The sequence below is a fragment of the Heptranchias perlo genome, chromosome 7 (assembly GCF_035084215.1).
Source record: "Heptranchias perlo isolate sHepPer1 chromosome 7, sHepPer1.hap1, whole genome shotgun sequence".
NCBI classification, from domain to species: Eukaryota; Metazoa; Chordata; class Chondrichthyes; order Hexanchiformes; family Hexanchidae; genus Heptranchias; species Heptranchias perlo.
The window spans coordinates 87,318,309-87,581,173 of NC_090331.1; the positions used below are offsets into that span (position 1 = coordinate 87,318,309).

General features: G+C 45.6%; 3 protein-coding genes, 1 long non-coding RNA gene and 4 other non-coding genes across 13 annotated transcripts; 6 read left to right on the forward strand and 2 right to left on the reverse strand.

Annotated features, from left to right (window-relative positions):
- Positions 1–2,868: 2,868 nt before the first annotated feature.
- Positions 2,869–30,907, reverse strand: LOC137323400 (uncharacterized). Of its 3 annotated transcripts, none has more exons than XM_067986879.1 (3): positions 30,711–30,907; positions 5,856–6,016; positions 2,869–4,513 (listed from the first exon to the last, which is right to left on the reverse strand). In XM_067986879.1, exon 3 carries the CDS (start codon positions 4,334–4,336, stop codon positions 3,155–3,157), a length of 1,182 nt encoding a protein of 393 aa, XP_067842980.1. In that variant the 5' UTR covers positions 4,337–4,513; positions 5,856–6,016; positions 30,711–30,907; the 3' UTR covers positions 2,869–3,154. The 3 variants fall into 3 exon arrangements, with proteins under 3 accessions (XP_067842980.1, XP_067842978.1, XP_067842981.1); XM_067986877.1 differs by lacking the exon at positions 30,711–30,907 and adding an exon at positions 13,871–14,476; XM_067986880.1 differs by lacking the exon at positions 5,856–6,016.
- Positions 30,908–30,970: 63 nt separating this feature from the next.
- mdh1b (malate dehydrogenase 1B, NAD (soluble)) lies at positions 30,971–106,024 on the forward strand. Of its 3 annotated transcripts, none has more exons than XM_067988075.1 (10): positions 30,971–31,022; positions 32,345–32,457; positions 39,528–39,662; positions 43,381–43,523; positions 77,220–77,719; positions 84,206–84,347; positions 87,446–87,621; positions 97,813–97,952; positions 101,870–102,028; positions 104,574–106,024. In XM_067988075.1, exons 1-9 carry the CDS (start codon positions 31,001–31,003, stop codon positions 101,990–101,992), a joined length of 1,494 nt encoding a protein of 497 aa, XP_067844176.1. In that variant the 5' UTR covers positions 30,971–31,000; the 3' UTR covers positions 101,993–102,028; positions 104,574–106,024. The 3 variants fall into 3 exon arrangements, with proteins under 3 accessions (XP_067844176.1, XP_067844177.1, XP_067844179.1); XM_067988076.1 differs by having other exon boundaries at positions 97,813–97,898; XM_067988078.1 differs by lacking the exon at positions 43,381–43,523.
- Positions 38,151–38,225, forward strand: trnai-aau (transfer RNA isoleucine (anticodon AAU)). The gene has a single exon. It is a non-coding gene; the product is annotated as a tRNA-Ile (tRNA).
- Positions 106,025–113,286: 7,262 nt separating the features above from the next.
- LOC137324073 (U1 spliceosomal RNA) lies at positions 113,287–113,450 on the forward strand. Its single transcript, XR_010963483.1, has one exon. It is a non-coding gene; the product is annotated as a U1 spliceosomal RNA (small nuclear RNA).
- Positions 113,451–116,516: 3,066 nt separating this feature from the next.
- On the forward strand, positions 116,517–116,680 carry LOC137324075 (U1 spliceosomal RNA). Its single transcript, XR_010963484.1, has one exon. It is a non-coding gene; the product is annotated as a U1 spliceosomal RNA (small nuclear RNA).
- A 3,901-nt stretch (positions 116,681–120,581) lies between these two features.
- LOC137323401 (uncharacterized) lies at positions 120,582–139,880 on the forward strand. 2 transcript variants are annotated; one of them, XR_010963367.1, is made up of 4 exons: positions 120,582–120,645; positions 126,999–127,070; positions 131,104–131,218; positions 138,946–139,880. It is a non-coding gene; the product is annotated as an uncharacterized lncRNA (long non-coding RNA). The 2 variants fall into 2 exon arrangements; XR_010963366.1 differs by lacking the exon at positions 120,582–120,645 and adding an exon at positions 121,109–121,396.
- On the forward strand, positions 120,754–120,917 carry LOC137324076 (U1 spliceosomal RNA). Its single transcript, XR_010963485.1, has one exon. It is a non-coding gene; the product is annotated as a U1 spliceosomal RNA (small nuclear RNA).
- Positions 139,881–181,011: 41,131 nt separating the features above from the next.
- On the reverse strand, positions 181,012–219,717 carry LOC137323402 (protein FAM237A-like). Its single transcript, XM_067986881.1, has 3 exons — positions 219,554–219,717; positions 188,120–188,529; positions 181,012–181,333 (listed from the first exon to the last, which is right to left on the reverse strand). Exons 2-3 carry the CDS (start codon positions 188,517–188,519, stop codon positions 181,182–181,184), a joined length of 552 nt encoding a protein of 183 aa, XP_067842982.1. The 5' UTR covers positions 188,520–188,529; positions 219,554–219,717; the 3' UTR covers positions 181,012–181,181.
- Between the last annotated feature and the right edge of the window lie 43,148 nt (positions 219,718–262,865).

A 262,865-nucleotide genomic window follows, 5' to 3' on the forward strand; every position in this document is an offset into this window, starting at 1 on the left:
TGAATGGCCTGTTTCGGTGCTGTAAATTCTATGTAATTCTTCTCTAGAACCAAACCACCAAACCTAGAACTGATTAGCTCTTCCTGGAACCAAGCCAACAGAACTAGAGTTCGTCACCCCTTCTTTAGAATCAAGCTACAACCAGCAGGCCAAGTGGCTGTTGAATCTGTGAGACAAACAATGCAGTCTTTAACCAAAATTCAGTATTGAGTATGCAAAACGTTATAAACGCAACGAGTTGTGGCCATACTTTCCTTGGGTCAGGATTGTGCATTCCGATTGCATGTCTGGTTCAGGAATTTATCTTATTCTGAAGATCCGGACGAACGGGAAGTAATTTGGAATACTGAAGTGATGCGATTGGTGGGATCAGAATAATGCTTGAATCGTCCCGTGTATTTAATTGGCATCAGCTGTGGCTCCACAAATATAAAAAAGTAAGCAGCTGATTCAAGGTTGCTGGCAAATCAATATTTTGCATTTGACACATTAGTTCTGAGTGCCTCATATTCCCTGTGATAAACTCTATTATCACTTCCTCATACCAGACTGTTAGTTTGTCATCTGTCTGTATTAACACTAAATGGGTGGATAATTATAGATACTCAATAGCACGTACTGTGTAACAGAGTGAAGGACACAAGAAGATGAAAAACATGTTGAACATTTACATTTGTAATTCAGGATCGGTGGCTGCTTCACAATGAAAAAGACATATTACCGGTGATTGCCAACATATTCACTGTTCAAGATGTAGCGGTGCGCATCAAATGTAACCAAGTGTTAACGGTGTTAAGAATAGAGTAAAAGATAACGATTTGAAAGAACATGTAAGGATGAGTGGAGAATGAGCATGACTCCATTCAGAGTGAAGATGTGAGGGAACTGATTCCATTCAGAGCATGGATTTATGGGCATCGGGCAACTGGCTCTTTTTTATTATTGGCTCTCAAGATGCGGGTGGAGCTGGTAAGACCGCATTTATTGCCAATTCCTACTTGCCCTGAGAAGGTGGTGGTGGTCCTTCTCCTTGAACCGTTGCAGTCCGTGTGGTGAAGGTGCTCCCACAGTGTAGTTAGGTAGGGAGCTTCAGAATTTTGACCGAGCGATGATGAAGGATTGGGGATATATGTTCAAGTCGGGATGGTGCGTGACTAAGAGGGGAACGTGGAGGTAATGGTGTTCCCATGACAATGTCGCTCTTGTCTTTCTTGGTGTTAGAGGTCATAGGGGAGGCGGGGCTATTGAAGTAACCTTGGTGAGTCGCTGCAGTGCATCATGTTGATAGTACACACTGCAGCCACTGATGGTGGAAAATGTAGACATTGAGTCCAGTGTCAGGGGCATTGTTCAGAGTAAGGGCGAGTAGAAATTGGAGAGGTGACTTAATTCAGAGTGAAGTTGCATGGGATGCTAAGACTGATTCCAATTAGAGGAAGGATGTGCAAGGCTTGGGGGCTGCCTGCAAATATCAGAGTAAGAAAGCATGGGATTGGGAGACTATTGACATTTGATTGAAAAGAAGCAAGTAAGTGTAAATACACATTATATTCTCATTCAAGTGTCTTAATAAGAGAGTTTGCTGCTGCAGAATGATTAAACATCTTAATTATCTTGAGTGGTATGGCTGCCTTATTTCTCAAGGGGGCCCCATTCCAATATTTAGGAAGGAACATAGGAGCAGGAATAGGCCATTCAGCCCCTCAAGTCTATTCCGCCATTCAATTAGATCATGGCTAATCTGTATCTCAACTCCATTTACCCACCTTGGTTCCGTAACCCTTAATACCCTCACCTAACAAAAATCTATCAATCTGAGTTTTGAAATTTTCAATTGACCCCCAGCCTCAACAACTTTTTGGGGGAGAGTGTTCCAGATTTCCACCACCCTTTGTGTGAATTGTAAACAATTTTACAACACCAAGTTATAGTCCAGCAATTTTATTTTAAATTCACAAGCTTTCGGAGGCTTCCTCCTTCCTCAGGTGAACGATGTGGAAAAAAAGCACTTCTTCACCTTTGTGTGAAGAAGTGCTTCCTGACATCACCCCTGAACGGCCTAGCTCTAATTTTAAGGTTATGCCCCCTTGTTCTGGACTCCCCCACCAGAGGAAATAGTTTCTCTCTATCTACCCTATCAAATCCTTTAATCATCTTAAACACCTCAATTAGATCACCCCTTAATCTTCTATATTCAAGGGAATACAAGCTTAGGCTATGCAACCTGTCCTCACCATTTAACCCTTTTAGCCAAATTTAATTTCTTGCATTCATTCTGCCCTCCTCCTTAACATCCAGCAATTCTTGTTGGCTATGAGTCACTTAAACACACAACTGCCTCATTGTTTTTACAGCATGAATAAGTCCACACAGTGTTGGCAGCGACACTTGCTGAGGCAACATTCCCCTCAGAATCCTTTGCTCTCTTGGATCTGACCGCCTAGATTTTGTGCCACATTCTGCACAATTTTGGAATGGCAATCAGGTGTTTGAGGGGTGGGAAACGGGGCATGGGATTGGTTACTCTGGATACCCCCACGCCCACCTTTGCTTCGTATCGTGCAAGGGACAAGCAAGTTGAATTGAAGGAGCGAGGGAGTCCGGCACCTGTGGATCTACGTCTCAGCCTGAGTCAGTGCCTTCAGGAGAGGATGGGAACCAATTCAAAGGACAGAAAGGAAGTATGATAATGTTGCACTTTAATTTAACATTGGAGTCCAGAACAAGGGGGCATAACCTTAAATTAGAGCTAGGCAGTTCAGGGGTGATGTCAGGAAGCACTTCTTCACACAAAGGGTAGTGGAAATCTGGAACTCGCTTCCCCAAAAAGCTGTTGAAAGGAATCTTACAACACCACGTTATAGTCCAACAGTTTTATTTGAAAATCACAAGCTTTCGGAGATTATCTCCTTCGTCAGGTGAGTGAGTGAATGAGAGGTTCTCAAATCGCATATCTTATATTAGGCTGGGAATCAAAGGTGTCGTTGGTGTTCAGACAGGTTAGCCACGGAAAACAGTATGTCCCAGTATACTGAATACACAAGGGTCAAATTACACAGACAAGGAGAGAAAGAGACCCGAAAGGCAGAGAGAGAGAGAGAGAGAGAGAATGTCCAGTTTTATTAAAAACAGATAACTTTTTTCGCTGGTGGGGTTACGTGTAGCGTGACATGAACCCAAGATCCCGGTTGAGGCCGTCCTCATGGGTGCGGAACTTGGCTATCAATTTCTGCTCGACGATTTTGCGTTGTCGTGTGTCTCGAAGGCCGCCTTGGAGAATGCTTACCCGAAGATCGGTGGCTGAATGTCCTTGACTGCTAAAGTGTTCCCCGACTGGGAAGGAACCCTCCTGTCTGGCGATTGTTGCGCGGTGTCCATTCATCCGTTGTCGCAGTGTCTGCATGGTCTCGCCAATGTACCATGCTCCGGGGCATCCTTTCCTGCAACGTATGCGGTAGACAACGTTGGCCGAGTCACAGGAGTATGAACCATGTACCTGGTGGGTGGTGTCCTCTCGTGTGATGGTGGTATCTGTGTCGATGATCTGGCATGTCTTGCAGAGGTTGCCGTGGCAGGGTTGTGTGGTGTCGTGGACGCTGTTCTCCTGAAAGCTGGGTAATTTGCTGCGAATGATGGTCTGTTTGAGGTTGGGTGGCTGTTTGAAGGCGAGTAGTGGAGGCGTGGGGATGGCCTTAGCGAGGTGTTCGTCGTCATCGATGACATGTTGAAGGCTGCGGAGAACATGGCGTAGTTTCTCCGCTCCGGGGAAGTACTGGACGACAAAGGATACTCTGGTTGCGTCCCGTGTTTGTCTTCTGAGGAGGTCTATGCAATTCTTCGCTGTGGCCCGTCGGAACTGTCGATCGACAAGTCGAGCGTCATATCCCGTTCTTACGAGGGCGTCTTTCAGCGTCTGTAGGTGTCCATCGCGTTCCTCCTCGTCTGAGCAGATCCTGTGTATTCGCAGGGCCTGCCCATAGGGGATGGCCTCTTTGACGTGGTTAGGGTGAAAGCTGGAAAAGTGGAGCATCGTGTGGTTGTCCGTGGGCTTGCGGTAGAATGAGGTGCTGAGGTGCCCGTCTTTGATGGAGATTTGTGTGTCCAAGAAAGAAACCGATTCTGAGGAGTAGTCCATGGTGAGTTTGATGGTGGGATGGAACTTGTTGATGTTATCGTGTAGTCTCTTCAGTGATTCTTCATCGTGGGTCCATAGGAAGAAAATGTCGTCGATGTATCTGGTGTATAGCGTTGGTTGGAGGTCCTGTGCAGTGAAGAAGTCGTGCTCGAACTTGTGCATGAAAATGTTGGCGTATTGGGGTGCGAATTTGCTCCCCATGGCTGTCCCGTGTGTTTGGGTAAAGAACTGGTTATTGAAGGTGAAGACATTGTGATCCAGGATGAAGCGGATGAGTTGTAGGATGGCGTCTGGAGATTGGCTGTTGTTGGTGTTGAGTACTGAGGCTGTTGCAGCGATGCCGTCATCGTGGGGGATACTGGTGTAGAGTTATTGAGGCTGGGGGTCAATTGACAATTTCAAAACCTTGATTGATAGGTTTTTGTTCGGTAAGTGTACTAAGGGATACGGAACTAAGGCAGGTAAATGGAGTTAAGATACAGATCAGGCATGATCTAATTGAATGGTGGAACAGGCTAGAGGGGCTGAATGGCCTGCGGTTGCTTTTTGAACACTTTTGTTTATTAGTTATAAAAATATTGGAGATGAGAAAAAAATGCTGTTGAATTGAGTGGGGTGGTTAAAGGTGAGAAATCATATGATGAAACTTCCAGGAATACGTCCAACCAGAGTTGGCAACCCTACTCCTTTGCGAACTACATTGGGAGCGTTCCTAATAACATAGCAATGCGGCAACATAGCAGTGTGATAACATGGCAACCCTACAGCACACCAGTGCTACAACAAAGTAAATAAATGCTGGTCCCCCTCCTCAGGTATTACAATATTAATAGTTCCCACATTCCAGAGTAGATTTTACGGTTTTGCACTCCCAGCAGGAAGTTTCACCTGCCAGGAAAATATATTGGGAATTCAGGTGTGGAGGAGCAGTGGGATTTTCTATCTATGAATTTTAATGAAGATAAAATCCTGCCAGGCCCCCCTGATCTCTGCGTCCAGATTCCCTGCTGTGTAGGGTTGCCAACCCTCCAGGATTGTCCTGGAGTCTCCAGGAATTAAAAATTAATCTCCAGGACACTGCTGCGAGCAACCCGGGTGAAAAATCATAGGGGCATTAAAAGAATTGTGTTTTTTTCATTTTCTTTGAACACTTTTATTTATTAGTTGTAAAAATATTGGAGATGGGAAAAAAAGGCTGTTGAATTGAGTGGGATGGTTAAAGGTGAGAAATCATATGATTTCCAGGAATACGTCCAACCAGAATTGGCAACCCTACTGCTGTGCGAAGCAACTTCATTGGGAGCGTAAGTTCGTAAAATCTACTCTTAGAAGTATGGCCTGAGTGGAGCAGCCAGACCAGCCTTTCTTTCTGGTAGATGGACGTAGCGAACAGCAAAACCACGAGAACCAATTAACCTCCCCAAAACCAAATGAGGTACAATTTTTGTGCGGGTGGGTTGAGTGTGTCTGTTGGTCACACGCACTGCGGATGTCGGGTGAGGACGGTGTTAGGTTCGGCTGTGACGCCCTCCAAAGATGAATAGCATTCCGACACTCACTTGTGTGAGGCATCAGAGGGCTTCGGGCACCTGTGGAACTGTATCTTAGCCCACTGAAGAGGCAATGCGCCATATTTTGCTCTCTTGGCAGACAATCTTTAGTCCAACTGTACCGAGAACCCTTCCAATGCTATGGTGAAAGAAAGAAAAGAACGACTTACGTTTATGTAGCACCTTTCACGACCTCAGGATATTCCAAAGCGCTTTACAGTCAATGAAGTACTTTTGAAGTGTAGTGACTGTTATAATGTAGGAAATGCGGCAGTCAATTGCACACAGCAAGCTCCCACAATAACCAGATCATCTGTTTTAGTGATGTTATCTGAGGGATAAATATTGAGCCATGACAATATTTATTAATATGGTAATATTAATAACATATTATTATAGAAAATGGTACATACCAGTCTGTGCAGAAATTTCCTCCAATTAAATATTGGGAAGACCGAAGCCATTGCCTTCGGTCCCCACCACAAACTCCATTCCCTAGCCACTGACTCCATCCCTCTCCCTGACCACTGTTTGAGGCTGAACCAGATTGTTCACAACTATGGCGTCCTATTTGACCCTGGGCTGAGCTTCCGACCCCATACCCTCTCCATCCCCAAGACCGCCTACTTCCACCTCCGTAACATCGCCCGTCTCTGCCCCTGCCTCAGCTCATCTGCTGCGGAAACCTTCGTCCATGTTACCTCTAGACACAACTATTCCAATGCTCTCCTGGCCTCCCATCTTCCACCCTTGGTAAACTTGAGCCCATCCAAAGCTACCTGTATCCTAACTCGCACCAAGTCCCGTTCTCCCATACAGTTCCACAGGTGCCTGAGGCCCTCTGATGCCTCACACAAGTGAGTGTCAGAATGCTATTCATCTTTGGAGGGCGTCACAGCCGAACCTAACACCATCCTCACCCGACATCCGCAGTGCGTGTGACCAAGAGACACACTCAACTGTGCTCACTGACCTACATTGGTTCCCGGAAAAGGAACACCTCGATTTTAAAATTCTCATCCTTGTTTTCAAATACCTGCCTGGCTTCGCCCCTCCCTGGCTTCGCCCCTCCCTATTTCTGTAATCACCTCCAGCCCTACAACCATCCCAGATCTCTGCACTCATTCAATTCTGGCCTCTTGCACATCCCTGATTTCCATCGCTCCACCATTGGCGGCCGTGCCTTCTACTGCTTAGGCCCTAAGCTCTGGAATTCCCTCCCTAAACCTCTCCGCCTCTCTCACCTCCTTTAAGGCGCTCCTTAAAACCTACCTCTTTGACCAAGCTTCAGGTCATCTGCCCTAATATCTCCTTATGTTGTCAAATGTTGTTTGATAACGCTCCTGTGAAGCGCCTTGGGAAGTTTTACGACGTTAAAGGCTCTACATAAATGCAAGTAGTTGTTGTTGTTGTGTTGTTGCACCCCTCCAATTTCAGTGGACCTATCTGCTTGCAAACTCTGAGCCATTTGGGATCTTTTGGCAATGGGAGGTCAAGATGTAACCTTGAATGGTGCTGCAGGACTGACCTTTGCCAGATTGTTGGAGCACCTTCCTACATTGCTTGATTTCACAAACTTTTTTTCCCTACATTTTCAGACCAGTAGTGAGGTAAGTGTGAGACTATCCTGATAGAAACTTCGAATGTGCGAATGTAACACATAGCGTGTAGCAATCAACAGGGCAGAAATTGAGTTTAGAATAAATAAGCCAATTCCAAAAACAACCAAACTTTTCCCACACAACCACTTGGAAAAAAATATATTCAGAATCACTTTTTTAAAAAAAAAACAACTTGGTGGCTGAGGTTGCACTTTAAGATCAAACAGTTATGAAAAATAAAGCACTCAGGACGCAGATATCCTAACTCTCCCCCCCCCCACCGACTCTCAGTCAGTGTTACGTGATATGGGAATTCTCACTCGTGTGTTACATGATAAATGCCTCCTCACTGATTCATGGGATACATGATAAAGGCACCCGCAATCACCTATGCTTTATGCAAATGTACTTTCACTGGCTCACAGATTACAGTTTAAAGATGTCCTCAATTGCTCATGGGTTAGATGATCAATGTAACCTCATTCACCCTTTGGTTACAGAATAGGGCACCTTTCACTTATTTGTGGGTTGAATAAGTGTGTTCTCATTTGTGTTGTGCATTTGATAAGTCCCACAACATATACCCGGTTCTTCATTTGCGAACCATCTGCAACATTATAGCAGGTAGAGCATTATTTTGAAATATATAGATGCATATTGTACGCTAAGTTCTTTATCCTTGTTATGTGGTGTGTATATTGTACTTCAGAATCATAGAATCTTACAGCACATTCGGCCCATCATGCCTGTGCCAACTCTTTGAAAGAGCCATCCAATCAGTCCCACTTCCCACTGCTCTTTCCCCATAACCCCTACAAATGACTCCTTTTCAACTATTTACCCAATTCCCTTTTGGAAGTTACTCTTTATGGAAATTAAAGTTTGAAGCCATCAAAAACAGCATGGATGCAAAACCAGCAAAGTTACTGTTGAATCTGCTTCCACCGCCCTTTCAGGCAGTGAATTCCAGATTGTATCAACTTGCTGCATAAATAAAATTTCTCCCCATCTCCCCGTTTACTGTATGGCCCAAAATTTCCCTGCGGCAAAACAACATACAGCACAGTGCCGATTTTTAGCGCAAAAGACTGGGTTTCCTCAATCTTTTGCACTAATCCCACAAAACCGGCGCCAAAACCGTCTGCAGTTGATTGCTCCGGCCCCATTCAGAAGAGCCGCTCCCGCAAATTTGCTGCATTTGCACTAGTTTTCTGCGGGCGTAGAGTTAAGGCAAAAGATTTAGGCACAGCAGGGACCAAAGTCACTATTTATGATGATTTTCTGGTGATTTTTTTTCTGATTGAGACTTGCTCTGTATTTTCTATATCTTTGAATGCTTTTATTGTGGCATCAGGATGAGTTACATTAAAAATTGAAAAGCTGTCACCATTGCATTTTCTTCAACATGTTCGTTCGTGCCTGATGTGCATCCATGCTGGTTTTGATGGCTTCAAACTTTAATTTCCATAGATAAAAGGACGTGAGGAAGGGATTTGGCTTTAAGTTCTGCGCTTTCCTTGGGCCCCGATTGCTCCTGCTGATTTCTGGTTTTTACGTCGGTTTTTACATTGCGGTGGAATCTAATGAGATTGGCAGGAAATTTTGGCGTAAGTACTGGTTGGCAGGATCAGTGTAGAACCCAGCATAAATTTCGGCCTATCTTTTAGTTTACACCGATCCAGGAAATTCCGGGCATATGTGTTGCAAGTAACGTTCTACATGTATTGCACTGTCCTTTATACGTTGCAAAAGTCCGATGTCAAACAGCATTTTCAGTTTTAATTTTATTCTCGACTTTTGTTCATGTTGTATCTACTGTAGCTATCTATCTATATTATCATTTTTTTAAAAAGTGCTGCATGTTTCTTTTGAGCCAATTTATTGGCCAATAGTAATCACATGACAATTCAGAATGTCAGTGTTGCTTTTTGAGCAATCTCATTGCCCAATGGTAAGCAAGCGTTGCTTTTAATCAGCAGCATTTTACGAGCCTTGTGATTGGTCAGTGAAAACAATTTGGCTGATAAATCTCATGCTATTGGTCAATGGCAAATTGCAGCTCACTGGCCCCTGGTCACAATGACATGGTCACATCAGGAAGCAATTTCAATTGATTTTTCTTGGACAACAAAAACAAAAACAGATCCCTTCAAAAATGTGATACATGGATCGTGAACAGCATATAAATTGGAAGGCAACTGTCCAACGTTTTCTTCTTATTGATTATGAAGTTAATAGAAGTATATTTATTACAGGTAGCTGAACAGTGGAATAGCAGGGAAGATATAATTATACCATTGGATTTTTCTTGGCATTGCATATGGAGAGTCAGATATGATTTCTCTCTCATCTGTCCTTCATGTTGCTGTTTCTCTCTCTGTCTCTTTTCTGCTTGTCTCTCTCTTGCTACTCTCTTCTGCTTCTCTCTGTCTTTTCTTTTCTTCTTTCCTCTTGAGTGGGAAGTGCTGGGCAGTATGGCAAGGTGTGGCAGGGAAAGGAGCCACGAAAGCTTGCAGGTTGCATTAGGGGTGGGGGTTGTAGAGAAAATATAGCCCTCAGTGGATTCCTTCCCATTCCGTTCCCTTAGTTGCCTGTGCTTCTCCCACCCCCTTCCTCCGCTACTCCTTCACCTTCCCGCTACCTCTTCTCCTTTACCAACCCCTCACTTCCATCACTACTCCTATCTCTTTTCCTTTGAACGATCCACTCAATTACTGTATCCTCCCATCCCCTATGCTCTGCTGCCACTCACCTCACCTCACCTTTAACCCTCCATCCACTCCCCCTACTCCCACTTGCTTCACCCCAGACCAAGTGGGTAAGAGGTCACAGGCCCTCTCGCACTCAGCTTGTTTACCTCCTCCCCTTTCAAATAGGTTGATCAACTTACTTAATTTTTTTAAAAGAAATCAAATTAGAATGAGGCAAGATTCTGTCTGTCTGCCTTTCTCTCTATCTTTCGCTGTCACTCGCACACACATAGATGTAAGCAATAACTGGAAATGATATTTTCTAACTGTCAAGAAAGCATAGATGAGATCAGTTAGTTTGTTTCAAATTTTAACTGGCATCGTTTTTTGAAAATTGAACTGAAAATTGAACTAAAAATTAACATAAAGGAAGTCTCTGGGTAGAAATTCCAATGCTCTACCAGTGCACTGCAGTCTAGGTAGGCTGGTGGGTGCCTAGATGCACCCCTAGTAATGCACATGCTTGCTAAGGGTACTTAAATGACAGGACCTCTCATTGTTCTCACATACTCTGGAAGTCCTTGGCAAATGCAATCCTAGCATTATTGCTGGAAATTCTGCCCAAGGATTTCTCTATCTCTCTCTTGCCCTTTCTCACTCTGACTGAGCCCAGTCGCTCGCTCTCTCTCTCCCTTTGCTTAATACAGTTTCTAAAGTTTACGGAACACAAAAGAAGAGCTACAATATGTGTGTAATGAGAACACTAATTTTATCTCACGCTATCACACCCACAACCAAAGCCTCCCTGTTTTTTGAAAAAGAATATATATAAATTTTACCTCATGTTGTCCTCCTGATTTTCAAAATTATTTGAAGAAAAGCTACTGAGTTGAGAGTGCTAGAAGCTAAAGAAAACTAATCCATCTGCACAGCTGACTGATACATCCTAGGAAATTAGGCACAATGCATATGTTAAGACTGCATAATCCAAAGTCAGCTGACAGTCACACCTTTGGGTTAAAATGTCAAGCCCAAGATTTTGGGAAAAGCTGAAACCTTCAAGTAAAAACTTTAATAAAGGTATTAAAAGACACGATATGCAATCCAATAGATAAATTTAATAATGTTTTGGCAAATGTGTATTTTTTTAAAAAAATGTTTAAATCATTATTTTGGACTTTAGAAATTTTAGTTCATTAAAAAAATTGGCAGATAAAAACGATTTCAAAAAGCATTTGTGGGAACCTGGTGGTGCAATCACAGAGTGATATGCTCATTATAAAATAGCAGCTATTGTGTGAAACATAGGTTGTGACAGGGAAGCCTCACAGTTTTAGCATTGAAAATACCTATCACAGTGCCACCTACAGATATAACAGATATTTATAAAGAGTATTCAGTGAAATGCATGTCCCATGTAATATGTAATTGATGTACCAGTCGATCTTCTGCGGCATTGCACACAGGAGTCAGGAGTCCGGAGTCCATATCAAGTGCAGTATTCAAGTCAAGCAGGCGTGGAGGGAGGAGACAATTGGGCCAAGGCAGGAGGCAGACTGGATGGTGGGAAGGGGATTGGGAGAGACAGAAAGGGTGAGTAGAGGGAGAGGGTGGATAATGAGAGGAGAGGGGAGAGGAAGGGAGGAGGGGGTTGGGAAGGAGATTGAAAAGAAGGGAGAGTGAAGCAAGAGGGAAAAGAGGTAGGAGGAGAAGGTTCAGGCGGTGGGGGGAAAGGAGAGAGGGTCGGGGATGGGTTCCAATGATGGGACAACTACATCAATACGGGGGGGAGGGGGGTTGAAAAACTCTCAGCGGGGCTAAGCTACCATTTGTGCTCTCTCCAGTGGTATGATCATTGGGGAGAGGGGAAGCTGAATTGCCCTTCCCTCCATTCAACTTGGATTTCTCTCTCAGTGGGAGAGGGGATTTTGGTGAGCTCCCTTCTCCTTCAACCAGGCCTTAGTGTGGAAGGGGGAGAAGGCTGCTTTATCCTTCAAATTGGCCCCAAATTCTCTCTCAGTGGGGGTGACCGGGGATTTTGAAGATGTCCTTTAGCATTTAAGCAGGTCCGGATTTCTCTCTCATTGCGAAGATGGGGTACTTGTAGGGCCTGAGAAGTATACTCAGTGAGGGGGGTGCGGGGGCAATTAATGTGCAACTTCAGAGGTATGTTGAGGATGGGAGGGGGCGGGTGAGGGAAATGAAGAGCCTGAGAGCCTGACAGGTATGCTCACTGGGGGAGGCCTCAGTCCGATAAGGACACTCAGAGGGTGGGGTGTAGGCTGAGAGATGGGCAAAGAGTCTGCCAACTCTGTGTTTCATCACATGACCTCCAACCACCCCACTCAATCAACCAGCCTTTTATTCCCCCCACCTCCATTATTTTTATAACTAATAAACAAAAGCGTTCAAAGAAAATTTTAAACAAACGTCATTTTAATGAATGTATGATTTTTTTCCTGGGTTGCTTGCAGCAGTGTCTTGGACATTAATCTTTAATTCCTGGAGACGCCTGGGCAGTCCTGGAGGGCTGTCAGATCCTAGGGGTGTAAGTACTAAATGGTATGCGCTTGGGGACTCCATTTCACTGCCAAAATATGTGTAGCTGATCCCTGATGCTTGGGTATAAATTTACCACTCATTCACTGCAAGGGTCTGGGGGTTTGCAGGGGGGAGGAATTAATTACTTAATAATATATCCCCTTTATTAATTAATGATATGGTATGCAGACAAAAAGCCTCTGAAACGGCACCGAGAAGCAAATATCTGAAGGTTGAGATTGACTATTTGGCTTCTCAGGGAGGTGGACTTGCAGTCAGGGGTTGGTCAGCTAGGGGAAAAATAAAACTGGGGACAATCGGTACTGTAGGTTTACTAAACTTTAAAAAAAACTTTAAGTCTAAAGAAAAAAACACCTGTTTACCAGGTTCTCTACAGCAGAGTCTACTCGCAGAGACACCTGGTGGGCAGAGCGCCATGGGGTGTCACAGGGCGAGTGTTACCTGGTGTGGACAGAATTAACACCAAAAGTGCCATTCAGACACAGGACTTTTCAATGGAAAGGTGAGAGGACGTATTGTTTTTTTAATAATAAATAGATATAGTACAATACATATAACACAGTAAATATATATTTAAAATATATATATATATATATATATCCAGGAAAGAAAGGAAGAATAAAATAACCTGCATTTATATTGCGCCTTTTACGACATCAAAACGTCCCAAAGTTTGTGGGATCTTGCTGTACCCAAATTAGCGGCCACGTTTCCTACATTACAACAGTGACTGCACTTCAAAAAACCACTTAATTGGCTGTAAAGTGTTTTGGGCGTCCTTAGGTCATGCTATATAAATGCATGTCTTTCATTTCTTTTTCTTTTATATGATGTACAATATGTATGGTAGGGTAGTTCACTGTTTGATGAGGTACACTGGATGAGTGGCAGGTGCTATTTCCGAATTTCACTTATCTAGAGGCTTCTTTTTGCACCAACCCAACACAATGTAGCTAAGAAAAGCAGCACTGTGAAATTAATAGACATTTAGGGGGTCATTTTAACCTATCTCACTGGGCGGGAATCCCACGGGATCGGGTGGAATGCTGGTTTTACACCCCCACCCGATATTGCTCTCCGTTAACTTCAACAGAGAGCAAAATCGGGCGGGGTGTAAAACCAGCATTGCACCCGATCCTGTCAGTTACCCAATGGGCGAGTTAGGTCAAAGTTGCCTCTAATTGGAATTAGATGGAGAATCAACAGTAAAGAAATACATTTACACCTTCTTGCCAAGTGTAATATTGAAAGCAAATTCAAAATGTTCACTGAACAAGAGGTCACTCAGCACAGCCTGACCCTCCTGCATTAACAAACTAACCCAGTTCTCACCTCTGCTGTGAATGAATGCACTGCTGGCAGGAGCTCTTTGCATGACCCCCAATTATCATTTTAATGTGATCCTGCAATCACACCTGTCGACTGGGCTAAAGGCGTTCTATATATTTGTTGATGTGTTTCGATTTTCTTTCTTCTCCTTCTTCCCCCAGGGATGAAAAAAAAACACATTTAATATTTTTTTAAAAAAGGCTGCGAATGAAAAGTCAACATGACAAGAAGAAAAAGAAATCATCTTGCGGGGAACGGTATATGTTGTTCGGGCCACCCAGCAGTGACATTAGACGCATGGCGCTGTGTGTGTGAGGTTTTGGGGTAGAAATGTGTCTTGGAAGGTATTGCATGGGCCGTCTGTTATACTCCCCGCCTGGATTTCAGTTCTGTTGAGATCAACAGATCTGGTTATCAGGCGGTGTATAACGGCCGTGATGTATAACGGGTGGTGTATAACGGACGCGGTGTATTACGGTCGCGGTGTATTATGGACGCGGTGTATTATGGACGCGGTGTATAACGGGTGCGGTGTATAACGGGCGCGGTGTATAGTGGGCGCGGTGTATAGTGGGCGCGGTGTATAGTGGGCGCGGTGTATGACGGACGCGGTGTATGACGGACGCGGTGTATAATGGGCAGTGTAAGACGGGTGCGGTATATAAAAGTGTATTACGGCATGGTGTATAACGGGCGTGGTGCATAATGGGCGCGGTGTATAACGGGTGTGGTGCTTAATAGGCGGTGTATGACGGGTGCGGTATATAAAACAGTGTATTGCGGCATGGTGTATAACGGGCATGGTGCATAATGGGTGCGGTGTATGATGGGTGCGGTATATAACAGGCACAGTGTATTATGGCGCGGTGTATAACGGGCGTGGGGCATAATGGGCGGTATATGACAGGCACGGTGTATAACAGGCGCGGTGTATTATGGGCGTGGTGTACAACATGGGGTGCATAACGGGCGCGGAGTATAATGGCACGGTGTATAACGGGGGGTGTATAATGGGTGTGGTGTGTAACGGGCAGTGGAGAGCAGGCGGTGTTTAACGGGAGTGGTGTATAACAGGCAGTGTAAAACGGGCGATATATAACGGGCATGTGTATAACGGGCATGGTGTAATAACAGGCATGGTGTATAACGGGCATGGTGTATAACGGGCATGGTGTATAACAGGCGTGGTGTATATTGGGCAGTGTATAATGGGCATGTTTATAACGGGCATGGTGTATTAACGGGCATGGTGTATGACGGGCAGCGTATAACGGGCATGGTGTATAATGGGCGGTGTATAACTGGCATGGTGTATAACGGGCAGTGTATAACGAGCGGTGTATAACTGGCATGGTGTATGACGGGCATGGTGTATAATGGGCGGTATATAATGGGCATGTGTATAATGGGTGGTATATAATGGGCATGGTGTATAACGGGCGGTGTATAACGGGCACGGTGTATAATGGGCAGTGTATAATGGGCACGGTGTATAATGGGCAGTGTATAACTGGCATGGTGTATAACGGGCTGTGTATAAAGGGCATGGTGTATAACAGGCAGAGTATAATGGGTGCGGTGTATAACGGGTGGTATATAATGGGCAAGGCATATAACGGGTGCGATGAATAACGGGCGCAGTGTATGACGGGCGCAGTGTACATTGAATATCATATAACAGGTGGTGTATACCGGGCATGGTGTATAACGGGAGTGGTGTATACCAGGCGGTGTATAAAGGGCATGGTGTATAACGGGCGGTATATAATGGGCATGGGGTATAATGGGCGGTATATAATGGGCATGGTGTATAACGGGCGGTGTATAAAGGGCATGGTGTATAACGGGTGGTATATAATGGGCATGGGGTATAACGGGCGGTATATAATGGGCATGGTGTATAACGGGCGGTGTATAAAGGGCACATGTATAATGGGCGGTATATAATGGGCATGGTGTATAACGGGCGGTGTATAAAGGGCACATGTATAACAGGCGGTAAATAAAGGGTACGGTGTATAACGGGCGGTATATAATGGGCGCAGTGTATAACGGGCGGTGTATAAAGGGCACATGTATAATGGGCGGTATATAATGGGCATGGTGTATAACGGGCGGTGTATAAAGGGCACATGTATAATGGGCAGTATATAATGGGCATGGGGTATAACGGGCGGTATATAATGGGCATGGTGTATAACGGGCGGTGTATAAAGGGCACATGTATAATGGGCGGTATATAATGGGCATGGTGTATAACGGGCGGTGTATAAAGGGCACATGTATAACAGGTGGTAAATAAAGGGTACGGTGTATAACGGGCGGTATATAATGGGCGCGGTGTATAACGGGCGGTATATAATGGACGCGATGTATAACGGGCGGTATATAATGGCGCGGTGTATAACGGGCGGTATATAATGGGCGCGGTGTATAACGGGCGGTATATAATGAGCGCGGTATATAATGGGCGCGTGTATAACGGGTGGTATATAATGGGCGCGGTGTAAAGCGGGCGGTATATAATGAGCGCGGTGTATAACGGGCGGTTTATAATGGGCGCGTGTATAACGGGTGGTATATAATGGGCGCGGTGTATAACGGGCGGTATATAATGAGCGCGGTGTATAACGGGCGGTATATAATGGGCGCGGTGTATAACGGGCGGTAAATAATGGGCGTGGTGTATAACAGGCGGTATATAATGGGTGCTATACAATGGACGCGGTGTATAACGGGCGGTATATAATGGGCGCGTGTATAATGGGCGGTATATAATAAGCGCGGTGTATAACGGGCAGTATATAATGGGCGCGGTATATAATGGGCGCTATATAATGGACGCGGTGTATAACAGGCGGTATATAATCGGCGCTATATACTGGACGCGGTGTATAACAGGCGGTGTTTAATGGGCGCGGTGTATAACGGGCGGTATATAATGGGCGCAGTGTATAACAGGTGGTATATAATGGCGCGGTGTATAACGGGTGGTATATAATGGCCGCGGTGTATAACGGGCGGTATATAAAGGGCACGGTGTATAACGGGTGGTATATAATGGGCGCAGTGTATAATGGGCGGTATATAATGGCCGCGGTGTATAACGGGCGGTATATAAAGGGCACGGTGTATAACGGGCGGTATATAATGGGCGCAGGGTATAACGGGCAGTATATAATGGGCGCAGTGTATAACGGGCGGTATATAATGGCGCGGTGTATAACGGGCAGTATATAATGGGCACGGTGTATAACAGACGGTATATAATGAGCGTATATAATGAGCGCGGTGTATAATGGGCGGTATATAATGGGCGCGTGTATAATGGGCGGTATATAAAGGCGCGGTGTATAACGGGTGGTATATAATGGGCGCAGTGTATAACGGGCGGTATATAATGGCCGCGGTGTATAACGGGCGGTATATAATGGCGCGGTGTATAACAGACGGTATATAAAGGGCATGGTGTATAACAGGCGGTATATAATGGCGCGGTGTATAACGGGCGGTATATAAAGGGCACGGTGTATAACAGGTGGTATATAATGGGCGCGGTGTATAACGGGCGGTATATAATGGCGCGGTGTATAACAGACGGTATATAATAAGAGCGGTGTATAATGGGCGGTATATAATGGCGCGGTGTATAACGGGCGGTATATAATGGGCGCAGTGTATAATGGGCGGTATATAATGGCGCGGTGTATAACAGACGGTATATAATGAGCGCGGTGTATAACGGGCGGTATATAATGGGCGTGATGTATAACGGGCGGTATATAAAGGGCACGGTGTATAACGGGCGGTATATAATGGGCACGGTGTATAACGGGCGGTATATAATGAGCGTGGTGTATAATGGGCGGTATATAATGGCGCGGTGTATAACGGGCGGTATATAATGGGCGCGGTGTATAACGGGCGGTATATTATGGGCGCGGTGTATAACGGGCGGTATATAATGGCGCAGTGTAGAACGGGCGGTATATAATGGGCACGGTGTATAACGGGCGGTATATAATGAGCGTGGTGTATAATGGGCGGTATATAATGGCGCGGTGTATAACGGGCGGTATATAATGGGCGCGGTGTATAACGGGCGGTATATTATGGGCGCGGTGTATAACGGGCGGTATATAATGGCGCAGTGTAGAACGGGCGGTATATAATGGGCACGGTGTATAACGGGCGGTATATAATGAGCGTGGTGTATAATGGGCGGTATATAATGGCGCGGTGTATAACGGGCGGTATATAATGGGCGCGGTGTATAACGGGCGGTATATTATGGGCGCGGCGTATAACGGGCGGTATATAATGGGCACGGTGTATAACGGGCGGTATATAATGGGCGCGGTGTATAACGGCGGTATATAATGAGCGCGGTGTATAACGGGCGGTATATTAAAGGTGTGGTGTATAACGGGCCGTATATAATGAGCGTGGTGTATAACGGGCGGTATATAATGGGCGCGGTGTATAACGGGCGGTATATAAAGGGCACGGTGTATAACGGGCGGTATATAATGAGCGCGGTGTATAATGGGCGGTATATTAAAGGCGCGGTGTATAACGGGCCGTATATAATGAGCGCGGTGTATAATGGGCGGTATATAAAGGCGCGGTGTATAACGGGCCGTATATAATGGGCGCGGTGTATAACGGGTGGTATATAAAGGGCACGGTGTATAACGGGCACAGTGTATAACTGGTGCGGTGTATAACGGGCACGCTGTATAACCGGCAGTGTATAACAGGCGGTGTATAATGGGCGGTGTATAACGGGCGTGGGGTCTAACGGGTGCGCTTTATAACGGGCGGTGTATAACGGGCACAGTGTATAACAGGCGCGGTGTATAACAGGCATGCTGTATAACTGGCAGTGTATAACAGGCAGTGTATAATGGGCGGTGTATAACGGGCGCGCTGTATAACGGGCGGTGTATAACGGGCACGGTGTATAACAGGCGCAGTGTATAACAGGCATGCTGTATAACTGGCAGTGTATAACAGGCAGTGTATAATGGGCGGTGTATAACGGACGCGCTGTATAATGGGCGGTGTATAACGGGCACGGTGTATAACAGGCGTGGTGTATAACGGGCACGCTGTATAACTGGCAGTGTATAACAGGCAGTGTATAATGGGCGGTGTATAACGGACGCGCTGTATAACGGGCGGTGTATAACGGGCACGGTGTATAACAGGCGTGGTGTATAACGGGCACGCTGTATAACTGGCAGTGTATAACAGGCGATGTATAACGGGCGCGGAGTATAATGAACGTTGTATAATGGGCGGTGTATAACGGGCGTGGTGTATAACAGGCGGTGTATAACGGGCGCAGAGTATAATGAACGCTGTATAATGGGCGGTGTATAACAGGCAGTGTATAACGGGCGCGGAGTATAATGAATGTTGTATAATGGGCGGTTTATAATGACGCGGTGTATAACGGGTGGGCCATTCGAATTCAGCAGCATCGTTCGTCATGAGTTCCATCGCTTTGCAGCCTGGTCTTCTGGTGTCGGGGTGAGAATTCTTCTGGTGACAAAGTCGTGAATCCACGTCCGCAGTTTTGGCGCTTTCATTGAAATTGTAAAAACCTTTGGGGGTGTTTTCATCTTTACCGCCTGGGTGTTAAGTGTGGGCTGGGTGAAGAGAAGAGAAAGAGATTCAGGCAGGTTGGGGTTGAGGGCAGTGGGGTGATGGGTTGGGGGGAAGGTAGGCTTGGGTCAGATCAGGCCTGAAGGAAAATCAGGCAGGTTCTGTTAGGGAAGTGCACCTGATTATTCGCACTCTGTCCAGGGGATGATTAATGCCCAACCTGTAAAGACGGAAGTCTATCCTACTTACTAAAAGCCAAACACTCCAGGCAGCCGTGGCTCAGTGGTGGCATTCTCGCCTCTGAGTCAGAAGGTTGTGGGTCCAAGTCCCATTCCAGAGCACAGTCCTGTCATTTTTGTGGATCTCCCTACACATTGGTAAACAAATTCCAAAGTACTCACTTCTATCGCACAGCAGCAGTTCACATGAAACAAACTCTCAGACCAGGATTTTCCATCCATTGACTTTAATGGATGGAGAATCGCGGGCTGGGCTCTCCCCAGGGCACACTAGGAGTGGGCATGTCAGGATTTTTACTGCACGGTGACCAGAGGAACATTAATCCCATGGAGCCTGACTGGCCTGTCACCCTGCAGCAGGCAGAGCCTGGCCATCAATCTGTAGGAAAATCTGTACTGCTTTGGGGTTTGACTCAGACCTGGTAATAGTTAAAGAAAGAAAGAACTTACATTTATATAGTGCCTTTCATGACATTAGGACATCCCAAAGCGCATTCACAGCCAATAAAAGCCCCGTCTGCCCTCTCAAGTGGACGTAAAAGATTCCATGACACTATTCCAAGAAGAGCAGGGGAATTCACCCCAGTGTCCTGGCCAATATCCCCCAGTATCCCTCAACCAACATCACTAATACAGATTATCTGGTCATTATCATATTGCTATTTGCAGTGTGCACATTTAGCTGCCGCATTTACTACATCACAACAGTGACTACACTTCAAAAATACTTTGGGACTTGTGAGATTGTGAAAGGCGCTATGGATATGCAAGTTGCCTTTAGTTGTCAGTGTAATAATGTAGTCTGAGGATTCATTAAAGCAGACTTTGATTTTATATCTAAAATAAAACTCATATCTAAGTCCTGTCAGAAAGCTCCCCACATCTCCTATGTTACAGTCTCTCCTTTCCTCTAAGAGGCAGAGTAAAACCCATGCAATGATATCATTCATTTAATTTCATTATATTTACTCCAATTTAAATGGAAATGAACTCCAATGGGGGAATGTTTCCTTCATTCCATCACATCATATTATTTGCTCTTTTATCCAAATGAATGGTACCTAAACCCCACGAGGGAGTCATTCTTTCCTTCATATCCTATTACTCACTCTCCTCTCCATTTAAAGAGCAAGGGGAAAATTGGTAAAGTTATTCCATTAGACTTAGCACATGTTCATTTCTCCCACTGAGTTACTGAGAACATTCCTCAGTTGTTCCTTATTCCACCGCATAATGTACTCCTTCACCTCAGTACTAAATCACCTGAATGATTCTCTTTAAAATTATTGAAGTTCTGATTGTAATTGATTCTCCATCAACCTCCCACATGCCATCACTTCACTCATAATGGCCACTCATGATGAAGGGAAACATAGAACTTCCTGACTGTCTGACCAGGCAATTGTTACAGGAAACCTCCTGGCTCTAGATCACTAAGTATATAAAATAGAAGGAGTCGCACAACACCAGGTTATAGTCCAACAGCTTTATTTGAAATCACAAGCTTTCGGAGCTTTGCTCCTTCATCACTTCACCTGACGAAGGAGCAAAGCTCCGAAAGCTTGTGATTTCAAATAAAGCTGTTGGACTATAACCTGGTGTTGTGCGACTCCTTACATTTGTCCACCCCAGTCCATCACCGGCATCTCCAAATCATATATAAAATAGGAAACTATTTCCTCTGATGGGGGAGTCCAGAACAAGAGGGCATTAAAATTACAACAGTGACTACAGGTCAAAAGTATTTAATTGGCTACAAAGCACTTTGGGTCATGAAAGGCGCTATATAAATGCAAGACTTTCTTTCTGTGAGTTTGCTCCATGTCGGAGATGCAACATGACTGCCCGATTGGCGTCCGCAGCTCGCTTATGTTATGTAAATAAGGCCCAATTTCCAGCGAGCCTCAGATTTTCACCTACAGGCGTGGTTATTAGCGCAAGACCAATTTTCCAGCCTTTAGTTGAGAAATTTGTTCAAAAAGATAACTCTAGATTTATTTTTATATCAAAGATATTTTTCTAAGCTCTGGAATTCCCTCCCTGGACCTCTCCGCCTCTCTCTCCTCCTTTAAGATGCTCCTTAAAACCTACCTCTTTGACGAAGCTTTTGGTCACCTGTCCTAATATCTCCTTATGTGGCTCGGTATCAATTTTGTTCGATAAAGCTCCTTTGAAGCACCTTGGGATGTTTTACCATGTTAAAGGCGTTATATAAATGCAAGTTGTTGTTGTTAATATGGCCGGTAAAACTGTCAGGTAGAGGAATGCATGAAGTGTTCGTCACCAATATCTCCAACAGCAGCTTCTAGCGTTCAGTTTCTATTGCCACTTATATTTGCTACACCTGGTTTCCCCTGTTGGAATGGGTCTGCTGCTCGGGTTCTGTAATCTAGCTTTTACGTTTCTCAAATTAATCTTTCACTGGTTTATATGCAGCCCAGAAGGTTGCTTGGTATTTTTAAAATTTGTTCTCGGGATTTGGGCGACACTGGTTATAAAAGACGTTTTACTACGTTTAAGGCACTATGTGAATTCAAGTTGTTGTCGTAATGGCTGGCCTCTAGATCACCACTTTTTGGCACAGTGTCTCAGATGTGATGTTTCAACATGAAATTTCATAATGTGCGTCACTTTTTGGGAATTTCGAACATTTCTTTCTTCACAGAAAGGATTTTGGAATGAGATGTTTAAGTGTGTGTTTTAAAACAAAGCAATTTTACACAGGTTTTTTAAATAACTAGAAGCCACAGGCTGCAGGCATTGAGGCTGTGAATTAAAGGTAGACAAGCCAGTTTGTGGAACCTCACAGCTCACCATCTACTTCAAACTGAGACAATGAGGGTCAATTGTCTCATCCCAGGCCCATTTAGCCAAATTAGCCTCTATTCACTTTGAGAATAGGAGAAGATGTTTTCTTTAAGGCCCAAGGGGCAGGAGTCCTGTTCACCCATCACCCCTGTGCTCACTGACCTACATTGGCACCCGGTTCGGTAACACCTCAATTTTAAAATTCGCATCCTTGTTTTTAAATCCCTCCATGGCCTCACCCTTCCTTATCTCTGTAACATCCACCAGCCCTACAATCCTCTGAGATCTCTGCACTCCTTCAATTCTAGCCTCTTCTGTATCTCCTATTTCCTTTGCTTCACCATTGGCGGCCATGCCTTCAGCTGCCACACCCTAAGCTCTGGAATTCCCTCCCTATACCTCTCTGGCTTTCTCTCCTCCTTTATGACACTCCTTAAAACCTACCTCTTCGACCAAGCATTTGGTTACCTGACCTAATATCTTCTTATGTGGCTCAGTGTCAAATTTTGTTTGATAACGCTCCTGTGAAGCACCTTGGGACGTTTTACTATGTTAAAGCCGCGATATAAATGCAAGTTTTTGTTGTTGTATCATGCATGGGATTGCTGAAACTTGTGCTGTACGGTGAGAAGTCAGTGACGTAAGTCAGTGAACTATTCGTCTCAGGGCCAGCAGCACAAAGCTGGATTTTTGATTCCTAGTCAGGTTATATCAAGACATGAAAAGTGAATATTTCAGATATGTAGCCCACAGCTCCACCAAATGGATCCATGGAGCCTAACATAGAGAAAGGAACAGAATCTTACAACACCAGGTTATAGTCCAACAATTTTATTTGAAAATCACAAGCTTTCAGAGGCTTTCTCCTTCGTCAGGTGAATGTGACATTCACCTGACGAAGGAGAAAGCCTCCGAAAGCTTGTGATTTTCAAATAAAATTGTTGGACTATAACCTGGTGTTGTAAGATTCTGTACATTTGTCAACCCCAGTCCATCACCGGCATCTCCACATCATAGAGAAAGGAACAAACTGAAGAAAAGAAAGACTTGAAAGAACTAACAATTATATCACACCTTTCACGACCTCAGGGCGTTCCAAAGTGCTTTACAGCCACTGAAGTACTTCTGAAGTGCAATCGCTGTTGTAATGTAGGAAACGCGACAGTCAATTTGCATACAGCAAGGTCCCACAAACAGCAATAAGATAGTGACCAGATCATCTGTTATAGTGATGTTGGTTGAGGGATAAATATTGGCCAGGACACCGGGAAGAATTCCCCTGCTCTTCTGTAAAATAGTGCCATGGGATCCTTTACGTCCACCTGAGAGGGCAAATGGGGCCTCGGTTTAATGCTTCATCTGAAAGACAATAAAAATGACAGTGCAGCACTCCCTCAGTACTACACTGAAGTGTCAGCCTGGATTTTGTGCTTAAATCTCTGGAGTGGGATCTGAACCCACTACCTTCTGACTCAGAGGCGAGAGTGCCATTCACTGAGCCACAGCTGACATCCAAAAACTTTATAATGTGAAAATCTCAATGACAAATTTATGAATTTTTTAGTATCCATGTTACTGCTTTTTGATTGCTGAGGTCACAAGATACTTACAGATGAGGAAAGTCACCCAGCCCAATTTAATTCATCCATCCAGAAAGACCCTAAAGTCCCCCCACTGCTCCACTGAGGGTTTTCACCTCCAGTACTCTGGAAGTCCATTCCATGTATTGATTGTTCTTTTATGAAAAACTTTCTGACATTCAGTCTTAAATTTACCTTTTACTAGTTTAACCATTTACTTTTCTTAGATATCTATTACTGTGTTCCCTGTTCTTACTCTTGCAACTTAATTTAAAGAAGTATTCAGGATTTACCTTGACCATTCCCTTAACTATCTTGTGTACTTCTATAAGGTCACCTCTCAGATGCCTCCTTTCAAGACTGGATGGGGGTTAAATTTGATAACCCCCGAATCTGGACGCAGGGGTCCTGGTCGTTCTGATGCAGGCAGCACGTGAGATTCGTGCTGCCTGCTCACTTACCTGATTCCAGCGCAAGCAGCCAGGCCTAGCTGCGTTGTTCAGTGATCTCACCAGCAGGGGGGCCCGATATCACGTGAGTGCCTCGCACCTCTTAAAGGCAGCCTGCACCTCTTATTTGCAAAATAAAAGATATGGGTCCGCATGGAGTCTGAACAGAGATCAGACATCGCAGCAGTAAAACACAGATACAGGTCCCGTCCCTGTGTTTACAAACTGTTGAGTTATGTTGAAACATTGAATAAAGGTTGCGCACTACTAAATCCCACATCCTCCAATCTGCATGCCAGACCTCACCAATCTACCAATCTGAGTTTGTACCAGGCCTGTGATTGAGCGTGCACCAAGGTTCTTTGCAGATGCACTAGAGGCCTTGATGCAAGAGGTAGACACAAGGAGGAGCATCCTATATCCGCAGGGGGCGGGGTGGAGCAAGAGGCCCTCCAGACATATGCACAAGAGGTAGTGAGAAGCAGTAGGGGACAATGTCAATGCCAGGCGCATAGCACCACGAACATGGATGCAACGTAGGAAGAAGTTCAATGCTTTGACACGAGTGGTCAAGGTGAGTGAGGTCAACTGTCAAGTGTCATCTCCTACCAACTGCACCACTAGCCGCATGCACTATTCCACGCACTACACCGTTCATCACCCACCTAACAACAAACTTTCAATCAGTACTCAACTCTTCCAATCAGATGCTTCCTCTCATCCTCACACATTACAAGCCGCACACCCACAACTCACAGGTCATGCACACTGGCAGCTATTCAAGCATGGCAGGCACATCACCCAAACATCCTGCAGGACTCTCACCGGTACATGTCCCGCTTTCTTGCAGGAGAAGGTGGTGCATAACAGGAGGCAGCAAGTGGCAGTGGCATTTAGCCCCACAAGCCTGTTCGCCATTCAATGGTTGGTTGGTCTGTGACCTAACTCTAAATACCAGCCTTAGCCCCATATCCTTTAATAACCTTGGTTAACAAAAATCTATCAATCTCAGATTTAAAATTCACAATTGAGCTAGCATCAACTGCCGTTTGCAGAAGCGCGTTCCAGGCTTCGACCACCCTTTGCATGTAGAGGCATTTCCTAACTTCACTCCTGCAAATCTTGGCACTAAATTTTAGGTTTTTAAAAAATTCTTTAATGGGATGTGGGCGTCGCTGGCAAGGTCAGCATTTATTGCCCATCCCTAATTGCCCTTGAGAAGGTGGTGGTGAGCCGCCTTCTTGAACCGCTGCAGTCCGTGTGGTGAAGCTTCTCCCACAGTGCTGTTAGGAAGGGAGTTCCAGGATTTTGACCCAGTGACGATGAAGGAATGGCGATATATTTCCAAGTCAGGACATGGAGGGGAACATTCAGGTGGTGTTGTTCCCATGTGCCTGCTGCTCTTGTCCTTCTAGGTGGTAGAGGTCGTGGGTTTGGCAGTTACTGTCGAAGAAGCCTTGGCGAGTTGCTGCAGTGCATCTTGTAGATGGTACACACTGCAGCCATTGTGCGTCGGTGGTGAAGGGAGTGTATGTTTAGGGTGGTGGATGGGGTGTCAATCAAGCCGGCTGCTTTGTCCTGGATGGTGTCGAGCTTCTTGAGTGTTGTTGGAGCTGCACTCATCCAGGCAAGTGGAGGGTATTCCATCACACTCCTGACTTGTGCCTTGTAGATGGTGGAAAGGCTTTGGGGAGTCAGGAGATGAGTCACTCGCTGCAGAATACCCAGTCTCTGACCTGCTCTTGTAGCCACAGTATTTATGTGGCTGGTCCAGTTAAGTTTCTGGTCAATGGTGACCCCCAGGATGTTGATGGTGGGGGATTCGGCGATGGTAATGCAGTTGAATGTCAAGGGGAGGTGGTTAGGCTCTCTCTTGTTGGAGATGGTCATTGCCTGGCACTTCTCTGGCACGAATGCTACTTGTCACTTATGAGCCTAAGCCTGGATGTTGTCCAGGTCTTGATGATGCGGGCACGGACTGCTTCATTATCTGAGGTGTTGCGAATGGAACTGAACACTGTGCAATCATCAACAAACATCCCCATTTCTGACCTTATGATGGAGGGGAGGTCACTGATGAAGCAGCTGAAGTTGATTGGGCCTAGGACACTGCCCTGAGGAACTCCTGCAGCAATGTCCTGGGGCTGAGATGATTGGCCTCCAACAACCACTACCATCTTCCTTTGTGCTAGGTATGACTCCAGCCACTGGAGAGTTTTCCCCCTGATTCCCATTAACTTCAATTTTACTAGGGCTCCTTGGTGCCACACTCGGTCAAATGCTGCCTTGATGTCAAGGGCAGTCATTCTCACCTCACCTCTGGAATTCAGCTATTTTGTCCATGATTGGACCAAGGCTGTAATGAGGTCTGGAGCCGAGTGTTCCTGGCCCCTAGTCCTAGTATTCAAGTATAGGAGACCTCCAAAAACTGGTACAAATGCATCAGCAGCCAGAAGCATTAATCTAGCAACTAACCTGTATATCCTCCATGTTTCCTTTAAATAGCACTGGTGGCGGGTTGGGGGGGGCCCTCCAGACCATCTACGACATGTTCAGCTGTTAGTGGTTAAGACAATGCACTGGATGGAGCGTTGAGTGCCAAAATTGTATCTATCCCTGTAAATCAGCCGTTCACACTGATCTGATGCATATTCTCCTTACTTTATATGGTACTGTTGTTCGTTATCTGCACGTGCGCAAACATCCAGACGCCATTTTGGGACCTTAGGAGGCTGCAAAGCGCCTAAAAAACGGGCGTTACACAGCCTGATTCACAGCCCGAAGTGCCTGAATTTATTCAGTATTTCCTCTGAACTGAGACCTCTTTGACACTCGGGATCACCCTTGTGGTTCTTTTCTGCACTTCCCCCAGTGCTTGAATGGCTCCCTCGAGTGTCAGTGACCAGAACTAGACAAGGTGTGGTCTAACCAAACAACAACAACAACTTGCATTGATACAGCACCTTTAACATAGTAAAATGTCCCAAGGCGCTTTGCAGGAGCCTTACCAAACAAAATTTAACACTGAGCCACATTAGAAGAAATTAGAACAGGTGACCAAAAGCTTGGTCAAAGAGGTAGGTTTTAAGGCACAACTTAAAGAAGGAGAGAGTTAGAGAGACGGAGAGAATTAGGGAGAGAATTCCAGAGCTTTGGACCTAGGCAGATGAAGGCAGGGTCGCGATTAAAATCGGGGATGCACAAGAGGTAAGAATTGGAGGAGCGCAGAAATCTCTGAGGGTTGTAGGGCTGGAGGGGGTATGGAAATAGGGAGGGGTGAGGCCATGGAGGGATTTGAAAACTGGGATGAGAATTTTAAAATCGACGCATTCCCAGACCTGGAGCCAATATAGGACAGCGAGCAAATGGGTGATGGGTGAACAGGACTTGATGTGAGATGGGAAACGGGAAGTAGAGTTTTGGATGAGCTCGAGTTTATGGAGGTTGGAAGATGGGAGGCCAGCCAGGAGAGCATTGGATTAGTCAAGTCTAGAGGTAACAAAGGCAAAGATGAAGGTTTCAGCAGCAAATAAGAACATAAGAAATAGGAGCAGGAGTAGGCCATTTGGCTCCTCAAGCCTGCTCCGCCATTCAATAAGATCATGGCTGATCTTCTACCTCAACTCCATTTTCTCGCCCTATCCCCATATCCCTTGATTCCCTTAGTGTCCAAAAATCTATCGATCTCAGTCTTGAATATACTCAATGACTGAGCATTCACAGCCCTCTGGGGTAGGGAATTCTAAAGATTCACAACCCTCTGAGTGAAGAAATTTCTCCTCATCTCGGTCCTAAATGGCCGACCCCTTATCTTGAGACTATGACCTCTAGTTCTAGACTCTCCCAGCCAGGGGAAAGAGCCTCACAGCATCTACCCTGTCAAGCCCTCTAAGAATTTTATATGCTTCACCTCTCATTCTTCTAAACTCCAGAGAATATAGGCCCATTCTACTCAATCTTTCCTCATAGGACAACATATGCAAAAAAAATGTCAAATAAAAATGATACCAATTTAAATATGCCATTAGTTAATACCAATCATTTTAAAACTAGGCAAAAGTGATCGTAATTCTAAATTGACATAACTAATGTGGATTAGAATGTATCAGCCCCACACTACCGTGTGCAAACTCTATTGGCTTCATATGCAAAACAATATCCAGTACTGCACAGTTACCTTTAGAGGCAGTTTGAATGCAGTGCAATTGAATACTTGTGTTTTATTTTTAAAATTAAATCAAGTAAGTGCAAACATCTCATTTATTATATTGAGCAGCTGACAAACCGACTTATTGCTGGTGAGAGTTAGTATGCCATTTTACAAAAAGAATTTTAACGGTTAAAGCAACTTTTATATTTATGTAGATAAGCTGAGGCAGGGGCGGAGACGGAGACGGGCGATGTTATGGAGGTGGAAGTAGGTGGTCTTGGTGATGGAGCGCATATGTGGGCGCAAGCTCATCTCAGGGTCAAATCGGACACCGGTGAGAGGGATGGAGTCGAGCTAGGGAACAGAGTTTGTGGGGGGGGACCCACATTTAGTTGGAGGAAATTTTTGTTCATCGGACAAGCAGTGTGACAAGTCAGAGGCAGTGGAGGGGTCGAGAGAGGTGGTGGTGAGGTAGAGCTGGGTGTCGTCTGCGTACATGTGGAACCTGACGTGTTTCGGATGATGTTGCTGAGGGGCAGCACGTCTATATGAAATAGGAGGGAAACAAGGATTGATCCTTGGGGGACTCGAGAGGTAATGGTGCAGGAGCGGGACTGTATAGTTTGATCATTATATCGTCTGACTAATGCTCTCGTGTTTTAGCCATGTAGTTCAACATTCACAGGAACGTAGGAACAGGAGCAGGCCATTCAGCCCTTCAAGCCTGTTCTGCCATTCAATTAGATCATGGTTGATCAGTATCTTAACTCCATTTACCCGCCTTTGTTCCATAACCCTTAATATCCTTACCTAACAAAAATCTATCAATCTGAGTTTTGAAATTTTTAATTGACCCCCAGCCTCAACAGCTTTTTGGGGGAGAGAGTTCCAGATTTCCACTGCCCTTTGTGTGAAGAAGTGCTTCCTGACATCACCCCTGAACGGCCTAGCTCTAATTTTAAGATTATGTCCCCATGTTCTAGACTCCCCCACCAGAGGAAGTAGTTTCTCCCTATCTACCCTATCAATTCCTTTAATCATCTTAAACACCTCAATTAGTTCACCCCTTAACCTCCTGTACTCAAGGGAATAGTGTACGCAATCTTTCAGGAGTAGCGTTTGCTTGGCGGGGGGCAGGTGCAAAGGTTTGATGTTGGGCCCCTACAATTTAACAGTCATACTGATGAGTTGCACAAACACACAAGCTGTTGGGCTCGTCCTTGCACAAGTGTCGGTGGGGAAGCCCTTGTAGTACTGCGTGACATGCAAGGCAGGGTGACATGCAAGCCAACCCTCCAAGATTGTCCTGGAGTCTCCAAGAATTGAAGATTAATCTCCAGGACACTGCCGGAAGCAACCCGGGAGAGAAATCATAGGCATTGAAAAAAAATGTATTTTTAAATTTTCTTTGAACATTTTGGTTTATTAGTTATAAACATATTGGAGATGGGGGGGGGGTGAGGCTATTTGACTGATAGTCAAGAGTCATCCAATCGGGTAACGCAGAGTCTTCACTTTCCAATCGGTGTGGGAAGGTGGTCCACCGTGAGGATGGACGTGTCCAGCGACTGATGGAGGGACTGTGGAGGCAGGGTGGTTGGAGGCAGAAGGTCATGTGATGAAACCTCCAGGAATAGGTCCAACTAGAGTTGGCAATCCAACTGCTTGGATATGTTGAGCATTGAGCCTGCTAAGAATCTTAGGTCTAGTTGAGCTTTATTCTTAGCTGTTACCTTGGAGGGTTGGCAACCCTAAGTTAGCATCATGCCCTGAGTCAGTTAAGGGCCCCAGGGAGGATCTGGCCAGTAGGATTCGGTGTTTGGTTCGCAATGCCGACGCACAAAAATGGTCAACCCCAGAACCTGAAAACGGTGCAGCCCAAGAGGGAATCCCCTAAACCTGGTCAACACACTTCACATTCAAGGAGTACATATGCCTAGTTTTCCTTCCTAGATCAGTACCTTTGTCGACAGTAAATTTTCCTCTGCCAAAGTTCGGTCCACTTACATATTTTACTTAACTCAACCTGTCCTTTCTGAGATGCCTCCTTCAATTCCTCCATGTCCGCCAATACTGCTTTAAAGTCTTGACGCTGAGACTTTTTTCTTCCCCCAGAAGTTTGGCGGGTGGGTTTTAATTTTTTTTCTATTTAGGTTGAAAAACAAATCACAGGACTGTCAAACTTAACTATTCATTATCGCGGTCTTTGTTGCAGCCGGGAGAAAATGGGAGACGCGGACGGTGCAACCTCTATTTGGGTCCGGGCGCTTCCGTTGCCTGGCAACGCTGCAAACAAAATGGCGAAGTTTGTGGTGGCAGGTAGGTTGGAGGCATCTCAGTGTTAAATTAAGCAAAACCTAAAAAAAATCGTTTGAACGGCTGGAACTCGCGTTGTAGGTTTAGTTACAGGTATCTAAGGAAATACAACTTTAATCTTAGAGAGGGAGAGTTGGAGACAGATAGGGGAGCTGGGGTATGGGGCCAGCAATGGAATTTAATGCTGACCATTGGCCTCAGCACGGGTTCTATTCAGTGATCCTTATTGGACAGTGTGTGAGAGAAAGAACTGACTTGCATTCATACAAAAAGAACAGGTAGATAGAAAGAACTAGCATTTATATAGCACATTAACGACCTCAGGTCCCAAATATGAATTTAAAAGGAAGCTAGATAAACACATGAGGGAGAAAGGAATGGAAGGTTATGCAGATAGGGTGAGATGAAGAGGGGTGGGAGGAGGCTTGTGTGCAGCATAAACCCAGTTGAGCCTAATGGCCTGTTTCTGAGCTGTACATTCTATGTAATTTACAGCCAATTAAGTACTTTTGACGTGTAGCCAGTGTTGTAATTTAGGGAAATGTAGCAGCCAATTTGTGCACAACAAGATCCTATGAACAGCAATGAAATAAATGTCTGAATAATGTATTTTTAGTGGTATTAGTTAAGAGATAAATATTGGCCAGGACACCGGGAGAACTCCCCTGCTCTTCTTTGAATAGTGCCATGGGATCTTTTACGTCCACCTGAGAGGGCAGAAGGGGCCGTGGATTAACATCTCATCTGAAAGACAGCACCTCTGACAATGCAGCACTCCCTCAGTACTGCACTGGGAGTGTCAGCCTAGATTTCATGCTGAAGTCTCTGGAGTGGGATTTGAACTGTGATATTCTGACTCAGGCAAGAGTATTACCGCATACAAATAGCAGGCAGTTGAGCAAGGTCCCGGAGGAGGGCTGCCAACTGTATTTCAGCAATCATGTCCTAGTGTCTTCAGGAGTGAGAAAGAAAATTTTTGCAGCGCCTTTTACAACCTCAGGACGTTCCAGAGCGCTTTACAGCCAATGAAGTACTTTTGAAGTGTAGTTATTGTTGTAACCTAGGAAACGTGGCAGCCAATTTTCAATCCAAAGCTGTGAAAAGGCCCTGGAAGTGGACAGTATAAATGGGTTCAAGGAGCAATTAAACGTTTTTCCGAAAAGAGAAGGAATTGAGGGATCTGGCGAGAGGGCGGGTAGGGAAGTTGATCTGTGAAAAACGGTCAGCCATGTTGGACCAATGATCTTTACATGTTCCTGAAAATGGTGACGTTCTTACATCAATATAAAAATGACATCTATCTTGATTTGTTTTGACTGTTGCAGGTAGAGCAAACTGCCCTTATTATGCCAAGGCAGAACTTGTGGCGGATTATCTTGAGAAAAATTTGCCAGACTTCAAGGTCCATAAAATTGTCCAAGCACCTGAAGACTGGCAGGTCAGTTACTGTTTAGACCTGAAAGCAGAAAAACAATTTTAAAAAAAAATAATTAACTGAATTTCAGACCTGATATTTGTATTTCTCAGAATCGAATTGTTTACTGAGTTTTGTTGCTGTAGATACGCTACTAGGTCTAATAGGGGCGTAGTGATACGCAAAGAAACAAGCAGCCAAGGCTGAATGTAGTGTTAGCTCTATGATGCTGTAACTAGGAATAATTCAGACTCCAATGTCAATACTGGATTGAATGAACCAAAGTGGAGTCGGAAATGATGTGGTAATAATCTTTTTGCTCTAGTTGTCTTTCAAATGATTTGTAACATGAGGTAAGTGTTCTGGGAAGGAGTAATGAGTGATACAGTGAGTTAGCATACTATCCTTTCAGCTCGGGTTCCAATTTAGCTAGGAGTGATTAGATGAAAGTCTCCTCTCTCTGCCAATTGTAGGGGCTCTTTTTTTTAATGCAGATTTAGTACAAATGCCGGTGAGCATGAATGTGCAGAACTATCCATAAATTGGCACTGATTGGCACAAATTTGGCAGCCCACAAGAATAGCTGATGTAGGAAATAGAAACATAGGAACAGGAGTAGGCCATTTAGCCCCCCGAACCTGTTCCGCCATTCAGTGAGATCGTGGCTGATCTGTATCCTAACTCCATCCACCCGCCTTGACTCCATATCCCTTAATACCCTTGGCCAGCAAAAATCTATCGATCTCAGATTTAAAATTATTAATTGAGCTAGCATCTACTGCTTTTTGTGGGAGAGAGTTCCACACTTTTACCACTCTTTGAGTGAAAAAGTGTTTCCTAACTTCTCTGCTGAATGGCTTGGCTCTGAATTTAAGGTTATGTCCCCTTGTCCTAGACTCCCCCACCAGCAAAAAAGGTTTCTCTCTTACCTTATCAATTTCTTCCAAAATCCTAAAAATCTCAATCAAATCACCCCTTAACTTTCTATATTCCAGGAAATACAAGCCTAGTTTATGTAATCTCTCCTCATAATCTAAGCCTTGGAGCCCTGGTAACATTCTGGTAAATCTGCGCTGCACTCCTTTCAAGGCCTTTATATCCTTTCTAAGGTGCGGTGCCCTGAACTATGCACAGTACTTCAGATGTGGCCTAAACAGGGCTTTGTTTAGCTGAAGCAAAACTTCCTCCCTTTGATATTCTAGGCCTCTACATATAAAGGCTGACATTCCATTAGCCTTTTTGGTTATTTTTTGTACCTGACTAGTACATTTTAGTGATCTGGACCCCTAAATCTTTTTGGACCTCCACTGTTCCTAGCTTTTCACCATTTAAAAATTACTTGGATCTATTCTTTTTTGATCCAAAATGGATGACCTCACACTTACCTGCATTGAAATTGATCTGCCACAGTTTTGCCCACTCACTTAATCTATCAATGTCTCTTTGTAATTTTATCCTTCCGTCTACACTACTTACCATGCCACTAATTTTTGTGTCATCGGCAAACTTGGATATATGGTTCTCTATTGTTATCTAAGTCATTAATAAATGTAGTGAATAGTTGAAGCCCCAGCATGGATCCTTGTGGGACACCACTAGTCACATCCTTCCAATTTGAGTACATACCCATTATCTCTACTCTCTGTCTTCTATCACCTAACCAATCCCCCAACCAATAATTTGACTTCAATTCCATAAGATTTAATTTTAGCTAACCTTAGCAGTGGAACCTTGTTGAATGCCTTCTGGAAGTCCATATAAACTGCATCCATAGGCATTCCCGTCTACTACTTTAGTTACTTCCTCAAAAAATTCAATTAGGTTCGTTTGACATGACCTACTCTTTACAAATCAATGTTGGCTCTCTCTAATCAGCTCAAATTTCTCTAAGTGCTCAGTCACACTGTCTTAATTACAGATTCCAATAACAGATGTTAGAGTAACAGGTCTATAATATCCTAGTTTATCTTTCTCATCTTTCTTAAATACATTTACAATTTTCCAATCTCAAGGGACAATCCCTGAATCAAGAGATCTTTGGAAGATTATGGCTAAAGCATCTGCAATTTCCTCATCTAATTCCTTTAAAACCCTGGGGTGGAAACCATCAGGTCCTCGGGATTTGTCAGCCTTTAGTGCCATTATTTTTTTTTACTGTTGCCTTGCTTACATTAACTTTAGCGAGTTTCAGTCCTTGATGCATTATTAGTTTCCCTGGAATGTCAGATATATTATCCTCTTCCTCCAATGTGAAGACTGACACAAAATAATTATTCAACAAGTCTGCCATTTCCTTATTTCCTTATTTTCATTTGCAGTATTACCTGCATCTGTTTTTAAAGGGCCCACATTATCCTTGACTACCCTTTTTCTTCTAATATAATTGTAAAACTTTTTTGTGTTAATCTTGATATCCCTCGCAAGTTTCTTTCCCTTTTTGCAACTCTTACTATCTTTTTTTTGTCTTCCTTTGCTGATCTTTATATCTCTTCTAGTCCCCTGAATCTATACTATTTTTTGTACTTTTGGATGTTCTTTCTTTTAGTTTTATATTATCTCTCATCTCTTTTGTCGACCATGGCTGTTTTATTTAGTAATACAAGACCGTATATACTCTTAGGGGTAAATACGGTCCTGTATTAAGTTAAATTCTTTTTTGAATACCTCCCACTGCTCATCTGTATTTTTACTCGATAACAGTTTTGACCAGTATCTGTCTCATCCTGTTAAAGTTAGCCTTATCAAAATCTAGAATCTTAGTAACTAAGACAATGCTGTACCGATGCTTCCGAGGGCACTTTTCAGAGCTGTAGGCTAAAGCACATCTGGAATTTTGCAACAACTTAGCATGCAGAAAATGGCGCTCTAGATGCTAAGACTACTTTGAGTTACTTTAATACCATTCCATACATTCTGATATATATATTTACCATCTTTTATTGTAGCAGACTAAAAGTACAGTTTGAGCCATTTATTAGAGGAGGTGTATCTAATTAATTTTGTAAATTCTCACATCAAATTTAGAATCATTACATGGCATACTGTAGCAGCAAAATAATCACACTTGTACCAGGCAGTAATCAATGTCAAGCAGACTAAAAGTCCCTGATGAAAGAGAGCGTTGTGCCTAAAGCTGCGGCTATTGTTTTATAAAAGGAACACTAGGTTAAGAATGTATGAAACTGATGGGCAGGAAAAGAACAGCTGGTCCATCAAGCCTGCTCCACACTCATGATGGCTGGAACATCATGACCAGACACTTCCTACTCCCCCACAGCCATATCGTTTCATGGAAAAAGCAAAAAACCAACAGCAAATAAGGGAAAAATTCTCTGGAAAATTCCTCTGTGACCCCCTCAGGCGATCGAAACCAGTCCAGGGGATCACATGGATCAAGTGTTATCTAAAAAACCACTTACCTTCTATATGATGTGATCTCTGCCTCAGTCAAGAACCAGTCCAAATTCCTCTTGAAGACTTAGAGAGTCAGCACCCACCACACCAGCCGGTAATGTATTCCAGAGACTCACTACTCTCTGAGAAAAGATGAACCTCCTAAGAGAGAGGTGCGGGCACTTATGAGGAGGAAACCAAACAGATGACATTACCCCAGAAAAAGATTCCTTTGGGCCTAAATATTGCACTTATGCCATCCGAGTAGCAGTATATATGAAGGTTCGTGATCAACTGGGAGAATTTGTCAAAGGTAAGCTGCAATGCTGGACACTGATTTAAAGGGATCATTAGTGACTTCAGTTTCTGTGCTCTTGATATAAAAATGATAGCAACTGTTAATGTTCAAGCCACTGGGCCATTCTAATCACAAGGAGATGATTTTTCAGACACTGGGCAAGTAGCTATCTTCACCATAGTCAAGGAGTGACTGATGAATATTCTGGAAAACTGGCAGATTCATACATTTGCACCATAATACCTCCATATGTTTAGTGACTTGACTAGGGAAGCCAAGAACAGCCACCTTCCCATTTTCCATTTTAGTGCCGGGAAACCCCCCCCACCCCAGCCCCCTCGCTGAACATACGCACTTCTTAAATGTAATGACAAGTCTTCATTCACAGTGCACTATGACTCAATAGAATCATAACTGTTGCTCCCACTGGCGCACTGTGTTTGCAATGTGTACTATCTACAGGATGAACTGCAACAACTCGTCAAGGTTTCTTCGGCAGCACCTCCCAAACCCACGACCTCCACCACCTATAAGGACAAGGGCAGCAGGTGCATGGAAAACACCATCACCTCCAAGTTCCCCTCCAAGTCACATACCATCCTAACTTAGACCATTCCTTTATTCTCACTTGGTCAAAATCCTGGAACTCCCTCCCTAACAGTAACAGCACTGTGGGAGCACCTTAACCACACGGACTGCAGTGGTTCAAGAAGAAGGCTCACCACCATCTTCTCAAGGTGGCAATTAGGGATGGGCAATAAATGCTGGCCATGCTAGTGACACCCGCATCCTGAGAATGAATATTTTTTTTTAAATGTTGCTGATTAGGACGAAGATGGAAGTCTAAACGAATGCCTTATCTGTGCCAAGCGCCAGCTCAGAGTCTTTCAATCAGGAGGATATAGATAACAGGGATGAGGGTAGTGCATCGGGTAACTTACTGAGCACAAGGGAGCTGGGACAGCGGCTAGGAGACTGGAAACAAAGAGTAGTGGTGAACGGTTGTTTTTCGGACTGGAGAAAGGTATACAGTGGAGTTCCCCAGGGGTCGATACTAGGACCACTGCTTTTCTTGATATATATTAATGACTTGGACTTGGGTGTACAGGGCAAAATTTCAAAATTTGCAGATGACACAAAACTTGGAAGTGTAGTGAACAGACAGGAGGATAGTAATAGACTTCAAGAGGATACAGACAGGCTGGTGAAAGGGGCGAACACGTGACAGATGAAATTTAATGCAGAGAAGTGCGAAGTGATACATTTTGGTAGGAAGAACGAGGAGAAGCAATATAAACTAAAGGGTACAATTCTAAAGTGGGTGCAGGATTCCACTCTTCCTCAGGGGAGGCTGCATAGAAGCCTTCCCTTGGCTGACGACGCAGTGGACATGGATCTCATGGATACAGCCATGAAAAGAAAAATGTTTGAAGAACATCACAACTGCATGCAGGCATTTAGGTGACTCTCGCAGGATGTGTAGCATATTACCGAGGTCTCGTTCATCCATCCCAGCCCACTCTCTACTGCACGTCCCTGGGGTCAGTGCCACCCCATTCATCAGAAGCATGGACTGCTGCCCTGGAGGTCCAAAGGGGACAGGCTTTCTGGACTTCAGACATTTTGGGACAGCCTACAGGAGACAAGCCCTTGGGGCTTTCATGATCTGGCGGGAGCCATTAGATCTACCCTACTGCTTAATTAACCAAAGAAACTGGCCCAAGTACTAGTGGCACAGTTGGAGATGGTTGACATGAGGCTGTTGTTTCTCAAGATACCAGGCCTCCATGTTAGCCACTTCGTGTTCTACTCAAACAGCATGCAGAAGACAAAGCTCTGTGTGAGCACTTAGCTGCTGCCCTGGAGCTGAGCTTGTTCTTCTTCTTTGGCTCGGCATCCATTTTCTTCCCCTTATGCCTCTTTGAAGCACTTTGGGACATTTTTGAACTGCATAGCAAAAAGAGTAGAATACAAATCATGGGAAGTCCTGATCAAACTGCATAGTGTTTTGGTTAGACCACACGATGGCCGGTTAGCTCAATTGGTTAGAGCATGGTGCTAATAACGTCAAGGTCACGGGTTTCGATCTCCGTACGGGCCATCGGAAGCTTATTGATGCATTTAAGGGGAAGCTAGATGAATGCACGAGGGAGAAAGGAATAGAAGGGTGAGATGAAGAGGGGTAGGAAGAGGTTTGCGTGGAGCATAAACACTGGCGTGGACCTTTTGGGCCAAATGGCCTGTTTCTTCTATGGAATTCGATGAGATGGGTACTATGTCCATTTCTGGTCACTGAGACATATGGAGCCATTCATACACTGGAGGCTGTGCAGAGAAGAACCATGAGGCTGTTCCTCAGTCTTAGAGGTCTCCATTACGAGGAAAGACATGCCAAAATGTGGGCTCTTCATCTTTGAAAGGAGACGTCCAAGAGGTGATCTTATAGAGACATACGGGATACACAAATGCATGTAGCATAAGAAATAAAACAGGTGAGTTTGATGCATAAAATGAGATTAAAAGGTACGATGTGACAGCCATTACGGAGACCTGGCTACAAGATGGGAATGACTGATAGTTAAATATTCCAGGTTATTGACTGTTTAGAAAGGACAGGGGAATTGGGGAAGGTATATTGATAAAAGACAGCAGTAGAAAGAAGGGATTTCAGTAAAGGAGATCAGGCAGTGGAAACACTATGGGTAGAATTAAGGAACAGTAAGGGATGGAAAACTCTGATAAGAATTGTCTACAGACCTCCTGCTAGTAGTGGGGGGGCGGAGGTCAGCAAAAGCAATGTGGTTATCATGGAAGATTTTCATTTTCACGTAGACCCCGAGAAGCAGTACAGCTCAAGTAGTAAAGGCAATGAATTTCTAGAATGTATTCAGGACAATTTTCTACAACAATGGGATTGATGGTGACTTTTGGGCGCCCATACCCGCGATGAAGAGGCGACGGCCACATTTGCATCGAGCTGGCAAGCTGTGGGGTGCCAAATGGGTGACCTGATTCAGCTTGCCGGATTATGAACTGGCCAATATTGGGCCCCTTTGACTGGCAGCAAGATAAATGTGGAATGCAGGTCGTGATGCGGGGGGTGGGGGGTTTGTTCTGGGGCGGCAGCGGCCCAGATTATGTTTGTGGGGACCAGCGCGTGCAAAATGGGCACCACCCAAATTTCAGTTGGGCTCATGCACAATTGAAAAATCTAGGTTTGGGTGTAATAAAGGAGAAATATTTTCCGCTCCACGGTATTTACACATTCTCTCACTTTGATTATTACTGTAACAAGCGTTATTGTTTAATATTGTGCATTCCCTCAGTTACAAATGACTGTGTTTGACTTTGGGAACCACGAAAGGGAATACATTCTGTTTGTGCATGTTTGTGTTTCCTGCAGCCGTGGCTTGAAAAGTTATGCAAAACAAACGCCTGGACGCATCAACACTCCCCAATTATATGGCGAGAGCTTGTGGACCGTGGAGGTAAGGGATTACTGTTGGGTGGATTCAACGACTTCATGGAGTACACACAGGTAGGATTTATAAACAAAATGCTCTGGTGTCCCAAGAGGCATTTGCAAGTTGGAAGTGTGTTGGAAAATTAATGAATTCTTTCCATCTGAGGCTATTTCTGAATGTAGAGATTCTAAGATCTATGGGGATTTTTGAAAAGGGCAGGATGATGTCTAATCCTAACAGTTGTAGCCCTTTTGTAACTCTGTAGAACAAGTCCCTTTGTGTAGGGAAAAAATTACCTAAAAGATGTGGGGAGTTAACACATTGTTTGGTTGGGGAGAGAGTGCTCCTAGTTTCCATTATGGATTTGCATATCAATGGCAGAGTTTTCAGCCACCTGTGCGCTCTGTAATTCTCTGTCTAATCCCCTTTGCTTTGCTACCTTTCCCTGCACCCTAAAGAGCCTCCTGAAACTTACTCCTTGACTGTGCTTTTGGTTACTTCTCCTCCACTTTCTGCTCGATGTCCACTGCTCCTCCTGTGTAGCACCTTGGGATGATTTGCGGAAAATCTAGGTTGTTATTAAGATGCAAATTTATTGTCTCGCTGACTTTGCAAGGTCAGTGGTTCCTGTGTTGTCTATGGGTCAGCATTGGTAATGCCATGAATGTCAGACTTGTTTGGTGGATGGGAGCAGGAACTGGCAGCAATTAGGCAGGCAGAGACAAAAAATGGCTTTGGGTCCTAACTGAGTCATCTGACTCCAATTAGCATGTATTCATGAGGCACCTGCCTGTGGGAGCTCTGATCACCTGGATCAAGGTCCACCTGAAAATTGGAAAGGGCAGCAACTTGGCAGTAAGTCAGTATTCCATCGCACATGCTATCTTGGTCCTACTGCCACCTTTTATAAGTGCAAACAGGACGGTAGTGACTCCTAAATTGCCTCCATCCAGCCATGATCATTTGCTCGTGAGCATTGCCAGCTATCTCCTTTTTCTTTTAGCTATCCATTTACCTTTTCTTATCGCACAAATAAGATCACTGCCCATGCAGTTCCTTATTGTCTCATAAATGAGTTGAAATTGCATTGCCATCTTAGTCCTGAATGTGTCAATGCACGGTCTCTTTGTCTCAGCCATGACTCAGTTGGTAGTACTCTCGCCTCCGACTCAAAAAGTCATGGGTTCGAGTCCCACACAAGAGACTTGAGCATGTAATTTTGGCTAACACTTCAGTGCAGTACTGCATTGTTGGAGGTGCTGACTTTTGAATGAAACCTTAAACCGAGGCCTTATATGCCCTCCCAGGTGGACATAACTGATCCAAAGAACAGCAGAGGAGTTCTCCCAGTGTCCTGGCCAATATTTATCCTTCAGCCAATATAAATAAACAGATGATCTGGTCATTTATTTAGTTGCTGTTTGTGGGGCCTTGCTGTGCACAAATTGGCTGCTAAGTTTCCCTACATTACTACAGTGACTACACTTTAAAACTACTTAATTGACCGTGAAGTGCTTTGGGATGTCTTGGGGTCATGAAAGGTGCTATATAAATGCAAGTTCTTTCTTCCGTTAAGATAGCAAAGGAATTTAAGATGAATGCATTAATACATTTGTTACTAATATCACGTAACAATTTTCAACTCCAAAAGTAGGAACAATTTCACTCCATTACTTTTTTTTAGCCCCAAGCTTGGCTGTTACATAAGAACATAAGAAATAGGAGCAGGAGTAGGCCAATCGGCCCCTCGAGCCTGCTCCGCCATTCAATAAGATCATGGCTGATCTGGTCCTAACCTCAAATCTAAAATCATGTCCAATTTCCTGCCCGCTCCCCGTAACCCCTAATTCCCTTTACTTCTAGGAAACTGTCTATTTCTGTTTTAAATTTATTTAATGATGTAGCTTCCACAGCTTCCTGGGGCAGCAAATTCCACAGACCTACTACCCTCTGAGTGAAGAAGTTTCTCCTCATCTCAGTTTTGAAAGAGCAGCCCCTTATTCTAAGATTATGCCCCCTCGTTCTAGTTTCACCCATCCTTGGGAACATCCTTACCGCATCCACCCGATCAAGCCCCTTCACAATCTTATATGTTTCAATAAGATCGCCTCTCATTCTTCTGAACTCCAATGAGTAGAGTCCCAATCTACTCAACCTCTCCTCATATGTCCGCCCCCTCATCCCCGGGTACCAGGTACTCCATCGAGTGGCCATGTCATGAATCCATAGAGGATAGCCAATTCAGAATGTTCTGTAACTAGATGGAATACTCTTCTTAAAATCATAAAGCAACATGTGATTAAGAGAAATAGACATGCAACGTCAGAGTTACATTAACATTGTGATACATGTTCTGTCATTAGGATATGACATCAGATAGAACACAGACTTGGGGGAAATTTTCCTATGTGTGTTAAATTAGCTTATCATAAAATTCCTTGGTATGCTGTTTTAATGCTGTCGGTAATACATTTAAAGAAAGACTTGCATTTATGTAGTGCCTTTCATAACGTCCCAAAGCACTTTACTACTAATGAAGTATTTTTGAAGTGTAGTCACTGTTGTAATGTAGGAATCGCGGAAGTCAATTTGCACACAGCAAGGTCCCGACGTTCACCGTTATTAGTGGCGAAATCGAAGAGCAAGTTCTGGTGACCGCACATGCTCAGTTAAACGCGGAAATCCGGAACTTGCTCTTCCAGGTTCGCCGGCTATATTACAGCTTCGCCTTAAAGGGATATCGCCAGTTGCAATCAATGGAATTAACGGACCAGTGCCAACTTATTCTCCTGTCCAGCTGGAAACAAACTGATCTCGCCACAAAACAGGTATGCTCAGTTTTTTAAGTCTAAGCTAAGTTTTAACGGCGTGGTAAGTCTTAATGACTGCCAAACAACCTTTCTGACATTAAAAGTTAACTTTTAAATATGTGGAGTCTCATTACTCCTGATTTTAATAGTTTTTGGATATTTTTTAAAAAAATTTAATTAAAAAATTTAAATTTTTAAAAAACCTTTTTCCTTCTATGTCTTTTATCTCAGTTTTTAAATCTTATCTTCTCTTTATTTCACTTTCTCTGTCATTTTATAATACCTTATCAGGCACATCCATGTTTTTAGACTATGCTGTTTGTGAATGAACGGCATTTCCTGGTTCTCACAGCACAGCTTTCTTCAAGCTGATTGGTTGAGAGGCCTTAGAGATCCTTTCCCCACTCGCACAGCCCAGGAAAGAACGCTGCTGTTTTTTGAACTTGAATTTCAAGGAATTTGCTGCCAAAAAGAACGCGGTAACTTAGTGGGTAAATTTAAATCTAATGAGTGGTGACCATAGCTGGCCCCCACCTGAGAGGGCAGACGGGGCCTCGGTTTAACATCTCATCCAAAAGACAGCATCTCCGACAGTGCAGCACCTCCCTCAGTACTGCACTGAGAGTGTCAGCCTAGATTTTGTGCTCAAGTCTCTGGAGTGGGACTTGAATCCACAACCTGAAGGCGAGAGTGCTACCACTGAGCCACGGCTGACACAATTTATTTTAAACTGGTAATGGCAATATTAATTTAGTGCACTGAGGAATTTTATGCGATTGCATTAAGCAGTGCGCTACCAAAGGACATTAAACCATCAGAAATTCAGTATGCTGTACGCATTATAACAAATTCAGGAATGTCAGTAGGACGAGGAAACTGTAGTGACCTGAAAAACAGGAGTGAAGGTTAGGCAAGTGAATTATTCCTGCAGTGGAACGTGCGTAAGGAAATTGCTGTGCTTGCCTGCTTGTTTCAACTTTAGGGTTATTATGGTTTTACTTCTGATATGATGACTCAAATCATGATCACGATTGCAAAGGAGAACTTGAAGACTAAGCAAAACCAGATGGATGAAGAAGCACGCTCCAAGGGTCTGGTTAAACCAATGTCAATCTGGATTAGTGGGTAGGTATACATTGTTTTTTTCTCATAGCCATCACTATTAATCTACTCTTTAAAATCGTCACTATTTCTCTTAGCCTTCTCCAGTACATTCTTCCTCATAATTGTCAGGTTTCGCTGCCACACTTCTCGTAATTTTCACTACCTTTTTGGTTTCTCATTGCTATTCTGTGTATTGCATTATTTGTGACATAACATTATCATTACCATTGAGAAAATCATTAAAATAAAATAGTGACTTTTCCTTTTATGGAGTTAATATGCCTAGAAATACACTTCACCAAAAACTAAATGCATAAAAATATGAGCCTACGTATTAGTGTTTCTGACACTGGCTCACAAACGCCTGACACATTTCGGTGATGTTACTTTACTATTTTAACAGAGATACCAATCCATTTACAATAATGGGTTTAGTGCCTCCATTAAAATAACAGTTAATGTAATGGACTATGCATTTGACCATTAATATCACATGCTGTAATTCCTAGGCTCTGGTGCCCAACAGCCTAATTTGTTGTCGAAAAGGCTGCACAGGAAACCCTTCCGTGTGTATAAGCACAGGGAAGAGCGGCATGTAGCAGTTTTTGAGTGTGTCCACTAATCTAGTGAATCAGTCATATTTCTACTGTCCTTATCCATTCCAGAGTTTACAAATCTTTGCCTATTTCAAGTCCTGCTTATTCCTATAAACTGATACTTGGCTTATCAGACGATGAGTTCAATTTACGCGGGTACGGTTACTGAATAAGGTATTTGCTGTAGCAATTCAACTGCAAATTGAAATCCAATATCATAACTACCAATTTGCTTCAAATGACCTAATAGAGATCTTTAAAATTATGAGGATTTTGACAGGGTAGACATAGAGAAGATGTTTCTACTTGTGGGGGACTCCAAAACTAGGGGCCATAAATATGAGATAATCACTAATAAATCCAGTAAAGAATTCAGGAGAAACTTCTTTACTCAGAGAGTGATGAGAATGTGGAACTTGCTACCACATGGTGTAGTTGAGGCGAATAGAATAGATGCATTTAAGGGAAAGCTAGATAAGTACATGAAGGAGAAAAGAATAGAAGGATATACTGTTAGGGTTAGATGAATAGGGGAGAGAGGAAGCTCGTGTGGAATGTAAACACTGGTATGGACCAGTTAGACCGAATGGCCTGCTTCTGTGCTATATATTCTATGTAATTCTGTGTAATTCTATGTTTTTGCTTTGTAAAAGATAAATTCAACAAAACTAACAAAAACATATATCTTTTTAAAAATGTATTCTCAAGCCACATTAGCGAGTGCATAACAACTTCAATGTAGTATTGTTTTTCTCTCACAATAGGGTACTTGTGGCACTTTGTAAATGCTATAGAAAACTGATTGCGCTGCATGGGGACAGAAAATGGTCAAAGAGGGAAAGATACTGCTAATTGTTTTTTAATCTAAATTTTCAAACGTTGCTCTTCTATTTCTTTCCCCATTTTGTAATGTTGTATTCCTTTAGCAATCTTCTGGCTCCCAGATTTAAAGTGGCATTAATGATGTTAGGGAGTTTGTGAGAAAATTCATTGCCTGGAACTGCAAAGCATCTATTACAACAAGGACTCCATTTCAGAGCCGCCATTTTGGTTATAGAATGAAATATTGTAATGCAGTTTTGTGTTTCCATTTTTGTTTTTGAAACAAAATTTTAAAATGTACCTCACTACGTCTGCTTCCCCTGCCTTCCACTTAGAAAGGTGGCGACTCACGTATGGGGTACAGTTGCTTGTGTCCCTTTCCAGTGTGTGGCCCAAATGGTCATGGATACGAAATTGGCTAAGTAATAGGAAACAAAGAGTTGTTTTTCGGACTGGAGGTAGGTATATAGCAGTGTTTCCCAGGGGTCAGTACTAGGATCACCGCTTTTCTTGATATATGTTAATAACTTTGACTTGGGTGTACAGGGCACAATTTCAAAATTTGCAGATGACACAAAGCTTGGAAGTGTAGTGACCAGTGAGGAGGATAGCAATAGACTACAAGAGGACATAGACAGGCTGGTGGAATGGGCGGACACGTGACAGCAGAAAAGTGTGAAGTGATACATTTTGGTAGAAAGAATGAGGAGAGGCAATATAAACTAAATGGTACAATTCTAAAGGGGGTACAAGAACGGAGAGACCTGGGGGTATATTGTACACAAATCGTTGAAGGTGGCAAGGCAGGTTGAGAAAGCAGTTAAGAAAGCATACGGGATACTGGGCTTTATAAATAGAGACATAGGCCCCGATATTACCAGGGAGGCGGGAAGTCAGCAGGGGGTGGGGGGGGGAGCGACTGGGCGCATGGATAACCCGCCCAGTGAAATCCGTCCGTTCCCCATGCGATTGCGAGTAAATTGAAGCCACTTACCGTGGCTTCTGGGTTTCCCATCGGAAACCTGCGCAGCGGGCGGACTGCGCACCCGCATCACAGGCTGTCAGCTGGAGGAGCCCTATTTAAGGGGGCAGTCATCCAATGGCTGTTCCTGCAGCAAAGAACCAAAATTATAGAATGGAGCAGCCCAGGGGAAATAATGCTCCCAGGTTTACTGATGCCTCACTCCAGGTCTTACTGGATGGGGCGAGGAGGAGGAGGAGGGATATTTTCTACCCGGAGGACGGGAGGAAGTGGCCTGTCTCTGCCACCAAGAAGGCCTGGCTCGAGGTGGCAGAGGAGGTCACCAGCAGCAGCAACATCTCCTGCATATGGATCCAGTGCAGGAAGCGCTTCAATGACCTAACTATGTCAGCCAAAGTGAGTACAGTTACTCATTCTCCTACACTCCGTCTTCCACATCACCGCCCCCACCCCCAACTCATTCTGTACATGCCAACACTGTTCTATCACATCACTCCTCTCACCCACTCAAAGCTCATCCTCAACTTACTTGCACTTACTCACCTCCTCAGAATTCATCCCATCACCACCACTCAACTCAATCCTCATACAATGTCATGGCTCTGCCTCATACTCATCCTCTGATGCATCTCTTTCACGGTCAGCCTCACCCAAACCAATGCATTCAGTGGTTGGCCACGTCACCATCCCTCACTCACGCCTCTCTACTTTCTCCCCTTATAGGAGAAGAGAGCCGAGAATGCACGGGAGAGGGCGAAGACCGGAGGGGGGCCACAACATCAGGTCGTCCTCACGGACGCGCAATAGCAAATGATGTTAACATGCCTTGCCATCTTCAGCACCTCAACATCTGTCATCATGGTTAATATTGCCTTCTGTTCTCTTACAGGGCCTTCAGTGACCGCTGTGATGGCGGAGGGCAATTCCTCAGAGGACCTGCCGGCCTCTGAGGGGGTACCGTCACATCTGAGCAAGCCACCTACCAGCACAGATACACACACCTCGATCCCCGTCTCCACTGAGTTGGGGTCGCACGTGGTGAGTCACCACACACAATGTGAGCACGAGCAGGCACTGGTGGCAGGGGCAGCTGTGGAGAGTCCGCGTCGGTGGGAGCACTCTTCTCCAGGCTGTGCTCAGCTGGACACAGATGCTGAACCCTGGGGGCCATCCTTTAAAAGGAGAATGATCGTGGGCAGCAGCACATTTGCGAGGTGCTGGAACAGGTCCCAAGCGCACTCTGCACAATCACACAGAGGATGGAGGAGTCCAACTCCTGCATGAGTGGAATGGTGGCAGAGGTACAGGAGGGATTCTCTGACATACTGTCACAGGGACGTGAGGGCATCCCTGAGATAGTGTCGCGGGAATGTCTGCGATGGAAGGAAGGCTATCCTCCATCGAGCTTCAAGCACAGCTCACCAATGAGTCGATTGAGGTCCTGACAACGGCCCTTCAGACTCCAGTGAGCAACTTTCTGCTCCCTTAAATAGGCAGGCAGATACACTAGCACTGGCCTTACAAGGCTTCACACATGTCCTCCAAACTGTCGTCCAGCAGGATGGTAGGAGTAATGTGGGCATGGCCCAAGAGAGGGATGATGGCAAAAGGGGACATGGAAGTGGGGACGCTACTCAAAGCGCTCCCACGTCTCACCCGTTGCCCCACTCTCAACCAGTACCCGCAATGCTGCCTCCTCTCCAGGTGGTCGAATCTGCCCTGCACAGGTGCAGGTGGAGCAGTCTTTGGAGGGGACCTCATTGGCACCGAAACCCAGAGGGCATAGGCCCAAACCATCTAATTGGTCAGGGCATGACCAAGCAACCTGCCACTACCTCTGCTGCAGCCATAGGGGAAGCACCACGTAGGAGTAGTCGGGAGCGTAAGACAAAGGTTTTGTGAGCACAAAGGGGATGCACAAGGGTGTTTGACAGTTTGTCATGTATTTTATGTATATTTGATTTTTGTTAATAACACATTAAATATTATTATTGTCACCACTACTGCCATATCTTGGCCATTCTTGACTGTAATAAGTCCCTTTCATGAGGTTCACCATGAACACTCACACTTGATGCCACCCATTGGGCCACCCTTCAGTGGGTGTATGTGTAGTTGCACGACTATTTTGTGCAGAGGCCTATGGTGCAGCACTGTGTTGTGGAGCTCCACGTGGCAGAGGTGGACTGTGTGCCTGGCGAAGCTGGCGATGTTGCTCATCCTCGGATGAAGTGATGAATGCAGCTATGGCACCCCCCATCCTGACGGTGTGAGTTTGAGGGGGTCCGCAAAGTAGGTAAATGTGTTGCACAGCAGAGTTTAGTGTATGAAGTAATAATTTTGAGTGGAAAGACAAAGGTGTTGCAGCCAAAACTTTGTCTGAAGTGATAGAGTGCCCAGCTGCAATAAATGAGGTATTCCCCCCAACTGTCAAATAATCCTTTGCATCTCCCACTAGCTGGTGGCTGAAACACATCTGCTCCGACAGGGAGTGTTTCCCACAGGACGGGAAACATGCTGAGGATCCTTCAAAATTGCACCCCTGCCAAAATCTCCACTCAATTAAGTCTGTCAAGTACCTTAACAAGCTAAATAACTATCTAAATGATCATCCCGCCGGCTTTCATTGCCGGCAGGAGTCCCGCATGCGGGAGCTGCGTGCACACCCGAACGCCTCATTGGGGAACCCGGAAGTGAGCGGGTTGGAGCCGGGCTACGAACCCGCTCCGGGATTCCGCCATTTTCGGAGCCCCGCCCCCAACGCACCCATTCGGCCATCCGAAAATCAGCCCCGTAAGAGGACAAAAGCAAGGAAGTTATGATGAACCTTTATAAAACACTGGTTCGGCCACAACTGGAGTATTGTGTCCAGTTCAGGGCACCGTACTTTAGGAAGGATGTGAAGGCATAAGAGAGGGTGCAGAAGAGATTTACTAGAACGATTCCAGGGATGAAGGACTTCAGCTACGTGGATAGACTGGAGAAACAGGGGTTGTTCTCCTTAGAGCAGAGTAGGTTGAGAGGAGATTTGATAGAGATATCCAAAATCACGAAGGGTCTAGACAGAGTAGTAAGAGAAAAACTGTTCCATTGGCGGAAGGGTCAAGAATCGGAGGACATAGATTTAAGGTGATTGGCAAAAGAACCAAAGGCGACATGAGAAAAAACTTTTTTACACTGCGAGTGGTTAAGATCTGGAATGCGCTGCCTGAGGATGGTGGAGGCAGATTCAATCATGGCTTTCAAAAGGGAATTGGATAAGTACTTGAAGGGAAAACATTTTCAGAGCCACGGGGATAGGGCAGGGGAGTGGGATTGGCTGGATTGCTCTTGCAGAGAGCTGGCACGGACTCGACAGGCCGAATGGCCTCCTTCCGTGCTGTAACCTTTCTATGGTTCTTGTTTGTCAGGCAGACCATTCCACCAATAGGGGAAAGGTTTGAATTTTTCATCCAACGTCTGCATGTGCACAGTTGCATAGACTAGGCTTGTATTCCCTTGTATATGGAAGATTAAGTGGTGATCTAATTGAGGTGTTTAAGATGATTAAAAGAGATAGGGTAGATAGAGAGAAACTTTTTCCTCTGGTGGGAGAGCCCAGAACAAGGGGCATAACCTTAAAATTAGAGCCAGGCAGTTCAGGGGTGATGTCAGGAAGCACTTCTTCACACAAAGGGTAGAGGAAATCTGGAACTCTCTCTCCCAAAAAGCTGGTGAGGCTGGGGGTCAATTAGATCATGGATGATCTGTATCGCAACTCCATTTGCCTGCCTTGTTCCATATCCCTTATACCATTGCCTAACAAAAATCTATCAAACCCAGTTTGAAAATTTTCTCAATTTTCTTAGGCACGAGGGGCTGAATGGCCTACTCCTGTTCTTATGTTCTTACGTTTGAAGCAGGAGTTATTATAAAGTGATCAGGAGCAGGAACCCTGGCTGATTTCCCCCTCCCGCCCTCCCCTTCCTAGTTTGAGAACACTGAAGGCACTTGTATTGTTCCACTTGTTGCTCGAGCAAAGATCAGTTAACCTAGGGATCAAACCTGTAACCTACCTGATTCATACGGCTTACCATACCACATCAAACAATGAGCTTTATCCATTGAGCTATCTAAGGAAGCCGAGCATTGCAACCTTTTTTTTTATTCGTTCATGGGATGGGGCGTCTCTGGCAAGGCCAGCATTTATTGCCGATCCCTTATTGCCCTCGAGAAGGTGGTGGTGAGCCGCCTTCTTGAACCGCTGCAGTCCGTGTGCTGAAGCTTCTCCCACAGTGCTGTTAGGAAGGGAGTTCCAGGATTTTGACCCAGCGACAATGAAGGAACGGCAATATATTTCCAAATCAGGATGGTGTGAGACTTGGTGGGGAATGTGCAGCTGATGTTGTTCCCATGTGCCTGATGCCCTTATCCTTCTAGGTGGGAGAGGTCGCGGGTTTGGGAGGTGCTATCGAAGAAGCCTTGGCGAGTTGCTGCAGTGCATCCAATGGATGTTACAAAGTACAGCCACGGTGCACCGGTGGTGAACGGAGTGAATGTTTAGGGTGGTGGATGGGATGCCAATCAAACGGGCTGCTTTGTCCTGGATGGTTTTGAGCTACTTGAGCGTTTTTGGAACTGCATGCATCCAGGCAGGTGGAGAGTATTCCATCACAGTCCTGATTTATGCATTGTAGATGGTAGAAAGGCTTTGGGGAGTCAGGAGATGAGTCACTCGCCGCAGAATACCCAGCATCTGACCTGCTCTTGTAGCCACAGTATTTATGTGGCTGGTTCAGTTAAATTTCTGGTCAATGGTGACCCCCAGGATGTTGATGCTGAGGCATTCGGCAATGGTAATGCCATTGAATGTCAAGGGGAGATGGTTAAACTCTCTCTTGTTGGAGATGATGTGGAGATGCCGGTGATGGACTGGGGTTGACAATTGTAAACAATTTTACAACACCAAGTTATAGTCCAACAAATTTATTTTAAATTCCACAAGCTTTCGGAGGCTTCCTCCTTCCTCAGGTGGTGTGGAAATGAAATTTTCGAATCCTTCGCATTTGAAGATCACAGAACAATGCCTGGTGATTACTGCCCGTTGCCAAGGCAATCACAGTGAGCAGACAGAGAGGTGTCACCGAAAAGGCCACCGAATATACAAACCCCCAACAAAAAAAGAGAGAAGGAAGATAGTCAATGACCCGTTATATTAAAAACAGATAACATTTGTTCGCTGGTGGGGTTACGTGTAGTGTGACATGAACCCAAGATCCCGGTTGAGCCCGTCCTCATGGGTGCGGAACTTGGCTATCAATTTCTGCTCGACGATTTTGCGTTGTCGTGTGTCTCGAAGGCCGCCTTGGAGTATGCTTACCCGAAGGTCGGTGGCTGAATGTCCATGACTGCTGAAGTGTTCCCCGACAGGGAGAGAACCCTCCTGTTTGGCGATTGTTGCGCGGTGTCCGTTCATCCGTTGTCGCAGCGTCTGCATGGTCTCGCCAATCTACCATGCTCTGGGGCATCCTTTCCTGCATCGTATGAGGTAGACAACGTTGGCCGAGTCACAGGAGTATGAACCGTGCACCTGGTGGGTGGTGTCCTCTCGTGTGATGGTGGTATCTGTGTCGATGATCTGGCATGTCTTGCAGGGGTTACCGTGGCAGGGTTGTGTGGTGTCGTGGACGCTGTTCTCCTGAAAGCTGGGTAATTTGCTGCGAACGATGGTTTGTTTGAGGTTGGGTGGCTGTTTAAAGGCCAGTAGTGGAGGTGTGGGGATGGCCATAGCGAGGTGTTCGTCATCATTGATGACATGTTGAAGGCTGCGGAGAACATGGCGTAGTTTCTCCGCTCCGGGGAAGTACTGGACGACGAAGGGTACTCTGTTGGTTGCGTCCCGTGTTAGTCTTCTGAGGAGGTCTACGCGATTTTTCGCTGTGGCCCGTCGGAACTGTCGATCGATGAGTCGAGCATCATATCCCGTTCTTACTAGGGCGTCTTTCAGCGTCTGTAGGTGTCCATCGCGTTCCTCCTCGTCTGAGCAGACCCTGTGTTTTCGCAGGGCCTGTCCATAGGGGATGGCCTCTTTGACGTGGTTAGGGTGGAAGCTGGAAAAGTGGAGCATCGTGAGGTTGTCCGTGGGCTTGCGGTAGAGTGAGGTGCTGAGGTGCCCGTCTTTGATGGAGATTCGTGTGTCCAAGAAAGAAACTGATTCTGAGGAGTAGTCCATGGTGAGCTTGATGGTGGGATGGAACTTGTTGATGTTATCGTGTAGTCTCTTCAGTGATTCCTCACCGTGGGTCCATAGAAAGAAAATGTCGTCGATGTATCTGGTGTATAGTGTTGGTTGGAGGTCCTGTGCAGTGAAGAAGTCGTGCTCGCACTTGTGCATGAAAATGTTGGCGTATTGGGGTGCGAATTTGGTCCCCATGGCTGTTCCGTGTGTTTGGGTAAAGAACTGGTTATTGAAGGTGAAGACATTGTGATCCAGGGTGAAGCGGATGAGTTGTAGGATGGTCTCTGGAGATTGGCTGTTGTTGGTGTTGAATATTGATGCTGTCGCAGCGATGCTGTCATCGTGGGGGATACTGGTGTAGAGTGCCGAGACGTCCATCGTGGTGAGAAGTGTTCCTGGTTCAACAGGTCCGTGGGTACTGAGTTTTTGTAGAAAGTCTGTAGTGTCGCGACAGAAGCTGGGGGTTCCCTACACGATGGGTTTCAGGATGCCCTCGATGTATCCAGAGAGGTTCTCACACAGGGTTCCGTTGCCTGATACGATAGGACGTCCGGGTGTGTTGGCTTTGTGTATCTTTGGGAGGCAGTAGAAGTCTCCCACGCGGGGAGTACGTGGGATGAGAGTGCGTAGGATGTTTTGAAGGTCTGGATCGAAGGTCTTGATCAGTTTGTTGAGCTGATGGGTGTGTTCTTTGGTCGGGTCTGTGGGTAACCGTCTGTAGTGTTCCTGGTTGTCCAGTTGTCGGTATGCTTCTTTGCAATAGTCCGTTCTGTTCTGTATGACGATGGCTCCTCCTTTGTCCGCTGGTTTGATGACGATGTTGCGGTTGGTCTCGAGAGCTTTGATGGCGTTGCGTTGTGCTCGGGTGACATTCTGGACTGTCTTCCGAGTGCGGCTGATGAATCTGGCATTGACGCATTTCCTGACAGCTTGAGCATACATGTCAAGCTGAGGGCAGCGACCCTCTGGAGGAGTCCACGATGGATGATGATGACCACGATGGACGTCTCGGCACTCTACACCAGTATCCCCCACGATGACGGCATCGCTGCGACAGCATCAATACTCAACACCAACAACAGCCAATCTCCAGACACCATCCTATAACTCATCCGCTTCATCCTGGATCACAATGTCTTCACCTTCGATAACCAGTTCTTTACCCAAACACACGGAACAGCCATGGGGACCAAATTCGCACCCCAATACGCCAACATTTTCATGCACAAGTGCGAGCACGACTTCTTCACTGCACAGGACCTCCAACCAACACTATACACCAGATACATCGATGACATTTTCTTTCTATGGACCCACGGTGAGGAATCACTGAAGAGACTACACGATAACATCAACAAGTTCCATCCCACCATCAAGCTCACCATGGACTACTCCTCAGAATCAGTTTCTTTCTTGGACACACGAATCTCCATCAAAGACGGGCACCTCAGCACCTCACTCTACCGCAAGCCCACGGACAACCTCACGATGCTCCAATTTTCCAGCTTCCACCCTAACCACGTCAAAGAGGCCATCCCCTATGGACAGGCCCTGCGAATACACAGGGTCTGCTCAGACGAGGAGGAACGCGATGGACACCTACAGACGCTGAAAGTCGCCCTCGTAAGAATGGGATATGATGCTCGACTCATCGATCGACAGTTCCGACGGGCCACAGCGAAAGATCGCGTAGACCTCCTCAGAAGACTAACACGGGACGCAACCAACAGAGTACCCTTCGTCGTCCAGTACTTCCCCGGAGCGGAGAAACTACGCCATGTTCTCCGCAGCCTTCAACATGTCATCAATGATGACGAACACCTCGCTATGGCCATCCCCACACCTCCACAACTCGCCTTTAAACAGCCACCCAACCTCAAACAAACCATCGTTCGCAGCAAATTACCCAGCTTTCAGGAGAACAGCGTCCACGACACCACACAACCCTGCCACGGTAACCTCTCCAAGACATGCCAGATCATCGACACAGATACCACTATCACACGAGAGGACACCACCCACCAGGTGCACGGTTCATACTCCTGTGACTCGGCCAACGTTGTCTACCTCATACGTTGCAGGAAAGGATGCCCCAGAGCATGGTACATTGGCGAGACCATGCAGACGCTGCGACAACGGATGAACGGACACCGCGCAACAATCGCCAAACAGAAGGGTTCTCTCCCTGTCGGGGAACACTTCAGCAGTCATGGACATTCAGCCACCGACCTTCGGGTAAGCATCCTCCAAGGCGGCCTTCGAGACACACGACAACGCAAAATCGTCGAGCAGAAATTGATAGCCAAGTTCCGCACCCATGAGGACGGGCTCAACCGGGATCTTGGGTTCATGTCACACTACACGTAACCCCACCAGCGAACAAATGTTATCTGTTTTTAATATAACGGGTCATTGACTATCTTCCTTCTCTCTCTTTTTTGTTGGGGGTTTGTATATTCGGTGGCCTTTTAGGTGACACCTCTCTGTCTGCTCACTGTGATTGCCTTGGCAACGGGCAGTAATCACCAGGCATTGTTCTGTGATCTTCAAATGCAAAGCATTCGAAAATTTCATTTCCACACCACCTGAGGAAGGAGGAAGCCTCCGAAAGCTTGTGGAATTTAAAATAAATTTGTTGGACTATAACTTGTGTTGTAAAATTGTTTACAATTGTTGGAGATGGTCATTGCCTGGCACTTGTCTGGAGTGAATGTTACTTGCCACTGATCAGCCCAAGCCCAGGATGTTGTCCAGGTCTTGCTGCATGCGGGCACGGACTGCTTCATTATCTGAGGTGTTGCGAATGGAACTGAACACTCTGCAATCATCAGCGAACATCCCCGATTCTGACCTTATGATGGAGGGAAGGTCATTGATGAAGCAGCTGAAGATGGTTGGGCCTAGGACACTGCTCTGAAGAACTCCTGCAGCAATGTCCTGGGGCTGAGATGATTGGCCTCCAACAACCACTACCATCTTCCTTTGTGCTAGGTATGAGTCCAGCCACTGGAGAGTTTTCCCCCTGATTGCCATTGACTTCAATTTTACTAGGGCTCCTCGATGCCACACTCGGTCAAATGCTGCCTTGATGTCAAGGGCAGTGGTTCTCACCTCACCTCTGGAATTCAGCTCTTTTGTCCATGTTTGGACCAAGGCTGTAATGAGGTCTGGAACCAAGTGGTCCTGGCAGATCCCAAACTGAGCATCGGTGAGCCAGTTATTGTTGAGTAAGTGCCGCTTGGTAGCACTGTCGATGACACCTTCCATCACATCGCTGATGATTGAGAGTAGACTGATGGGGCGGTAATTGGCTGGATTGGATTTGTCCTGCTTTTTGTGGACAGACATACCTGAGCAATTTTCCACATTGTCGGGTAGATGCCAGTCTTGTAGCTTGTAGTTTGGCTAGAGGCATGGCTAGTTCTGGAGCACAAGTCTTCAGCACAACAGCCGGAATTTTGTCAGGACTCATAGCCTTTGCTGTATCCAGTGCACTCAGTCGTTTCTTGATATCACCTAGAGTGAATCGAATTGGCTGAAGACTGGCTTCTGTGATGGTGGGGATATCGAGAGGAGGCCGAGATGGATCATCCACTCGGCACTTCTGGCTGAAGATGGTTGCAAACGCTTCAGCCTTGTCTTTTGCACTCACGTGCTGGACTCAGCCATCATTGAGGATGGGGATGTTTACAGAGCCTCCTCCTCCTCCCGTTAGTTGTTTAATTGTCCACCACCATTCATGACTGGATGTGGCAGAACTGCAGAGCTTTGATCTGATCCGTTGGTTGTAGAATCGCTTAGCTCTGTCTATAGCATGTTGCTTCCGCTGTTTAGCATGCATGTCGTCCTGTGTTGTAGCTTCACCAGGTTGGCGGCTCATTTTTAGGTATGTCTGGTGCTGATCCTGGCATGCTCTTCTACACTCCTCATTGAACCAGGGTTGATCCCCTGGTTTGTTGGTAACGGTAGAGTGAGGGATATGCCGAGCCATGAGGTTACAGATTATGCTGGAATACAATTCTGCTGCTGCTGATGACCCACAGTGCCTCATGGGCATAGTATTTTATTGCGTAGTTCTAATGCAGTTGGTTCCACTCATAATGTTTTATTGCAAAAGTAGCCATGCGAGTAGCCTACTTTTATAGTAAAAGCCATTAATGGAAATAAACGGTGGATAGTGGAAGATCAAATGTATTGGGAGGGAGGGAGAATTAAATAGATAAACAAATATATAAGAAGATAAGAAATAGGAGCAGGAGTAGGCCATATGGCTCCTCGGGCCTGCTTCGCCATTCAGTAAGATAATGGCTGATCGTCTACCTCAACTCCACTTTCCCACCCTATTCCCCCATATCCTTTGATTCCCTTAGCGTCCAAAAATCTATCGATCCCAGTCTTGAATATACTCAACAACTGGGGTAGAGAATTCCAAAGATCACAACCCTCTGAGTGAAGAAATTTTTCCTCATCTGTGTCCTAAATGGCCGACCCCTTATCTTGAAACTGTTGAGGGTTAAATTTGATAACCCCCAATCCGGGGGCGGCGTCACGGTGCGCAATTAACCCTCGCACGGTCGTTGAGATGCAGGCAGCATGTGAGATTCATGCTGTCTCGTCATTTACCTGGTATCTGCGAGCAACCAGGCGTAGCTGCGCTGCTGAGTGGCTGCTCAATAACAGGGGGAGGCCCCCGATACCGTGTGAGTGCCTCGCACCTCTTAAAGGCAGCCTGCACCTCTTATTTGCAAAATGTAAGATACGGGTCCGCACGGAGTCTAAACGGAGATCCGACATCGCACACGTGAAACACAGATACAGGTTCTGTCCCTATGTTTACAAACTGTTGAGTTATGTTGAAACATTGAATAAAGGTTGCGCACTACTAAATCCCACATCCTCCAATCTGCACACCAGACCTCACCAATCTGATGATCTGAGTTGGTACTAGGCCTGCGAGAGAGCGTGCACCAAGTTTCTCTGCAGATGCACTAGAGGCCTTGGTGCAAGAGGTAGACACAAGGAGGAGCATCCTATATCCGCAGGGGGCGGGGTGGAGCAAGAGGCCCTTCAGACATATGCACAAGAGGTAGTGAGAAGCAGTAGGGGACAATGTCAATGCCAGGCGCATAGCACCACAAACATGGATGCAGTGCAGGAAGAAGTTCAGTGCTTTGACACGAGTGGTCAAGGTGAGTGAGGTCAACTGTCAAGTGGCATCGCCTACCAACTGCACCAATAGCCGCATCCACTCCTCCACGCACTACACCGTTCATCACCCACCTAACAACAAACTCTTTCAATCAGTACTCAACTCTTCCAATCAGATGCTTCCTCTCATCCTCACACATTATCACTGTTGCATGCCGCACACCCACAACTCACAGGTCACATACACTGGCAGCTATTCAACCATGACAGGCACATCACCCAAACATCCCACCAACACACATCCCGCTTTCTTGCAGGAGACGGTGGCGTGGAACAGTAAGGCAGCAAGTGGCTGTGTCTCCATGGAACACGAACCTGCTGTCCTCTCTCAGGGTAACAGCATTCCTGTCCCATCACTGCCACTCTGCCAGTGCCTTTGCTGTTGCCTGTCAGCTAGCCAGCCTGTAGAGTACCCTGTAGAGTATTGAAACTTTATTATAGGAATATACATGCATGCTAAGCAGCGGAAGCAACATGCTATAGACAGAGCTAAGCGATTCCATAACCAACGGATCAGATCAAAGCTCTGCAGTTCTGCCACATCCAGTCGTGAATGGTGGTAGACAATTAAACAACTAACGGGAGGAGGAGGGTCTGTAAATATCCCCATCCTCAATGATAGCTGAGTCCAGCACGTGAGTGCAAAAGACAAGGCTGAAGTGTTTGCAACCATCTTCAGCCAGAAGTGCCGAGTGGATGATCCATCTCGGCCTCCTCCCGAGATCCCCACCATCACAGAAGCCAGTCTTCAGCCAGTTCGATTCACTCCACGTGATATCAAGAAACGGCTGAGTGCACTGGATACAGCAAAGGCTATGGGCCTAGACAGCATCCCGGCTGTAGTGCTGAAGTCTTGTGCTCCAGAACTAGCCACGCCACTAGCCAAACTGTTCCAGTACAGCTACAACATTGGCATCCACCCGACAATGTGGAAAATTGCCCAGGTATGTCCTGTCCACAAAAAGCTGGACAAATCCAATCCGGCCAATTACCGCCCCATCAGCCTACTCACAATCATCAGCAAAGTGATGGAAGGTGTCGTCGACAGTGCTATCAAGCAGCACTTACTCACCAATAACCTGCTCACTGATGCTCAGTTTGGGTTCCGCCAGGACCTCTCAGCTCCAGATCGCATTACAGCCTTGGTCCAAACGTGGACAAAAGAGCTGAATTCCAGAGGTGAGGTGAGAGCGACTGCCCTTGACATCAAGGCAGCATTTGACCGAGTGTGGCACCAAGGAGCCCCAGCAAAATTGAAGTCAATGGGAATCGGGGGAAAACTCTCCAGTGGCTGGAGTCATACCTAGCACAAAGGAAAATGGTAGTGGTTGTTGGAGGCCAATCATCTCAGCCGCAGGACATTGCTGCAGGAGTTCCTCAGGGCAGTGTCCGAGGCCCAACCATCTTCAGCTGCTTCATCAATGATCTTCCCTCCATCATAAGGTCAGAAATGGGGATGTTCACTGATGATTGCACAGTGTTCAGTTCCATTCGCAATCCCTCAGATAATGAAGCAGTCTGTGCCTGCATGCAGCAAGACCTGGACAACATCCAGGCTTGGGCTGATAGTGGCAAGTAACATTCGCGCCAGGCAATGACCATCTCCAACAAGAGAGAGTCTAACCACCTCCCCTTGACATTCAACGGCATTACCATCACCGAATCCCCCACCATCAACATCCTGGGGGTCGCCATTGACCAGAAACTTAACTGGACCAGCCACATAAATACTATGGCTACAAGAGCAGGTCAGAGGCTGGGTGTTCTGCTGTGAGTGACTCACCTCCTGACTCCCCAAAGCCTTTCCACCATCTACAAGGCACAAGTCAGGAGTGTGATGGAATACTCTCCACTTGCCTGGATGAGTGCAGCTCCAACAACACTCAAGAAGCTCGACACCATCCAGGATAAAGCAACTCGCTTGATTGGCACCCCATCCACCACCCTAAATATTCACTCCCTTCACCACCGGTACACTGTGGCTGCAGTGTGTCCATCCATAGGATGTACTGCAGCAACTCGCCAAGGCTTCTTCGACAGCATCTCCCAAACCCGCGACCTCTACCACCTAGAAGGACAAGAGCAGCAGGCACATGGGAACAACACCACCTGCACGTTCCCCTCCAAGTCACACACCATCCCGACTTGGAAATATATTGCCGTTCCTTCATCGTTGCTGGGTCAAAATCCTGGAACTCCCTAACAGCACTGTGGGAGAACCTTCACCACAGCGGTTCAAGAAGGCGGCTCACCACCACTTTCTCAAGGGCAATTAGGGATGGGCAATAAATGCTGGCCTTGCCAGCGACGCCCACATCCCATGAATGAATAAAAAAAACATTGGAAGATAGGAACAGGAGTAGGCCATTTCGCCCATCGAGCCTGTTCCACCATGCAATGAGTCATGGTTGATCCATGACCTAACTCCATATACCCACCTTAGCTCCATCTCCCTTAATACCTTTGGTTAACAAAAATCTATCAATCTCAGATTTAAAATCAACAATTGACCCCCAGTTTCAATGGCCTAGCTCTAATTTTAAGGTTATGCCCCCTTGTTCTGGACTCCCCCTGCCATTTGTAGAAGAGCGTTTGAAACTTCCACCGCCCTTTGTGTGTAGAAGCGTTTCCTAACTTCACTCCTGCAAATCCTGGCTCTAATTTTTAGGCTATGTCCCCTAGTCCCAGTATTCAAGTGTAGGAGACCTCCAGAAACAGGTACAAATGCAACAGCGGTCATAAGCAATAATCCAGCAACTAACCTGTAAATCCAGCAGTTTCCCTTTAAATAGCGCAGCTGGAGAGTCCTCTGTGCTGTTTTCCTCCTGTTCAGCTGTGCATGGTTAAGACAGTGCATTGGCTGGAGCGTTGAGTTCCAATATCATACCTGTCCTTTTAAACCTAAAAAAAGGGTGTAAGGATAAACCCAGCAACTATAGGCCAGTCAGTTTAACCTCGGTGGTGGGGAAACTTTTAGAAACAATAATCCGGGTTAAAATTAACAGTCACTTGGACAAGTGTGGATTAATTAAGGAAAGCCAGCACAGATTTGTTAAAGGCAAATCGTGTTTAACTAACCTGATTGAGTTTTTCGATGAGGTAACAGAGAGGGTTGATGTGATTATTGGACTTCTAAAAGGCATTTGATAAAATGCCACATAATAGGCTTGTGAGCAAAGTTAAAGCCCATGGAATAAAAGGTGGGCGTTAGTAGCATGGATATGAAATTGGCTAAGTGACAGGAAACAGAGAGTAGTCGTGAACGGTTGTTTTTTGGACTGGAGGGAGGTGTACAGTGGTGATCCCCAGGAGTCGGTACTAGGACCACTGCTTTTCTTGATACATATTAATGACTTGGATTTGGGTGTACAGGGCACAATTTCCAAATTTGCAGATGACACAAAACTTGGAAGTGTAGTGAACAGTGAGGAGGATAGTGATAGACTTCAAGAGGACATAGGCTGGTGGAATGAGCAGACACGTGGCAGATGAAATTTAATGCAGAGAAGTGCGAAGAACTTGGTAGGAAGAATGAGGAGAGGCAATATAAACTAAAGGGTACAATTCTAAAGGGGGTGCAGGAACAGAGAGATCTGGGGGTATATGTGCACAATTCGCTGAAGGTGGCAGGGCAGGTTGAGAAAGTGATTAAGAAAGCATACAGGATCCTGAGCTTTATCAATAGAGGCATAGAGTACAAAAGCAAGGAAGTTGGGATGAACCTTTTATAAAACAGTGGTTCAGCCACAACTGGAGTGTCCAATTCTGCGCACTGCATTTTAGGAAGGATGTGAAGACCTTAGAGAGGATGCAGAAGAGATTTACTAGAATGGTTCCAGGGATGGGGGACTTTGGTTACGTGGATAGACTGGAGAAGCAGGGGTTGTTCTCCTTAGAGCAGAGTAGGTTGGGAGGAGATTTGATAGAGGTATTCAAAATCATGAGCTGTCTAGACAGTGTAGATAGAGAGAAGCTGTTCACATTGGTCGAAGGGTCAAAAACCAGAGGACACAGATTTAAGGTAATTGGCAAAAGAACCAAAGGCGACATGAGAAAAAACTTTTTTACGCAGCAAGTGTTTATGATCTGGAATGCATTGCCTGAAAGGGTGGTGGAGGCAGATTCAATCGTGGCTTTCAAAGGGGCATTGGATAAGTACTTGAAGGAAAAAAATTTGCAGGGCTACGGGGAAAGGACGGGAGAGTGGGACTAGCTGGATCGCTCTCGACGGGCCAAATAGCCTCCTTTTGTGCTGTAACCATTCTATGATTCTAAATCAGCGTTGCACACCTATCTAACGCATATTCTGCTTACTTTACATGCTGCCGACGTTTGTTATTTGCGCGTTCACAAATGCTTTTACCAGGATGGCATCTGGCGCAAGTCACGCTAGATGCGTGCGCATGCATTCCGGACCCCATTTAGGTCATTAGGTGGCCGCATAGCGCCTACAAAACAATTGCTACGTGGACTAATTTATAGCCCAGTGACCCCTAGTTCTAGACTCTCCAGCCAGGGGAAACCTCTCAACATCTACCCTTTCAAGCCCTCTAAGAATTTTATACGTTTCAATGAGATCACCTCTCATTCTTCTAAACTCCAGAGAATATAGGCCCATGCTACTCAATCTCTCCTCATTGGACAACCCTGTCATCTCAGGAATTAATCTAGTGAACCTTTGTTGCACCACCTCTAAAGCAAGTATATCCTTCCTTAGTTAAGGAGACCAAAACTGTACACAGTTCTCCAGGTGTGGTCTCTCTAGAGCCCTATATAATTGCAGCAAGACATCCTTAATCTTAGACTCCAACCCCCTTACAATAAAGACTAACATACCATTTCCCATCCTAATTGCTTACTGTAACTGCACGTGAACTTTCTGTGATTTGTGTACTGGGTCACCCAAATCCCTCTGAATAGTCTCTCACCTTTTAAAAAATATTCTGCTTTTCTATTCTTCCTACCAAAGTGGATAATTTCACATTTCTCCACATTATACTCTATCTGCCACCTTCTCACCCACTCAATTAACCTGCCTATATCCCTTTGCAGTCTCTTTGCATCCTCCTCACAGCTTACTTCCCTAGCTAGCTTTGTATCATCAGCAAACTTGGATACATTATACTCGGTCCTCTCATCTAAGTCATTGACATATATTGTAAACAGGTGAGGCCCAAGCACTGATCCATGTGGCACCCCACTAGTTACAACCTGCCAACCCGAAAATGACCCGTTTATTCCTATTCTCTGCTTTCTGTCCGTTAACCATTCCTCAATCCATACTAATATATTACCCCCAATCCCATGAGCCCTAATCTTGTGTAACAACCTCTTGTGTGGCACCTTATTGAATGCCTTTTGAAAATACACTACATCCACTGGTTTCCCCTTATCTACCCTGCTAGTTACACCCTCAAAAAACTCTAATAGATTTGTCAAACACGATTTCCCTTTCATAAAACCATGTTCACTCTGCCTAATCATATGATTTTCTAAGTGCCCTGTTACTATGTCCTTAATAATAGATTCTATAATTTTCCTTACTACTGATGTCAGGCTAACTAGCCTGTAATTCCCTGTTTCCCCTCTCCCTCCTTTCTTGAATACCGGGGTTACATTTGCTACCTTCCAATCTATGGGGACCATTCTAGAATCCAAGGAATTCTGGAAGATCAAAACCAGTGCATCCACTATCTCTGCAGCCACCACTTTTTAAACCCTAGGATGTAGGCCATCAGGTCCAGGGGATGTTGGCTTTTAATCCCATTACTTTTTCTTTGCTAATCTTAATTGCTTTAAGTTCCTCACTCTCATTAGACCCTTGGTTCCCCACTATTTGTTTTTTTGTGTCTTCTACTGTGAAGACAGATACAAAATATTTGTTTAACGTCCCTGCCATTTCATTATTCCCCATTATGATTTCTCCTGTCTCTGCCTTTAAGGGACCCGCGTTTACTTTTGCTAATCTTTTCCTTTTTGCATACTTGTAGAAGCTCTTACAATCTGTTTTTATATTTCTTGTTAGTTTACCCTTATATTAAATTTTCTCCCTCTTTATCAATTTCTTGGTCATCCTTTGCTGATTTCTAAAACCCTCTCAGCCCTCAGGCTTACCACTCTTTTTGGCAACATTGTAAGCCTCTTCTTTTAATTAATATTATATAATCATATCTAATCTATATGTGAATATGGCACCTTTCACAACCTCAGGATGTCCCGAAACAACCAATGAAATACTTTTGAAATGTATTCACTGTTGTAATGTAAGAAATGAGCATCCAATTTGCATACAGCAAGGATCCACAAACAGCAAAGTGATAATGACCAGATAATGAGGGCTAAGTTGGTTAACCCCCGAAAACGGGCACTGAGATCGCGGTGCGCAATTAACCTGGTCGTTGAAATGCAGGCAGCGCGTAACATTGATGCTGCCTGGTGATTGCAGTGATTGCTGCATGCAGCCAGCGCTACCTGTGATGTTGATTGGCTGCACACACCAGCATGGGGCCCTGATATCGGGAGTGGCTAGCACTACTTAAAAGCAGCCTGCACCTCTTAAAGGGGAGGCGCACTGTGGCTGCAGGGAGACCTGGAATTGGTGTGGCAACCAACTATCTGCTGGAATATACTGAAGAATGGCTGGGCTTGCGAGAGAACGTGCACCAAGGTTCTCGGACGATGCACTAGAGGCCTTAGTGCAAGAGGTGGACGCACAAAGGGGCATCCTTTGTCCGTAGGATGGCTGGAGGCCTTCCAGACATATGCTGAGGAGGAAGTGGCGCACGAGGTGAATACCAGGAACCTCGCACCACGCACACGGATGCAGTGCAGGAAGAAGTTTAATGATTTGATACAAGTGATCAAGGTGAGTGACTTGAACTATCAAGTGGAATCTCCTAACAACTGCACCACTAGCTTCATCCACTGCTCCAAGCACTACACCCCCTGTCACCCAACAAACTCTTTCCATCAGTACGCAACTCTTCAAATCAGATGCTGCATCTCACCCTCACACAGTACCACTCTTGCAAGCCGCGCACCCACAAATCACAGGTCACGCAGATTGGTAGCTATTCAACCATGACAGCCACATCACCCAAACATCTTGCAGGACACTCACTGTCACACTTCTTTCTTGCAGGAGAAGGCGGCGCGTAACAGGAGGCAGCAGGAAAGATCTGGGGGAAGACAGGCACGCCTACATGTCCTCACTCCCACAGAGGAGACCATGCTGATGATCATTGAACAGGCCGTTGCTGCGGCCGTGACCACTGGCAGTGCTGGAGGTATCGATGATGAGGGTCTTTGCATACTTAATCCTCCTTCTCGCTTCCCACTTTTCCCTCATCCCACAATCTATTCTGACTCACGTGCTGTAGATGGTGTCAGCATGCACATCTTACTTTCTCCACTCCCCTCACCACAACTCAACCCGTGTCCCTTTGTCATTGAAGATACCCAAGAACTGGGACCGACACCGTGAGAGGAGGCAGAGGAAGATGACTGTGATGATGCAGACACACTGTCACTCGATCTTACAGTCGCAGCCACCAACTCAGAGACTGACACTGCGCATCCTTTAGAGGCTAGGATAGAGGCGGGATCTGCACGTGGTGAGACACCGTGCACAGGAGCCAGGGCAGGGGGAACAAATACTGCAGGTGCCAGCTCGCTGGAGGGTGAGGTCGCACACTATTCCTGCTGCAGAAGAGTCAGATGATGACTTCGACGGGCCAGGCTACAAAAGACAGCTGATGGGCATACACAACCAAATACTTGGTGCACTGGAAAGCCTGCCAGAAAGTCTGCGCACAATGTCAAGGGGGTGGAGGAGTCCAGCTCCAACTTGGCGCAGAGCTTGGAGCCCATTCTTGCCCACATGGAATGGGTGGTCACCTCCATCAGCACACTTGTGGAACCCACCATGATGCAGCGTCTGATGATCAATGTTTCAGCTTCCATTGGAGCACAAACATCTGCCAGCCAAGGTCTGACTGCTACCTTGGAAGCTTAGACTGCTGCTATTGAGGCTCTGAGTTCCACTATGGAACAGGGCTTCCAGGGCGTCACAGCAATCTGTTCTCCAGCAGATCACCAGGATTGCTGAGGCACTGCTCCGGGAGAGTGGCAGTGGAGCCATGGCAGTCGAACCTGCTGTCCTCTCTCAGGATGACAGCATTCTTGCACCCACCCCTGCCACTCCGAAACCCTTGCTGTTGCCCGTCAGCCAGCCAGGCCAGACTACTGCAGCCCAGACCGAGATGGTGCAGTCTGCAGCCAGGCCCTCTCGACCCACAATTGCTCGAGGTCGTCCTCCAAGGCCATCTGCACTCTCCTCAATTGAAGGTCAGCAGCCTTCCACCACCCATGCTCCAATCAATGGAGATGCACCTTTTGAGAGCACTAGGATAGGTAAAGGCACATGAAAGACAGTCGGGTACGGTAGCATAGTGGTTATGTTGGGACAAAGGATCAGGACAATGAAACAGTTTGGGTAGAGATAAGAAATAATAAGGGTAAAAAAACACTAGTGGGCGTAGTATATAGGCCTCCTAATAGTTGCAACTCTGCTGGAAGAAGTATTAATCAGGAAATAGTCGGGGCATGTAATAAGGGAACAGCTATAATTATGGGGGATTTTAACTGTCATATTAACTGGACAAATCAAATTGGGCAGGGCAGCCTTGAGGAAGACTTTATTGAGTGTATTAGGGATGGATTTCTTGAGCAGGATGTAACTGATCCTACAAGGGGGCAGGCAACCTTGGACCTGGTCCTGTGTAATGAGCCAGGATTAATTAATAATGTCCTAGTTAAGGATCCCCTTGGAATGAGTGACCATAACATGGTTACATTCCATATCCAATTGGAGGGTGAGAAGGTTGGTTCTCAAACAAGCGTACTGAGCTTGAATAAAGGAGACTATGATGGTATGAGAGCGGAATTGATTAAAGTGGACTGGAAAATAGATTAAAGGGTAAGACGGTATATGAGCAGTGGTGTTCATTTAAGGAGTTATTTTACAACTTTCAAAAAAAAAAAATTCCACTGAGGAAAAAAGGGTGTAAAAGAAATGACAGCCATCTGTGGCTAAGTAAAGAAATTAAGGATAGTATCCAACTAAAAACAAGGACATATAAGGTAGCCAAACTTAGTGGGAGGATAGAAGATTGGGAAGTCTTCAAAAGACAGCAAAAAGTAACTAAAGGATTGATTAAGAAAGGGAAGATAGATTATGAAAATAAATTAGCAAAAAATATAAAAACAGATAGCAAGAGTTTCTACAGTTATATAAAAAGAAAAGGGGTGGCTAAGGCAAACGTAGGTCCCTTAGAGGATGAGACCGGGAAATTAATGGTGGGAAACATGGAGATGGCAAAAATGCTGAACAAATATTTTGTTTCAGTCTTTACGGTAGAGGACACTAAGAATATCCCAACACTGGACAAACAGGGGGCTCTAGGGGGGGAGGAGCTAAATACGAATAAAATCACTAAGGAATTGGTACTCAGTAAATTAATGGGACTCAAGGCGGATAAATCCCCTGGACCTGATGGCTTACATCCTAGGGTCTTGAGGGAAGTGGCAGTAGAGATTGTGGATGCTTTGGTAATAATTTTCCAAAATTCTCTGGACTCGGCAAAGGTCCCGGCAGATTGGAAAAGTGCTAATGTAACACCCTTATTTAAAAAGGGTAGTAGGCAGAAGGCTGGAAATTATAGACCAGTTAGCCTAACATCTGTGGTGGGTAAAATTTTGGAGTCTATTATTAAGGAGACAGTAGCGGAACATTTGGATAAACATAATTTGATAGGACAAAGTCAGCATGGCTTTATGAAGGGGAAGTCATGTCTGACAAATTTGCTTGAGTTCTTTGAGGACATAACGTACAGGGTGGATAGAGGGGAACCAGTGGACGTAGTGTATTTAGACTTCCAGAAGGCATTGGACAAGGTGCCACATAAAAGATTATTGCTCAAGATAAAGAATCACTGGATTGGGGGTAATATTCTGGCATGGGTGGAGGATTGGTTATCTAACAGGAAGCAGAGAGTTGGGATAAATGGTTCATTCTCGGACTGGCAACCTGTAGCCAGTGGTGTTCCGCAGGGGTCGGCGCTGGGTCCCCAACTCTTTACAATCAATATTAACGATTTGGAGGAGGGGACCGAGTGTAACATATCCAAGGTTGCAGATGATACAAAGATGGGAGGGAAAGTAGAGAGTGAGGAGGACATAAAAAACCTACAAGGGGATATAGACAGGCTGGGTGAGTGGGCGGAGATTTGGCAGATGCAATACAATATTGGAAAATGTGAGGTTATGCACTTTGGCAGGAAAAATCAGAGAGCAAGTTATTATCTTAATGGCAAGAAACTGGAAAGTACTGCAGTACAAAGGGATCTGGGGGTCCTAGTGCAAGAAAATCAAAAGGTTAGCATGCAGGTGCAGCAGGTGATCAAGAAGGCCAACGGAATGTTGGCTTTTATTGCTAGGGGGATAGAATATAAAAACAGGGAGGTATTGCTGCAGTTATATAAGGTATTGGTGAGACGGCACCTGGAATACTGCATACAGTTTTGGTGTCCATACTTAAGAAAAGACATACTTACTCTCGAGGCAGTACAAAGAAGGTTCACTCGGTTAATCCCGGGGATGAGGGGGTGGACATATGAGGAGAGGTTGAGTGGATTGGGACTCTACTCATTGGAGTTCAGAAGAATGAGAGGCGATCTTATTGAAACATATAAGGTTGTGAAGGGGCTTGATCGGGTGGATGCGGTAAGGATGTTCCCAAGGATGGGTGAAACTAGAACTAGCGGGCATAATCTTAGAATAAGGGGCTGCTCTTTCAAAACTGAGATGAGGAGAAACTTCTTCACTCAGAGGGTAGTAGGTCTGTGGAATTTGCTGCCCCAGGAAGCTGTGGAAGCTACATCATTAAATAAATTTAAAACAGAAATAGACAGTTTCCTAGAAGTAAGGGGAATTAGGGGTTACGGGGAGCGGGCAGGAAATTGGACATGAATTTCAATTTGAGGTTAGGATCAGATCAGCCATGATCTTATTGAATGGCGGAGCAGGCTCGAGGGGCCGATTGGCCTACTCCTGCTCCTATTTCTTATGTTCTTATGTTCTAAACAGAGCTAAGCAATCCCACAATCAACGGATCAGATCAAAGCTCTGCAGTTCTATCCCATCCAGTTGTGAATGGTGGTGGACAATTAAACAACTAACCGAAGGAGGAGGCTCCATGAACATCCCCATCCTCAATGATGGCAGAGCCCAGCACGTGAGTGCAAAAGACAAGGCTCAAGCATTTGCAACTATCTTCAGCCAGAAGTGCGGAGCGGATGATCCATCTTGGCCTCCTCCCGAGATCCCCACCATCACAGACGCCAGTCTTCAGCCAATTCGATTCACTCCACGTGATATCAAGAAACAGCTGAATGCACTGGAAATAGCAAAGGCTATGGGCCCCGTCAACATCCCGGTTGTAATGCTGAAGACTTGTGCTCCAGAACTAGCTGCGCCTCTAGCCAAGCTGTTCCAGTATAGCTACAAGACTGGCATCTACCCGACAATATGGAAAATTGCCCAGGTATGTCCTGTCTACAAAAAGCAGGACAAATCCAATCCGGCCAATTACCACCCCATCAGTCTACTCTCAATCATTAGCAAAGTGATGGAAGGTGTCGTCGACAGTGCTATCAAGAGGCACTTACTCACCAATAACCTGCTCACCGATGCTCAGTTTGATTTCCGCAAGGACCACTCGGCTCCAGACCTCATTACAGCCTTGGTCCAAACATGGCAAAAGAGCTGAATTCCAGAGGTGAGGTGAGAGTGACTGCCCTTGACATCAAGGCAGCATTTGACTGAGTGTGGCACCAAGAAGCCCGAGTAAAATTGAAGTCAATGGGAATCAGGGGGAAAACTCTCCAGTGGCTGGAGTCATACCTAGCACAAAGGAAGATGGTAGTGGTTGTTGGAGGCCAATCATCTCAACTCCAGGATTTCGTTGCAGGAGTTCCTCAGGACAGTGCCCTAGGCCCAACCATCTTCAGCTGCTTCATCCTTCACTCCCTCCATCATAAGGTCAGAAATGGGGATGTTCGCTGATGATTGCACAGTGTTCAGCTCCATTCGCAACCCCTCAGATAATGAAGCAGTCTGTGCCCGCATGCAGCCGACCTGGACGACATCTAGGCTTGGGCTGATAAGTGACAAGTAACATTCTGACTTGGAAATATATCACTGTTTCTTCACCGTCGCTGGGTCAAAATCCTGGAACTCCCTACCTAACAGCACTGTGGGAGTACCTTCACCACATGGACTGCAATGGTTCAAGGTGGCGGCTCACCACCACCTTCTCAAGGGCAATTAGGGATGGGCAATAAGCAGCAACGCCCACATCCCATGAATGAATTTTAAAAAAGGCACCAAGGGAATGCACAAGGGTGAATAGTATCAGTTTGTTTTAATTATTATGTGTGAATTTATAAATTTGGATTTGAATTTGCATTTGGTATTGGGTTTCATTTCTGCAATTTGCTGAGGGAGGAAGCAGTGTTCAATCGTAAGGAGGATGATTTGATGGTCACGTGGGAGTGGAAAGGTAATGACTGTGGGACCGTTGGTGAATGGGTTGATGTCATTGAGTTTACTGGTATTGCTCATTAATCAGCTGATCACGCAGAGCCCTGGCAGACAGGGCCTGTCTACCTTGTTGCCTCCCTGCCTTTTCCTGCACTTCCTCCTCCTCCTTCTCCACTTCCTCCTCCGTCTCTTCCACCTCTGGCTCAGGTTCTCATTGGATAGGCGGAGGCAAGGGCTGTTCCCTCATAATGGTGAGGTTGTGAAGCATGCAGCATACAACGACAAATCTTGATACTTGTTCAGCTGAGTACTGTAGGGCTCCTCCAGAGCGGTCCAGGCAGTGGAAGCGTTGCTTGAGGACGCCTATGATGTGCTCAATGATGTTCCATGTGGCAGCATGGCTGCCTGCTGTACACATGTGCGTGGGTTCCGGATTGGAGTCATGAGTCATTTCACGAGAGGATAACCCTTGTTGGCCAGTAGCCAGCCTTTGACTTGCCGTGCTGGTTGACGTATAGGTGGCACGTTGGACTGCTGCAGAATAAATTAGTTATGACTGCTGCAGGGATAGCGGGCATTGACCTGCATGATGCACTGTGTGTGGTCACACGCTAGTTGCACATTGAGGGAGTGGAATCCCTTTCTGTTCAGATGTGGAGCATGCATGGCAATATGCATACAGTCAGTGGCACCCTGCACCACATGGAGAAGCCGCAAAGCGAGCAAACCCTCACACGCATTTATGCTGCTTGTCTCTGTCAAGAGGGATCGTGTTGAATCTGTTTCTGAGTGTGTACAGAGCCTCAGTGACCTCCCTTATACTGCAGTACACTGCAAACTGCAAGATGTTGCTTATATCGCCAGCAGCAGCCTGAAAGGAGCCGGAACCATAAAAATTAAGCGCCACAGTTACCTTGACAGCCACAGGCGATGCTGTTCTTGCTCATCCCTGAGGCTGCAGTTTTGGCTGCAGCAGTTGACAAATCTCAGTCATGACCTCTTTCGTGAATTGCAGCCCACAGGTGCACTGGTCATTGCTGAAGTTGAGCTAAGAGAATTGGTCCCTGAAGGCCCTCGTTGGATATGACCTTCTGCTGAGTGGCCTGTGCTTTCTCCTCCCTCTCCCTCCTCTGGCAGCTTGTCCTGCTCTGCGTGGCCTCTCTGCTTGCTCCCAGTCATGTTCGCAGAGAAAGCCCTAGTAGGCCACCATTGTCTGGCAGCACTCTTGTTCAACACACGATTTTAAATGCCACTGACAGTACTGTAAGACCAACCAGACCACTCTCTATGTAATATTGCAACTTTCTCCAAGTATAGGAAACTTCCACAAACACCCACAATTGTACCTGCAGCCAGAATAACTAATCCAGCAACTAACCTGTAACTCCTGCATGCTCCCTTTAAATAGCACTGTTGTGGTGTGGGGGGGATCCTTCATGCCCTTTAACTCAATGAGAGCGGAATTGATTAAAGTGGACTGGAAAATAGATTAAAGGGTAAGACGGTATATGAGCAGTGGTGTTCATTTAAGGAGTTATTTTACAACTTTCAAAAAAAAAAAATTCCACTGAGGAAAAAAGGGTGTAAAAGAAATGACAGCCATCTGTGGCTAAGTAAAGAAATTAAGGATAGTATCCAACTAAAAACAAGGACATATAAGGTAGCCAAACTTAGTGGGAGGATAGAAGATTGGGAAGTCTTCAAAAGACAGCAAAAAGTAACTAAAGGATTGATTAAGAAAGGGAAGATAGATTATGAAAATAAATTAGCAAAAAATATAAAAACAGATAGCAAGAGTTTCTACAGTTATATAAAAAGAAAAGGGGTGGCTAAGGCAAACGTAGGTCCCTTAGAGGATGAGACCGGGAAATTAATGGTGGGAAACATGGAGATGGCAAAAATGCTGAACAAATATTTTGTTTCAGTCTTTACGGTAGAGGACACTAAGAATATCCCAACACTGGACAAACAGGGGGCTCTAGGGGGGGAGGAGCTAAATACGAATAAAATCACTAAGGAATTGGTACTCAGTAAATTAATGGGACTCAAGGCGGATAAATCCCCTGGACCTGATGGCTTACATCCTAGGGTCTTGAGGGAAGTGGCAGTAGAGATTGTGGATGCTTTGGTAATAATTTTCCAAAATTCTCTGGACTCGGCAAAGGTCCCGGCAGATTGGAAAAGTGCTAATGTAACACCCTTATTTAAAAAGGGTAGTAGGCAGAAGGCTGGAAATTATAGACCAGTTAGCCTAACATCTGTGGTGGGTAAAATTTTGGAGTCTATTATTAAGGAGACAGTAGCGGAACATTTGGATAAACATAATTTGATAGGACAAAGTCAGCATGGCTTTATGAAGGGGAAGTCATGTCTGACAAATTTGCTTGAGTTCTTTGAGGACATAACGTACAGGGTGGATAGAGGGGAACCAGTGGACGTAGTGTATTTAGACTTCCAGAAGGCATTGGACAAGGTGCCACATAAAAGATTATTGCTCAAGATAAAGAATCACTGGATTGGGGGTAATATTCTGGCATGGGTGGAGGATTGGTTATCTAACAGGAAGCAGAGAGTTGGGATAAATGGTTCATTCTCGGACTGGCAACCTGTAGCCAGTGGTGTTCCGCAGGGGTCGGCGCTGGGTCCCCAACTCTTTACAATCAATATTAACGATTTGGAGGAGGGGACCGAGTGTAACATATCCAAGGTTGCAGATGATACAAAGATGGGAGGGAAAGTAGAGAGTGAGGAGGACATAAAAAACCTACAAGGGGATATAGACAGGCTGGGTGAGTGGGCGGAGATTTGGCAGATGCAATACAATATTGGAAAATGTGAGGTTATGCACTTTGGCAGGAAAAATCAGAGAGCAAGTTATTATCTTAATGGCAAGAAACTGGAAAGTACTGCAGTACAAAGGGATCTGGGGGTCCTAGTGCAAGAAAATCAAAAGGTTAGCATGCAGGTGCAGCAGGTGATCAAGAAGGCCAACGGAATGTTGGCTTTTATTGCTAGGGGGATAGAATATAAAAACAGGGAGGTATTGCTGCAGTTATATAAGGTATTGGTGAGACGGCACCTGGAATACTGCATACAGTTTTGGTGTCCATACTTAAGAAAAGACATACTTACTCTCGAGGCAGTACAAAGAAGGTTCACTCGGTTAATCCCGGGGATGAGGGGGTGGACATATGAGGAGAGGTTGAGTGGATTGGGACTCTACTCATTGGAGTTCAGAAGAATGAGAGGCGATCTTATTGAAACATATAAGGTTGTGAAGGGGCTTGATCGGGTGGATGCGGTAAGGATGTTCCCAAGGATGGGTGAAACTAGAACTAGCGGGCATAATCTTAGAATAAGGGGCTGCTCTTTCAAAACTGAGATGAGGAGAAACTTCTTCACTCAGAGGGTAGTAGGTCTGTGGAATTTGCTGCCCCAGGAAGCTGTGGAAGCTACATCATTAAATAAATTTAAAACAGAAATAGACAGTTTCCTAGAAGTAAGGGGAATTAGGGGTTACGGGGAGCGGGCAGGAAATTGGACATGAATTTCAATTTGAGGTTAGGATCAGATCAGCCATGATCTTATTGAATGGCGGAGCAGGCTCGAGGGGCCGATTGGCCTACTCCTGCTCCTATTTCTTATGTTCTTATGTTCTAAACAGAGCTAAGCAATCCCACAATCAACGGATCAGATCAAAGCTCTGCAGTTCTATCCCATCCAGTTGTGAATGGTGGTGGACAATTAAACAACTAACCGAAGGAGGAGGCTCCATGAACATCCCCATCCTCAATGATGGCAGAGCCCAGCACGTGAGTGCAAAAGACAAGGCTCAAGCATTTGCAACTATCTTCAGCCAGAAGTGCGGAGCGGATGATCCATCTTGGCCTCCTCCCGAGATCCCCACCATCACAGACGCCAGTCTTCAGCCAATTCGATTCACTCCACGTGATATCAAGAAACAGCTGAATGCACTGGAAATAGCAAAGGCTATGGGCCCCGTCAACATCCCGGTTGTAATGCTGAAGACTTGTGCTCCAGAACTAGCTGCGCCTCTAGCCAAGCTGTTCCAGTATAGCTACAAGACTGGCATCTACCCGACAATATGGAAAATTGCCCAGGTATGTCCTGTCTACAAAAAGCAGGACAAATCCAATCCGGCCAATTACCACCCCATCAGTCTACTCTCAATCATTAGCAAAGTGATGGAAGGTGTCGTCGACAGTGCTATCAAGAGGCACTTACTCACCAATAACCTGCTCACCGATGCTCAGTTTGATTTCCGCAAGGACCACTCGGCTCCAGACCTCATTACAGCCTTGGTCCAAACATGGCAAAAGAGCTGAATTCCAGAGGTGAGGTGAGAGTGACTGCCCTTGACATCAAGGCAGCATTTGACTGAGTGTGGCACCAAGAAGCCCGAGTAAAATTGAAGTCAATGGGAATCAGGGGGAAAACTCTCCAGTGGCTGGAGTCATACCTAGCACAAAGGAAGATGGTAGTGGTTGTTGGAGGCCAATCATCTCAACTCCAGGATTTCGTTGCAGGAGTTCCTCAGGACAGTGCCCTAGGCCCAACCATCTTCAGCTGCTTCATCCTTCACTCCCTCCATCATAAGGTCAGAAATGGGGATGTTCGCTGATGATTGCACAGTGTTCAGCTCCATTCGCAACCCCTCAGATAATGAAGCAGTCTGTGCCCGCATGCAGCCGACCTGGACGACATCTAGGCTTGGGCTGATAAGTGACAAGTAACATTCTGACTTGGAAATATATCACTGTTTCTTCACCGTCGCTGGGTCAAAATCCTGGAACTCCCTACCTAACAGCACTGTGGGAGTACCTTCACCACATGGACTGCAATGGTTCAAGGTGGCGGCTCACCACCACCTTCTCAAGGGCAATTAGGGATGGGCAATAAGCAGCAACGCCCACATCCCATGAATGAATTTTAAAAAAGGCACCAAGGGAATGCACAAGGGTGAATAGTATCAGTTTGTTTTAATTATTATGTGTGAATTTATAAATTTGGATTTGAATTTGCATTTGGTATTGGGTTTCATTTCTGCAATTTGCTGAGGGAGGAAGCAGTGTTCAATCGTAAGGAGGATGATTTGATGGTCACGTGGGAGTGGAAAGGTAATGACTGTGGGACCGTTGGTGAATGGGTTGATGTCATTGAGTTTACTGGTATTGCTCATTAATCAGCTGATCACGCAGAGCCCTGGCAGACAGGGCCTGTCTACCTTGTTGCCTCCCTGCCTTTTCCTGCACTTCCTCCTCCTCCTTCTCCACTTCCTCCTCCGTCTCTTCCACCTCTGGCTCAGGTTCTCATTGGATAGGCGGAGGCAAGGGCTGTTCCCTCATAATGGTGAGGTTGTGAAGCATGCAGCATACAACGACAAATCTTGATACTTGTTCAGCTGAGTACTGTAGGGCTCCTCCAGAGCGGTCCAGGCAGTGGAAGCGTTGCTTGAGGACGCCTATGATGTGCTCAATGATGTTCCATGTGGCAGCATGGCTGCCTGCTGTACACATGTGCGTGGGTTCCGGATTGGAGTCATGAGTCATTTCACGAGAGGATAACCCTTGTTGGCCAGTAGCCAGCCTTTGACTTGCCGTGCTGGTTGACGTATAGGTGGCACGTTGGACTGCTGCAGAATAAATTAGTTATGACTGCTGCAGGGATAGCGGGCATTGACCTGCATGATGCACTGTGTGTGGTCACACGCTAGTTGCACATTGAGGGAGTGGAATCCCTTTCTGTTCAGATGTGGAGCATGCATGGCAATATGCATACAGTCAGTGGCACCCTGCACCACATGGAGAAGCCGCAAAGCGAGCAAACCCTCACACGCATTTATGCTGCTTGTCTCTGTCAAGAGGGATCGTGTTGAATCTGTTTCTGAGTGTGTACAGAGCCTCAGTGACCTCCCTTATACTGCAGTACACTGCAAACTGCAAGATGTTGCTTATATCGCCAGCAGCAGCCTGAAAGGAGCCGGAACCATAAAAATTAAGCGCCACAGTTACCTTGACAGCCACAGGCGATGCTGTTCTTGCTCATCCCTGAGGCTGCAGTTTTGGCTGCAGCAGTTGACAAATCTCAGTCATGACCTCTTTCGTGAATTGCAGCCCACAGGTGCACTGGTCATTGCTGAAGTTGAGCTAAGAGAATTGGTCCCTGAAGGCCCTCGTTGGATATGACCTTCTGCTGAGTGGCCTGTGCTTTCTCCTCCCTCTCCCTCCTCTGGCAGCTTGTCCTGCTCTGCGTGGCCTCTCTGCTTGCTCCCAGTCATGTTCGCAGAGAAAGCCCTAGTAGGCCACCATTGTCTGGCAGCACTCTTGTTCAACACACGATTTTAAATGCCACTGACAGTACTGTAAGACCAACCAGACCACTCTCTATGTAATATTGCAACTTTCTCCAAGTATAGGAAACTTCCACAAACACCCACAATTGTACCTGCAGCCAGAATAACTAATCCAGCAACTAACCTGTAACTCCTGCATGCTCCCTTTAAATAGCACTGTTGTGGTGTGGGGGGGATCCTTCATGCCCTTTAACTCCTGTTCAGCTGTGCGAGGTTAGGACAGTGTGTTGGCTGGTGGGGAGTTTGAAAATGCCACCAACTGCTTCAAATCAGCTTTGCACAGTGATTAACGTCATAATCTCTCTACTCTACATGCTGCCGGCTTTCATTAGGTGTGCGTGCACAAACACCTTTACCAAGATGGCATCCTGTGCATGTCACACCAGAATTGTGCTCGCACATCTCAAACACTATTTTTGGGGCTTAGGAATCCACGTAGCGCCTACACAACGGGCACTATGCCCCAAATTTAGCCCCCAATCTGTTTTAGTGATGTTGGTTGAGGGATAAATATTGGCCAGGACACTGGGGAGAACTCCCCTGCTCTTCTTCGTTTAGTGCTATATGATCTTTTATATCCACCTGAGAGGGTAGTCAGGGCCTTGGTTTAACATCTCCTCTGAGACAGCACCTCCGACAGTGCAGCACTCCCTCAGTACTGCACTGAAGTGTCAGGCTAGATCTTGTGTTCAAGGCTCTGGAGTGGAGCTTGAACCCACAATCTTCTGACTCAGAGGCAAGAGTGTTATCAACTGAGCCATGGCTGTCACTTATGCAGTTGGTTCCATGCATAATACTTTATTGCAAAAGTAGCCATGTGGTCTCCTACTTTTATAGTAGAAACCATTAATGGAAATAAACTGTGGATAGTGGAGGATCAGTTACATAGTTCACTTACATGATTTGCTTCATCTTTTAGAGCATCGAGTCCTGTATGTGTTAATCTAATCCCTACCTTGATAAATGGGAAGCTGTTTGGTGAAAGCAAAGAGGTCAGCTTACACCTGCTGGACACTGAAACCTCCCAAGAGAAATTGTACGGCCTGCAAATGGAGATCGAAGATATGGCCTGGCCCCTGCTCCGCAAAGTAACAGTGCAAAGTACCCTAAGAAAGGCTTTCATGGATGCTGAGATCATCATTGTTCTTAACGATATCGTGCCAGACAGAAGTCGATCAATTGAAGACTGCTACGGAGAGATGATCGATCTATACCAAGAACTTGGCTTCTTGATTGACACCTTTGCAAAAACCACTGTCCGTGTGCTTGTGGCTGGAGATTACATCTTGAATTTGAAAACGTACCTCATCACGCAGAATGCATTTTCTATCGATCATCGTAATTTTGTAGCAGTGACAACTCAGATGGAAGCAGAAGTCCGAGCACAGCTAGCTAATAAGTTGAATGTGAATACAGTAGGTGGGTACATTTTACTCTTTGTTGCCTCTTACAAACCTCTCTGCTCCCTCATACAAATGCTTGCCTCCACAGAGTCGTGTCCATGGCTGCGAGCGTATCACTCGATTAGTCAACAGGAAGCACACTTGATACTATATAAAGAATTGAATCCCCGCAATATGAACTATATTTCACTTATGGAACTGATCATAGCTCATCCATGACTCTGACACTTGTGAATGATCAAATCAGCCCATTTGTGGAGCATAAGTCATATTTCTCAAGAATCCTTCCTCTATATAATAGATTCAGGAGTATTATAGTTGTGTACACTGTTGTATAATATGTAACAGTGTTAAACCCAATGTTCCAGTAAACCACCATAATATTTCTATTCAAACATCAGAAGTACCTGTCTATTATGTAAACCACATGCCATAACTTGAAAGCTGTAATGGGAGCAGTTATGAAAGGTAAGGAAAAATTCCTGTCACTAATGGACGAGACAGAGTTCAGCAGCGAAACCTGTGTGTGAAAGGTCACTAAAACAAAATTGAAAGATCAATATATTTTTAATAACAAAAATGACTGGGAGCATATGGCTCTCTCACACTCTCAAAGTTCAAATGGCATTCATAAATTGTACAAGTTGCATGCTACTGATTTTATGATCTCATCAGTACCTTTTGAGTCCTTTACAAGTTTGTGGTACACTTAAAATAATCTATTATCCTCTATAGTATGCACTGCTAACCTTCTAATATCCTCTGTGTCATGCATCACCAGCTATTTTTTCATCACATTTGTAATGCAATCATTCATTATTCTCTATATAATGCAATGCCAGCCATCATCCTCTGTGTACAACACTCCCATCCATCACCTATGAGTTGCATTGCCACCCACTGTTGTTGCCCACAGGGAGTCAAGACCAAATGCAGTGTTCAATTTAAACAGGATTCGGTGGTGCAGGAGATAACTGGATCAAAGGAAGGGAAGGGGGAGCAAAGGGAGGAGGAGTAAAGAAAATGAAGAGGGATGGGGAGAGAAGGAGAGAGGGAAAGTTGGAGGAGTGAGAGGAGATGAGGAGGAGAGTGGGCAGGCAGGGGTGGAGGAAAGAGAAATGTGCTCCCAGTCCTCTATTAACCACCATACCAAAACTTCCCAACCCTCTATTATCTTGTATATTATACATTCCCAACCCATTATTATCCTCTATATAGCCCTCTCAACCATTAATTATCTTCTATTAGGCACACTCCAAACACACTCTTATCGTGTATATAACACATTTGCAACCCTCAATTATCCTCCATATAACCTGAACCCTCTATTCCCTACAGAAAACTCTTGTAACTCTTTATTATTCTCTATATAACTTCTATAGAGGATAGCCCTGTTATCCTCTATAGAACACACTGACAACCTGATATAGTTTCCTCTTTAGAGCACACTCCTAAACCTCTATTATCCTTTATAGAATATACTCCCAACCCTCGATTATCCGGCATATAACATTTTCCCAACCTTCTATTATCCTGTTTAGAACACTGTACCAACCCTCTATTATCCTTGATAGAACATTCTGCTATGGCTCTGTTATCCTTTATATAACATTCTCCCAACTATTTATTATCCTGTGCAGAACACACTCCCAACTCTCATCATATTTTGGAATTTTTGATAGTTGTGTTTTAAAACAGAGGGAAGTCACACAGGTTTTTTTTTAAAATAAAAGGCCACACACTTCGGGGAATTGAAGATGTGTATTCAAGCCAGATGAGCCAGTTTGTTGAATGTCACAGGTCGCAATCTTTTTCAAGCTGATACAATGAGGATCTGTGGTCTCATCCCAGGCCCATTAGCCAGGATGGCTCCTATTCATTTTAAAAACAGCAAGAGATGTTTTCTTGAAAGCCACACCCAAAGAGGGGAGGAGAAGTATAGCCTGTTTTATTGACAGGCCTACTGGAGAATTACTGAACGTCAGTAGTCACAGCCCTCTTACTGGCTGGGTAGAGAGAGAAAAGGATAAAGAAACACTTGAATAAGTATCAGCGAGCCAACCAGGATTGTGACCCAGAGCTGGAAGCTAAAATGCAGGAGGTCAGCTTTTGCAATTAGGCACTGTCTGGAAAGAAAGCTTATTCTAAAAAAAGAAGTAAATCCGCCCACAAATGCGTAGTTTGTTCATTTTCTCTCATTTTACGAGGAGAGAAGTTGGCTGAAGTAAGCAATATTTGATCATTAACTATTATTCTGTTTGCTCGGTTGCTGTTTGTAAAATAAAGCAGCTTAACGCTTATCTGATGTTACCTCACTAAACATATCTCAATCTGCCTTCAAATAGATTGGAGAAGCGCAAGTGAGCACACATGCAAAAGGCACAGAGTTAGACTTTCCATACGCTTCTCACGATTTCCTGGCGTAACTTGAGCAGGAGATCAATGGAAACCCTGGAGAAAAGACGTAAACAACCGTTTTTAGCCATTTATGCTGTTTCTTCAGCAGTTCCACCTATTTCCCTGCAGAGAATCCCCACAGAAATTCCAGGCTACAACATTCAGATCACAGAAGGGGTCCTATTGTCACACCCTCGGATTGTGCTCTTATACATTTGGATATCGGGCAGTATGGGGACACTCCTGAACAGCAGACGGTCGGGCCACTTAGAGGAGTGACCAGCACTGATGTATCTGAGAGGCAGACTCGAAATTTGTAATGCCTCTATTATCTTCAGTATATTTTCTAAACCTCTATTATCTTCTATACAACATTCTCTCCGTCCTTTATTATCCTGAATAAAACACGATCAGAAACCTCTATTATTTTCAATATAACACACTCCAAGCCTGCTATTATCCTCAATGTAACACACTCCAAGCCCTCATTTATCCTCAACATAACACACTCCAAGCCCTCATTTATCCTCAACATAACACACTCCAAGCCCTCTTTTATCCTCAACATAACACACTCCAAGCCCTCTAATATCCTCAACATAACACACTCCAAGCCCTCTAATATCCTCAACATAACACACTCCAAGCCCTCTAATATCCTCAACATAACACACTCCAAGCCCTCTAATATCCTCAACATAACACACTCCAAGCCCTCTATTATCCTCAACATAACACACTCCAAGCCCTCTAATATCCTCAACATAACACACTCCAAGCCCTCTATTACCGTCTGTAAGATACACTTATAACTCTCCAAGATTGTGTATAGAATACACTGCCACTGCTCTATTGTTCTCTGTGTAAGCAAGCTCCATCCAAAATCTCTTGTTCTCTATACAAATGGTCAAACTGGAAGATTGTTTTTAAAATCAGAGTTGAGTTAGGATATACCTATCTTTCTAAATTTTAATGATGCAGACGACATAAATTGGAGGGTCAAGTACACTTTGATCCGGTTGCTATGACTTTGAAATTATTTTTTTACACAATAACAGATTGTTAACTAGAATGGATTGACTAAGGTAGAAAGTATTCGCAATCATAGGCCAGATTTTGCTGAAAAAATAACGGCGTCTGAACGACGCACAGTATTATTAATGCGCAAATTGGCCAGCAACTTGTAGCGGGGAAGAGATACCCCATGAATTACGAATCGCCAAAAGTTACGGTTGATTTGCACCTGTTAGCTTCGTGAAAATGGTACCAACTCCCCCGTGATTTTCATGAAGTTGCTGCATTGCACATTAATTGCCCATTTTAATAACATGATAATTGTAATGACTGCCAATCAACCTCTCTTGCCCAGAAAGTAAACAATTAGAAGCGTGAAGCCTCATTCCTTCAGTTTGTGAATTGGTTTAGGAGATTTTAAAACAGTCAAATTTTAAATTTTAAAATGTTTTTTCTTACTTTTCCTTTCTGTCTTTTTTTCCTCTGTATCTTAATCCAATCTTTCTTTCCCTCTCTCTATTTCTCTTTCTGTACCTAATTTGATATTGAATTCACCCACTCTAATTCACCCTCCTTCTCAGTCCTTCCTCTGTTTATTTCGCAATCCTTAAACCCCATTGCTTAAGGAGATAAACTGTTTGTCCCATTGTTCACCAAGGTCCTAGATACCATGTTTCCCTCGCCATGCTGTTATCAGCTCACACTTCCAGCAACTTTGTGGCCAAAAAATTAAAACCTAAATGTGCACAAAATAGTCTAACTATTTGGGCACGACACAAGGTGCCCCGCTCCAGCAAAATCTGGCCCCATATTTTACAGCACTGTTCAAACACGATACACCACAGAGCAGTAGGGCATAGGGGTTGTATCCACAATTGCCCACAGGCATGCCAATCTCAGGCATTCAATGAGAAGGAAGCTGGTCACATCATTTAGCTCAGGTTTTTTTTTCATAAAATATACTTTATTCATAAAATTTGCAGCAAAACATACAATACAGTTGTCATATCACATTCCAAATGTACACAATACAGATTATACAATTTGCAGGTTACATCAAGTACAGTTCAATGAACACATTGTATATAATTACAGTTCATGACACTCTGGGGTGTCTTATTGCATTATACTCAATGCAGATTATTGATTACAGATTCATTACAAGTATATTACAGATTCATTACAGGTACATTACATCAATTTGAAGTTTACATTCTGCCCGGGGGGGGGGTTTCCCTGATTGCAGCTCCTTGTTATACAATGGCGGGAAGGCTCTAAATGGTTGCCAGGTGCAAATTCTGTCAGTAACCCTGGGCAATAAAAACAGTGGTCGGAAGGAAATGAATGGTTCAGGCCATTGCAACTTCTCCTCCTGAAGGTGGTTGTGTGATGGCAAATAGCAGCTGGACTAGTGGGAGCTTTTGCATTTGTAATTATAAATGATAATATTAATAAATAATATTTTACCCAGTTCATTGTTTATAATAGAATATAATGGATACCTAGGAGTACGTTATAGCTGGAATCTGATCGAGGGGTTCAGGTGGTTTATATATTGAATAATGGATACCCGGGAGTGAGTTACAGGCTGGAATATAATCAAGAGGTTCAGATAGTTTATATATAGAATAATGGGAGGGAGTTAGAAGGAAATAATTTAATTGAAGTGTTCAGATGACGTGAGAATGAAGTTCAAGCATTTTATAACCGTCATCTGATCCCAAGATGAGACAAAAGCCTTGAACTTACCCATGGTATCTTATTTATTTGATTCTGATTTTATGTGATAGTTTTATTGAATTTTGGGTTTGTTTCTACGTAGCAGTGGGTGTTGATCAAGGTGCCATTTGCTGCTATGATCCATCAGTAAATAACAATGGATCAGTTAGAGCAGGAGTATTCAAACTATAGCCCATGGTCATTTGCAGCCCACAAGGGCAAGTCAGCTCTATTTCTACTTTTATTTCTTACTTGCTGGTTTCTCTTGTTGGAATTCCATAGGGCTGGCCGTTTGGAAAGGCCTGGTGTTAGTGCTGTTGCCTCAATGGCAGATAAATTGTAAATCCGATAAGAAAAGAAAGACTTGTATTTATATAATGCCCTTCACGACTTCAGGATGTCCCAAAGTGCTTTACAGCCAATTAAGTACTTTTGAAGTGTAATCACTGTAGTAATGTAGGAAGCGCGGCAGCCAATTCACACACAGCAAGGTCCCACAAACAGCAATGTGATAATGACCAGATAATCTGTTTTAGTGATGTTGGTTGAGGGATAAATATTGGCCAGGGCACCAGGGAGAATTCCCCTGCTCTTCTTTGAATAGTGCCGTTGAGAATCTTTTTCTGTCCACCTGAGAGGGCAGACAGGGCCTCGGTGAAAAAAAGCACCTCCAACAACGCAGCACTCCCTCAGTACTGCACTGGAGTGTCAGCCTGGATTTTGTGCTCAGGTCTGTGGAGTGGGACTTGGACCCACAACCTACTGACTTAGAGGCCAGAGTGCTACCACTGAAGTGTGTTGCACCCACCTATCTGTCCCATCCTCAGACCCCCACCCCTCTCCAAAGCCCTCCAGTCAGCTTAGGTTTGGGGATAGGTCCGGGCCATCTTTTCTGCTTGCCTCTGCTCTAGGGAAATGAGTTGGGAGGTCAGGAATGGCCCCGCCTGCTCATTATATTAGATCTGTCAGGCCAAGCTCTGCACCAACCCGGCAAAGAAAGCCCCACAAATGCTGGGGCAGCATTAAATAGACCAGGCAATTCAACTATCCAACTCTTGATCCTGACCCTTGTGCTGAGGGCACGGAGTGTTCCCCAGGGGCAGGGGGCCATGTAAATCGGCTGTTAAATGCGGTCCATAGGGCTACATGATATGCTTCTAAGTGACCCATAAAAAAGAGACACTGATGAATTAGAGCATCAGCAACTTTGAAGTTAGTAGAGGCTGATAGAGAAATTAAGTGCAATGGAAATGCCTTGTCTTTTATACATTATAAAGATAGGACTGTTCTTTACGTTGCCTCTGAATTTCACCTTTCCCTTAAATTAGTAGAGCAGTTATAAGTGATGTTCTTTTTTTGCCCCGTTCTGTAGATGTGAAGGATGTGATTGTGTGGGGAAACATCAGCAGAGCTATATACATCGATCTGCATAGAGCACGTGTCCATCGATACGAAAGTGCCATCTGGGGACCACCCGAGTTCTCACGCCCTGTACTGGAGATGCTACACGATAGGTACAGGGAAAGTTTTTGGTGGAGAGTTAGTCTGGATGTTATGCTGCTCTGCAGCCTTTTATGCTGCTCTGCCAGATAATAGTAGAAACAGCTGTTGCAGCAGTTCTGACTCTCAGGAATGAATAGTTAAGATTATGCCATTTAGAAGAAAATGATCTTACTTTCTGAAAAGAATACTTTAAAAGTAATGTGATAATTTAGATCTTAACCACCACTTCTATTTTCTTGGACAGCGGGTGCTGGTAATGGAGGGTGGCTGCACCGCTGGGAGTGGAGGAGGTGTGGGCTGGTGTTTGGGCTGATGATCCCCTATCGATGCACGGCCGACAGGGTGGACTGTACCCCTGGGGTCTACCTACCTTTCTCCGCCACGTTCCCGGGCTATGGCTATGCGCTCTGCTTTTCCAGATTTTCCATGCTTCCCTCCTCCTCTGCTATTCTGCTGTAACCATTTACACCTCCTCTGGACCCAGCTTTTGTTTCTTTACTTGTCCCATTACCACCCCCTTTTGCCTTGCACCATTATCACCTTTGTAATTTAATCATCTCCTGCCCTCCACCCTATCACAGACTGTCCCCTTTGTTCTTTCCTGCCTTGCTTAAAAGTTGTTCTTCTCTTACATCTTCCAGTTCTGATGAAAAGTCATCGACCTGAAATGATAACTCTGCTTCTCTCCACAGATGCTGCCTGACCTTCTGAGTGTTTCTAGCATTTTCTGTTTCATTTCATATTTCTAGCATCCACTTTTGTTTTATATTAAAAATAATGGTGGGGCTGGGAGATACAATAGATTAAAACTATTTACCAATGGGATGACAGTTTGCTCTATATTATAACAGTAAGGATCCTATATGAAGTGAGATCTGTAGTCTCAATCCTACTCCTGGTGAGCTGTGAGCTCACAGCACCAAAACAGCCTTTATTTGGGTATTTTGGTGCTAATTGGTGCCAAAATTTCACTCAAAAGGCCACAATGATGGTCGCTATGTAGCAAATGGAAACCGTGGGGAAACTTTTGACTGCTGGCCGCCCAATTCTCGCCTGAAAAATGGGCGACCAGCAGAAAATCTGGTGGGGTCTTTGCGCACCCTTTCTCCCGACTGAATCAAACTTTCAGGCAGGCCTTCAAAATGGTCGTCCAGCACCCTCGCTCAAACAAGTCGGGGGGGCTGTTTAAAGATGCAAATTGGGCTCCTACGCCTGTCGGAGGGACCCGATTGCAACTTTCAAAGAGAAATGGGCGAAGCATGTACGGTGCAAGCCAGTCCCACTTTACCAGGGCATTGAGAGGCCTGATCGGCGATCCTGAAAGGGACCATTCCCGAAAGGTATCGTTTCTTTTTAATAAGACTACTGAGCACCACAAAGATCATCCAGCCTGCTGCTGGCCCATTCTCGTTCTCCCAATTCCCCTCCCCCATCCTTTCCTGGAATCCAAGCTCTCCCCTCTGGGACATGGCCTAACCTTCTGGCTGACTGATTTTTCCACTGCAGCCTCGGTCGCATGTTTGGCACCGCGGTTCACCAGCAAAATGGGAGCTGAACCTGAAAGTGGCTTGGGCTTCCCAACTGCCCCATTCGGCACATCGCCGATATCGCTCCCGTTTGGCACCCAGACAGACATTCTCAGCCATTGTGCGAGTGTACGTTGGGGAGTTCTCTTCCACTGTTGTGACAGAGTATATTGAGATGCACTTTTGTACTTTGTAGCTAGTCGGTGCTGTAACTGACCCGGGACTGCTTGGATTCCAGGAAAGGATGGGGGAGGGGAATTGGCATCGGCACTGGGTGCCCGAAGTGGGAATGTATACTGCACGTTGATGAATTCATAAATGGAAAGAAAGAAAGAACTTGCATTTATAAGGCGCTTTACAGCCAATGAAGTACCTTTGAAGTGTAGTCACTGTTGTAATGTAGGAAATACGGCAGCCAATTTGCACACAACAAAGTCCCACAAACAATGAGATAATGATCACATAATCCGTTTTAGTGATGTTGCTTGAGGGATAAATGTTGGCCAGAACTCTGAGGAGAACTCCCCTGCTCTTCTTCAAAATAGTGACATGGGATCTTTTACACTCACTGGCAGTTATAGGCTTTAATTCAAGTCACCCCTCTCCTTGACTATCTCCATTGGTTCATTGTCAGCCAGTGCATTGATTTCAAAATCCTCCATTCTCGTCCATAAATCCACCCATGGTTTATGCAGCCATCTCCAGCTGTACATTCCAGTCCACACCCTCTGGTCTGCTGTGCATCCCGGATCCCTCCACTTTACAACCAGCAAGAACCTTCAGCTGTCATGTCCATAAACTTAAAAATCTCCTCCAAAGCTGCTTCACCTTGCTACACTCCTTCCCACCAACAATAAGCTCCTCAATATGTATCTTTTCGATCACAGCTTTAGGGTGAGGGATTTCAGTTATGTGGAGAGACTGGAGAAGCTGGGATTGTTCTCCTTAGAACAGAGAAGGTCAAGGGGAGATTTAATAGAGGTGCTCAAAATTATGAAGGATTTTAACAGAGTAGATAGGGAGAAACTGTTTCCACTGGCAGGAGGGTCGATAACCAGTGGAACAGATTTATGGTAATTGGCAGAAGAACCGGGGTGGGGGGGTGGTGTGATGAGAATTTTTTTTACACAGCAATTTGATATGATCTGGAATGCACTGCCTGAAAGAGTGGTGGAAGCAGATTCAATAGTAACTTTAAAAAGGGATTGAATAAATACTTGCAAAGGAAAAAATTGCAAGGCTATGGGTCAAGAGCTGGGGATGTGGGACTATTTGGATAGCTCTTTCAAAGAGCTGGCATAGGCACAATGGGCCAAATGGCCTCCTCTGTGCTGTATGATTCTATGATTTAGTAACTCCTCTAACTCTCGCTTGGTTTTTATCACACCTCCCCCATGTCAAGCACTTTGGGCCATTTGCCACATTAAAGGTGCTATATAAATGCAAGTTGTTACGTGTGAGTTATCCAGTCAGCCTCACTTGTTGGAGATAATTATCAAGCAACAACAGCTAGCCATGGCATATAGCTTTGCACTAGGTATTGCTCGTCAATCAGTACATTTCCCACAACTTCTTGTTCACAGTAAGTGGATTGAGACAGAGTTCCTGGAAGCAGTACATTCTCACCGATCTACAATTCAAGCAGCAGTGAAACACCGTTTGGGTATTTCCTTAGCCTCTGCAATACTCCAAGTCTTGGATTGCTGGTACTATGACTCGCCACCGGGGGAGATTATGTCTCTTGGAGTCATCAGTAAAGGTGAGCCATCTTAAAATATCTTTTCTGCCTCTAATGTTTCCCCTCTTCTCTGCAGTTGCTGACTCGTACAGGGAGGGGTACAGATCCATAAGCAAAAGGTCCCTCATCTAAGTGGCCATTTTTCAAGTACAAGCTTAGGTATTTGCGGAAGACATCTCAGCTTAGCCCGGTCCTGTCCTCACTTAACGTCCACTCTTCCCAGCAGGAGTTACAGGAAGGAGTAGGAGACCTGATTGATTTCTCTGCTCTCTAATCCAGCAAAGCTGAGGCCAGCTGTAGCATCGCTTAGTATCATAGTAGGTTGCAGCACAGAAGGAGGCCATTGTGCCTGTTTTGGCTCTTTAAAAGAGCGATGCAATTAGTCCCACCCCCCTGCTTTTTCCCTATAGCCCTATAATTTTTTTCCTTTCAAGTATTTATTATCCAATTCCCTTTTGAAAGTTACTATTGAATCTGATTCCACCACCCTTTCAGGCAGAGCATTCCACATCATAACAACTCACTGCATAAAAAAATGTTTCCTCATGCCATGTCATAGTATCAAAGTAGGTACAGCACAGGAGGGGGCCATTCGGCCCATCGTGCCTGTGCCGGCTCTTTGAAAGAGCTATCCAATTAGTCCTATTCCCTTGCTCTTTCCCCATAGCCCTGTAAAATTTTTCCCTTCAAGTATTTAGCTAATTCCATTTGAAAGTTACGATTGAATCTGCTTCCACCACTCTTTCAGGCAGTGCATTCCCGATCATTACAACTCGCTGCATAAAAAAATGTTTCCTCATGTGGCTCTTTTGCCGATCACCTTAAATCTGTATCCTCTGGTTACCGATCCTTCTGCCACTGGAAACAGTTTCTCCTTATTTACTCTATCAAAACCATTTATGATTTTCAACACCACCATTAAATCTCCACTTAACCTCTGCTCTAAAAAGAACAACCCTCGATTCTCTAGTCTCTCTACATAACTGAAGTCGCTCATCCCTGGTACCATTCTAGTAAATCTCTTCTGCACCCTCTCTAAGGCCTTGACATCTTTCCTAAACTGTGGTGGACACAATACTCCAGCTGAAGCCTAACCAGTGTTTTATAAAGGTTTAGCATAATTTCCTTGCTTTTGAACTCCGTGCCTCTATTAATAAAACCTAGGATCCCATATGCTTTTATAATTGCCTTCTCAACTTGTCCTGCCACCTTCAAAGATTTGTGTACATACACTCCCAGGTCTCTCTGTTCCTTTATCCCCTTTAAAATTGTATCATTTAGTTTATATTGCCTCTCCTTATTCTTCCTACCAAAATGTATCATCTCATACTTATCATAGAATCATTTCATAGAATGGTTACAGCACGGAAGGAGGCCATTCAGCCCGTCGAGTCCTTGCTGGCGGTCTACAAGAGCAATCCAGCTAGTCCCATTCCCCGTAGCCCTGCAAATTTTTTCCCTTCAAGTACTTATACAATTCCCTTTTGAAAGCCACAATTGAATCTGCCTCTGCCACCCCCTCGGGCAGTGATTCCAGATCTTAACCACTCACTGTATAAAAAAGTTTTGCCTCATGCCGGCTTTGGTTCTTTTGACAATCTCCTTAAATTTATGTCCTCTGGTTCTTGACGCTTCCGCCAATAGGAACAGTTTCTCTCTATCTACTCTGTCTACACCCTTCATGATTTTGAACACCTCTATCAAATCTCCTGTCAACCTTCTCTGCACTAAGGAGAACAACTCCAGCTTCTCCGGTCTATCCACGTAACTGAAGTCCTTCATCCCTGGAACCATTCTAGTAAATCTCTTCTGTACCCTCTCTAAGGCCTTCACATCCTTCTGAAAGTGCAGTGCCCAGAACTGGACACAATACTCCAGTTATGGCTGAACCAGTGTTTTATAAAGGTTGATCATAACCTCCGTGCTTTTGTACTCTATGCCTCTATTTATAAAGCCGAGGATCCCGTATGCTTTCTTAACCGCTTTCTTAACCTGCCCTGCCACCTTCAAAGATTTGTGCACATACGCCCCCAGATCTCTCTGTTCCTGCACCCCTATTAGAATTGTACCCTTTAGTTTATATTGCCACTCCTCGTTCTTCTTACTAAAATGTATAACTTTGCACTTTTCTGCATTAAATTTCATCTGCCACGTGTCCGCCCATTCCACCAACCTGCCTATGTCCTCTTGAAGTCTATAACTATCCTCCTCACTGTTCACTACACTTACAAGTTTTGTGTCATCTGCAAATTTGGAAATTGTGCACTGTAGACCCAAGTCCAAGTCATCAATATATATCAAGAAAAGTAGTGGTCCCAGTACCGACCCCTGGGGATCACCACTGTATACCGTCCTCCAGTCCGAAAAACAACCGTTCACTGCTACTCTCTGTTTCCTATCACTTAGCCAATTTCCTATCCATGCTGCCACTGCCTCTTTTATTCCATGGGCTTCAACTTTGTTGACAAGCCTATTATGCGGCATTTTGTCAAACACCTTTTGGAAGTCCATACATACCACATCAACCTCATTGCCCTAATCAACGCTCTCTGTTACCTCATCAAAAAACTCAATCAAGTTAGTTAAACACGATCTGTCTTTAACAAATCCGTGCCGGCTTTCCTTAATTAATCCACACCTGTCCAAGTGGCTATTAACTTTGTCCCGGATTATAATTTCTAAAAGTTTCCCTACCACTGAGGTTAAACTGACTGGCCTGTGGAGGTACTGGCCATAATCTTCCAATCATCCTTAGATATGGAGGTGGTGCCAGAGGACTGGAGAATTACAAATGTTACACCCTTTTTTGAACAAGGGTGTAACATTTGTAATTCTCCAGTCCTCTGGCACCACCTCCATATCTAAGGATGATTGGAAGATTAGGGCCAGTACCTCCGCAATTTCCACTCTTAATTCCCTCAGCAACCTAGGATGCATCCCATCCGGAATGGGTGGCTTATCTACTTTGAGTAGAGCTAGCCTTTCTAATACCTGCAACCATCTTCAGCCAGAAGTGCCGAGTGGATGATCCATCTCAGCCTCCTCCCTATATCCCCACCATCACAGAAGCCAGTCTTCAGCCAATTCGATTCACTCCACGTGATATCAACAAACGGCTGAGTACACTGGATACAGCAAAGGCTATGGGTCCCGACAACATCCCAGCTGTAGTGCTGAAGACTTGTGCTCCAGAACTAGCTGTGCCTCTAGCCAAGCTGTTCCAGTACAGCTACAACACTGGCATCTACCCGACAATGTGGAAAATTGCCCAGGTATGTCCTGTCCACAAAAAGCAGGACAAATCCAATCCGGTCAATTACCGCCCCATCAGTCTACTCTCAATCATCAGCAAAGTGATGGAAGGTGTCGTCGACAGTGCTATCAAGCGGCACTTACTCACCAATAACCTGCTCACCGATGCTCAGTTCGGGTTCCGCAAGGGCCACTCGGCTCCAGACCTCATTACAGCCTTGGTCCAAACATGGACAAAAGAGCTGAATTCCAGAGGTGAGATGAGAGTGACTGCCCTTGACATCAAGGCAGTATTTGACCGAGTGTGGCACCAAGGAGCCCTAGTAAAATTGAAGTCAATGGGAATCAGGGGGAAAACTCTCCAGTGGCTGGAGTCATACCTCGCGCAAAGGAAGATGGTAGTGGTTGTTGGAGGCCAATCATCTCAGCCACAGGACATTGCTGCAGGAGTTCCTCAGGGCAGTGTCCTAGGCCCAACCATCTTCAGCTGCTTCATCAATGACCTTCCCTCCATCATAAGGTCAGAAATGGGGATGTTCGCTGATGATTGCACAGTGTTCAGTTCCATTCGCAACCCCTCAAAAAATGAAGCAGTCCGAGCCCGCATGCAGCAAGACCTGGACAACATCCAGGCTTGGGCTCATAAGTGGCAAGTAACATTTGCGCCAGATAAGTGCCAGGCAATGACCATCTCCAACAAGAGAGAGTCTAACCATCTCCCCTTGACATTCAACGGCATTACCATCGCCGAATCCCCCACCATCAACATCCTGGGAGTCACCATTGACCAGAAACATAACTGGACCAGCCATATAAATACTGTGGCTACAAGAGCAGGTCAGAGGCTGGGTATTCTGTGGTGAGTGACTCACCTCCTGACTCCCCAAAGCCTTTCCACCATCTACAAGGCACAAGTCAGGAGTGTAATGGAATACTCTCCACTTGCTTGGATGAGTGCGGCTCCAACAACACTCAAGAAGCTCGACACCATCCAAGATAAAGCAGCCTGCTTGATTGGCACCCCATCCACCACCCTAAACATTCATTCCCTTCACCACCGGCGCACTGTGGCTGCAGTGTGTACCATCCACAGGATGCACTGCAGCAACTCGCCAAGGCTTCTTCGACAGCACCTCCCAAACCCGTGACCTCTACCACCTAGAAGGACAAGAGCAGCAGGCACATGGGAACAACACCACCTGCACATTCCCCTCCAAGTCACACACCATCCCGACTTGGAAATATATCGCCGTTCCTTCATCGTCGCTGGGTCAAAATCCTGGAACTCCCTTCCTAACAGCACTGTGGGAGAACCGTCACCACACGGACTGCAGCGGTTCAAGAAGGCGGCTCACCACCACCTTCTCAAGGGCAATTAGGGATGGGCAATAAATGCCGGCCTCGCCAGCGACGCCCACATCCCATGAACGAATAAAAAAAAAACCTCCTCTTTATCAATTTTTAGCCCATCCAGTATCTCAACTACCTCTTCTTTTACTGTGACTTAGGCAGCATCTTCTTCCTTGGTAAAGACAGATGCAAAGTACTCGTTTTGTACTTCAGTCACGCCCTCTGTCTCCATGCATAGATCTCCTTTTTGGTCCCTAATTGGTCCCAGCCCTCTTCTTACTGCCCGTTTACTGTTTATATGGATTTGGATTCCCTTTTATGTTTGTCGCCAGTCTATTCTCATACTCTCTCTTTGCCCCTCTTATTTCCTTTTTCACTTCCCCTCTGAACTTTCCATATTGAGCCTGGTTCTCACTTGTATTAGCAACCTGAAATCTGTTAAATGCCCCTTTTTTCTGCTTCATCTTATTCTCTATCTCTTTCATCATTCAGGGATTTTATTTTTAATCCCACAAGCTTTCGGGGGCTTTCCCCTTCCTCAGGCGGTGTGGAAATTAATTTTCATTTCCACACCGCCTGAGGAAGGGGAAAGCCCCCGAAAGCTTGTGGGATTAAAAATAAAATCGTTGGACTATAACTTGGTGTTGTAAAATTGTTTACAATTATTAACCCCAGTCCATCACCGGCATCTCCACATCATTCAGGGAGCTCTGGCTTTAGTTGTCCTACCATTCCCCCTTGTGGGAATGTACCTGGACTGTACCTATACCATTTCCTCCTTAAAGGCCGTCCATTTTCAATTACAGTTTTGTCTGCCAATCTTTGATTCCCATTTACCCAGGCCAGATCCGTTCTCATTCCACTGAAATTGGCCCTCCTCCAATTGAGTATTTTTACTCTAGATTGCTCCTTGTCCTTTTCCATAGCTAATCTAAACCTTATAATACATGATCGCTGTTCCCTAAATGTTCTCCCACTGACTCTTGCTCCACTTGGCCCATCTCTTTCCCCAGAACCAGATCCAGCAATGCCTCCTTCCTCGTTGGGCCGGAAAAGTACTGGTCAAGAAAGTTCTCCTGAACACACTTCAAAAATTCCTCCCCCTCTTTGCCCATTACACTATTACTATCCCAGTCTATATTAGGATAGTTGAAGTCTCCCATTATCACTACTTTATGGCTCTTGCACCTCTCTGTAATTTCCCTGCAAATTTGCTCCTCTATATCCTTCCCACTAGTTGGTGGCCTATAGAATACACCCAGTTGTGTAATGGCACCTCTATTGTTTCTTAACTCTAACCAAATAAATTTTGCCCTTGACCCCTCCAGGACATCCTCTCTCTCCAGCACTGCAATATTCTCCTTAATCAATTCTGCCACTCCCCCTCCTTTCTTTCCTTCCCTATCTTTCCTGAACATCTTGTATCCAGGAATATTTGGTATCCAATCCTGCCCTTATTTGAGCCAGGTCTCCGTTATCGCCACAACATCATAATCCCATGTGGCTAAGTGCGCCTGCAGCTCACCAACCTTATTTACCAAGCTTTGTGTGTTTACACACAAGCACTGTAAACCTATCAGGCCTTCTTGTATTCTCTCTTAGTCTGATCCCACCTAATACACTACTATTTCTTACTCTAGTTCTATCTGTCTCTCCCGATCCTTTGTGCACCTTGCTTCTCCTTTCCAATGCTACATTCTGGTGCCCATCCCCCTGCCAAATTAATTTAAACCCTCCCCCACAGCACTAGCGAACCTCCCCGCGAGGACATTGGTCCCAGCACTGTTGAGGTGTAACCCGTCCAGCCTATACAGGTCCCACCTCCTCCAGAACTGATCCCAATGCCCCAGGAATCTAAAACCCTCCCTCCTGCACCATCTCTCCAGCCACGCATTCATCTGCTCTATCCTCCTATTTCTGTACTCATTAATCCGGAGATTACTACCTTTGAAGTCCTGCTTATTAATCTTTTTCCTAGCTCCCTAAAATCTTCCTGCAGGACCTCATCCCTCTTTCTACCTAAGTCTTTGGTACCGATATGGACCACAACCTCTGGCTGTTCACCCTCCCCCCTCAGAATGTTCTGTAGCCGCTCAGTGACATCCTTGACCCTGGCACCAGGGAGGCAACATACCATCCTGGAATCACATCTGTGGTCGCAGAAACGCCTTTCTGTTCCCCTAACTATTGAATCCCCTATCACTATTGCTCTCCTGACCTTTCTCCTCCCCCCCCCCTGTACAGCTGAGCCACTCATAGTGCATTGGACTTGGCTCTGGTTGCACTCCCCAGAGGAACCCTCTCTCCCACTCGTTTAGAGAGTGAGATGCACTCAGGAGACTCCTGCACTACCTGCCTGGTCTTCCTTGTTTGTCTGGCGGTCACCCAGTCCCTCTTTGCCTGCACTTTCTTTAGCTGCGGGGTGACCACCTCCTGAAACGTGCTATCCATGTAGCTCTCAGCCTTGCGGATGCACTCCAGTGATGCCAGCTATTGCTCAAGCTCCAGAACCCAGAGCTCGAGCTGACGACACTGCATTAAATGTCATCTGCCGTGTGTCTGCCCATTTCACCAGTCTGTCTATGTCCTCCTGAAGTCTGTTACCATCCTCCACATTGTTTACTACATTTCCGAGTTTTGTATCATCTGCAAACTTTGAAATTATACCCTGTATACCTAAGTCCAGGTCATTAATGTATACCAAAAAGAGTTCTAATACCGACCCCTGAGGAACACCACCGTATACTTCCCTCCAGTCTGAAAAACAACCGTTCACCACTATTCTCTGCTTTCTGTCCCTTAGCCAATTTCCTATCCACTCTGCCACTGTCCCTTTAACCCCATGGGGTTTAGTTTTGGTTACAAGTCTATTATGTGGTACTTTATCAAATGCCTTTTGAAAGTCCATATACACAACATCAACCGCACTACCCTCATCAACCTTCTCCTTTACTTCAACAAAGAACTCAATCAAGTTCGTCAAACACAATTTTCCTTTAACAAATCTGTACTGACTTTCATTTACCAGCCCATACTTTTCCAAGTGCCAATTAATTTTGCCCCGGATTATTGTCACTAAAAGTTTCCCCACCATCGATGTAAGGCTGACTGGCCTGTAATTGCTGGGTTTATCCCTCTCCCCTTTTTTGAACAGTGGTGTAACATTAGCAATCCTCCAGTTCTCCGGCACCACCCCATATCTGAGGAGGAATGGAAGATTGTGGCCAAAGCCTCCACAATTTCTACCCTTTACTTCCCTCGGTAACCTAGGGTGCATCCCATCTGGACTGATGACTTTTCTACTTTGAGTACTGCCAACCTTTTAAGTGCCTGCTCTTTATCTGTTTCTATCCTATCCAATATTGCTACTACCTCCTCCTTTACTGCTACATTGGCAGCATCCTCTTCTCTAGTGAAAACTGATGCAAAGTATTAATTTAGTACCTCAGCCTCCACAAGAAGATCTCTTTTTTTGTCCCTAAAAAGCGGTCCCTTTGACTTTCCTTTTACAATTTATATGTTTATAAAAGACTTTGGGTTCCCTTTTATGTTAGCCGCTATTCTCACACACTCTCTTTGCCCCTCTTATTCATTTTTTAGATCTCCTCTGTACTTTCTGCATTTAGCTTTGTTCTCTACTGTATTATGAACCTTACAGTTGTCATAAACCTCCTTTTTCTGTTTCATTTTAATCTCTATATCTTTAGTTATCCAGAGAGCTCTAGCTTTGGATGTCCTTCCTTTCCCCTGTGTGGGAATGTGTCTACTCTGTACCCGAACCATCTCCCCCTTGAAGGCCTCCCGTTGTTCAATTACTGTGTTGCCTAAGAATTTCTGATTCCAATCCACCTGGGCAGAGATCAGAAAATGCAACCAAGGCCATGAGCAGGCAGCGCATTTTCCAACCTCACATCTGGCGTGCTGAGCCACTTCCATTAATCAGCGATAGTTGACAGTTCAGTAGAACTAGACCAGAAAACCCCCGATCAGACCTTCTTATGATAAAATTCTCCTTATTCTCAAGCCTCACTCTGTTGTTCCCAAGGCCACTAATACCTGCATGTTACCCACTCATAATAAATACAAACAAAATTAAAATCAGCAGCTTGAATTTCACTATATCCAAAACTATATATAATGTAACCTGTTTATCCAGAGTGGTTAGAATGTGGAACTTGCTTCCACAAGGAGTAGTTGAGGTGAATAGCATAGATGCATTTAAGGGAAAGCTGGATAGGTACAGGCGGGAGAAAGGAATAGAAGGAAATTCTGATAGGGTGAGATGAAGAGGGGTGGGAGGAGGCTCATGTGGAGCATAAACACTGGCATAGACCTGTTGGGCCAAATGGCTTGTTTCTGTGCTGTACATTCTATGTAATATTAGAGTCAATCTTATGAGTCTGCATAGCCAGCAGGGAATGTCACCCACTGTCCGGGTGAATCAGAAGTTCAAGCATACACTGCCCATGGTTTTCTGACCACTGCCTGAATTTCCAATCTGCCCTGCTCCTGATCAAGGCTCCCATTCATAAAATTATCCCTGAAATTCTTGTATATTATTTTCTTCTGCAGTGTCTCAGTGGAACAACTTAGTTAGTGGCAAAAGATGCACGAGAGCAACATGGAATGACTCTTATTTATTTTGCTTGCTTCCTGTGGAGAAGTTTCTGGCATTCACTTCGTAGCTTTCCACAGCTGTAACGTTTTCCAAACTCTAACCCTCCCCCACCGTTTAATATTGTTTGTGGATGTGGGCACCACATGAGGCAGGCACTGTGCCTGACTCTGTGCACAGATTAATTTTCATTGCAAAACCAAAGTGAAGGATCAAGGTCTATTGTACAAGACGTCACCAAGTTTGAAAAGAGTAAAACAGTGTATTAACGTAAATCAAAGTGGGAAGATAGGATGAAAATGCAAGTCCGCAGAGGACACAATTGTGATCAATATTGCATGCACTACTGGGTACAAAATATACAGTGGGATGTTACTAATTGTAAAATAGGCAGTGAAATGAATAATTTTTTGGTATTTATCATTAACTGGAAATCTAAGCTCTCCAGTCTGGGAGTTGAATTTCATCTATAGTGCACTGTTTAAAATGTTTGCATAAAATCCCTTTTGTGCACTATTTTAATATGGCCATTAACCCTAACCATTGCGTTAAAACAGTACACAAGAATCTGTCCTAGGGATGAGACGTTAAACCGAGGCCCCTTCTGCCCGCGCATGTGGACGTAAAAGATCTCATGGCCCTGTTTCGAAGAAGAGCAGGGGAGTACTCCCCGGTGTCACGAAAACAGATTATCTGGTCATTATCGCATTGCTGTTTGTGGGACCTTGCTGTGCGCAAATTGACTGCCGTGTTTCCTATATTACAACAGTGACTACACTTCATTGCCTACAAAGCACTTTAGAACGTCCTGAGATCATGAAAGGCGCCATATAAATGCAAGTCTTTCTTACACAAATCTGTTAAATGGTGTACTACGAGAGGAAATTAACTCCCCCAGGTTACAGGAATTTCATATGACTGCTCCATGTTCAGTTGTTACAAGACATATTTGAAATATTTATTGAGATGCGGTATGTTTTGATTCCGTGTGCCAGGTGATTTCGATATTCCATCGGGACTCATCTTCTCCGTGCCAGTTCGATTCTGTGGTGGAAAGTGGGAGATCCAAACACAGATTGAGGTCAGTGAGGAGACAAAAAAAAAACTGAAGTTCATTGTTGGAGAACTGAAGTCGGTAAGTCTCAATAGCAATAGAAATTTATTTTCACCCTGCCTGACAAAGTAATCCAATCTTACACAGAACTGATGAAGGGGGGTCCCAGCACAATTGAGGGTAAAAAAAAAATCAACAAAAATGAAGGTTCTCATAACCGGTCTGATGCCTCCATCCTTAAACTAAGCACAAGTCTCTCTCGTACTCTGCTTGGTATTGTCAGAAGACACCCTTCGAATTTCATCTGTTTTCAAATACACATTACCCACCCCCGATGCCCAATCGGTAATAAATGCATATTAACCAACGGACATGTAGGAATCAGGTAACACTGGAAGTGCATTGCAGTCACAGGCACAGGAAATTCACAGAGGGTGAAATCCGTCTAAGGGAGGCAGCGCTAAACGGGGCGATAGCAAATCGGTCCCCCGTTTTACACCCGCCTCATTTTCTTTTTCATTAAAGTCAATGGAGAGAAATATCAGGCGAGGTGTAAAAAGGGCGGCCGATTCACTATCACCCGTTTTGTGCTGCCTCCCTAAGACAGATTTCACCCCTTATATAGAGTGAGCACTGCCACTTCCTAGAGCGGCAACATCCCCAAAAAGAAAGGTAACCCTGAATAACCATGTCAGTAAGTTGTGGACTCATCCTTATCATCAACCTATCCTAAATTCAATTAAATGATTACTTATCTATTAACCTGAGGCAGATTTGTTCATTTAGTGTCCATCCAGTGACCACATGTTCAGGTTGCATGAACTGAACGTGAGATGCATGAAATGCATCAAAAAGCAGATACCCTTCCACAATTTTCACATTACATTATCTTCCTGAACGTTGAGTAGGGGATGTGCATTGTCTCCCAGACACAGTGTCAATGGGTTTTGGTGTTCGTACAGCCTGCCGACCTGAAGGTTGCTTGCTGCCAATCCCGCACCACGCAGACAAGATCTGTCATAATGCGATCGACAAAGCTTGCTTTTCTGCCACGCTTACCTTCCATTTGCAGACCTTCGCTCCATTTCACCACAGCTTCTACAGCAACCACAGCCAGTAATATTTCATTATTAGAGCTGTTTAAGGCACTAAAAAGCCCTTTCAGCCCACACAAAATGGCTGCCATATTTTCATACATAACAACAGTGACTGCACTTCCAAAGTAGCTTTGGCTCAGTGATAGCACTCTCTAGAAGGTTGTGGGTTCAAGTCTCACTCCAGAGACTTGAGCACATAATCTAGGCTGACACTTCAGTGCAGTACTGAGGGAGGTGCCGTCAATCGGATAAGACATTAAACCGAGATCCCGTCTGCCTTCTCAGGTATGGATGTAAAAGATCCCATGACACTATTTGAAGAAGAGCAGGGGAGTTCTACTGTCCAATACTAATCCCTCAACCAATGCCACCAAAACAGATTATCTGGTAATTTATCTCATTGTTGTTTGTAGGAACTTGCTGTGTGCAATTTGACTGCCACGTTTCCCTCCATTACAACAATGACTACACTTAAAATGCACTTTGGAACATCTTGAGGTTGTGAAAGGCACTATATAAATGCAAGTTCATTCATTCAATTCATTGGCTGTGATGCATGTTGGGACATCTTGAAGATGTGGAAAGTGCTTATATATGCAAGTTCTTTGCTGTTAAGAGGTGCTGAACAATGCCTGCTGCCTGGGTAGTTTGTTTGCTGCTATCAGCAGCAACATGGGGAGTACTTTCAGCAGCGGGCTTGGAGTACAAGCCACAGCAGGCTCCTGCCTGCTGAACTAGTCTTTATAATTATTAACACTGTAGACAATCACAGCACCTGAAATGGAGAAATGATCATCTGTTGTATATGTGTGCTTTAAACTGGGTGAGTTGTGTGCCCACCGCAGTAGATAGTCACTCCTATCTTTGTAATCTTCTCCAGCCCTACAACCCTCCGAGAACTCTACTTTCCTCCAATTCTGGCCTCTTGTGCATCCCCGATTTCCTTTGCCCCACCATTGATGGCCCTGCCTTCAGCTGCCTAGGCCCTAAGTTCTGGAATTCCCTCCCTAAACCTCTCCGTCTCTTCACCTCTCTCTCCTCCTTCAAGACGCTCCTTAAAACCTACCTCTTTGATCCCAGCTGTCCTAATATCTACTTATGTGGCTCGGTGTCAAATTTTGTCTGATTACACTCCTGTGAAGCGCCTTGGGACATTTCACTACGTTAAAGGCGCTATATAAATGCAAGTTGCAGTTATTTGATAGAATCTATATTGAAAGAGTAGAATAAGCTGACTTGGTGGTAGAGATGAATGACACATTTCTCTGGCATTTGAGACAGATCCAGCAGCTGTATAAATGGCATATGTCTCCTGTACTAGTAGCATACAGCTCATGCATGCATAATACTTGTGACTGTGCCAGTTCCTATTTGGTCAGTACTGCTTGTGCTTGGTGGTGTCAAATTGTAATATCATGATACCATTGTACTTTGACTCATGTTCAGGCCATTAGGCTGAAACTGTGCTGCAGCCAAGTCAGTCATGGAATCAGAGAATTTTACTGCATAGAAACATGCCATTCAGTGCTGAAGTCTGTGCCAGTGCTTTTCTCCACTTGAGCCATCTATTCTAATACTTCAACTGTAACCTAATTGAGGACTTGTACAAATTCAGCATCACTTTCTTGCTCATCTGCCCTCTAAGTTGGACGTAAAAGATCCCATGGCACTATTTGAAGAAAAGCAGGAGTGTTCTCCCCAGTGTCCTGGCCAATATTTATACCTCAACCAACATCACTAAAACAGATCTTCTGGTCATTATCACATTGCTATATGTGGGACCTTTCTGTTGTAATGTAGGGAATCTGCTGCGATTCCCTACATTACAACAGTGACTACACTTCAAAAGTACTTAATTGGCTGTAAAGTACTTTGGGACGCTCTGAGGTTGGGAAAGGTGCTATATAAATGCAAGTCTGTCCATCTGTCTGCCTGTCTGTCTTTCTTTCTTTCTTTTTCTTATTCTATGCCTGTATATACAAAACTAAAGATTCCATTGACCTGAACCGAACTGGTTCACTAGTGTCCTTCAGAGAAGGGATCCTACCTCCCCTACATAGTCTGGCCTACATGTGACTGTAGTCCCGTACAACATGGTTCACTCTTGACAACAACAAACTGCATCTATATAGCACCTTTAATGTAGTAAAACGTGCCAAGGTGCTTCACAGGAGCATTATCAGATCAAACTTGGCACCGAGCCACACAAGGAGCTATTAGGACAGGTGACCAAAAGCTTGATCAAGGAAATAGGTTTTAAGGAGTATCTTAAAGGAGGAGAGAGAGGTAGAGAGGCAGAGAGGTTTAGGAAGGGAATTCCAGAGCTTAGGACCTAGGTAGCTGAAGATATGGCCGCCAATGGTGGAGCGATTAAAATTGGGGATAAGCAAGAGGCCAGAATTGGAGGAGCGCAGAGATCTCAGAGGGCTGTAGGGCTGGAGGAGGTTATAGAGATACAGAGGGGTGAGGCCATGGAGGGATTTGAACACAAGGATGAGAATTTTAAAATTGAGGTAGATGTTCATCTTCAGCGCCTGGGCAGTAATCAGGTGGGGCAGATAGCCCGCCCTTTATAGAACCCACACGGTTTTCATCCCATAGCTTTCCTTTGAAGGAAAATCAATAAAGGGCAAGTGATCCACCCCATCACATTACCGCCCAGGTGGCGAAGACAAACATCTACCCCTTACTGTCCTCTAAAGTGACGTAGCAAACCGCTCAGTTGTAAAGACAATCACTAAAAGAAAGTCAGCCACCACTTTCTCATTTCAACAAGGCATGGGCAATAAATGTTGACCGTGCCAGCATCACCTACACCTTCAGAACAAATTAAAAAGTTTTATTGTTTCAAATTTTTCCTTTAACTCAGTCCAATTTTTTTCTTTTTACCCCATCCCACAGGAGATACAGTTAAATTTCACTTTCATGGAAGGAATTGAGTCAGAATCAAGTATCTCTTCTGCTCAAGATCTGCAACTTGCATTCAAAGACAATGGAGAAGGATCTATTTTTTTTAAAGAATGAGGATTCAGTTATAATAGAAGAACAGCAATCAGAGAGGTAGGTATTGTTCTTCAATCATTTGGTTACACTCCATATATAAGTACATGGACTCAGGAAGGTCAGGTCGTTTAAGAGATTTTTCCCTCAAAAACACCACAGAACACCACGGTTTGGAGAGGGGAAGGTAGAAGTATGACTGCTTTGCTTCAGGCACCACAAAGAACAGCATTCTGACCCAACCCCACCCCAACACAAAGAAGAGTAGATCCTGAACATGCTGGCAAACTATGCTGGTTCCCCGACAACCGCCAACAGAACAACCCGATCCTCAAGGTGCAACACTCATCAAGCGTCTAGAATTATGCCAACAGACTCATAGGCAATATACTTGTGTTTTCACACAGTTACTATGTAAGTAAAGGTACAACTCAACCAATAAATGAAGCAACGTAATATTGCTGAAAAACACATTTTTAAAGAGATACTTTGCAGGAGGAGTTATTTTTCCTTATTTTGTCTTGTAACAATTCTTAACATTGTTTTGCTCGAACAGAAATATTCACAACCCTTTGGAAATCTTCCCCATTGTACATGGGTGTGCTTCAATTTGGTTGTTTGGGGTAGGCACAAAGCTGAGATGATGTACTTCCTCACATGGAGGGAAAGCAAATTGGATTTATGCTATGTTACCATTACATGCATCCTATCAATTAGTTACAGTGTGGCATTGACTGAATTCGGAAGAGCAAGTGTCCGTCTCATATTCTCAATGAGGGCATGGTAAAGAGCAGGGTGACAGGGAGGAGCTAATTGAGATTGGTGTTGAAGGATCAGTTCCAAGGTTACAAATATTCCCCTTCTCACGTGGGAAAAATTCCATGACTTGCGATTGAGTAATATGTTTGGATCATTACCTATATCCAACCCTCTCTGCGAATTTAAATTGTTGCTTAGTGCCAGTTACTGCAAAGCATTCCTGTCTCAATTTCAGGCTTTTACAGAACCGTTTTCTCTCTTTGGTTTCACAAGGGTTTCTATAATCAGATCTTGTCCCCTATGATTGGAAGTCGTACTTTTTTTGTGATCTGCAGTTAGAGTATTGTAACCCAATAATGTACAAATACCCTACTTGCAGTAATCTGCTCACTTGATTTCACATATGGGTGCTACCCTACCTGCACTCACTTTGGCTTAATGGATGTTAAACACAAGTGAGATTTTACAGGCTTAATTAACTGATACATTAATTTATAGTTAAATAAAAATATGGGATACAAATGTTTAGCAAAACACTACAAAGTACGACAGAAAACATAATTACATAGAATGTACTGCAAAGAAACAGGCCATTTGACCCAACAGGTCCATGCCAGTAGATATTAGGCCAGGTGACCAAAAGCTTGGTCAAAGATGCAGATTTTAAGGATCACCTTAAAGGAACGAGAGAGAGGTGGCAAGGCAGAGAGGATTGGGGAGGGAATTCCAGAACTTAGTGCTTAGACAGCTGAAGCTGCCAATAGTGGATCGATGAAAATCGGAGATGCGCAAGAAGCCAGAATTGGGGGAGCGCAGAGATCTCGGAGGTTGTAGGGCTGGAGGAGGTTACGGAGATAGGGAGGGGGGAGGCTATGGATGGATTTGAACACAAGGATGAGAATTTTTAAATCGAGGCAATGAAATACAGTGAAAAAGAATATCTTTAGTTATAAAAATAGTCTCTAATACCTGAAGAAAGTTCTGCCTCTGAATGCCAAATTCCATATTTTTACTCCTTTTGGTATTGGCATTTTAAAATTGTAACATGCTGCATCCCACACACGTGGAACAGAATGGAATATTCCATCCGATCAGATACCAGAAAAGATTCCTGTACTTATTTTGTTTTCAACTTAAGACAAATTTAATAGTATTGTATTTCATAAAAAAGCTACATACAGTATGAACATACTGTAAGTGGTGAGGTTTCCTTTGATTGGTATTTTTAGCTAAATCATAAACGATAATCAGAGGAAATCTTCATGAAACTATTTATGATGTCTCTACACATTTCTTAGTCTTGGCTGCAGGGTAGAGGGAGATGCTCAGCAAAAGCCAGATGTTCACCCACAGGCAGGAGGAGGGAGAATTGGAGGAGCAGTTGTCCAAGGCCTCCTAACGCTGGGTCAGGAACACCTTTGACAGAGGCCTGAGACCAAGTTGTGGTCTGCTCTCAACCTGGGAATAGTGCACAACATGGGAATGGCTAAAAATTGGAAAAAAATACACCACTCAAAAAAATAAATGGGGATGGTTGGAAGATAAAAGATTAATGTGTTCTAATGAGATCAATAAATTATGTTGCAACAAAAAGGTGATTGGGACTGTGATCTGTTCATATCTTTAGATAGAATTAGCAGATAGGTTGAAGGTGGCCAGTAAGCTGAGCAGTAAAGTCTTGAAAAACAAAAGAGTACATTTTTCACGTTGACCCACAAATTTGTAAAATAGGAAGGCAAACGTGGGTTGTAATAGGTTGGAATTAGATGTTTGAATCAGGAGTAGATTGGACTGCTTCTGCCTAGCTGCTGTATTTCTGCTCATGTTCTTCTCTCTTCTATTACAGGCCATGAACCCTACCATATTTACTGTTCTCCATCTCCCCAAAGTGTGACACAAATGCAACAGACAATGGAAAGGGCCTTTGTTCACTGAAATGACAACTGTTGAATGTTACTTTATTAATTATCGAGTTCTGTTTTAAAATGTGAGTCTCACTGTTAGGACCAATTTTTAAATAATCAAACAATTCTAAAGACTTGGGATTAACTTTAACATCCTTTTTATATTTATTCAGGTTTTCTTGAATATTTTTTGTTGAAATGGTGAATGTTGGGTACCTAGCTGGGAGGAGTTACTGAGCCGGAGGGTGTGAGGGAGCTGGATCAATGTCAATGGAAGTACAGTCAATAAACCAACGTCCCTTAGTGATCGTTCCATTTCAGTGATTCACGTTGATTCACCTCCCTTGTGTCATTTGACTCAATTAATTGTCCAAAGCAATTATCCTGAAGATGTCATTAACATACAAGGATATGAGAAGAAGGATGGGAAAAATGCCAGGCCCACCACTGCAACACTCTATTCACCAGACAGTGCGACCTCCTGCATCACCCTCCCTAACCATTGGTAATCCAACTTCTGGGGGAGGCAAGAGAACACAGAGAAAAAACTCTGTAACCAGTTCCAGGGGATGGGAAATTCATCCCTGACACCCTAAGGCATTGAGCAAGCCCCAGGAGGCCATGGTTACATATGATGCATTTCTAGGTAAACTGAACCAAATCACACATTCCAGATCTGCCCAATGTCCTCTTCCCTCGGGAAATTATACGGTCCCCTTTTAAAGGAGTCTGGCATAACCACCAGTAACTTGTTCTACAACCCTCTGAGAAAAGAAAAATACTTGTAGCATCTAACCTGACTTTTTGCTTCCATATGCTCTCTAGTCCTATTACTATTCATTTGGAATATCTTACTCAAATCTGCAACGTCCAAATCCTTCATTATTTTAAAACCCTCAATCATATCCCCCCCCCCCGAGCCTAAGTTTCCACAAAGTGAATAATCTAAACTCTGTAAGTCTATGCTTGTAACTAAGAGATCAAAAGTTAGGTATCATCATTGTTCTGCGCTCTCTCTAGAGCCTCAATAAACCAGAAATTAGGACCAAAATTAGACACAATGCACTCAAGTGCAGACAAATCAAATTCTTATGTAACTGAAGAAGAGTTTTATACTTCACTGACTCAGCACTACGTTCTTCACATTAACAAATAGAAGCAAAATCAATAATCCAAAATAATTTTAAAGTTAATCATTATTCTCCAGAGCTGATTTTTAAAGGGGGACCTAATAATGATACTTCCACTAAATGAGGTTCTGACAGTGACTCTCACTTTAATGCAAAACCTAATAAGTATCTTGGAAATAGCACTTGGTAAATTCATGCATTCATGTTTATTATCCATGTTTCTATTTTATTGCCATATAATAAAATTATTTGTTTTGCATCGACTCTGTGTGAATACTTTTGATTAATGGAATTGCCGTCATCGGTGCTGGAATGGATGTGAGCAGACTTCAGACAGAAAAGTGAGCTGTTTTACACAACTGAGTGGCTTGCTGGGCCATATCAGAGGGCAGTTAAGAGTCAACCACATTGCACTGGAGTCATGTATAGACCAGACGGGATAAGGATGGCAGGTTTCCTTCCCTAAAGGGATCGTAGTCTTCAATGTCTACAAGAAGAGCATTAATACAGGAAACCTGGGAAATTGTTCAAAAGCAGTAAAAACATAGAGAGAAGGAAATGATGCTGTGATGATGAATTCATACCAGACATTGGTTGCTCAGTATTTCATGGAAATTACAATATGGAAAAATACCGTTTGGTCCAACCAGTCCATGTTGGTGTTTATCCTCATGTTGGCGAATCCCCCACCATCAACATCTTGGATGGTGTCTGAGCCCGCATGCAGCAAGACCTGGACAACATCCAGGCTTGGGCTCATAAATGGCAAGTAACATTGGCGCCAGACAAGTGCCAGGCAATGACCATCTCCAACAAGAGAGAGTCTAACCACCTCCCCTTGACATTCAACGGCGTTACCATCGCCGAATCCCCCACCATCAACATCCTGGGGGTCACCATTGACCAGAAACTTAACTGGACCTGCCACATAAATACTGTGGCGACAAGAGCAGGTCAGAGGCTGGGTATTCTGCGGCGAGTGACTCATCTCCTGACTCCCCAAAGCCTTTCCACCATCTACAATGCACAAGTCAGGAGTGTGATGGAATACTCTCCACTTGCCTGGATGAGTGCAGCTCCAACAACACTCAAGAAGCTCGACACCATCCAAGATAAAGCAGCCCGCTTGATTGGCACTCCTTCCACAACCCTAAACATTCACCCCCTTCACCACCGGCGCACTGTGGCTGCAGTGTGTACCATCCACAGGATGCACTGCAGCAACTCGCCAAGGCTTCTTCGACAGCACCTCCCAAACCCGCGACCTCTACCACCTAGAAGGACAAGGGCAGCAGGCACATGGGAACAACACCACCTGCACGTTCCCCTCCAAGTCACACACCATCCTGACTTGGAAATATATCGCCGTTCTTTCATCATCGCTGGGTCAAAATCCTGGAACTCCCTAACTAACAGCACTGTGGGAGAACCTTCACCACATGGACTGCAGCGGTTCAAGAAGGCGGCTCACCACCACCTTCTCAAGGGCAATTAGGGATGATCAATAAATGCTCGCCTCGCCAGCAACGCCCACATCCCATGAATGAATTTTAAAAATGCTACAATTATATAAAACTCTGGTTAGACTGCATCTGGAGTACTGTGTTCATTTCTGGGCACTACATCTCAGGAAGGATATATTGGCCTTGGAGGGGGTGCAGCGCAGATTCACAAGAATGATACCAGGGCTTAGAGGGTTAAATTACGAGGACAGGTTGCATAGACTAGGCTTGTATTCCCTTGAGTATAGAAGATTAAGAGGTGAGCTAATTGAGGTGTATAAGATGATTAAAGGATTTGACAGGGTAGATAGAAACTATTTCCTCTGGAGGGGGAGTGCAAAACAAGGGGGCATAACCTTAAAATTACAGCTAGGCTGTTCAAAGGTGATGTCAGGAAGCACTTCTTCACACAAAGGGTAGTAGAAATATGGAACTATGTCCCCCGAAAAGCTGTTGAGGCTGGGGGTCAATTGATATGGAACTAAGGCGGGTAAATGGAGTTAAGATACAGATCAGTCATGATCTAATTGAAAGGCAGAACACGCTCGATAGGCTAAATGGCCTGCTCTTGTTCCTACGGGTGGCAACCCTAGGCCATGCTTTTGACATGGGATTGCTAAATTTATCCTATGAACCTTCCTTGAGGCCATTTCTTACTGGGAGGAGTGAACTGCATGCTCAATCCTGCCTGAAGCAGATGGAAATCAGCCCAGGCCTCGTTTAAATGTGTTGGAATGTTCAAATCAAACTACGGTCATTTTCAGTGCAAGCTCTTCAAGAGCTGGCCTTTAGAGATTCCACCAGAAAACTGGACTTGGTGCAAAATGGTGCAGATCCGGTGAGGTGGATCTTAGCCAGATTTTTCCAGTCTCCCCAGTGCCTGCTTTGCTCCTGTGCCACCACCAGCTTTGGAAGCAGAAACCATTCCCTTATATAACACGGTATAAAGAAAAGAAACCTTACATTTATATAGCACCTTTCACGACCTCAGGATGTCCCAAAACGCTTTACAGCCAACTAAGTACTTTTGAAGTGTAGTCACTGTTGTATTTAGGAAACGTGGTAGCCAATTTGCGGACAACAAGGTCCCACAAACAGCAATGAGATAATGACCAGATAATCTGCTTTACTGATGTTGGTTGAGGGATAAATATTGGCCAGGACACCAGGGAGAACTCCCCTGCTCTTCTTCAAAATGGGATTTTTACATCCACCTGACAGAGCAGATGGGACTTCAGCTTAATATCTCATCTGAAAGACAGCACCCCCAGCCTAAATTATGTGCTCAAGTCTCTGGAGCAGAACTGTGAACCGACAACCTTCTGACTCAGAGACCTGAGGGCTACCCACTGAGCCACAGCTGACACCTTCCCAGGCCAACCTCAACAGCAAGGTGAGTAACATCCTTTACTTTGAAGGGAGATGGGGAGGAGGAGTGCATTCTAAATGGCAATTCCCTCTTATTTTTAGATCCAATGGATTTCTTGTTTTTTCAAAAAATATACTTTATTCATAAAATTTGCAGCAATACATACAATACAGTTGTCATATCACATTCCAAACGTCCACAATACAGATTATACAATTTGCAGGTTACATCAAGTACAGTTCAATGAACACATTGGACATAATTACAGTTCATGACACACTAGGGTGCCTCATTGCATCTTACTCAATACAGATTATTAATTACAGATTCATTACTGGTACATTACAGATTCATTACAGGTACATTACATCAATTAGAATTTTACATTCCACCCGATGGGGTTTTTCCCTGATTGCAGCCCCTCGGTATACAATAGCGGGAAGGCTCTAAATGGTTGCCTTTCCCCACAGAGCCTTTGCGGCGGCCGCACCCATCCTCAGTGCGTCCCTCAGCACGTAGTCCTGGACCTTGGAATGTGCCAGTCTGCAACACTCCGTCGAGGACAGCTCCTTGTGCTGGAAGACCAGCAAGTTTCGGGCAGACCAAAGGGCGTCTTTCACCGAGTTGATGGTCATCCAGCAGCAGTTGATGTCCGTCTCGGTGTGCATCCCCGGGAACAGCCCGTAGAGCACAGAAACCTGTGTTACGGAACTGCTCGGGCCGAACCTGGACAGATACCACTGCATCTCTCTCCAGACCTTCTTTGCAAAGGCACATTCCAGAAGGAGGTGGCTGACGGTCTCGTCTCCACCGCAGCCTCCTCTGGGACAGCGCGCGGTGGCTCTGAGAGACCGGGAGTGCATGAAGGATCTGACGGGAAGGGCCCTTCTCACCACCAGCCAAGCTAGGTCTTGGTGCTTGTTTGAAAGCTCTGGCGATGAGGCGTTCTGCCAAATGACATTGGCAGTCTGCTCGGGGAACCAACCGACAGGATCCACCATCTCCTTTTCCCGCAGGGTCTCAAGGACGTTACGTGCGGACCACTTGCTGATCGCCTTGTGGTCAAAGGTGTTTTTTTGCATAAACTTTTCGACGAAGGACAGGTGGGGCGGAAGGGTCCAGCTGGATGGAGCGTTCTGTGGCAGCGTGGCCAGGCCCATCCTTCTCAACACCAGGGACAGGTAGAACCTCAGCACGTAGTGACACTTTGCGTTTGTGTACCGAGAGTCTACGCACAGCTTGATGCAGCCGCACACAAAGGTGGCCCTCAGGATGAGGGCCACGTTGGGAACGCCTTCCCCCCCCTCTCTCTGGAGATTTGTACATCGTGTCCCTGCGGACACGGTCCATTTTTGATCTCCAGATAAAGTGGAAGATGGCTCGGGTGACTGTCGCGGCGCAGGAGCGAGGTATGGGCCAGACCTGCGCCACGTACAGCAACACCGAGAGCACCTCGCACCTGATGTCGCTCTACACTGTGCAGTTTAGATCTCGCCTCAGATTTCAGATAAAAGATTGCTTTGCTGGACACTCTGCCGGTGTCTCTCTGTATCTCTGTACTCAGTTACACTGCTCTCTACCTCCCTCTGCCGGTGTCTCTCTGTATCTCTGTACTCAGTTACACTGCTCTCTACCTCCCTCTGCCGGTGTCTCTCTGTATCTCTGTACTCAGTTACACTGCTCTCTACCTCCCTCTGCCGGTGTCTCTCTGTATCTCTGTACTCAGTTACACTGCTCTCTACCTCCCTCTGCAGGTGTCGCTCTGTATCTCTGTACTCAGTTACACTGCTCTCTACCTCCCTCTGCAGGTGTCTCTCTGTATCTCTGTCCTCAGTTATGCCGCTCTTTATCTCTCTCTGCTGGTGTCTCTCTGTATCTCTGGATCCGCACTGTTCTGTGTGATACAGATGGACAATGAGAGGGCTGATTAAAAAGTCTGCGGTACAATGACTCACATGGACCGAGAGAGAAACTAAGGCTGAGTGAAGCGCAGGGACCTGTATAAACAGACTGCAGACTGTACGGTGTCACAAGGGCACATAGGAATGGGTGGGAATCTCTGCACTGTAAAGAGAATAGGGGAGATGGGGAGAAAAGAGCAGAACAGATGGGGAGCAAGGGGGAAAAGTCACCGGGAAGAGAGGAGAAAAAAACAGACAGGTAATGGAAAAATAAACAGCAGGTTAAAATGAAGCAAAGAAACTTGTGAAATAGGACAATGGAAGTGATTGAATGAAAGGAGGATCTGAGCAATGAACCTGTGCAGGTTAGTGAGGCTCCCCTCGATGGATCAGTCTGTCTGTACTCAATGGTTAACAGGTTATCCCCAGTTAGCAGCCCTTAGACCCGGAACCCAGCCGGGAGAGGCCTCACACAGACCCAGGAAAGAACCACTTGAAACACTGGCACAAGGCAGAAGCCCCCTGGACACAAACAGACTGGCCTTGGACTCACCCACACTTGGGTCCCAGACACAGAAAGCAGATACCTGGTAGGTGAGGTGGACTGGGCAAAGGGGGTTTGTGTGACAAGTCTCTGCTATATCAGGGGAGGTCAGATTCACCGACCCCTCTCTTGCTGCTGGGATGTGCTACTTCAGTCACTATTTAATGTGGACTACAAAATTCTGTCCAAGGTCATCGGCAATCGGATCAAGTGGAGGTGGTGATCCACCAGGATCGGACCTGCGCTGAGGCAGGAAGATCTCTGATAGCCTGGCGCTACTCAGGGATATGATCGCCTATGTACAGAACGGGGGGGGGGGGGGGGGGGTGAACACCTGCCTCATCAGTCTGGACCAGGAGACGGCCTTTGACAGAATATCCTGCACTGAGGACGGGTGCAGCCGCCGTAAAGGCTCTGTGGGGAAAGGCAACCGTTTAGAGCCTTCCCGCCATCGTATACCGAGGGGCTGCAATCAGGGAAAAACCCCTCGGGCAGAATGTAAAATTCAAATTGATGTAATGTACCTGTAATGAATCTGTAATGAATCTGTAATTAATAATCTGTATTGATTGTAATGCAATGAGGCACCCTAGAGTGTCATGAACTGTAATTATGTACAATGTGTTCATTGAACTGTACTTGATGTATTGTGTTTATCATGTATGACCTGTAATTTTATTGTTTCATTTGTGATATTTGGATTGTACAGCATGGTTAAAAAATTTATGAATAAAGTTTGTTTTTGAAATGAAAAAAATTTCCCGCATTAACCATGACTGAGGTCAGTTTCAGGTACAAACACAGAAAATGCTGGAAATATTCAGCAAGTTAGGCAGCATCTGTGGAGAAAGAAAAAGAGTTAACGTTTGGAAGTTTGGGAAAAGGAGATGGTGGATCCTGTCGGTTGGTTCCCCAAGCAGACTGTCAATGTCATTTGGCAGAACGCCTCATCGCCAGAGCTTTCAGACAAGCACCAAGACCTTGCTTGGCTGGTGGTGAGAAGGGCCCTTCCCGTCAGATCCTTCATGCACTCCCGGGCTCTCAGCGCCACCGCGCGCTGTCCCAGAGGAGGCTGCGGTGGAGACGAGACCGTCACCCATCTCCTTATGGAATGTGCCTTTGCAAAGAAGGTCTGGAGAGAGATGCAGTGGTATCTGTCCAGGTTCGTCCCGAGCAGTTCCGTAACACAGGTTTCTGTGCTCTACGGGCTGTTCCCGGGGACGCACACTGAGACGGACATCAGCTGCTGCTGGAAGACCATCAACTCGGTGAAAGACGCCCTTTGGTCTGCCCGAAACTTGCTGGTCTTCCAGCACAAGGAGCTGTCCTCGACGGAGTGTTGCAGACTGGCACATTCCAAGGTCCAGGACTACGTGCTGAGGGATGCACTGAGGCTGGGTGCGGCCGCCGCAAAGGCCCTGTGGGGAAAGGCAACCGTTTAGAGCCTTCCCGCCATTGTAAACCGAGGGGCTGCAATCAGGGAAAAACCCCCTCGGGCAGAATGTAAAATTCAAATTGCTGTAATGTACCTGTAATGAATCTGAAATGAATCTGTAAGCAATAATCTGTGTTGAGTATGATGCAATGAGACACCCTAGAGTGTCATGAACTGTAATTATGTCCAATGTTTTCATTGAACTGTACTTGACGTAACCTGCAAATTGTATAATCTGTATTGTGTACGTTTGGAAAGTGATATGACAACTGTATTGTATGTACAGCTGCAAATTTTATGAATAAAGTATATTTTTTGAAAAAAAAACGTTTGGAAGAAGTTAAAGGTTTAACAGATTTCAAGCAAGTACAGAGCAAGGGAAAGAGGGAGAACAAAGAGGAAGGTCTGTGATCGAGTGGGAGGGCAGGAGTGATTAAAGATTGTGCAAGGAGGGAGGTAATGGGACAAGTGAAGAAACTAAAGATGTGCCTGGAGGAGGTGTAAATGGGCAGAGCCATTCAGGAATGCTCCGTTCCATGCGGCCAATGGTGGCGCTCTTTCCTTTTATGGGTGGTATGCAAATGAGGCAGCGGACACAGTACAATCTTCAAAATGACCGTATTTAACGAAAGAAATTATGGAAAATCAATCACACTTAAATTTCCAGTAAATATTCCTTAGAAAAATGGAAATGAAGGGTTTAAGCTTCTTACTTGCCCTAATGTTAAAGAGTATTGATTGCCGTTGGATGGGGATCTGCGACGGTATTTAAGCATACTTACCTGGCAGGGGAGAGACCTTGATCACGAAGGAGGTTCTCCCAGGACGAGGCTAGCCCATTGCACTTCGGGTGTGCTGACGCCTGCGATGTCCCCAAATGCGGGATACTCGACTGCAAAATTTGTGGTAGTGGGGGACTGCGTTCGCGCTCTCCCCTGGCTTAGAATTAAAAATAGATCATAAAACGTTTACGGTTTGGTCATATCCGTTCGTGGGGCATTTAGTAATATTTCTCAGATCAGCCAAAAATAATACAAACTTCCTCTCAAACCAAAAATTCAGCATCACGTGAAAAGGAACAGATAAAACTTCCCTCACACCCCCTCCAGTTCAGCTGGTTAATGAACGATTCTCAACACTAAATCACACAGACCCAGAGCCCCCACCACCCCGGTCTGTTCACCAGTAACTCTGAGAGGCTACGATCAAGTCTGTTCCTATTCGGGCTTATTTGGATCTGAGCGGATTGGAACGCTGGCTGCGACCTCATGCGCTCGCAAAGTGCGGACTTTGCCTTGATTGGTTGTTTCGAGTGCTGGCTCCGCCCCTAAATTTGCATAAGGACCACATCGACACTGCAATGGCAGGAAAGGGCACCCGGGCACCTGGCCATGGTGTGCCAAACACCGTCAGGGTGACGGTAACGACAGTGGATCCGTCGGTGGATCCTGAGTTTATCGTCAAACGAGTTTTAACTCGACTGCTGTGGATTCAAAGCATCGGACATCTTCTGCCTATAGGATTTCCCTCGAAGCGGACATTTTGACGTCACCTTTAAGACCGTCGCTGGATGCCAGAAGCTTCTTCAGGTCTTCGAGGAGAAGGAGAGCGAAGGACCGCTGGCGATTCTCACTGCGGAGCCGCTCTTCACCCTCCCAACGCAGAGGAATCGGAAGCTGATTGTACACGTGTACAACCCACACGTCCCGGTCGCCGATGTGCTGACGTTCCTCGCCAGACACGTCAACGGGGCGGAGAACAGTTTGGGATCTGGACCAGCAAGAGGGAGGTCACGGCAACGTTGAGACTGGACGACCATGGCAACATCGTCCACCCTCCCTCCAGCTTCGCCATTGGAGGAAGTCGAGGGTACATCATGTACGTGGGGCAACCCAGAGTCTGTCGCACCTGCGGCAAATCCGGCCACGTGGCGGCCTCCTGCACTGCAACCGTCTGCAAGAACTGCAAGCAGGAAGGACACCAGACTAAAGACTGCAAGGAGAGCAAGCGCTGCAACCTGTGCGGGGAGGAAGGCCATCTCTACAGGGTCTGCCCCAAACGCAGCTTCAGCTACGCCCAGGCGGCCAAGAGCAACTCAGCGGAGGAGGAGGGGGCAACAAGCAAGGCTGCCCCAAAAAAGGCCAAGAGTCCTCGCCCGGCCGCGACCCCCTCCAAGAAGCCCCTAGCCCAGGAAGACAAGGAGCGAGGAAAGGGTCAAACCGAAAACTGCCAGACCCCAACACCCAGCTCCGAGCCTCCCCACCAGACAACAGAGTCCATGGATGAGGAGGCAGCAGAGAGAGAATGGCAGCTGGTGAGCAAGAAAAACAGAAAGAGGAAGCCAGAGGAAAGGAAACGAGCCTCTGCCGACACTACAGCAGGGGCCAAAAGAGCACTCGAGTCGCAGTCAGACTGCCCCGTGTCTGACGAGGAGGGACGACAGGAGCGAAGTGGTCAGACGTCCCACCGAAAGCGGCAAAATGTCCAAGGTGACATCGACGAGATCAGCAGCCCCCATCTCCAGAACACTGGGAGCGACAATGCCTCCAGTACCCTCCAGCTCCGGGAAGCCGGCAGCATCGCAGTGCCCAGCGCACACCAGCTCCGGGACACCGGGAGCAGCACCGCAGAGAGCAAAGAACGGCTCCGGGAAAACGGGAGATGCAACAACGAGGAGCCCCAACCGATCGAGGATCGCACGGACTCTTCACCCGACACCACGCCGCCAATGTCACCCCGGCGGAATGACGCCCCCTCTCTGAGGCAGAACAGGACTCGTACCTCAGCTCAGGGAGCGTGGAACACTTTACACAGATCACCGGGATGCAGAGACACGGCCAAGAGCTGGAAACAGCAAACGGACTGACGGGTGAGACTTTAAACTGTTGTTAAAATGGGTCTGAAAGTCGCATCCATTAATGTGCGCAGCGTTAAATGCACTACGCGATGTGTGTCGACCTTGGACTACCTGGCCAAGGTCAAGAGCGACCTGCTGTTCTTACAGGAGTGCGGCCTGCCGCATCTCAGCAATTACCGGCAATGGTCGCAGCGCTGGGCCCACGGGCTGTCGATCTGGTCGGGAGGCAACGATAACCGTGCCTCCGGCCTGGGGATTCTGCTGCGGGGAGGCAACTTCACCATCACCGAAGTAAAGGAGGTGGTGGGGGGCCGTCTCCTCGTAGCAGAATGACGCTCCAACTGATCAACGTGCACGCCCCGGCTCTAAAGAACGAGTGGCTGGCCGTCTTCCAGCAGCTCCCACTGCTGCTGGCGACGTCCAAGCCGGTCATTCTCGGCGGTGACTTCAACTGCATCATCGATGCGGCTGGACGATCCGGCAGAGCCGACAGCAAACTGGACGCCACGTCCAAACTCCTGATGGAAGCGGTGAAAGACGCCAAGCTGTGCGACGTCGTCAGCAACCCTGCAGACGGAGAGGCGCGTCAATACACCTGGTCCAGACCAAACAGGTCCGTCCGTTCCAGGATAGACTTCCTGTTTGTGTCCCTTGGCAACGGGCAGTTGAAAAAACTGTCTGTAATCACCAAGCATTGTTCTGTGAATTATAAATGCGATTTCATTTCGAGGATTTCATTTCGTTCACCTGAGGAAGGAGGAAGCCTCCGAAATCTTGTGAATTTAAAATAAAATTGCTGGACTATAACTTGGTGTTGTAAAATTGTTTACAATTGTCAACCCCAGTCCATCACCGGCATCTCCACATCGAGGTTCAAATGGGCAGAGCCATTCAGGAATGCTCCGTTCCATGCGGCCAATGGTGGCGCTCTTTCCTTTTATGGGAGGTATGCAAATGAGGCAGCGAATACAGTACAATCTTCAAAATGACCGTAGGTAACGAAAGAAATTATGGAAAATCAATCACACTTAAATTTCCAGTAAATGTTCCTTAGAAAAATGGAAATGAAGGGTTTAAGCTTCTTACTTGCCCTAATGTTAAAGAGTATTGATTGCCGTTGGATGGGGATCTGCGACAATATTTAAGCATACTTACCTGGCAGGGGAGAGACCTTGATCACGAAGGAGGTTCTCCCAGGACGAGGCTAGCCCATTGCACTTCGGGTGTGCTGACGCCTGCGATGTCCCCAAATGCGGGATACTCGACTGCAAAATTTGTGGTAGTGGGGGACTGCGTTCGCGCTCTCCCCTGGCTTAGAATTAAAAATAGATCATAAAACGTTTACGGTTTGGCCATTTCCGTTCGTGGGGCATTTAGTAATATTTCTCAGATCAGCCAAAAGTGATACAAACTTCCTCTCAAACCAAAAATTCAGCATCACGTGAAAAGGAAGAGATAAAACTTCCCTCACACCCCCTTTGAGTTCCTCCCCGACATCGATCCCCATCGACTGTAGCAGGAGAAGATTCTGCATGCTTTTCTGGAGTCGGGACGTTTCCCTCTGCCTCTCTCTCGCCTTCAGCAGCTCCCACTGCTGCTGGCGACGTCCAAGCCAGTCATTCTCGGCTGTGACTTCAACTGCATCATCGATGCGGCTGGACGATCCGGCAGAGCCGACAGCAAACTGGACGCCACGTCCAAACTCCTGATGGAAGCGGTGAAAGACGCCAAGCTGTGCGACGTCTTCAGCAACCCTGCAGACGGAGCGGCGCGTCAATACACCTGGTCCAGACCAGACGGGTCCGTCCGTTCCAGGATAGACTTCCTGTTTGCATCCCCGAAGCTCAAGGTCAGATCCACCAAGGTCACACCGGTGTTCTTCTCTGACCACTGCCTCCTCCTGGCCGACTGTCACCTGCAGGACGATCAGAGAGTGGGAAGGGGGACATGGAAGCTGAACGTGAAACTGTTGACCCCGGGAAACATTGAGGAACTGACGAGGGATTACAAAGGTTGGAGAACCGTAAAGCCCCTCTTTGATTCCCCAGTGCACTGGTGGGAAGCCATCAAGGCGAACATCAAGAGGTTCTTCATCCTCAAAGGTGTTCAGAAGGCGAGAGAGAGGCAGAGGGAAACGTCCCGACTCCAGAAAAGCATGCAGAATCTTCTCCTGCTGCAGTCAATGGGGATCGATGTCGGGGAGGAACTCAGAGAGGTGAAGGACCAGCAAGCCTCGCTCTTTGCCTCCGAGGCCTCCAAGATCATCTTCCGGTCCAGAGTCTGCTCCGTGGAGCAGGACGAGACTTGCTCGCGCTTCTTCTTCCAAAAGGTGCACAGAGAGAGCTCTGTGATCAGCAGCCTGAAGGAAGAGAACGACTCGGTCACGTCCTCGCAGCCCGACATACTGAGGATCTGCAAATCCTTTTATGCCGGACTGTACGACGCGAAGCCCACAGACAGCGCGGCCTCCCACTCCTTCTTGTCGTCTATCACGGAGGTTCTAGACGACAGCAAGCGGGAGAGTCTGGATCACCCGCTAACTCTGGACGAACTGACAAAGGCCGTCCGATCCTTCGAGAAGAGTAAGACTCCCGGAAGCGACGGCTTACCGATGGAGTTGTACTCGGCTCTGTGGGACTGGATAGGCCCAGACCTGCTGGAAGTGTACGGGGGTATGCTTCTGGCAGGCAGCATGTCAGACTCCATGAGGAAAGGCATCATCACCCTCATCTACAAACGGAAGGGGGAGAGGGAAGAAACCAAAAATTGGCGACCCATCTCACTACTTAACGTGGACTACAAAATTCTGTCCAAGGTCATCGCCAATCGGGTCAAGTCAGCCCTGGAGGTGGTGATCCACCCCGATCAGACCTGCACCGTACCCGGCAGGAAGATCTCTGATAGCCTGGCGCTACTCAGGGATACGATTGCCTACGTACAGGACAGGGGGGTGAACACCTGCCTGATCAGCCTGGACCAGGAGAAGGCCTTTGACAGAATATCCCACACGTACATGATGGACGTGCTCTCCAAAATGGGGTTTGGGGAGGGAATCCGCAATTGGATCCAACTGCTCTACACAAACATCAGTAGCGCAGTTTCAATCAACGGGTGGGAATCAGAAAGCTTTCCGATCAAATCTGGAGTCAGGCAGGGCTGTCCTCTCTCCTCCGTCTTGTTCGTGTGTTGCATCGAACCCTTTGCCGAGTCCATCAGGAGGGATGCGGGCATAAGAGGGGTGACGATCCCAGGCAGCGGAGGCACTCAGCTCAAGGCCTCCCTGTACATGGATGACGTCGCCGTCTTTTGCTCGGATCAGCTGTCGGTCCGCAGATTGATGAGCATCTGCGACCAGTTCGAACTGGCCTCGGGTCCAGGGTAAATCGTAGCAAGAGCGAGGCCATGTTCCTTGGGAATTGGACCGACCGATCCTTTGTCCCCTTCACCGTCAGGTCGGATTACCTGAAGGTGTTGGGGATCTGGTTCGGGGGGGCCGGGGCGTGCACCAAAAACTGGGAGGAGCGTATCTCCAAGGTTAAGCAGAAACTGGGACTGTGGGATCAACGATCCCTCTCGATCGTGGGCAAGAACCTGGTCATCAGGTGCGAGGTGCTCTCGGTGTTGCTGTACGTGGCGCAGGTCTGGCCCATACCTCGCTCGTGTGCCGCGACAGTCACCCGAGCCATCTTCCGCTTTGTCTGGAGATCAAAAATGGACCGTGTCCGCAGGATCACGATGTACAAATCTCCAGAGAAAGGGGGGAAAGGCGTGCCCAACGTGGCCCTCATCCTGAGGGCCACCTTTGTGTGCGGCTGCATCAAGCTGTGCATAGACCCTCGGTACGCAAACACAAAGTGTCACTACGTGCTGAGGTTCTACCTGTCCCTGGTGTTGAGAAGGATGGGCCTGGCCACGCTGCCACGGAACGCTCCATCCAGTTGGACCGTTCCGCCCCACCTGTCCTTCGTGGAAAGGTTTGTGCAGAAAAATACCTTTGACCACAAGGCGATCAGCAAGTGGTCCGCACGTAACGTCCTCGAGACCCTGCGGGAAAAGGAGATGGTGGATCCTGTCGGTTGATTCCCCGAGCAGACTGTCAATGTCATTTGGCAGAACGCCTCATCGCCAGAGCTTTCAAACAAGCACCAAGACCTAGCTTGGCTGGTGGTGAGAAGGGCCCTTCCCGTCAGATCCTTCATGCACTCCCGGGCTCTCAGCGCCACCGCGCGCTGTCCCAGAGGAGGCTGCGGTGGAGACGAGACCGTCACCCATCTCCTTCTGGAATGTGCCTTTGCAAAGAAGGTCTGGAGAGAGATGCAGTGGTATCTGTCCAGGTTCGTCCCGAGCAGTTCCGTAACACAGGTTTCTGTGCTCTACGGGCTGTTCCCGGGGACGCACACTGAGACGAACATCGGCTGCTGCTGGAAGACCATCAACTCGGTGAAAGACGCCCTTTGGTCTGCCCGAAACTTGCTGGTCTTCCAGCACAAGGAGCTGTCCTCGACCGAGTGTTGCAGACTGGCACATTCCAAGGTCCAGGACTACGTGCTGAGGGACGCACTGAGGATGGGTGCGGCCGCCGCAAAGGCCCTGTGGGGAAAGGCAACCGTTTAGAGCCTTCCCGCCATTGTAAACCGAGGGGCTGCAATCAGGGAAAAACCCCCTCGGGCAGAATGTAAAATTCAAATTGCTGTAATGAATCTGAAATGGACCAGAAATGAATCTGTAAGCAATAATCTGTGTTTGAGTATGATGCAATGAGACACCCTAGAGTGTCATGAACTGCAATGATGTCCAATGTTTTCATTGTACTGCACTTAACGTAACCTGCAAATTGTATAATCTGTATTGTGTAAGTTTGGAAAGTGATATGACAACTGTTTTGTATGTACTGCTGCAAATTTTATGAATAAAGTATATTTTTTGAAAAAAAAATCGATGCGGCTGGACGCATTGTTTACAATTGTCAACCCCAGTCCATCCCATCACCGGCATCTCCACATCGAGGTTTAAATGTAAACAATTTTACAACACCAAGTTATAGTCCAGCAATTTTATTTTAAATTCACAAGCTTTCGGAGACTTCCTCCTTCCTCAGGTAAATGTTGGTTTAAATGGGCAGCGCCATTCAGGAATGCTCCGTTCCATGCGGCCAATGGTGGCGCTCTTTCCTTTTATGGGTGGTATGCAAATGAGGCAACGAATACAGTACAATCTTCAAAATGACCGTAGGTAACGAAAGAAATTATGGAAAATCAATCACACTTAAATTTCCAGTAAGTATTCCTTAGCAAAATGGAAATGAAGGGTTTAAGCTTCTTACTTGCCCTAATGTTAAAGAGTATTGATTGCCGTTGGATGGGGATCTGCGACGATATTTAAGCATACTTACCTGGCAGGGGAGAGACCTTGATCACGAAGGAGGTTCTCCCAGGACGAGGCTAGCCCATTGCACTTCGGGTGTGCTGACGCCTGCGATGTCCCCAAATGCGGGATACTCGACTGCAAAATTTGTGGTAGTGGGGGACTGCGTTCGCGCTCTCCCCTGGCTTAGAATTAAAAATAGATCAAAAAATGTTTACGGTTTGGTCATATTCGTTCGTGGGGCATTTAGTAATATTTCTCAGATCAGCCAAAAATAATACAAACTTCCTCTCAAACCAAAAATTCAGCATCACGTGAAAAGGAAGAGATAAAACTTCCCTCACACCCCCTCCAGTTCAGCTGGTTAATGAACGATTCTCAACACTAAATCACACAGACCCAGAGCCCCACCAGTAACTCTGAGAGGCTGTCGGACACTCCAGTGGGAGCCCCATCGCCATTTCACTCTCCGTCCAACTCTCCTGCCCATTCTCACAAGGCAGGGGCTGGGTTAAAATCAGGGGCGCACAGAGGGAGAGAAGGTCTGTGCATAAATTGGCCATGACAGTTCTCTCTCTCCACCCTCCCCCACTTTCTCTGAGGTTGCAGTGGACAGCAGGTTCTACACAGGACTCTGACACTGATGTGGAACTAACACTGTCGGTAAGAGTTTGTCTCTGAAGCCTCCTGTGTACAGTATGTGTCTCTCCCAGTGAGGAGTCGGGCTCTGTAACAAGTCCCCCTGTGCTGTGCTGATAAAACGCGACGTTTCGCTTCAGCTCAGACCTGATCTCGTCATTATTGTTTCTTTAAAAAGCTGGTGTTTTTAAAATATTGAATGAAGGTTGGCCTGAATGGCCTGTCGATCCATCTATTGAACCGGGTTTGACTTGGGAGGCAGGATAGGAAAATTACACAAAGTGGTGAGACTGACTGTGACCAAAAGAGCTCAGCTGACACTCAACAAAATGGCCACCCAGTTTTTGACACAAAATGGTGGCTCAGTATCAAACAAAATGGTGGCCCAGCATCTGAAACAAAATGGTGGCCCAGCATCTGAAACAAAATGGTGGCCCAGTATCTGACATTGGCGGGGTGTGAAAGAGGCTCTTTTCCCCAGGACAAGGGGGGAAGAGCGAGGTGAGGTCGGGGGGGAAGGGGTGAAGGAGGGTAGAGAGGGGGGTGTGCGGGAGAGAAGGGAGGGGAAACGTCAAACTCATTTTACAGAGTGAGCCTGATCCTACATCCTGGCACTTGTCGAGGGCCAGATTCAGCACCAGTTATTTGGACACAAACCGGATGGTTGGTTAGAAATTTACCTGCATTTTGCTGCCCCCACCTCCACACTGTAAAACGGGCTCGATGTGAACCAGTCTCTTCGCCCCGAGGTCCCTCACCTCATCTGGGTTGGCATCAAGGCCGACAGATGCCATTTTGTTTTTTTTAGGCATCCCTGGAGGCTGCCTGAGATCAGCCTTGGGTCAATTTTAAATCTTCAGAGTAGGGGCCTATTTCAGGGATCCCGTCTGCCAAATGCCTGAGAAACTAGATGGAGCGAATGCCGAGCGAGATCTGACCGGGTTTTTGTCCAGTTTGACAGCAGGTCGTTAAAGGGGCCGTTGAGGATGCGGTAGGAAAGTGCGCCTCTCCCGGTTGCACAGCACTACTCATCCCCTCCCCCCCCACCCCCCCGCCCCCTGGAGTTTCCTCTGCTCACTCCGCCAGACCATGGCAATGCAGCAGGTCCCAATCTGATCCCCGGCCTCTCGAGGCACGACAAGTCCCGGTGGCTCGCCTCTACTATTAACCTGAGGCCTGAGGCCTAGTTGTGGATGAGCCTCCAGCCCAACGGCTACAAACTCTGCCAGATGGCGAGTGATGAGGTGACAGTTGAGACTGTGGGGGGGGAGGAGGGGAGCATCAGGCCCCGGGGGGGTTTGTTTGTGGGGGTTTGTTGCCCCCTGAGAGAGGAGCTCGTGATGTCAAATCAGGCCTTGCAATTCCTCACCCCTTACTCACCGTCCCCTTGTTCCCCCATTCACCCATCGGTGGAAACAATCTTACATTCAGGCCCCGTCCTGAAACACAGTTCACCCCGGGCCCTCTACACCGTCCCATCAGGCAGTCCCAGGGCACGTACAGCAGGGGTTTGGTTCAGAGTAATGCTCTCTCTAAACTATGTAGTTTAGATCTCGCCTCAGATTTCAGATAAAAGGTTGGTTTGCTGAACACTCCACTGGTGTCTCTCTGTATCTCTGTACTCAGTTACACTGCTCTCTACCTCCCTCTGCAGGTGTCTCTCTGTATCTCTGGACTCAGTTACACTGCTCTCTACCTCCCTCTGCCGGTGTCGCTCTGTATCTCTGTACTCAGTTACACTGCTCTCTACCTCCCTCTGTTGGTGTCTCTCTGTATCTCTGTACTCAGTTACACTGCTCTCTACCTCCCTCTGCCGGTGTCGCTCTGTATCTCTGTACTCAGTTACACTGCTCTCTACCTCCCTCTGTTGGTGTCTCTCTGTATTATTTTAAATTCACAAGCATCTCCACATCATGTATTACTGTACACAGTTACACCGCTCTCTTTCTCCCTCTGCTGGTGTCTCTCGGTATCTCTTTATCTGCGCAGTTATCTGTCCAGGTTGGTCCCGAGCAGCTCCATAACACAGGACCTGTTTTTTTTTTCAAAAAATATACTTTATTCATAAAATTTGCAGCAGTACATACAATACAGTTGTCATATCACTTTCCAAACGTACACAATACAGATTATACAATTTGCAGGTTACATCAAGTACAGTTCAATGAACACATTGGACATAATTACAGTTCATGACACTCTCGGGTGTCTCATTGCATCAGACTCAACACAGATTATTGCTTACAGATTCATTTCAGATTCATTACAGGTACATTACAGCAATTTGAATTTTACATTCTGCCCGAGGGGGTTTTTCCCTGATTGCAGCCCCTCGGTTTACAATGGCGGGAAGGCTCTAAACGGTTGCCTTTCCCCACAGAGCCTTTGCAGCAGCCGCACCCATCCTCAGTGCGTCCCTCAGCACGTAGTCCTGGACCTTGGAATGTGCCAGTCTGCAACACTCGGTCGAGGACAGCTCCTTGTGCTGGAAGACCAGCAAGTTTCGGGCAGACCAGAGGGCGTCTTTCACCGAGTTGATGGTCTTCCAGTAGCAGCCGATGTCCGTCTCAGTGTGCGTCCCCGGGAACAGCCCGTAGAGCACAGAAACCTGTGTTACGGAACTGCTCGGGACGAACCTGGACAGATACCACTGCATCTCTCTCCAGACCTTCTTTGCAAAGGCACATTCCAGAAGGAGATGGGTGACGGTCTCGTCTCCACCGCAGCCTCCTCTGGGTGGCGCTGAGAGTCCGGGAGTGCATGAAGGATCTGACGGGAAGGGCCCTTCTCACCACCAGCCAAGCTAGGTCTTGGTGCTTGTTTGAAAGCTCTGGCGATGAGGCGTTCTGCCAAATGACATTGACAGTCTGCTCGGGGAACCAACCGACAGGATCCACCATCTCCTTTTCCCGCAGGGTCTCGAGGACGTTACGTGCGGACCACTTGCTGATCGCCTTGTGGTCAAAGGTGAGGACTCTGTGCTCTACGGACTGTTCCCAGGGAGGCACACTGAGACAGACATCAACTGCTGCTGGAAGACCATCAACTGAAAGACACCCTTGGTCTGCCCGAAACTTGCTGGTCTTCCAGTGCAAAGAGCTGTCCTCGACCGAGTGTTGCAGACTGGCACATTCCAAGGTCCAGGACTACGTGCTGAGGGACGCACTGAGGATGGGTGCGGCCGCCGCAAAGGCTCTGTGGGGAAAGGCATCCCTAATTGCCCTTGAGAAGGTGGTGGTGAGCCGCCTTCTTGAACCACTGCAGTCCGTGTGGTGACGGTTCTCCCACAGTGCTGTTAGGAAGGGAGTTCCAGGATTTTGACCCAGCGACGATGAAGGAACGGCGATATATTTCCAAGTCGGGATGGTGTGTGACTTGGAGGGGAACGTGCAGGTGGTGTTGTTCCCATGTGCCTGCTGCTCTTGTCCTTCTAGGTGGTAGAGGTCGCGGGTTTGGGAGGTGCTGTCGAAGAAGCCTTGGCGAGTTGCTGCAGTGCATCCTGTGGATGGTACACACTGCAGCCACAGTGCGCCGGTGGAGAAGGGAGTGAATGTTTAGGGTGATGGATGGGGTGCCAATCAAGCGGGCTGCTTTATCTTGGATGGTGTCGAGCTTCTTGAGTGTTGTTGGAGCTGCACTCATCCAGGCAAGTGGAGAGTATTCCATCACACTCCTGACTTGTGCCTTGTAGATGGTGGAAAGGCTTTGGGGAGTCAGGAGGTGAGTCACTCGCCACAGAATACCCAGCCTCTGACCTGCTCTCGTAGCCACAGTATTTATATGGCTGGTCCAGTTCAGTTTCTGGTCAATGGTGACCCCCAGGATGTTGATGGTGGGGGATTCGGCGATGGTAATGCCGTTGAATGTCAAGGGGAGGTGGTTAGACTTTCTCTTGTTGGAGATGGTCATTGCCTGGCACTTATCTGGCGCGAATGTTACTTGCCACTTATGAGCCCAAGCCTGGATGTTGTCCAGGTCTTGCTGCATGCAGGCTCGGACTGCTTCATTATCTGAGGGGTTGCGAATGGAACTGAAAACTGTGCAGTCATCAGCGAACATCCCCATTTCTGACCTTATGATGGAGGGAAGGTCATTGATGAAGCAGCTGAAGATGGTTGGGCCTAGGACACTGCCCTGAGGAACTCCTGCAGCAATGGATAGCTCTTTCAAAGAGCCAGCACAGACACGATGGGCCGAATGGCCTCCTTCTATGCCGTATGATTCTATGAGGAAGGCCATTTGGCCCTTCGTCTTAATTCATCCATCCAGAGGGATCCTAACTTCACCCCAATGTAGCATCCAATTGTTTCTTAAATGATGCCAGGGTCTTTGCTTCCACTACTCTCATCTCCTCACATTGATCACTCTTTTTGTGTGAAGAAAAATTTTCTGATGTCAGTCCTAAAATTACCTTTTACTAGTTTGAACCTGTGTTCTCTAGCTCTACTCTTCTAGTTTAATTTAAAGTAATACTCTGTTTTTTTTCTATATTTTGAACAATCTTGTATGCCTTCTATAAGATCAGCTCTCAGTTACCTCCTTTCCAGGCTGAGAAACCCAAGTTTCTCCAGTCTTTCTTCGTAACTCAGAACCCCTGACACTGGGGATCAGGCTTTGGGTGTTTCTCTTATTTCTTGGCGACCAGAACTAGACGCAGTATTCGAGGTGTGGTCTGACCAGAGGAGTATAAATTTTGATCATTACCTCCTCTGAGTTATATCCTACTGTTGTCGTTCAATATTCTTTTGGCTTTGTTGATTTACTGCTTTGCGTTGGTTGGACAAATGAACATACAAATATAACGAACGTATCAATGTACAAATGTACAAAATTGATGGACAGGAAAAGACTAGCTGATCCATCGTCATAGGAACAGGAGGAGGCCATTCAGTCCCTCAAGACTGTTCCACCATTCAGTTAGATCATGGCTGATCTGTAACTTAACTTCATTTACCCACTTTGGTTCCATAAACCTTAATACCCAACAAAAATCTTAATCTCAGTTTTGAAATTTCCAATTGACCCCCAGCCTCAACAATTTTTTGGGGGGGGGGAGAGAATTCCAGATTTCCACTCCTCTTTGCATGAAGAAGTGCTTCCTGACATCACCCTTAAATCTCTCTGCTCCTCCACAGTTCCCATCGTTCCACCATTTAGAAAATACTGTGATCTATCTTTCTTATATCCAAAGTGAATGACCTCACACTTCCCCACACTGAACTTCATCTGCCACGATTTTGCCCGTTCACTCAATATCCCTTTGCAACTTTCTGCTCCCATCTGCCCAACTTACTGTGCCACCTAACAGTGACATCAGGTGCAATATCTAAAAACAGGTCATTATCATTGTCACGTTGCTGTTTGTGGGAGTTGTTGTGCGCAAATTGGCTGCCATGTTTCCCACATTACAACAGTGCTTCTAAGGTGCTTCATTGGCTGTAAAGTGCAGTGGGACGTCCTGAGACCGTGAAAGGTGCTATATAAATGCAAGTCTTTCTTTCTTTAAGTGTGTTTCCGGGTGTGACGGTGAGCGTTCCATCAGTTTGGGCTGTGTGAGGGGGATGTGTGTGCATTTGTAGAGAAATTATAAGTGTTAACATATTTGTTTGTGCCCCTTCAATTTTAGATACCTGCGGCTTTAAGTGAGGGAGAAACCTTTGGTCAGGTGGATACTGCGATATGCCATTGTTTTCAGGGGGTGAGTGGAGAATAATAAGTTCGAATGTTGCTTCAAAATAGTGAATGTTTATTTATGTTTTTTGCTTGCCAAGGTGATAACAATGGTATTTTGCATGTCATCGCCACCGAAGATCTTGGATGTTCAACAAATGTATACAATTGGACAAGGCAGGGGTGTGGCCACTTACTACCTCCTTAAAACCTACCTCTTTGACAAAGTGTTTGGTCATCTGTCCTAATATCTCCTTATGTGGCTCAGTGTTAAATTTTGTTTGATAACGCTCCTGTAAAGCGCCTTAGGATGTTTACATTAAAGGCGCTATATAAATGCAAGTTTTTGTTGTTTTGAAGCGGAGAAGGAAGTTGCTCAGAAAACTGAGAGATAAACTTCCTACTGGTGCTGTAAACTTGTGAGAGAAATGGTGGGCACTGCTGTACATGACATCTGGTTGCTGTGTATCAGCGGCATTGTAAACACAACAGGAAGATTGCCGCTACTCCTAAACAAACACCATCTCGGGTTTCACTAGAAATAGCAACCAAAGGAAATCTTCCCCTATTGCGACTCCCCAATCTCTATTGGGTCACCCAAAGCCAATCTAACTACACTTTCTCTCTTGAACATCCTAGTAGCTGGCTTGAATGTTGTCGGCAGAGTCCCAGGAATGTTTTGCAGCCTACTTATCGGAGTGCCGATTGGAGAGGTAGCTGAAAAGAGCATTTTCCCCCTTAGGGATTGTTCTCTTTAGAACGGAGAAGGTTAAGGGGAGATTTAATAGAGGAAACTCTGAGGGGTTTTGATCGAGTAGATGGGAAGAAACTGTTTCCACTGGCAGGAGGGTCAGTAACCAGAGGACACAGATTTAAGATAATTGCCAAAAGAACCAGAGGGGGAGATGAGAAGAATTTTTTTTACGCAGCGAGTTGTTTTGATCTGGAAAGCACTGCCTGAAATGGTGATGGAAGCAGATTCAATAGTAACTTTCAAAGAGGGCTATGAGGAAACAGCAGGGGAGTGGGACTAGTGGGCCGAATGGCCTCCTTCTGTGCTGTATGATTCTAAGAAGTGAAGAAATTTATAAAGAAAATAGGGGAGGGGGATAAAAGAACATTTGTCAACGATCTGTCAGTCATCGCCCTGCCATTGCCAGCTTTCATTGGCTTCACCTTTTCGCTCTGTCGGTGCTCAGCTCTGGTATTTCCGAACAAAAGTTTCTCGACTGGTTGCAGTCTGAGCCACAGGTTTTGTCCTGGCTCCCCGCTCTCTACCAGGTGTCTGTCATGGATACTGTCACCCACCAGGAGAAGTGCAGCATCTGTCAGAGGTTTCCTACCACTGGGGTCAGGTATATCCAAGACAACGGTGGAGGGTTTCACAGAGCTTTGATGTCTTTTTTTCCCCTTTTGTACTGCCGGTGGAATGTGAGGAGCAGTGTTAGGGCTGATGGTTTAAGCAAGGAGTAGGTAAGGTGATTATACCAGATTTCATGCTGAACTTCTATGGTCAGGAGGGTCGTGGCGTGGGCTGTACTCAGAGAAACCAGCCCTAGGAATCGCCTGCAACAACGAAGGTAAGTGACTTATCTGAATGTGGAGCAGGGAGGAGAAAGAGTGCTTCATTCTGACCCCACATTAAAGGAACCTCCCAATCGCAGTCTCTCCCACACCCCCCCACCCTGGCCTCGAGATGCCTGATCCTCAATGTCCCGCCTCCTGACCCCGTGACTCGAAGCCACCCGAACCGCCGTGACTCCAGCCCCCCCGAACCCCCGTGACTCCAGCCCCCCCGAACCCCCATGACTCCAGGCCCCCCGAACCGCCGTGACTCCAGGCCCCCGAACCGCCGTGACTCCAGGCCCCCCGAACCGCCGTGACTCCAGGCCCCCCCGAACCCCCGTGACTCCAGGCCCCCCCGAACCCCCGCGACTCCAGGCCCCCCCCAACCCCCGTGACTCCAGGCCCTCCGAACCGCAGTGACTCCAGGCCCCCCCGTGACTCCAGCCCCCCGAACCCCCGTGACTCCAGCCCCCCCGAACCCCTGTGACTCCAGGCCCCCCCTGAACCGCAGTGACTCCAGGCCCCCCCGTGACTCCAGCCCCCCGAACCCCCGTGACTCCAGCCCCCCCGAACCCCTGTGACTCCAGGCCCCCCCTGAACCGCCGTGACTCCAGCCCCCCTGAACCCCTGTGACTCCAGCCCCCCTGAACCGCCGTGACTCCAGGCCCCCCTGAACCCCTGTGACTCCAGCCCCCCTGAACCGCCGTGACTCCAGGCCCCCCTGAACCGCCGTGACTCCAGGCCCCCCGAACCCCTGTGACTCCAAGCCCCCCCGAACCCCTGTGACTCCAGGCCCCCCCGAACCCCTGTGACTCCAGGCCCCCCCGGACCGCCGTGACTCCAGGCCCCCCCGTGACTCCAGGACCCCCCGAACCCCCGTGACTCCAGGCCCCCCGGACCGCCGTGACTCCAGGCCCCCCCGAACCCCCGTGACTCCAGGCCCCCCCCGAACCCCCATGACTCCAGCCCCCCCGAACCCCCGTGACTCCAGCCCCCCCGAACCCCCGTGACTCCAGGCCCCCCCCGAACCGCCGTGACTCCAGGCCCCCGAACCCCCGTGACTCCAGGCACCCCGAACCCCCGTGACTCCAGCCCCCCCGAACCCCCGTGACTCCAGGCCCCCCCCGAACCGCCGTGACTCCAGGCCCCCCCCGAACCGCCGTGACTCCAGGCACCCCGAACCCCCGTGACTCCAGGCCCCCCCGAACCCCCGTGACTCCAGGCCCCCCCCGAACCGCCGTGACTCCAGCCCCCCTGAACCCCTGTGACTCCAGGCACCCCGAACCCCCGTGACTCCAGCCCCCCCGAACCCCCGTGACTCCAGGCCCCCCCCGAACCGCCGTGACTCCAGGCCCCCCCCGAACCGCCGTGACTCCAGGCACCCCGAACCCCCGTGACTCCAGGCCCCCCCGAACCCCCGTGACTCCAGGCCCCCCCCGAACCGCCGTGACTCCAGGCACCCCGAACCCCCGTGACTCCAGGCACCCCGAACCCCCGTGACTCCAGGCCCCCCCCGAACCCCCGTGACTCCAGGCACCCCGAACCCCCGTGACTCCAGGCCCCCCCCGAACCCCTGTGACTCCAGGCCCCCCCGAACCCCCGTGACTCCAGCCCCCCCCGAACCCCCGTGACTCCAGGCCCCCCCCGAACCGCCGTGACTCCAGGCACCCCGAACCCCCGTGACTCCAGGCCCCCCCGAACCCCCGTGACTCCAGGCCCCCCCGAACCCCCGTGACTCCAGCCCCCCCGAACCCCCGTGACTCCAGCCCCCCCGAACCCCCGTGACTCCAGGCCCCCCCCGAACCGCCGTGACTCCAGGCACCCCGAACCCCCGTGACTCCAGGCCCCATGAAACCCCGTGACTCCAGGCCCCCCAGACCTGCTTTGTCTTGCCCTCAATCCACGGCCGGATCCACTTCCCTGCGGCCCGATTTCTCACCAATCCTCCCCACTGTTCACCAGTGGGCTGTCGTGCCAGGCCGGCTCAGTGACAATGAGGGAAATAGGTTGATCGATAGACATCAGAGGCATTAACTATTCATCCTGACACTGTAAGTCAGGGAGCAAAATGGGCGGAGCAAACAATTTACTCTTTGTTCTAGTTGCCACCCTGATATCCCAGGGTCATGGAGGGGTGGGGGGGCCTCCAGAGCTGCCTGTTTTGCTGCCTCACCTGTCAACCTGTTCCCTTGCCGACAGCCTTTTTACCCCATGTAAATTGCCCTTCACAGTTCCCGCTTCGCACTCGCCCCAAGCTGCTCCACAACCAGCAGAGAAATCTTGCCTTGAGTTGCCACTCCCTGAATATATTAAATGTTTTGCTCCATTCGGTGATCCAATATTAGGGGTGCCTCGGACTTCACCATTCTGGTGAGCCCAGGAATGGGCTCTCCCGAATTTCTAGGCCGCTGCCTACCTGGAGCACCAGCCCCGTAATGTTGGATTTAGTGGTCCAGAGGTTGGCAGGTTTTAACATTAATGTCATTTAATTGCAGGTACCGTTGTTTGAAGTGCCTGAACTAGGATCTTTGCCAGGTTTGCTTCTTCACGGGTCGAACTAACAAATGCCACAAGACTTCTCAGAACCCCATGGCGGAGCATTGCACCCAGGTAAGGGACCGAGATCGGACCAGTCGGGAAGGATCACGTTCTGGTAATCCACAGGTTTTGAAATGCTGAATCAAACAGAGACCCCCTCAGGTGGACGTAAAAAAATCCCGTGGTGCTATTTTGAAGAAGAGCAGGGCTGTTCTATCCGGTGTCTTGGCCAATATTTATCCCTCATACAAAACCTAAAAACATCTGTTTTAGTGATGTTGGTTGAGGGATAAATATTGGCCAGGACACCGGGGAGAACTCCCCTGCTCTTCTTCGAATAGTGTCATGGGATCTTTTATACCTACCTGACAGGGCATACGGGGCCTGAGTTTAACATCTCAGCCCTGAGTACTGCACCAGAGTGTCTGCCTAGAGTTTGTGTTCAAATTCAATGCAGAGAAATGTGAAGTAGCACATTTTGGGGAAAAAGAACAGTAAAAGGAAGCATGTCCTAAACAGTAAGACTCTAAACAGAGTGGAGGAGCAGAAAGATCTAGAGAATCAATTATGCAGATCTTTAAAAATGAGCATGCAGGTAGAAAAGGCCATAAAAAGTCAAATGGGATTCTGGATATAATGCAAAAGGGCATTGAATATAAAGCAAGGAAGCAGTGTTGAATTTATACGAGACATTGTCTAGGTCACTGTTCAAGTATAGAATGCATTACTGGCCACTTCCTTATAGGAAGGATGTTAGAACCAGGGAGAGAGTGTAGTAAAGGCTCACTAGAATGATAATAGGAATGAGTGTTTCTAGTTATGAAGAAAGATTTGAAAAATTGGAGCAGCTTTTATTGGCACAGAGATGGTCTCAGTGCAATCTCACCAATGTTTTCACAATCCTGTACAGTTTTGAGAGGGATTCATTGGGCCGGAAATTGGTCTGAGTGACATAAACATGTCGCCCGCCGCTGGTCAGTAACCAACTCACCCACAAACTTTCTGCGCCCTTCTGGGCATCATCTTGCTTTAATTAAGACTTGCAAGAAAGGCAGCGGTGGTTACCGTGGCGAAAGGCTCTCTTTGTCCCCCCACCAATCAGCTTGAAGCAAGCTACGCTGTGACAACCAGGAAGTGCAGTTCATTCACAAACTAACAACCAGGAAGTGCCAGACAAGATTAGTAAATGTAGAATAAAATGAGATAGAGAATGCGAAATAAAGAGAGGGTAGGATTAAACTACTCAGATATAAGAGACAGAAAGAAAAAGATTCAAAATTTTTAATTAAAATTTTTTTTAAATGTCCAAAAACTATTAAAATTAGGAGTACAAAGATTCCACATTTTAAAAAGTTAGCTTTTAGTGCCAGAGAGGTTGTTTGGCAGCCATTAATACTTAGCACACAGTTAAAACTTAGTTTAGACCTAAAGAAACTCAGCGTAGCTGCTTTGTGGCGAGATTAGCTGGTTTCCAGCTGAGAAGTTGGCGCTGGTCCATTGATTGCAGCCGTGAGGTCCCTTTAATGCAAGGCTTTCAGATCACTGGTGAACTAGGAAGAGCAAGTTCCAGACTTCCACGTTTGATTGAGCATGTGCGGTCACTGGAACTTGCTCTTCAATTTCGTCACTAGTAACGGTAGGCTCACCATTATTAGAAAAGCAATTTCCGGCCATTGTTTCAGTTGGTTGGCAAATCCATAACAAGGTTGCATAGACTCAATATTATCATAGAACTATAGAGGTTTACAGCACAGAAGGAGGCCCTTCAGCCCCTCATGTCTATGCCAGCTCTTTGGAGAATTCCAAAATGAATCCCACTGCCCCGCTCTCACCCCATAGCCCTGTATCTGCCTCTGCTTCAAATATTTATCCCATTTCCCCAAAGATGAAATGGTCTCTGGCTCAGTCACTCCCTGTGACAAAGTATTTGATGCAGAGAGGGTGTAAAGGCACCCTTTGTTACAAAAGGGGATTGAATGGTACTGCTGTTATTTAGGTCTGTTTGTGCAAAAACCACATCTGTCTGTTGTATTAAATAACGAGTTCACTCTGGATTTAAGCTTGGTATCATCAACGAACCTAGAATCATGGATAATTGAGAATGAGTAATAATACTCTGATTTAATTGAAGGGTTTCAATGACACCAAACCAGGAGAAGCAAACCTCTAGTGGGTTTGTGGACGTCATCTGAACCTTATGATTAAATTACAACTGTACACTCACCCTCTACTTTTATTAAAATATATAGTAGTCTCGAGAATATGAAAATGATACAGCTGCAAGTAGTCTCGAGATTGTATTGATCGCAGGCTGCGAGTAGTTATTGTGATGCCATCTCTGCAGATGAAATACTGTAGCCGACTTGACAGGGGTGTAATATGGGAATTGCTGCAGTTGCAAAGCTTAGTTCTAGAGGGGCTGAAATCACCCATGTACATTATATCAGGTTTCACTTTAGAAGTGTTCCCCCATCTGATACAGTTTTTATAACGACTGGCTAGGTCTTGTTTGATAACGTGGGACTTATCATTGCTGACTTGGTACTGAAAGAAATAAAGACTTGCATTTATATAGTGCCTTTCACAACCTCGCAAAACACTTAATGGCCAATAGAAACATAGAAAATAGGAGCAGGTGTAGGCCATTCGGCCCTTCGAGCCTGCTCTGCCATTCAGTATGATCATGGCCGATCTTCTATCTCAATACCATATTCCCGCCCTCTCCCCATACCCCTTGATGCCTTCTGTGTCTAGAAATCTATCTAGCTCCTTCTTAAATATATTCAGTGACTTGGCCTCCACAGCCTTCTGTGGTAGAGAATTCCACAGGTTCACCACCCTTTGAGTGAAGAAAATTCTCCTAATCTCAGTCCTAAATGTCCTGCCCTGCATCCTGAGACTGTGACCCCTCGTTCTGGACCCCCCAGCCAGGGGAAACATCCTCCCTGCATCCAGTCTGTCTAGCCCTGTCAGAATTTTATACGTTTCAATGAGATCCCCTCTCATTCTTCTAAACTTTAGTGAATTGAGGCCTAGTCGGCCCAATCTCTCCTTATACGACAGTCCTGCCATCCCAGGAATCAGTCTGGGGAACCTTCGTTGCACTCCCTCTATGGCAAGTATATCCTTTCTCAGGTAAGGCGACTAAAACTGCACACAATACTCCAGGTGTGGTCTCACCAAGGCCCTGTATAACTGCAGTAAGACTTCCTTGCTCCTGTACACAAATCCTCTTGCAATGAAGGCCAATGTACCATTTGCCTTCCTAACTGCTTGCTGCACCTTCTTATTTGCTTTCAGTGACTGGTGTACAAGGACACCCAGGTCCCTTTGTACATCAACATTTCCCAATCTATCACCATTTAAATAATACTCAGCCTTTCTGTTTTTCCTTCCGATGTGGATAACTTCACATTTATCCACGTTATACTGCATCTGCCATATATTTGCCCACTCTCTCAACTTGTCTAAATCGCCTTGAAGCCTCTTTGCATCCTCCTCACAACTCACGATCCCACCTAGTTTTGTGTCGTCAGCAAAATTGTGAATAGCTGGGGCCCAAGCACTGATCCCTGCGGTGCCCCACTAGTCACAGCCTGCCACCCCGAAAAAGACCCATTTATTCCGACTCTCTGTTTGCTGTCTGTTAACTAATTTTCAATCCATGCCAGTATATTACCCCCAATCCCATATGCTTTAATTTTGCACACTAACCTCTTATGTGGGACTTTATCAAAGGCCTTCTGAAAATCCAAATAAATCACATCCACTGGTTCTCCCTTATCTATTCTACCAGTTACATTCTCAAAGAACTCCAGTAGGTTTGTCAAACATGATTTCCCTTTCATAAATCCATGTTGACTTTGTCTAATCCCGTTGATATTTTCTAAGTGTCCTGTTATCACATCCTTTATAATAGACTCTAGCATTTTCCCTACTCCTGATGTTAAGCTAACCGGTCTGTAGTTCCCTGTTTTCTCTCTCCCTCCTTTTTTAAATTTTAAAATAATTTGCCACCCTCCAATCTGCAGGAACTGTTCCATAATCTATAGAATTTTGGAAGATGACAACTAATGCATCCACTATTTCCATGGCTACCTCTTTTAGTACTCTGGGATGCAGATTATCAGGCCCTGGGGATTTATCGGCTTTCAGTCCCATTAATTTCTCCTGCACTATTTTTTTACTAATACTAATTTCCTTTAATTCCTCCTTCTCACTAGGCCCTCGGTTCACCTAGCATTTCTGGGAAGTTATTTGAATCCTCTTCCGTGAAGACAGAACCAAAGTATTTGTTTAATTGCTCTGCCATTTCCTTGTTCCCCATTATAAATTCTCCTGTTTCTGACTGTAAGGGACCTACATTTGTCTTCACTAATCTTTTTCTTTTTACATACTTGTAGAAGCTTTTACAGTCCACTTTTAAGTTCCTTGCAAGTTTACTCTGATACACTCTTTTTTCCCCTCTCAATCTCTTGGTCCTTTTTTGCTGAATTCTAAACTGCTCCCAATCCTCAGGCTTGCTACTTTTTCTGGCAACTTTATGTGTCTCCTCTTTGGATCTAATACTATCCTTAATTTCTTTTGTTAGCCATGGTTTTGAAGTGTAGTCACTTGTAATGTAGGAAATGCGGCAGCCAATTTGCGCACAGCAAGGTCCTACAAACAACAACGAGGTGAATGATAAGATAATCTGTTTTAGTGACGTTGGTTGAAGGGTAAATATTAGACAGGACACCTGCTCTTCTTTGAAATAGTGCCACAGGATCTTTTATGTCCACCTGAGAGGGCAGACTTGGTTTAACTTCTCATCCAAAAGTGCAACACTCCGTTAATTTCACACTGGAGTTTCAGCCTAAATTATGAGCTTAATTCTCTAGAGTGGGAATTGAACTCACAACCTTCTAACTCAGAGGTAATAGTGCTACCTCCGAGTCACAGCTAACACCTACGGTAGTCCTGTGACTGTGGTGCTGGATTAGTGGCCCAGAGATGATGAGTTTAAATCCCACCATGCTACGTTGTTAAACTTGTGGCCTGGCACCAGGAAAAAAAACGACAACAGTGTCACCCCCAAAAAATGGACACCTGCAAAGAAACAGACACCTATTGACTGTCCCAAATAACTTACATTGTAACAGTTACAAGCTGCATCTTCAAACCATGGACACTTGCAAATTCCAAACTACGGACAGCATTCAATGCACCAAGTCTATTTACAACTTAAAACACCGAACACACAGGTAAGTGCAAAGAGGCAGCAGGTGAAAGAAACGTGTTTTGTGGAATGGAGATCTCTTTACCCAGCATCCATAGTGGCAGAGAAACCGCTCTATCTCTGGAATTGAATGCTGGGTAAAGAACTCCCCATTCCACAAAAGCCGGGAATTGCCGGCCAGTCGAGAATTGGAATTGGAGGCCTTGAAATTGACAGGGGGAGCCTGAAATTCCAGTGGGGAGGGGGAGGGGGGATGCGTGCCTAAAATCACGGGGGAGACCTGAAATTGCGAGGGGTTGGAAGAGGAAGACTGGGGAATGGGGGCTCGGGGAAGAGATGGGGGCTGGGGGAGAAAGATGGAGACTGGGGAATGGGGATGGGGGGAGAAAGATGGAGACTGGGGAATGGGGACTGGCGGGAGTGATGGGGAATGGGGGCTCGGGGAGAAAGATGAAGACTGGGGAATGGGGGCTAGGGGGAGAGATGGGGAATGGGGGCTCGGGGAGAAAGATGAAGATTGGGGAATGGGGACTGGCGGGAGTGATGGGGAATGGGGGCTCGGGGAGAAAGATGAAGACTGGGGAATGGGGGCTATCACCCCTCAATACAATGATCATTTTGAAAATAAGGACAGCTGCAAATAAAGGACACCTGATGCAAGTCCCTTATAGTGAAACCTGTAAATTAGGGACACCTATCAACATATGTGCGCTCAGGGGGAGGTCTCCTGTACTGAATATCATGGGTGGGTGCCTATATATCTCAAGAAGAATGCAGAGTTTTTAAAATTAATTCTCGGGAAGTGGGCGTCGCTGGCAAGGCCGGTATTTATTGTCTGTCCGTAATTGCCCTTGAGAAGATGGCGATGAGCCTTCTTCTTGAACCTCTGCAGTCCGTGTGGTGAAGGTTCTCCCAAAGTGCTGTTAGGTAGGGAGTTCCACGATTTTGACCCAGTGACGATGAAGAAATGGTGATAAATGTCCAAATCGGGATGGTGTGTGAGTCAGAGGGGAACTTGGAGGTGATGGCGTTCCCATGCGCCTGCTGCCCTTGTCCTTCTAGGTGGTGGAACTCATGGGTTTGGGAGGTGTTGTCAAACAAATCTTGGTCAGTTGTTGCAGTGCAGTGTAGATAGTACAGACTGCATTAGGGTCTTAAACATCCATTCCCTCCACCACGGTGCACAGTGGTGGAGGGAATGGATGTTTAAGATGGTTTTGTCTGGGATGGTATTGAGCTTCTTGAGTGTTGTTGGAGCTGCACCCATCCAGGCAAGTGGGGAGTATTCCATCACACTCCTAACATGTGCCTCATAGGAGGTGGAGAGGCTTTGGGGAGTCACTCGATGCAGAATATCAAGTGTGCTGGGTTCCGGGGGTTGCCCCTCCCCCAAAACATCTACATCTTCTGCCCATCGTCCCACTTTATAACATTTACTATTTCCACTCAATCTTGTACTGAAAGAATTTTTTACTCTTGCGTTTTGCCTCAGCAGCAACGCAATTTTCTAGGTGTCTCTCTTGACCCTTCTGAACACCTTTCCAACATGATTTGATGCGTTGCTGTATTGATCCCATGAACCCCTTTAACCTAGCCGGATTTGTCGAGATTGTTTTCTCCTTATGTTGCTATTAATTTGTGGAATCGGGAGCGTACTTTACTTATCCAGCACCCCTTACCCAATTTAAATCCAGTGTGACCTTCAATCCTGAGCAGTGAAGATTGGCAACCCATTCACTGCGGTTGATACCAAGGCCACCAGGTCACTGTGTGTAACACTCTCGCCTCTGAGTCAGAAGGTCGTGGCTTCAAGTCTTGTTCCAGAGACTTTAGCACAAAATCTAGGCTGACACTCCAGTGCAGTACTGAGGGGGCACTGCATTGTCTGATGACTCATTAAACCGTCTGCCTTCTCAAGTGGACGTAAAAGATCCCACTATCTCGAAGATGATCTGGCCAATATTTATACCTCAACCAACATCAATAAAACAGATTATCTGGTCATTATCACATTGCTGTTTGTGGGATCTTGCTGTGCGCAAATTGGCTGCCATGTTTCCTACATTACAACAGTGACTACATTTAAAAATGTACTTCATTGATTGTAAAGTTCTTTGGGATGTCCTGAGATTGTGAAAGGCGCTATATAAATGCGAGTCTTTCTTTCTATACCAAAGTGCTGCAGTTGTAAGGAATCTTACAACACCAGGTTATAGTCCAACAAATTTATTTTAAAATCACAAGCTTTCGGAGATTATCCCCTTCGTCAGGTCACCTGACAAAGGGGATAATCTCCGAAAGCTTGTGATTTTAAAATAAATTTGTTGGACTATAACCTGGTGTTGTAAGATTCCTTACATTTGTCCACCCCAGTCCATCACCGGCACCTCCACATCAAAGTGCTGCAGTGATTGATCAGAGCCCTGTTTGTTGAAGCCAGTACGTAAATATGGTGTAATTTATTTAAAGTGTATGATCCATGCTCCAAGTAGAGTGCAAGCTAATCGGCGTTGTTGAGTCGTATTTGCCTGATTTGATTTCTCGCTGTCGTTTTACTTCTTCCTTCTCCCTTTCCGTCTAGACATCCGTCAAAGACAACCTAAAGTTACTAACCCGCACTGTCCGGAACAACCTGCTGATGTCTCGTTGCAAGAGGAAGGAGGCTCGTCGAAGAGCTGCTCTGATCAAAACGCACGAGGGAGACTCAACAGCCGGGAATCACAGAGTGTGAGGAACACACAAACATTCGCGCCAGAAAAGTGCCAGGCAATGACCATCTCCAACAAGAGAGAGTCTAACCACCTCCCCTTGACATTCAACGGCATTACCATCGCCGAATCCCCCACCATCAACATCCTGGGGGTCACCATTGACCAGAAACTTAACTGGACCAGCCACATAAATACTGTGGCTACAAGAGCAGGTATTCTGCGGCAAGTGACTCACCTCCTGACTCCCCAAAGCCTTTCCACCATCTACAAGGCACAGTTCAGGAGGGTGATGGAATACTCTCCACTTGCCTGGATGAGTGCAGCTCCAACAACACTCAAAAAGCTTGACACCATCCAGGACAAAGCAGCCCGCTTGATTGGCACCCCATCCACCACCCTAAACATTCACTCCCTTCACCACCGGCGCACTGTGGCTGCAGTGTGTACCATCCACAGGATGCACTGCAGCAACTCGCCAAGGCTTCTTCGACTGCACCTCCCAAACCCATGACCTCTACCACCTAGAAGAACAAGAGCAGCAGGCACATGGGAACAACACCACCTGCACGTTCCCCTCCAAGTCACACACCAACCTGACTTGGAAATATATCACCGTTCCTTCATCGTCGCTGGGTCAAAATCCTGGAACTCCCTTCCTAACAGCACTGTGGGAGAACCTTCACCACACGGACTGCAGCGGTTCAAGAAGGCGGCTCACCACCACCTTCTCGAGTGCAATTAGGGATGGGCAATAAATGCCGGCCTCGCCAGCAACGCCCACATCCCATGAACGAATAAAAAAAAACCTTGTTAATAATATGTGTTTCTAGCTTGTATGTCTGGTTCAGGCACTACAGAGTTGAAAAGTAAAACAACACTGGAATTCATTGGATTGTTGCCTTGGAGAAGTTTCATGTCAATCCGGATCTCATTGACATTGTCTCATCGCAGTGCAATCCGTCTATCTGCAGATTAAAAACTGCGATCGCAGCTGTGTTTTGCTGGGACTGCTGATCCTCAGACAATAGGAACGGGAGTAGGCCATTCAGCCCCTCGAACCTGTCCCACTATTCAATTAGATCATGGCGGCTCTGTACTCAACTCCATTTACCTGCCTTGGTTCCATATCCCTTAATTCCCTTACCGACAAAAACCTATCAATCTCAGTTTTGAAATTTTCAATTGACCCCCAACCTCAACAGCTTTTGGGGGAGAGAGTTCCAGATTCCCACTACCCTTTGTGTGAAGAAGTGCTTCCTGACATCATCGCTGAATGGCCTAGCTCTAATGTCACGGTTATGCCCCCTTGTTTTGGACTCCCCCACCAGAGGAAATAGTTTCTCTCCATCTACCCTATCAAATCCTTTAATCATCTTAAACACCTCAACTGGTCTACTCCTTAATGTTCTATACTCAAGGGATTACAAGCCGAGTCTATGCAACTTGCCCTCATAATTTAACCCTTTTAGCCCCGGTATCGTTCTGGTGAATCTGTGCTGGACCCTCTCCAAGGCCAATATATCCTTCCTGAGATACAATGCCCAGAACTGAACATAGTATTCTAAATGGGGTCTAACAAAAGCTTTGTACAGCTGTAACATAACTTCCACCCCTTTGTATTCCAGCCCCCTTGAGATAAAGGCCAACATTCCATTAGCCTTTTAAATTATTTTTTGTACCTGTCCACTAGCTTTTAGTGATTTCGATACTTGGGCCCCTAAATCTCTCTGCTCATCCACAGTTCCTAGCTTCTCGCCATTTAGAAATGGATGTTAGGGTGGTGGATGGGCTGTCAATCAAGTGAACTTCCAAACATTTCGTTATATATTTTAGGAAGTACTCAGCGAAGATTGAAAAAAAAACCCTGGCTGTACAAATTATACAATGATAGGAAATGTGCTACCAACTTTTCTTTTGTATATTCCCATTCACAGCTGCGCTAGATGTCTACGGATGGGCTCTCGCAACCAGCTGCAAGTTATAGCGCAAAGGACCCGGAACCCCTGATTAGAAGAGGAGTAACCACAGCACAGGAAACATCCAGCAGAAACTCTCCGCAAGCAAATTCAGCTGAGCAGCAGCCAGGGGGAGGATGGGAACTGACTGTGACGTGGGGAAGATGGGGACTGACTGTGACGTGGGGAAGATGGGGACTGACTGTGACGTGGGGAAGATGAGGACTGACTGTGACGTGGGGAAGATGGGGACTGACTGTGACGTGGGGAAGATGGGGACCGACTGTGACGTGGGGAAGATGAGGACTGACTGTGACGTGGGGAAGATGGGGACTGACTGTGACGTGGGGAAGATGGGGACTGACTGTGACGTGGGGAAGATGGGGACTGACTGTGACGTGGGGAAGATGGGGAACGACTGTGACGTGGGGAAGATGAGGACCGACTGTGACGTGGGGAAGATGGGGACCGACTGTGACGGGTGGAAGATGGGGACTGACTGTGACGTGGGGAAGATGGGGACTGACTGTGACGTGGGGAAGATGGGGACCGACTGTGACGTGGGGAAGATGGGGACCGACTGTGACGTGGGGAAGATGGGGACTGACTGTGACGTGGGGAAGATGAGGACTGACTGTGACGTGGGGAAGATGGGGACCGACTGTGACGTGGGGAAGATGGGGACTGACTGTGACGTGGGGAAGATGGGGACCGACTGTGACGTGGGGAAGATGGGGACTGACTGTGACGTGGGGAAGATGGGGAACGACTGTAACGTGGGGAAGATGGGGACTGACTGTGACGTGGGGAAGATGGGGACTGACTGTGACGTGGGGAAGATGGGGACTGACTGTGACGTGGGGAAGATGGGGACTGACTGTGACGTGGGGAAGATGGGGACTGACTGTGACATGGGGAAGATGGGGACCGACTGTGACGTGGGGAAGATGGGGACTGACTGTGACGTGGGGAAGATGGGGACTGACTGTGACGTGGGGAAGATGAGGACTGACTGTGATGTGGGGAAGATGGGGACTGACTGTGATGTGGGGAAGATGGGGACCGACTGTGACGTGGGGAAGATGGGGACTGACTGTGACGTGGGGAAGATGGGGACCGACTGTGACGTGGGGAAGATGGGGACTGACTGTGACGTGGGGAAGATGGGGACTGACTGTGACGTGGGGAAGATGAGGACTGACTGTGATGTGGGGAAGATGGGGACTGACTGTGACGTGGGGAAGATGAGGACTGACTGTGACGTGGGGAAGATGGGGACTGACTGTGACGTGGGGAAGATGGGGACTGACTGTGACGTGGGGAAGATGGGGACTGACTGTGATGTGGGGAAGATGAGGACTGACTGTGATGTGGGGAAGATGAGGACTGACTGTGACGTGGGGAAGATGAGGACCGACTGTGACGTGGGGAAGATGAGGACCGACTGTGACGTGGGGAAGATGGGGACTGACTGTGACGTGGGGAAGATGGGGACTGACTGTGACGTGGGGAAGATGGGGACCGACTGTGACGTGGGGAAGATGGGGACTGACTGTGACGTGGGGAAGATGGGGACTGACTGTGACGTGGGGAAGATGGGGACCGACTGTGACGTGGGGAAGATGGGGACCGACTGTGACGTGGGGAAGTTGGGGACCGACTGTGACGTGGGGAAGATGGGGACTGACTGTGACGTGGGGAAGATGGGGACCGACTGTGACGTGGGGAAGATGAGGACTGACTGTGACGTGGGGAAGATGGGGACTGACTGTGACGTGGGGAAGATGGGGACTGACTGTGACGTGGGGAAGATGGGGACTGACTGTGACGTGGGGAAGATGGGGACTGACTGTGACGTGGGGAAGATGGGGACTGACTGTGACGTGGGGAAGATGGGGACTGACTGTGACGTGGGGAAGATGGGGACTGACTGTGACGTGGGGAAGATGGGGACTGACTGTGACGTGGGGAAGATGGGGACTGACTGTGACGTGGGGAAGATGGGGACCGACTGTGACGTGGGGAAGATGGGGACTGACTGTGACGTGGGGAAGATGGGGACCGACTGTGACGTGGGGAAGATGGGGACTGACTGTGACGTGGGGAAGATGGGGACCGACTGTGACGTGGGGAAGATGGGGACTGACTGTGACGTGGGGAAGATGGGGACTGACTGTGACGTGGGGAAGATGAGGACTGACTGTGACGTGGGGAAGATGGGGACTGACTGTGACGTGGGGAAGATGGGGACCGACTGTGACGTGGGGAAGATGGGGACTGACTGTGACGTGGGGAAGATGGGGACTGACTGTGACGTGGGGAAGATGGGGACTGACTGTGACGTGGGGAAGATGGGGACTGACTGTGACGTGGGGAAGATGGGGACTGACTGTGACGTGGGGAAGATGGGGACTGACTGTGACGTGGGGAAGATGGGGACTGACTGTGACGTGGGGAAGATGGGGACTGACTGTGACGTGGGGAAGATGGGGACTGACTGTGACGTGGGGAAGATGGGGACTGACTGTGACGTGGGGAAGATGGGGACTGACTGTGACGTGGGGAAGATGGGGACTGACTGTGACGTGGGGAAGATGGGGACTGACTGTGACGTGGGGAAGATGGGGACTGACTGTGACGTGGGGAAGATGGGGACCGACTGTGACGTGGAGAAGATGGGGACCGACTGTGACGTGGGGAAGATGGAGACTGACTGTGACGTGGGGAAGATGGGGACTGACTGTGACATGGGGAAGATGAGGACCGACTGTGACGTGGGGAAGATGGGGACTGACTGTGACGTGGGGAAGATGGGGACCGACTGTGATGTGGGGAAGATGGGGACTGACTGTGATGTGGGGAAGATGGGGACTGACTGTGACGTGGGGAAGATGGGGACCGACTGTGACGTGGGGAAGATGGGGACCGACTGTGACGTGGGGAAGATGGGGACTGACTGTGACGTGGGGAAGATGGGGACTGACTGTGACGTGGGGAAGATGGGGACTGACTGTGACGTGGGGAAGATGGGGACTGACTGTGACGTGGGGAAGATGGGGACTGACTGTGACGTGGGGAAGATGGGGACTGACTGTGACGTGGGGAAGATGGGGACCGACTGTGACGTGGGGAAGATGGGGACTGACTGTGACGTGGGGAAGATGGGGACTGACTGTGACGTGGGGAAGATGGGGACTGACTGTGACGTGGGGAAGATGGGGACTGACTGTGACGTGGGGAAGATGGGGACTGACTGTGACGTGGGGAAGATGGGGACCGACTGTGACGTGGGGAAGATGGGGACTGACTGTGATGTGGGGAAGATGGGGACTGACTGTGACGTGGGGAAGATGGGGACTGACTGTGACGTGGGGAAGATGGGGACCGACTGTGACGTGGGGAAGATGGGGACTGACTGTGACGTGGGGAAGATGGGGACTGACTGTGACGTGGGGAAGATGAGGACTGACTGTGACGTGGGGAAGATGGGGACTGACTGTGACGTGGGGAAGATGGGGACCGACTGTGACGTGGGGAAGATGGGGACTGACTGTGACGTGGGGAAGATGGGGACTGACTGTGACGTGGGGAAGATGGGGACTGACTGTGACGTGGGGAAGATGGGGACTGACTGTGACGTGGGGAAGATGGGGACTGACTGTGACGTGGGGAAGATGGGGACTGACTGTGACGTGGGGAAGATGGGGACTGACTGTGACGTGGGGAAGATGGGGACTGACTGTGACGTGGGGAAGATGGGGACTGACTGTGACGTGGGGAAGATGGGGACTGACTGTGACGTGGGGAAGATGGGGACTGACTGTGACGTGGGGAAGATGGGGACTGACTGTGACGTGGGGAAGATGGGGACTGACTGTGACGTGGGGAAGATGGGGACTGACTGTGACGTGGGGAAGATGGGGACCGACTGTGACGTGGAGAAGATGGGGACCGACTGTGACGTGGGGAAGATGGGGACTGACTGTGACGTGGGGAAGATGGGGACTGACTGTGACATGGGGAAGATGAGGACCGACTGTGACGTGGGGAAGATGGGGACTGACTGTGACGTGGGGAAGATGGGGACCGACTGTGATGTGGGGAAGATGGGGACTGACTGTGATGTGGGGAAGATGGGGACTGACTGTGACGTGGGGAAGATGGGGACCGACTGTGACGTGGGGAAGATGGGGACCGACTGTGACGTGGGGAAGATGGGGACTGACTGTGACGTGGGGAAGATGGGGACTGACTGTGACGTGGGGAAGATGGGGACTGACTGTGACGTGGGGAAGATGGGGACTGACTGTGACGTGGGGAAGATGGGGACTGACTGTGACGTGGGGAAGATGGGGACTGACTGTGACGTGGGGAAGATGGGGACCGACTGTGACGTGGGGAAGATGGGGACTGACTGTGACGTGGGGAAGATGGGGACTGACTGTGACGTGGGGAAGATGGGGACTGACTGTGACGTGGGGAAGATGGGGACTGACTGTGACGTGGGGAAGATGGGGACTGACTGTGACGTGGGGAAGATGGGGACCGACTGTGACGTGGGGAAGATGGGGACTGACTGTGATGTGGGGAAGATGGGGACTGACTGTGACGTGGGGAAGATGGGGACCGACTGTGACGTGGGGAAGATGGGGACTGACTGTGATGTGGGGAAGATGGGGACTGACTGTGACGTGGGGAAGATGGGGACCGACTGTGACGTGGGGAAGATGGGGACTGACTGTGACGTGGGGAAGATGGGGACTGACTGTGACGTGGGGAAGATGGGGACCGACTGTGACGTGGGGAAGATGGGGACTGACTGTGACGTGGGGAAGATGGGGACTGACTGTGACGTGGGGAAGATGGGGACTGACTGTGACGTGGGGAAGATGGGGACCGACTGTGACGTGGGGAAGATGGGGACTGACTGTGACGTGGGGAAGATGGGGACTGACTGTGACGTGGGGAAGATGGGGACTGACTGTGACGTGGGGAAGATGGGGACTGACTGTGACGTGGGGAAGATGGGGACTGACTGTGACGTGGGGAAGATGGGGACTGACTGTGACGTGGGGAAGATGGGGACTGACTGTGACGTGGGGAAGATGGGGACCGACTGTGATGTGGGGAAGATGGGGACTGACTGTGACGTGGGGAAGATGGGGACCGACTGTGACGTGGGGAAGATGGGGACTGACTGTGACGTGGGGAAGATGGGGACCGACTGTGATGTGGGGAAGATGGGGACTGACTGTGATGTGGGGAAGATGGGGACTGACTGTGACGTGGGGAAGATGGGGACCGACTGTGACGTGGGGAAGATGGGGACTGACTGTGACGTGGGGAAGATGGGGACCGACTGTGACGTGGGGAAGATGGGGACTGACTGTGACGTGGGGAAGATGGGGAACGACTGTGATGTGGGGAAGATGGGGACTGACTGTGACGTGGGGAAGATGGGGACCGACTGTGACGTGGGGAAGATGGGGACTGACTGTGACGTGGGGAAGATGGGGACTGACTGTGACGTGGGGAAGATGGGGACTGACTGTGACGTGGGGAAGATGGGGACTGACTGTGACGTGGGGAAGATGGGGACCGACTGTGACGTGGGGAAGATGGGGACTGACTGTGACGTGGGGAAGATGGGGACTGACTGTGACGTGGGGAAGATGGGGACCGACTGTGACGTGGGGAAGATGGGGACTGACTGTGACGTGGGGAAGATGGGGACTGACTGTGACGTGGGGAAGATGGGGACCGACTGTGACGTGGGGAAGATGGGGACTGACTGTGACGTGGGGAAGATGGGGACTGACTGTGACGTGGGGAAGATGGGGACTGACTGTGACGTGGGGAAGATGGGGACTGACTGTGACGTGGGGAAGATGGGGACTGACTGTGACGTGGGGAAGATGGGGACTGCTGCCTTCTTCAATTCGATGCTTCCTCCTGCGTCTGCTTGTGGCACTGGGTTGGAATCAGCTTACGGTTCTGAAGGGAGGTGGCCCGCCAAAGAACTGAGTTGTCACAGGGAAAGAGTGGGACTGGTAGAAGTAGCAGGCTTCAAAAGGGCACTACAGCGATGTGAGCGTCTGGCCAAAGAGCTGCAGCCAGGGGGCACAACGAGCAAGGACAACCAGACTAAGCAACAGGAAATCGTACAAGATGATGACGAGGAGCTACATCTGCTAGTTCAGAGGCTTAAAGAGGCGTTGTCTCTTAAAGTGCAAGTGGTAAGTTGAATCCCATTGGTTACTCAGATTTGGATAACAATCAGGTAAGATCTTGCCTCTTTAAGTTGTTCCGAAAGTTATAGTGGTTGCCTAATAGTTAAAGTGTGTACGCACATGATTCCTGGCCAGAAGGACATGCATTAGTGTCCAAAATTAGACCTTTTTGTCTCTCCAGTTCCCATGTTTCTGTTCATGGACAAAGGCTACATCAGTCCAAAAGGTTGGACTGCCTCTTGTTTTCCTGGACATGAAGGTTCCTGTATGTGTTTCCTATATTTCATAGAATCATAGAAATTTACGGCATAGAAGGAGGTAATTCGGCCCATCATGCCACTGATGCCATGAGTAGTTCAAAAGATATGAACACACAGCACAAGTTATACTGGTAACCTCTTACTGACCCCACAAACAATGGTTGTCAGACATTATGGCAGTGAACAGAGGCACAATCACACTTGCCTTGCAGGAGGGATCACCTCTCTCAGTTAGAGAGTCAGGTACTGCATCCAAACCTGGTTGACAGACTGGTTGTTGTTAGATCAGGGTCTCCCGTGTCAACCAGGTATCAGCCACGGCTCAGTGGGTAGCACTCTCGCATCTGAGTCAGACGGTTGTGGATTCAAGCCCCACTCCAGATACTTGAGCACATAATCTAGGCTGACAGATGTCCGGTTGATAACACAAGTGAGAACCAGGCGGAATATAGAAAGCTCAGAGGGGAAGTGAAAACAGAATATAAGAGGGGCAAAGAGGGAGTATGAGAATAGATTGGCGGCCAACATAAAAGAGAACCCAAAAGTCTTCTATAGGCATGTAAACAGTAAACGGGTAGTAAGAGGAGGGGTGGGGCCGATTAGGGACCATAAAGGAGATCTACTCAACGAGGCAGAGGGCATGGCCGAGGTACTAAATGAGTACTTTGCATCTCTCTTTATGAAGGAAGAAGATGCTGCCAGATTCTCAGTAAAGGAAGATATAGTTGAGAAACGGGATGGGCTTAACATTGATAAAGAAGAGGTACTTCAAAGGCTAGCTGTACTTAAAGTAGATAAGTCACCCGGTCCGGATGGGATGCATCCTAGGTTGCGGAGGGAAGCATCCTAGGTTGCCGTGGAAATTGCAGTGGTACTGGCCATAATCTTCCAAACATCCGTAGATACAGGGCTGGTGCCAGAGGACTGGAGAATTGCAAATGTTACACCCTTGTTCAAAAAAGGGTGCAAGGATAAACCCAGCAACTCTAGGCCAATCAGTTTAACCTCAGTGGTAAGGAAACTTTTAGAAACAATAATCCGGGACAGAATTAACAGTCACTTGGACGAGTGTGAATTGATCAGGGAAAGCCAGCACTGATTTGTTAAAGGCAAATCGTATTTAACTAACCTGATAGAGTTTTTTGATGAGGTAACAGAGAGGGTAGATGAGGGCAATGTAGTTGATGTGGTGTATATGGACTTTCAAAAGGCATTTGATAAAGTGCAGCATGGTAGGCTTATCATCAAGATTGCGGCCATGGAATAAAGGGGGCAGTAGCAACATGGATATAGAATTGGCTATGGGACAGGAAACAGAGGGTCGTGGTGAACTGGAGGGAGGTGTACAGCAGTGTTCCCCAGGGGTCAGTACTGGGACCACTGCTTTTCTTGATATATATTATTGACTTGGACTTGGGTGTATAGGGCACAATTTCAAAATTTGCAGATGACACAAAACTTGGAAGAGTAGTGAACAGTGAGGAGGATAGTGATAGACTTCAAGAGGATATAGACAGGCTGGTGGCATGGGCGGACATGTGGCAGATGAAATTTAACGCAGATAAATGCGAAGTGATACATTTCGGAAGGAAGAACAAGGAGAGGCAATATAAACTGAAGGGCACAATTCTAAAAGGGGTACAGGAACAGAGAGATCTGGGCGTATATGTGCACAAATCGTTGAAGGTGGCAGGGCAGGTTGAGAAAGCGGTTAAAAAAGCATATGGGATCCTGGGCTTTATATATAGAGGCATAGAGTACAAAAACAAGGAGGTTATGATGAACCTTTATAAAACATTGGTTCGGCCACAATTGGAGTATTGTGTCCAGTTCTGGGCACCGGACTTCGGGAAAGATGTGAAGGCCTTAGAAAGGGTGCAGAAGAGATTTACTAGAATGATTCCAGGGATGTGGGACTTTAGTTACATGCATAGACTGGAGAAGCTGGGGTTGTTCTCCTTGGAACAGAGACGGTTGTGAGGAGATTTGATAGAGGTATTCAAAATCATGAAGGGTCTAGACAGAGTAGATAGAGAGAAACTGTTCCCATTGGCGGAAGGGTCAAGAACCAGAGGACATAGATTTAAGGTGATTGGCAAAAGAACCAAAGGTGACATGAGGAAAAACTTTTTTACACAGCGAGTGGTTAGGATCTGGAATGCACTGCCTGAGGGGGTGTTGGAGGCAGATTCAATCATGGCCTTCAAAAGGGAACTGGATAAGTACTTGAAAGGAAAAAATTTGCAGGGGATAGGGCGGAGGAGTGGGACTAGCTAGATTGCTGTTGCATAGAACCGGCGCGGACTCAATGGGCCGAATGGCCTCCTTCTGTGCTGTAACCTTTCTATGATTCTGTGACACCCCAGTGCAGTACTGAGGGAGTGATTCACTGTCGAAGCTGCTGTCTTTCAGATGAGACATTAAACCAAGGCCCCAAGTGTCCTCTGAGGTGAACTTAAAAGATCCCACAGCATTGTTTTGAAGAAAAGCAGAGAAGTTCTCCCCAATGTCCTGGCTAATATTTATCCCAAAACAAATATCACTAAGTCTCATTGCTGTTTGTGGGACCTTGCTGTGTGCAAATTGGCTGCTGCAATTCTTACATTACAACAGTGACTACACTTCAAAAATACCTCATTGGCTGTGAAACGCTTTGGGATGTCCTGAGGTCATCAAGGAGTTATATAAATGCAAGTTCTTTCTTTTCCATTCTGGTGGTAGATACCTTGCTTAGTTTGCGCAAGACATTGACTAATAGAGTTTATAGCACAAAATGGGAGCAGTTTACACAGTGTTCTACTGAGTGGATTAGCCCCATCTCATACTCTGGAGTATCTCCAGCACTAGCCTGACAATGGCTTGATGCCTAATTCTATTCAGGCTTATTTTGCGGTCTATCATAACTCTTTTGAGTTTGGACCATTGGCATCCCATCTTAAGCAAGGTCTTTGAACCTATTGCCCAGTTAGGGCCTTCATCGCTTCCCACTTGGAAACGTAACTTCTTCACAAGTTACTACACCAGTGAAGTGTGTGTGTTGATGTTTGTGTGTTGAAGTGTGTGGGTTGATGTTTGTGTGTTGAAGTGTGTGTGAGTTGATGTGTGTGGGTTGAAGTGTGTGGGTTGAAGTGTGTGAGTTGATGTGTGTGTGTTGATGTTTGTGTGTTGAAGTGTGTGTGTTGAAGTGTGTGTGTGTTGAAGTGTGTGTGTTGAAGTGTGTGTGTTGAAGTGTGTGTGTTGAAGTGTGTGGGTTGATGTTTGTGTGTTGAAGTGTGTGTGTTGAAGTGTGTGTGAGTTGAAGTGTGTGTGTTGATGTTTGTGTGTTGATGTTTGTGTGTTGAAGTGTGTGTGTGTGTTGAAGTGTGTGTGAGTTGAAGTGTGTGTGTTGATGTTTGTGTGTTGAAGTGTGTGGGTTGATGTTTGTGTGTTGAAGTGTGTGTGTTCATGTTTGTGTGTTGAAGTGTGTGTGTTGATGTTTGTGTGTTGAAGTGTGTGAGTTGAAGTGTGTGTGTGTTGAAGTGTGTGTGTTGATGTGTGTGTGTTGAAGTGTGTGTGTTGAAGTGTGTGTGTTGATGTTTGTGTGTTGATGTTTGTGTGTTGAAGTGTGTGTGTGTTGAAGTGTGTGTGTGTTGAAGTGTGTGTGTGTTGAAGTGTGTGTGTGTTGAAGTGTGTGTGTGTTGATGTTTGTGTGTTGATGTTTGTGTGTTGAAGTGTGTGGGTTGATGTTTGTGTGTTGATGTTTGTGTGTTGAAGTGTGTGGGTTGATGTTTGTGTGTTGAAGTGTGTGTGTGTTGAAGTGTGTGTGTGTTGATGTTTGTGTGTTGATGTTTGTGTGTTGAAGTGTGTGGGTTGATGTTTGTGTGTTGATGTTTGTGTGTTGAAGTGTGTGGGTTGATGTTTGTGTGTTGAAGTGTGTGTGTGTTGAAGTGTGTGTGTTGATGTTTGTGTGTTGAAGTGTGTGGGTTGATGTTTGTGTGTTGAAGTGTTTGTGTGTTGAAGTGTGTGTGTGTTGAAGTGTGTGTGTGTTGAAGTGTGTGTGTGTTGAAGTGTGTGTGTTGAAGTGTGTGTGTTGATGTTTGTGTGTTGAAGTGTGTGTGTGTTGAAGTGTGTGTGTTGAAGTGTGTGTGTTGATGTTTGTGTGTTGAAGTGTGTGGGTTGATGTTTGTGTGTTGAAGTGTGTGTGTGTTGAAGTGTGTGTGTGTTGAAGTGTGTGTGTTGATGTTTGTGTGTTGAAGTGTGTGGGTTGATGTTTGTGTGTTGAAGTGTGTGTGTGTTGAAGTGTGTGTGTGTTGAAGTGTGTGTGTTGATGTTTGTGTGTTGAAGTGTGTGGGTTGATGTTTGTGTGTTGAAGTGTGTGTGTTGATGTTTGTGTGTTGAAGTGTGTGTGTTGATGTTTGTGTGTTGAAGTGTGTGAGTTGAAGTGTGTGTGTGTTGAAGTGTGTGTGTTGATGTGTGTGTGTTGAAGTGTGTGTGTTGAAGTGTGTGTGTTGATGTTTGTGTGTTGAAGTGTGTGTGTGTTGAAGTGTGTGTGTGTTGAAGTGTGTGTGTGTTGAAGTGTGTGTGTGTTGAAGTGTGTGTGTTGATGTTTGTGTGTTGAAGTATGTGTGTGTTGAAGTGTGTGTGTGTTGAAGTGTGTGTGTGTTGAAGTGTGTGTGTGTTGATGTTTGTGTGTTGATGTTTGTGTGTTGAAGTGTGTGGGTTGATGTTTGTGTGTTGATGTTTGTGTGTTGAAGTGTGTGGGTTGATGTTTGTGTGTTGAAGTGTTTGTGTGTTGAAGTGTGTGTGTGTTGAAGTGTGTGTGTGTTGAAGTGTGTGTGTTGAAGTGTGTGTGTTGATGTTTGTGTGTTGAAGTGTGTGTGTGTTGAAGTGTGTGTGTGTTGAAGTGTGTGTGTGTTGAAGTGTGTGGGTTGATGTTTGTGTGTTGAAGTGTGTGGGTTGATGCTTGTGTGTTGAAGTGTGTGTGTGTTGAAGTGTGTGTGTGTTCAAGTGTGTGTGTTGATGTTTGTGTGTTGAAGTGTGTGGGTTGATGTTTGTGTGTTGAAGTGTGTGTGTGTTGAAGTGTGTGTGTTGATGTTTGTGTGTTGAAGTGTGTGTGTTGATGTTTGTGTGTTGAAGTGTGTGGGTTGATGTTTGTGTGTTGAAGTGTGTGTGTTGATGTTTGTGTGTTGAAGTGTGTGTGTTGATGTTTGTGTGTTGAAGTGTGTGGGTTGATGTTTGTGTGTTGAAGTGTGTGTGTGTGTTGAAGTGTGTGTGAGTTGAAGTGTGTGTGTTGATGTTTGTGTGTTGAAGTGTGTGGGTTGATGTTTGTGTGTTGAAGTGTGTGTGTTGATGTTTGTGTGTTGAAGTGTGTGTGTTGATGTTTGTGTGTTGAAGTGTGTGAGTTGAAGTGTGTGTGTGTTGAAGTGTGTGTGTTGAAGTGTGTGTGTTGATGTGTGTGTGTTGATGTGTGTGTGTTGAAGTGTGTGTGTTGAAGTGTGTGTGTTGATGTTTGTGTGTTGAAGTGTGTGTGTGTTGAAGTGTGTGTGTGTTGAAGTGTGTGTGTGTTGATGTGTGTGTGTTGATGTTTGTGTGTTGAAGTGTGTGTGTGTTGAAGTGTGTGTGTGTTGAAGTGTGTGTGTGTTGAAGTGTGTGTGTTGAAGTGTGTGTGTTGATGTTTGTGTGTTGATGTTTGTGTGTTGAAGTGTGTGGGTTGATGTTTGTGTGTTGAAGTGTGTGTGTGTTGAAGTGTGTGTGTTGAAGTGTGTGTGTTGATGTTTGTGTGTTGAAGTGTGTGGGTTGATGTTTGTGTGTTGAAGTGTGTGGGTTGATGTTTGTGTGTTGATGTTTGTGTGTTGAAGTGTGTGGGTTGATGTTTGTGTGTTGAAGTGTGTGTGTGTTGAAGTGTGTGTGTTGATGTTTGTGTGTTGATGTTTGTGTGTTGAAGTGTTTGTGTGTTGAAGTGTGTGTGTGTTGAAGTGTGTGTGTGTTGAAGTGTGTGTGTGTTGAAGTGTGTGTGTTGAAGTGTGTGTGTTGAAGTGTGTGTGTGTTGAAGTGTGTGTGTGTTGAAGTGTGTGTGTGTTGAAGTGTGTGTGTGTTGAAGTGTGTGTGTGTTGAAGTGTGTGTGTGTTGAAGTGTGTGTGTGTTGAAGTGTGTGTGTTGATGTTTGTGTGTTGAAGTGTGTGGGTTGATGTTTGTGTGTTGAAGTGTGTGTGTGTTGAAGTGTGTGTGTTGAAGTGTGTGTGTTGAAGTGTGTGTGTTGAAGTGTGTGTGTTGAAGTGTGTGGGTTGATGTTTGTGTGTTGAAGTGTGTGTGTGTTGAAGTGTGTGTGTTGATGTTTGTGTGTTGAAGTGTGTGTGTGTTGAAGTGTGTGTGTTGATGTTTGTGTGTTGAAGTGTGTGGGTTGATGTTTGTGTGTTGAAGTGTGTGGGTTGATGTTTGTGTGTTGAAGTGTGTGTGTGTTGAAGTGTGTGTGTTGAAGTGTGTGTGTTGATGTTTGTGTGTGTTGAAGTGTGTGTGTGTTGAAGTGTGTGTGTTGATGTTTGTGTGTTGAAGTGTGTGTGTGTTGAAGTGTGTGTGTTGATGTTTGTTTGTTGAAGTGTGTGTGTGTTGAAGTGTGTGTGTTGATGTTTGTGTGTTGAAGTGTGTGTGTGTTGAAGTGTGTGTGTTGAAGTGTGTGTGTGTTGAAGTGTGTGTGTTGAAGTGTGTGTGTGTTGAAGTGTGTGTGTTGAAGTGTGTGTGTGTTGAAGTGTGTGTGTGTTGAAGTGTGTGTGTTGATGTTTGTGTGTTGAAGTGTGTGTGTGTTGAAGTGTGTGTGTTGATGTTTGTGTGTTGAAGTGTGTGGGTTGATGTGTGTGTGTTGAAGTGTGTGTGTTGAAGTGTGTGTGTTGATGTTTGTGTGTTGATGTTTGTGTGTTGAAGTGTGTGTGTTGAAGTGTGTGTGTTGATGTTTGTGTGTTGATGTTTGTGTGTTGAAGTGTGTGTGTGTTGAAGTGTGTGTGTTGAAGTGTGTGTGAGTTGAAGTGTGTGTGTGTTGAAGTGTGTGTGTTGATGTTTGTGTGTTGAAGTGTGTGTGTGTTGAAGTGTGTGTGTTGATGTTTGTGTGTTGAAGTGTGTGGGTTGATGTTTGTGTGTTGATGTTTGTGTGTTGAAGTGTGTGTGTTGATGTTTGTGTGTTGATGTTTGTGTGTTGAAGCGTGTGTGTGTTGAAGTGTGTGAGTTGATGTTTGTGTGTTGAAGTGTGTGTGTTGATGTTTGTGTGTTGATGTTTGTGTGTTGATGTGTGTGTGTTGATGTTTGTGTGTTGATGTTTGTGTGTTGAAGTGTGTGTGTTGATGTTTGTGTGTTGATGTTTGTGTGTTGAAGTGTGTGTGTGTTGAAGTGTGTGTGTTGATGTTTGTGTGTTGAAGTGTGTGTGTGTTGAAGTGTGTGTGTGTTGAAGTGTGTGAGTTGATGTTTGTGTGGGTTGAAGTGTGTGTGTTGAAGTGTGTGTGTTGAAGTGTGTGTGTGTTGAAGTGTGTGAGTTGATGTTTGTGTGTTGAAGTGTGTGTGTTGAAGTGTGTGTGTTGAAGTGTGTGTGGGTTGAAGTGTGTGTGTTGAAGTGTGTGTGTTGAAGTGTGTGTGTGTTGAAGTGTGTGAGTTGATGTTTGTGTGTTGAAGTGTGTGTGTGTTGAAGTGTGTGTGAGTTGATGTGTGTGTGTTGATGTTTGTGTGTTGAAGTGTGTGTGTTGATGTTTGTGTGTTGATGTTTGTGTGTTGAAGTGTGTCGGTTGAAGTGTGTGAGTTGATGTTTGTGTGTTGATGTTTGTGTGTTGAAGTGTGTCGGTTGAAGTGTGTGAGTTGATATTTGTGTGTTGACGTGTGTGAGTTGATGTTTGTGTGTTGAAGTGTGTGTGTGTTGAAGTGTGTGTGTTGATGTTTGTGTGTTGAAGTGTGTGTGTGTTGAAGTGTGTGTGTTGAAGTGTGTGAGTTGATATTTGTGTGTTGATGTTTGTGTGTTGAAGTGTGTCGGTTGAAGTGTGTGAGTTGATATTTGTGTGTTGACGTGTGTGAGTTGATGTTTGTGTGTTGAAGTGTGTGTGTGTTGAAGTGTGTGTGTTGAAGTGTGTGTGTGTTGAAGTGTGTGAGTTGATGTTTGTGTGTTGAAGTGTGTGTGTTGAAGTGTGTGTGTTGAAGTGTGTGTGTTGAAGTGTGTGTGAGTTGATATTTGTGTGTTGAAGTGTGTGAGTTGATGTTTGTGTGTTGAAGTGTGTGGGTTGATGTGTGTGTGTTGATGTTTGTGTGTTGATGTTTGTGTGTTGAAGTGTGTGTTTGTTGAAGTGTGTGAGTTGATGTTTGTGTGTTGATGTTTGTGTGTTGAAGTGTGTGTGTGTTGAAGTGTGTGAGTTGATGTTTGTGTGTTGAAGTGTGTGAGTTGATGTTTGTGTGTTGAAGTGTGTGTGTGTTGAAGTGTGTGTGTTGAAGTGTGTGTGTTAAAGTGTGTGAGTTGATGTGTGTGTGTTGAAGTGTGTGGGTTGAAGTGTGTGTGTTGATGTTTGTGTGTTGAAGTGTGTGTGTGTTGAAGTGTGTGTGGGTCGAAGTGTGTGGGTTGATATTTGTGTGTTGAAGTGTGTGAGTTGATGTTTGTGTGTTGAAGTGTGTGAGTTGATGTTTGTGTGTTGAAGTGTGTGTGAGTTGATATTTGTGTGTTGAAGTGTGTGAGTTGATGTTTGTGTGTTGAAGTGTGTGAGTTGATGTTTGTGTGTTGAAGTGTGTGTGAGTTGATATTTGTGTGTTGAAGTGTGTGAGTTGATATTTGTGTGTTGAAGTGTGTGAGTTGATGTTTGTGTGTTGATGTTTGTGTGTTGAAGTGTGTGTGTGTTGAAGTGTGTGTGGGTCGAAGTGTGTGGGTTGATATTTGTGTGTTGAAGTGTGTGAGTTGATGTTTGTGTGTTGAAGTGTGTGAGTTGATGTTTGTGTGTTGAAGTGTGTGTGAGTTGATATTTGTGTGTTGAAGTGTGTGAGTTGATGTTTGTGTGTTGAAGTGTGTGAGTTGATGTTTGTGTGTTGAAGTGTGTGTGAGTTGATATTTGTGTGTTGAAGTGTGTGAGTTGATGTTTGTGTGTTGATGTTTGTGTGTTGAAGTGTGTGTGTTGAAGTTTGTGTGTTGAAGTGTGTGGGTTGATGTGTGTGGGTTGATGTTTGTGTGTTGAAGTGTGTGAGTTGATGTTTGTGTGTTGAAGTGTGTGTGTTGAAGTTTGTGTGTTGAAGTGTGTGTGTGTTGAAGTGTGTGTGTTGAAGTGTGTGTGTTGATGTTTGTGTGTTGATGTTTGTGTGTTGAAGTGTGCGAGTTGATGTTTGTGTGTTGATGTTTGTGTGTTGATGTTTGTGTGTTGAAGTTTGTGTGTTGAAGTGTGTGTGTTGAAGTTTGTGTGTTGAAGTTTGTGTGTTGAAGTGTGTGTGTTGAAGTGTGTGAGTTGATGTTTGTGTGTTGAAGTGTGTGTGTTGAAGTTTGTGTGTTGATGTGTGTGTGTTGATGTGTGTGTGTTGATGTTTGTGTGTTGAAGTGTGTGTGTTGAAGTGTGTGAGTTTATGTTTGTGTGTTGAAGTGTGTGTGTTGAAGTGTGTGAGTTGATGTTTGTGTGTTGAAGTGTGTGTGTTGAAGTGTGTGAGTTGATGTTTGTGTGTTGAAGTGTGTGTGTTGAAGTTTGTGTGTTGAAGTGTGTGTGTTGAAGTGTGTGAGTTGATGTTTGTGTGTTGAAGTGTGTGTGTTGAAGTGTGTGAGTTGAAGTGTGTGAGTTGAAGTGTGTGTGTTGAAGTGTGTGTGTTGAAGTTTGTGTGTTGAAGTGTGTGTGTTGAAGTTTGTGTGTTGAAGTGTGTGTGTTGATGTTTGTGTGTTGATGTTTGTGTGTTGAAGTGTGTGTGTTGAAGTGTGTGAGTTGATGTTAGTGTGTTGATGTTTGTGTGTGTTGATGTTTGTGTGTGTTGAAGTGTGTGAGTTGAAGTGTGTGTGTTGATGTTTGTGTGTTGAAGTGTGTGTGTTGAAGTGTGTGAGTTGATGTTTGTGTGTTGATGTTTGTGTGTGTTGATGTTTGTGTGTGTTGAAGTGTGTGTGTTGAAGTGTGTGTGTTGAAGTTTGTGTGTTGAAGTGTGTGTGTTGAAGTTTGTGTGTTGAAGTGTGTGTGTTGATGTGTGTGTGTTGATGTTTGTGTGTTGATGTTTGTGTGTGTTGAAGTGTGTGAGTTGAAGTGTGTGTGTTGATGTTTGTGTGTTGAAGTGTGTGTGTTGAAGTGTGTGAGTTGAAGTGTGTGTGTTGAAGTGTGTGTGTTGAAGTGTGTGTGTTGAAGTGTGTGTGAGTTGATATTTGTGTGTTGAAGTGTGTGAGTTGATGTTTGTGTGTTGAAGTGTGTGGGTTGATGTGTGTGTGTTGATGTTTGTGTGTTGATGTTTGTGTGTTGAAGTGTGTGTGTTGATGTTTGTGTGTTGATGTTTGTGTGTTGAAGTGTGTGTGTGTTGAAGTGTGTGAGTTGATGTTTGTGTGTTGATGTTTGTGTGTTGAAGTGTGTGTGTGTTGAAGTGTGTGAGTTGATGTTTGTGTGTTGAAGTGTGTGTGTGTTGAAGTGTGTGTGTTAAAGTGTGTGAGTTGATGTGTGTGTGTTGAAGTGTGTGTGAGTTGATGTGTGTGTGTTGATGTTTGTGTGTTGAAGTGTGTGTGTGTTGAAGTGTGTGTGTTAAAGTGTGTGAGTTGATGTGTGTGTGTTGAAGTGTGTGGGTTGAAGTGTGTGTGTTGATGTTTGTGTGTTGAAGTGTGTGTGTGTTGAAGTGTGTGTGTGTTGAAGTGTGTGTGTGTTGAAGTGTGTGTGAGTTGATGTTTGTGTGTTGAAGTGTGTGTGTGTTGAAGTGTGTGTGAGTTGATGTTTGTGTGTTGATGTTTGTGTGTTGAAGTGTGTGAGTTGATGTGTGTGTGTTGAAGTGTGTGTGTGTTGAAGTGTGTGTGAGTTGATGTTTGTGTGTTGAAGTGTGTGGGTTGAAGTGTGTGAGTTGATATTTGTGTGTTGATGTTTGTGTGTTGAAGTGTGTGAGTTGAAGTGTGTGTGTGTTGAAGTGTGTGTGAGTTGATGTTTGTGTGTTGAAGTGTGTGAGTTGATGTTTGTGTGTTGATGTTTGTGTGTTGAAGTGTGTGGGTTGAATGTGTGAGTTGATATTTGTGTGTTGACGTGTGTGAGTTGATGTTTGTGTGTTGAAGTGTGTGTGTTGAAGTGTGTGAGTTGATGTTTGTGTGTTGAAGTGTGTGGGTTGATGTGTGTGTGTTGATGTTTGTGTGTTGAAGTGTGTGGGTTGATGTGTGTGTGTGTTGAAGTGTGTGTGTTGAAGTGTGTGAGTTGATGTTTGTGTGTTGAAGTGTGTGTGTTGAAGTTTGTGTGTTGAAGTGTGTGTGTGTTGATGTGTGTGTGTTGATGTTTGTGTGTTGAAGTGTGTGTGTTGAAGTGTGTGAGTTGATGTTTGTGTGTTGATGTTTGTGTGTGTTGAAGTGTGTGAGTTGAAGTGTGTGTGTTGATGTTTGTGTGTTGAAGTGTGTGGGTTGATGTTTGTGTGTTGAAGTGTGTGGGTTGATGTTTGTGTGTTGAAGTGTGTGTGTTGATGTTTGTGTGTTGAAGTGTGTGGGTTGATGTTTGTGTGTTGAAGTGTGTGGGTTGATGTTTGTGTGTTGAAGTGTGTGTGTGTTGAAGTGTGTGTGTGTTGATGTTTGTGTGTTGAAGTGTGTGTGTTGAAGTGTGTGTGTTGAAGTGTGTGTGAGTTGAAGTGTGTGTGTTGATGTTTGTGTGTTGAAGTGTGTGTGTTGAAGTGTGTGTGTGTTGAAGTGTGTGTGTGTTGAAGTGTGTGTGAGTTGAAGTGTGTGTGTTGATGTTTGTGTGTTGAAGTGTGTGGGTTGATGTTTGTGTGTTGAAGTGTGTGTGTGTTGAAGTGTGTGTGTTGAGGTGTGTGTGAGTTGAAGTGTGTGTGTGTTGAAGTGTGTGAGTTGAAGTGTGTGTGTGTTGATGTTTGTGTGTTGAAGTGTGTGTGAGTTGAAGTGTGTGTGAGTGATGTTTGTGTGTTGATGTTTGTGTGTTGAAGTGTTTGTGTGTTGAAGTGTGTGTGTTGAGGTGTGTGTGAGTTGAAGTGTGTGTGTGTTGAAGTGTGTGAGTTGAAGTGTGTGTGAGTTGATGTTTGTGTGTTGAAGTGTGTGTGAGTTGAAGTGTGTGTGTTGATGTTTGTGTGTTGAAGTGTGTGTGTGTTGAAGTGTGTGTGTTGATGTTTGTGTGTTGATGTGTGTGTGTTGAAGTGTGTGTGTGTTGAAGTGTGTGTGTTGAAGTGTGTGTGAGTTGAAGTGTGTGTGTGTTGAAGTGTGTGAGTTGAAGTGTGTGTGGGTTGATGTGTGTGGGTTGATGTTTGTGTGTTGAAGTGTGTGGGTTGATGTTGTTGTGTTGAAGTGTGTGAGTTGATGTTTGTGTGTTGAAGTGTGTGAGTTGATGTTTGTGTGTTGAAGTTTGTGTGTTGAAGTGTGTGTGTGTTGAAGTGTGTGTGTTGAAGTGTGTGTGTTGATGTTTGTGTGTTGATGTTTGTGTGTTGAAGTGTGCGAGTTGATGTTTGTGTGTTGATGTTTGTGTGTTGATGTTTGTGTGTTGAAGTTTGTGTGTTGAAGTTTGTGTGTTGAAGTGTGTGTGTTGAAGTGTGTGAGTTGATGTTTGTGTGTTGAAGTTTGTGTGTTGAAGTGTGTGTGTTGAAGTGTGTGAGTTGATGTTTGTGTGTTGAAGTGTGTGTGTTGAAGTTTGTGTGTTGAAGTGTGTGTGTTGATGTGTGTGTGTTGATGTTTGTGTGTTGAAGTGTGTGTGTTGATGTTTGTGTGTTGAAGTGTGTGTGTTGAAGTGTGTGTGTTGAAGTGTGTGAGTTGATGTTTGTGTGTTGAAGTGTGTGTGTTGATGTTTGTGTGTTGATGTTTGTGTGTTGAAGTGTGTGAGTTGATGTTTGTGTGTTGAAGTGTGTGTGTTGAAGTTTGTGTGTTGAAGTGTGTGTGTTGAAGTGTGTGAGTTGATGTTTGTGTGTTGAAGTGTGTGTGTTGAAGTGTGTGAGTTGAAGTGTGTGTGTTGAAGTGTGTGTGTTGAAGTGTGTGTGTTGAAGTTTGTGTGTTGAAGTGTGTGTGTTGAAGTTTGTGTGTTGAAGTGTGTGTGTTGATGTTTGTGTGTTGATGTTTGTGTGTTGAAGTGTGTGTGTTGAAGTGTGTGAGTTGATGTTTGTGTGTTGATGTTTGTGTGTGTTGAAGTGTGTGAGTTGAAGTGTGTGTGTTGATGTTTGTGTGTTGAAGTGTGTGTGTTGAAGTTTGTGTGTTGAAGTGTGTGTGTGTTGATGTGTGTGTGTTGATGTTTGTGTGTTGAAGTGTGTGAGTTGATGTTTGTGTGTTGAAGTGTGTGTGTTGAAGTTTGTGTGTTGAAGTGTGTGTGTTGATGTGTGTGTGTTGATGTTTGTGTGTTGATGTTTGTGTGTGTTGAAGTGTGTGAGTTGAAGTGTGTGTGTTGATGTTTGTGTGTTGAAGTGTGTGTGTTGAAGTGTGTGTGTTGAAGTGTGTGTGTTGAAGTGTGTGTGTTGAAGTGTGTGAGTTGATGTTTGTGTGTTGAAGTGTGTGTGTTGAAGTTTGTGTGTTGAAGTGTGTGTGTGTTGATGTGTGTGTGTTGATGTTTGTGTGTTGAAGTGTGTGTGTTGAAGTGTGTGAGTTGATGTTTGTGTGTTGATGTTGTGTGTGTTGAAGTGTGTGAGTTGAAGTGTGTGTGTTGATGTTTGTGTGTTGAAGTGTGTGGGTTGATGTTTGTGTGTTGAAGTGTGTGGGTTGATGTTTGTGTGTTGAAGTGTGTGTGTTGATGTTTGTGTGTTGAAGTGTGTGGGTTGATGTTTGTGTGTTGAAGTGTGTGGGTTGATGTTTGTGTGTTGAAGTGTGTGTGTGTTGAAGTGTGTGTGTGTTGATGTTTGTGTGTTGAAGTGTGTGTGTTGAAGTGTGTGTGTGTTGAAGTGTGTGTGAGTTGAAGTGTGTGTGTTGATGTTTGTGTGTTGAAGTGTGTGTGTTGAAGTGTGTGTGAGTTGAAGTGTGTGTGTTGATGTTTGTGTGTTGAAGTGTGTGTGTTGAAGTGTGTGTGAGTTGAAGTGTGTGTGTTGATGTTTGTGTGTTGAAGTGTGTGTGTTGAAGTGTGTGTGAGTTGAAGTGTGTGTGTTGATGTTTGTGTGTTGAAGTGTGTGTGTTGAAGTGTGTGTGAGTTGAAGTGTGTGTGTTGATGTTTGTGTGTTGAGGTGTGTGTGAGTTGAAGTGTGTGTGTGTTGAAGTGTGTGAGTTGAAGTGTGTGTGAGTTGATGTTTGTGTGTTGAAGTGTGTGTGAGTTGAAGTGTGTGTGAGTTGATGTTTGTGTGTTGATGTTTGTGTGTTGAAGTGTGTGTGTGTTGAAGTGTGTGTGTTGAGGTGTGTGTGTGTTGATGTTTGTGTGTTGAAGTGTGTGTGAGTTGAAGTGTGTGTGTTGATGTTTGTGTGTTGAAGTGTGTGTGTGTTGAAGTGTGTGTGTTGATGTTTGTGTGTTGATGTTTGTGTGTTGAAGTGTGTGTGTGTTGAAGTGTGTGTGTTGAAGTGTGTGTGAGTTGAAGTGTGTGTGTGTTGAAGTGTGTGTGTTGAAGTGTGTGTGGTTGATGTGTGTGTGTTGATGTTTGTGTGTTGAAGTGTGTGTGTGTTGAAGTGTGTGTGTTGAAGTGTGTGTGAGTTGATGTGTGTGTGTTGATGTTTGTGTGTTGAAGTGTGTGTGTTGAAGTGTGTGTGTGTTGAAGTGTGTGTGAGTTGATGTGTGTGTGTTGATGTTTGTGTGTTGAAGTGTGTGTGAGTTGATGTGTGTGTGTTGAAGTGTGTGAGTTGAAGTGTGTGGGTTGAAGTGTGTGTGTTGATGTTTGTGTGTTGAAGTGTGTGGGTTGAAGTGTGTGGGTTGATGTTTGTGTGTTGAAGTGTGTGTGTGTTGAAGTGTGTGAGTTGATGTTTGTGTGTTGAAGTGTGTGTGTTGAAGTGTGTGAGTTGATGTTTGTGTGTTGAAGTGTGTGTGTTGAAGTGTGTGAGTTGATGTTTGTGTGTTGAAGTGTGTGGGTTGATGTGTGTGTGTTGATGTGTGTGTGTGTTGAAGTGTGTGTGTGTTGATATTTGTGTGTTGAAGTGTGTGAGTTGATGTTTGTGTGTTGAAGTGTGTGTGTTGAAGTGTGTGTGTTGATGTTTGTGTGTTGAAGTGTGTGGGTTGATGTTTGTGTGTTGAAGTGTGTGTGTTGAAGTGTGTGAGTTGATGTTTGTGTGTTGAAGTGTGTGGGTTGATGTGTGTGTGTTGATGTGTGTGTGTGTTGAAGTGTGTGTGAGTTGATATTTGTGTGTTGAAGTGTGTGAGTTGATGTTTGTGTGTTGATGTTTGTGTGTTGAAGTGTGTGTGTTGAAGTGTGTGTGTTGATGTTTGTGTGTTGATGTTTGTGTGTTGAAGTGTGTGAGTTGATGTTTGTGTGTTGATGTTTGTGTGTTGATGTTTGTGTGTGTTGAAGTGTGTGAGTTGAAGTGTGTGTGTTGATGTTTGTGTGTTGAAGTGTGTGGGTTGATGTTTGTGTGTTGAAGTGTGTGGGTTGATGTTTGTGTGTTGAAGTGTGTGTGTTGATGTTTGTGTGTTGAAGTGTGTGGGTTGATGTTTGTGTGTTGAAGTGTGTGGGTTGATGTTTGTGTGTTGAAGTGTGTGTGTGTTGAAGTGTGTGTGTGTTGATGTTTGTGTGTTGAAGTGTGTGTGTTGAAGTGTGTGTGTGTTGAAGTGTGTGTGAGTTGAAGTGTGTGTGTTGATGTTTGTGTGTTGAAGTGTGTGTGTTGAAGTGTGTGTGAGTTGAAGTGTGTGTGTTGATGTTTGTGTGTTGAAGTGTGTGTGTTGAAGTGTGTGTGAGTTGAAGTGTGTGTGTTGATGTTTGTGTGTTGAAGTGTGTGTGTTGAAGTGTGTGTGTTGAAGTGTGTGTGAGTTGAAGTGTGTGTGTTGATGTTTGTGTGTTGAAGTGTGTGTGTTGAAGTGTGTGTGAGTTGAAGTGTGTGTGTTGATGTTTGTGTGTTGAAGTGTGTGTGTGTTGAAGTGTGTGTGTTGAGGTGTGTGTGAGTTGAAGTGTGTGTGTGTTGAAGTGTGTGAGTTGAAGTGTGTGTGAGTTGATGTTTGTGTGTTGAAGTGTGTGTGAGTTGAAGTGTGTGTGAGTTGATGTTTGTGTGTTGATGTTTGTGTGTTGAAGTGTGTGTGTGTTGAAGTGTGTGTGTTGAGGTGTGTGTGAGTTGAAGTGTGTGTGTGTTGAAGTGTGCGAGTTGAAGTGTGTGTGAGTTGATGTTTGTGTGTTGAAGTGTGTGTGAGTTGAAGTGTGTGTGTTGATGTTTGTGTGTTGAAGTGTGTGTGTGTTGAAGTGTGTGTGTTGATGTTTGTGTGTTGATGTTTGTGTGTTGAAGTGTGTGTGAGTTGAAGTGTGTGTGTGTTGAAGTGTGTGAGTTGAAGTGTGTGTGAGTTGATGTGTGTGTGTTGATGTTTGTGTGTTGAAGTGTGTGTGTGTTGAAGTGTGTGTGTTGAAGTGTGTGTGAGTTGATGTGTGTGTGTTGATGTTTGTGTGTTGAAGTGTGTGTGTTGAAGTGTGTGTGTGTTGAAGTGTGTGTGAGTTGATGTGTGTGTGTTGATGTTTGTGTGTTGAAGTGTGTGTGAGTTGATGTGTGTGTGTTGAAGTGTGTGAGTTGAAGTGTGTGGGTTGAAGTGTGTGCGTGTTGAAGTGTGTGTGAGTTGATGTTTGTGTGTTGATGTTTGTGTGTTGAAGTGTGTGGGTTGAAGTGTGTGGGTTGATGTTTGTGTGTTGAAGTGTGTGTGTTGATGTTTGTGTGTTGAAGTGTGTGAGTTGATGTTTGTGTGTTGAAGTGTGTGTGTTGAAGTGTGTGAGTTGATGTTTGTGTGTTGAAGTGTGTGGGTTGATGTTTGTGTGTTGAAGTGTGTGTGTTGAAGTGTGTGAGTTGATGTGTGTGTGTTGATGTGTGTGTGTGTTGAAGTGTGTGTGTGTTGATATTTGTGTGTTGAAGTGTGTGAGTTGATGTTTGTGTGTTGAAGTGTGTGTGTTGAAGTGTGTGTGTTGATGTTTGTGTGTTGAAGTGTGTGGGTTGATGTTTGTGTGTTGAAGTGTGTGTGTTGAAGTGTGTGAGTTGATGTTTGTGTGTTGAAGTGTGTGGGTTGATGTGTGTGTGTTGATGTGTGTGTGTGTTGAAGTGTGTGTGAGTTGATATTTGTGTGTTGAAGTGTGTGAGTTGATGTTTGTGTGTTGATGTTTGTGTGTTGAAGTGTGTGTGTTGAAGTGTGTGTGTTGATGTTTGTGTGTTGATGTTTGTGTGTTGAAGTGTGTGTGTTGATGTTTGTGTGTTGATGTTTGTGTGTTGAAGTGTGTGTGTTGATGTTTGTGTGTTGATGTTTGTGTGTTGAAGTGTGTGTGTGTTGAAGTGTGTGTGTTGATGTTTGTGTGTTGAAGTGTGTGTGTTGATGTTTGTGTGTTGATGTTTGTGTGTTGAAGTGTGTGTGTTGATGTTTGTGTGTTGATGTTTGTGTGTTGAAGTGTGTGTGTGTTGAAGTGTGTGTGTTGATGTTTGTGTGTTGAAGTTTGTGTGTTGAAGTGTGTGTGTTGATGTTTGTGTGTTGATGTTTGTGTGTTGAAGTGTGTGTGTGTTGAAGTGTGTGGGTTGATGTTTGTGTGAGTTGATGTTTGTGTGTTGAAGTGTGTGAGTTGATGTTTGTGTGTTGAAGTGTGTGTGAGTTGATATTTGTGTGTTGAAGTGTGTGTGTTGATGTTTGTGTGTTGATGTTTGTGTGTTGAAGTGTGTGTGTTGATGTTTGTGTGTTGAAGTGTGTGTGTTGAAGTGTGTGAGTTGATGTTTGTGTGTTGAAGTGTGTGTGTGTTGATGTTTGTGTGTTGAAGTGTGTGTGTTGAAGTGTGTGAGTTGATGTTTGTGTGTTGAAGTGTGTGTGTGTTGATGTTTGTGTGTTGATGTTTGTGTGTTGAAGTGTGTGAGTTGAAGTGTGTGAGTTGAAGTGTGTGAGTTGATGTTTGTGTGTTGATGTTTGTGTGTGTTGAAGTGTGTGAGTTGATGTTTGTGTGTTGAAGTGTTTGTGTTGAAGTGTGTGAGTTGATGTTTGTGTGTTGATGTTTGTGTGTTGAAGTGTGTGTGTGTTGAAGTGTGTGAGTTGATGTTTGTGTGTTGAAGTTTGTGTGTTGAAGTGTGTGTGTGTTGAAGTGTGTGTGTTGAAGTTTGTGTGTTGAAGTGTGTGTGTTGAAGTGTGTGTGTTGAAGTTTGTGTGTTGAAGTGTGTGTGTGTTGAAGTTTGTGTGTTGAAGTGTGTGTGTTGAAGTTTCTGTCATGAAAAGCTTTTAGTTTCAGCTTGCAGAGATAGTTGACCTGCAAGCTCTCATTGTATTGGTATAACCTTCTAGCGGGACATTTCTGAGCACTCACCCCAACTTCTTGCTCAAGATCACTTCCCAATTTCACTTGCGCCTAGAAATTGTCCCATCGTTTTATCCGCTGTCACACAAGTCAGAACCTCAAAGTTCTTTGCGCTATGCAGATGCTTCAGGACCCCTGAGTTATTCTGCCCCTCATGCAGAACAAGATTCGACAAGACAACCAATAAGGTGGCAATCAGCAATTTTAGTAATCAAGTACAATTAGTTGCAAACAGTAATAAGGCAGTAAGTACAAAAGATGGATATTGTCCCAATGCTTTGAAGATCACATGACCACGAGTGTTCATGTACTCCTCGAATGATACAGCACAGATGGAGGCCATTTGGCCCATCATGCCTGTGCCAGCTCTTTGAAAGAGCTATCCAATTAGTCTCACTCCCCTGCTCTTTCCTTGTAGCCCTGCACATTTTTCCCCTTGAAGTATTATTCCAATTCCCTTTTGAAAGTTTTTATTGAATCTGCTTCCACCACTTTTTCAGGCAGTGCATTCCAGAGCATAAAAACTCGCTGCATAAATTTTTTTTCCCTCTCATGTAGCCACTGATTCTTTTGCCAATTACCTTAAATCTGTATCCTCTGGTTACCGACTCTCCTGCCACTGGAAACAGTTTCTCCTTCATGATTTTGAACACCTCTATCAAATCTCCCCTTAATCTTCTCTGCTCTTAGGAGAAAAACGCTTGGTACCATTCTAGTAAATCTCCTCTGCACCCTCTCCAAGGCCTTGACATCCTTACTAAAGTGTGGTGCACAGAACTGGACACAATACTCCAGCTGGGGCCTAACCAGTGTTTAATAAATGTTTAGCATAACTTCCTTGCTTTTATATTCTATGCCTCTATTTATAAAGCCAAGGATCCCGTATGCCTTTTTAACAGCCTTTGCAACTGCGATCAAGCTGTATGATCCTTTGTTTCTGCTCCTGATCTGCCCATCCTCCTTAAGGCATTTCTTTATATACATCCAACTCCATGAGGCAACCACATGACCATAACATCATCCATCCTCAGCCAATCATTGGTGCTGAAACCTCTATTACCCATATATTACCCATTTTATTTCTCCATGATTATCAGCAGTTTTCAGCAGACACAATTTTAGGCAAACTGCAGTGAGTCAGTTTAAGGTTACAAGAACATCCTACAGCAGATTAAGGGTCATTCCACAGCTCTTTCCCGAACATCTCACAATCAGGTCCCAATTGATAGCATATCATGGAACAATCCTCACACATATACTAAACGTTACCGTCTAGATTTACCGTAATCCTCAAACGTAACTCAGTTTTTCCCTCCCCTCAAAGAATTCCAAAAGTGTGGGGTGCATATAATACATGGATACTAAATTGTATCTAAAATACTAACAGTACCTTATCCTGGACATTCTTCCGATAAACTGATCAGCTGAGATGGGTATCTTCTTGTGTAGTGAACTGCAGGAATGTAATCCCATGCTCCTGCCACTCCATGGTGCTGTGAACCATCACACGACGAAACCCAGGGTTCATTCACTCAACATGAACTTGAAGTCAACAACCTACATTTGTGAAGTCAAGCCACAGTTGCAAAACAAATGGATCCCATTTTTACATAGAACTACATAGAATGTACAGCGTGGAAACAGGTCATTCGGTCAACAGGTCCATGCTGGTGTTTATGCTCCACACGCGCCTCCTCCCACCCCTCTTCATCTCACCCTATCAACATATCTTTCTATTCCTTTCTCCCTCATCTAGCTTCCCCTTAAATGCATCTATGCTATTCACCTCGACTACTCCATGTGTTAATGAGTTCCACATTCTAACTACTCTCTGGGTAAAGAAGTTTCTCCTGAATTCCCTATTGGATTTATTAGTGACTATCTTATATTTATGGTCTCTCGTTCTGGACTCCCCACAAGTAGAAACATTTTCTCTACGTCTACCCTATCAAACCCTTTCATAATCTTAAAGACCTCTATCAGGTCACCCCTCAGGCCCCAGCCTGTTTATTCTTGCCTGATGGGTGTAACCTCTCAGTTCTGGTATCATCCTAGTAAATCTTTTTTGCACCTTCTGCTATCCTTTTTATAATATAGAGATTAGAACTGTTCACAGTACCCCAAGTGTGGTCTAATCAAGATTCTATTAAAGTTTAACATAACTTCTCTGCTTTCAATTCTTTCCCTTTAGAAATGAACCCCAGTGCTTTGCTTTTTTTATGACCTTATTAACCTGCGTCACTACTTTTAGTGATTTGTGTATCTATACCCCCAGATCCCTCTGCTTCTCTACCCCATTTAGACTCTTATTTTCCGAGGAGTATTTAGCCTCCTTATTCTTCCTACCAAAATGTGCCACCTCACACTTATCTATATTGAAATTCATTTGCTAATTACACGCCCATTCTATAAGCTTGTACACAATCACAGAAAGTTAACATACAGGTACAGCAAGCAGTTAGGAAGGCAAATGGCATGTTAGCCTTTATTGCAAGGGAATTAGAGTATAAGAGTAAGGAGGTCTTGCTGTAATTATATAGGGCTCTGGTGAGACCACACCTGGAGTACTGTGTACAGTTTTGGTCTCCTTACTTAAGGAAGAATATACTTGCCTTAGAGGGGTTGCAACGAAGGTTCACTAGATTGATTCCTGGGATGAGACGGTTTTCCTATGAGGAGAGATTGAGTAGAATGGGCCTATACTCTCTGGAGTTTAGAAGAATGAAAGTTGAACTCATTGAAACATATAAAATTCTTAGCGGGCTTGACAGGGTAGATGCTGAGAGACTGTTTCCTCTGGCTGGAGAGTCTAGAACTAGGGGTCATAGTCTCAAGATAAGGGGTCGGCCATTTAGGAACGAGATGAGGAAAACATTTTTCACTCAGAGGGTTGTGAATCTTTGGAATTCTCTACCCCAGAGGTCTGTGGATGCTCAGTCGTTGAGTATATTCAAAACTGAGATCAATAGATTTTTGGACAGTAAGGGAATCAAGGGATATGGAGATAGGGCAGGAAAATGGAGTTGAGGTAGAAGATCAGCTATGATCTTCTTGAAGGCGGAGCAGGCTCGAGCGGCTGTATGGCCTACTCCTGCTCCTATTTCTTATGTTCCTGTATTTTGTCAATATTAACCATACCCCCCAATTTGGTGTTGTCTGTAAATTTTGAAATTGTACTTCTGATTCCCGAGTCCAAATCGTTTTTGTAAATAGTGAGCAACAGTGGACCCAACACCATTCCTTGTGGAATATCACTTCCCACCTTTTGCCAGTCTGAGGAACTACCTTTAGCCCCATCTCTCTGTTTTCTGTTTTATAGCCAGCTTGCTATCCATTGGGCCACTTGGTCCCTGACTCCACATGCTCTGACCATTAATCTGTGAACACTTGGCTGATTTTTTTAAACATGCATCCAGTTTTCATACTGAAGTGTCAGCTGTGGCTCAGTGGGTAGCACTCTCGTCTCTGAGTCAGGAGGTCTTGGGTTCAAGTCCCACTCCAGAGACTTGAGCACATAATCCAGGCCGACACATCTAGTGCATTACTGAGGGAGTGCTGCACTGCCGGAGGTGCCATCTTTCAAATGAGACATTAAATCGAGGCCACTCAAGCCCTCACAGATGGATGTAAAAGATCCCACGGCACTATTTCTAAGAAAAGCAGGGAAGTTCTCCCCGGTGTCCTGGACAATATTTATCCCTCAACCAACATCACTGAAACAGATGATCTGGTCATTATCACATTGCTGTTTGTGGGACCTTGCTGTGCACAAATTGGCTGCAGCGTTTCTTACATTATAACAGTTACTACACTTCAAAAGTATTTCATTGGCTGTAAAGTGCTTCGTGATGTCCTGAGATTGTGAAAGGTGCTATATAAATGCAAGTCTTCCTTTTCTTTCTTTTTCTACAAAGCAAGAACCAAGGCAGTCTTGTCACTAAGCACCAGATAGAAAATTGATGGTTGAATACATCCAACATTGAAAGCCCGGCAGCAAATTACGGGTCATTCCACAGCTCTTTCCTCAGCATCTCGCAATCAGGTTCCAATTTGATAGCATATCATGGAACAATCCTCCCACATACACCAAACATTACCGTCTAGATTTACCATGAACCTTTTAGCCTGACTCAGTTCCCCCACCCCCTCATAGAATTCCAAACGTGTGGGGTGCATATTATACATGGATAGTAAATTGTATCTAAAATACTAACAGTACCTTATCCTGGACCTTCCGCCAATATACTGATCAGCTGAGATGGGCATCTTGAGTGCTGAACTGCATGAATGTAATCCCACATTCCAGCCACTCCATGGTGCTGTGAACCAACACACTCCTACACCCAGTGTAGGTGTCCGCCTTCGCTCAGTTGGTAGTACCCACACTTCTGAGTCGAGTCCCACTTCAGAGACGTCAGCACATAATCCAGGCTGACACTCCCAGTGCAGTACTGAGGGAGTGTTGCACTGTTGGAGGTGTCGTCTTTTGGATGAGACGTTAAACCCAGGCCCCGTCTGCCCTCTTGGACGGATGTAAAAGATCCTATGACACCATTTCGAAGAAGAGCAGGGGCGTTCTCTCCAGTGTCCTGGCCAATATTTATCCCTCACCCAACATCACTAAAAACAGATGATCTGGTCATTATCTCATTGCTGTTTGTGGGACCTTGCTGTGCACAAATTGGCTGCTGTGTTTCCTACTTTACAACAGTGACTACACTTCAAAAGTACTTCATTGGCTGTAAAGCACTTTGGGACGTCCTGAGGTCGTGAAAGGTGCTATATAAATGCAAGTCTTTCCTTCTTTCTTTTAATGCAAGACAAATGTTAATCAGCGCCCATTCCAGACTCTTTTATTCACAGGCATTCTGCGACTGGCTTTCCTTTTTTCTTGCGGGACACTGCTCCGCTTTAAAGAAGGAGCGGCTGAATGCAGCAGGCCACGTGGGTGAGGCACTGTCACAACTTGTCAACGGGACAGCTGTGCCGGCCCTTCCGTGACGGAAGGTTGGGAGGCCGTACTGCAATCCGTATTGGCTGTCGATATCGATTCTGATTGTGAGGCGAAGAAGCTCCCCGATTGTCCCAGCTCCCCGGGCACAGTCTGTGAAGTAAACAAATACGTGACGAATGACTCGAGATTCTTTCCAAGGCAGCAAAAAAAAGAAACAAAAGACAGAGGGGTGGGAGTGAGTGAGTAGCTTACTTTACACGTACGAAGGGTTTCTATATTGAAATATAGTAACTGAGAAAAAGAAGAAAGATATTGCATTTATATAGCACTTTTCAGGACGCCCCAAAACACTTTACAGTCAATGAAGTACTTTTTGAGGTGTAGTCACTGTTGTTATGTAGGAAACACAGCAGCCAATTTGTGCACAGCATGGTCCCACAAACAGCAATGTGATAATGACCAGATAATTGGTTGAGGGACAAATATTAGCCAGGACACCAAGGAGAACTCCCCTGCTCTTCTTCAAAATAGTGCCAAGGGATCTTTTATGTCCACCTGAGAGGGCAGATGGGGCCTTGGTTTAACATCTCATCTGAAACCCAGCACCTCCAATAATGCAGCACTCCTTCAGTACTGTATTGGAGTATCAACTTGGATTATGTGCTCAAGACTCTGGAATGGGACTATGAACCCATGACCTGTCTGACTGCCAGGCAAGAGTGCTACCCACTGAGCCACGTCTAGCAATTGCTGGAAAGAGATGTGACAATTTAAGTGACAGCTGGACACTGTAAGGGTCGATGGTAGGGGTAGTATTTCACTTCAATGGAAAGTAAGATTGGGCAGGACTGTAAGACAAGCGGCTGATTCAATCTCTTCAGTTTCCCTTCGGGCAGGTTAGGTTAAAATTACTTCCTCTCTGTTCAGTGGCTTCTACTTGTTTTTAACCAGATGTATTTGAATATGAATAATGCCCTGCCCCCTGAGTGAGTCGAGGAAGACTATGGGTATTGTATTGTAACTATCCATATATTTCAGCTCAACCAGCTGTTGTCGTCAACACAACTCAACGAGACCAATCACATCTTCTAAATAATTATTGAAAAATATAGACTTATGGTTTAAAATGCAGCAGATCGACATCTGTTATTTTTAAATATTTGGCAGAAATGCTGTTACAAATAATTAGGTGTTTAACCTTGGCTCAGTGCTAGCACTCTTCCCTCTGAGTCTGAAGGTTGTGGGTTTAAGTCCCATTCTAGAGACTTCAGCACATAATCCAGACTGACACTCCAGTGCAGAGAATGCTGCGCTGTCGGAGGTGCCATCTTTCAGATAAGACATTAAACCGAGGCCCCGTCTGCCCTCTCAGGTGGACGTAAAAGATCCCATGGCACTATTTTGAAGAAGAGCAGGGGAGTTCTCTCCGGTGTCCTGACCAGCCTTTATCCCTCATCTAACACCTAAAAACAAATTATCTGGTCATTATCACATTTCTGTTTGTGGGACCTTGCTGTACGCAAATTGGCTGCCACGTTTCCTACATTACAAAGTGACTATACTTCAAAAGTACTTCATTGGCTGTAATGCGCTTTGGGACGTCCTGAGGTCACGAAAGGCGCTATATAAATGCAAGTCTTTTACTTTTATTATATAAGGAGTTCAGATGGTTGAATGATGTGGGTCTAACCCTTCATATGCAGCTAGGGAGATCCCTGGGGGACTCTAATACTGAGGCCGTGACTTGTTCTGTTTGTGACATTTATACTGTATTTTCAACTAGAAAAACACAATTTGTGTATTTTTTTTAGGGTAGTTGAAACTACTTTCATTGTATTGTCTTACCTGTGACAATGTGAGTTTTACTTTCAATGTTTATGCTCACTCTCGCCTCGGAGTCTGAAGCTGTGAATTCCAAACCCCACTCCAGAGACTTGAGCACATAATTTGGGCTGCTGATTCCCTACTTTACAACAGTGATTGTAAAGCATTTTGAGATGTCCTGAGGTTGTGAAAGGAGCTATATGAAAGCAAGTTCTTTTTTCTTCTATCTCTGCTATAGTTTGAGGAATAGAGGACACGGAGGTGATTTACAGAAAATAACCCGGCAGTCGACACCACTTCCCTAGGTCACAAGCAGCACATGTGCAAGGGAATAGTGGCGACCATGACAAGTGTGGTCTATCAATAAACCACGGGTCTAATGTATACTCCATTTATGCAACACATGCAGTGCGCCTGCACACACATTGTTCAGTCTTTTATAAGTATTTTATTCAGTCTCTCACTGGTATTAGTACAGTTCTAACTGCTGAATGGCACATATTCTCTGGTTGGTTGAAGACATGCTTATTTATTTACACTATAGCCACAAACAGATTGTTTTCTGGAAAAGAGTAGGCATATGATAGGAGACTTAAGGTGCATGTACACAGCAGATACAGAACCATTTGCTCTTGAGTTTGCTGTGGGTACATAGAGCTGATTTACACTGGCTCTTCCAAGCCTGTTCTCAGTCTCTCATCGCAAAGTTTAATCAACAGATCACGTTGTGATGTTACAGGGTGGTACACAAAGGAAAGTATGAGCTGGGTGCCTGAACTGCTCAAATCTTATATGGAACTACATAGAATGTGCAGTACAGAAACAGGCCATTTGGCCCAACTCATTCATGCCAACATTTATGCTCCATAAGACCCTCCTCCCATCCCTCTTCAAACTATCTTTCTATTCCTTCCTCCCTCATGTATTTATTTAGCTTCCCCCTAAATACATCTATACTGTTCGCCTCAACTACTTCTTGTGGTAGGTAGCAAGTTCCACTTTCTAACCAGTCTCTGGGGAAAAAAGTTTCACCTGAATTCCCTATTGGATTTATTAGTGACTATCTTATATTTATTGGATTCCCCCACAAGTGGAAACATCTTCCCTACGACTACCCTATCAAACCCCTTCATAATCTTAAAGACCTCTATCAGGTCACCCCTCAGCCTTCTCTTTTCTAGAGAAAAGAGCCCCAGCCTGTTCAGTCTTTCCTGATAGGTATAACCTCACAGTTCTGGTATCATACTAGTAAATTTTATTTGCACCTTCTCCAGTGCCTCGAAATCCTTTATAGTATGTGCATGCTACACTGCAATGAGAGATCTTTAATTTCGATTTGGAACCCCCAAGCTACTGGGACTTCTATTTTCATGTTTCCAGCGTGACCAATGATTTTATTCCATGTTTACACTCCATGCGAAGGAGTAAAGTGGAAACCATTGACATGTCGCATCCTTAGTGTTTTAGTAATGCAATTGTCTGGCAAATCATGGAGAGGCATAGAGAGGAAGAAAGAAAGACTTGCATTTATATAGCGCTTTCATAACCTCAGGACGTCCCAAAATGCTTTACAACCAATGAAGTACTTCTAAAGTGTAGTCACTGTTGTAATGTAAGAAATGCGGAAGTCAATTTGCACACAGCAAGGTCCCACAAACAGCAATGAAGTAATTGAATAGATCATCTGTATTAAGTGTTGGTTGAGGGATAGATATTGGTCAGGACACAGGGGAGAGCTCCCCTGCTCTTCTTTGAAATAGTGCCTTGGGATCTTTTATGTCCACCTAGGAGGACAGACGGGCCCTCGGTTTAACGTCTCATCCAAAGGTTGGCACCTCCTACAATGCAGCACTCCAAAAGGCAAGGCACAACAAACATTGTACCTCGTAAAAGATACCTCCGAGACCTGAGCACTTTTTGGCCACGGGTGTACCCTTAGCGCAGTAATAATTCACACGCAGACACCTGTGTTTGCTTTTAATTTTTGCTTTTTGAAATGCTGAGCGCCAGTGCAAAGTACTGGCCCAGGGCTGTTTCAACTGATATGATTTCATTACAAATTGTAACCAGTGTTTACAATAAAAGGAGTAAATAAGTAAAGACAGAGAGAAAAATATAAGTACACATATTGACTTCTAAAATGGGTGCAAGGTTGTTCCTGCTCATAAATCAATATGATTGCTCTGCTGAAGTGTATATTGAAGTGTTGCAAAAGTGTGGGTAATTCTCTGTTACATCAGTACATTCTGGTCATAGTTATCGATCTGATTTCTACAATCCATGCTGTGGTAATTGGTACCAAACACATCGGCTTCTTACTAAGCGTGTGGACGTGGCATAAAATTCCGCATAACCAAATATCCTGACATGAAGATCATTATTAAACATGGGTCAGAAAAAGAAAAACTTTAATTCGCTGAAAATATCATTTGACCATGGAGCTGCCTTGGCATCTGTTATCAATGCTTAATCTCCTTCCTGATGACATTTCTTTGATGCTTCGATCCTGACGACCATCATGTCGCGGAGGTACATACGAGCGTTGCAAACAAACCGTGGGCTCTTTAAGGTGTGGGAAGGTTGCTCGTTTGGCAAGAGGTTGAGAATGCGAGCCCCAAACTTATTTTTTTTAATTAAGTTAAGCCAGCGGGCTGCACTGTCCCTTGCACCCTTGATTTCCCCCACATGGCAAGCTCCCAATCTCAGCGGCCATTGCATTGGCAGATTGTAGGGTGACAGTGAGCAGAGTGGAAATGATCTCTGTGTTCCTCCAATTCTGGCCTCTTGTGCATCCCAGATTTCCTTCGCCCCACCACTGGCGGCCGTGTCTTCAGCTGTCTAGGCCCTAAGCTCTGGAATTCCCTCCCTAAACCTCTCCACCTCTCTCCTCCTTTAAGACACTCCTTAAAACCTGCCTCTGTGACCAAATATCACCTGTCTTAATATCTCCTCATGTGGTTTGGTGTCAATGTTTGTCTGATTACGCTCCTGTGAAGCGCCTTGTGACGTTTTACTGCATTAAAGGCACTATATAAATGCACGTTGTTGTTGTTGTTGTGCTCCACGCACTACACCCCCCTCACCCACTTACCAACAAACTCTTTCCATCAGTACTCAACTCTGCCTCCTCTCACCCTTACACATTACCACTGTTGCAAGCCACACACCCACAACTCACAGGCCACACACACTGGCAGCTATTCAACCATGACAGGCATATCCCGCTTTCTTGCAGGAGAAGGTGGCGCATAACAGGAGGCAGCAAGTGGCGGTGGCATTTAGCCCCTTGAGCCTGTTCCGCCATTCAATGAGATCATGGTGGACCTGTGACCTAACTCCATGTACCCACCTTAGCCCCATATCTTTTAATACCCTTGGTTCACAGAAGTCTATCAATCTGAGATTTAAAATTCACAACTGAGCTAGCATCAACTGCTGTTTGCGGAAGAGCGTTCCAAACTTCTCCCACCCTTTGCATGTAAAAGCGTTTCCTAACTTCACTCCTGCACGTCCTGGCTCTAAATGTTATGCTATGTCCCCTCGTCCTAGTATTCAAGCATAGGAGACCTCCAAAAACAGTTAATAATGCATCATCAGTCAGGAGCAATAATCCAGCAACTAACCTGTAAATCCTGCATGGTCCCTTTAAATTGCACCGGTGGGGGGTCCTCCAGGCCATCTAAGACAAGTTCAGATGGTCGGGGTTAAGACTGCGCATTGAGTGGAGTGTAAAGTCCCAAAATGGTGTCTATCACTTTAAATCAGCGTTGCACACTGATTGTATCCATTTTCTCTTTACATGCTGCCGGCATTCGTTATTTGCGCATGCACAAATACCTATACCAAGATGGCGTCCGGCGCATGTCACGCTAGAAACGTGCATGCGCAGCCAAGACACCATCTTGGCACTTCGAGATGCTGCATAGTGCCGAAACAATGAGCACTAGACGGTCCAATTTCTAGCCCACGGAATCATACAGCATAGAAGGAGGCCATTCGGCCCATCGTGCCTGTCCTGGCAATTTGAAAGAGCTGTCCAATTAGACCCACTCCCCTGCTCTTTCCCCATAGCTCTGCAAGAAAACATTGGGCCAGAAATCACTTGGAGCAGCGAGGCTGCAGTCACCGCTGCTCCTGCGAATTAAATTAATGAAATTACTTGCTGCGGGCTCTGTGGCGTCGAATTGCTTGAATTTGAACTTTAGAAAAATTGTGTGCAATCAACCCAGCCTCTGAGCAGCATGAGTTGCTGTGGCTGGAAAAGTCTGTGAGTGAAGACATGCCCACAAAATCTGTCAGAAAAAGAAGTCATGCCCACAGATTCAGCCTCAAACAGGTAAGCAGACTTCATTCATTTAAAGTTAGTATTCTGTACATAATTTAAATACATTTTTTTTTAATAAATGCCAAGAAATAATTGGATTAAATAGAAGAGACAGAAGGGAAAAGTAAAAAAAAATTAATTTAAAACAAAAATGATTAAAATAAGGAGTAATGGGACTCCAAATTTTTAAAAGTTAGTTTTTAGTTGTTTGGCAGTCATTAAGACTTAGTTTAGACCTGGTATTTTTAAGCCTACCTATTTGGTGGCATAATTAGTTTCTTTCCAGCTGGGCAGATAAACAAGTTTGCACTTTTTCAATGGTTTCCCTGATTGCAGTGTGCGATGTCCCTTTAATTCGAAGCTGTCATATCACCGGCGAACCAGTAGGAGCAAGTTCCGGATTTCTGCGTTTCACTGTTCATGTGCAAACACCAGAACTTGCTCCTCCATTTCACCACTAACAACGGTGAGCGCTGTTGAGCTCCTCCGTTATTTCGGGAGCGATTTCTGCCCCATTAGTTTTCTTTTGCTGAGTGGTGTTCATTTCAGTAACTCAAATATTGTGAGGGTTTTTTTCTCTGAGTTGCATCTCCTGTTCCGTTACGACTACATAATTCAACAGGAGATGATGTTATGGATCCAGGGCAGGGAACTAATAAGGGAGAATAAGAAAATGGCTAAATGGAATTGAACAGTTATTTTGCGACCGTCTTCACTGTAGAGGTTACAAATAACATGCCAGAAATAATTGTGAATCAAGAGGTGAAAGGGAGGGAGGAATTTAAAACATTTACAATCACCAGGGAAAGGGTTCTGAAAAAATTATTAGAACTAAAATTATTAGAACTAAATTAGAACTAAAGAACAAGTCCCCAGGTCCTGACGGACTCCATCCGAGGCTCTTAAAAGAAGTGGCTGCAGAGATAGTAGATGCATTGGTATTAATTTTCCAAAATTCCCTAGATTCTGGAAGGGTCCCATCAGATTGAAAAGTAGCGAATGTAACTACAGGCCAGTTAGCTTAACATCTGTCATAGGGAAAATGCTAGAATCTATTATTAAGGAGGTTATAGCAGAGCACTTAGAAAATCTCAGTGCAATCAGGCAGAGTCAACACGGCTTTGTGAAAGGGAAATCGTGTTTGATTAATTTATTAGAGTTCTTTGAGGAAGTAATAAGCAACATGGATAAAGGGGATCCTGTGGATGTGGTGTACTTGGATTTCCAGAAGGCTTTTGACTAGGTGCCACATCAAAGGCTACTACACAAAATAAGAGCTCATGGTGTTGGGGGTAACATATTAGCAGGGATAAAGGATTGGTTAGCTAACAGGAAACAGAGAGTAAGCATAAATGGGTCATTTTCAGGTTGGCATGATGTAACGAGTGGAGTGCCACAGGGATCAGTGCTGGGGCCTCAACGATTTACAATCTATATCAATGACTTGGATGAAGGGACCAAATGGATGGTTGCTAAATTTTCTGATGACACAAAGGTAGGTAGGAAAGTAAATTGTGAAGTAAGAAGTCTGCAAAGGGATATAGACAGGTTAAGTGAGTGGGCAAAAATTTGGCAGATGGAGTATAATGTGGGAAAATGTGAACTTGTCCACTTTGGCAGGAGGAATAGAAAAGCAGTATATTATTTAAATGGAGAGAGATTGCAGAACTCTGAGGTACAGAGGGATCTGGGTGTCCTAGTACATGAATCACAAAAAGTTAGTATGCAGGAACAGCAAGTGATTAGGAAGGCAAATGGAATGTTGTAATTTATTGCAAGGGGAATGGAATATAAAATTGAGATGTTTTGCTACAGTTGTACAGGACATTGGTGAGACCACATCTAGAATACTGTGTGCCGTTTTGGTCTCCTTATTTAAGGACATAATTGCTTTAGAGGCGGTTCAGAGAAGATTCACTCGACTGATTCCTGGAATGAGGGGTTATCTTATAAGGAAAGGCCGGACAAGTTGGGCCTGTATACACTGGAGTTTAGAAGAATGAGATGTGATCTTACTGAAACATATTAGATCCTGAAGGGACTTGAAGGGGTAGATGCTGAGAGGATGTTTCCCCTTGTGGGAGAGACAAGAACTAGGGGCCACAGTTTAAAAATAAGGGATCTCCCATTTAAGATGGAGATGAGGAGAAATATTTTTTCTGAGGGTCATGAGTCTGTGGAACTCCCTTCCCCAGAGAGCAGTGGAGGCAGGGTCACTGAATATTTTTAAGGCTGAGTTAGATAAATTCCTGATTAACAAGGGAGTCAAAGGTTATAGTAGGTAGACGGGAAAGTAGGGTTGAGGTCACAATCAGATCAGCCCTGATTTTATCAAATGGCAGAGCAGGCTCGAGGGGCCGAATGGCCTACTCCGGCTCTTAATTCGTATGTTCGTAAGGTAAACAGACAATGCATGAGTATGTATGTGCTCGTGGAAATGTGCATGCATGTGGGTCTATGCTTATATGTGATGGAGGGGGAGGGCGATAAAGTAATATGTGTGCATACCAGAGCTTGAGTGCCAGCAAGAACTGGAATTTTAGCTTGTGTCCTAAGGGACAAGAATCTTGTGCTCTCTTCATGGGCTGCTTCAATATCTACTCTGGAGCCCCATGGGCTTCAAGTAAAGTTTAAATCAGCCCTTCAGTTAATTTGCATGGAACTCAATCTATGTTCTTCCTGGTGTCCTGGCCAATATTTATCCCTCCACCAACATCATCAAAAACAGATTAACCGGTCATTATCACATTGCTGTGTGTGGGACCTTGCTGTGCGCAAATCGGCTGCCATGTTTCCTACATTACAACAGTGACTACATTTCAAAATTACTTCTTTGGCTGTAAAGCACTTTGGGACGTCCTGTGGTGAAAAATGCCACATAAATGCAAGTTTTTCTTCATTCTTTGTGGCTATCAATAGATATTGGTGCTCTGTATTAGGATTCATCCACCCAAGATGCAACAACAGGAGTTAAGAATAGCTCTTTCCAAACTTTCAGGTATATGAAACAGAACAAACCGAGCAAATAAGAAGCATAAGTGCAAATAGGAGTGAGCTGCCTGGATCTTGTGAGCTTCTCAGGGCACCCGGCCCACGTATGTTCCTTATTGGCTGGTTTGTCCTGTTTGTATTTCGTGACCTGGAGATTCAGGAAGGGGCTCTTGTAGTGCTGTTCCATCAAAGGTGATTCAATTCTAAATCACAACACCGTTAGTCCCCACAACCTGAGATATGTGAAAATCAGTAGGCCCAGACTCCTAGTCGTAAATTTTCGGAGCAGCCACCCATTACAGTAGCTGCTCGTTCCATTGATTTCAGTTGAAAATCGGGCAGGTGCTATAACAGGTGGGAAATCCACTGCCAGATGACTACCCATGGGGCCAAGATAAAATTGTATTCCCTAGTTTGGTTACCCATGCTCTCACACACAGGACCTTTAGAAAGAAAGATCATAGTACCTTTCATAACTTCCCAAAGCACTTTACAGCCAATGAAGTACTTTTGAAGTGTAGACACTGTTGTAATGTGGGAAACGCAGCAGCCAATTTGCCCATAGCAAAGTCCCACAAACAGCAACATCAGCTAGGAATTTGTGCTCAAGTCCCTGGAGCGAGACTTAAACCCACCTTCTAAGTCGGAGGTGAGAGTGCTACCACTGAGCCACAGCTATAGACCGACCCAACCTTTTCAGAGTCCTTCATCTTCCTCATTTTATTTAATGTTGGATAACCATGAAACGGTGTTATCTAAACCACTGACACGCATTGTTAGATGTAATTAAAAAATCTTTCCCTCCAACTACTTAAAATGAGAGCAGCCACAGACAATTAGATTTAAGTAAGCACTTAAATGCAGCATTGTTAAAATTTATTTATGTACAAAATAAAATTAGTATCACATCACAGTTCGAAGACTTTTTCCAAACAATAGATTCCCATTCAGTGAGTCAAGTATGTAAATGAAAAACAATTGTTTGTTTTTGGGAAGGGGAAAATTCCACACAGATATTTCAATTGTCATGTTTATTACTGAACTTAAAAAAAACAAAGGTACAAAAAGACACTGTGCAGCATGAACATTTATATGGTGGAGGCTCTTTTGAATCCCATGTTTTTTGCTATTCTGCTCTGCATGATGCCAGGGCCACTCCTGTACACCTGGATACCAACCCAGTCTTGGACAAATTCTTTTTCTTTGGGATCATTCACCTTTTGACCGTCTACGAAGGACCCTGAGAAGAAAGCATAAATCCCGTCATTATTACTTTTTGCAAAGGCCCGATACCTTGGGTTGCACGTTCCAGCACACAATATGTGACACTGTGGACCATATTTAGTTTTTTTTTGCATACGCTCCATGTTAATGCAGTTACATTTGGAATAACATGCAACACCACAGTCTGGGCAGAGACACCAAGTAAAGTTTGGTGTATTTCCAGCACATTAAATCGACACATCAGAACTGGTATGTTTATTTGATCTCAGGATATGGGCAGTGCTGGCAAGGCTGCATTTATTGCCCATTCCTAGTGAATGCTAATACAAAAAAAGACTTGCATTTATATAGCGCCTTTCACGTCCTCAGGACGTCCCAACGTGCTTTACAGCCAATTAAGTACATTTGAAGTGTAGTCATTGTTGTAATGAAGGAAACGCAGCAGCCAATTTGCACACAGCAAAGTCTCACAAACAACAATATAATAATCACCAAATAATCTGTTTTAGTGATGTTGGTTGAGGGATAAATATTGGCCAGGACACTGGGGAGAACTCCTCTGCTCTGGAACTGCCCTGGTCTTCTTCAAAATAGCATCATGGGATCTGTTACGTCCACCTTGAGAGGGCAAACGGGGCCTCAATTTAACATCTCATCTGAAAGACGGCACCTCCGACAATGCAGCATTCCCTCAGTACTGCACTGAGGGAATGCTGGATTATGGGCTCAAGTCCCTGGAGTGGGACTTGAACCTACAACCTTCTGACTCAGAGGCACGAGTGCTACCTCAGCACTGCACTGAAATGTCAGCTTAGACCATATCTTGAAAGAAGGAATGTGTGGCTGCTATTAATTTCCAGCTACAGTTAACTTTTTACAAACACTTATGAATTGAAATTCCAAAGAGGCCTCGATTTCGTAAATTGCCTTACAAGCGTATTAAGCCTGGAGCACTGATGTGCAAATCAGCCATCTAGATTACAGTTTAAAAGAAAATGTGCAACTCCAACTACAGCGGATGATGACAGCCCTAGGGTCAGTTATAATGTACTTACAGCACTCATTAACAGAAAGAATGAGAATGGATCAAGAGGCATGCAATTACATCAAGCTCCTAACAGCTTGAGCAAAGGTAGGTTAATGCTTCCGATACAGACACCCACGTCAGAGCTGGATAGGGAAGGCGGCTGAGCCCATTTATAGGACCGACCAGTGTTGGTGGTCAGTCATGGCTCATTGATAGCACACACGCCTCGGAGTCAGAAGGTTATGGCTACAATCCCACTGCAGAGACCTGAGCATAAAATCTAGGCTGGCACTCCTAGTGCAGCAATGAGGGAGTGTTGCACTGTTGGAGGTGCCGTCTTTTGGATGAGATGTTAAACCGAGGCCCCGTCTGCCCGCTCAAGGTGGACGTAAAAGATCCCACGGCACTATTTCGAGCAGAGGAGTTCTCCCCAGTGTCCTGGCCAATATTTATCCCTCAACGAACATCACTAAAACAGATTGATCTGGTCATTATCACATTGCTGTTTGTGGGACCTTGTTGTGTGCAAATTGGCTGCCGCGTTTCCTACATTACAACAGTGACTACACTTTTTTTTAAAAAAGCACTTCATTGGTTGTAAAGTGCTTTGGAACATCCTACGGTCGTGAAAGGCACGTCCGACAATGCAGCACTCCCTCAGCGCTGCACTGGGAGTGTCAGCCTGGATTTAGTGCTCAAGTCTCTGGAGTGGGACTTGAGCACAATTCAGTCAACAATTCAAAATTTTGTTTTCTTTTTTCAGACCTTCTGATAATCCCAATGGTCCCTGTACTCTAATCTGCAGACCACAGATCTGAACACTTGAAAAATAAATTGAAGTCTGCACCAGGGTTCCTCTTGAGTTAACAGTTCAAATCTATAACCAGCAAGAATTCACAAAGGAAAGGGATGATCCGGACGTAGTAGTTAAAGAGGAGAGGTGTGAAATATTGGATAAGGTAAACATTACGAGAGAGGAAGTACTAGAGAGACTGGAATCCTTGAAAGTTGATAAGTCACCAGGGCCGGAGGGAATGTTTCCTAGGCTATTGAAGGAAGCCAGGGAGGTAATACGGATGCTCTGAGGATCATTTTCCAATCCTCAGTAGATACAGGCAAGGTACCGGAGGACTGGAAGACTGCAAACGTTGTACCATTGTTTAAAAAGGGTACGAGGGAAAGGCCGAACAATTATAGGCCGTCAGTCTTACCTCGGTGGTGGGCAAACTATTAGAATCAATACTGAGAGATAGGATAAACTGTCACTTGGAAAGACATGGTTTAATCAGGGATAGTCAGCATGGATTTGTTCATGGAAGGTCATGTCTTACAAATCTGATTAAATTCTTGAGGAAGTGACAAGGAGGATTGATGAGGGTAGTGCAGTGGATGTTGTCTACATGGATTTTAGTAAGGCATTTGACAAGGTCCCACATGGCAGACTGGTCAGAAAGATAAAAGCCCATGGGATACAGGGAAATGTGGCGAATTGGATCCAAAATTGGCTCAGTAACAGGAAACAAAGGGTAAAAGTCGATGGATGTCTTTGCGAATGGAAATCTGTTTCCAGTGGTGTGCTACAGGGCTCAGTATTGGGTCCCTTGCTGTTTGTGGTTTATATTATAATGACTTGGACTTGAATGTAGGGGGCATAATTGGCAAATTTGCAGACGACACAAAAATTGGCCGTGTAGTTGATAGTGAAGAGGATAGCTGTAGACTCCAAGAAGATATCAATGGGTTGGTGGAGTGGGCGGAAAAGTGGCAAATGGAGTTCAACCCGGAGAAGTGTGAGGTAATGCACTTAGGGAGGGCAAACAGTAAAAGGGAATACGGAGTAAACGGGAATATATTGAGAAGGGTAGAGGAAGTGAGAGACCTTGGAGTGCATGTGCACAGGTCCCTGAAGGTGGCAGTACAGGTAGATAAGGTTGTGAAGATGGCATACAGAATGCTCTCCGTTATTAGCCGAGGTACAGAATACAAAAGCTGGGATGTAATGATGGAACTGTATAAAACGCTGGTAAAGCCACAGCTGGAGTATTGTGCACAGTTCTGGTCACCACATTACAGAAAGGACGTAATTGCTCTGGAGAGAGTGCAGAGAAGATTTACAAGAATGTTGCCAGGGCTTGAAAATTGTAGCTACGAGGAGAGATTGGATAGGCTGGGGTTGTTTTCCTTGGAGCAGAGGAGGCTGAGGGGTGACTTGATTGAGGTGTACAAAATTATGAGGGGCCCAGATAGAGTAGACAGGAAGTACCTGTTTCCCCTAGCGGAGAGTTCAAGAAATAGAGAACATAGATTTAAGCTGATTGGCGGAAGGATTAGAGGCGACATGAGGAAAATCTTTTTACCCAGAGGGTGGTGGGTGTATGGAATTCGCTGCCTGAATTGGTGGTAGAGGCAGGGACCCTCAACTCTTTTAAAAAGTACCTGGACCTGCACCTAAAGTGCTGTAAGCTGCAGGGCTACGGACCGGGTGCTGGAAGGTGGGATTAGAATGGGCACCTGGTTGCTCTTTGAGCTGGCACGGACATGATGGGCCGAATGGCCCCCTTCTGTGCTGTATCTGTTCTATGGTTCTAATGGAATCAAAAGCGACTTGGAGTGTGCTTTGATATAACACAGCAAATCAGGACAGCCTGGTATATATCACTGCCCCACCCTCATTTAAACAAAATTTGAGTGACTGCTGAAGGGAAAACAGCCTGGTACCTAGATGGCTATTTACAGCCTGCAGCTAATGTTATGGGTGGTTTATCACCCTCTCAAAATCCAACCCACAATACTTCAGTCTCCAATTGTAAAAATCTAAAATTAACCCCCTCCCATTCCAAGGACACTGGTATACTCCCAACATACCATAACCATCAGCACTAATATCATGCTACTACAAGTCTTTTGCTAGGCTAGACTACAATTCCAGTCTCCCTCAAACCCTTACTTCTAGTCTTACTGCTACTCCAGACTCTCTTAAACCTCTACTTCTAGTCTTACTGCTATTTCAGTCTCTCAACCCCTACTTCTAGCCTTTCTGCTAATCCAGCCTCTCTGAAAGCCCTACTTCTAGTCTTTCTACTGTCCCAGTCTCTCAACCTCATACTGCTAGTCTTTCTGCTGGTCCGGCATCCCCTAAATCCTCACTGTTGACTTTCTGCTATTCCAAGTGCTCTTGAACCCCTATTGCTTGTGTGTTAATAGCTCTGATGAGGCTGTTTTTTTCTTCTCCAGTTATCTTCCTATTTTTTCTCCTTCAGGCACTGACTCTTGCTGGGGAACAGTTCTACAGGGTCCAGTGCCATCCTGCTACCTGACCCAAGTAGCCATTCTTCACGTGTGAGCCTCAAGAGCCATTATCACCAAGCTCTATGTGAAGAACATGACAACCAAACATAGAGTCATAGAAAGATTACAGCACGGAAGGAGGCCATTTGGCCCATCGAGTCCACGCCGGCTCTATGCAAGAGCAATCCGGCCTATCCCCGTAGCCCTGCAAATTTTTTCCTTTCAAGTACTTATCCAATTCCCTTTTGAAGGCCATGATTGAAACTGCCTCCACTGCCCACTCAGGCAGTGCATTCCAGATCATAACCACTCACTGTGTAAAAATGTTTTTCCTCATATCACCTTTGGTTCTTTTGCCAGTCACCTTAAATCCATGCCCTCTGGTTCTTGACCCTTCCGCCAATGGGAACAGTTTCTCTCTATCTACACTATCTAGACCATTCATGATTTTGAATACCTCCATCAAATCTCCCCACAACCTTCTCTGTTCCAAGGGGAACAACCCCAGCTTCTCCAGTCTATCCACGTAACTAAAGTCCCTCATCCCTGGAATCATTCTAGTAAATCTCTTCTGCTCCCACTCTAAGGCCTTCATATCTTTCCTAAAGTGCGGTGCCCAGTACTGAACACACTACTCCAATTGTGGCCGAACCAGTGTTTCATAAAGGTTCATCATGACTTCCTTGCCTTTGTACTCTAAGCCTCTATTTATAAAGCCCAGGATCCTGTATGCTTTTTTAACCACTTTCTCAACCTGCCCTGCCACCTTCAACGATTTGTGCACATATACTCCCAGATCTCTCTGTTCCTGTACCCCTTTTAGAATTGTGCCCTCTAGTTTATATTGCCTCTCCTCGTTCTTCCTAGCAAAATGTATCACTTCGCATTTTTCTGCTTTAAATTTAATCTGCCACATGTCCGCCCGTTCCACCAGCCTGTCTATATCCTCTTGAAGCTTGAAGTCTATGACTATCCTCCTCAATGTTCACTACCCTTCCAAGTTTTGTGTCATCTGCAAATTTTGAAATTGTGCACTGTACACCCTAATGCTAGCCTCACTCTACATCTACAAACGCACACTTTCAAGAACACAGGAACAGGAGTAGGCCATTCAGCCCCTCGTGCCTGCTCCACCATTTGATAAGATCATGGCTGATCTGTGATCTAGCTCCATATACCTGCCTTTGGCCCATATCCCTTAATACCTTTGGTTGCCAAAAAGCTATCTATCTCACATTTAAATTTAGCAATTGAGCTAGTATCAATTGCCGTTTGCGGAAGAGAGTTCCAAACTTCTACAACCCTTTGTGTGTAGAAGTGTTTTCTAATCTCGCTCCTGAAAGGTCTGGCTCTAATTTTTAGACTGTGCCCCCTACTCCTAGAATCCCCAACCAGCGGAAATAGTTTCTCTCTATCCACCCTATCCGTTCCCCTTAATATCTTATAATAAGAAGGCCCCCTGGACAACAGTAAGAACTTGGAGGTCTGACCCAAGGACACCGAGGTACATTTTCAGCTTCTCCACCTGCGCAGAAATCTGCTGCAGCGGATTGCCTGCCCGTGGTAGAACATGCTCGTTTTTCGTTCTGCAATGGAATAAAAATTGGACGGGATCTACAAAACGAGTGGGCGATGCACCCTGCCAGATTATCACCCAGAGCCTAATAACTCAACATACAACGCATTCATCTGCTGAAGAAAACAGGCGACAAATGCTTATAAAAGTTAAGCAGAGACCTGGTCCCTGTTGGCCTAGTGGGTGATGCCAACACCCAGAGGGTCCTGAGTTTGATTATAAGTCTGTGCTAAGGTAGCCGACCTCAGTCAGAGTCGCGACCGCATGTGCAATTGGTCCTAGCAAGGAGAGAAGTCAGAAACAATTCCCGCTGCCGACTGCTATCCAACTATCCTTGCTGAAACATTCAGGTGTGCTTGGCTGCAGCTGCCTGCATGTTTGATACTCTCTATGGCCACGTCCCATCCTATCTCTGTAACCTCCTCCAACCCTTCAACCCTCTGAGAACTCTGCGTTCCTCCAACTCTGGCCTCTTGTCCATCCCCCACTCCCTTCGCCCCATCATTGGCGGCTATGCCTCCAGCCATCTCGACCCTAAGCTCTGGAATTCACTCCCTAACCTCTCCGCCTTGCTCTCCTCCTTTAAGACTCTACTTAAAACCTACCTCTTTGACCAAGCTTTTGGTCACCTGTCCTAATGACTCCTTTAGCACGGTGTCAAATTTTGTCTGATTACACTCCTGTGAAGCGCCTTAGGATATTTTACTACGTCAAAGATGCAAGTGGATGATGTTGTTCACCCACGAGAATGACTACATTGGCAAGATGCCAGAAGGCTGTTAGTTGCCCGTGGAACCATTTTCTCATCAAACCAGCATCTTCAGGACAGGGAAGGAGAGGGTTAATAGAACGAGAGGACTGGTGAATGAATGGACAGCAAGACTGTGTGTAGATGATGACTGAAGACATACTGCCTGAGATCTGAGCGTGTAGAGCTGTTAGTTCCTGGTCATCTTCAATGAATCGTCTTCGCCCCAACCCATGGGTTCGAGATATCATACAGTCCACATAGATGTCCCAGAAGAGCTGTGCCAGCACCCAGAAGAGGACAGCGTGTTTGGACTCATCCGACGACTTAAGGTAGATCATGAAGTCCCAGAAGCCGCTGACAGTGTCCGCTATACGGGGTTTCCTCATTTCAAGGAGAAGGGCGGAGGAGGATTCCCAACATTGAGGGTCCGCCCGACCCAGAGCCAGGGGATCAATTTGTCCATGACAGGAGTATAGGGGTGGGAACAGCAAGCCCACTAGAAACAGTGTGCCCATCAAACTGTGGTTCCAGACCAGCCTCCTTTTACTTGTGAGGCCCATCTTACTCGTTCTGTAAAAGAAACAGGGATACAAGAGTTTAATCACAAGGGAATGAGTAAATTTATCAACGTTTCTTATCCATTGATTGTTGCCAATTGACAGTACACCTCCTTCATACTGGGAACATCACCCTCTAAATTCTGGGCACACACTTTAGGAAGGATGTCAAGGACTTAGAGAAGGTGCAGAAGAGATTTACTGGAATGGTACCAGGGATGAGGAACTTCAGTTATGTGGAGAGACTGGAGAAGCTGGGATTATTCTCCTTAGAACAGAGAAGGTTGAGGAGAGATTTAATAGAGGTGTTCAAAATCATGAAGTGTTTTGACAGAGTAAATAAGGTGAAACTGTTTCAACTGGCAGGAGGGTCGGTAACCAGAGGACATAGATTTAAGGTGATTGACAAAAGAGCCAGAGGAAACATGAGGAAACATATTTTTACGCAGCGTGCTGTTATGATCTGGAATGCACTGCCTGAAAGGATGGTGGAAGCAGATTCAATAGTAACTCAAAAGAGAATTGTATAAATATTTGAATGGAAAAAAATTACAGGACTATGGGGAAAGAGCAGGGGAATGGGACTAATTGAATAGCTCTTTCAAAGAGCCAGCACAGGCACGATGGGCCGAATGGCCTCCTCTTGTGCTGTACCTACTATGATACTATGATGATCAACATTACACCTCCCTTTATACTGGGAATGTTACCCACTGATGAATATTACTTTACCTAATGAATATTATTTTTGAGGTCTCTGCGTTCCCCCAATTCTGGCCTCTTGCGCATCCCCGATTTTTATCGCTTCACCATTGGTGGCTGTGCCTTCAGCTGCCTAGGCCCAAAGCTCTGGAATTCCCTCCTTAAACCTCTCCACCTCTCTCTCCTTAAAACGCTCCTTAAAACCTACCTCTTTGACGAAGCTTTTGGTCACCTGTCCTAATATCTCCTTATGTGGCTCAGTGTCAAATTTTGTTTGATAACGCTCCTGTGAAGTGCCCTGGGATGTTTTACTACGTTAAAGGTGCTATATAAATGCAAGTTGTTGTTGATGAATATTACTTTACCATTTTTTCCCCCAATTTCTCATCCTATTCTCCACACGCACTGACTACTCTGCAGTACATTGTTCAACCATTCATTCCCCGCGTTAGCCTAAATAAGGAATGTCAACTGGCTGTTCAGCAATGATGGGGGGACAGCGTCACAAACGAGCCTGATCCTGCCCTCATTCAATGCCCAAACCCTGGAAAACAAATTCTGTTTGATAACACTCCTGTGAAGTGCCTTGGGACATTTTACTACATCAAAGGCGCTGTAAAAATGCAAGTTATTGTTGTCGTTTTCTGAAAAAATCTGGTGCATAAGAAGGATTCCTACTATTCTCTGGTGGGATGTGTGCTCCTGTGCTGTGTTGTAACAGTCTAATGATAATGCTGTCTCTCTTGAAGCAGTGTAACAACAGACTCATCTCAGAGGGCAAGCCCTAACTACTTATGAGTCACAGACAGCAGCTGAGGGGAAGACATTGCTCAGTATAATTTGGAGTCCATTACAAATCAATTTTTAACAGTTACTTTTAACAGAGAGTGTTCTATGACAGGTCTTCACGATCTGAGATTTAACCAGCCACATAATTTGCAATCGTATAGTGCTTTTATTAACAGAGAAAAAGAAAGTCTTCCAGACTCTACTATTCCAATGCTGTCCTGACCAGCTCTCATCTTCCTCTGTAAACTTCAGCTCATCCAAAGCTCTGCTGCCCGTATCCTAACTCGCGCCAAGTCCCATTCACCCATCACCCCTGTGCTCGCTGATCCACATTAGCTCCCGGTCTGGCAACACCTTGAATTTAAAATTCTCATCCTTGTGTTCAAATCCCTTAATGGCCTCATCCCTCCCTATCTCTGTAACCCCCTCCAGCCCTACATCTCTCCCAGGACGCTGCGTTCCTCCAATTCTGGCCTCTTGCACGTCCCCAATTTCCTTCGCCCCTCCATTGGCAACCGTGCCTTCAGTTGGCTAGGCCCGAAGCTCTGGAATTCCCTCCCTAAATCTCTCTGCCTCTCTCTCCTCCTTTAAGTTGCTCCTTAAAACCTACCTCTTTGACCAAGCTTTTGAGCACCTGTCCTAATATCTCTGTACGTGGCTCAGTGTCAATTTTTGTCTGATAATCGCTCCTGTGAAGCGCTTTGGGACGTTTTATTATGTGATAGGCCCTACATAAATGCAAGTTGTTGCTGTTGTTGAAATAGGACATGTAGCAGTAGCAGGAAAAAGAATTAGGGGAGAAGACCAAAGGAATCATCAAAGAGCTAAGCTTTGAGGAGGCTTTTGAAGGTGGCGGGGGGAGGGGGGTGGGGAAGAGCTATCAAGGTGGATGGGTTTAGGGAAAGAGTTCCAATGTGTGGGGCCAAGATGATTGAAGGTTCTGCTACTGAAGGTGGGAGGTTATAAAGGAGGAAGAGCACGTGCTGACACAAAGGGTTGTAGGAGGTTGCAAGGTAGGAAGGGGAAGGGCTGTGGAGGGATGAAGATAATGATTTTGAAGTTAATGCTTTGGGAGAAAAGAAATGATGGGCAAGGAGGAGTTAGTGCAGGACAGGATGTGGACAATGGAGTTTTAGACAATTTGAAGTTTATGGAAGGCTGGAACTCGAGAGGTCAGCGAGGAGAGAGTTGGAGCCTGGAGGTACAAAGACGTTGATTAGGGTTTCAGAAGTGGCAGAGGTGAGGCAAGGGTCAGCTGATGCTGTGAAAGTGAAAACAGGCAGTGTTAGGCGACCCATTGGATATGGGGTCATACCCCAGCTCAAGGCCAAACATGACACAGAGGATGCACATTGTTGGGCTCAATCTGAGATGCGGCTGCAAGGGGGATCACATTGGAGATAGCGTGCGGAGCATATGGTGGGGGGGGGGGGATGCTGAGCAACGTGGCTTCAGTTTTACTAGAGTTAATTTGGAGGAAATTCCAGCTCAGATACGACTTTACGTCAGATGAACAGTCCAACAATGGCGTTTGTGGGGTTGATAGCGGTGGCTTCAGAATACACTGGCTGGATTTTTTTTTAATGAATTCTTGGAATATGGGTATCACTAGCAAGGCAGCATTTATTGCCCATCCCTAGTTGCCCTTGAGAAGGTGGTGGTGAGCCTTCTTCTTGAACCGCTGCAGTCCATGTGGTGAAGGTTCTCCCACACTGCTGTTAGGTAGAGAGTCCCATGATTTTGACCCAGCGACGATGAAGGAACGGCGATATATGTCCAAGTTGGGATGGTGTGTGACTTGGAGGGGAGCTTGGAAGTGATGGTGTTCCCATGCACCTGCTGCAGTTGTCCTTCTAGGTGGTGGAGGTCACGGGTTTGGGAGGTGCTGTCGAAGAAGCGATTGCTAACGGCAATTGATACTAGCTCAATTGCTAAATTTAAATCTGAGATAGATAGCTTTTTGGCAATCAAAGGTATTAAGGGATATGGGCCAAAGGCAGGTATATGGAGTTAGATCACAGATCAGCCATGATCTTATCAAATGGCGGAGCAGGCACGAGGGTAACGTTCCTATGTTACCTTGCTTTGCTCTCCAGTTTTACCCTCACCCACTATTGACACCAGCTTACTTTCCTGTTGTCCCAGTGACTTGTCACCTGACCTTGGAGATGCATTTGTCTTCCCTTGAAGTTGCTGACTCATGTTGAGTTACACTTCCAGGGGTGACTTGGGGGGACAGTGCTTGAACTTCTGCTGTTTCTAATCTACAATGATAACCTGGTTATCAAAACCAAATATCAGTTTGCCAAATTTTCCGATGGCACTAAAATAGGGAGACCAATAGGGACAGAAGCAGCCAAAGGTTTGCAGAACAATATGATCAGTTATGCAACTGGTTAAAGAAAGGGCAAATAAAATGGAAAATAGTGTTCATTGGACAAAACAATATTGACCATAACTATACAATGAAAGTTGCTGAATTAGCACAGGAAGACTTCAAAATGCCCTTAGGTGCAATAGTAGCCTGAGCACTTTCAATGTTTAGACAATGCAATAGGACAATTTAAAACCTAGTAGGACGTTGGGATATATAACAAAAAAAAACTTGCATTCATATAGCATCTTTCACGACTTCAGGACACCCAAAGCTCTTTACAAACAATTAAGTGCTTTTTTGAAGTGCCATCACTGTAGTAATGTAGGAAATGTGACAGCCAATTTGTGCACAGCAAGGTCTCACAAATAGCAATGAGATAATGAGATAATGAGCAGATAATCTGTTTCAGTGATAAATATTGACCAGGACATTGGGAGAACTCCCCGGCTCTTCTTCAAATAGTGCCAAAGGATCATTTACATCCACCTAAGAGGGCAGAGAGGGCCTTGGTTTACCCTCTCATCCAAAAGCCAGCACCTCTGACAGAGCAGCACTCCGAGTGTCAGCCTAGATTTTGTGCTACTGTCTCTGGAGTGGGACTTGAACCCACAACCTTCTAATTCAAGGAGCAAGAGTGCTACTAACTGAGCCAAGGCTGAATCACTTTTAACACTGAGTATAATACATGACAGTAAGTGAATTATTGATGAGTTTCATCCTGCTTTTGGGTGACAGGCCTACATAAGTCACTCACAATGTCCAATTCAATATCAGACCTGGTGCCATAAATGACTCATCATATATTTACATTTATTGACACCGTCTCCTGCCACTACTGAGCAGAAATTAATGTTTTCAGCACCGCTGCAGGTTATAGATCAGTCCCTTCAATGGTAATAGAATCATAGAATTTGAATCATCGACAACTACAGGTGAGGTGCCTGAAGATTGGAGGGTAGCAAATGTTGTGCCTTTGTTTAAGAAGGGCGACAGGGAAAAGCCTGGGAACTACAGACCGGTGAGCCTGACATCTGTAGTGGGTAAGTTGTTAGAGGGTATTCTGAGGGACAGGATCTACAGGCATTTGGAGAGGCAGGGACTGATTAGGAACAGTCAGCATGGTTTTGTGAGAGGAAAATCATGTCTCACGAATTTGATTGAGTTTTTTGAAGGGGTAACCAAGAAGATAGATGAGGGCTGTGCAGTAGACGTGGTCTACATGGACTTTAGCAAAGCCTTTGACAAGGTACCGCATGGTAGGTTGTTACATAAGGTTAAATCTCACGGGATCCAAGGTGAGGTAGCCAATTGGATACAAAATTGGATTGACGACAGAAGACAGAGGGTGGTTGTAGAGGGTTGTGTTTCAAACTGGAGGCCTGTGACCAGCGGTGTGCCTCAGGGATCGGTGCTGGGTCCGCTGTTATTTGTTATTTATATTAATGATTTGGATGAGAATTTAGGAGGCATGGTTAGTAAGTTTGCAGATGACACCAAGATTGGTGGCATTGTGGACAGTGAAGAAGGTTATCTAGGATTGCAACGGGATCTTGATAAATTGGGCCAGTGGGCGGATGAATGGCAGATGGAGTTTAATTTAGATAAATGTGAGGTGATGCATTTTGGGAGATCGAATCGGGCCAGGACCTACTCCGTTAATGGTAGGGCGTTGGGGAGAGTTATAGAACAAAGAGATCTAGGAGTACAGGTTCATAGCTCCTTGAAAGTGGAGTCACAGGTGGATAGGGTGGTGAAGAAGGCATTTGGCATGCTTGGTTTCATTGGTCAGAACATTGAATACAGGAGTTGGGATGTCTTGTTGAAGTTGTACAAGACATTAGTAAGGCCACACTTGGAATACTGTGTACAGTTCTGGTCACCCTATTATAGAAAGGATATTATTAAACTAGAAAGAGTGCAGAAAAGATTTACTAGGATGCTACCGGGACTTGATGGTTTGACTTATAGGGAGAGGTTGGATAGACTGAGACTTTTTTCCCTGGAGAATAGGAGGTTTAGGGGTGATCTTATAGAAGTCTATAAAATAATGAGGGGCATAGATAAGGTAGATAGTCAAAATCTTTTCCCAAAGGTAGGGGAGTCTATAACGAGGGGGCATAGATTTAAGGTGAGAGGGGAGAGATACAAAAGGGTCCAGAGGGGCAATTTTTTCACTCAAAGGGTGGTGAGTGTCTGGAACGAGCTGCCAGAGGCAGTAGTAGAGGCGGGTACAATTTTGTCTTTTAAAAAGCATTTGGACAGTTCCATGGGTAAGATGGGTATAGAGGGATATGGGCCAAGTGCAGGCAATTGGGACTAGCTTAGTGGTATAAACTGGGCGACATGGACATGTTGGGCCGAAGGGCCTGTTTCCATGTTGTAAACTTCTATGATTCTATAGAATCTTACAGCACAGAAGGAGGCCATTTGGCCTCTCGTGCCTGTTTCGGCTCTTTGACAGAGCTGTGCAATTTAATCCCATACCCCAGCTTTTTCCCATAACCCTGCAAATTAGTCCTCTTCAAGTACATGTCCAATTGCCTTTTGAAAGTTCCTCTGGAATCTGCTCCCACTACGCTTTCAGGTCGTGCGTTCCAGATCTTAACGGCCCTCTGTGTGAAAATATTTCTCCTCATTTCCCTTCTAGTTCTTTTGCCAATTGTTTTGAATCTATGACCTCTGGTTACTGACCCACTTGCCAGAGGAAACGGTTTCTGCCTACTCGCTCTATCAAAACCCCTCATCATTTTGAATACCTCGAACAGGACTCCCGTTAACGTTCTCTGCTCTAAAGAGAACAATTCCAGCTTCTCCAAATTCTCCACATAACTAAAGTCCCTCATCCCTGGTATCACCCCAGTAAACCTCCTATGTACCATCTTCAAGGCCTTGACATCTTTCCTAAAGTGTGGTGCCCAGAATTGCACACAATACTCCAGCTGAGGCCTAATCAGTGATTTGTTACGGTTTAGTATGACTTCCTTGTTTCTGTATTCAATGCCCCTATTTACAATGCCAAGTATCCCATATGCTTTCTTAACCGCCTTATCAACTTGCCCTGTCACCTTCAAAGATTTGTGAATATGCACCCCCAGGTCCCTCTGCTCTTGCACCCCCCTCAAAATAGTGCCATTTAGATTATACTGCCTCTCCATGATGTTCCTCCCAAAGTGCATCACTTCACAATTATCTGCATTAAATTTCACCTGCCATGTATCTGCCCATTTCACCAGTCCATTTATGTCCTTGTGAAGTCTGTTACTATCCTCACTATTTACTACATTGCCAAGTTTTGTATCATCTGCAAACTTTGAAATTGTCCTCCATATACCGAAGTCCAGGTCATTTACATATAACAAGAAAAGCAGTGATCCTAATACTGACCCCTGGGGGACCCCACTGCAAACTTCTCTCCAGTCAGAAAAACAATACTCTCTGCCTCTTATCCCTTAGCCAATTATGTACCCAAGTTACCACCATCCCTTTAGTCCCATGTGCTTCTATTTTCCGATTAAGTCTGTAATGTGGTACTTTATCAAATGCCTTTTGAAAGTCCATAAATCCAACATCTATTGCACTACCTTCATCAACCCTCTCTGTTACTCCATCAAAGAAACCAATCAGGTTAGTCAGACACAATTTGCCTTTAACAAATCCATGCTGGCTGTCCCTTATTAACCCATGCCTCTCCAAGTGAGAATTAATTTTTTCCTTGACAATAGTCTCTAGTAGTTTTTCCATCACTGATGTTAGACTGACTGGCCTGTAGTTACCAGGTTTATCCCTCTCCCCATTTTTGAATACGGTTGTAACATTTGCAATCGTCCAGTCCTAGGGCATAAGAAATAGGAACAGGAGTAGGCTACATGGCCCCTTGAGCCTGCTCCACCATTCAATCAGATGATGGCTGATCTTTGACCTCAACTCCACTTTCCCGTCTGATCCCCAAATCCCTTGATTCCCTTAGAGTCCAAAAATCTATCAATCTCAGTCTTGAATATATTCAATGACTAAGCATCCGCAGCCCTCTGGGGTAGAGAATTCCAAATATTCACAACCCTCTAAGCAAAGAAATTTCTCCTCATCTTGGTTCTAAGTGGCCGACCCCTTATCCTGAGACTATGACCTGCAGTTCTAGACTCTTCAGCCAGGGGAAACAGCCTTACAGCATCTACCCTGTCAAGCTCTCTCAGAATCTTCTATGTTTCAATGAGATCACCCCTCATTCTTCTAAACTCCAGAGAGTATAGGCCCATTCTACTCAACCTCTCCTCATTGGACAACCCTCTCATCCCAGGAATCAATTTAGTGAACCTTTGTTGCACCGCCTCTTATCCTTCCTTAGGTAAGGAGACCAAAACTGTACTCAGTACTCCAGGTCTGGTCTCACCAAAGCCCTATACAATTGCAGCAAGACTTCCTTACTCTTATACTCCAACCTCCTTGCAATAAAGGCCAACATACCATTTGCCTTCCTAATTGCTTGCTGTACCTGCATGTCACTTTCTGTGTTTCATATACAAGGACACCCAAATCCCTCTGAACACTAACATTTAATAGTTTCTCATCATTTGTAAAATATTCTGTTTTTCTATTCTTCCTTCCAAAGTGAATAACCTCACATTTCCCCAAATTATACTCCATCTGTCACCACCTTGCCCACTCACTTAACTTGTCTATGTCCCTTTGCAGGCTCTGTGTCCTCCTCACAACTTACTTTCCCACTTAGCTTTGTATCATCAGCAAACTTGGATACATTACATTTGGCCCCTTCATCTAAGTCATTAATATAGATTGTAAATAGCTGAGGCCCAAGCACTGATCCTTGCGGCACCCCACTAGTTACAGCCTGCCAACCTGAAAATAACCTGTTTATTCCTACTCTCTGTTTTCTGTCCTTTAACCATTCCTCTATCCATTCTAATATATTACCCCCAATCCCATGAACCCTTTTATTGTGTAACAACCTTTTGTGTGGCACCTTATCAAATGCCTTTTGAAAATCCATATATACTACATCCACTGGTTCCCCTTTATCTACCCTGCTAGTTACATCCTCAAAAAAGTCTTACTAGATTTGTCAAACACGATTTCCCTTTCACAAAACCATGTTGACTCTGCCTAATCATATTATGATTTTCTAAGTGTCCTGTTACCACGTCCTTAATAATAGATTCCAGCATTTTCCCAGACTACTGATGTCAGGCTAACTGGCCTACAGTTCCCTGTTTTCTGCTCCCTCCTTTCTTGAATATCGGTGTTACATTTGCTACCTTCCTGGGACCGTTCTGGAATCTAGGGAATTTTGGAAGATCAATGGAACCAATGCATCCACTATCTCTGCAGCCACCTCTTTTAGAACCCTAGGATGTAGGCCATCAGGTCCAGGGGATTTGTCGGCTTTTAGTCCCATTAATTCCTCCAGTACTTTTTCTTTACTAATATTAATTACTTTAAGTTCCTCACTCTCATTAGACCCTTGGTTCCCCATTATTTCTGGTATGTTTTTTGTGTCTTCCACTGTGAAGACAGATACAAAATATTTGTTTAACGTCTCTGCCATTTCCTTATTCCCCATTATGATTTTTAAAATATTCATTAGGGGATATGGGCGTCACTGGCAAGGCCAGCATTTATTGCCCATCACTAATTGGCCTAATTCCTCCTGTCTCAGCCTCTATGGGACCTACTTTACTTTCGTTACTCTCTTCCTTTTTACGTACTTGTAGAAGCTCTTACAATATGTTTTCATATTTCTTGCTAGTTTACTCTCATATTCTATTTTCTCCCTCTTTAACAATTTTTTGGTCATCCTTTGCTAGTTTCTAAAACTCTCCCAATCCTCAGGCTTACTACTCTTCTTGGCAACATTATAAGCCTCTTCTTTTAACTTAATATTATCCTTAACTTCTTTAGTTAGCCACAGATGGATCACTTTTCCCGTGGAGTTTTTATTCCCCAATGGAATGTATATTCGCTGAGAACTATGAAATATTTCTTTAAATGTTCGCCATTGCTTATCTGCTGTCATATCCTTTAATCTAATTTCCCAATCAACCGTAGCCAACTTGCCCCTCACAACTATGTAATTGGCTTAGTTTAAGTTTAAGACTCTAGTTTCGGACTTAGGTACGTCACTCTCGAACTCAATGTGAAATTCTGTCATATTGTGATCACTCTTCCCCAGAGGATCCTTTATTATGAGATTACTAATTAATCCTGTCTCATTACACAAGACAAGATCTAAAATAGCCTGTACCCTGGTTGGTTCCATGACGTATTGTTCTAGGAAACTGTCTTGAATGCATTCCATGAACTTGTCCTCCAGACTACTTTTACCAATTTGATTTGCCCAGTTTATATGAAGATTAAAGTCCCCCATGATTATTGCATTACCCTTGTTACAAGCTCCTCTTATTTCTTGATTAATAATCTGTCCATCAGTATAACTACTGTTAGGGGCCTATAAACCCGCCAATGTTTTCTGCCCCCTGTTATTTCTTATCTCCACCCATTCTGATTCTACTTCCTGATCTTCCGAGTCAAGATCCTTTCTCACTACTGTCTTTATGTCATCCTTTATTATCATGGCTACCCCCCCCCCCTACCCCCAACTCCTTTTTCATTTTGTCTGTCTTTTCGAAAAGTCAAATACCCTGGAATATTTAGTTCCCAACCTTGGTTACCTTGCAACCATGTCCCAGTAATGGCTACTAGATCAAACCCATTTATCTCTATTTGTGCCATTAATTCATCTACCTTGTTGGCACCACTCCCATATCCAAAGAGGATTGAAAGATTATGGTCAGAGTTTCTGCTATCTCCACCCTAGCTTCCCTCAGCAACCTAGGATGCATCTCAACTGGACCGAGGGTCTTGTTAACTAAACCTATTTAGCACCTCCTTTCTACCTATTTTTGTCCTATCCAATATCTCTATTCCCTCCTCCTCTACTGCGACAATAACTTCATCCTCTTCTTCTGTAAAGACAGATGCAAAGTCCTCATTCAGTACCTCAGTCATGCCCTCTGCCTCAACAAGAAGATTTCCTTTTTTGTCCCTAATCGGCCCCACCATTCCTTTAACTATCTTTTTACTTTAAACTATAAAAGACTTTTGGTCTCCCTTTTATATTACCCACTAATCTTTTCTCATATTCTCTCTTTGCCATACTTTTATCTTTTTTCAATTTCCCCCTGCACTCTCTGTATTCTGCCTGGTTTTCTACTGTATTCGGCACCTGATATTTGTCATAAACCTCCTTTTTCTGTTTTACTTTAACCTCCATTTCCTTTGTCTTCCAGGGAGTTCTAGCTTTGGATGCCCTATCTTTCCTCCTTATGGGAATGCTTGGTTTGTACCCAAACTATCTCCGCCTTGAATGCCTACCATTGCTCATTTACTGTTTTCCTGGCCAATCTTTGTTTCCAGTCTATCTGTGCTAGATCCCTTCTCAGATCACTGAAATTGACTCTCTTCTAGTTGCGTACTTTCAATGTTGATTTTTCTTTGTCCCTTTCTGTAACTACCTTAAACCTAATTATATTATGATCACCATTACCCAGATGTCCCAATGAAACACACTCCATATGCCCTACTTCATTTCCTAGAACTAGCTCCTCGTTGGGCTAGAAACATACTGGTTTAAGAAAGTTCTCCTGTATACATTTTAGGAATTTTTCACCCTCCTTGCCCTTTACACTTTTTTCCCCAGTCCATATTAGGGTAATTGAAGTCCCTTACTATTACTGCTCTATTATTTTTATATTTCTCTGAAATTTGCCTACAGATTTGCTCCTTCTCAATATTTGGGGGTCTATAGTAAATACCCAGCAATGTAACAACCCACTTTCCAGTTCCTTAACTCTAACCAAATAGATTCAGTCTTTGAACCCTCTAGTATAATATCCCTCTGTAGAACTGTAATATTATCCTTGATCAATACTGCCACTACCTCCCCTTCCCCACTCCTGTCTTTTTTCCTTCCCCATCCCTCCTGAATACATTGTAGCCGGGAATGTTGAGTTCTGATTCCTGCCTATGTTTGAGCCAGGTCTCCGTTACATAAGAACATAAGAAATAGGAGCAGGAGTAGGCCAATCGGCTCCTCGAGCCTGCTCCGCCATTCAATAAGATCATGGCTGATCTGATCCTAACCTCAAATCTAAAAACATGTCCAATTTCCTCCCCGTAACCCCTAATTCCCTTTACTTCTAGGAAACTGTCTATTTCTGTTTTAAATTTATTTAATGATGTAGCTTCCACAGCTTCCTGGGGCAGCAAATTCCACAGACCTACTACCCTCTGACTGAAGAAGTTTCTCCTCATCTCAGTTTTGAAAGAGCAGCCCCTTATTCTAAGATTATGCCCCCTAGTTCTAGTTTCACCCATCCTTGGGAACATCCTTACCGCATCCACCCGATCAAGCCCCTTCACAATCTTATATGTTTCAATAAGATCGCCTCTCATTCTTCTGAACTCCAATGAGTAGAGTCCCAATCTACTCAACCTCTCCTCATATGTCCACCCCCTCATCCCCGGGATTAACCGAGTGAACCTTCTTTGTACTGCCTCAAGAGCAAGTATGTCTTTTCTTAAGTATGGAGACCAAAACTGTATGCAGTATTCCAGGTGCGGTTACAGTCACCATATCATAACCCCATGTGGCAACTTGCGCCTGTAGCTCAAAAACCTTATTTGTAACATTACTCGCGTTAACAGACATACGTTCCAACACCATGCTAGTGCACTTTGATTTTTTTCCTCATCTAATTCCTGCTGTTTCTACACAATTCTTTGTTCTGTTGTTGTACGTCCCTCCTAGTTTTCTATGCATCTTGTGTCTCCTCTCTGCTGCTGGTTCCCCTCCCCCTGCCAAATTAGTTTAAACCCTCCCCCACAGCACTAATTAACCTCCCAGCGAGAACATTGGTTCAGCCCTGTACAGGTCCCTCCTGCCCCAGAACTGGTCCCAATGCCCCAGGAATCTGAATGAGGGGGAATAAATGGTGTCATCTCAACCTCTCCAATAACACTTGTAACCCTTCCATAATGGAAGGACTTTCTCAGCATTCAACAATCAGATATATTGCTCTACTTCATCGTGAACTGTGCCCAGAACTTTTCAGATTAAACCGCCACAGTAGAGACAAGGGGACACAAGTTCAAGTTGGTGAAAGCCAAATTTAGGAACAGCGCTAGTCTTGGAATACACAAGTTCTTCTTCACCCTAGGAGTGATCAACACATGGGATGGGACCCCGGGTAGCCTGGTGGAGGCAAAAACTCTGGAATCATTTAAGAAACTCTTGGATGCTGTGAGGGAGGGGGAGCACTGAAGGGGCTTTCCGGATGGGTGAGTTCGAAGGGCTGAATGGCCTATCACTTCCATAGTTTATCTTGTGAACCCATTTAATTTAACAATTTTATTGAGGAGTGGTAAATTAGGAGTGGAAATCTACTGAACCAAACAGCAGTTATAACAGCCTTGAAATATGTGGAAAGCAATTATACTCTTTCCCCACTTTTGATTTTGGTGCAGAGATACCCCTGCAGATCTCGAATGCTTAAACTGACCAGGCCAAATTCAGATTCGGGCTTACAAGCCAGATACTCCTGTTCCTAAGCAGTCAGCTGTCATGAAATCATTTCCATTATCAGTTGGATGAAGCTATCGTGCAGCCTCGATAGGACCAATGTTCCACTGCGCGTGCAATATAATAATCACCAGAAGAAACACTCCCACTGTATTTACAGGTCTCCAACACACAGGGACCAGAGAAAATCCTCCCACCGTGTTTACAGTCTCTCCAACACACAGGGGCCAAACTAAACTCTCCCACTGTGTTTACCATTGAACGCACATCCTGTGCCATGTGGGAACTCCAGGACACTTCCCATGTCCTGGACAACCACATGTGCAGGAAGTGTCGTCAGCCGGAGGAGCTCGAGCTCCGGATTTCGGTACTTGAGCAACAGCTGGCATCACTGCAGTGCATCCGCGAGGCTGAGAGCTACGTGGATAGCATGTTTCAGGAGGTGGTCACACCGCAGCTTAAGACAGCGGAGGCAGAGAGGGACTGGGTGATTGCCAGACAGACAAGGAGGACCAGGCAGGTAGTGCAGGAGTCTCCTGAGGACATCTCACACTCTAACCAGTATTCATTTCTGAATACTGGTGAGGGAGAGGGTTCCTCTGGGGAGTGCAGTTAGTGCCTAGACCATAGCATCATGGGTAGCTCAGCTGTACAGCGGGGAGAAGAAAGGTCAGGAGAGCAACAGTGATAGGGGATTCTATAGTTAGGGGAATGGACAGGCATTTCTGCGACCACAGACCTGATTCCAGGATGGTATGTTGCCTCCCTGGTGCCAGGGTCAAGGATGTCACTGAGTGGCTGCAGAACATTCTGGAGGGGGAGGGTTAACAGCCAGATTGTGGTCCATATCGGTACCAACAAAATAGATAGAAAGAGGGATGAGGTCCTGCGGGCAGATTTTAAGGAGTTAGGAAAGAGATTAAAAAGCAGGACCTTGAAAGGTAGTAATCTCCGGATTATTTCCAATGCCACGCGCTAGCGAGAATAGAAATAGGAGGATACAGCAGATGAATGCGTGACTGGAGAGATGGTGTAGCAGAGAGGACTTTAGATTCCTGGGATATTGGGACCAGTTTTTTTTTATTCGTTCATGGGATGTGGGCATCGCTGGCAAGGCCGGCATTTATTGCCCATCCTTAATTGCCCTTGAGAAGGTGGTGGTGAGCCGCCTTCTTGAACCGTTGCAGTCCGTGTGGTGACTGTTCTCCCACAGTGCTGTTCGGAAAGGAGCTCCAGGATGAAGAAACGGCGATATATAGAGTGTGTCTAACACACGGGCATCAGAGTAAACTCTCCCCCTGTGTTTACAGTCTCTCTAACACACGGGCATCAGAGTAAACTCTCCCACTGTGTTTACAGTCCCTCTAACACACAGGGTCCAGAGTAAACTCTCCCACTGTGTTTACAGTCTCTCTAATACACAGGGTCCAGAGTAAACTCCCCCACTGTGTTTACAGTCTCTCTAACACACAGGGTCAAGAGTAAACTCCCCCACTGTGTTTACAGTCTCTCTAACACGCAGGGTCCAGAGTAAACTCTCTCACTGTGGTTACAGTCTCTCTAATACACAGGGTCCAGAGTAAACTCTCTCACTGTGGTTACAGTCTCTTTAACACACAGGGTCCAGAGTAAACTCTCCCCCTGTGTTTACAGTCTCTCTAATACACAGGGTCCAGAGTAAACTCTCCCACTGTGTTTACAGTCTCTCTAATACACAGGGTCCAGAGTAAACTCTCCCACTGTGTTTACAGTCTCTTTAACACACAGGGTCCAGAGTAAACTCTCCCACTGTGTTTACAGTCTCTCTAACACACAGGGTCCAGAGTAAACTCTCCCACTGTGTTTACAGTCTCTCTAACACACAGGGACCAGAGTAAACTCTCCCACTGTGTTTACAGTCTCTCTAACACAAAGGGTCCAGAGTAAACTCTCCCACTGTGTTTACAGTCTCTCTAATACACAGGGTCCAGAGTAAACTCCCCCACTGTGTTTACAGTCTCTCTAATACACAGGGTCCAGAGTAAACTCTCCCACTGTGTTTACAGTCTCTCTAACACACAGGGACCAGAGTAAACTCTCCCACTGTGTTTACAGTCTCTCTAACACACAGGGTCCAGAGTAAACTCTCCCACTGTGTTTACAGTCTCTCTAATACACAGGGTCCAGAGTAAACTCCCCCACTGTGTTTACAGTCTCTCTAACACACAGGGACCAGAGTAAACTCTCCCACTGTGTTTACAGTCTCTCTAATACACAGGGTCCAGAGTAAACTCCCCCACCATGTTTACAGTCTCTCTAACACACAGGGTCCAGAGTAAACTCCCCCACCATGTTTAAAGTCTCTCTAATACACAGGGTCCAGAGTATACACTCCCCCTGTGTTTACAGTCTCTCTAATACACAGGGTCCAGAGTAAACTCTCCCACTGTGTTTACAGTCTCTCTAACACACAGGGTCCAGAGTAAACTCTCCCCCTGTGTTTACAGTCTCTCCAACACATAGAGACCAGAGTAAACTCTGCCACTGTGTTTACAGTCTCTCTAAAACACAGGGTCCAGAGTAAACTCTCCCACTGTGTTTACAGTCTCTCTAATACACAGGCATCAGAGTAAACTCTCCCACTGTGTTTACAGTCTCTCCAACACACAGGGACCAGAGTAAACTCTCCCACTGTGTTTACAGTCTCTCTAACACACAGGGTCCAGAGTAAACTCTCCCACTGTGTTTACAGTCTCTCTAACACAGAGACCAGAGTAAACTCTCCCACTGTGTTTACAGTCTCTCTAATACACAGGCATCAGAGTAAACCCTCCCACTGTGTTTACAGTCTCTCCAACACACAGGGACCAGAGTAAACTCTCCCACTGTGTTTACAGTCTCTCTAACACACAGGGTCCAGAGTAAACTCTCCCACTGTGTTTACAGTCTCTCTAACACAGAGACCAGAGTAAAGTCTTCCACTCTGTTTAGATGTAAGGAATCTTACAACACCAGGTTATAGTCCAACAGTTTTATTTGAAAATCACAAGCTTTCGGAGGCTTTCTCCTTCGTCAGGTGAGTGATGAAGGAGAAAGCCTCCGAAAGCTTGTTATTTTCAAATAAAACTGTTGGACTATAACCTGGTGTTGTAAGATTCCTTACATTTGTCCACCCCAGTCCATCACCGGCATCTCCACATCACTCTGTTTAGAGTGTGTCTCATACACAGGGTCCAGAGTAAACTCTCCCACTGTGTTTACAGTCTCTCTAATATACAGGGTCCAGAGTAAACTCTCCCACTGTGTTTACAGTCTCTCTAATACACAGGGTCCAGAGTAAACTCTCCCACTGTGTTTACAGTCTCTTTAACACACAGGGTCCAGAGTAAACTCTCCCACTGTGTTTACAGTCTCTCTAACACACAGGGTCCAGAGTAAACTCTCCCACTGTGTTTACAGTCTCTCTAACACACAGGGACCAGAGTAAACTCTCCCACTGTGTTTACAGTCTCTCTAACACACAGGGTCCAGAGTAAACTCTCCCACTGTGTTTACAGTCTCTCTAATACACAGGGTCCAGAGTAAACTCCCCCACTGTGTTTACAGTCTCTCTAATACACAGGGTCCAGAGTAAACTCTCCCACTGTGTTTACAGTCTCTCTAACACACAGGGACCAGAGTAAACTCTCCCACTGTGTTTACAGTCTCTCTAACACACAGGGTCCAGAGTAAACTCTCCCACTGTGTTTACAGTCTCTCTAATACACAGGGTCCAGAGTAAACTCCCCCACTGTGTTCACAGTCTCTCTAACACACAGGGACCAGAGTAAACTCTCCCACTGTGTTTACAGTCTCTCTAATACACAGGGTCCAGAGTAAACTCCCCCACCATGTTTACAGTCTCTCTAACACACAGGGTCCAGAGTAAACTCCCCCACCATGTTTAAAGTCTCTCTAATACACAGGGTCCAGAGTAAACACTCCCCCTGTGTTTACAGTCTCTCTAATACACAGGGTCCAGAGTAAACTCTCCCACTGTGTTTACAGTCTCTCTAACACACAGGGTCCAGAGTAAACTCTCCCCCTGTGTTTACAGTCTCTCCAACACATAGAGACCAGAGTAAACTCTGCCACTGTGTTTACAGTCTCTCTAAAACACAGGGTCCAGAGTAAACTCTCCCACTGTGTTTACAGTCTCTCTAATACACAGGCATCAGAGTAAACTCTCCCACTGTGTTTACAGTCTCTCCAACACACAGGGACCAGAGTAAACTCTCCCACTGTGTTTACAGTCTCTCTAACACACAGGGTCCAGAGTAAACTCTCCCACTGTGTTTACAGTCTCTCTAACACAGAGACCAGAGTAAAGTCTTCCACTCTGTTTAGATGTAAGGAATCTTACAACACCAGGTTATAGTCCAACAGTTTTATTTGAAAATCACAAGCTTTCGGAGGCTTTCTCCTTCGTCAGGTGAGTGATGAAGGAGAAAGCCTCCGAAAGCTTGTTATTTTCAAATAAAACTGTTGGACTATAACCTGGTGTTGTAAGATTCCTTACATTTGTCCAGCCCAGTCCATCACCGGCATCTCCACATCACTCTGTTTAGAGTGTGTCTCATACACAGGGTCCAGAGTAAACTCTCCCACTGTGTTTACAGTCTCTCTAATATACAGGGTCCAGAGTAAACTCTGCCACTGTGTTTACAGTCTCTCTAAAACACAGGGTCCAGAGTAAACTCTCCCACTGTGTTTACAGTCTCTCTAATACACAGGCATCAGAGTAAACTCTCCCACTGTGTTTACAGTCTCTCCAACACACAGGGACCAGAGTAAACTCTCCCACTGTGTTTACAGTCTCTCTAACACACAGGGTCCAGAGTAAACTCTCCCACTGTGTTTACAGTCTCTCTAACACAGAGACCAGAGTAAACTCTCCCACTGTGTTTACAGTCTCTCTAATACACAGGCATCAGAGTAAACCCTCCCACTGTGTTTACAGTCTCTCCAACACACAGGGACCAGAGTAAACTCTCCCACTGTGTTTACAGTCTCTCTAACACACAGGGTCCAGAGTAAACTCTCCCACTGTGTTTACAGTCTCTCTAACACAGAGACCAGAGTAAAGTCTTCCACTCTGTTTAGATGTAAGGAATCTTACAACACCAGGTTATAGTCCAACAGTTTTATTTGAAAATCACAAGCTTTCGGAGGCTTTCTCCTTCGTCAGGTGAGTGATGAAGGAGAAAGCCTCCGAAAGCTTGTTATTTTCAAATAAAACTGTTGGACTATAACCTGGTGTTGTAAGATTCCTTACATTTGTCCACCCCAGTCCATCACCGGCATCTCCACATCACTCTGTTTAGAGTGTGTCTCATACACAGGGTCCAGAGTAAACTCTCCCACTGTGTTTACAGTCTCTCTAATATACAGGGTCCAGAGTAAACTCTCCCACTGTGTTTACAGTCTCTCTAATACACAGGGTCCAGAGTAAACTCTCCCACTGTGTTTACAGTCTCTTTAACACACAGGGTCCAGAGTAAACTCTCCCACTGTGTTTACAGTCTCTCTAACACACAGGGTCCAGAGTAAACTCTCCCACTGTGTTTACAGTCTCTCTAACACACAGGGACCAGAGTAAACTCTCCCACTGTGTTTACAGTCTCTCTAACACACAGGGTCCAGAGTAAACTCTCCCACTGTGTTTACAGTCTCTCTAATACACAGGGTCCAGAGTAAACTCCCCCACTGTGTTTACAGTCTCTCTAATACACAGGGTCCAGAGTAAACTCTCCCACTGTGTTTACAGTCTCTCTAACACACAGGGACCAGAGTAAACTCTCCCACTGTGTTTACAGTCTCTCTAACACACAGGGTCCAGAGTAAACTCTCCCACTGTGTTTACAGTCTCTCTAATACACAGGGTCCAGAGTAAACTCCCCCACTGTGTTCACAGTCTCTCTAACACACAGGGACCAGAGTAAACTCTCCCACTGTGTTTACAGTCTCTCTAATACACAGGGTCCAGAGTAAACTCCCCCACCATGTTTACAGTCTCTCTAACACACAGGGTCCAGAGTAAACTCCCCCACCATGTTTAAAGTCTCTCTAATACACAGGGTCCAGAGTAAACACTCCCCCTGTGTTTACAGTCTCTCTAATACACAGGGTCCAGAGTAAACTCTCCCACTGTGTTTACAGTCTCTCTAACACACAGGGTCCAGAGTAAACTCTCCCCCTGTGTTTACAGTCTCTCCAACACATAGAGACCAGAGTAAACTCTGCCACTGTGTTTACAGTCTCTCTAAAACACAGGGTCCAGAGTAAACTCTCCCACTGTGTTTACAGTCTCTCTAATACACAGGCATCAGAGTAAACTCTCCCACTGTGTTTACAGTCTCTCCAACACACAGGGACCAGAGTAAACTCTCCCACTGTGTTTACAGTCTCTCTAACACACAGGGTCCAGAGTAAACTCTCCCACTGTGTTTACAGTCTCTCTAACACAGAGACCAGAGTAAAGTCTTCCACTCTGTTTAGATGTAAGGAATCTTACAACACCAGGTTATAGTCCAACAGTTTTATTTGAAAATCACAAGCTTTCGGAGGCTTTCTCCTTCGTCAGGTGAGTGATGAAGGAGAAAGCCTCCGAAAGCTTGTTATTTTCAAATAAAACTGTTGGACTATAACCTGGTGTTGTAAGATTCCTTACATTTGTCCACCCCAGTCCATCACCGGCATCTCCACATCACTCTGTTTAGACTGTGTCTCATACACAGGGTCCAGAGTAAACTCTCCCACTGTGTTTACAGTCTCTCTAATATACAGGGTCCAGAGTAAACTCTCCCACTGTGTTTACAGTCTCTCTAATACACAGGGTCCAGAGTAAACTCTCCCACTGTGTTTACAGTCTCTCTAATACACAGGGTCCAGAGTAAACTCTCCCACTGTGTTTACAGTCTCTCTGACACACAGGGTCCAGAGTAAACTCTCCCACTGTGTTTACAGTCTCTCTAATACACAGGGTCCAGAGTAAACTCTCCCCCTGTGTTTACAGTCTCTCTAATACACAGGGTCCAGAGTAAACTCTCCCACTGTGTTTACAGTCTCTCTAATACACAGGGTCCAGAGTAAACTCTCCCCCTGTGTTTACAGTCTCTCTAATACACAGGGTCCAGAGTAAACTCTCCCACTGTGTTTACAGTCTCTCTAATACACAGGGTCCAGAGTAAACTCTCCCACTGTGTTTACAATCTCTTTAATACACAGGGTCCAGAGTAAACTCTCCCCCTGTGTTTACAGTCTCACTAATACACAGGGTCCAGAGTAAACTCTCCCACTGTGTTTACAGTCTCTTTAATACACAGGGTCCAGAGTAAACTCTCCCACTGTGTTTACAGTCTCTCTAATATACAGGGTCCAGAGTAAACTCTCCCCCTGTGTTTACAGTCTCTTTAATACACAGGGTCCAGAGTAAACTCTCCCCCTGTGTTTACAGTCTCTCTAATACACAGGGTCCAGAGTAAACACTCCCACTCTGTTTACAATGTCTTTAATACACAGGGTCCAGAGTAAACTCTCCCCCTGTGTTTACAGTCTCTTTAATACACAGGGTCCAGAGTAAACTCTCCCACTGTGTTTACAGTCTCTCGAACACACAGGGTCCAGAGTAAACTCTCCCACTGTGTTTACAGTCTCTCTAACACACAGGGTCCAGAGTAAAATCTCCCCCTGTGTTTACAGTCTCTTTAATACACAGGGTCCAGAGTAAACTCTCCCACTGTGTTTACAGTCTCTTTAATGCACAGGGTCCAGGGTAAACTCTCCCACTGTGTTTACAGTCTCTCTAACACACAGGGTCCAGAGTAAACTCTCCCCCTGTGTTTACAGTCTCTTTAATACACAGGGTCCAGAGTAAACTCTCCCACTGTGTTTACAGTCTCTCCAACACACAGGGTCCAGAGTAAACTCTCTCACTGTGTTTACAGTCTCTTTAATACACAGTGTCCAGAGTAAACTCTCCCACTGTGTTTACAGTCTCTCTAACACACAGGGTCCAGAGTAAACTCTCTCACTGTGTTAAAAGTCTCTTTAATACACAGGGTCCAGAGTAAACTCTCCCACTGTGTTTACAGTCTCTCTAACACACAGGGTCCAGAGTAAACTCTCTCACTGTGTTTACAGTCTCTTTAATACACAGGGTCCAGAGTAAACTCTCCCACTGTGTTTACAGTCTCTCTAATATACAGGGTCCAGAGTAAACTCTCCCCCTGTGTTTACAGTCTCTCTAATACACAGGGTTCAGAGCAAACTCCCCCACTGTGTTTACAGTCTCTCTGATACGTAGGGTCCAGAGTAAACTCTCCCACTGTGTTTACAGTCTCTCTAATACACAGGGTCCAGAGTAAACTCTCCCACTGTGTTTACAGTCTCTCTAATACACAGGGTCCAGAGTAAACTCTCCCACTGTGTTTACAGTCTCTCTGACACACAGGGACCAGAGTAAACTCTCCCACTGTGTTTACAGTCTCTCTGACACACAGGGTCCAGAGTAAACTCTCCCACTGTGTTTACAGTCTCTCTGACACACAGGGACCAGAGTAAACTCTCCCACTGTGTTTACAGTCTCTCCAACACACAGGGACCAGAGTAAACTCTCCCACTGTGTTTACAGTCTCTCTGACACACAGGGTCCAGAGTAAACTCTCCCACTGTGTTTACAGTCTCTCCAACACACAGGGTCCAGAGTAAACTCTCCCACTGTGTTTACAGTCTCTCTGACACACAGGGTCCAGAGTAAACTTTCCCACTGTGTTTACAGTCTCTCCAACACACAGGGACCAGAGTAAACTCTCCAACTGTGTTTACAGTGTCTCTAACACACAGGGTCCAGAGTAAACTCTCCCACTGTGTTTACAGTCTCTCTGACACACAGGGTCCAGAGTAAACTCTCCCACTGTGTTTACAGTCTCTCCAACACACAGGGACCAGAGTAAACTCTCCCACTGTGTTTACAGTGTCTCTAACACACAGGGTCCAGAGTAAACTCTCCCACTGTGTTTACAGTCTCTCTGACACACAGGGACCAGAGTAAACTCTCTCACTGTGTTTACATTCTCTTTAATACGTAGGGTCCAGAGTAAACTCTCCCACTGTGTTTACAGTCTCTCTAATACACAGGGTCCAGAGTAAACTCTCCCACTGTGTTTACAGTCTCTCTGACACACAGGGTCCAGAGTAAACTCTCCCACTGTGTTTACAGTCTCTCCAACACACAGGGACCAGAGTAAACTCTCCCACTGTGTTTACAGTGTCTCTAACACACAGGGTCCAGAGTAAACTCTCCGACTGTGTTTACAGTCTCTCTGACACACAGGGACCAGAGTAAACTCTCCCACTGTGTTTACAGTCTCTCTGATACACAGGGTCCAGAGTAAACGCCCCCGCTGTGTTTATAGTCTCTCTAATACACAGGGTCCAGAGTAAACTCTCCCACTGTGTTTACAGTCTCTCCAACACACAGGGTCCAGAGTAAACTCTCTCACTGTGTTTACAGTCTCTCTAACACACAGGCATCAGAGTAAACTCTCCCACTGTGTTTACAATCTCTCTAATACACAGGGTCCAGAGTAAACTCTCCAACTGTGTTTACAGTCTCTCTAATACACAGGGTCCAGAGTAAACTCTCCCCCTGTGTTTACAGTCTCTCTAATACACAGGGTCCAGAGTAAACTCTCCCACTGTGTTTACAGTCTCTCTAACACACAGGGTCCAGAGTAAACTCTCCCACTGTGTTTACAGTCTCTTTAATACACAGGGTCCAGAGTAAACTCTCCCACTGTGTTTACAGTCTCTCTAACACACATGGTCCAGAGTAAACTCTCCCACTGTGTTTACAGTCTCTCTAACACACAGGGTTCAGAGCAAACACCCCCACTGTGTTTACAGTCTCTCTGATAAGTAGGGTCCAGAGTAAACTCTCCCACTGTGTTTACAGTCTCTCTAATACACAGGGTCCAGAGTAAACTCTCCCACTGTATTTACAGTCTCTCTAACACACAGGGTCCAGAGTAAACTCTCCCACTGTGTTTACAGTCTCTCTAACACACAGGCATCAGAGTAAACTCTCCCCCTGTGTTTACAGTCTCTCTAATACACAGGGTCCAGAGTAAACTCTGCCACTGTGTTTACATTCTCTCTAATACACAGGGTCCAGAGTAAACTCTCCCACTGTGTTTACAGTCTCTCTAATACACAGGGTCCAGAGTAAACTCTCCCACTGTGTTTACAGTCTCTCTAATACACAGGGACCAGAGTAAACTCTCCCCCTGTGTTTACAGTCTCTCTAATACACAGAGTCCAGAGTAAACTCTGCCACTGTGTTTACAGTCTCTCCAACACACAGGGACCAGAGTAAACTCTCCCACTGTGTTTACAGTGTCTCTAACACACAGGGTCCAGAGTAAACTCTCCCACTGTGTTTACAGTCTCTCTGACACACAGGGACCAGAGTAAACTCTCCCACTGTGTTTACAGTCTCTCTGACACACAGGGTCCAGAGTAAACTCTCCCACTGTGTTTACAGTCTCTCTGACACACAGGGTCCAGAGTAAACTCTCCCCCTGTGTTTACAGTCTCTTTAATACACAGGGTCCAGAGTAAACTCTCCCACTGTATTTACAGTCTCTCTAACACACAGGGTCCAGAGTAAACTCTCCCACTGTGTTTACAGTCTCTCTAACACACAGGCATCAGAGTAAACTCGTCCCCTGTGTTTACAGTCTCTCTAATACACAGGGTCCAGAGTAAACTCTGCCACTGTGTTTACATTCTCTCTAATACACAGGGTCCAGAGTAAACTCTCCCACTGTGTTTACAGTCTCTCTAATACACAGGGTCCAGAGTAAACTCTCCCACTGTGTTTACAGTCTCTCTAATACACAGGGTCCAGAGTAAACTCTCCCACTGTGTTTACAGTCTCTCTAATACACAGGGACCAGAGTAAACTCTCCCCCTGTGTTTACAGTCTCTCTAATACACAGAGTCCAGAGTAAACTCTCCCACTGTGTTTACAATCTCTCTAATACACAGGGTCCAGAGTAAACTCTCCAACTGTGTTTACAGTCTCTCTAATACACAGGGTCCAGAGTAAACTCTCCCACTGTGTTTACAGTCTCTCTAACACACAGGGTCCAGAGTAAACTCTCCCACTGTGTTTACAGTCTCTCTCACACACAGGGTTCAGAGTAAACTCTCCCACTGTGTTTACAGTCTCTCTAATATACAGGGTCCAGAGTGAACTGTCCCCCTGTGTTTACAATCTCTCTAATACACAGGGTCCAGAGTAAACTCTCCAACTGTGTTTACAGTCTCTCTAATACACAGGGTCCAGAGTAAACTCTCCCCCTGTGTTTACAGTCTCTCTAATACACAGGGTCCAGAGTAAACTCTCCCACTGTGTTTACAGTCTCTCTAACACACAGGGTCCAGAGTAAACTCTCCCACTGTGTTTACAGTCTCTTTAATACACAGGGTCCAGAGTAAACTCTCCCACTGTGTTTACAGTCTCTCTAACACACATGGTCCAGAGTAAACTCTCCCACTATGTTTACAGTCTCTCTAACACACAGGGTTCAGAGCAAACTCCCCCACTGTGTTTACAGTCTCTCTGATAAGTAGGGTCCAGAGTAAACTCTCCCACTGTGTTTACAGTCTCTCTAATACACAGGGTCCAGAGTAAACTCTCCCACTGTATTTACAGTCTCTCTAACACACAGGGTCCAGAGTAAACTCTCCCACTGTGTTTACAGTCTCTCTAACACACAGGCATCAGAGTAAACTCTCCCCCTGTGTTTACAGTCTCTCTAATACACAGGGTCCAGAGTAAACTCTGCCACTGTGTTTACATTCTCTCTAATACACAGGGTCCAGAGTAAACTCTCCCACTGTGTTTACAGTCTCTCTAATACACAGGGTCCAGAGTAAACTCTCCCACTGTGTTTACAGTCTCTCTAATACACAGGGTCCAGAGTAAACTCTCCCACTGTGTTTACAGTCTCTCTAATACACAGGGACCAGAGTAAACTCTCCCCCTGTGTTTACAGTCTCTCTAATACACAGAGTCCAGAGTAAACTCTGCCACTGTGTTTACAGTCTCTCCAACACACAGGGACCGGAGTAAACTCTCCCACTGTGTTTACAGTGTCTCTAACACACAGGGTCCAGAGTAAACTCTCCCACTGTGTTTACAGTCTCTCTGACACACAGGGACCAGAGTAAACTCTCCCACTGTGTTTACAGTCTCTCTGACACACAGGGTCCAGAGTAAACTCTCCCACTGTGTTTACAGTCTCTCTGACACACAGGGTCCAGAGTAAACTCTCCCCCTGTGTTTACAGTCTCTTTAATACACAGGGTCATGAGTAAACTCTCCCACTGTGTTTACAGTCTCTCTAACACACAGGGTCCAGAGTAAACTCTCTCACTGTGTTTACAGTCTCTCCAACACAGAGGGACCAGAGTAAACTCTCCCACTGTGTTTACAGTCTCTCTAATACACAGGGTCCAGAGTAAACTCTCCCACTGTGTTTACAGTCTCTCTAATACACAGGGTCCAGAGTAAACTCTCCCACTGTGTTTACAGTCTCTCTAATACACAGGGTCCAGAGTAAACTCTCCCACTGTGTTTACAGTCTCTCTAACACACAGGGTCCAGAGTAAACTCTGCCACTGTGTTTACAGTCTCTCTAACACACAGGGTCCAGAGTAAACTCTCTCACTGTGTTTACAGTCTCTCTAACACACAGGCATCAGAGTAAACTCTCCCACTGTGTTTACAATCTCTCTAATACACAGGGTCCAGAGTAAACTCTCCAACTGTGTTTACAGTCTCTCTAATACACAGGGTCCAGAGTAAACTCTCCCCCTGTGTTTACAGTCTCTCTAACACACATTGTCCAGAGTAAACTCTCCCACTGTGTTTACAGTCTCTCTAACACACATGGTCCAGAGTAAACTCTCCCACTGTGTTTACAGTCTCTCTAACACACAGGGTTCAGAGTAAACTCTCCCACTGTGTTTACAGTCTCTCTAATATACAGGGTCCAGAGTAAACTCTCCCCCTGTGTTTACAATCTCTCTAATACACAAGGTCCAGAGTAAACTCTCCAACTGTGTTTACAGTCTCTCTAATACACAGGGTCCAGAGTAAACTCTCCCCCTGTGTTTACAGTCTCTCTAATACACAGGGTCCAGAGTAAACTCTCCCCCTGTGTTTACAATCTCTCTAATACACAGGGTCCAGAGTAAACTCTCCAACTGTGTTTGCAGTCTCTCTAATACACAGGGTCCAGAGTAAACTCTCCCCCTGTGTTTACAGTCTCTCTAATACACAGGGTCCAGAGTAAACTCTCCAACTGTGTTTACAGTCTCTCTAATACACAGGGTCCAGAGTAAACTCTCCCACTGTGTTTACAGTCTCTTTAATACACAGGGTCCAGAGTAAACTCTCCCACTGTGTTTACAGTCTCTCTAACACACATGGTCCAGAGTAAACTCTCCCACTGTGTTTACAGTCTCTCTAACACACAGGGTTCAGAGCAAACTCCCCCACTGTGTTTACAGTCTCTTTAATACACAGGGTCCAGAGTAAACTCTCCCACTGTGTTTACAGTCTCTCTAACACACAGGGTTCAGAGCAAACTCCCCCACTGTGTTTACAGTCTCTTTAATACACAGGGTCCAGAGTAAACTCTCCCACTGTGTTTACAGTCTCTCTAACACACAGGGTTCAGAGCAAACTCCCCCACTGTGTTTACAGTCTCTTTAATACACAGGGTCCAGAGTAAACTCTCCCACTGTGTTTACAGTCTCTCTGATACGTAGGGTCCAGAGTAAACTCTCCCACTGTGTTTACAGTCTCTCTAATACACAGGGTCCAGAGTAAACTCTCCCACTGTATTTACAGTCTCTCTAACACACAGGGTCCAGAGTAAACTCTCCCACTGTGTTTACAGTCTCTCTAACACACAGGGTTCATCGTAAACTCTCCCACTGTGTTTACAGTCTCTCTAATACACAGGGTCCAGAGTAAACTCTCCCACTGTGTTTACAGTCTCTCTAACACACAGGCATCAGAGTAAACTCTCCCCCTGTGTTTACAGTCTCTCTAACACACAGGGTCCAGAGTAAACTCTCTCACTGTGTTTACAGTCTCTCCAACACACAGGGACCAGAGTAAACTCTCCCACTGTGTTTACAGTCTCTCTAACATACAGGGTCCAGAGTAAACTCTCCCACTGTGTTTACAGTCTCTCTAATACACAGGGTCCAGAGTAAACGCCCCCGCTGTGTTTATAGTCTCTCTAATACACAGGGTCCAGAGTAAACTCTCCCACTGTGTTTACAGTCTCTCCAACACACAGGGACCAGAGTAAACTCTCCCACTGTGTTTACAGTCTCTCTAATACACAGGGTCCAGAGTAAACTCTCCCCCTGTGTTTACAATCTCTCTAATACACAGGGTCCAGAGTAAACTCTCCCCCTGTGTTTACAGTCTCTCTAATACACAGGGTCCAGAGTAAACTCTCCCCCTGTGTTTACAATCTCTCTAACACACAGGGTCCAGAGTAAACTCTCCAACTGTGTTTACAGTCTCTCTAACACACAGGCATCAGAGTAAACTCTCCCACTGTGTTTACAGTCTCTCTAATACACAGGGTCCAGAGTAAACTCTCCAACTGTGTTTACAGTCTCTCTAATACACAGGGTCCAGAGTAAACTCTCCCCCTGTGTTTACAGTCTCTCTAATACACAGGGTCCAGAGTAAACTCTCCCACTGTGTTTACAGTCTCTCTAACACACAGGGTCCAGAGTAAACTCCCCCACTGTGTTTACAGTCTCTCTAACACACAGGGTTCATAGTAAACTCTCCCACTGTGTTTACAGTCTCTCTCATACACAGGGTCCAGAGTAAACTCTCCCACTGTGTTTACAGTCTCTCTAATACACAGGGTCCAGAGTAAACTCTCCCACTGTGTTTACAGTCTCTCTAACACACATGGTCCAGAGTAAACTCTCCCACTGTGTTTACAGTCTCTCTAACACACAGGGTTCAGAGTAAACTCTCCCACAGTGTTTACAGTCTCTCTAATATACAGGGTCCAGAGTAAACTCTCCCCCTGTGTTTACAATCTCTCTAATACACAGGGTCCAGAGTAAACTCTCCAACTGTGTTTACAGTCTCTCTAATACACAGGGTCCAGAGTAAACTCTCCCCCTGTGTTTACAGTCTCTCTAATACACAGGGTCCAGAGTAAACTCTTCCCCCTGTGTTTACAATCTCTCTAATACACAGGGTCCAGAGTAAACTCTCCAACTGTGTTTACAGTCTCTCTAATACACAGGGTCCAGAGTAAACTCTCCCCCTGTGTTTACAATCTCTCTAATACACAGGGTCCAGAGTAAACTCTCCAACTGTGTTTACAGTCTCTCTAATACACAGGGTCCAGAGTAAACTCTCCCACTGTGTTTACAGTCTCTTTAATACACAGGGTCCAGAGTAAACTCCCCCACTGTGTTTACAGTCTCTCTAATACACAGGGTCCAGAGTAAACTCTCCCACTGTGTTTACAGTCTCTCTAACACACATGGTCCAGAGTAAACTCTCCCACTGTGTTTACAGTCTCTCTAACACACAGGGTTCAGAGCAAACTCCCCCACTGTGATTACAGTCTCTTTAATACACAGGGTCCAGAGTAAACTCTGCCACTGTGTTTACAGTCTCTCTAACACACAGGGTTCAGAGCAAACTCCTCCACTGTGTTTTCAGTCTCTTTAATACACAGGGTCCAGAGTAAACTCTCCCACTGTGTTTACAGTCTCTCTAACACACAGGGTTCAGAGCAAACTCCCCCACTGTGTTTACAGTCTCTTTAATACACAGGGTCCAGAGTAAACTCTCCCACTGTGTTTACAGTCTCTCTGATACGTAGGGTCCAGACTAAACTCTCCCACTGTGTTTACAGTCTCTCTAATACACAGGGTCCAGAGTAAACTCTCCCACTGTATTTACAGTCTCTCTAACACACAGGGTCCAGAGTAAACTCTCCCACTGTGTTTACAGTCTCTCTAACACACAGGGTTCATAGTAAACTCTCCCACTGTGTTTACAGTCTCTCTAATACACAGGGTCCAGAGTAAACTCTCCCACTGTGTTTACAGTCTCTCTAATACACAGGGTCCAGAGTAAACTCTGCCACTGTGTTTACAATCTCTCTAATACACAGGGTCCAGAGTAAACTCTCCCACTGTGTTTACAGTCTCTCTAATACACAGGGACCAGAGTAAACTCTCCCACTGTGTTTAGAGGGTCAGATTATTTGTGTTTAAATTGCAGTTTCAATCGGAAGCTCCACTTTAACTGCCTGCACTGAATTTAAAGACATGACTTTGCAAATGAATCACGGCAACAAGCAAGAACAAATCTCTCTCAATCTCCAAATCAAAGCCAATTTGAGTTATTTTTCTAGCCTGACATTGCACTATAGGAACCGTCTGTTAATTGACATCCTTTTCACTCAGTGTACAAAAAAAATCTCCTGTTTTTTCTGGTAAAAATGACAATCAAACAAAGTGGATAAGAGCACTAACTGTGCACAGCGCAGGTGGGCTTGGTGAGAATTAGAGACGTTCCCTAAACACCACGGATCAAATAAAACGAAAATAAAACACCCTTTAAACTGGTCTGCGGATCAAACAGAAAGGAAATTCCGAAATAGAATTGGAAAAGGTGCAGCCCCATTGGGACTACCAGCGAGAGAGGGTGTGAGGTGGAGGGAGGGTGGGTGAGAGGGGGTGTGAGGTGGAGGGAGGGAGGGTGAGAGAGGGTGTGAGGTGGAGGGAGGGAGGGTGAGAGAGGGTGTGAGGTGGAGGGAGGGAGGGTGAGAGAGGGTGTGAGGTGGAGGGAGGGTGAGAGAGGGTGTGAGGTGGAGGGAGGGTGAGAGAGGGTGTGAGGTGGAGGGAGGGAGGGTGAGAGGGGGTGTGAGGTGGAGGGAGGGAGGGTGAGAGAGGGTGTGAGGTGGAGGGAGGGAGGGAGGGTGTGAGGTGGAGGGAGGGTGGGTGAGAGAGGGTGTGAGGTGGAAGGAGGGAGGGTGAGAGAGGGTGTGAGGTGGAGGGAGGGAGGGAGGGTGTGAGGTGGAGGGAGGGAGGGTGAGAGAGGGTGTGAGGTGGAGGGAGGGAAGGAGCAACTGATCGGAGCGTTAGCCAGGAAACAAGGAAGTCTTATTGCAACCAAAATACATTCGTTTAAATGCATTAGTTAAAATACGCTTAATAATTGAAAAAAACTAAAGACTTTTGATTATTTTATTCTGGTATGGTGCAGAATACACTTAATTAACATTATTTTATTTCCTTTTTCTCTATCTTTTTATTAGTTTATCCCCCACCCCAATGATAATTATTTATTATTCTAATCCCATTCCTAACTCTTGGAGACTCCCCGCCCCCACCATCGGTTTCCTGAATCCAAATCCCGGGTCCAAAACTTGCCGCTGTGCCCCGGATCGCTCGGGCGTAAGCTGGAGTCTGGAGTCTCACCTTGGCTCAGATGCAGGCGTTCACCTCTCTCGCTGTCTCTCTATGTGCGGCTCCTCGGGGACTCTGAATGCTCATTGACTGTTTTGTTGCCCTTTTGAAGCCCAGAGACTCACTTTGCCACATACGTCAGGCTCTTGAGAGAGAGAGAGAGAAAAGAACGGTGCTTCTAATCGCTGTGAATCAGCCACAGTCTCTTCTCATCGCCCCCTCTGTCCCTCCCCTCTCCCAACTCTGCACATCTTACCCCCAAAGTCAGATCCGATAAGGCACAGACTAGTCGGTCACTTTACATGCAAATTACAACCAAGTTTTTTTGTTTGCGTTCTCGTCAAATACATTTCATATTCCTACATGCTGTACTCTCTCTCTGGGTCATAGTTGCATTTTCTGATCTCCAAGTATATTTCTGTGGCATTAAAGGTGTGTTCAGGTTGTATTTGCAGCTGGTATAAATGCAAACTAGGCTGTGGTCTGGAGAGGAGAGCGAGTGAGGTGACTGATGTCAGTTGAGGTTGCTGGTACTAAGTGGGTAAAAATACCCTTTAACTTTTATACTTCAGTAGATCTGGGGTCTGCTGGAAGCTCCCTGCTCCCTGCCATCTGCCATCAGAGACTTTATCTTACTCCTTTGTCTCCAGAATAGTCTCCAGACTCGACTATTCCAATTCTCTCCTGGACGGCCTCCCATCCCCCACCCTCCATAAACTTCAGCTCATCCAGGGCTCTGCTGCCTGCATTCTATCTCGCACCATCCTCCTCACCCCTCAACAAGTCCCTCACACCCCTCAACCCTCTTCTTTCCCCAACACCTCCAATTTAACATTTTCATTCTCGCCTCTCCCTATCTCACTAATCTCCTCCAGTCCTACAGCTCCCCATTCACCTGCCCCCCCCCCCACCAACCATTGGTGGCCATGCCTTTGGCTGTCTAGGCCCTAAACTCTGAAATTCCCTCCCTAAATCCCTCCGCCTCTCCATCTCTCCTCCTTAGAAGCCACCTCTTTGACCAATCACCTGTCCTAATGTCCCTTTCTTTGGCTCACCATCCATTTTTTGATTACGTCTCTATGTAGTCCCTTGGGATGGTTTTCTACATTAAAGGCACAATATTTTAGACACTTCCCTGCCCTCTGGAGCTCTCTTCTAAAATCAACAACAACTTACATTTATATAGCGACTTTAACATCCCAAGGTGCTTCACAGGAGCGTCTGGAGGTTTTCAAGAGCGTCTCAAAGGAGGAGAGAGACATGGAGAGGCAGTGAGGTTTAGGGAAGGAATTCCGGAGCTTAGGGCCTAAGCAGCTGAAGGCACGGCCACCAATGATGGGGCGAAAGAAATCGGGAATGCACAAGAGGCCAGAATTGGAAGAACGCAGAGATCCTGGAGAGGTGTAGGGCTGGAGGAGATTACAGCGACCATGGAGGGATTTGAAAACAAGGATGAGAATTTTAAATTCGAGGCGTTGCTGGACTGGGAGCCAAAGTAGGTCAGCGAACATAGGGGTGATGGGTGAACGGGGATTGGTGCGAGTTAGGATACAGCAGAAGAGTTTTGGATGAGCTCAAGTTTACAGAGGGTGGAAGATGGGAGGCCGACCACACCCTCCCTATCTTCAAAAACCTCCTAGATACTCTACTCTTTCATCAGAGTTCAACCTCAAAAAACGTTTTTCCCCCATTCATGTTTGCCTTTTCTGCCTGGTTAAATGCACCACAGTTGTTTCCTTCACACGAGAATTCACTATAGAAGTGTAAGCTAATAATTACTGAGGCACAAACTGCTCACAGCCAAGATTGGACCGAACAGTTCTTGCCTGCTCTGGGTGCTGAGCTGTCTTGAAGAGTTTCCATTCTGACGGTAACTCCCATCATTACAACATTTCAAAAGTACTTCATTGGCTGTAAAGCACTGTGGGACGTCCTGAGGTTGTGAAAGGCACTGTATAAATGGAAGAATTGAAAAGCAGAGAGGTTATGTTAAACTTGTATAGAACCTTGATTGGACCACATTTAGAGTATTGTGCACAGTTCTGGTCTCCATGTTACAAGAAGGATAGAGAGGCACTGGAGAAGGTACCAGAACTGAGAGGTTATAACTATCAGTAAAGCCTGAACAGGCTGGGGCTCTTTTCTCTGGAAAAGAGATGTTTCCTCGTGGGGGGGTCCAAAACTGGGGTCATAAATATAAGATGGTCACTGGTGGGTCCAATAGGGAATTCGGGAAAAACTTCTTTACCCAGAGAGTGGTTAGAATGTGGAACTCGCTACTGCGAGTGGTTGAGGTGAATAATATTGATACATTTAGGGGGAGCTAGATGGGTGCATGAGAGAGAAAGGAATAGAAGAATATGCTGATAGGGTTTGATGGAGACAGGGTGGGAGGAGGCTTGTGGGGGTGGCCTGTTTCTGTGCTGTAAATTCTATATAATTCTTTGTAAGTCTTTCTTTACCAGATAGAGATGCCTCTTACCCATTCGTGTTGTCTTCCCTCTCTTCTTTGTCAATGTAGCACAAGGTTCTGTTTGTGAAAAGGAAGAAATAGCCCGTATTTATATTGCTGATGGTGCAATGGCTGTATTCAGATAGTTAGGAATGCAACCATTACAAGGGCAGTCCTGTGGAGCTGGATGACAGAGGAAAGTTTTGGGGGGGAATGGTGTGGTCAACTACATCAAATGCTGTGGAAAGGTCGAGAAGGATGAGGAGGGATGACACCATGGTGACAATCAGAAAGATGGCAGTTTTGATGCTGCAAGAATGGCGGAAGCTGACTGAAGGGATTCAAATAGGTAGCGCTGGGAGAGACGGGCATGGGGGTGGGAGGCGATGATGTGATCAAGGACCTTAGACAAGGAAGGGAGGTTGGTGGAGCCATAGTTGGACAGGACAGATGGGTCGAGGGTTGGTTTTCAGTCATCATGTTGTGGGGTGTTAATGACAGCAGTTTTTAAGTGGAGAGAGACAGTGCGCGCTAGCATGAGGGTCAGGAAAGGTGGTTGGGTAGTCGGGTGTTAAATGGGGAGAGAATCAAGGGAGCAGGAGGTGGGTCTAATGAACACAATGAGCTTGGAGGGAGAGATTGGCGAAAAACTGCAAAAAGATGGGCATCCTGGTACAGAATAGGGCGACTGAAGGCTGGGTTCATGTAATAAAATCACAACACCAAATGGATAAGTGTGCTTATCCATTTGTTAATACTGACTTATTTGCATCTTTTGCAGATTGGAAAGAATGAAGTCTTTGGATTCTTTATGCCCATTATCACCAGATAATTAAAGCCATTCAGCCCATCTTAATTCATCCATTCAGAAAGACCTTGGGCTAGGTTTTCTTTGGTGACCCAATGCAATGTTTGAGGCTGGTGCTTCTTCAGAGCACTAAGCCCACAATATCAGTGGATGTGTTACTGTCTGAAATCTTGCAAAGGAGGACACCTAGCACAAAGGAAGATGGTAGTGGTTGTTGGAGGCCAGTCATCTCAGCCCCAGGCCATTGCTGCAGGAGTTCCTCAGGGCAGTGTCCTCGGCCCAACCATCTTCAGCTGCTTCATCAATAACCTTCCCTCCATCATAAGGTCAGGAATGGGGATGTTCGCTGATGATTGCACAGTGTTCAGTTCCATTCGCAACCCCTCAGATAATGAAGCAGTCCGAGCCCGCATGCAGCAAGACCTGGACAACATCCAGGCTTGGACTGATAAGTGGCAAGTAACTTTCGTGCCAGACAAGTGCCAGGCAATGACCATCTCCAACAAGAGAGAGTCTAACCACCTTCCCTTGACATTCAATGGCATTACCATTGCCGAATCCCCCACCATCAACATCCTGGGGGGTCACCATTGACCAGAAACTTAACTGGATCAGCCATATAAATACTGTGGCTACAAGAGCAGATCAGAGGCTGGGTATTCTGCGGCGAGTGACTCATCTCCTGACTCCACAAAGCCTTTCCACCATCCACAAGGCACAAGTCAGGAGTGCGATGGAATACTCTCCACTTGCCTGGATGAGTGCAGCTCCAATAACACTCAAGAAGCTCGACACCATCCAGGACAAAGCAGCCCGCTTGATAGGCACCCCATCCACCACCCTAAACATTCACTCCCTTCACCAATGGCGCACTGTGGCTGCAGTGTGTACCATCCACAGGATGCACTGCAGCAACTCGCCAAGGCTTCTTCGACAGCACCTCCCAAACCCGCGACCTCTACCACCTAGAAGGACAAGAGCTGCAGGCACATGGGAACAACACCACCTGCATGTTCCCCTCCAAGTCACACACCATCCCGACTTGGAAATATATTGCCATTCCTTCATTGTCGCTGGGTCAAAATCCTGGAACTCCCTTCCTAACAGCATTGTGGGAGAACCATCACCACACGGACTGCAGCGGTTCAAGAAGGCGGCTCACCACCACCTTCTCAAGGGCAATTAGGGATGGGCAATAAATGCTGGCCTTGCCAGCAACACCCACATCCCATGAACGAATTTAAAAAAAAACCAGCTTTTAGGCCCCAAGGGAAGGAGGACTACACACACAGATACTGAAGTAACCCATGTGCAGAAAACCCCCACCTATATTCAACATCCCATGCATCAAAACATCAGTCCATTTGCTAAAGAGATAGCCATCTGGCTTCAAAGAGAGCATTCATTTCTTTTGCAAGTCTGCCCAACATAATTGTTAGTGTGAGTCAAAGGATCTCGGTTCTTGTCTCACTTGGACTGCTTGGAGTGTTGTCGAATTGTCCGTTTATTACTATCTGGTTTATTACTATACTTAGGTTTCTAGTCAGGGCATATTTTGATGGACCAATAAAGTTGCCCCAATGTCACCAATCATGGATCAGCATAAGTGCTCCTTTTAGGGCATCACTAATATAAGAAAAAAAATATGGTCCAATCGAACTAAAAGAAGCTCAACGTAAGCCCAAAAGTCCCATCACAACTATATCAGAATGTTGTTATCAGTGTCTATCAGACTCTCTGTACCCTGTGGTGCCCATCGATCGCGGAACGCCTCAAACATGTTCCCTCTCCAAGGCTACGGGAGCATGGAGAATGTTGTAGAAGAGAGCCAGGTAGCTGGATCAGGAGCCAGAAATAGAAAATGTGAAGAACAACTTCATAAAATAGTTCAGGAATAAAGGATTGGATGTGTAAGCATTGAAAGCAATATCAGATTGTATGGCAGAAACTGTCAACACAAGTAGAATATTAGGATACGTAGTTAAAAAGAAAGAACTTGCATTTATACAACGTCTTTCACAACCTCAGGATATCCCAAAGCATTTTACAGCCAATTAAGTACTTTTGAAGTGTAGTCACTATTGTAATGTAGGAAACGCTGCAGCTAATTTACACACAAGATCCCACAAACAGCAATGTGATAATGACCAGATAATCTGTTTTAGCGATGTTGATTGAGGAATAAATATTGACAGGACACCGGGGAGAACTCCCCTTCTCTGAAATAGTGCCATTGGATCTTCTATGTCCACTTGAAAAGGCAGACAGTGCCTGGGTTTAACGTCTCATCCAAAGAATGGCACCTCCGACAGTGCAGCACTCCCTCAGTACTGCATTGGAGTATCAGCCTGGATTATGTGCTCAAGTCTCTGGAGTGGGACCTCAACCCACAACCTTCTAACTTAGAGGTGAGAGTGCTATCCCTGAGCCACTGCTAACACCTATTCAGAGCACTGAGTTTCTGGACACCTATATTGATGGTATTGGTATTGATCATGTGGCGGTTTACTAATAGATTCTAAGGGGAATGAATCAGCATGGATAGTTAGTTGATTAAAGGACAGAACACAGAGAGTTGTAGTTAATGGATGTTTTGGGGATTGGAGGGATGTAAAGAGTGGTGTCCCTCAGGGGTCCATTATTTGGGACCATTGATCATCTCAATATAGAAATGATCTGGACTTGGATTTAGTGGGCACAATAAATGACACAAAAATCGGGGGTGTAGTTTACTGTGAAAGGGACTGTAAGTGACTTAAGGAGGACATAGATAGGTTAGTAGATTGTGCAGATAGATGTGGAGAAATGAGAGGTGATACATTATGGGAGGAAGAAAAATACAAGGAAATATGCATTAAATGTAGCTGCAGTGTGAACTATCTACAGGATGCACTGCAGCAACACACCAAGTTCACTTCAACAACACTTCCCAAACCTGTGACCTCCACCAGAGAAGGACATGAGCAGCAATGTTGTGGGAACATTATCACTTCCAAATTTCCCTCCAAGTCACGCACCATCCTGATTTGGACAGATATCGCCGTTCCTTCATTGTCGCTGGGTCAAAATCCTGGAACTCCCTACCCAACAGCACTGTGAGAGAACCTTCACCACACGGACTGCAGCGGTTCAAGATGAAGGCTCACCACCACCTTCTCAAGGGCAACTAAGGATGGGCTATAAATGCTGGTCTTGCTAGCAATGCCTATATCCCTAGAACAATTTTTTTTTAAATCACTAAATGGCTAAACTTTCAAAGGAGTAGAGGAGCAGATACTTATGGGTTCAGATAATGAAATCTTTAAAAGTGGGAAGACAAATTGATAAATTTGTGGAAAAAAAAGCAAATGGAATCCTACGTTTTCTAAGTAATGGTATAGAGTACAAAAGCCGATTATATCGTTTCTCTGGACTTTTCTCTGCCCTTAACTCTAGGACAGTTGGTAGAACTCTCATTGAAATTCTACCCTATTGCAGCCAGTTTCTCAGTATCTCTACTGATAGTAATGGGCTCCCATATCATATGTAGCTATATTTTACATTGGATGCCAAGGCACAGAAGAGATTCACTAGGGTGTTACCAGGGATGGGAGGCTTATCAGGGATGAGCATCAATATTTGGGATAACTAGCTGAATATTTGGCATCTTAATGTTAGTTTACAGATTATTTTTGCCAGAATTTGCATATGTCTGTCATGTGTCCCCATCACTTAACCATTTAAGTCTGACAGTTTAAGTGGTGCTCAGCATGTTAATTAATCACTCATTTAAGTAGTAGAGGCAAAAGAATATAAGCCTGGAAAATAATGTTGCTGGTTTACAGGACAAGCTCTTAACGTGTTCTTGTGACAGGCCCCTGTCCGATATTTTAAATGAAAGTCATAGCCTGCGGTTAATACCTCCTTTAAAGAAAGACTTCCATTTATATAGCACCTTTCATGACCTCAGGACATCCCAAGATGCTTTACAGCCAATGAAGTACTTTTTGAAGTGTAGTCACTATTTTAATGTAGGAAATGCAGCAGCCAATTTGCGCACAGCAAGGTTTCAAAAACAGCAATGTGATAATGACCAGATAATCTGCTTTGTTGTTCAAGTGATAAACATTGGCCAGGACACCGGGGAGAACTCCCCTGCTCTTCTTCGAAATAGTGCAGTGGGATCTTTTACGTCCACCTGAGAGGGCAGGTGGGGCCTGGGTTTAACGTCTCATCCGAAAGACGGCACCTCCAACAGTGCAGCACTCCCTCAGTACTGCACGGGGAATGTCAGCCTGGATTATGTGCTCAAGTCTCTGGAGTGGGACTTGAACCCACAACCTTCTGACTCAGAGGGGCATAAACTTCACCAAAGTGGCAACTGTTACTGCTGTGGCAGATAGCAAAAAAAAATGTACCGGAAAATTGTAGGATGGCAGGGAGAGTCTGATGATGTGCCGGAGGGTGGAGAGGAAAGAAAGTAGGTGGGAAAATGAAGAACATGACTGCAAGAGATCAAGTTGTAAGAAGACATGCATTTTGTTGGTATGAATAAGATCCAGAAAATCAGCATAATTTGCCAGCGAGTGACCTTTTAGGGAATTAAATCTAAATTGACAAGATAAAAGCTCGTTGCAATTAGAAGGGAGAAATGAGCAATTTCTAACAATTTTCCTTTTACTTACACAATTTACGTGTTTGTTTAAGGGAATGTGTATTTTAGGGACCGTCTCAAAATTCCTCACTCCTGTTCGAGGCGTAAAGGGGCAAATTTTCATCTTTACCGCATGGATGGTAATCTTGAGGATGATTTAATTGGAATAAAAATCTAGCATATAATCAGGGGAGGGGTGCTATATGCTCTGCCAGATTTATACCCATGATGGTACAGTAAATAGTGTAGACAGGAGCAGAAAGTTACAAAGGGACATTGATAGATTACGTGAGTGGGCAAAACTACGGCAGATGGGGAAGTGTGAGGTCATCCACTTTGGACCTAAGAAACACAGATTTTCTAAAAGATGAGGAGCTACGAACTGTGGAGGAGCAGAGAGATTTCAGGGTCCGTGTACAAAAATTAGTGGAAAGGTACAAAAAAGGCTAATGGAATGTTGGCTTTTTATCTCAAGGGGGCTGGAATACAAATGGTTGGAAGTTACATTGCAGTTATGTAAAGCTCTGATTAGACCCCATCTCGAGTACTGCGTTCAGTTCTGGGCACCGCGCCTCAGGAAGGATGAATGGGGCTTGGAGTGGGTTCAGTGCAGATTCACAAGACTGATACCAGGGGTAAATGATGAGGACAGGTTGCATAGACTAGGCTTTTATTCCCTTGAGTATAGAAAATTAAGGGGTGATCTAATTGACTTGTATAAGGTGATTAAAGGAATTGATAGGGTAGATAGAGAGAAACTATTTCCTCTGGTGGGGGAGTCCAGAGCAAGGGGACATAACCTGTAAATTAGAGTCAGGCCATTCAGGAGTGATGTCAGGAATCACTTCTTCACACAAAGGGAAGTGGAAATCTGGAACTCTCTCCACCAAAAAGCTGTTGAGGCTGGGGGTCAATTGAAAATTTCAAAACTGAGATTGATAGATTTTTGTTAGGTAAGGGTATTAAGGGATATAGAACCAAGGCGGGTAAATGGAGTTGAGATACAGATCAGCCATGATCTAATTGAATGACGGAACAGGCTTGAGGGGCTGAATGGCCTAATCCTGTTCCTGTGTTGCAATCTGCTTGTGATTTAGCACCTATCAGTCTCATTCTGACTCACAGGCTGGCTGAAAGTTACTCTTTACCAGCTGCCTATATAACATTAAGGGCAGAACCAATTACTGACAGGGTCAGCAAAATGAGAAGGGGATTGACAGAGGTTCGCTGATACTGTGCCACATCCATCCTTGAATTTGATTGCATTACCTTCCGAGAAATATTAAATATGTCTGATGTACATTGTCCCTCGAAGGCATGGAAAGTTTGACATTTCTAAGCTGTCTTGTACCTTTGTATTAAAAGGGAACTTTACCTTATGTTTGAAAAAAAATTGTACGGGGAGAAGGTTCCTGGGTTTAGACCAAAGCCTTTTGTCAAACACCAGCAGGAAGTCTTTAATTGCCCATCTTGCAATGCATTCTGTGAAATAATGGCATCATTGGAGTCAGCCAACATGCAGGTGTAGTTGCATTCCTCAAAAGCACAACAAATTATACCTTACTAGCTGACTTCCCATTGTGTTGCTCATGTGTGAAGACTTGGGAGCAGTCGAGATGAGACTGCTGGTCATCGGACCTGTCGAATGCTCAAAGACCTCACTGTGTCTTTTGATCGATCTGCCAGTCGAACCATCCACATTATTTTAAATACCGTGCTCAGTGGGTAGCACTCTCGCCTCTGAGTCAGAAAGTTATGGGTTCAAGTCCCACTCCAGAGACTTGAGCACCAAATCTAGGCTGACACTCCCAGTACTGAGGGAGTGCTGCACTGTCGGAGGCGCCGTCTTTCGGTTGAGACGTTAAACCGAGGCCCCATCTGCTCTCTCAGGTGGACTTAAAAGATCCCATGGCATTATTCGAATTAGAGCAGGGGAGATCTTCCCGGTGTCCTGACCATCAATTATCCCTCAACCAACACCTAAAACAAATGATCTGGTCATTATCTCATTACTGTTTGAGGGACCTTGCTATATGAAAATTGGCTGCTGCGTTTCCTACATTACAACAGTGACTACACTTCAAAAAAAGTACTTCATTGGCTGTAAAGTGCTTTGGGACGCCCTGAAGTCATGAAAGGCGCTATACAAATGCAATTACTTTCTTTCTTTCTCTCTCACAACTGCTTCTCTTATACTTGAGAGAATATAGATGTAAATGAGGTAATTCAGCAATTGTTTTGCTGTAAAACCCTGGGGCCAGACTCTTTTTTTCTGTATGCTGGCATCACTCCAAGAGGAGGTGTCTGGAGCCTGTGGAGGCTGTGAGTTGGAAGAGTGGGAGGCCAGGCTGCAGACTCAAAGTGAGGAAGCTGGAGTAAGTGACAAGAGACCAGGGAGAGTAAGATAAGTGGTCCAAGGTCCCCAAGGGAGATTGGGAGGGGGGAAAGATCCGTGACCCCAGACTGGTGAGGTCATGGTGCAAGTGGGGCCATGAAGAGACAAAGGTGAAAGTGTGGCCGCCATTACTGGCAAAAAATAAATGCAGCAAACCCACGCCTTTGTGGGTCACATTACCCATATGATCGACCCAGGAGAATAATGGTGGGTCACATCACTCCCATGGACCAATTAAATCACTGGAATGGAGGTTATGGTTCACACAATTCCCACAGACCAACCAGATTCCTGGAAGGCGACACAGATGGAATAGCCCAATCAGATTGCAAAAGAGAAAACAAACTCAACAATTTTTCACAGAATAGATAGATTATGGAATAAATGGTGGTGAAAAGGAAACAGAGCAATGCAAACTCAGATCCCTCAGCACAAGGTTTAGGGCACTTGACAGAAACCTTCATTTGTAATGAGGAGTTGAAAAATTAAATTAAAAAAAAAATAAGGTGGCCTTTCACTAACCATTTTGCGTGTAACGTAAATCCCAGAAAGTGAAAGATATTAGAAAGGTTTAGTACATAAATGAGCCATTTGTCCAACACTAAATTGAAATGTCATATGAATCAGTTCACCTGCATGTTGTTGCCTTCTTATTAACAAAATCCACTTGCTATATAGTAATTGAGAGAGCAATTCAAATTGAATGTGCTGGATCTAACCCGAGGGCAAGTAAAGTATTTCAATACGTATCATTACTTTTAGATGACTAATTTTCCCAAAAGATCAGCCCTGCTACGCACTGCTGAATGCAGATTATGTTTGAGCAGCTGATAGCATTTTTTCTTAAGCCTTTCAGTGCGTTGGTGAAACTTTTCAGATGCACATTTAGTTTCGCTAAGATCAGAAACCTAGGAGCTCCAGGGGACTGGATGGTGCTGTTGGTCCAGCAACAGCACCTGTCAATCTCTGAGACATGAATCCCATCCAGCTGAGTGCAATGGGAACAAAATTCTCCTTTCTAGTCTCACTCCAGAGATTTGAGCCCATAATCCAGGCTGACATTCCAGTGCAGTACTGAGGGAGTGCCGCACTGTCGGAAGTGCCGTCTTTCAGATGAGATGTTAAACCAAAGTCCCCGTCTGCTCTCTCAGGTGGATGTAAAAGATCCACCTGAGAGGGCAGACAGGGACTTTGAGTTTTCACAGTGTAAAGGGGGCATCTTCTATCTTTCCCTGCTTCTTTTTGGATGCAGTGACAGACCTGGGAGGCTCTGTAGGAGGAGAGGGAAGAGTTGCTTCCTGAAGTTCAGCATATGTAGGCACCATTCGAAGAAGAACAGCGGAGTTCTCCACGGTGTTCTGGCCAACATTTATCCCTGAACCAACATCACTAAAACAGATTATCAGGTCATTATCTTATTGCTGTTTGTGGGACCTTGCTGTGTGCAAATTGGTTGTCGCGTTTCCTACGTTACAACAATGAGTACGCTTCAAAAGTAATTCATTGGCTGTAAAGCAGTTTGGGATGTCCTGAGGTTGTGAAAGATGCTATTGAAATGCAAGTTCTTTCTTTATTTCAGCCACACCCTCTGATAACCAGGTTTTCTGTCAAAATTTGAAATGACAAATTGTACAACATCTGCAGAGCTCAAAGAAAGCGAAACGCTGTATCGAGTAATCCAGTTTCAGTCAGATGTCACCACTTGAGCACTGCTGTTGTCGTTCTGAAGCAACTTGAACTAGAAATGAAAAGAAAACAATTTAGTTAGGGTGCGCAGACTGCAGTTCTTTTTTCTCCTTGGTTTTTATTTCAATTTTCAGAGGGGGGCTGGCGAACTTCTGTGATCATCAAGGTGAGGGATGCTGGTGGTTGGGAATCGAACGCTTGAAGCAGTGTCAAACGTTGCCGGCTTACAGCTAGACTCGGTCATACCGCTCCCCTCACCCTGCTCCAGCAGATGTAGGGATCAGGGAAGATGTAAACAGTAGCAAAGGGATTTGAATGGCAAAGATATTGAGGTAACAAGCAGCAGGGAACCAATGGGCAAGGACAGGAATGATGAGTGAACAGGATTTTGTGTGGGACAGGATGCAGGTGACAGAGTTCTGCATGGAGCCAACATATGCTGAACTTCAGGAAGCAACTCTTCCCTCTCCTCCTACAGAGCCTCCCAGGTCTGTCACTGCATCCAAAAAGAAGCAGGGAAAGATGGAAGATGCCCCCTTTACACTGTGAAAACTCAAAGTTCATCATCACCTACTCCAATGTATGAAGAAACACATTGGCAGGCCTGAACCACCCTGCATATCCAACCTCTCACTTCTGAGTAGGGATGGTGCAAAATGAATGTGCAGCTCCTTGCCTGGAGAAGTTCGTAATAGACGATAGACCATACTTCTCTAGAAAGACCAACATTGGAAAATACAAACATATGAAACTGACGAGCAGGAAAAGACCAGCTGGTCCATCAAGCCTCCCCACACCATGATGGCCAGAGCATCATGATTAGCTGCTGCCTCACTCATCCGAACCCCGCCATCCCTTCCCCCTCCCCAGCCATGTAATCTTCTGGGAGAGGGGAAAAAAAGAGGAAAAAAATCCAGGGCCAATAAGGGAAAAAATACACGGGAAAATTCTTCTCCGACCCTCTCAGATCGAAACCAGTCCAGAAGACCACCTGTTACCTATAAAGACACTTACCTTCTACATGATGTGATCTCTGCCCCAATCAAGAACCGGTCCAGCTCCCTCTTGAAGGCAGAGTATGGAGGTGACAAAGATGTGCATGAGGGTTTTCGGAAGCCATGAGGTTTAAGCAGTGACAGAGGCAGGTGATACTTTGGAAGGGTGTAGGCAGTCTTGATCATAGACTGGGTGCAGGGCTTGGAGCTCAGCTAGCTCGAGCAGGTCACTGAGCTTATGTATCATTAGGTTGAGCTTGAGTGAGCATCCATTATATAGAATTTACAGCACAGGCCATTTGGCCCAACTGGTCTATGCCGGTCTTTATGCTCCACATGAGCCTCCTCCCATGCCTCTTCATCTCACCCTATCAACATATCCTTCTATTCCTTTCTCCCTCATGTGTTTATCTAGCTTTCCCTTAAATGCATCTATACTATTTGCCTCAACTACTCCTTATGGTAGCAAGTTCCACATTCTCACCACTCTCTGGGTAAAGAAGTTTCTCCTGAATTCCTTATTGGATTTATTAGTGACTATCTTATATTTATAGCCTCTAGTTTTGGTCTCCCCCACAAGTGGAAACATCTTCTCTATGTCTACCCTATCAAACCCTTTCATAATCTTAAAGCCCTCTATTAAAAAAGGGGATGGGATTGGGTATAAGGACATGGAGATCCTGGTAGGGGCCAAACAGAGTGTCTTTCGTCAGAATGATGCTGAGCTGCTAAAATAAAATCTGACTCATCCTTAACTGGACATTGGATTGGGATTAAAAAAAAACAGGGCGACAATCACGGAGTTGTGGGTGGTGGTGGAGATGTAGAGATAGGTATTGTTGGCATACATGATTACAAATTGTGTTGTTGAAGGACAACATATAGGAGAGGGATGAGATTGAAACCTTGTGCACACCGGAGATGACCCTGCAGGCACAGGAGAAGCCATTACAGGAGATCTGCTGGCAATATTGGCGTTTATGCTCCACATGAGCTTCCTCCCACTCTACTTCATCTCACCCTATCAGCATATCCCTCTATTCCTTTCACACTCATGTGCTTATCTAGCTGCCCCTTAAATGTATCTATGCTATTCACCTCAATTACTCCTTGTGGTAGCATGTTCCACATTCCTACCACTCTCTGGGTAAAGAAGTTTCTCCTGAATTCCCTATTGGATTTATTAGTGATTATCTTATATTTATGACCCCTGGTTTTGGTCTCCCCCAAAAGTGAAAACATCTTCTCTAGGAACATAGGAACAGGAGTGGGCCATTCAGCCCCTCATGCCTGCTCCGCCATTTGATAAGATCATGGCTGATCTGTGATCGAACTCCATATACCTGCCTTTGGTTGCCAAAAAGCTATCTATCTCAGATTTAAATTTAGCAATTGAGCTAGTATCAATTGCTGTTTGCAGAAGAGAGTTCCAAACTTCTACCACCCTTTGTGTGTAGAAATGTTTTCTAATCTCACTCCTGAAAGGTCTGGCTCTAATTTTTAGACTGTGCCCCCTACTCCTAAAATCCCCAACCAGCGGAAATAGTTTCTCTCTATCCACCCTATCTGTTCCCCTTAATATCTTATAAACTTCGATCAGATCACCCCTTAACCTTCGAAACTCCAGAGAATACAAGCCCAATTTGTGTAATCTCTCCTCGTAACTTAATCCTTGAAGTCCCTGTATCATTCTAATAAACCTACGCTGCACTCCCTCCAAGGCCAATATGTCCTTCCGAAGGTGCGGTGCCCAGAACTGCTCACAGTACTCCAGGTGTGGTCTAACCAGGGTTTGTATAGCTGCAGCATAACTTCTGCCCCCTTGTACGCTAGTCCTCGAGATATAAAGGACAGTACTCCATTAGCCTTCTTGATTAATTTCTGCACCTGTTCATGACACTTCAATGATCTAGGTACCTGAACCCCTAAGTCCCTTTGGACATCCACTGTTTTTAACGTTTTACCATTTAGAAAGTACCCTGTTCTATCCTTTTTTGATCCAAAGTGGATGACCTCACATTTGCCTACATTGAATTCCATTTGCCACAGTTTTGCCCATTCACCTAATCTATCAATATCCCTCTGTAATTTTATGTTTTCATCTACACTGCTTACAATGCCACCAAACTTTGTGTCATCAGCAAACTTAGATATGAGATTTTCTACGCCTTCATCTAAGTCATTAATAAATATTGTGAATAATTGAGGCCCCAAGACAGATCCCTGCGGGACTCCACTAGTCACATCCTGCCAATGTGAGTACCTACCCATTATCCCTACTCTCTGTCGCCTTTCGCTCAGCCAACTTCCTAACCAAGTCCGTACTTTTCCCTTGATTCCATGGACTTCTGTCTTAGCTAACAGTCTCTTATGTGGGACCTTATCAAATGCCTTCTGGAAGTCCATATAAATAACATCCATTGATATTCCCCTGACCACTACTTTAGTCACCTCTTCAAAAAAATCAATCAGGTTTGTCAGGCACGACCTACCTTTCACAAATCCATGCTGGCTCTCTCTGATTAACTGAAAATTCTCGAGGTGTTCAGTCACTCTATCCTTAATTATAGACTCCAGCATTTTCCCCACAACAGATGTTAGGCTAACTGGTCTATAATTCCCCGGTTTCCCTCTCTCTTCTTTCTTAAAAAGCAGAGTGACATGTGCAATTTTCCAATCTAGAGGGATAGTTCCTGAATCTAGAGAACTTTGAAAGATTATAGTTAGGGCATCCACAATGTGCTCACCTACTTCCTTTAAAACCCTGGGATGGAAACCATCTGGTCCTGGGGATTTGTCACTCTTTAGTGCTGTTATTTTCTTCATTACTGTTGCTTTACTTATGTTAATTTTATTGAGTCCCTGTCCCCGATTCAATATTAGTTTTCTTGGGAATACCAGTATGCTATCCTCTTTTTCTACTGTAAATACTGACGCAAAGTAATTGTTCAACATGTCTGCCATTTCCCCATTGTCAATGACAATATCCCCACTTTCAGTTTTTAAGGGGCCAACACTGCTCCTGACCACCCTCTTTTTCCTAATATACCTATAAAAGTTCTTCGTATTGGTTTTGACATCCCTTGCAAGTTTCTTTTCATACTCTCTTTTTGTAGCTCTTACTATCTGTTTTGTGACCCTTTGTTGATCTTTGTATCTTTCCCATTTGCCAGGATCTGTGCCATTTTTTGCCTTTTTGTATGCCCTTTCCTTATTTCTTATACTGTCCCTTACTTCTTTAGTTGTCCATGGCTGTTTTTTTTGGCAAGTAGCGTACTTGCCCCTCAGGGGTATAAACTGATTCTGTATCACGTTAAATGTTTCTTTAAACATTTCCCACTGATCATCAGTCGTTTTACCCATTAACAGATTTGCCCAGTTTACTGCGGACTGTCTCTGTCTCATCCCATTGAAGTCAGCCTTACTCTAGTCTAGAATCTTAGCAGCTGATTCACTTTTTTCCCTTTCAAACACTACATTGAACTCGATCATGTTATGATCACTATTGGATAGATGTTCACGCACAGTTAAGCCGTTAACTAAATCTGGTTCATTACTCATTACTAAATCTAGTATGGCTTGCCCCCTTGTTGCCTCTAGGACATACTGCTGTAGAAAACTATCCCGGACACACTCAAGAAATTCACTACCTTTCTGACAGTTGCTAGTCTGCTTTTCCCAATCTATGTGAAGGTTAAAGTCTCCCATTAAGACCACTATGTCTTTGCTACATACTTGTCTAATCTCTGCATTTATACAATCTAGCACTTCAGAACTGCTGCCAGGGGTCCTATATACTACTCCCACTATAGTTTTAGATCCTTTCCTATTTCTCAATTCAACCCATAAGGTCTCTGTTGGCTGCTTACCTCTCCTTTATCATTGAAGTGATTTCATCTCTAATCAATAAGGCTACTCCTCCCCCTCTTCCATTTTCCCTATCTCTCCTGTAGACCTTATAACCCGGTATATTTAGTTCCCAATCCTGACCATCCTGCAGCCATGTCTCCGTAATAGCTATCATGTCATACCCTCCAATTTGAATTTGAACCTGTAGTTCATTTAATTTATTCCTTATACTCCGTGCATTTGTATATAGAACTTCTATTAGGTCACCCCTTAGTCTTCTCTTCTCTGGAGAAAAGATTCCCAGCCTGTTCAGCCTTTCTTGATAGTTATAACCTCTCAGTTCTGGTATCACACTTGTGAATCTTTTTTGTACCTATAGAATCAAACAGGCCTTTCACCAACTGAACCAAAGCTAAAATTGGTTGCAATGAGTTTGGACATTTATGAATCCTTGTGCCTCGGTCTATTTGTCTTTGTTAGCAAGACAGAGAAACGGAAAGAATGAGCAGTTATTTAAAATGAGGAAATTCTATTAAATTATAGTGACAAAAGTACCTTAGACTGTTGATCAAAATACCGTTTATTGACTACTGCTCCACACAGTACAGCAAATCAATACTGTCTGGTTTCCTTATTGACTGGATTATATTGGGTCAATAAATTTGAAAAGTTGACATTCAAGTCTACTTTCATGTAGTCGATCTTTTGATAAATGGTTTTGTATCAGCGAAAGGTTGTTGGCAGATCTGGGATGTTGACCAATAAATGTAAACGATTTTCTCTCCAATTCTGTTCTCCTCTCCCAAGGAGGGACGCAGTGAGATCAGCTAAGGTTTAAACTCCTGATCATTATCAAGTGACTCCAGGAAGAGTTTGGACATCAGATAAGGATAGGATGAGTGGTGACCACTATTGGCGTTAGCCCGACACCCACCATCACTTGCACTTATTGAGGGATCGGGTGGGTTACGGGAGGGTCATTTCTATCTACAGAACCGGATCCCAGCAAGGCTTCAGGAGCTTCAGGAGTGATGGGGGGAAAACTAGCAGAGATGTTTGGCCAAGAAAATACAGTGTCTACTTTTCAAAAGTATTGGCTGTAAAGTGCTTTGGGAGGTCCTGAGGTCATGAAAGGCATTATAGAAATGCAAGTCTTTCTTCTCACTGGCATTCTGAAGAACACAACTGGTGCTTTGATAGATTTGGGGAAGTTTTCTCAAATTGGAAGGTATACAAAGCCAGTGAATGGGGAAGTGCCTGAAGAAGAAGGGCCTCTTGTTTATTGCTGTGGCACACCTGGGAGGGTGAAAAAAGGGAAGGGGTAAGCATGGGTAGATAAGCTGCACAATGGTATGTGCTGAAGCATTTACAATGTGATGACAGATATACGTGTGCTGCAGGAAATGAAGTATATGAGAAGATGAATTTTGTGACCAAGTTGCAGCTGACACCTCCCCTCCTACTTCCACATCTCCCACTACTTTTCCTGTGTGCCCACCGAAGAATTCCAGGACTTCCTAATTATAACACCGGCTCCCGGTCTAGCAATACCTCAAGTTTAAAATTCTCATCCTCGTGTTCAAATCCCTCCATGGCCTCACCTCTGTGTAACCTTCTCCTGCTCTACAACTCTCCGAGAACTCTGTGTTCATCCAATTCTGGCCTCTTGTGTAGCCCCGATTTCCTTCGCCCCACCATTGGCGGCCGTGCCTTCAGCTGCCTAGGCCCTAAGCTCTGGAATTCCCCTCCCTAAACCCTGCCACCTCTCTACCTCTCTCTCCTCCTTTAAGATGCTCCTTAAAACCTACCTCTTTGACCAAGCTTTTGACCACCTTATCTCCTTATGTGGCTCAGTGTCAATTTTTTTCTCCGATTACGTTGCTGTGAAGCACCTTGGGATGTTTTACCACATTAATGGCACTATATAAATGCAAGTTGTTATTTTTTTTTCTCCCTTTTTCCATCTGATAGGTCTCCCTCTGCAACTGCTCATCTCCCGGCCGAGGCAGGCTGCATTGTAGCCCTCCAGCAGAACTGTCCTGGTGGAATGTTGTCCATAAGCCACCGCAGGTCACAAGTGAGAGTGAAATATCAGTGGGATATCAGGCACTTTACAGTCTTCCAGCCTCAACATTGAGTACAACAACTTTAGATCATAACCACCATTTTCTTGGGCAGCAGGTGTTGGTAATGGTCCTGCTGTGGCACCTCCTCTGGACCCATCTTTTGTTTCTATACTTATCCCATTATCACCCCCTTTTGCCTTGTACCAACATCTCTTTTGTCATTTAATCATTCCTGAAATCCATCCTATCACAGACTTTCCTTGCCCCTTTTTTCCCTGGCTCTGTACTTGCTTATAAATTATTGAATCTTGTAACATCTTCCAGTTCTGATGTAAGGTCATCGACCTGAAACATTAACTCTGTTTCTTTCTCCACAGATGCTGCCTGACCTACTGAGTGTTTCCAGCATTTTCTCAGCGTCCGCAGTATTTTGCTTTTGTGTCAGTGGGCTATATCTGTAAATTAACAGGTGCTAGTCAGAAAAAATATAAATAATAACTATAAACATGCTACTCTTAGCACATTGAATCAGTCTGTGACTGCCATATCAGGAGTTGGTGTGAAAGGGTTTCTAAGTTTTATAAGTCATCGATTTTTTTATTTCAGCAGCAGTGTGGGGACCTCCACGAATTCACTTACCATTCTGTTGGCCGTGAGTTGTTTGCTCGATTGTGGAATAAAGTTTGTATTTAAAGGGTTAATTGTCGAGACTGTCACATCATGCACCCAATACTTCAGGCTTCCATGTGAAGTCCACTAATACTGCTGTTAAATAAAGCACATGGGATTGGGGGGAATATACTGGCATGGATTGAGATTTGTTTGACAGACAGGAAACAGAGAATAGGAATAAATGGGTCTTTTTCCGGGTGGCAGGCAGTGACTAGTGGGGTACCGCAGGGATCAGTGCTTGGGCCCCAGCTATTCACAATATATATCAATGATTTGGATGAGGGAACTAGATGTAACATTTCCAAGTTTGCAGACGACACAAAGCTGGGGTGGAATGTGAGCTATGAGGAGGATGCAAAGAGGCTCCAATGTGATTTAGACAAGTTGGGTGAGTGGGCAAGAACATGGCAGATGCAGTATAACGCGGATAAATGTGAGGTTATCCACTTTGGTTGTAAAAACAGAAAGACAGATTATTATCTGAATGGTGATAGATTGGGAAAAGGGAAGGTGCAACGAGACCTGGGTGTCCTTGTGCACCAGTCGCTGAAAGTGAGCATTCAGGTGCAGCAAGCAGTTAGGAAGGCGAATGGTATGTTGGCCTTCATTGCAAGAAGATTTGAGTACAGGAGCAGGGATGTCTTACTGCAGTTATACAGGGCCTTGGTGAGACCACATCTGGAGTATTGTGTGCAGTTTTGGTCTCCTTATCTGAGGAAGGATGTCCTTGCCATGGAGGGAGTGCAACGAAGGTTTACCAGACTGATTCCTGGGATGGCAGGACTGACGTATGAAGAGAGATTGGGTCGACTAGGACTATATTCACTAAAGTTTAAAAGAATGAGAGGTGATCTCATCGAAACATATAAAATTCTAACAGGACTAGACAGACTAGATGCAGGGAGGATGTTCCCGATGGCTGGGGAATCCAGAACCAGGGGTCACAGTCTCAGGATACAGGGTATGCCATTTAGAACCGAGATGAGGAGAAATTTCTTCACTCAGTGGGTGGTGAACCTGTGGAATTCTCTACCACAGAAGGCAGTGGAGGCCAAGTCATTAGATGTATTCAAGAAGGAGATTGATATATTTCTTAATGCTAAAGGGATCAAGGAATATGGGGAAAAAGCGGGAACAGCCATGATCATTTTGAATGGCGGAGCAGGCCCGAAGGGCCGAATGGCCTACTCTTGCTCCTATTTTCTATGTTTTTATATGGACAAGAAAATATGAAGAGTGTTAAGTGATTGGACACTAATAGCACACAGCGTAATTTTAAGGACTGTGTGATCCCAGGCTTGATTGGTTGAGTGTCAGCCATGGCTCACTGGGTAGCATGCTTACCTCTGAGTCATGAAGGTTGTGGGTTTGTATCCCACTCCAAAAATTTGAACAGATCAACCAGGCTGACACTCCAGTGCAGTACTGAGGGAGCGCTGCATTGTTGGAGTTGCCGTCTTTCGGATGAGACATTAAACCGAGACCCTGTCTGTCCTCTCAGTGGACATTAAAGATCGGCACCATTTAGGAAAAGAGCAGGGGAGTTCTCCTTGGTGTTCTAGTATTTATGGACGAGTTGGTAGCTTGATTACTGCAGGATTGCCATCTCCAAGCAGATGGTTGTAGGTAATGGAGTATTAATGAAAACCATCTCAAACTGTGCAGATAGTTTGGAGTGAAAGGCTAGTCTGGTATTAATCGCTAGCTACAACCATCTGGTTGGAGATGGCAATCCTGCAGTAATTAAGCTACAACTCGTCCATAAGCCCTTTTTTAAAATGGAGGGACTAAATCTGAATGTGGAACCATTGCAGTTTACAGCAAAGGAGGCCTCTTAGCCCATCGTATCTGTGATAGTTCTTTGCTAGGAAAATCCAAAACTAATCCGACTACCCTGCTCTCTCCCCATAGCCTCTCTCCTCTGCTTCAAATATTTAATAGGAATAATTTGTAGGCATGTTCACGGATTATGCGAAAGTAATGACCTATTTCCAATATAAGACCTTTACCTCAGGCCCTTAAGGATTGTGATTTGTATTTACCCTTTGACCTATTAAATCAGCTCTGTAATACCTAAAGAGCATACTGTGCTTTACTCCTCAAACCCTGCTTTATAGCAAAGGAACATTACATCCAGTTACACTGCTGGAAATCAATGCCATAAAATAAAATCTCATAATTATCTCACGCACTAAAACCAATAGTACAAAGTTAAACAATCGTATCGCCAATTAAAGATTTGGGAAATCTCTGCTCACTCTATCTTGGTTGCAGTGAAGGTGAAGCCTTCTGAGCCTGTGGAAACAGGATGAGCGTTATTTGGGGAATGCATATATTAGAAATCGAAAGGATGACGTTTTAAACTCAGAGGAGTGAGTCATGGACAACCTGCAACATCAAGGCAGGCTGGAAGTTGGCCACTGCAGGCCTACGTCAGGACGCATGGGTGGTGTTTCCTCAGAAACTGTAGAACAGAGTCCAATGATCTACCATGATGGCTATCAGGCCTATGCCCGCTGAATAGGAATCCAACATTCTACTATCAGAGGTAGTGTGCTGCTCAACCATCCAAATCTAATGCTGTACCACTAAAAGCCAACGTGCTCCCCAGTCCCTCTCAACTGTAGTTGCCCTCCATTGTGAATATCACTATAAGTCCTGGTTGTACTGTCTTGAGTTCTAGAGGACAAAGCATTTTGGAACATTAGATAATCAATGAGTCATAAACTTTCACGTTTATGAAGTTTGAGAAGTGCAATTTACATCCTATGCTATCTGTTCTGGGTAGTGATACCAGGTACCTGGAGCAAGCCCTACTAAAGTCACATTGGGTACGGCCTACTGAGGTATATAAAAATGTACTACCAGAGCCCTTCAGTGTTTAAATAGGAAGTACAATCTACGGAATTGCCTGAAAGGGGTTAAACTCTCTATGCATATCAGCATCTCTAAGTAACCTGTTGCCCTGTTTTATATCTTAGGACTGCTGGTTAGGTGCCGCCTGAGAGCTGCCATATTGTGCACGACCTCCCCCATCACATCATTAAGTTTTATTAAATGGGGGAAATATACTCAGAATCCACTCTTTCCATTCATGGTGTCACAGGAGGAGACATCCTAATAAGTCATTGGTTGTGAGCATAAAATTAATTAATTTGCACATTCCATTAAACTCCTGTGGCTAGAGCACATTAGAACCTAGTCACATAAGCATCCTGAGTGCTGACCTTTCAGTGGGTCAAGATACAGTAGGACCAGAAGTTTTCTTTCCCTTTGGTATGAAGTGAGAGCATGGGAAGGTGTCCTATCCCCAAGCCTTTGGCCATCCCACTTTGCAACTGGCTACAAGGAGATGAAGGGCAGCATCTCAACTTGTCTTTAACTATCATTTTTACCTTGCTCCCTTTGGGAAGTGCCTGCTCTCCAAAAGGCTGGGCACTCGAGGATTTCAGCACTCACTCCAGTTTGGCAGTGTCTTCCATTCAACACGCTTGCCTTATTTTTGTGTGTTTCATCAATTCTTGCCATGTCTGATGGATCAGGTAGCGCTGCTCTTCATCCCATGACTCCCATATGAGATAGGAAACTATGCGCAAAGGGAAGGATAGAAAACCTGACATCCACTTGCTGCTCACGCTACCTGCTAACTGATCAAATGAAAACAACCATAGGGAAGATAAAGTACCTGATCATCAGATCCAGAGAATCCCAATCACAGCAAATCCAGACAATATCAATACAGTGAATCCTCTAAATTAGGGACACCTAAGGGACTTGCAACAGGTGTCCTTTATTTGCAGGTTTCCTTCTTTTCAAAATGGTCACTGAACGTCCAGTAAACCGGATGAGACAACTATCCCGGGATTGGCTCCTGCAGCGTTCCTTTTATCCGCCCTCACCTGGGATCGTGATTAATTCCGGAGCCCTGCCAAGTTCATTTTCTGTTCATTAGGTTTCCCAGTTCATGTCATCCCGGGGTCCTTTTCCATTGAGGGGGAGATGTTCTGATCCTGGGATACGTACATACATACAAACTTACGAATTAAGAGCAGGAATAGGCCATTCGGCCCCTCGAACCTGCTCTGCCATTTGATAAGATCATGGCTGATCTGATTGTGACCTCAACCCTACTTTCCCGTCTACCTACTATAACCTTTGACTCCCTTGTTAATCAGGAATCTATCTAACTCAGCCTTAAAAATATTCAGTGACCCTGCCTCCACCGCTCTCTGGGGAAGGGAGTTCCACAGACTCAAGACTCTGAGAGAAAAAATTTCTCCTCATCTCCATCTTAAATGGGAGATCCCTTATTTTTAAACTGTGACCCCTAGTTCTAATCTCTCCCACATCCTCTCAGCATCTACCCCTTCAAGTGCCCTCAGGATCTTATATGTTTCAATAAGATCACCTCTCATTCTTCTAAACTCCAGAGTATACAGGCCCAACTTGTCCAATCTTTCCTCATAAGATAACCCCCACATCCCAGGAATTAGTCGAGTGAACCTTCTCTAAACCGCCTCTAAAGCAATTATGTCCTTTCTTAAATAAGGGTCCAAAACGGCACACAGTATTCTAGATGTGGTCTCACCAATGCCCTGTACAACTGTAGCAAAACATCTCAATTTTATATTCCATTCCCCTTGCAATAAACGACAACATTCCATTTGCCTTCCTAATCACTTCATGTACCCGCATACTAACTTTTTGTGATTCATGTACTAGGACACCCAGATCCCTCTGTACCTCAGAGTTCTGCAATCTCTCTCCATTTAAATAATATATTGCTTTTCTATTCCTCCTGCCAAAGTGGACAAGTTCACATTTTCCCACATTATACTCCATCTGCCAAATTTTTGCCCACTCACTTAACCTGTCTATATCCCTTTGCAGACTTCTTACTTCACAATTTACTTTCCTACCTACCTTTGTGTCATCAGAAAATTTAGCAACGATACATTCGGTCCCTTCATCCAAGTCATTGATATAGATTGTAAATCGTTACATCTTGCCAACCTGAAAATGACCCATTTATGCCTACTCTCTGTTTCCTGTTAGCTAACCAATTCTTTATCCCTGCTAATATGTTACCCCCTACACCATGAGCTCTTATTTTGTGTAGTAGCCTTTGGTGTGGCACCTTGTCAAAAGCCTTCTGGAAATCCAAGTAAAGGATCCCCTTTATCCACGTTGCTTGTTACTTCCACAAAGAGCTCTAATAAATTAGTCAAACACAATTTCCCTTTCACAAAACTGTGTTGACTCTGCCTAATTGCATTGAGATTTTCTAAGTGCCCTGCTATAACCTCCTTAATAATAGATTCTAGCATTTTCCCCATGACAGATGTTAAGCTAACTGGCCTGTAGTTTCCTGCTATCTGTCTCCCTCCTTTCTTGAATAGGGGAGTTACATTCGCTAGTCCGGGAGCAGGAGGAGAGTCCGAGAGGTGAGCGCAGTTTAAAAGGAGAGTCCGAGAGCGAGAGGAGAGTCCGAGAGGTGAGCGCAGTGTAAAAGGAGAGTCCGAGAGGTAAGCGCAGTGTAAAAGGAGAGTTCGAGAGGTAAGCGCAGTGTAAAAGGAGAGTCCGAGAGGTGAGCGCAGTTTAAAAGGAGAGTCCGAGAGCGAGAGGAGAGTCCGAGAGGTAAGCGCAGTGTAAAAGGAGAGTTCGAGAGGTAAGCGCAGTGTAAAAGGAGAGTTCGAGAGGTAAGCGCAGTGTAAAAGGAGAGTCCGAGAGGTGAGCGCAGTGTAAAAGGAGAGTCCGAGAGGTAAGCGCAGTGTAAAAGGAGAGTTCGAGAGCGAGAGGAGAGTCCGAGAGTGGGAAGAGAGTCTGAGAGGTGAGCACAGTGTAAAAGGAGGGTCCGAGAGTGGGAAGAGAGTCTGAGAGGTGAGCACAGTGTAAAAGGAGGTTCCGAGAGTGGGAAGAGAGTCTGAGAGGTGAGCACAGTGTAAAAGGAGAGTCCGAGAGTGGGAAGAGAGTCTGAGAGGTGAGTACAGTGTAAAAGGAGGGTCCGAGAGTGGGAAGAGAGTCTGAGAGGTGAGCACAGTGTAAAAGGAGAGTCGGAGAGTGGGAAGAGAGTCTGAGAGGTGAGCACAGTGTAAAAGGAGAGTCGGAGAGTGGGAAGAGAGTCTGAGAGGTGAGCACAGTGTAAAAGGAGAGTCCGAGAGCGGGATGAGAGTCCGAGAGGTGAGCGTGGTGTAAAAGGAGAGTCCCGAGAGCGGGAAGAGTCTGAGAGGTGAACGCAGTGTATATCTAAGGCAAGATGTGGCGATGCCAGTGATGGACTGGGGTTGACAAATGTAAGGAATCTTACAACACCAGGTTATAGTCCAACTGTTTTATTTGAAAATCACAAGCTTTCGGAGGCTTTCCCTCACCTGACGAAGGAGAAAGCCTCCGAAAGCTTGTGATTTTCAAATAAAACAGTTGGACTATAACCTGGTGTTGTAAGATTCCTTACATTTATCTAAGGCAAGTCATGGCAGCAGAGCTCGCACCCATGATATGCTCCTCCTGCACTATGTGGGAAGTCATCGACACTACAGGTGTCCCTGGCGACCATGTGTGCAGGAAGTGTGTCCAGCTGCAGCTAACCGTATTTCGGAGCTGGAGCTGCGGGTGGATTCACTCTGGAGCATCCGCGATGCTGAGATTATCGTGGATAGTCTCATCGTGGATATCAGTGAGGTGGTCACACCGCAGGTAAAGATTACGCAGGCAGAAAGGAAACAGGTGACCGCCAGGCAGAGTAAAAGGACTGGGCAGGTAGAGCAGGAGTCCCCTGGGGCCATCTCCCTCTCACATATACCGCTTTGGATACTGTTGGGGGAGATGGCTTATCAGGGGAAAGCAGCAATAGCCAAGTTCGTGGCAACCACGGGTGGCTCTGCTGCACAGGAGGGGAGGAATAAGAGTGGCAGGGCCATAGTGATAGGGGATTCAATTGTAAGGGGAACAGATAGGCGTTTCTGCGGCCGCAAACGTGACTCCAGGATGGTATGTTGCCTCCCTGGTGCTAGGGTCAAGGATGTCACGGAGCGGCTGCAGGGCATTCTGGAGGGGGAGGGTGAACAGCCAGTAGTCATGGTCCATATCGGTACCAACGACATAGGTAAAAAAAGGGATGAGGTCCTGCAAGGTGAATTTAAGGAGTTAGGAGATAAATTAAAAAGCAAGACCTCAAAGGTGGTGATCTCAGGATTACTACCAGTGCCACACCAGAGACCCTAGCACCAGGGAGGCAACATACTATCCTGGAGTCACGTTTGCAGCCACAGAAACGCCTATCTGTTCCCCTTACAATGGAATCCCCTATCAATATAGCCCTGCCACTCTTCTTCCTCCCCTCCTGTGCAGCAGAGCCACCCGTGCTGCCGCGAACTTAGCTTTTGCTGCTTTCCCCTGATAAGCCATCTCCCCCAACAGCATCCAAAGCGGGTATATCTGCTAGTGCTAGTGAGTATAGGAACAGGAGAATAGACCAGATGAATGCGTGGCTGCAGGGATGGTGTAGGAGGGAGGGATTTAGATTCTGGTTCTGGGGAAGGTGGGACCTGTACAAGAGGGACGGGTTACATCTGAGCAGGACCGGGACCGATGTCCTCGCGGGGGTGTTTGCTAGTGCTGTTGGGGAAGGTTTAAACTAGAATGGCAGGGGGATGGAAACCTGAGCAGGGAGACAGAGGAGGGGGAAACAAGGATAGAAACAAAAGACAGAAAGGGAAGAAGCAATAGTGAAAGGCAAAGAAAACAAGGACGAAAAACAAATAGGGCCATAGTGCAAAATAAAACTAAGATGACTTGCAATCTTAAAATGACAAGTCTAAAGGCATTGTGTCTTAATGCGCGGAGCATTTGCAATAAGTTAGATGAATTAACAGCGTGGATAATTATTAACGGTTATGATATAGTTGCGATTACGGAGACATGGCTGCAGGGTGACCAAGGATGATAACTGAACATCCAGGGGTATTCAATATTTAGGAAGGGCAGGCAAAAAGGGAAAGGAGGTGGGGTGGCGTTGTTAGTAAAGGAGGAAATCAATGCAATAGTGAGGAAGGATATTGGCTCGGAAAATCATGATGTGGAATCTGTATGGGTGGAGCTAAGAAACACCAAGGGGCAGAAAACGTTGGTGGGGGTTGTCTATAGGCCCCCAAACAGTAGTGGAGATGTAGGGGAGGGCATTAAACAGGAAATTAGAGACGCATGCAAGAAGGGTACAACTATAATCGTAGGTGAATTTAATCTACATATAGATTGGTCAAACCAAATTAGCAATAATACTGTGGGGGAGGAATTCCTGGAGTGTGTACGTGATGGTTTTCTGGACTATTACATTGAGGAACCAACTAGAGAACAGGCGATCCTAGCCTGAGTATTGTGCAATGAGAAAGGATTAATTAACAATCTTGTTGTGCGGGGTCCCTTAGGGAAGAGCGACCATAACATGATAGAATTCCTCATTAAGAGGGAGAGTGAAGTAGTTGAATCCAAAACTAGGGTCCTGAATCTAAATAAAGAAAATTATGAAAGTATGAGGTGCAAGTTGGCTATGATAGATTGGGGAACTTTACGAAAAGGGATGACGGTGGATAGGTAATGGCTAATATTTAAAGAACATGTGCAGGAATTACAACAATTATTCATTCCTGTCTGGCTCAAAAGTAAAACAGGAAAGGTGGCTCAACCATGCTTACAAAAGAAATTAGGGATCGTATTAGATCCAAAGAGAAGACATAAAATTGCCAGAAAAAGCGGCAAGCCTGAGGATTGGGAGCAGTTTAGAATTCAGCAAAGGAGGACAAAGAGATTAATTAAGAGGGGGAAAATAGAGTATGAGAGTAAACTAGCAGGGAACATAAAAACTGACTGTAAAAGCTTCTATAAATATGTCAAGAGAAAAAGATTAGTGAAGACAAATGTAGGTCCCTTACAGTCAGAAAAGGGGGAAATTATAACGGGGAACAAAGAAATGGCAGAACAATTAAACACGTACTTTGGTTCTGTCTTCACAAAAGGAGGATACATAACCTCCCAGAAATGTTAGGGAACCAAGGGTCTAGTGAGAGGGAGGAACTGAAGGAAACCAGTATTAGTAAAAAAAAAAGTGCTAGGGAAATTAATGGGGCCTAATAATCTACATCCCAGAGTACTAAAGGAAGTGGCCCTGGAAATAGTGGATGCATTGGTGATCGTCTTCCAAAATTCTATAGACTCTGGAACAGTTCCTACAGATTGGAGGGTGGCAAATGTAACCCTACTATTTAAAAAAAGGAGGGAGAGAAAAAACAGGGAATTACAGACCAGTTAGCCTAACATCAGTAGTGGGGAAAATGCTAGAATCTATTATAAAAGATGTGATAACAGAACACTTTGAAGGCATTAAGGGGATTGGACAAAGTCAGCGTGGGTTTATGAAAGGGAAATCATGCTTAACAAATCTACTGGAGTTTTTTGAGGATGTAACTAGTAGAATAGATAGGGGAGAACCAGTGGATGTGGTGTACTTGGATTTTCAGAAGGCTTTTGATAAAGTCACACACAAGAGGTTAGTGTGCAAAATTAAAGCACATGGGATTGGGGGGAATATACTGGCATGGATTGAGAACTGGTTGACAGACAGGAAACAGAGAGTAGGAATAAATGGGTCTTTTTCGGGGTGGCAGGCAGTGATAGTGGGGTACCGCAGGGATCAGTGCTTGGGCCCCAGCTATTCACAATATATATCAATGATTTGGATGAGGAAACAGAATGTAACATTTCCAAGTTTGCAGACGACACAAAGCTGGGGTGGAATGTGAGCTGTGAGGAGGATGCAAAGAGGCTCCAATGTGATTTAGACAAGTTGGGTGAGTGGGCAAGAACATGGCAGATGCAGTATAACGTGGATAAATGTGAGGTTATCCACTTTAGTTGTAAAAACAGAAAGGCAGATTATTATCTGAATGGTGATAGATTGGGAAAAGGGGAGGTGCAACGAGACCTGGGTTTCCTTGTACACCAGTCGCTAAAAGCGAGCATTCAGGTGCAGCAAGCAGTTAGGAAGGCAAATGATATGTTGGCCTTCATTACAAGAGGATTTGAGTACAGGAGCAGGGATGTCTTACTGCAGTTATACAGGGCCTTGGTGAGACCACATCTGGAGTATTGTGTGCAGTTTTGGTCTCCTTATCTGAGGAAGGATATCCTTGCCATGGAGGGAGTGCAACGAAGGTTTACCAGACTGATTCCTGGGATGGCAGGACTGACGTATGAGGGGAGATTAGGTCAACTAGGCCTATATTCACTAGAGTTTAAAAGAATGAGAGGTGATTTCATCGAAACATGTAAAATTCTAACAGGACTAGACAGACTAGATGCAGGGAGGATGTTCCCGATGGCTGGGGAGTCCAGAACCAGGGGTCACAGTCTCAGGATACGGGGAATGCCATTTAGAACAGAGATGAGGAGAAATTTCTTCACTCAGAGGGTGGTGAACCTGTGGAATTCTCTACCACAGAAGGCAGTGGAAGCCAAGTCATTAGATGTATTCAAGAAGGAGATAGATATATTTCTTAATGCTAAAGAGATCAAGGGATATGGGGAAAAAGAGGGAACAGGGTACTGAGTTAGTCGATCAGCCATGATCATTGTGAATGGCGGAGCAGGCCCGAAGGGCCGAATGGCCTACTCTTGCTCCTATTTTCTATGTTTCTATGCTATTTTCCAGTCTGATTGGACCCTTCCAGAATCTAGGGAATTTTGGAAAAATACCGATGCATCTACTATCTCTGCATCCACTTCTTTTAAGGTCCTAGGATGAAGTCCGTCAGGACCTGGGGAGTTGTCAGCTTTTAGTTCTAATAATTTTTTCAGAACCCTTTCCCTGGTGATTGTAAATGTTTTAAGTTCCTCCCTCGTTTTCACCTCTTGATTCACAATTATTTCTGGCATGTTATTTGTATCCTCTACAGTGAAGACGGTCGCAAAATATCTGTTCAGTTCATCCGCCATTTCCTTATTCTCCATTATTAATTCCCCAGACTCTCTCTCTAGAGGACCAATGCTCACTTTAGTTACTCTTTTCCTTTTTAAATACCCGTAGAAACTCTATCTGTTTTTATATTTCCAACTAGCTTTCTCTCGTACTCTAATTTCTCCCTCCTTATTATTCTTTTAGTCATTCTTTGCTGTTTTTTATATTCTGTTATTCTGTCCAATCTTCTTCGCCGAATTGTATGCTTTTTCTTTCATTTTGATACTATCTTTAACTTCCTTAGTTAGCCACGGATGGTACGTCCTTCCCCCAGAATCTTTCTTTCTCACTGGAATGTATCTCTGCTGAGTGTTATGAAATATCTCATTAAATGTCTGGCACCGCATCTCTACTGACCTATCCCTTAACCTAATTTCCCAGTTCACCTCAGCCAGCTCTGTCTTCATACCCTCATAATTGCCCTTATTTAAGTTTAAAACATTAGTCTTAGACTTACTCTTCTCTCCCTCAAACTGAATGTGAAATTCATTCATATTGTGATCACTGCTACCTAGAGGCTCCTTTACAATAAGGTCATTAATTAATCCTGTCCCATTACACATTACCAGATCTAGAATAGCCTGCTCTTTGGTTGGCTCTGGAATGTGCTGCTGTAAGAAACTGTCCTGAAAGCACTCTATGAACTCATCTTCCAGGCTAAATTTGCCAATCAGATTCTTCCAATCTATATGTAGATTAAAATCACCCATGATTATCGCTGTTCCTTTCTCACAAGCTCCCATTATTTCCTCCTGCATACCCTGTCCTACAGTGTGGTTACTGTTAGGGGGCCTATAAACTACTCCCACAAGTGACTTCTTGCCTTTACTATTTCTTATCTCTACCCAAATTGATTCTACATCTTGGTCTTTAGAACTAAGGTCATTTCCCTCTATTATACTCATGTCATCCTTAATTAACAGAGCTACCCTCCACCTTTTCCCAGCTTCTTGTCCTTCTGAAATGTCAAATACCCTTCAATATTCAAGTTCCAGCCTTTGTCATCTTGCAGCCATGTCTCTGTAATGGCTATCAGATCGTACATATTTATTTCTATTTGAGCTGTCAATTCATCCATTTTGTTATGAATGCTACGCGCATTCAGATACAAAGCCTTTATTGCTGTCTTTTTACTTTTTTTGCAACCTCTAGCCTTATCTGCTGGCACACTCCTAAGTTTGCATGCTCTGCCCTTTCTTGCCACTCTCTGATTATTATTTCCCTTATTGCTACCTTGCTGTTTTGACTTGTCTTCTTTCTTTAATTTATCACATCTTCCCTTACTTGATCCCTCGCCCCCACTATTTAGTTTAAAGCCCTCTCTACCGCCCTAGTTATACGATTCGCCAGAACACTGGCCCCAGCACGGTTCATGTGAAGCCCGTCCCAACGGTACAGTTCCCACTTTCCCCAGTACTGGTGCCAGTGCCCCATGAATCGAAACCCTTTTCTCCCACGCCAATCTTTGAGCCACGAATTTAACTCTCTAATCTTATTGACCCTATGCCAATTTGCTAGTGGCTCAGGTAATAATCCAGAGATTATTATCTTTGAGGTTCTGCTTTTTAATTTAGCCCCTAGCTGCTCATACTCCCTCGTCCTACCTAAGTCAATGGTACTTAGTGGACCACAACAACTGGATCCTCCCCCTCCCACTGCAAGTTCCTCTCCAGCCCAGAGCAGATGTCCCGAACCCTGGCACTTGGCAGGCAACAGAGCCTTCTGGACTCTCGTTCTCAGCTGCACAGAACTGTGTCTATCCCCCTGACTATACTGTCCCCTACTACCACTACATTCCTGCTAACTCCCCCCGCTTGAATGGCTTCCTGTACCATGGTGCCACGGTCACTTTGCTCATCCACCCTGCAGTACCCACTTTCGTCCATACAGGCTGCAAGCACCTCAAACCTGTTGGACGATTACAAAGGCTGAGGCTCCTCCACTTCTACCTTCTCGATCCCCTCACCTGCCTCACTCGCAGTCACACCCTCCTATCCCTGACCACTGACTAATTTAGACGACCTTATCCGAAGGGGTGTGACCGCTTCTTGGAACCGACCAGGTATTTTTCCCCTCCCTGATGTGTCACAGTGTCTGCAGCTCGGCCTCCAGTTCAATGACTTTGAGCCGAAGCTCCTCAAGCCGCAGACACTTACTGCAGACGTGTTTGCCCTGGATCACACTGGCGTCCAGGAGCTCCCACATTCTGCAGTCGCTACACATCACCTGCTCTGCCATCGTTATTATGTGACAATTAATTTATTCTTCTTCTTAATTAAATTTACAATTTATAAACCCTAATACTCTCAATAAGCTCTACAAATACGAGTAAACCTTCTACTACTGAAACCTTACAATTACTAAACACTTGTTTTGAAAGTTAAACAAGTCAATTACTCACCAACCAATCACTTACGTGTTTCCCCTTAACGTCACACTGGGATTTTCTCAGAACATAGTGGGTGGGTTCAGACTGAACTCCCACTGTCTCCGTACTGATTATATCCTCGCTCGGCTCGGCTCTCGCACACCCTCACCGCTCACTGACTGAACTCCCGCTGTCTCCGCACTGATTATATCCTCGCTCGGCTCTCGCTCTCCCTCACCGCTCACTGACTGAACTCCCGCTGTCTCCGCACTGATTATATCCTCGCTCGGCTCTCGCTCTCCCTCACCGCTCACCGACTGAACTCCCGCTTTCTCCGCACTGATTATATCCTCGCTCGGCTCTCGCTCTCCCTCACCGCTCACCGACTGAACTCCCGCTGTCTCCGTACTGATTATATCCTCGCTCGGCTCTCGCTCTCCCTCACCGCTCACCGACTGAACTCCTGCTGTCTCCGCACTGATTATATCCCCGCTCGGCTCTCGCTCTCCCTCACCGCTCACCGACTGAACTCCCGCTGTCTCCGCACTGATTATATCCTCGCTCGGCTCTCGCTCTCCCTCACCGCTCACCGACTGAACTCCCGCTGTCTCCGCACTGATTATATCCTCGCTCGGCTCTCGCTCTCCCTCACCGCTCACCGACTCAACTCCCGCTGTCTCCGCACTGATTATATCCTCGCTCGGCTCTCGCTCTCCCTCACCGCTCACCGACTGAACTCCCGCTGTCTCTGCGCTGATTATATCCTCGCTCGGCTCTCGCTCTCCCTCACCGACTGAACTCCCGCTGTCTCCGCACTGATTATATCCTCGCTCGGCTCTCGCTCGCCCTCACCGCTCACCGACTGAACTCCCGCTGTCTCCGCACTGATTATATCCTCGCTTGGCTCTCGCTCTCGCTCTCCCTCACTGACTGAACTCCCGCTGTCTCCGCACTGATTATATCCTCGCTCGGCTCTCGCTCTCCCTCACTGACTGAACTCCCGCTGTCTCCGCACTGATTATATCCTCGCTCGGCTCTCCCTCTCCCTCACCGCTCACCGACTGAACTCCCGCTGTCTCCGTACTGATTATATCCTCGCTCGGCTCTCGCTCTCCCTCACCGCTCACTGACTGAACTCCCGCTGTCTCCGCACTGATTATATCCTCGCTCGGCTCTCGCTTTCGCTCTCCCTCACCACTCACCGACTCAACTCCCGCTGTCTCCGCACTGATTATATCCTCGCTCGGCTCTCGCTCTCGCTCTCCCTCACCGCTCACCGACTGAACTCCCGCTTTCTCCGCACTGATTATATCCTCGCTCGGCTCGGCTCTCGCTCTCCCTCACCGCTCACCGACTGAACTCCCGCTGTCTCCGCACTGATTATATCCCCGCTCGGCTCTCGCTCTCCTTCACCGCTCACCGACTGAACTCCCGCTGTCTCCGCACTGATTATATCCTCGCTTGGCTCTCGCTCTCCCTCACCGCTCACCGACTCAACTCCCGCTGTCTCCGTACTGATTATATCCTCGCTCGGCTCTCGCTCTCCCTCACCGCTCACCGACTGAACTCCCGCTGTCTCCGTACTGATTATATCCTCGCTCGGCTCTCGCTCTCCCTCACCGCTCACCGACTGAACTCCCGCTGTCTCCGTACTGATTATATCCTCGCTTGGCTCTCGCTCTCCCTCACCGCTCACCGACTGAACTCCCGCTGTCTCCGCACTGATTATATCCTCGCTCGGCTCTCACTCTCGCTCTCCCTCACCGACTGAACTCCCGCTTTCTCCGCACTGATTATATCCTCGCTCGGCTCTCGCTCTCCCTCACCGCTCACCGTCTGAACTCCCGCTGTCTCCGCACTGATTATATCCTCGCTCGGCTCTCACTCTCGCTCTCCCTCACCGACTGAACTCCCGCTGTCTCCGCACTGATTATATCCTCGCTCGGCTCTCGCTCTCCCTCACCGCTCACCGACTGAACTCCCGCTTTCTCCGCACTGATTATATCCTCGCTCGGCTCTCGCTCTCCCTCACCGCTCACCGACTCAACTCCCGCTGTCTCTGCGCTGATTATATCCTCGCTCGGCTCTCGCTCTCCCTCACCGACTGAACTCCCGCTGTCTCCGCACTGATTATATCCTCGCTCGGCTCTCGCTCTCCCTCACCGCTCACCGACTGAACTCCCGCTGTCTCCGCACTGATTATATCCTCGCTCGGCTCTCGCTCTCCCTCACCGCTCACCGTCTGAACTCCCGCTGTCTCCGCACTGATTATATCCTCGCTCGGCTCTCGCTCTCCCTCACTGACTGAACTCCCGCTGTCTCCGCACTGATTATATCCCCGCTCGGCTCTCGCTCTCCCTCACCGCTCACCGACTGAACTCCCGCTGTCTCCGCACTGATTATATCCTCGCTCGGCTCTCGCTCTCCCTCACCGCTCACCGTCTGAACTCCCGCTGTCTCCGTACTGATTATATCCTCGCTCGGCTCTCGCTCCCCCTCACCGCTCACCGACTGAACTCCCGCTTTCTCCGCACTGATTATATCCTCGCTCGGCTCTCGCTCTCCCTCACCGCTCACCGACTGAACTCCCGCTGTCTCCGCGCTGATTATATCCTCGCTCGGCTCTCGCTCTCGCTCTCCCTCACTGACTGAACTCCCGCTGTCTCCGCGCTGATTATATCCTCGCTCGGCTCTCGCTCTCGCTCTCCCTCACCGCTCACTGACTGAACTCCCGCTGTCTCCGTACTGATTATATCCCCGCTCGGCTCTCGCTCTCCCTCACCGCTCACCGACTGAACTCCCGCTGTCTCCGTACTGATTATATCCTCGCTCGGCTCTCGCTCTCCCTCACCGCTCACCGACTGAACTCCCGCTGTCTCCGTACTGATTATATCCCCGCTCGGCTCTCGCTTTCCCTCACCACTCACCGACTCAACTCCCGCTGTCTCCGCACTGATTATATCCTCGCTCTGGACTCGCTCTTTGCCCCCACTCACTGACTGAACTCCCGCTTTCTCTGCACTGATTATATCCCCGCTCTGGTCTCACTCTTTCCCGCCGCTCACAGGATTATTGTCCTGCAGCCCCCTGTCTGGGACCCCCCCCTCCCTCGTGTGCTGCAGCTGCTAAAGTTTGGAGTGCTTGGGGTTTGGGTAGGGGGCTGTTAGCAGCTCATCAGTACCTGACGTACGGATGGAGTGAGATGTGATGTTGCTCAGTGCAGTTCCCGGCTTTTGTGGAATGGGGAGTTTTTTACCCAGCATCCATAGCGGCAGAGAAACTGCTCTATCCCTGGGTGAGAGCCACGCAAGCATTCAATCCCAGAGAATCATAGAATCATAGAAGTTTACAACATGGAAACAGGCCCTTCGGCCCAACATGTCCATGTCGCCCAGTTTATACCACTAAGCTAGTCCCAATTTCCTGCACTTGGCCCATTTCCCTCTATACCCATCTTACCCATGTAACTGTCCAAATGCTTTTTAAAAGACAAAATTGTACCCGCCTCTACTACTGCCTCTGGCAGCTCGTTCCAGACACTCACCACCCTTTGAGTGAAAAAATTGCCCCTCTGGACCCTTTTGTATCTCTCCCCTCTCACCTTAAATCTATGTCCCCTCGTTATAGACTCCCCTACCTTTGGGAAAAGATTTTGACTATCTACCTTATCTATGCCCCTCATTATTTCTTGACTTCTATAAGATCACCCCTAAACCTCCTACTCTCCAGGGAAAAAAGTCTCAGTCTATCCAACCTCTCCCTATAAGTCAAACCATCAAGTCCCGGTAGCATCCTAGTAAATCTTTTCTGCACTCTTTCTAGTTTAATAATATCCTTTCTATAATAGGGTGACCAGAACTGTACACAGTATTCCAAGTGTGGCCTTACTAATGTCTTGTACAACTTCAACAAGACATCCCAACTCCTGTATTCAATGTTCTGACCAATGAAACCAAGCATGCCAAATGCCTTCTTCACCACCCTATCCACCTGTGACTCCATTTTCAAGGAGCTATGAACCTGTACTCCTAGATCTCTTTGTTCTATAACTCTCCCCAACGCCCTACCATTAACGGAGTAGGTCCTGGCCCGATTCGATCTACCAAAATGCATCACCTCACATTTATCTAAATTAAACTCCATCTGCCATTCATCGGCCCACTGGCCCAATTTATCAAGATCCCGTTGCAATCCTAGATAACCTTCTTCACTGTCCACAATGCCACCAATCTTGGTGTCATCTGCAAACTTACTAACCATGCCTCCTAAATTCTCATCCAAATCATTAATATAAATAACAAATAACAGCGGACCCAACACCGATCCCTGAGGCACACCGCTGGTCACAGGCATCCAGTTTGAAACACAACCCTCTACAACCACCTTCTGTCTTCTGTCGTCAATCCAATTTTGTATCCAATTGGCTACCTCACCTTGGATCCCGTGAGATTTAACCTTATGTAACAACCTACCATGCGGTACCTTGTCAAATGCTTTGCTAAAGTCCATGTAGACCACGTCTACTGCACAGTCCTCATCTATCTTCTTGGTTACCCCTTCAAAAAACTCAATCAAATTCGTGAGACATGATTTTCCTCTCACAAAACCATGCTGACTGTTCCTAATCAGTCCCTGCCTCTCCAAATGCCCGTAGATCCTGCCTCTCAGAATACCCTCTCACAACTTACCCACTACAGATGTCAGGCTCACCGGTCTGTAGTTCCCAGGCTTTTCCCTGCCGCCCTTCTTAAACAAAGGCACAACATTTGCTACCCTCCAATCTTCAGGCACCTCACCTGTAGCTGTCGATGATTCAAATATCTCTGCTAGGGGACCCGCAATTTCCTCCCTAACCTCCCATAACGTCCTGGGATACATTTCATCAGGTCCCGGAGATTTATCTACCTTGATGCGCGTTAAGACTTCCAGCACCTCCCTCTCTGTAATATGTACACTCCTCAAGACATCACTATTTATTTCCCCAAGTTCCCTAACATCCATGCCTTTCTCAACCGTAAATACCGATGTGAAATATTCATTTAGGATCTCACCCATCTCTTGTGGTTCCGCACATAGATGACCTTGTTGATCCTTAAGAGGCCCTACTCTCTCCCTCGTTACTCTTAAGCCCTTAGAGGTTTTCTCTGAGACAGAGTTGTACAAGCATTCAATCCCCGAGATAGAGGGTTTCTCTGGGACAGAGCCGTGCAAGCATTAAATTCCAGAGATAGAGGGATTCTCTGCCGCTATGGATGCTGGGTGATGAGTTCTCCATTCCACAAAAGCCGTTTTTTTTACCCACTGCTGCCTCGCTGTACGTCCCATGTTTTAAGTTCTAAAGGGACTTAATGCATTGAAGGCTGTCCGTCATTCATAATCTGCGAGTGTCCGTGGTTTGAAGGTGCAGCTTGTAACTATTACAATGTAAGTTATTTGGGACGGTCAATAAGTGTCTGTTTTTTGCAGGTGTCTATTTTTGAGGGTGTCCGTTTGTACACGTTTCACTGTATCTGAAGATCCAGACCATTCCAATCCCAGCAGATCCAGACCATCCCAATCCCAGCAGATCCAGACCATTCCAATCCCAGCAGATCCAGACCATCCCAATCCCAGCAGATCCAGACCATCCCAATCCCAGCAGATCCAGACCATTCCAATCCCAGCAGATTCCGGACCATCCCAATCCCAGCAGATCCAGACCATCCCAATCCCAGCAGATCCTGACCATCCCAATCCCAGCAGATCCAGACCATCCCAATCCTAGCAAATCCAGACCATCCCAATCTCAGCAGATCCAGACAATCCCAATCTCAACAGATCCAGACATTCCCAATCTCATCAGATCCAGACAATCCCAATCCCAGAAGATCCAGACAATCCCAATCTCAGCAGATCCAGACAGTCCCAATCTCAACAGATCCAGACAATCCCAATCCCAGCAGATCCAGACCATCCCAATCCCAGCAGATCCAGACCATCCCAATCCCAGCAAATCTAGACCATCCCAATCCCAGTAAATTCAGACCATCCCAATCCCAGCTGATCCAGACCATCCCAATCTCATCAGATCCAGACAATCCCAACCTCATCAGATCCAGACAATCCCAATCCCAGCAGATCCAGACAATCCCAATCTCAACAGATCCAGACATTCCCAACCTCATCAGATCCAGACTGTCCCAATCTCATCAGATCCAGACGCTCCCAATCCCATGAAATCCAGACAATCCCAATCTCAGCAGATCCAGACAATCCCAATCTCAACAGATCCTGACTGTCCCAATCTCATCAGATCCAGACGCTCCCAATCCCATGAAATCCAGACAATCCAAATCTCAGCAGATCCAGACAGTTCCAATCTCATCAGATCCAGACATCCCAATCCCAGCAGATCCAGACCATCCCAATCCCAGCAGATCCAGACCATCCTAATCCCAGTAGATCCAGACCATCCCAATCCCAGCAAATCCAGACCATCCCAATCCCAGCAAATCCAGACCATCCCAATCCCAGCAGATCCAGACCATCCTAATCCCAGTAGATCCAGACCATCCCAATCCCAGCAAATCCAGACCATCCCAATCTCATCAGATCCAGACAATCCCAATCTCATCAGATCCAGACAGTCCCAATCTCATCAGATCCAGACAGTCCCAATCTCAACAGATCCTGACTGTCCCAATCTCATCAGATCCAGACTGTCCCAATCTCATCAGATCCAGACAGTCCCAATCTCAACAGATCCAGACAATCCCAATCTCAACAGATCCTGACTGTCCCGATCTCATCAGATCCAGACAATCCCAATCTCCTCAGATCCAGACAATCCCAATCTCAACAGATCCAGACAATCCCAATCCCAGCAGATCCAGACAATCCCAATCTCAACAGATCCAGACAATCCCAATCCCAGCAGATCCAGACCATCCCAATCCTATCAGATCCAGACAATCCCAATCTCAGCAGATCCAGACCATCCCAATCCCAGCAGATCCAGACCATCCCAATCCCAGCAGATCCAGACCATCCCAATCCCAGCAGATCCAGACCATCCCAATCCCAGCAAATCCAGACCATCCCAATCCCAGCAAATCCAGACCATCCCAATCCCAGCAAATCCAGACCATCCCAATCTCATCAGATCCAGACAATACCAATCTCAACAGATCCAGACATTCCCAATCTCATCAGATCCAGACAATCCCAATCCCAGCAGATCCAGACAGTCCCAATCTCAACAGATCCAGACTGTCCCAATCTCAACAGATCCAGACTGTCCAAATCTCATCAGATCCAGACTGTCCCAATCTCATCAGATCCAGACTGTCCCAATCTCATCAGATCCAGACTGTCCCAATCTCATCAGATCCAGACTGTCCCAATCTCATCAGATCCAGACTGTCCCAATCTCATCAGATCCAGACTGTCCCAATCTCATCAGATCTAGACTGTCCCAATCTCATCAGATCCAGACTGTCCCAATCTCATCAGATCCAGACTGTCCCAATCTCATCAGATCCAGACAGTCCCAATCTCAACAGATCCTGACTGTCCCAATCTCATCAGATCCAGACGCTCCCAATCTCATCAGATCCAGACTGTCCCAATCTAATCAGATCCAGACAATCCCAATCTCAACAGATCCAGACAATCCCAATCTCCTCAGATCCAGACAATCCCAATCCCAGCAGATCCAGACAATCCCAATCCCAACCGATCCAGACAATCCCAATCTCATCAGCTGCTCAGCAACAAATGACAGCAATGGAGATGTATCAATGCTGAAGAATTGAACATTATCTCACTTTCTGCAATCAGTGTAAGCAACTCAGATCAGATATACATGGGTCACATGCAGGACAAACTTGGTACATCAACGTGACATTGCTGTTGTCTGGACCAAAGATCCTCATAACTTGTCTGAATAAGTCAACTTGTTGAAATCACAGGCAACGTGCACTCTAGATCAATTGGAGGTGGGTTGGGGTTCTCAGAACACATTTCACAACATTCTCACATCCATTAGGGAAAGATGTCACAGCCTTTCACCCCATCATTCTGGCCTGCATTTACAGGAGTATAGATTGATGTGAAATAGTCATTTAGCAGCTCTGCCATAATCATTGAGTAAACAATTTTACAACACCAAGTTATAGTCCAACAATTTTATTTGAAATTCACAAGCTTTCGGAGGCTTCCTCCTTCCTCAGGTGAATGTTGTGTCATTTTCCACAACATTCACCTGAGGAAGGAGGAAGCCTCCGAAAGCTTGTGAATTTCAAATAAAATTGTTGGACTATAACTTGGTGTTGTAAAATTGTTTACAATTGTCAACCCCAGTCCATCACCGGCATCTCCACATCATAATCATAGAGTTATACAGTACAGAAGGAGGCCATTTGGCTCATCGTGTCTGTGCTGGCTCTTTGAAAGAGCTATTCAATTAGTCCCACTCCCTGCTCTTTCCCCGTAGCCCTGCAAATTTTTCCTTTTCAAGTATTTATCCAATTTCCTTTTGAAAGTTACTATAGAATCTGTTTCTACCACCCTTTCAGGCAGTGAATTCCAGATCATAACAACTCATTGAGTAAAACAAATTCTCCTTGTCTCCCCTCTGGTTCTTTTGCCAATTATCTTAAATCTGTGTCCTCTGGTTACTGACCCTCCTGCCAGTGGGAACAGTTTCTCCCTATCTTACTCTATCAAAACCCCTCAGAATTTTGAATACTTTTGAACACAAGTGCTAGAGTTGAAAGAGCAGCTTCTTAGTTACCAAAGTCCCACCAATGCACTCCTATTAAACCAACACTGGGGCTGAAACTATTAGTGACATACAATGAACTCTGAAGGACTTTCCCTTGACAAGGAGTTAACTGATCAGAGTGAATTGTAATCTCGTCAGTGAAGAAAAGAAAAAATATTATTTAATTTTATTCACTTGCCAATGGATGCGATATAGTATAACAAACTGAAGTATATTGTCCTCCTGCACTCAAAACCCACGGGTGATACCCATGAAACATGGATCAAGCTTTAATGCACTCCCTTATACCTTGTACCAACATAACCTAGCAGTAGGTCTGTGGAAATCTAGTCCATTGACTAGCTAGAGCCTAATATAATAATTAGCCTCCGATCCCCATTCCCCCTCCAAAACTCCACTTGTCGAGACAGATACTTTGGGGTTCAATTCTTCCATTTGCTATTTTTCATGCAAGTGCAAACACATTTGTGTAAAATTCCTGTGTATGCTATTGTAACAAAGCCATTGGACACATTGCAACAACGACAGCTCTACTAGCGTCATTAACCTGTGGGGGCTGATGAACTTTGTTAAAAACAACTCACACTGGTAGTTAGCACGATAACCAGTGCTTAACAAATGGGCACAGATGAATTTTCAACCCCTTTGAGTCTACAGAAGACCTTCTCTATCGCCAGGCTAAGCTGCTCCCGTTACACAATGAACAACAATATTAAATATAAATTAGTCGTGTCTTTTTTCTTTTAGTCTGGTGATCTTTAATGAAAATAAACCTGGTGCTGTCATATTACTAAAGAACTAGTAAGTCATTCCATTCATGGCATTTCATTAATAAGTAAAACTTTTAAGAACAGAATCGAGTATATAAAAAAAATCATTTTCTTCATGATTTTCAAGTATTTAGCTGTTCATATCGTGATTCTATTTTTTGTGGATAGCTGTGTGCAATACTCATTTTTGCATAGTAAATAAAAATTTAATCATTAATCTTTTCTTTCTTTTTTTTGTTCCCCATGCACCTATTAGCATATTCCTGCTGAATTTAATCTTGATTTCTCAACGAAGATGATCCAAGCCCCATTACGTTGCTACATGCAGCATCCCAGCTATAGCCAAGGTTTTGTGTTCTCTAGAACGACTAATGTTATATACAGTACCGGATCAGCAACTATATAGCGGGTGTAGATGGCAAGGTAGGTAGGTGTCCACTCAAATGCAGTGGTTCAGACACTATCTTGGCCGGTGGTCACTTTGACCTCGGTAGAAGTCGCCTGCTCTGTGAGCCTATCTTCTCAAGGTTACCAATCCATAGAGAGAAACTTAAGGTTGCCAACCCTCCAGGATTGCCCTGGAGTGGCCTGGTATTGAAGATTAATCTCCAGGACATTGCTGGGAGCCAACCCAGGAGAAAAATCATAGGGGCATTAAAAAAATGTTTTCTTTCAAAGCTTTTGTTTATTAGTTATAAAAATGTTGGTGATGGTAAAGAAAAGGCTGTTTGACCAACAGTTAAGAATCAACCAATTGGATAATGAAGAGTCTGTTCGCTTTCCAATTGGCTTTGGGAAGGCGGGGCAGCGCGAGGATGGACATGTTGGGTGACCAATTGGGGAGGGGCAGTTGGA

Coding starts and splice junctions, on each gene's coding strand:
- LOC137323400 (XM_067986880.1), bottom strand. CDS start 4,336: ATGGGGAGCAAATTCGCACCCCAATACGCCAACATTTTCATGCACAAG.
- mdh1b (XM_067988075.1), top strand. CDS start 31,001: ATGGCGAAGTTTGTGGTGGCAG. Junction 31,023..32,344: donor GGCGAAGTTTGTGGTGGCAG/GTAGGTTGGAGG, acceptor TGACTGTTGCAG/GTAGAGCAAACTGCCCTTAT. Junction 77,720..84,205: donor GTTGAATGTGAATACAGTAG/GTGGGTACATTT, acceptor CCCGTTCTGTAG/ATGTGAAGGATGTGATTGTG.
- LOC137323402 (XM_067986881.1), bottom strand. CDS start 188,519: ATGGGCCTCACAAGTAAAAGGAGGCTGGTCTGGAACCACAGTTTGATG. Junction 181,334..188,119: donor ACACGCTCAGATCTCAGGCA/GTATGTCTTCAG, acceptor CTTTCTTCTCAG/GGTCCTTCGTAGACGGTCAA.